Source organism: Gopherus evgoodei, chromosome 4 (assembly GCF_007399415.2).
Source record: "Gopherus evgoodei ecotype Sinaloan lineage chromosome 4, rGopEvg1_v1.p, whole genome shotgun sequence".
Taxonomy (NCBI): domain Eukaryota; kingdom Metazoa; phylum Chordata; order Testudines; family Testudinidae; genus Gopherus; species Gopherus evgoodei.
In genome coordinates, this window is record NC_044325.1 from 94,652,366 (window position 1) to 94,940,723 (window position 288,358).

Here is a 288,358-nt window from a genome sequence, read left to right on the forward strand (position 1 = left end):
CACCAAGGACAGTAGATTTTAGACCCTCAGTTTTCTTACTCTGTGAAATGTGTGAGAGACTGGGAAGTTGCTCAGTAAGAGGATAAAGAAATGTGCTTTCACCTTTGAGTTCAAGTGCATGGCTGTGATCTTATCTGAAATTAGTTTGATTAGTATCAGCTTGAACTGCATAAACAAAAATAAAAATACATCAGAAGCCTTGACACAGCTGGGTACAGCTGACACTATCTGAGCCTGAACGAAGAGTTGCTGACTGAGAGTTAATATCACTAGTGAGGCTCTGCAGGGAAGTCTGTGGTTCAGCATGAGTATTACACAAGCTGTTTTCCATTTCCAGCAGTTGCTTTTTGTTCACAAGCACAAATCTATAAATATCCATTTTTACGCTATAAATATGTTCACGGACAGCTAATTTGGGGAACAAAGGTGTATTAGAAAGGCAATTATAAATTACACCTATATTTTAGAACTGAGTTTTTGTTAATTTTGTCTAATCTTTCCCTTAAATCCACATGCATTTAGTGCTCGCAAATGGCACCAGATTGACAGCTCTGGGTTCTGAAGCCTTGTATTTATCCACAGAACAGATACAGAACTAGCAGTAAATGTTCAGGCTTCCCTTTTCTGCCCTACCGATATGCCTCTGCCCAGACCTAGAAGGATAATCTCTGAGAGTGAGAAGATTGTTCAGAGTTTCATGCTTTTGTAAGGATTGATCCAAAGCCAGTTGAAGTCAAAGGGAATCTGTCCATTGAGTTTGAGCTTTGAATGAGGCCCTCCTTCCAAGGGGCCACTGCTGAGATTCTAACGAGTATGCCACTACTGGTACTGGTGGAGTGGTCCAATACCTTATTTTGCACAGGCCATTGAAGAGATTTTAGAATATCATGTATTTATAATTTGTATTGTGGCAGCATCCAAAGGCCTCAATCAAGATGTGCTAGCTGCTGTACTAACATAAAAAGACAAGGGTCTTGGTATTAACTTTCCAAACTGTGATGTACGGGACACCAGCACTCTGAGAAGAGCAAGCAGATCTTGTCATGCTGGCTCTGCGGCCTGCCTCCTTTTCTCCACATGCTAAATTGCTTCCTGTTCTTTCCTAATAGTAATTTTCCACATAAAGAATTGACTGCAGTTGTCACAGGGATAGGAGGGGAGGAGGAAGCAGAGACTTGGCCTGGCCGAGCTGGCCAGATACCAAGAGGAGCACAAGATGCACATTTTGAAAGGGTAGCAGAGCTGCTACTACAGGTGACATTCCCTGGTAGCACCAGGAGCAATTCTGAATGGCTCAGAATTCCTACTGGGTCTATCCCTGCTATGTGGTACCATGTACACTCCACCACAGAGCTTGTCTCTCTAAGCCTTTGACATCATGGCTTTCTTGTACTTGGAGAGTGTAGCATTCAGGTATAAGTGTGCTCCTTGTCTTGTGTTAGTTCCATTGTAATTGCTTCCTCTCCACATCTTGAACTAGTGGTTTTTAGCTTTTTTTTGTTCAACAGCTAGCATGTTATAAGAACTACAAACAAATAAGAATTAATACTACAAAATGCTTTTATTTAAAATAAATGTGCATGCCTGCATTTTGCAAGTAAGAAGATTGGGTAAACTACAGCGTGCCGTATATAAACGCAACAAAGACCTAGTCCTGCAAACACTTCATACCAAGCACAGAGCGTGCTACTATAAGTAGTGCCATCAGATGCAATGCTATTACTCCCAGTATTCAGCCTTATTAATGGTTGGTACTATGTGTTTGCAGGATCGGGTCCTATAAGTTTTAACACCACAGACCTGCACGTTCTGTTAACCACTTACAATGGTATTATTTTGGGAATGAAATGTAAAGAATCTGCTTCAAAACTCTGCCCTCACTCAGACACATGCAACAGCCATGAGAGTAGAGTTTAATCCTTTGTCTGTGACTTACTCAGGGCCTGATCCAAGTCCCATTTAAGTCAGTAGAAAGACTCAAGTGGACTTAGTTCAGTGGCTTACACTCTATGAAATGCCATTGACTTCAGTGGGGTTATACATAGGTGTAGGGACCTCTGGATCAGGTCCTAACTCTCTGCATTATTTGGTTTGATGTCTTTCCCATATACAACTCTGACTTTGCTATGGAGCTCTATTCTCTCACTGTCTCACTAAGATCTTGATCTGGGTTTCTGTTGTTGTTCGGCTTTTTTGCACAGAGAGCAGGATTATTCCAGTTTCTTCAAGGGTTAGAAAATTTCCCGTCTACCTATTTTCCACTGACTGACTCTATATTCCCAAGCGGCTCTTTGTGCCCACCAACCATAGCCAAAAATGGTTTAAAACAAAAAATAAAATAACATCAAGAAGATAGAGATACCTATAGCAGATCTCATTGTATATCCCCCACTGACAGTGTCATGTGGAAGGGAAATTGTTCTATCAGTGACTGTTAGATTCATGACCCCAACACAACCTTGAATTGGCCTTTAGTTGTCTCTGATGGGAACTGAAGAACAGCTCCTGTCGACATGATTGCTGCTCTCCAATGAATCAGAACACGCAGGGCACAGAGCAGCACATTAAACTAGCAACAGAAATATATCACTGTACTTTTATATAGATGTATTGCTTTTGCCCAGGCATATAAATGATTGGGCTATCCACTTATTTTTTTTCAAGGATTATAAATTAAAAATAAGCTGAGGGTTTTGAAATTATGTTCCTTTTTAAAAAACTGGGTAGCTATTTTAAGTCTGCAGTAAAATATTTACAGTTAATCTGAAAGCATATGTCCACTTCACCATCCTCTGTAAAAGAAATCTACTTCTGCAATTCTGACTCAGCTAATTAACTTAACATATGCATTAAGTATTAAATTTGATTATATTGTGTTAAATTTATGCCAACCAACAGCTACTAGTTTTCTTAAAAAGAAGCTATTTGGGATTTTCTCTCTCTGTCTGTGTGGGGGTAGGTAGTTCTGAGAATCATGCTATATCTTAATGGGGGACTAAAGTTAAGACTCTGGCATTTTTTTAAAAATTGCAGAATCTGTGCTTTACATGTGTAATTTTTTTATGGTGTAACAATATTTCATAAAATCAGACTGTGTAGTACCAATTTACCTTAACCAAAGGTCACTTTGACATAAAAGTTAGTTTGATATACAGCTACGTAATTTAACGTGGTGCCTCAGAATTGAAATGTTCCGTCATTAAATTGTATTCAGTTTTTGCAGCCTTCTCTGCACCCTGATAAAATCTGTTTAATTCTGTGATTATTTCATTCAGTTTAAACATCTGGAATGAACTTCACTACATGTTGATCGTTTCATACCCCTTGTATCTTTAAAAGAATGTGTAGTACACATAGTGTAGTATTAGTGTGGCCTGCTTTAGGGGTGTGTGTGTGCTGAGCCAAGTGGCCTGCTAAGCTAGGCTGAAAGCTTAGAGGCTCTAGCCCACTGTCCATTGATCTCTCACCCCTTGACCTTATGACCTTTGATCCCTAGCCTGATTGCTTGACGAGGGTGTGTGTCAAGGTTTCTTTCACACTCTAAACTTATTGGTACAAATGTGGGGACCTGCAGGGACACTTCTAAGCTTAATTACTAGCTTAGCTCTGGTATACACTGCCACCACCCACAATTCCAGTGTCTGGGGCACTCTCTGTCCCCCCCAAAACTTTGTCCCCTCCCTGGGTTGCCTTGAGGGACTTTACCAATTCCCTGGTGAACACAGATCCAAACCCATTGGATCTTAAAACAAGGAGAAATTTACCATCCCCCTCCTTTCCCCCCAGCAATCCCTGGTGAGTCCAGATCCAATCCCCTTGGATCTTAAAACAAGGAGAATTTAACCATCCCCCCTCCTTTCCCCCACCAATCCCTAGTGAGTCCAGCTCCAATCCCTTTGGATCTTAAAACAAGGAGAATTTAACCATCCTCCCTCATTTTCCCCACCAATCCCTGGTGAGTCCATATCCAATCCCCTTGGATCTTAAAACAAGGAAAAATCAATCAGGTTCTTAAAAAAGAAAGCTTTTAATTAAAGAAAGAAAGATAAAAATCATCTCTGGAAAATCAAGATGGAAAATACTTTACAGGGTACTCAGATTCATATAGCCCAGAGGAAACCCCCTCTAGCCTTAGGTTCAAAGTTACAGCAAACAGAGGTAAAATCTTTCCAGCAAAAAGAAACATTTACAAGTTGAGAAAACAAACATAAGACTAACACGCCTTGCCTGGCTAATTACTTACAAGTCTGAAACATGAGAGACTGATTCAGTAAGATTTGGAGAGCCTGGATTGATGTCCTGTCCCTCTCAGTCCCAAAAGCGAACAACAAGAAAACAAAAAGCACAAACAAAGACTTCCCTCCACCAAGATTTGAAAGTATCTTGTCCCCCTATTGGTCCTCTGGTCAGGTGTCAGCCAGGTTTACTAAGCTTCTTAACCCTTTACAGGTAAAAGAGACATTAACCTTTAATTATCTGTTTATGAGAGGCTCTAGCCTACTGTCCATTGATCTCTCGCCCCTTGACCTTATGACCTTTGATCCCTAACCTGATTGCTTAACGGGGGGGGGTGGGACTAACTCAGGGAGAAAAGAGGTTAAAAAACTGACTCCCAAATGACCAGAGGAGCTAGCCAACAGGGAGGGAGTTTAGAGAGGGACTGTGAGGAACAGATGCACCTAGCAAGCATATTCTAAACTTAAGCCAGTAACTGCCCATAAAAACAAACACAAAAATCTTCAAGAGCAGAAGTCCAGTAGCAGAGTGGGAGCTTTCCAGTTAATTGCACTGAATGTACCATGTATGATTGCCTGTCTTGTGGACAGGGGACATGTCATATGGTGCAAGCAGCCCATGGCCCTCAGAGAGATAGTATGGGTCCTTGAGGCCATCGTGGCTGAACTGAAGGAGCTAAGGGAGACAGAGGTACATAGTGGAGACTATTAGAGACACAATAAAGCAGTCCCGCCCCCAGTCTGAGAACACCTAGGCTGTTAAGAAGGATGTAACTCTTCGGCAAGGAGAGCATCAAACTGGGTAGGAGGGAAACAATCCCATAGCTGGGACCTTCCTTCCAGATGATGTCATGGTATCCTCTCAGGGTTTGTGATGACTGGGAGAACCGCATGGTAAATTGCCTGCTGTGAGCAAAGGTTGCAGATTTCACAATACATCTAGACAGACTTATGTGCAGTGCTGGAGTGGAGCTGATGGTCATGGTCTATGAAGGTACCAGTGACATAGGGAAAAGTAGCACAGAGGTCCTCAAGGCCAAATTTAGACTAATAGGTAAGAGATTAAAGCCCAGGACCTCCATGGTAGCTTTCTCTAAACGCCTTACAGTTCCATGTGCAGGGGCAGTTAGACAGGCAGAACTACAGGGTCCCAATGTGTGGATGAAACGATGGTATAGGGAGGAAGGTTTTAGATTTATTAGGAACTGAGGAATTTTTGGGGAAAGGAGGAGGAGGCTATAGAGGAAGTATGGGCTCCACCTAAACCGAAACAGAACCAGATTGCTGACGTATAAAATTAAAAAACAGAGGATTTTATAAACTAAAGACTGGGGTAAAGCCAACAGGAACAGAGGAGAACACAGTTGGGAAAGATGCATCCCTTAGGGATGCATTTATTAAAGGGGGAACTCTATATCCTGCTATTGAGTAAAGGTAAGAAGTTGGTAAATTACAGGTAGGAGCTTTTCCAGAACAGTCAAATGTTACAGTCCCATTTTAAATATAACACATGAAGACAAGCAACTGAAATTGACAAAATGTACAAGCAGGGGTGAAAGTAACTTAAAGGACTTACTGGCACTCCAGAGTCCTGCAGAGGGGGAGGGGCCTCAACTGGAAGAGGTGTGGCCTCTATTGGAAGAGGTGGGGCCTTTAAATCCTGGGGCTTTTAAATCAGGATTTAAAGGGCTCAGGGATTCGGCTGAAGCTAGGAGCCAGGCCCTTTAAATTAATCCCGGAGCTACTAGCTGCAGAGGCGGCTGGGAGCCCTGGGGTTTGGGCAGAGGTGAAAGTAATTTACATTTCTTACCCATATGGTCGAATCACAAGCAACCCACCCACCTCTCCTACGTACTTCATTGATCCCTCCCATTGCATGACATGATAGAGAAAATAAAGCTACTATTACTACTACCAGTACTGTCTGTATTAAAATTTACTATTGGAATAAGCCTGAAAAAGTGAAAACTCACTGTCACATTTTTCTCTGTGTCTTCCCTCCTCCTCCTCCAGCCAGGCTGCCGATGCTAGGCTCTGTGCTTTCTCCCTGCCTGGCACTCAGCAGCTGCTGCATAGACTTCCCTTTAGCTTGCAGCAGGGAGACTGCCTGCTGCATAAGAAGTTTAAACTCAGTTGTTCCCTGATGGTTCAGCCCCCAGGGTTAAGAGATGTTTCTGGCATCTTTGTTAATTTCACTCCCAGTTGTTGGGGGGTGGGGAAAGCTGTGTGTGACCATGGCAGGGGCAGTTCTTTTCTGCCCTCCACATGAGGGGATCTCCAATACTACTAAAATACAATAGTAGGGGCCGGTTGCTGGGGTCAGGGCAGTTGGCGGCAGGCTGCAGCTGCATTGTTTGTGACACACACATACAAGCAATGCAGCTGCAGCCTGCCACCGACCAGCAGCGACCCCAGCTACTGTGGGCTGCTGCCTGCAGAGAGCCAGCAGGTGCCACTGGGCTGGATCTGCCAAGGAGTAAGTAACCAAGGCAAAAACCACAGCCAGCCAGTCAGGGAGGGAGCCGGGGGGAGGGGAGGAGAAGAGGAAGGGAAAGTCAGGGGTGAATGAAGGACAATTGGAATAGTCTTCATGAAGTATACAAGATATTTAAAGAAAGCTTTATCAATTTCAGCCTCTGCACTCTGCAGGCAGGACAAAACAAAAAGAGATCTGAGATTGCACCCTGTGTCCTAAGGACATTTCAGGTGTTTAAATCAATATAGAAAGAGGGTGGATTGGAATGAAAACTACTATTTCTTTCAAAGGAGGCACAATAATTTCACTGAATATTCAGTTTTCCCCTCCAATCCCTTTGTGGTTTTGTCTATGGGAGTATTTGCTTTCCCTATAAATCTTTAGTTGCTTTAGCAAAATTGCTTTGCCCAAAATAAACCCTAATCATCATGACGCATCTTTCCACCATGTTCTCATGTTTTTTGTGTTGTTTTTTTTTAAACAGTAACATTTCAAAGAGGATCTGCAAGCAGTTTGGACATCACAACCATGATCCTCTGCTGGGGAGTGAATGGGATAGATTTAAACTTGGAAATGGTTCCTGATTTTGATTGTGTTTAGGAGATCCCCTCATCTTGAGGGTAGAAAAGAACTGCGCCTGCCATGGTCACACACACCCAACAACAACTGAGAGTGAAATTAACAAGGATGCCAGAAATGGCTTCTAACTCTGGGCACTGAACTGCACAGGGAACAGCTGAGTTTAAACTGTTCTTTTGCAGGCAGCAATAGCAGGCATCTCAGCCAGTCTACGGCAAGCTAGAGCCTAGAAGAAAACCCCTGCTGGGGGGAATGGGGAGGAATTCAGAGCCTTGTCTGCAGCCCGGCTAGAGGATGGGGAGGGAGGAGACAAGAAACCAATGTGACAGTGAGTTTTCTCCTTCCACTTGCTTTTATTAGCTCAGGATTTAAGCTGTGCAGCCAAATGCTTGTATTTGTTGTGTATATTAGTAGGAGAGATCCCCTCATCCCCGGGAGCAGACAGGGACCCATGCCATGGTTAAACATTCCCTCCCCTCGACTCCCGTTCCCCAGCTACTGTGAGTGAAATTAACAAGGAGGCCAGAAACCTAGCCCTGGGGGCTGAACCATCAGGGAACAGCTGAGTTTAAACTATTCTTATGCAGGGAGCAGGCTTCTCTTTCCCTCCCTCAGTCAGTCTCCTTTTCTTACCTGTCCTTCGTACCAGCGCGTACCCGCTTACTTTCACCTCTGTGTACAAGTGTTTATATACAAACACTAGAACTAGAATGGCATGGAATTAAATGAGGATATTGATATGATGGGCATTGTAGAAACTTGGTGGAAGGAGTATAATCAATGGTACATTATATTACCTGGGTACAAAATATATAGGAAGACAGAGTAGTTCATGTTAGAGGAAGAGTGGCACTATGTGTGAAAGAAAGCATAGGGTCAAATAAAGTAAAAACCTTAAATGAATCAAACTACCAAAGAATCTCTATGGATAGAAATTCTGTCCTTCACCAATAAGATTATAGCAGTAGGAATGTACTCCCAACTACCTGACCAGGATGATGACAGTGAGTGATGGTGAAATGCTCAGGGAGATTAGAGAAGCTACGAAGGCAGAAAATGCAATAATAATGGGTGATTTCAACTATCTCCATGTTGAGTGGATATTTGTCACCCCAGGAAGGGATGCAGAGATAAAATTTCTAGATATCATAAATGATGGTTTCTTAGAGGAGTTTGTACTAAAACCATCAAGGGGAGGGGCAATTCTTGATTTAGTCCTCAATGGAGCAGAAGATTTGCTCCAAGAGGTGAACATAGCTGAATAGCGACCATAATGTAACTAAATTTAACATCCTTGTAGGAGGCAAACACCAAAGAAACCAACCACTGTAGCATTTAACTTAAAAAAGGGGAACCACACAAAAATGAGGAAGCTAGCTAGAAATTAAAAGGAACAGTACCAAGAGTGAAATACTTGCTAACTGTTAGGAGACTATTTAAAAACATCATAATAGAGGCTCAAAGTAAATGTATAACCCAACTCTATAGCTTAGTGCTTAGGACACTCACATTGGAGGTCCAGGTTCCAGTCCCCACTCTGATGATTGCAGTATTTCATACAAAGGGAAACAACTTAAACAAGAGAAAGTGAGATCTACCCTAGAATACCTCATAACCCAGTGGTAAGGGAACTTACTTAGGATGTAGGAGACCTGGGTTTGAGTCCCTGCTCCAAATTAGGCAGAGTGAGGTTTTGAACTGGTGTCCCACACATCCTGGGTGAGTGCCCTAGCTCCTCCTCCTGACCTGGTTTAGGCCTAACTCCAGGAGAGGGTTTATGACTTAAAACCCACTCCTCTCCTCAGCACTTCCTATTGCCTAGTTTAGGTGGTTCTCTGCTCTGTGTGTTGGCTTTTGTGAATCCCATTCTTAGGCGCCTAACTCTCCCTATGCATTGTACAAGGAGCCTGGGTGCCTAACTCAGGGCTGTAGATCCACTAGGCAGCAGGATGCATAAAGAGTTAGGTGTTGCAATGCTGAGTCTAATTCCCTCCTTTTTGGATCAAGTCCTAAGGGCTCAATCATGAGCTGCTTTATGCAGCCACGTGGGAGACACAAGTCTACCCATACAGTTGCTCTGTAGAATGGGAGAGCACTTCTCTTCTCATATGGATAGGCAGGTAGGGCTGGGGATTGGGCAGAGCTAAGGTTCCATCCCCACAATGCACTAGCTAGCACCGACAGGAAATACCCTGCACCAGCTATAGGGCTGGCATTGATTCCTTCCTCTGGAGCAAAAGGGAAGTCAGAACCAAATTGTCACTTTGAGTCCATTCAAACTCTGGTCCGTTCCTGGGGAAGCACAGCTATATGCTGCCCATTAGTCAGTGCTCATAGTAACTCCATGATCTAGATCTAAGAGATGCTCCTGAGAGCAGCCACAGAACTGAAATGAAGTTAGTATCCTGGTCCTTCTTCATGTAACACTTTCACAGAAAAATGGTGAATAATTTAGGCTCTTGAGATGGGGTAAGCACAGATATTCAAAAAGTCATTGTTACTAGTTATTCTGCTTTGTGCCTAGAACTATTTACATTGAATCACAACCCAAATAAATCATAGTATTGATCTTAGCACGATCAAGTTTATTTGCAGTCTTGTAACCACATAGACAAATTCACTAAACTTCAACAAAAATAGGTATATCTGAAGTATATTAAGTACTTGGTACTTGAAGGACACATGGAAAGTCATTATGGAAAGGTACTAACTTTTTCTGGTAATAAATTTAGTTTTCTGACTCCTCAAACACTGTCAGCCCAGACAGTAGATTGTTTTATAGTGCAAGTCTGGCATGCTGTTAGCTTACTGATATTATGAATGTCTGTGATTTTATTTAGGGTTTAGGTTATCATAAGATGTTGAGATTGTGGGGGAGGTGGGGAAATCTTGAAATGTCCTAGCCTGCTCCCCTCAACCATTCATTCAGCAGCTCACATGAAGGGAAAGGTTGACAAATTTCTGATATCAAACCCAGCTGTCGGAACAACATAGGGTAATAGCTGTCCTTGTCAGATGTGCCAATTAATTCACCAGACTGTCAGTGTTGGTATAATTGATAGACTCCACAATCTGGCTGAGTAATGAAAGTCAAAAGTATTACTAAGACCATTTCATCTCCTAACAGATTTCCTAATATAACCTGAGCTGTCAGTGCATCAGAAAAAAAAAAATTAAAAATTTCTGCAAAGTTAAATAAAGGTTTTTAGGATGATTTTTTTTTAGAGGAGGGGGAGGTGGAGTGGATGAGATGGAAAATAACACAAACTGAAGAATCCTCTAGAGCAGCATATCTCAAATGTGGCCACAGTGTCCTGGACTGTTATTGGGGAAGGAGTGTGTGTGTGACAGGTTGGGTCATAGAAATTCCCTCAAGACTGTCAATAGATGTGCTGGGATCCCACTGAGAACAAACCCCCCTGCCAGAAAAGGCTTCCCTCCACTCCCACCTTGCTGAGCTAGACACATCAGTCGGCTCCAGCACAGACCAAGAGATTGGGCCATGCCCCCCTGCAGTTCACAGAAACTAAGATTCATTTGGCCCAGGGGCTTCTCAATTAACAGGGACTTTCCCTGCACCCAGTATTCAGTCTTTCTGGGAGCCTAAACCCTGAATAAATCCGTTTTACTCTGTATAAAGCTTATACAGTGTAAACTCATAAATCTGTCCTCTATAACTGCTAGAGAGCTATGCACAGCTGTTTTGTTCCCCTGGGTATTAATCACTTACTCTGGGTTAATTAATAAACAAAATTGAGTTTATTAAATATAAAAAGTAGGATTATGTGATTCCAAGTAATAACAGACAGAAGAAAGTAAGTTACCAAGCAAAATAAAACAAAACGTGCAAGTCTACGCCTAATACATTAAGAAACTGAATACAGGTAAATCTCACCCTCAGAGATGTTCCAATAAGCTTCTTTCACAGACTAGACTCCTTCCTAGTCTGGGCCCTATCCTTTCCCCTGGTACAGCCTTGTTAGTTCCAGCTCAGGTGGTATCTAGGGGATTTCTCCATGACTGGCCTCTTTTGTTCTGTTCCACCCCCTTTTATAGCTTTGGCACAAGGCGGGAATCCTTGGTCTCTCTCCCACCCCTCCTTCTAAATGGAAAAGCACCAGGTTAAAGATGGATTCCCATTCAGGTGACATGATCACATGTCCTTTGAGCCCCCCTCTATGCCTCCAGAACTGGCCCGCAGATATGTAGTGGAGACACAGCTAAACAGAGTCATCTACAGTCAATTGTCTTAGACAAAATTCTCAACCACCATTAATAGCCCACACTTTGCATAATTACAACCTCAGAGTTATGCTATATGTTCCTAGTTTCAGATACAAGAATGATACATTCATACAAATAGGATGAACACATTCAGTAGATTTTGAGCTTTGTAATGATACCTTACAAGAGATGTTTTGCATAAAGCATATTCCACTTACATTATATTCACACTTATAAACATATTTTTATACAGCATTATGGAGTGCAACATCACAGAGGCGAAAGGACAGCAACGCAGTGGCCCTCCCTGGTGCTCCTGGATGCACCGCCTTGGTGTTAGTTACTGGGGCTGCTAGCTGGATTTCCCTTCTCCCTTCCCCCCGGAATCACGTGGGACACAACGCTGGAGAAGCAGGCAGCCAGTGACTTCCTCACCTTCCAAGGAGAAATGGGGCTCAGGCTTTAGACTTCAGCCCTGAGGTTGCAGGGGGCAGGTTCCTGCCACGGGGCTTCGGATTCCAGCCCTGGGCTCCCAGCTGCTCAGCTTTGATCTTCGTCCTCCGGCCATGGGGCTTCGGGCTGCAGCCCCCTGCAGCCTCCCTTGGCCCTCCTCCCCTCCATCAAGGGCTTAATTTGTTCCCAGGCTTGCTGGGGCTGAGTACGTCTGCTGTGAAAAGTGATACTTGTATGTTTGTTAATCACTTTTCAAAACAGGCTTATTAGCTAGTAATAAATAATGATATATGCTGATAATAATAAATGATTTGGACATGCATATGTGTATATTTATTTTTTCCTAAAGGTAATTAAGTATTTTAGGGGAAAGTGTGAGAGCGGCTACCAGCAAGAGTTGGTGGCTGCACTCCGAGGCCACCAAAAATTTTGTCCTGAGAACGCCTGCTCTAGAGAGAGAACTTTACACAAATATTTTTTTAAAGTGGAATAGAAAATATAATTAAAAGAAGAATTAAACATTTCACTGAAAAAGATGTTTGTTAAAGGTTTTCATTTTAATGAGGCGAGACATTATTAGAAGGAAGTGTGGATACAGACCTTGAGCTATAGCTTGTGGATGACAGTCTCAGCTGAACACCCCTATTAGCATTATTCTTGATCTGATTCAGAAATATATTTGATTGGAACTTGTCTCTTTTTAACAAGTGCAAACATTTCTTGAAGCATAGTTTGGTATTTTTATTTTGTTACATTTGCCTTGTTTGCCATACCATCCGATCCATTCTCAACACAGCCCTCTTTAGGAAGAAATATAGTAATCTTTCAGAGTTTTGGTTTGTCCTGTTCCTAGCAGGTGACATAATAAAGGCCCATATAAACGGGAAACAAGTTGTCATCTCTGTTTCTGTAAAGTGTGGAGCATCTTCTGTGGTTGCAAAGGGACATGGTCAAGATCGTTAGTTAGACATAAAATTAGACCTACAATTGTTTTGGTTCACAGATGTATGTACATGCCTCCATTCCTTCTGCCACACACCTGAAATAGCCCTGTGCATCCCTAATGTGGCCCTGCTAGGTGAGGTGGAGGAGGCAATGGGAACATCTGACCCTATACTCTCCCGCATTATACAACCAAACTATGCCACTTGGAGTTGCTGTGAACCTAAGCTCTGTGTCATGCAGAGGGTTTGCATGCCTGCCTAACTGCCAGGAATTCAGGTCCCTTCATTCCTCAGCAAACTGTTGCTTCTGCAGGACTCTCAGAGTTGGGGGATGCAGATAGGGGGATCAGACAGCAAATATGAAAAATTGGGACAGGGAGTGGGGGGTAATAGGATCCTATATAAGAAAAAGACCCACAAATCTGGACTGTCGCTATAAAATCAGGACATCTGGTCACCCGAGATGCAGATGAACTTGCCTCTCAATATATCTTGAATCATCAGTGGCATTTAAACAAATGGACTCAAGAGATATCTGTTAATTATAAAGCAAGTAAAATTCAACCCTGGCGTAGTTCCTTTCACTTGAGTAGAGTTTAGCAACATTACATATGGCCCAGATGATCTAATTCTAAGTCAGACAGTGTCCCAGCAAGGAATTCTACACATGCTCTATGAAAGGTTCCAGAACAGGAAAACTGAACTTAAAAAGAGATGTAAGCCAGTATTTCACAGAGAGGACCAATAATAATATTGGTGCCTCACTGAGTTTAAGAGATAATTGGAGGACCCTACAACCACTGGCAGTGCTGAGCGAGGCAAGTGAAAAAGGCTCTCTCTCTGATGCAGAGCTCTGCTTTCCCACTTCCTAGGATTTATGTACCTATGGATGTGTTTAATACTTGGTGATCAAAGGGTGCAAATAGTGGTTGTATTAATGATTTCAGCATAACCTCTCAATCCCAGGAGAGCACTAGAAATTTTCAACTTGGTCTTAATCTTCTGACACTTTTTATTAAGAGGTAAATTAAGTTCTGTTGCTTTACGATAAAGAAGTCTATAGCAGTGTGATTTATAACTCTGATATAAATTTCTGCTGAGAATTGTTAGATTCTCCTGTGGTGGTTCTCGGGGTGCGCAAGACTGAGGGTCACCTTATTACCCCCTGCCTGCAGCAAGAGGGAGAATTGCTTGTGCTTAATTGGGTGCCGGCTCCCTGATACCTCTTGCCAGTTAGCTACCCAAGCACTCTCCTCTGGGATACGCCAGCCCTTCCTTTGCCTTGCAGGCTAACAAAAGTGCAGCCCAGTCCCTATGCTCCTTTGAAGTGTTATCCACTGAACACTCACAGAAATACCAGGGTTGCTATCCCCAGGGTGACTGTATACACCCCAGTTTTGATTCAACTGGGGATCAGCTCCTTGTATAATACCACACCACTGAGATATATTTATAGTGAAAACAATCATGTTTATTATCAAAGACCATGATTCAGGAGATAGTGAGTAAGGCTAATGGGAACATAAGGATTAGATACAAAACAAAATCAGTGCACACTTTCGTGAGAGTAAAATTAACTTGACATGCTAACCTCGGGTCTAGAGCAGTCTTATGTCACCCAAAGCCTTGTGTAGCATTTCCAGCCAAGGCTGGTTGGGATCCCTTTTTTATGAATGTCAATGTGCTGTCCATTTACTTGCTAAGTGCAGGATAACCGGGTGCTTTTCTCGTTCCCTATTAAAACTTTAAAGTGAAACTGGGAAAAGGTCCTTTTCCCCCCGCTGTTATACTCTTCCTGTTAAATCCCTCAAGCCTTCCTCTGCATCTAGCTCAGATTAATGGCTATGAACAAAACAGTACAAGTTATATTTCAACAGAATGATGGATAAATATCTCTGGTCTGGCAGGAAACCAGTTTTTAACCTCTGCTGGCAATTAACACCTTAATATAAATTATAAGAACATCGTTCCAGTATATATATATATATAATTCACATAATAGCAGTACATTTTTATGACAATATTCATAACCAGTTACGTCGGCTTTCCTTTGATATCTTGCATGACATTCTTTGGTGAACCAGGATGTGCATGCCAGAATCATGCCTGTATCTTCTATGCACCCGCTCTGTGCCCTTTGGCCAGCTGGCAATAAGAGGTTCTTGATGCTACTGATGCTGAATATCTAAAGAAAAACTGATCTCATTTTGACACTCTTGCCTTTTTTAGTTATCCAAGTCTTGATACTATAATACCTGTTACTTTACATGGTGCTTTTCACCTGTAGATTAAACAGTTTTCGGGGTGGGGTGGGGGATGGTTTATTATTTCCATTTTGTTATAGGTGAGGAAACTGAGCCAGAGAGAGGGTCAGTGATAATTGCCTTATGCTACACAGCAAGTCAATGCCAGAGTTTGGGATTGAATTTTGTTCTCCTAATCTGGTTCACAGTATGCTGGATCACACTGCTTCTCTCATGGAGCACTATTATCTCTCCTCATGCAGTGGTCTGCTACTGGACAATAGATGTTCTGTGTCTGCTAATGATGTTTTTGAGACTCCAGAGTGAAAAGGGTATTGTGAATTTTGCCAGCTTGAAGCTGTCATCTTCTGGACCTCAGTTGTTTGTCTTGCATGGACATCCATCAACTGACATTTCTCTCATCTGAGCAAAAGGAAATACCATGTCCAAGTTCCTCTTGATGGATTTCTTCTTAGGTTACTCATGCTGAATCAAAAAGAGCATTTTCATGTTAAATGGCCAGTCAAAATAAAGTGGTTGTACACGTCTTAGTTTTCTGACTGCTCTCATAAATCAGCCATCATGAAGGCTGGCAATTAGAAAAAATAGCTAATAATTTTACTTGTAAATTAAGTGGATTTGATTTGGAGTCATAGAGAGGCCATAAATATGGGTCCTCACAATGTCATTGTTGCATAGTCATTTTTCAAGGTGTAACATGACTTGAAGGCTTAGAACTGGAACTCATGAAATTTGGGTCCCATTCCTAGCTCACCCATAGTTGAGCTTTTGAGATAAGGGAAGTGCAGTAGATCTAACATGCTTGGACTTGGGTAAAGCATTTGACACGGTACCTCATGGGAAATTAGTAGTTAAATTAGGGATCAGCACAAGAACTGTAAGGTGGAGAAAGCAACGGGTTGTGCAGAAAGTTGAATTGAGACTTGAGGGAGATTGATCCTGGAGGAACTCCACTAGTAATCGCACACAATATTTTTATTAATAGCCTGGCACAAAAAGTAGGAGTGTGCTAATATACTTTTATGATGATACAGAGTTGGGAGTAATCATCAATACTGAGAAGAATCTGAATATTATGCAGGAAGATCTTGGTGACCTTGAAGATTGTAGAGACAGAAATAGGATGAAATTCAATAGTACAAACTGCAAGTTCATGCACCTAGGGTCTAATAATAAGAATTTCTGCCCCAAGATGGGGGTTCATGAGTTGGAAACAACAGAAGAGGAGAGAGACTTGCATGTGTGGGTAGATCACAGGATGACTGTGAGTAAGGCTACATTTTAGTCATGGGTATTTTTAGTAAAAGTCATGGACAGATCACATGAAGAAAAGTTCACGACCCATGACCTGTCCTGACTTTTGCTTATACCCTTGACTAAAACTTGAGGGGGGTAGGAGGTGAGGTGGTTCGGAAGGGTGGCCCTGGGGGTGCTGGCGAGGATGGCATGGCCCGGGGGGTGCCAGTGGTGCTGGGGAGGGTGGTGTGGCCTGTGAAGGGCATCGCGAGTGCTGAACGGGGGAGAGTTGGTGGGGGCTGTGGCAAGCTCCCTACTCAGCTCCTGGGAAGTGGCGGCTCCAGCACCTAGCTCCATGTGCTATGTCCACTCCACCCTAAGCCCTGGTTCTGCAGCTCCCATTGGCTGGAAATCATGGCCAACTGGAGCTGCGGGGAGTGGGGCCTGCAGGCAGAGGCAGCATATGGAGCTAGGACCTAAGGACAGGGAATTCCTGTTGCCCTTCTGGGGAGCTCCCCTCCCCCCAGGTAAGCACAGCATTGCACCGCACCTCAGTCCTAAGTCTCCCAACTAGGTTGACCAGACACCAAATGTGAAAAATTGGGACAGGGATGGGGGGTAATAGGAGCCTATATAAGAAAAAGGCCACAAAATCTGGACTGTCCCTGTAAAATCAGGACATCTGGTCACCCTACCCCCCACACCCAAACTCCTGCTACTGGGGAATGGGGCAAGACTGCCCCAGCAGCGGCCAGCGCGCCTGATCCGGGAGCTGCCTGAGCTGCTCAGGTGGCCCCCTGGCCAGGCACACCAGCCGCTGCAGGAGTCACAGAGGTCACGGAATCCGTGACAAACATGGAGCCTTAATTATGAGCCACTTATGTAATTTGCCTGTGAAAAAGGCAAATGTGATCCTAGAATGTAGCAAGCGAAGCATTTCCAGTAGAGAGAAATATTAATGCCATTGTACAAGGCACTTGCAAGACCTCATCTGGACTATTGAGTACAATTCTGGTCACCCATGTTCAAGACGGATAAATGTAAAGTGTAACAGATGCAGAGAAAGCTATTAGGCCCTCCATTCCCTTAGTCATCCTATCTTATGAGAGAAGACTTGATGATCATGGCTTATTTAGTCTAGCAGAGAGAATGCTGGAAGTGGATATGGTAAGGCTAAATACAGGGGAGGGTGAAGAATTAGTTAAGCTAAAGAACAGTGTTGGCACAAGAGCAAATGGATATAGAGTGGCCATGAACAAATTCAGGTTGCAATCAGAAGGTGGTTTCTAACCATCGGAGGGGTGAGGTTCTGGGACAGCCTCCCAATAGGAGTTGTGGGGGGAAAAATAGTTTTAAGGGGGAAAAATTTAGTTTTAACGGAGCTGGACAAATCTGAATTCAACTGTAAGATGGAGTTGCTTGTGATCTTAGGGGAAAGGACTCACGGCTCATGTCAGTTTGCCCTATGTTCCTAAAAATTAATGTGTCAAGGCTTCACCTGGTTATCTTCAGGGGCCAGAAAGGGAATTTCCCCAAATGTACTCTAGGAGGTTTTTTTCTCATTCCTCTGAAGTATTAGGGATGGCCATGGCTGGAGATGGGATGCTGGATGGAGAGGGTCATGGCTCTGAGATGGCACCAAGCATTCTCCCTCTCTCTCAAGCACAGGTGCCGACTTTCCGGGAAGGTGCTCAACCCTCATTCTACCCCCGCTCCATACCATCCCTCAACCACTCCGCTTCTGGTTCCCATTCTGCCCCACCTCTTCCTGCCCCCACCTGACCCGGTTCCATCCCCAACCCCGCCTTCCCTTCCCTCCCTCCCTCAACAACTCCTGTACACTGCTGAGCAGCTGAGCGTGGCAGGCGAGAGGTGCTGGGAGGGAGAGGGAGGTGCTGATCAGTGGAACTCGCTGGCAGGTGGGAGGGCTGGGGGGGGAAGGAGCTGATCTGTGGGACTGCTGGTGGGTGCTGAGCACCCACTATTTTTTTTCCCGTGGGATGGAGCACCCATGGAATCTATGTTCTCAAGTGGCTGGCTGGTTCTTGTTCACATGCTCAGGGTCTAATTGAACGCCATGTATCAGATCAGGAAGGAATTTTCCCCCAAATTAGGATTGGCATTGACCTTGGAGGGTGGGGGTTGCCTTTCTCTGCAGCGTGAGTGCAGGTCAGTTGCCAGATTATGTAGGTATATAGCACTCAATCATTTCATTGCAGGGGTCTCGAGCACTGGTGTACTTCAGTCCTTCCTATTCGCCATCACTGGCAAATAATAATCTAGTTTCCTGTGGGCTGTATGGTTTATGGTCTAATGTCAGTTGTTGGGGTTAGTGTGCAGGTGCTGAGTGGTGTTGGTGGCCTGTCATATACAGGAGGTGATACTAAAAGATGATCTGGTAGTCCTTTCAGGCCTAGAAATCTGACTCAATTGTTTTTTTATGTGACCTTGAGCAAGCCACTTGGGTTTAAGCTATGAAAAGTGTGCATTCAAATCCCGCACAGAATGGGAATCATGTTTCCTTTTTTTTTTTTTCAGTAGGGTGCCCAGGGTCGTGTATGGTTAGAAAAGGATGTGGGCAAGGTTGTCAGGCCTAAAATTAGACCTACCTTTGTTTCGGTTCATGCAGGCTTGGGCACATTGCTATACCTCTGCTCTGCCTTGTGAATAGCCACAGTGCTGGATTCCAGGATTCTTGTCAATGTCTATAGGTAACAGAGGTGGCACACATTTTTAAGGGGCAAATTCTTAAATGCAGTGTGGGAGTGTCATGGTGTGAACCCCCACTCTGAACCTTAGCGTCCAAAGGATGGGGTACCAGCATGAATTCCTCTAAGCTTAATTACTAGCTTACATCTGATAGGGCTGCCACCAACCGGGACTTGCAATGCCTGGTACACCCTGGTCCCCCCAAAACCTTCCCAGGGGACCCCAAGACCCAGACCCCCTGGATCTTAAAACAAGGAGGAACTGACTATCCCCCCACTCCTTACCCCGTCTTAGACTTTCCCTCCCTGGGTCATCTAGAGAGGCTTCACCAACTCACTAGTGAAACAAGATCCAAATTCCTTGAATCTTAACACAAGGGAAAATAAACCCTTCCCCCACTGTGTCCTCTCCCAGGCTTTCCCTCCCTGGGCTATCCTGGAGAGATAGACAGAGTCAAGCTCCGCGAATCTAAAACAAAGGGAAATTTGCCTTCCCCCTCCTCCTTTCCCCCCACCACTCCCTGGTGAGTTTAGACTCAATTCCCTTGAGCCTTAACAAGGGGAAAAAATCAATCAGGTCTTTTAACAAGAAAAGCTTTTAATAAAAGAAAGAAAAAGTAAAAATTGTCTCTGTAAAATCAAGTTGGAAAATGTTACAGGGTCTTTCATCTTATAGACACTGGGATTACCCTCCCAGCCTAAATATACAAGTACAGCAACAGAGTTAAAATTCTTCCGGCAAAATACACATTTGCAAATAAAGAAAACAATCAAAAGACTAAAACCGCCTTTCTAACTGGTACTTACTAAACTGAAGAGGCTTTTTCAGAAAGATTGTAGAAATCTGCTTACATGTCTGGCCCCTCTCAGAACCCAGAGAGAACACACAGAAAAAAACCCAAGAAGCACAAAGGCTTCCCTCCACCAAGATTTGAAAGTATCTTGTCTTCTGATTGGTCCTCTGGTCAGGTGTTCCAGGTTTACTGCTAGTTAACCCTTTATAGGTAAAAGAGACATTAACCCTTAACCATCTGTTTATGACAGGGAGGCAATGCAAGGATCCCCTAGTCCACCCAACCCTTGCATTCCCAACCCTCCCCTAGTCTGCAAGAGCGCTTGCATATGGAGGCTCTGAGCTTTCTGCCGTGCAAGAGAAGACCCTCCCTGTGCAAGACCACTAGAATTCAGTCGCCTCCCTTCCTCAGCAAATTGAACAGGTTCATCTGCTTGGGGGATCTTCAAGTAGTAAGGATGGAGGTTGATTTTTCCCCAAGTTGCACATAGGATCTGACTTCCAGAGTTGTTGAACACCATCTTAAATGGGATTTGAATGCTCAGCACCTCTGGAAAACAGGCCCCAGGTGTCTGAACTATGCCCCATCCCCCAGATTTGAGACCCCTTTAGGAAAATTTGGGCCTTAAGGCTGTGCTTCAGGTTTTTTTACCCTGTAAAATGGTGATGATGATTCTTCAGAGGTGTTATGAGGCCATATTAATCTATATTTGTTGAGCTCTTTCAGACCATTGGATTGAAGATGTTGTGGAAATCCATACTATTATATGCCTAAAGTACTCATATATTGCTTCCTAGAACACAGAATGTAAACCGATCTTATTTCTTACAACAAATCTAGGGTATTTCATAGATAGAAACGTAGATGAGAAATAGATGATATCCTTACACTTCACTAGTGTTAGCCAGTTCCCTGTTTGTGCTAAGATATGTGGCAATAATATCTTAATGTGGTGGCCATCAGAGAATACAAGGTTTAAGAGCATCCTGAGGCGAACAGATCCATAAATTCTCCTAGTGATGAATGGTAGGCAGTTTCATTTGAGTACTTCCTGCTACAGAAATTAAATACCTTTTCAAGGACATACGTCAGAGAAGAGACTGTGAAAGGACTTTATCACATTAGCAATTACATCTCTAATATAAAACAGACATTTGCTGCGGGCAGTTGCAATCCAAGCATCAGTGATGCTCCCAGGCCACATAAAGGAGGCGTGGAGAGAGACTGGGCTATGTTCTTGGCAGAAGCCTGAGAATAATGTGAGGTGCTTTGTTGAGCAAGGTAGAAGAGGTGATGTTCCCCGCTGGAGACTGACTGTAAGGATGATATGATACCCAAAGCTGGCAGCCAAGGTCTGCCATTTCTACATGTGGCTCCCATATACAAAGGGAAGGAGTGGGAATAAAGCAGCTGGTGTATTAGAAGATGAGCTTTGTGGCAAATAAAACAATCACCCAGAATCCCCTTAATCTTAATCTTTATTGATTTAGATAACAGGCCTTGGTAGCATCCACAGTCAGTTGAAGTACAGAATTGTTTCAGCTCAAGTGGCACCTGCCACATCAGTCACTCAAAGCCATGTCTTCTACCATATAAAACAGTGGCTATTTTAAACATTCACACTAACACTAGTATTAAGGCAAAAGCAAGTCAGGGTGTCCTCTCTGTGGATTTGAGAGTGCTCTCTGAGCTTACTTTTGGAAAGAGGTTGAAATGGCATAAAAACTTTTTGTAGCTCATATAATAAGGATTTTGTAGTGTGATGCCAGCTTGAAAGAGTTGAGGCCTGTTACTCCAGTTCTGAAACCACACTGTTGATCTCCTAATATTAATGCTGTGAAGGAAAAGGGAAATAATTGGTTGTTCTTTTAATATATCCTCCATCTATCTGACTTACTGCTTCTCCACCTTAAAATTAGCTTGTGGTTATCTGGGCACAGTTCAGCTAAAGGTGGCCCCTGCTGCGGGGAAATAGTGGCCTGATGTTGTAAGCCTTACTTGTGTGAGCGATTCTAACATTTGTGAGTAGTTAGAGCTGCTGGAGGTTTTCCCAAACAAAAAGGAGTTCAGCTGAAAAATGGCCTTTTTTCAAAAGGAACTTTTTGGTGTGAAAAATTATCAATATTAATTTTAAAAAATGTGGAAATTTTCACAATGTTTGTATCACAAGTGTTATCAAAATGATTCTTAACAATGTATTTACTTGGTTTTGGGTAAATATTTCAATAACCCAGTTGTGAAAAAAAAATATAATAAACCACGGGTCCATTTTGAGCAGAGTAAAACAAAAACATCCACATTTTTAATTTTGGGGTGAATTTTTTCACTTTTTGACCAACTCTGTTGGTATTCTCAATGCCTACAATAGTATGGAGAAAGCTCCATCAGTCAGCCAATGGGACTCTTTGTGCAACTAAAGATTACTCATACAGGCCAGGGTCTGTGTCAACAATCAAATAGGTCATTTCCATCTCAAACTGTTATGATCTCAAAGCTAAACACATGCATCCACTGAGTGAAATCCTGGCTCCACTGAAATCAACAGGAGTTTGCCATTGACTTCATTTAGACCAGGATTTCACCCTTTGAAATTAGATCTTCAGTATTATTAGAGTTTCTCCTTGAAAGAAAAAAGCATATTTTGACTTGCAAAGTTAAAGAATTTTGCTGAGAAAAATAAGCAGGAGGTGTGGTTAAGCTTCCTTTGTTGTGTCTCATTCTAAAGATGGAAGAAGTTAAACCTGAAGCTGGAAAGTAGCACTCGTCAAACTTTTTATGCAGCTGCATAGCTGCTGCATGCAGCACGAAGTGAAAAAGTATCAGGATGGCAGACTAGACGACGTCATGCAAAACTAGCCTGATAAGAACAATTAAGAAACAGGATGAAACCTAAAACAGGAGCTTAATGCAATCACACTAGGACTTAAAAAGAACCTCTGTTTCATGTATGATTAATCTTGTCTGACTTGCCTCTAGAAATTTGTCATCTGTTCCTAGTAGTTCCAGAGCTTTTGATTAGAAGGTTTTGTTTTCAACTAGCTTTATCAGCATTTTGTTTCACTGGACTGATAGAGTCCCCTTCTCCAGACGGTTTCACTTCCTCTGGTAGACATGACCAAAATACCTCAGCTTTCTTTGCTATGGCATATTGATTTTTTCTGTGTCTGTTTCCCTAAGGAATCGATTGCACTAGAAATTAAGAACAATCCAAGCTTTTAATAGAGCTTCTCCAATGCAACGAAGTTTGGTTGTTTTATGTTGAAGTTCATGATCATTAATTACTCTGACAGCACCCTCGGTGGCAATAAAGATTGACCCTTTTCTGAAAGCACCAATCATTGTTACAGAACAGACTTGTCTCTGATGCCCTTATATCACTGTATATATTTCTTATAATTAAATGTACAGATTTGAGTGATCATTTGACCAAATACATTTTGTGGTGTTTTCCAAAATTTTATTTCAGAACTTTTTGACAGTTTAACGTTCTATTCCTCAGCAAATAAAACAATGCTGTCTGAATAGGATGGGTAGTATGCAATGGTGGTGTAGCCATGTTGGTTCCAGGGATATTAGAGAGACAAGGTGGATGAGGTAATATCTTTTATTGGACCAACTTCTGTTTGGTGAGCTACACCTCAGAGCTCTGGTGAGACAAGGTTTTGAGCTTACACAAACAGAAGTTGGTCTAATAAAAAGAGATTACCCACTCACCTTGTCTCTCTAGAATTGATAGTATTTCTTTCTCAGTTAAAAATCTGCTCCTGCTCCTTCAGAAATGAATGGCAAAACTCCCATTGACTTAGATGGATGCAGGATCATGACCTTAATTGTTATATTCTAGGTCTAAGAGTACCCAAACATCTGTAATCTACTCCGTGTTCTTTCAGTGTGTTTAGAGCATGCATGGAGAATTACATATTAATTTAATTTCCTTGGCGCAATGTCTTAGTTATGTCATTGTTTTATAATTAAACACTATCCTGTTATTGGAAAACATGTAAATACAAATAAAACTTTGTACCTTCAGGAGGTTTGGTGTGGAACATCCTCCTTTGTAGTATGTCTTGAAACAAGGCTTCACTTTTGGCTGAAGAGACTTTCTTAAAACCACAGGGGACTTAAATTCTGTGGGTGCCATGTGTCAATGTGAAAAATATTAGTGTTTTCCAATTTTCTAAAATTTGTGGACTCAGCTGGTGTAAATCAATGTAGCTCCTTTGACTTAAATGTTTTGAGATTCTTGGATGAAAAGTGCTCTCTCTATATATAAATATATCAGAGAGATAAATATCAGGGAGGGAGAGGAATTATTTAAACTCAGTACCAATGTGACACAAGAACAAACGATATAAACTGGCCATCAGGAAGTTTAGACTTAGAGGAAGTTTTCTACCCATCAGAGGAGTGAAGTTCTGGAACAGCCTTCCAAGGGGAGTAGTGGAGGCAAAAGTCATATCTGGTTTCAAGACTAAGCTTGATAAGTTTATGGAGGGGATGGTATGATGGGATAGCCTAATTCTGGCAATTAACTGATCTTTGATTATTAGTGGTAAATATGCCCAGTGGCCTGTGATGGGACACTAGATGGGATGGGATGTGTGTGACTACAGAGAATTCTTTCCTGGGTGCTGGCTGATGAGTCTTGCTCACATGCTCAGGGTTTAGCTGGTCGCCATATTTGGGGTCGGGAAGGAATTTCATTGGAGCAGATTGGCAGAGGCCCTAGGGGCTTTTCGCCTTCCTCTGCAGCGTGGGGATTCTTGCTGGAAGATTCTCTGCACCTTGAAGTCTTTAAATCACAGGCTGAGGACTTCAGTACATCACAGCTGTTTTCCTTAAGAGGAACGTAAGGCTATATTGCTCCACCACACATACAATAATTTAATTCTCAGTCCTTCCTTCATATAAAGTGCCCAGTGAGAGATTCTGCCAGGGCTGACAGGCTTCCTGCTGCAGGCTACTCTCTATGTAGTAGGTTTCAGACTTTGTGTATTATTACCTTACAGTGAAGGAACAGCTGCCTTGCATTACACTCCAGGCCGGCTCCAGGCACCAGCCGAGCAAGCTGGTGCTTCAGTGGCAGATTCCAAGGGGCGGCATTCCGTCCAAACCTTTTTTTTTTTTTGGCGCTTTCCCGCTTCTGCCACCCCTGCAGGGTTTTTTTCTTTTGGTTTGCTGCTCCTGTCACCCTGTAGGGAGCGGCGGCGCAGAGCTGCTAGGAGCGGTGCCAGGTCTGCGGCAAGCCCAGCATAGCAGCCCGCGTCCTTCTCTGTCTGCCCAACGGAGAGGAGCGGCGCGGTGTGGTGTGGCGGGAGGGGCCGCCCCGCTTCTCTTCCCCTAGCTGGGGTGTGCACTCCGCTGCCCGGGGTCTGCAGGGCTGGGAGTCCCCCTGCACCTGCGCTCCCGCCGGTTTTTTTTTTTCTTTTTGGTTTTTTGTTTTTTCTTCCCTTCGCTGCTCCGGCCGGGCGGTTTGTTTCCCGCCTGCCCTCCTAGTCGCTCCGACCGGCAGGTTTCCCACCCCTCCCCTTTGCTGTTTCAGCTGGCTGGTGGGTTTGTTCCCCCCGGTGGCTCCAACTGGGTGGCAGGTTTCCAGCACCCCCCTTTGCTGCTCTGGCAGGTTGGTGTCCCAGCCCCTCCTTGGTGTTTCCGCCGGCTGGCAGGTTTGGTCCCGCCCCCCCCCTTCGCTGCTCCGTCCCCGCGCAGGTGGGTTTTTTTTGCTTGGCACGGCAAAAAAGTGAGAGCCAACCCTGGTTACACTCCCTCAGTAATGCCCAATCCGAGGTCTGGGCAGAGAAACTAATTTCCTAACTTGCCTAAAAGAAAAAATGAAAATGAAGTTTCTTAAAATTAAGACTTTGTAAATCAGTTGGGGGGAAATCTGATATTAGAAATTAAACTGGCTGCAAACAGTAAAAACTTTCATAATGATGCAACTGCACTTCACAGAGGAGTGGCATGTGCAATAAAGTAATCTAATTTCATTCCGTGATTTCCTAATTTGGTCAGAGAGGAATGGAATTCCTTGACATTGGCAGCTGGTCAAGTGGTGGAAGAGGTGTCTAATGGTTTCAGCACGAGATTGGGGCTCAATTATTTCTAGGTTTTGCCAAGGCTTGCTATGACTTTGGATGAGTCATTTAACTTTTCCCTGCCTCAGTTTACCCATATTTAGGCTTGATATAATAAAACTTACCTGCCTCAGAGGGGTTCTGTGAGATCCATGGGGTGGGGGGGGGGAAAGCAGAATAGAAATGCAAAGTAGTGCTATTATCTTAGTAATATTTCCTTGCAGTGTGCCTAGGCATAATTAACAACAATGAATTAAACCTACTTTAAAAAAATAGAAATTATAATATTTGCATGTGAAATGCTGTTCTGTCTCTTTAAGACTCTGTCCAGACTGCAAAGCAGTTCATGCCATTAATACCATACGTTTCTCAGTAATACTGAACTCTTGGTGACCCTCAGAGACAATAATTGCTTCAGAATAGCTTTGACAATAACGCAGGAAACCCTCTAAAAATAAGCACAAGCTTTAAATACATTTTAACATTGGAGACTTACATTATATTCTTTATATGTATATCTTCAGCGTTGTTCCTTGATTATTAACACAGTCCTGGACAGTTGGAAAAAAGAGTTTTCCAAAAGTTTTTAAATGTCTTGTGTGCCAGTTTCTAAATTGGTAGGGAGACAGACAGCCACCAAAAGTGGGTTGCCCTTAAAGGGACCTAACTTGAAAGTGTCTTGGCCAGAACCCATTCTCACTTACACCAGTGTAAATCTAGAATATCTCCATTAAAGTCGGTGGAATAAAGCCAGTTTTTGTCTACTGAGAGGACCAAATTCAACCTACTTTATGGGTTGAGAGCAATTAATTTAATATGCATAAATAGTAATTCACATTTACAGAGCACAAAAGTGTTTCAAAATGTGTATTCACATACGCTACAAAAGACAGTCACACCTGGGGTGGAGGAATGATCCACTCATTGCACTGCAATTGGAGGGGGGAACTTTGGCCAAGGGTACTGCGGAAACCTCTGTCTTTACGAAAAGTGCTGTGTAGGTAGGATCCTACCAAATTCACAGTACATTTTGGTCAATTTCATAGCCAGAGAGTTTTAAAATTGGTTGATTTCACGATTTCAGATGTTTACATCTGAAACTTCAGGGTGTTGTAGCTGTGCGGGTGTCAATCCAAAAGGGGATTGTGGAGAAACCGTGAAGCTGTTGTAGGGGGCTCGCTGGATCCCCACCTTCACTTCTGGGCAGCAGAGTTTCCTGCAGCTGGAGGAGGCTCCCTGAAGTGCTGCTGGAAGCACCCCAGCCAGGGGCTCCTAGCTGCTAGCCCTGGCTGCCTGGAAAGGTACAGGACTTTTTCTTCCTCTGCATGGCCCCTCTTGTGGGCAGATAGGACCCACTCTGAGTACCTCCTGTAGGAGCAGGATTTTATAATTGTACTATGAGAATTAATGTATGATTTGATTTCATCCTGTTAGCCACCCTTTTTGAACAGCAGACGCCATGGCAGAAGCCATTGGGTGGAAACCTCAAGCCCCGGCAGAAACCCCGGGGGCAGAAGTCCTGAATCCAGGCACCCCAAGTCCCGGCAGGAGCACACTCTCATTTATGCACTGTCTCTGGAGGTGGGTCTGATCTCCCCACTGAGAGTTGCTGTGCAGGGGGAGGGAAGGACAACTCCTGTCCCGCCCCAGCCTGGCCCACACTAGCAGCTAGGAGATTGGATTTCATGGGGAAGGGCTTATTTCACAGTCCTTGACCTGATTTTCATGGCTGTGAAAATTGGTAAGGCCCTAGCTATAGGATACGTGCAGAGCAGCAGGACCTGAGTTTTTCAAGATCTCATCTGGAAGATTCCCATATATAGTGAATGGTATGGAGTGGATGAGGGTCTGTTAAGAGTTGAAACTGTGGTGCCAGGGTCTCCAGATCTTCACTAATTTTGATTAAAAGAAACCTCACTATAAATAGAGCAGGGTTAAGTGTTTTACTTTACTCACAGAAGACAGAGCTCAGTTATAAGTTTTCCCACCTCATTCAATGCTGGCATACAAGGCAGTCCTTTACAAACTCCATATAATCTAATCCTTCAAGCCAAAAACTGTCATTAGACAGTTACACTGTCACTGTACGTTAAATGGAGCATAGGATGAATTTTGAGATGCTGAATAATAGCAATATAGAGAAACCCAAATCATTTTATTTTGCCTATATTCTTATCACTCTATATGGGTGGTTGTCAGTGTCCTACTTTGACACCATTCAGCATCAAAGCCTTCAAGAAAACTACCTCAGTGTATGAATTGTATGATCTTGTACTTTGGCCTAGTGCCTACTCTCCTCTTGTCAATGAGCTAACTCTATTTTAGAGAAACTGATGCTTCCAGCCCCATCAATCAAGGGAGACCAAGCTACTGACTTGCTATTTGAAGGATTTTACCTAGGTTTCTGCAATCAGTGAGCAGTCCACGTCCCAAGTTAACCAACTTGGCATATTTTATTTTAGCAGGGCCATTTGTACAGCTCTTTTGAAATATTACTTTGGTGCCAAAGCATTTGTATTTAAATTCACTGTGCGTTTAAATTTCTGCAGAAAATAAAAATTCTTCTGGTTTTAAACCTTGGTTTCTATAATGTAGTAGTGTGGAACTAGTTTTCCAGAGAGGAGGGGTCACCCTTTACATTATTTAAAGGAAACTCTTTTCCTATTAGTTAAAAACTATTTTGCAAACTGGGGGTCAGTGCTGTAGTGTTCACTTGGCAGCTTATTTAGATGTTATATGAAACTATAATACAGCACTTCCTCTGGCTCCAGATCGGGAAGAGCTAAGGACCAAGAGAACACTGAACTTTATGCTCTCCTATTACTTTTTAATCAAAACCATCTCTATTCTACCAACCCTGGAGAATTCATCCTTGTCTACTGACCACCTAATGAGTTGGACCCATTTAAAAAAAAACTAGCACATGACTGTATCCAGGCCAGGTTTCTAAATATTAAAGACTGTGCAGGGTATGATTGTCCCAGGAATGCCTAGTAGTAATATGTATCAGAGGAATGGCAATATACAAAAACCTGTAGGAGAACACTTCAACCTCCCTGGCCACACTATAGCAGACCTTAAGGTGGCCATCCTGCAGCAAAAAAACTTCAGGACCAGACTTCAAAGAGACACTGCTGAGCTTCAGTTCATCTACAAATTTGACACCATCAGCTCAGGATTAAACAAAGACTGTGAATGGCTTGCCAATTACAGAACCAGTTTCTCCTCCCTTGGTTTTCACACCTCAACTGCAAGAACAGGGCCTCATCCTCTCTGATTGAACTACCTCATTATCTCTAGCTTGCCTGCAAATATATACCTGCCCCTGGAAATTTCCACTACATGCATCTGAGGAAGTGGGTATTCACCCACGAAAGCTCATGCTCCAAAACGTCTGTTAGTCTACAAGGTGCCACAGGACTCTTTGCTGCTTTTAGTAGTAATATGGGGTTTTAATGGTGATGAATGAAATTACTAACCTATCAGAACTGCTAGACCAATTTTTCGTACTCTTGAGAATTTCTCCTAAAAATAGTTGTCTTCATATGAAGAGGAGCTAGTTAAATACAGATTTTCTGTAGGACCAGATGTGAGGCATAGGGTGACCTATTATTGCAAGTATGAGCCACATGACTTGGCTGAATTGTGTTGAACAAACTGCCCAATAGAAGGGATAACATCTAGTGATTATTATAAAATTGAAGCAACTTTCTAGATTTTTAAGGGACAAAGGTGAGCTTGAAGCTGCCTAGATCAATTAATCACTCCAGCTTGACTGAGTAATGTTAGCAATATTCCACTACTTTTATTTTAGACATGCCATTTGGGGAATACACTTCTGCAATGCCCCTGCATGTGAATTTGTTACAAAATGTGTTACTATTGCAGACTACTGGCCCACACCCTCTCTTATGCAGGGGAAAATCTACACAGAGGACAGGAAAATCTCTGCAAGACGACTCATTTCCTCTGAAGTTATACCTGTGATGCAGCTGGTGAAACTCTCTGTCATGTGTTAGGTAGGAGGTCAGACTAGTTTATCCATTCTGGACTTTAAAAGATCTGATTCTATGAATATTCTGTCTGTGGGAAACTGGCCCCCTGTGGAGATGACTTGAGCTTCTGCCCACAAAACCTACGGATCCACATTGCTGAGATCTATGCAGAACCCAGTATGTGCCTGGGATTGAGGTTGTCCGTAGACAGAGGCTCTATGCCTCCAAACTGTGTCTGTGGGTCCAGAGCAGTGCTGCTTGAAGGAAGTCCTATTGCCACACATTCTTCTGCTGGCTCCTTCACTCAGAACCCTCCCTTAGGGGACTAGAGTTGTCCCTCCTCCCATCGGTACTAACACTGTTGGAGAATCACTGTTGTGCAGAGAGCACTTGTTCCTCAGCCTGCATGCATGGGTTCCCATCCCTCTCCGAGCATCTTTAGGTGAGAGTAGGACAAGGCTGCAGAAATGCTGTTCCTCAATTCACTGACCCAAGATAGGCATCCACAGGTTTTCCAGCCACACCATCAGAGGATGGAACGGTCTGGGCCATTATTTTGCTAAAGAACATACACTAAAGGCTGATTTTAACTAAATGGACATCAAATTATCGGGACTTTGACTTTGCAACAGATCTGTACATATTAAAAACTAATACAATTAAACTCATTGTTCTCACGTGTAAATGAGAAGACCTGATTTCAAAGAACACAGTTAAAAAGCAATGGTCATGAGCTATGAGTTTTGTTCTTCATGATGCACCCATTTTCCTGGTCTTGCACTAATCATTTCTTGTATCAGCATCAGAACTTATGAATGAACAGGTCAGAGCTGTGAAACATCTTCTCCAGATAATTCCTGTTCCCTCACTGGGGACTGGGACTCTGCTGAAACTCTGTTGTTTGGTTTTTTTCCATATCCTTTAATTTGTTCTTTTATCAAATACCGTAGTTGGTCTTTGCTACATTGGCAGATATTATCTAGAGCAGAATATAATGTACTGGTCTCAGTGTTGCTGAAGTCACTTTGTATTAGTTTTCAGTATTATTCTATCATTATAGGAACAATATTTCATCATGTGTAAATGGACAATGGTTGAAGATTAGAGAGGCTTCATTTGCTATGAAGAACTACTGTTCTGTCTCGGGGAAAAAAGAACCAGTTGACCTAGATGAAGGATTATATACTTACTGTGGATGTACCAAATTATCACCACGTCAGCGTACAGATATTAGATCTAGTAAAAGTAATGCAACCACTGACTGATTTCCTGGGGTCAGAAAATGCTAGAGGCTGTTTAAATAATCTGGTCTGCAGACTTGGCACATGTAACATTTCATAGTCTTGCATATGATGTTTTACTGCCATTTCTAAACCATACTAGTGCTCTATCTGCATCTGGCCAATTTCCTCCTCCAGATGAGACATTCAACCAAATTATCATTTACTTGTTGTGTAGTGGAGAAAGTAAATTTTTCAAAATATTTTTCAGCAACATTCAGGTAATTTTGGACACTTTCAGTATTTCTGATCTCAGTGTAGCTGCTAGGTGTCAAGATACTTGTGTCAAGATAGAACTATCTCCTTTTATAATCCATCAGGCTTTGTGATTTATTCACCAATGCCATATTTCATTGGTGTTTGTATCACATGGATCTGTCCTACAAGCCTAACTCACATGAGCAGTCTGATTCACTTCGTAATTCGCTAGTTTGTCAGAAATCCCTTGTTTATGCAATCCTAGAAGCCTAGTGGATGGGATTTTCTGTAAATATTACTTTAAAGTTTGCCTTAGTATTATGAAAGCATGCCAAGTAGCCGTTCAGAAATAGAGATTCCAATATAACCAAGCTCTCCATTGCAAATAACACTACCACAATTTAACCGACACCGACATAAATATTCATATTTGTAAACACAATATTGCTGAATCGACACCTACAGCTCTGGTTGCCTGCATATTGCTGCTACGAATTAGGTACATAATTCATTGCTCTGGAAAAGTCTGCTTTGTAACTATGTTACTATTAAAACAGTGTGTCAAGTGCCATTGTGTTGGGAAAGCACATCACGGACAGATTGTAACGACTGCTTACACCAGTTCAGCTTTCTGCTTGTTCCATATAAAAGCCAGCAACTCCTAAATCATCAGTGTAACCCTACTGCTTTCCTGTCCTTTGTGTTTGAGCATGTCTTTGTCAGGGAACTAAATCCATCAAAACATAGTTTGAGAGAAATCTATTACATGGTGTATCAAAGCTCTATTGACTGATTGAAAAATTAAAAGTTAGCATTGGGCTTTCAACACAAAAGCATTTCCATCCTAAAGAAATATGACTACGAAGTACTCAGCAAAAATGTTTAGAGAGGTGAAGCTCTTTATACTCGATCTACACCTGGTATTTCAGTGCACACACATCCTTAGTACTCCATCAACAAACCAACACACAGCACGTCCCCTACCTCATGCAGGTGGATGTTACTCAGATAAAAATGCCAAGAAACAACTGTATCTACCAGCATCATTAGGGCCTGAACATAGTTAGTGGTTGGTTTTGTCTGACGCACGTAAGGTTCGAGTGATCTTTTAAGGGAAGAGGAATAGCGGGACACAACAAAGTTGGTTTAAAGCCAAATGGCTGTGTTTATTTTAACAACGGGAATAGATTACACTTTGGCTAGGGAGAGCAACGTGTTAACTCGTATCTACACTGCTTCACATAAAAAGAAGAAGCAAGGCCAAAAGATAAACTACAAAAGAGGAAAAAAGAAAAAAACCTGCTTTTCTTACACACAGAATGAAGTAAACGCAAGAAACAGAAGAGGGGGTAGAGACGGGGGAAGAGTCAGGCAAGAGTAGAAATATTTGCAGAAATTACAAAATACGTACCACACCCCAAATACAGCCGACCAGCAGCATAAACACCGATTGCATAGTGAATTAGGGGAGGTGGTCTTGTTTAATACGACACGACCCGAGCCGGCAAAATCCGGAGGATGTTCCCTGGCTAAAAGGGTGATCAAACCTTTCAGCTGACTCGCGGGAGCTCCTTCCGATTCTGGCGTGAGACATAGTTTTGTCTGGGGGCTTTTACTCGTGTTAGTTTCAGATTGGTTCCCTTTTACGTATGTTGATACTGGATTGGCCCCCTAGCTCCTTCGCCTTCCAGGTTTCGAGCAGGAGCCGCCTACATAGCAGAAGCTGTACTTGGCAAGCATGCTACTTCTTTGTTAGAGACATGCTTACATGTCTGTATATGGCTCACAGGGTGCACCCAACACGCTAGGGTTATGCACACGACACCTTGGGGCTTTCCTGTCCTTTAAGGAACAAGAATCTGACCCAAAATGGAGACCACCTTGTCCTTTTACTAAAACAAAATGGCTATGGGCCGACAATTAGCCATTAAGAGACCGTGTTTAAGCGTGCACTTTAGGGTTGCGACAGGTTTGTTTTGTTTTAAATTTCAACTGGCAACTTAAGGTGAGGTGCTTGAAATATTATGAGCAGAGTTACAGTGTATGTACTTGGGCATAGAAATCAAGAGTGCCATTAGAATGCCCTTTTAAGATTTTTGTGTGTATGAGTGAGCGAGAGAGAAACAATTAAAAAGTGCAGGTCTGAGATAAGCATTAGAAAGACAGCTAATATGAGTTTCAGATTCTTAGAAATAAATAGTTGGGGAGTTCAAAATAATACTAATAATCAGGAACTGTAGTATTTGGAGAGGAAGAACAGTCTTATGGTTATAGCAGCAGATAGAGACTGGGAGGAGGGTTCAGGTCCCAGGTCTGCCACAGACTTTTTCTGTGACCGTGGGCACATCACCTGACTTCTCAGTGCCTCAGTTCCTCCATGCATAAAATTGGGAGCTCTAATTTTCGTGGGACAGAATAGTTGTATTACACAGGTACAAATAATCATTTGGGACATCCTAATGTTACACTAGGAAAGTTAGAGGTAAATTTTATTGTGCAAGTATCCCCAGTATTTTGTAAGTAAAACCTGGAATTGCTGAACAGGAACTCCAAAAAGAACTTAAGTGCAGCAGAGAGTGCTAGATGACTTTCTACATAGGACAAATCCACGAAAGGCCAAGCCCTCAGGGACAGATTTTTAAAGGTATTTAAGTGCCTAAAGATGCAGACAGAAGCCTGGTGGGATTTTCAAAAGTGCCTGGATGCCTAGCCCATGGGAGCTAGGAGTCTAGGCACTTTTGAAAATCCTCTTAGGTGCCTAAATACCTTAAAAAATCTGGCCCTCAGTTCCTAACTAGAAACCTGGCATATGACAAAATGATAGAAGTCTTACTAAGTGAGAGATGCAATGTTTAAACAAGACTGTCCACGGGCCCTCTCTAAGGCACTTTCTGTGCTGGAGAAAGTTACATCAAGTATTCCCCTTCAGTTGACTGATACTTCAAACAATCAAGACTTTTGAGTGTGAATGTGAAGTGCTGTTCAATCAGCACAAACTACCTGGAAATTTGTCTGGGTAAACCCTAGGTCCAATATATTAATTGGTGCAGTAGAACTTATTGAAGCATAACCTACTGAGCGCTCTAGAATAGGAAAACCTCAGAGGAGGTACCGACCAGGAGGCATTCTACTATCAACATATGTGATGTGTGCTGAGTAACGTGAAGCCAGTAATGACACTGAATTGCTGCAAAAGGATGATGAAGTTACTATTCTCTATCTGGCTCCGATTCAGTAATCTTATGAAAATGCTTGGTAACCACTTCTGAGCTTTTAAAGAATCCACCCAAGTGAGTGTGTTCAATGATGCTGAAGTTAAATTATCTCACATTTGCCTGCTGGAGAAAAATGTGTGATGCATTTGAACACTGAGGTGACTAGTGATGTTCCTGTGCATTTAGTAGGCAACATGTCCTGCTAAACAAAAGATCCCTGGATCTTTAAGTCCTTATTCAAACAAAACTCCCAATGGCTTTATTTTATCTGGAGTAAGAACTTCAGGATTTGGCCCTACATTTTTCAATCCTAGTGCTCAAAATATGATCTTGTAGTTAAGGCACTGGACTGGGGCTAAGGAGAGGTGAGTTCAATTCCTAGCTCTGTCACAGGCTTCCTAGGTGACCTTGGGCAAATCACTTAACCTCTCTGTGCCTCAGTTTTCCATCTGTAAAATGGGGAGAACAATATTTTCTTTTCCCCTTTTTTCTTCTGGCTTGTGTATTTAGATTGTCAGCTCTACAGCGTATGGTCTTCCTCTTACTATGTGCATATATAGCTCCCAAACTTCTGGGGCCCAAAATAACTGTAGGCACTACTTTAATACCAATAGTGAACCAAAAAGGGGGTAAAGAAATGTGTCTGTGCACCAGAACTGCAGAGCAGTTGGTGCATTGAGGATATCAGGTATGTTCCTGATATATTAATTATGAGATTATTTACCTGTACAAGGAACAATGAGTATTTTTTTTAATTGAACCTCTTTTCTAACGGTAAAGAATGATACAAAATTGAAGACTTATTTTTAGAGTCTGTCATTGTAAACATCCATATTTCATCAATGGGAGCTCTTGTCTATTGACTGAGATAAGTTTAACGTTGAATTAGCAGCATTTTCTTTTGGCAATAGCTCTATGAGAACTTTGAAATGATGTATATTATAACTGCTTGTAAAGAACACCACTATTCTTGTAGTCTTCCCTAAGATCCTTCAGTACCCCTTGAAGAGTTCCCTGCCCACAATCGTGCTAGTTAGCTAATGGAATTTATTAGTACCACTATGCCACGTACCTAGATGATATTTACAACGTCTGAGAAGGGAGAGACACATACAGAACACATGCAGTGAGGCTTACCTTCATTGCAACTGTTAGCTTGAATCAGAGCCACAATTCAGAACAGTGCTGGAGTGAGACAGAGTGATTTGATTAGCAGCACAGTGATTGGATTAGCTCATAATGAGTTGTAATGTATTGCAGCTGTTGCATCCCCACTGCATTAGTAGCTTGAACTTCTGCCCATACTCACCCCATTTCCCCCAAGCCTTACGAACTGGTAAGCTTAGAGTTTAAAGCACCATTTAACTCTGGTTAGAGATTTTTGTGTGTGTGTGGACAGGAGTTGAGATGGGTAACAAGTTCTAACTCAAGCTAACTGTGCTGTGAAGTTGCACCCACAAGATGCCAAGATGAGATACAGACATAGATTTTGATCTAACTGAAATATAATCTTCAGGTATGAAAATATGTGAGTAAATCATTCTGTACTGAGGATATGCACAGGGAAACTTCCCCTTATGAAAGAGTCAGGACCTTGACTTTCATTCTACCTCTAACCCACAAATAGCAAACACACTGAGCTTGAAAACCCACACAATCAGAAAGATTTGGGGAAAAAGGCATCAAAAACTCCCCAAACAACCCCCTTCCATACAGAATAAATCCAGATACCTGTACTGTATATGAGTTGGCAGCACACTTCAGAAGTCCATTGGGACAAAACTGGTTGGCTCAATAGAGGGATGCAAGCTCAGAAAGTGAGACCTAGCTTGGGAAAAGTATGTCTGCATGGTGATCCAAAACAAGGCACAGATGCAGTGCAACAGAATGCTTTCTGACTTCTCCTGCAGAGAAAACAGCCACCAAAAGGACCAATAGGATCAACAGAAACACAATTAAAGGGACTCTGCAGGAATGTGCAAGAAAGCAAGTAGATGTGCAATGAGGACTCCAGGTGTGTTCTAACATTTTCAGCTGTTGAGTCTCATCAACCTAAGGAAAAAAAGTAAACCTACACACACACCCAGGGCGTAAGGGCTAATGGCTGCAGTGGTTGTCTGAGATTGAATCATAATGGGATGCTCAGTAGGATTTTAACTGATGTAAATAAGCAGTAGAGATTGTGCACAAAAGAGGGGTTCTTGAAGATGAAGGAGCTGTGTAAATGCTGAGATCTGTATCTCCAAGCAAAGGCACAATCAAATTGCTGCATGCTTTGTTACACAGAGAATTGGGAATGTATTCTTCTTTTCAGTGCAAGAAGCCAATAATGCCCAGCAGAGGAGAGAGTGAGCCCTAGCATATTGGGATGGGAAGGGAGGGACCCTTCATAAAATGGTACAAACCGTGGTAAAAAGTAAGCCAGACATCCTAGGTGGCAGCCTGTGCCATTGGTGGAAGATGCACAGTTGTTTAACTAGAATGACAGAGTCATGAAGAGAAGGCAGAAATGTTAAGATCCTAATCAGCCAAGTATGGTGAGAAGCTGGTCCCAGGAAAAGTTCTCAGGTCTATTTACCATCAATCTGGAAGGGCTGCAAGGCTTGGTGGCGGTCTTCCTGTGATGTTAAGTTATATTCTCTTTGTATCCTGGAGCTCTGCTTATTAAAATGCCTCCTATGGGGAAAATATCTCTCAATGGGGGGGGGGGGAAGTCTGAGTCACAGAAAATGAAAAACAAGCAGCTAGAACAGGAGTTAGTCCATTAATCTTCTTCTTAGACACAGTCTTGGCAAAATCTATTCTCCTAGTAGAATTTGCCTGGAGTAGACCGGATTGATTTGTCAGTCTCTTAACCTAATAAATGCTTGACCTCAAGGTCTGCTGAATTCACTATTCACTATGCACAGAGAACTGGGAACCAGTCACCTCTGGGGAACATCCTGTTCTGCAGTACTCCCTTGATAAAGGCCTTGACTGCTTTCAGCCTTATCAAGATGACTAGATGAAAGCTGCTCTTAAAAGAGGAAAGGTTAATCGACTTCAGTGCTGTTAATCAATCACTTGGAAAGATTCAGCACTTACAATAGGCAGGTCCCTCTTCCTGCCAAAAGGTTCTTGCATGTTAACCAGGGACTTCTCTTCCAGCTTGAAGGGTGAATAATAGACAGAAACTTGTTCCAATTAGATGCCTGGTACCTGATCCGGAGCCCTTTGAAGACAATGGAAAGACTCCAGCTGAGGTCCATGGACTTCGGAGCAGGCTCCAGAGGAAGAATTGTTACCAGAGGCTTATTCTATATGCTAATATGGAACCCTGTAAGCGAGAGGCACCCTTGAAAAGGAGCACAGTTATCACAGATGAAAGCATAGTTCTTCAACAGAGATGTTACCCTAGATACACACTGCTTGTCAAATATGCCTAACATCTAGCAAAGGAAAATTACCTGTCTGTGACAGAAAACAAAGTCTCTGAACAGCACAGAAATAAAAGGTGCTAAACTCTGTATCTGCTAATGCTCCCTGTCCTCATGCAGCTTCCATTAGCCAGTTGGTTGGCTTTCACAGGGAAGAGAAAAAAACTAGACTGACTTCTGGAATCTCTTGGAAAAGGAGGGAAAGAACTAGGGAAGTTTCTAGAGGAGAGGAGACAAGTTCAATAAAGCAGATGATTGCTGAACCCGAAGGCAGTGCCAGTCAAGGAAAGAACCATACAAACTACCTGATCATTTTGGGGAAAATAAAATTCACTAGGATAATATACAGCCAATTTCCATTTACATCAATAGGTGATGATGTCCTAAAGATCCCAGCTTACAGGAGTTGAGAGAATTCTCAGCGCCGTACACAATCAAGTCTTCATGCTTTTTAATGCAGAAAGAATGGTATGATTGAAGAGACTGTACTCATCTCCTGAACAGTTCTGATGTGCCTTAATCTCCTGGTGCTGGCTCTAGTACTTGGAGGTTTTGACACTGGTACTTGGTCTCACCTACCCTAGTCAAGGCTCAGCTTCTGGTCTTGGAGCACCAGTGAAGGCGTGATGGCTCCTTCTCAACTGAATCTGTGCTTTAGCCCACAGTAGGGCTCAAGCTCCCCTAAACCTCAGCCTGGTCTGCTCTGGGATTTGGAGCAGTGTACTCTTTACCAGAGAGACAACTGAATTGGAGTTGCAGACTGTGCCCGAGCCTTTGGCAATGGGCGATAGGGCACAAGGATCCGTCTCCATTTTGCAGAGCTCACTTAAGGTCCAGCCGCTCTTGCAGTCTCTCTTTTTTGCCTGCTCCCTCAAAGGCACGGCACCCCAAAGGATTCAAGGTAGTGGACCCATGCACAAATCAGCAACAGACCACAAAGGGGTGTAGCTGGAGGTGCACTGCCTGTTTGTGCCTGGGAGTGCCAAGAAAGATTCTGCTTATGCAAGGAAGAGTGCTTCCAGCTGCTTCCCCTGGGGAGGTGGTGTTCAGAACTATCTCCAATGCACAGCTCTCTTACAGGCACGCTTCAACTCTTGGGGCCCATTTCTGCCACTTGTTGAATACCACCTTACTCTTTGGTTTCACTGGCGAATTGGATCCTAAAGTACGAAGGGTGGGTAGGGCTGGTTGCAGAAGGAGGGGAGGGACAAGGGTCACTGACTGGTTCAGTTGAGTTGTTGGGCTAATAAACTGGTGCAGTTGCCTAAAACGATGCTGAATCTCTGCAGCAGACTTTCTTAAAATGAAAACCCATATAAGAAGGATTATGAATATAAGTCAGAAAAGGGGGTTTGATATGAGTGGACACATGACTTAAGGGACCAAACTCAGCCCTGCTGTAAGCAAAGCTGGCTGGCAGCTTCTTCTCTAAGGTCAACCAGCTGTGCTCACTTTGTTGAATGTCTGTTCCATAAAGAAACCAAACAAGCAGTCAGATACAAAACAAGAGACAGGCTTATTCTTTGGGAAGGAAGTTCCTACTTCAGATTATCAAAGCCACACAAGCCTCTGGCTGGAAAAATATTGAGCTGAGATTTTCAAGTGTGTCTAGGATATTTGGATGCCTAATCCCCCTTAACTTTAACATACAATATACACCTATGTAAAGTCAAGGCCTTGTAGTGTCTGTAAAACTGCTGTAGCAGACTGGAGACGTGATGTCAGCTTTAGCTAAATTCAGAAATAGAGAGAATTAACGCTGCAAGCAGAATACTATCACCACAGCATCCCGGTTTATATTGAAATAAATCATTTTAAAGACGTCCTCTGCTTTTCTCAGCATTCGGCATGTCAGATTTATACAATGCAAATGGACAGCCAGGAGGAGGAGGTTGGAATCTGGGTATGGAACTGTTTGGGATTTTGCGAATGGGTCTGGGACAATTTGGGCTCAGGGAAGTTCTGTGGTACTGTCTGAGACTTGAGTAAGCACGCTGAAAATCAATGGGACTTGGAGATTTTAAAAAGGAACAAAAGCAGTTTAGCACCAGTTATCTACATGTTTCTACTAAAAATGCTCAGTAGTGAAACAGTTGATGATGACATTTCCAAAATCATCAGTAGGTTTAAAGGTTAATCTGCTGAGGTGACTGGGTCAGTTCATGGCTCTCTTGAGCTACTGTTTTAGGTTGTAGCAGGTTCATGAAGATAGCTCTATATATCCATTGCCATTTGGACATTTACCTTCATAACAGCTAAAAGTAATTTACAAAATACTTTTGTTTTACATCTATTTTGCGGTAGCTCTAGAGACCAAGCAGGGTTGGGCCCCATGGTACTGGGCCTTGTACAAACATACAGTAAATTACAGTCACTGCCTTAACGCACTCATGCTCTTGCACAAGTCTCCTGCAAGGGGTGGGTTCTGCTGCAAATTCTGTGACCTAGAGTTGCAGAATAGGTCAAAACAAAATAAATATGCACTACATTTCATCTAGGACTATTAATTTTTTAACCTATGGGGGAGGAACAACATAAAACACCCAGAGCAGTTAAAGTACTTATGAATAACTGAGGAGGTACAAAGGTTATTACATAATCAATTTTTCCACACACTGGCTGAAATACTGTCCTATGAGCCTTAAACTGCACATAAACTCAGTTCACACTGAATTACACCTGAATACAAAATCTCCATGTAAAAGCTGTGGAAAGATGAATGGCAGAGGAACGGAAGGAAAAGTCCACTGAGTGCTTTATCAACCCAGCTGCCAGCCCATCAATGGTGAGCAATAAAAATTTATGGAAAATGAGAATTTTTTACTTATTCTAATCAAGGCCTATGGGATTAATTCAAAGACTCTTTAACACCAAGTATTTAAAAATCTTGCAATTTTATTTGCATATAAAGGCCGCTAGATATATAATATCACAATAAATTTAAAGAAACAACTGCTTTTCTAAATTCCATTAACAAGGTAACATAAAACAGAACAAAGCTCAATAGCATTTACAGTGGTAGAACAGAAATAACTATCTGCAACAATATTTTGTGCTAGCAAGATTGCATTTACACACAGTGCAAAATAAGGAAAAAAGGAAACAAAAAGACAATTCAAGAATATTTAAATATAAAGGACAACAAAGCCTTATTTTAGTTAGGCTTGATTGTATCCATTTGATTCTATACATGCCTGAAACTGCACAAAGATTTAACTCAAGCTCTTGAAGGCCTTGAGCACTTGGAAAATGTCACATCCTTCATAATTTAGATGTGCTGTACAGCATAATTTTTCAGATGCTATACTTGCAATATTAAATTCCTAGTTATAATGCACAAAAAATACATATATATATAAATTCATATTTAAAAGGAGTCCGCATTTACATGTTTTTACTGCATGAAAACACCTGCTCTTTGCAGCTTTCATCCCCATATTTTTAAAGCTAAAATAATTTAAAAAAAAAACAAAACAAAAAACCCAAATAATAAAAAGGTAGAAAATCACATAAAGGATGCAGCTATCTATATTTAAAGTAGGCAGAGACAAACAACTGTGAAGTCTGTTCTCCCCTTGCTGCACATTACTGGTAATAAGAGGGAACTACAGTACAGGCACACTTATCAAGGGGCAAACAGACTCCTAAATCATGTTTACATTACTAAAAAAAAGTTTAATATAACTGCGGGGGGAGATAGGGGAAGGTGACATCTTAACTAGGAAAAAATTACATTTAAAAACTTTCAAACAATAAAGTTGTGCAAATTTGGTGTTTTTTTTAAATGCTGCCTTTTTAGCTTATAATATAATATTAAAATAAGGTCTCTCACTTGTTAAAAGAAAGCTTGGCTGTCCTTTTGAGAATACTAACAATTTTACAATGGCAAGTTTGAGAAAACAAAAAAAGTTCATTTTACAAATTCACAATGCTGTATCAATTTAAAATGGATGCTGCATTTCCAAAAAGCACAACCTCTTTTTCTTTTTTGTACCAGCAATTTACAAAAAACCCACATAATTTTGGAAACAAACATGTAAGAGAATGTAAGTTTTATAATTAGAAAAATGGCAGTTTATAGACCTTCCCCACTTAGCTGTGCAGTAGTGCTTCATGATCCTTGAGGGGTTGGAAGGTCAAATATAATTGGAGGATTGGTTGGTTGAAAGCTGACTGTACATGTTGAGGCATTGATGTACGTTGTGTAACCGTCTGTCATAATGCCATAACCTGTAGGGATAATGTGTCACACACACGATAATATAAATAAACAAACGATGCTGACCTTATGCAGTGCCTATAGGCAGGTACATAAAAACCTGTTATGAAAGCAGAGCTTTGGAATAAAATTCAATGAATCCTGTCAAAATGTTATAAGCTTTTGAAACCTACCACAAAGTTACAAATAAAAAAAAATGCAATGCACTGTATCTGGATTAAGTACAGGGTGTATTAAAAGTGCAGTTTTCTGACCAGAAAGGCCTTTTACTATACTGCAACTGAACAAGGCAAAAATCCCTCCTTTTCTTTGAGCTAACTGGTTTTCTCTGGTTTGGCATGATTCTAGTATCTGGTTGTGAAGGACCAATCAGGAGCAAGAGCTGAAAACCCCTCTCCTTTTAGGCACTTGGTCTGCAAACATCCTCTCAATGAGTTCAAACAAACTTGGCTGGCCTATCCTGCACTGGCCATATTGTCTAGTTTGTCAGCTCAAGGGTTGTGGGGGTGGGTGTTCACAATGGTTTGCTAAATCTCAGAAATCAATTAGCAGGAAAGAATAGGCATTTTCTGTAGCTTGGTTTCCCAGTATGGACAATGGATCTGACCAGCAATTCCAGCCCAGGGCACAGAAAATGAAAAGCCAACTAGATGAGCTGAAGAGGTCTGAGAACTGGGCGAAGAGGGAGGGGAAGAATGGGATACTAGCTCCCACAAACCTTAAGGCTGTAGTTGAACAATTGTCTGGAGATTTCTACTGTCTGAACATCACAACCGCTGATAGAGAGATTGAATGGTAGTATGAAGTGTAAGTGTGGGTGCAGCTCTAGTGGCTGCTATGCAGAGCTCCTCCACAGAGGCTGGCCTCTTCCCTCTCTTGAACCAAGAGCGGCCTATCATAATGAAAGAATGGTCTTTAAGCTGGTCCAAGCAGGGGAGACTCACTGAGGTATAGGTGAACCCGATGGAGGAATGCATATAAGGGGGGAGGGCAGTGCAAGAGCCTTTGAGCTCCTTGCAGGGGATCCTCAATGAAGAGGGAAAGAGGCTTTCTGATCTGCTACATATAGAACCAATAAGACATCACAGGCTTATAGATGTCCAAGGAAAGCTCACAGGATTCCCCCCCATCCTTAAGGTTAAGGCAGAATTGGGATAAAAAGGTGAAGAGAGGAGACTGATAAGAGATCTGGAACAAATGTGAAGCATGCTGTTGTCTTAATTAAAGGGATGATCAACTGGCCTGGAGACCACACACTCTCTCAACCTGTCCAGGAGTGATCACGGATTTCTACCTTACTTCTTTAGCGGACACTGCCTTTAGGAACATAAGGCTAGATTCTCGGCCTTGCTCCATCCTCAACTCCATACAAAGATCTGGACATCTGGCTTGGGGTTCTACTTGCACAGGAGGTGAGGTAAAGCCTATGTAGCCAGCTCTGTGCTACTTGTTCCTGGCCCCCCTGTAGGGATATGGGGGGAAATGGCTAGAGTGCCTTACACTCCTATAATGGTGGGCAGGCAGAATAAACCTTTGGGGCCCATTATCTGCCCGCGGCCTTCAGGCTCTGAGTCACATTCCTCTTTCTCTCTCTCAAAGGTGTTTATTGACTGATGGGGAGGGGGAACGAAAACTAGTAACAGTCCCCAGAGATTACTGAGGGCAGAACAGGAGATGGGAGAACCTGTGAGGAACAGCCTGCTCAGAGAGCTTCTTTTGGGGAGAGCAGAGAGGCATGATAAGTTCTGTTGAAACAGATGTTGGCCCCCAAAAGAGTCTTTGCTTCTCCCTCAAAAAAAAAGTGTTTTGGGAGTAGGGGGAGTCTGAAGGGACTCCTTTGCTTTACCTCTTCTTCTCTGCTTTCCTGGGATACCTGTTCAGATCTAACTCCCACTAGCAGGATTAGGGGGCAGCTGACTTTTCAGGCACCCTGGCCCGTAGAAGGACTGGATGGGACAGACAGACGGCATTGTCAACACTTTTTTCTGTGCTGAGGGCAAAAGCAAGCTTCACTTTTGCTGTCTGTCATGATACTGTGGCTGGCCCTGAAAGGCAGTGCCCCAGGATGACACTTGCTGCTTTCCTCATGGAGAGGCAGGAAAAGAGACAGGAGACTAGACAGAGTAGGAAGGGCTTGGCACCAAATTTCTTGCTTGTGATTGGTCCTTCAGAGGAGAGGAACTTCCCACTGTCAGTATTAGCAGGCCAAACCTCAGGGAAAATATTTTTCCTTTTGCAATGCGATATAGTACAGATCACTGCTGCATGAAAGTCAACACAGAGCTGGGCTACCAAAATGTCCCTCAGAGACTAATCATTTCACAGTTGCTGTGTGGTCTGCCTGTATCGTTTTGTTTGTTTAAGTTGGCAATTTTGAGTTAGGTCGCTTTGCAGTGGAAAAAAACTGGTTTAAAAAAAATAAATGGAGACTGCAAAATTCTGTCCCAAATACTTGTGTGCAGCTCCTATGGCCTTCAGTGAAAAATGGGTTCAGTGGTCTGAGAGCAGAATTTGATCCTGAATTAATCGTGTCTTAACTCTTAAACTCTCAGAAACATTCAGGTCAAATCTTAGTACAGTAAAGTGAGTAGGCAGTTCCTTTGCCTTCAGCATTAGTCAACTGAGCAGGATCTGCGTCTTTGTTTAGTGCCCTTGTATGCTCAAATAAGACTCTTTTCATGCTTGTGGTGTGTGTTGCCATCTTACTTACAAGGTTTAAATGTAAGGTGCACATGACTCCACAGTGTTTTTTCATAATGATCTTACGTGCTAAGAGGCCTTTGCTTTCCTTCAGCTTAACATTATTACTGCAAGAAGTTTGATTACTTTCATCTTACCATGCACCTACAAAAGGCTATAGGCAATTTGCATGTTCTACTTGTATTCACTTATCATTAATATCTGAGCATTAATATTTATAGAAAACGTCCAATCCTTTCCTGGTTTGCATTAGAGTACTGCTATTCATGCCACTATAGTTAAGGTCATGTCAATGCTTCTGTTATAAACTCCTTATTTACAGGACTTTATAACCCATGCATAAAAATTCATTGTGTAAAGTCATGAGGGCTTCGAAAAATCAACAACGCCAGGCGAGTAACCTGTCTGGTTTTTTTTTTAAAGTTCTCCAACTCTGTGAGCCTATGGAGAGCTTAATTAGAGTCAATGGCGAAATCTCCAGGGGGGAAATATAAAGCACTTAGTGTGTAATTTTTAGTCCTAGGGTCACAGAGTCTCACTATCTCTCTCAGGCTGGACTGCTAGTATTTGTCTCATTGGAACATGAAAGCCACAACGTGTATTAAATATTTAAAAACCTCCAAATGTATTTATTCAATCTCTCATTCCCTCCCATCCCCACTAAATGAGCTTATTGTTCTGAAGTTTCACACTCCGCCTGCCAGGTGTGAGATTAAAAATGGGGAAATATACCTTCTGAAAAAGCTTTTCTGAGGTTCACAGACCTTGAAAGATTCCACCTCATGAAATGTATTGCAGAATGACTTCAGAAGTGGATTTCAAAGGAACTGTGGTGCTTATCCTCTCTCCCCTCCTGACTTATGGCACAAGCTGCCCTCCCTTCTACTGTACTCTCCCTCATATACTGACTGAGGTAACTTGATGGAGCAAGCTTTCTCCGAATACCACCCTGTCTCTTCTATCTCCTTTGCTGGCTCCTGTACTTGGAATAACTGGGACTTTCTTGTGGTTTGGTAAGACAAATTTTGATTTGCTTTTATTCTTCTGAATATGAGGGAACTCTCCCCCAGAAGCTTTGAAAGCAAATAAAGTGGCACAGCACAATTATTGCAAATTACAGGTGTGGATATCCTGTATGCGGTCAATATTTTAAAATATGAGTTCCTTAAGATGGACTACTAAGTCTTTGTTTGGACACTAAGAAGTGAGTTTTCAAAGTGCTGAGCACCCAGCAGATCTATGTTTTCCCATTTTATTCCACTGCGGGCTTGTCTACACTACTGTACGGGGTTGATCTAAGATAGGCAACTTCAGCTAAGTGAATAGCGTAGATGAAGTTGATGTACTTAGATCTACTTACTGCAGTGTCTTCACTGCGGTAAATTGACAGCTGACGCTCTGCTGTCGACTCCACTTGCGCTTCTCGTTCTGGTAGAATACCGGCGTCGACAGGAGAGCACTCAGCTAGACATGATAAATCGACCCCCGCTGAATCGATCGTTGCCTGCTGATCCAGTGGGTAGTGTAGACAAGCCCTTAATCATAATAAATGGAAAGCCCACATCTGGTATAAAGTACCACAGAGATCTACTAGTTTCTCCCATGAGGATTCTCATACAGACCTAGGGAGCCCTACTATTTCTTACCTTCATGAATTCCACCAAAGACATGGAGTTTGGGCCTTACTCGCCTTTGCACAGTGTTCAACAGTTCCACACAGCCAACTCTTTGCAGCTCTTTTGGGACCCAGTCTCGAAAACCTGAGGGCAGAATGCAATCAATACTCTTAATTTTCTCTATTCAGTTAGGTTTTCATTTAGACTTTCAGGAAGCCATAATTCACTAAAGGTTTATTACGTTAATGGAGAGGTTAGGATTACAGATAAAGCATACAAGGTCTTTTAAGAAACTTCTCACTCTGTCTTCCTTAGGTTCCTAAGGTTTTTTTCCTTTTTCCTTCCCTCCTACTCCTGCCTAATTAACATTTTCTGTATGTGATTTGATTTATTAGAGTTTTAGACTCTTCTTCATGAGTGGAAGTTTTGTGACTCTTATTCCTGGCAGTGCTGCAATTTTTTCCTCTTCTCGATTCCCCTGCCCCCACCTCCTGCCTTATTTCTCCCTTCTGCTGCTGTCTGCTGTTGTAGCAGTCTACTTCCCAAGCTAGTCAGGTAAAAAGTGCTGGTCACAGTTATTCCAGAGACAGGCCACTGGAAGGATCTTCTGTTCTCACACCTGGCACCTCTGCCACCCCAGAAATTTAAAACGTATCATCTTCAACAACTTCCAGAGGCCCAGGGTCTGTAACTGTTGGGTTACTGTGGAGCCCAGATCACTGAAAATAGGCAGCACAGAGCGACAGGGAAACAGCTACAAGCAACCTAGTGCTAATTGACTAATTTTAAAGTAAAAACCACTTAGTTCTATAGCTAATACGGAAAATCCATAAAATTTGACATCAATTAGTATAAATGTGGGCTGTCTGGACTATTACAGCCTAGAGTAACATTCAAAAGGGTGTGAAGGATTGTGAGAAGCAAAAGATAAATCATAGCTGAAAGGAGGAGCAAACTCACTCTTGATGTTACTCTGTTGACTTCAAAGTAGTTATACAAAGGATAAATTTGGCCCAAGCTGATTAAAAATGGTGGGACATAAACTGGACTATATGTCCTCTTCAAAACTGGTCAAATAGCCAAGGTAGGTAATGACATCATTCTACCTAAATTAATATGTAGCCACATTAAAAGGCAATATTGGAGGTGAATTTTCAGGCATGTTGAGGCCCAGTATCTCTTTTTGCATCTCTAATGCCCTGATCTGTGCCCACAATTAAAATGGATGTAAACTGTATCCACAAAATGGAAGGCTATACTTCTGCTTTTTTTTTAAAGGAATGGAGTAAGATTTCAGAAGGGATGTTACAAAAAATTCAACTAAGAAATATTGTGATGCTGCTGAGACTAAAGTACACTATGGGAAACCAATTTACAATATGTGGATTGGCAGCCCATTGAAATCTAGCAACCAGGAAAAATTATAAACGTACTTGGGGCTTTTTTTTTTGTTTTGTTTCTTGGGAAGAAGTAAATAGATAAAATGTAAATAAACAAATCACTACAATCAGAAGGGTGGCCCTCAAAGTACAGGGCAATCCACTGAGAAGAAGTGCTAGATCAACATTTTATCTATTTACTGTTGAAGACAAACATTGGCTCTAGAGGATTTAAAGGTAACGTACATTTTTACAATATTCCCTTGGTAGCATTATAAACTGAATACCCCTAATAACCAGGCTAAAGATAAGCATTGAGTATATCAGGGATCAGCAACATTTGGCACATGGTCTGCCAGGGAAAGCCCCTGGCGGGCCGGGATGGTTTGTTTACCTACTGCAGCCACAGGTTCGGCGGTTCACCGCTCCAGGCCAATGGGGGCTGCGGGAAGCGGCGTGGCCTGAGGGATGTGCTGGGCTCTGCCTCAGTGGTGAACCATGGCCAGTGGGAGCTGTGATTGGCCGAACCTGCAGACGCAGCAGGTAAACAAACCGGCCTGGTAAAGGTTTGCCAATCCCTGGAGTATATTATTAGTGTAACATTTTGTTCTGTTCTTCTTAAGTTCCACAACGTTCAGCTCTGCTAGGATTGCTGACCTAAAACGTAGGTCAGCCTAGCTGTGTCATTCACGGGTGTAAAATATTCATTCCCTGACAGATGTAGTTAAGACAACCTAAAGTCCCACTCTAGATGGAAGAATTCTTTGGGGGGTAGGGGGGCAAGAGGGCGTGGATTAACTACAGTGTTGGAAAAACCCCTTACGTCACTGTAGCAAGCAAGGGGTTAAAAGCAACTGCTATAGCTGTGATGCTACAGTGTAGCCAAGCCCTTAGCTGTGATGTCCTACCATGCATTAAGTTCCTCACACTCCATCCACCAAGAAACCCGCTTGCCTCAGCTGCATTCAGCTGGCCTCTGGCATTTGCCATTTTTAAAGCATATCATACACAGTTTAAAATAGTATTTTGTAACAATTGGCTCAGATGCTGAGCTGGTGCAAACCTGTATAGCTCTGCTGAAGTCAGTGGAAATTTTCTAATTTACATAAACTGAGGATCTGGCTAAAAGCTTGGCAAAACCACCCAATCTACTAATTAATGCGTGCTTGCACCTGATCTTCCTCACTCTGAGAGAACATTTTTATACAGGTAGATCCGGCTGGTGTAAATTATCATAGCTCTACGGACTTAAATGGAGCTATGGCAATTGACATTGGCTGAGGATGTGACCATAGATTTGTATCTGTCTCACAGAGCAGGAACCAGAAATGTGTGACTTGGTGGAACACAGCATGAAAAAGCGTTATAGTAGCATTTTCCGAAAGGCTCAGTGTTGGCATAACTCTTCTCCCATTGAAATCAATGGGAATTTTGCCTTTCAGTGTGATCAGAGTTAGGCCCAAACTCTATTTAAAATCACACATGCGCTAAATAATCTTTTTACCTGCCTTCTGAGGCAATCGGGACAACCTTATAGATGCCTCTTATCAACCTTATAGATGCCTCTGTGGATCAACAGGGGTACTCATGTGAGTATGGGAAGTGGGATTTGGCTCAAGATGCCATTCATGAAAACTCAGATTCTGCACTCAGATACATGTACTCATCTCTCATTGAAATAAATGGGTGTAGTTTGAATGAATAGGTCGCAACAGAATTTTGGTACTTCATTAATGTAATCCAATTTTTAATATTTAAGCGTAATTGTGAACTTTTGGTAAATCTGTTTAACAAAGTGTAACAGGGTGCTGTCTAGGAGATCCAAGCCAGGCCCCTGTTAGCCCAGCTCCGCTTAAAAGTGGGATTAGTTAGGACTGGCTGGGGAGGCCACACCCTAATCACCTGAGGGGATGCACCTGCGGGCCTGAGTGGCCAGCCCGCTATATAAAGTTGGCTGGGAGGAAGCAGAGGAAGGAGTCAGGAAAGGGAAGAACAAGGAGCTGTAGCTCCCTGCTGGCAGGAGAAGTTAGCAGTCTCCCAGGGTGCTGGTCTCTAAGATATGTAAATAGTAGGTGGTGGGGATAAGCACGAACAGTAAAAGAGCACTGGTGCATGTACTTCGGAGCAGTTTCCGACTGAGTTTGTGGTGGGGCCAGGAGAAGGCACCGCTACAAGGAGCAAGTAATTTTCTAAGGGTAAAGAAGAGTAATTAAATAACCACTGTATAATCTTGACCCAATAAAAAGCTTAAATAAACATTATGTTCTAATGCTGGTGGTGGTGGTTACGAGGGAGGACCAATCTTTCAAAACGTTATTAGTCAGTCCTGGAGAATCGTAGGCCCGTGGGATTTGGAAGCTTTATCAGACTGTTCTTAAAATAAAGGATCTAACTCAAATGGCTGTGCAGTTAGATGCACCTTTGATTTTCCTTGGCTTCACTAAATCAAAAAATTTAATTTAAAAAATACCTAGAAGCCCAACATAATTGCTAAGTTTAATTATCGTACTAGACTTCTTTATTGATTTTTTTTTAATTCAGAGTTTTGTGTTAGGGTAAAATTGTGTCACTTAAAGCATTAATAGCTTTGCTTGCACTAAAAGTGCATTTTACTTACAAAACCACACACAGCTTTTCCTTCACTTACCAAGAGGAGGTCCATGTGTCATTAGGATATCAATGCCCTCAGGGATAAGGTTCCACTTGTCAAGCAAAGACTGACCTCTGGGTAGGTTAAAGCCCCATCCATTAAACCATGGTGTCCTTTGGGGAAAAAATAAGACAAACTGTCTCAGTCTGATACAGCAATTTTTTCTCTCTTGCGAATTTCTAAATTGTAAATTTTTCTGTATTGTTTTGGCCATCTCTCCTGTCATTTTACGATCATTCACTGACCAAAGAGCATTTGTCTTTGGAAGGGACCATTCCCAAAACAAAGGGCTATGGTTTTTGTTTTTCTTTTCTTTTTTTTTGGGGGGGAGGGGTTATTTGTTTGTTTTTTAAAGTGCCCTAGCTGTAAATTTGAATCCATATCAGGAAGCCACCTTTCCTACAGTTTCAAGGGTATTTGACTCCGGGGCTTGGGTTTACCCTTCATAAAGAAAGGAGACAGTCAGTGTGTTCAGGTCTAGATCTTTGAGGGATGTCAATTCCAGGATATGGGCTTGGGCTCTTCCCTTATTTCAAGGTAAGCACCTAGACCAGGGGTGGGCAGACTACAGTCCGGGGGCTGCATAAAGCCCTCCAGATGTTTTATTCTGACCCTTGAGCTACAACCGGGGAGCGGGATCTGGGGCTTGTTCTGCTCCACATGGTGGGAACCACGGCCAATGGGAGTTGCAGGGGCGATGCCTGTGGACAGGGCAGTGTGCAGAGCCGCCTGACTGTGCCTCCGCTGCTTGAGGGAAGTGCTGCCCGGGAGCCTGCACCCTGACACTCTCCCACACCATGATCCCCCTCCTGCCCTCCGAACCCCTCAGTCCCAGCCCGGAACACCCTGAACTCCACATTTCTGGCACCACCCCAGAGCCCACACCTCCAGCTGGAGCCCTCACCTCCTCCCGCACCCCAACTCCCAATTTTGTGAGCATTCATGGCCCACTATACAATTTCCATACCCAGATGTGGCCCTCGGGCCAAAACGTTTGCCCACCCCTGACCTAGACCAAAAAAAAATCAAACCCCAAAACATGGTCTGGTAGCAGAAAAAGGAGAACCACCTGCAGCGCAAGGTGCCCTAATAGAAGATGGGAACACAGAACAGTTGTACCTTTTTTGTGGCAATGGTCACAGGCCTGTATAATATACCATGGCTGTATGACCTCTGACATTAGAGCATTGTGAAATGATTCAACATAACTATACGTGGTAACCCTAAAAAGATATTACACTCTTTAAAATACCTTAATACATATTTAATTCTGGGGGGGAATGGGGCCCTTCAGTTTTCTCCATCATAGCAGTTAGGGGAGAATCTATTATAGAAACCATCGGATTGAGACACACACTCTTTATGGGGATGAAAGAAACTATAATATTTGACAAAAATGTTTTTTCCTGATAAGTTTTGCTATAAAATGTGAAAGCAAAATTGAGTAGTTCTGATGCAGAAATATAAAAGCTGTTATCAGATGTGAAATGCATATCATCAAGATAAAAATTATATCCTTACCTCTATTACTAATAACATTTTAGGCTATTACAAACAGAGGATTTTGAAATTCCTTACTTGCTTTTCACCATTTGTGCTGTTTTGCGTTTCATGTGGCTTGGGCACTTAAACTAGTCAGTTTTACATTCTATTAGAAATGCTCTCAGACTAAAATCTGGGATCCACGCAGCAAGCAAAGCAGGTCTAGACAATGGGCCCTCTCTAGATTTTTAGCTCCTTCTCTCTGAAGTTATGTACTAGCACAGAGGTGTTGTCTTTCTGAATCACTACTCTGGAAAGGAACATTTAAATAGATGAAATCTGTTTTCATTAAAAATGTAAAACACCCTCAAGAAAATATTTAAATTTTCAGTTTACAATGAAGTCAGCAAGAGTTACATATCTCCACTGTGTAAATCGCATCCTCACCCATCCCCTTCAGCATTTCATATTATACACATAACTATATTTGGGACCTACATTAAATTGACAATTTCCCTTTGAGATTATAAATCTACTTCTCATCTTCATAATTCAAATGTTTTGTTTTTATCAGAAGTTGATCTGAGGAAGATCAGTATTTAACCAGGGATTGACATTCTGAAGACCTGTTCAATCTACTGTGTGTGAAATGGAAGGGTCTTTTGTCCTATAAAGATGACTCCAGTATAAGAGTTATGGGAACTTTTGCAGATACCAGATTCACTGAACGGCACCATTTAAAATGTACAATAGACAGACCATCCTTCATTATATAAGTAGTCCCATATATAATAATGCATGTACGTCAGGATTACTGGCTTGAGTAAAAGTTTGCAAGATTGCACGCTGTGCGTTTATATATGGAAAGTTAACGTCTAATTCCGTTTAGGACTTAATCCTGCACCATTGAGGTCAATGACAAAACTCCCATTGATTTCAGCAGGATTCTGTAGGTGAAGACTGAATTTGCACCGGAGTTTGTGTCCCTGAACTCTGCTGTGTCAGAACTTTGTTTTTGCTATTCTTTTCCACTGCAATTAAAGTTCAGTTTCTTACTCACAGGTGTCTGAAACAAACAGCTAAATTAGCTAACAATTTTTCTTTTATTGTAATACTCTAGTTTCTAGCCATATGCAGATGACTAAATTTTTCAGAGTTCCATTTGAAAATTAAAACATAATTTGGCTAATTTTTCATCTATATAACAAACCATAGTCAAACTCTACTATGACAAAACACACACACAATAGGGAGGCTGAATTTGTCACTATCAATTAATGATTCTTTACCCGTTTCTCATGCAAAGAGTACTGTAATAATTCTACAGTTAAACCTGAAATGTGAAACCATAGCTGTTATCTTATTGGAGCTCTTCGGAGAATTATACATGCCATAAACCTAGATGGTGTGCAGTAATTTTTGTTCTTTAGCAGTCGGGGGAGAGGAGAAAGGGAATCAGAGTTCCAGTGTAGTCTGCATTCACCGAAGACTAAATAATTAGCTCTGACTAACAGACACCACATGGGAACTAACTTATAAGACAACTTCTCGCAAACCTCCCCAGTAGTGCCATGTGTGCATCATATAGAGTGTAAAACATTCTCTTTAACACACTAAACATTTTCATAAGCAATTAATAAATATTGTATATGGGGGTGACAGAAAGAACCCCTGGGAGACAGAGATTTAAACTGTAATTCCTGGTGGAGCGATTTCAGCTTGAGTTTACTACTGTTTGTGCATACTCAATGAGAATATTGTGCCCTCACTCAGCAGAGTTATTCACTTGCCTTTTACGCTGCCTCAAGTTTCTAGAGAGAACAAAGCTTGTTAGAAGCGCACACAGGAGAACTTGTTCAGAACAATGTCAATAAAAAATGGGTTTCCAACACAGATTCAGGTTTAGATGAGATCACAGGAAAGGTCATCTCGTTTTTGTACTATGCTGTGTTGTGGTGCAGCCAAAATGAAGTTGATGTACTGTGAATCCCTTGAGCGGACCAATGAATAGCTGTTTACCCCCAACAAACATGAAACATGTATAGTGAGTAAGAGAGAAAGACTGGGCTAGTGGTAATATAACATTAAGTGCCTCTATTAGATTCCCTGTTGCAAATAGTTACAATTTATTTCTATTGCATGATATATTTTTGCATGCCTAAACAGCAAGATCTAGTCATAACTTATATTTTTAAATTATTTCACAAAGAAGAAAATTAACTGGTACCTGTAGTTACCAATATTCCGCACAATTTTCCTGGGCTGATTACTTGTTAAAAGAAACTTCCTTAGCTGGGGGTGGAAGATACTTCTTTTGGTTTTGTTTTTTAAAGATTTCAATCAGTTTTCTTTACACAAGCCTTCGGTCTGCTGAAGCACAGGGCAAAGCTGCTTAGTCAGTAGTACACATGATTAGACTCTTGACAAATTTGCAAGATTGGGAGCCAAGTGAAAGTGACTAGTTGGCTCCTGAAAATATTACTGGTATACCTGATTTTTACGACATTTTCAAGAAAAGAAAGTAATTAGACTGCTGAGTAGTACCATCCGTGAAGCCCAGAGCCAGAGTAAAACATGGGATTGGTAATCAGACATTACAAGTGATTTTTGTCTCTGCGTTTGGTGGGCCCAAACAAACCCTAACTTCCTCCTACACAATGCATGGACTGATATTGGTCTTTCTTATCCTGCACATCAGACTAAGTCCAAGAGAACCTAATTTAACCACCGCTGGCTAGAATCATACTGCACTTCACAGCATCTTTCATATGCCATGAAACTGTCATGATAATTCTTGATCTCTGTCTCACCTGACAGCTCAACCCTCCCTGATTGCAAAACTTCCTTATCATTTAGATATAGCAGTTATACTGGCACCAGATGTGTCACATTGAATATCCAGATGAAAGGCAAACACCTGGCCAATTTTTCTCTCCACAGCTCTTGACTTCTATGCAGAAGGCCAGCACTCTCCCTACAGATTCCTCTCCACTTGGCAATCTGAAAGCTACTTTTTCTGCAATTAAAAGGATGCTTTGTGCTAGGACACAAAACCTCTTCACACCTTGTACTGCAAGAGACACGCACATAACTTGACATAAACACAAGAGGGAGGGGAATTTTAAGCTTCATGATGAGACTTACAGATGTTAAATCTGCCTAACAAGGAAAACAATTCCTTCTGCTGCCGAAAGGCAGCACAGGATTTGTTTCTCACCAGATTTCCTTTCCCCAAAATGCACCTGGGGGCTATGGGGCAGGAAGCCAGGAGACCTCTGGGCAGTACCAGCACTCTCTGGAGGGAGCCTCGAGGCAACAAGTGAGCAGGAAGTCAGGGGAGAGCCGGGCTGTGGCTGGGCAGGGAGCCTAGGGGGCAGCTGGGCTGTTGGTGGAGCCCCCTACGTACCCTGGTGATAGCCTGGCTTTCTTGTCAAAGTCATGGCTCCATGAGAGCCAACAGCCAATGTAAGTAATGCAGTGTCTGTGTAGACACTGCATCATTCTAACTACACTGCCATACGCCCTCTCGGGGTGGTGGAGTTATGATGTCGGTAGGGCACTTATGTCGGCGGAGGCAAGGTTGTAGTATGTACACTGACAAAATCAAGTTGATGTAAGTGGCCTTAATCGACCTAACTGTGTAGTGTAAGCCAAGCCTACATCTGTTTTCTTTCCAAGGCCAATAGCGGAGGAAATGCCTAAAATCCATTTCCGAAGGAAACAGTTACACACAAGTAATAATGATGATGATGAGCTCTTTATTTTGGTCAGCACTTAGAGCAAACGCACAAACTTGTGAGATTGCTGGTGAGGAAGATAGTAGTTCCATTTGCAGAAGAAAAATGACAGAACAGAGCACTAAATAGGCATTCCCAGAATTGTTCAATTACAGAACTGACCTATAAACACATCCTGAAACTACCTATTTCAGTTTTACATTTAGGGCTTAATAGCAGAGAGTGTCCTGAACTGAACAAACTGTAAAGGGAAGATATGACCTTTATGCACAATAAAGAAGAGCCTTTCAATAAAAAACATACAGCTCATAAATGTTTGCTAAGGAGGAAAAGCACAGGCAAAGTTCTCCATTTAATGAAACAACAGAGTGCGCCTCGTGGGAAGGTAGAAAATTGTTGTAGAGAGGGGTGGAGGGTATATGTAGTTTAAGTAGAAACAAAAAAAGGGGGAAAAATAGTGTAAAATGGATTAAGAGCATTTTTAAAAGCTATCTATGAATTACAAGATAAGAGCTGCTGTAATTTAACTGAGCTCTATGGAACCTAATTTTGATTAAGCCCTTTCTTATAGCAAACATCAGGATATTATTTCATAATAGATACTGAACCAGGCAATAAATAAGGGTCACAGTGTGAAAATCTTAAAGAATAAATATAGTGTATTTCTTGCAACTCTTTTGTCATAAGGATAGTCTTGTGACATAAGCACAAGTCTGAGAGTCAGGTGACTTGTTCTAGTGCCAGATCTGCTACAGACCTCCTGTGTGATCCTGGAGCGCCACTTAACCTCTCAGTGCCTCATGTTCCTACAATGAGACTAATAATGTCTAATTCAACAAAGATTGTGAGGTTTAATTCTTCAGGACTGCAATATTCTTTGTAAAGCATTTTGAGTACTTCATGTGGACACCACTATGCTGGTGCACAATATTAGGATTATTTTAGTCATGTTGCTTTTGTAGACCTCTAGAATGAGTAGATACATATAATCCAGAATCTCTAATGCATTCTAAGGCAAAGAGTGGTAGTATGTAAAATACAGAGGTACTTTGGCATGCAATCCTGTTCAGCCAGTGTTATACCGTCTTTCAGTCATTTCGACCAAATTCTCTCCTCCCTGGCTCTCTCATCCTATGGGGCAGAGTGAAAATGTCCTGGGATCTACACGAGCTGTCAGCCTCCAGTTGAACTGTTCTTATTGAAGTAATATCAGAAAGCAGTTCAGCTGAGTTACTTTAGTTTTGTTTTTGTGGGGGACAAGGTGAAATGGGGGTGGGGTTTGACCATCTTTTTCTGAAGAGATGCTGATAACTCCAGAAAAGCTTTGGCACACATCCTCTGGCCCAGCTGAGCTGTGCAATTCTAGACAAGGGGTGGGAAGCAAAATGTCAGCAAGTCACTTTTGCAGTTCCTGATCCTGTGGCAGACAGGCACTTGTCCTAGTCCCTGGAGACAGATAATGCAGCCTATTTCGAGCCATGCCCCTTCATCGGGGCCAGGGAGAGAAGATTTGTGTAGGAGTCACTTTACTGTCCCAATGCCACCTGTGGATTTCCTTATGACAGGGAAATCCTCAACTGGCCAACTAAACCAGATTTAACTCTGCTTTGCACTGCCAGAGGGAGACATGGCAGACTTAATGCATCTGAGCCAAGATTTGGCAGTGGCTTCTCACAGTTTTTCAATTTTTAGATAGCCGTAATGAGACAAGGCTTATTTAAATTTTGAAAGCATATAGTGTACACGTGGTAGCTATTTTCAGCAATACCTGACATCAGTATTTTACACTTTGCTTTATGCCCCATTTTTCAAAACTGGATACATGCAACTGCATACACAAAAATGTGTGTATATAATTTGTGTGCATCTACATGTGGAATCACAATGTGTTAGATGACCCCCCAATGGAATGATTTGCTACACATCAGTAGTTCTCAGACTATGTATAGTCAGTGGAGTCCTTGGTTGTGGTCCTAAGAATGAAACATTTAGAGATGCAATCAGTGAGTGACTGTGGTGTTTAAAAGGAAAATGGCCCACAACAGCATCTTTCTCTTACAAAGGAGTTTGCATTTAAAGAAATGCTACCAAATGAGTGCACTACACAATTATATTTGCCACCATTAATCCAAATATGAAATATGCTTCTTGCTTCAAATTGTTCTTGCTCCCATCCTCAGAACAGTATGAATTATTAGATGGGTGTTTCAGGTTAGGTTCATTTCAGGTGAAGCTCTATACTTGAATTTGCGGCCCCTCAGTTGAAAAAAAGAGGGCCAGATTCTCGTCTGCTGTAAACTGGCATAGTTCCATTGAAGCCATTTGCCGATTTACAGCAGCTGAGCATCTGACCGAGACTGTCTACAGAGACAGAGCTTGTATTTAAGGATAGACATAGAATGGATACACCTTTCAGTCCTTTGTATGAAAGGAAAACGGTTTATTTCATGGGGAACTTCTCACACATCCTCAGACAGGTTTCTTCTCCTTCCCTGATATCGCCCAACAGACTTCTGAATTGCTTCCTTCTTGGAGTCCCATCTTTCACTAACATGCTTCAAAGGGCATTTGCTTCCACTTCTGAAAATGTGTTTCAGAGCCATGCTTCCTCTGCGATGGGGCCCCAAACTATTGGTATTTGCTCCACAATTCTGTCATGCTATACTATATACGGTATGCATATCACTGGAGAACCACCACAGTGTAACAGAACTTGCATTTTTTTCACATTATCAGTGCCAGACTAGCATCTAGACACCAGAACTGGTCTTCAGTGGTATGGAATAAAAGTGTGCAAGAAGAGAATGGAAGGAGGTTGTGTGGAGGAACATATAGTGCAGTATCTACATTAGGGAGACTTTGAGGAACAGGGCCAGAAGGGCAGGAGACCAAGAGGCCAACAATATCCTGGGGGTTACAGGAGGGAAAGAAAAATGTAATGCAGGAAGTAAAGAACATATGGCCTGTTGAGGGTAGGAATTGTGTAGGAGGGGAATACTGAACGAGATGGGGATACAAGGAGGCATCACTGAGAAAGAGATGGGGGAGGAGAGAGGAGTAGCTTTAATAAGCATGTGTACACTTCATTGCTCATCTGAAAAGAAAACACTCTTTCAACCTTTTGAGGTTTCCTAAACTCTAACTATATTGGAATTTTATTTAAGGCTTTAGATAATGAGCTATGGGAAATATTTTAATATCCCAAAATTATGAACATTATTTCAAATTTGACTCTAGGGCTAATTTTACTCTACTTTAAAAAAGACTGTAGACTTAGTAAGAGTAAGAATGTCCAAATTTGGAATTCTACAGCTCTACATTTTCTATGTTGCAAACAATTGCAATGTTCAGCAGTGCTACAATATTTGAGGGCCTAAGTGTTACCATTTTAAATACAGATTTTTTTTGTGTGGCCATTTCTAAAAGATTGGGGCTGGAATGATCTTTGCATGTTGCTACACACCTTCTAGCATCCATAGAAGACAAACATTTTTGTGTGTGACTTATAAAAAGTGTCTGAGCTCCCCCAGCTGGATCTGAAGCAGTAGTTTCACCTCCGTAACCTTTTCCTAGCTCTGTACTAACATCACTGAAGTAAACAAAAATCTCTGTATTTATTTTGGCTCCGCTGAAAATAGAATGGTTTGCATGGATAACTTTGTGAGAAGTGCAGTATAAAAATCTAGATTAAATTAAGATAGAGCTCATTATGTAGATAGAAAGACTCTAGGAAAAGGGTTGAGCAAAGAGAAGAATCAATCTTTGACATCTGAAAAGGTCAAAATCTGCAAGAAGCTATATTTAATAGTTTCTAAGAGCATAGTATAAACAGAAAACAATAATGTTTCTATAATACATTTAAAAGGCAGCTGACCTTTTAACTTTATTTCAATTTGTTACAAAACAAATTTGGCCAAAATCTGAACTGGTGTAACAAATACAACGCCACTGAAAGTAAAGGAGTTGTGCCTGTTTGCACCAGTAGTGATTTGAACCAGTGTTTCCATGGAACAGTCTCCAGAAACTTGTGGTTTTCAATGCTGCTGAAAACGTTTCTTTAGCAGCCTCGAGTGTCTACTATCCCTGCATTATTGAGAGCCTGAACTGGCCAGAAAACAATGGGATTGTTTATTCAATATTAAATGCTGAAGGTCACAAACAAGATGAATGCCAGGTGTGTATCTTTTATACATTGCTCCAGTTCCTTCACATGTAACTATACATATATGTACACACATTCCTACTAATCTATGTAACTTAATACATCAATATGATGGAGTAACATTTTCCCGAAGTAGTAATTTAGGGCCTGATCCTTCAGTCCTGCCATACATGCAACACCAGCTGACTTTAATGGAAGTGCTGAATGAGGGTGGGCTTTCATGATCCAGTCAGACCTTATTTACTCTTTGAGTGAAATTCACTCCTGTGTATAGGGATGAATTTCACCCACTTGGTGTGGTCCATTGGAAGACTAGACATTGGAAGGAGGAGGGGGGCTCTGGAGGCACTGCATAATTATGTGAGAAAGGAGATGACAACGGTGGGATATTAGAGAGGTACGCTGGTTTCTTCACTCTGAGGATCACTGATGTTCCTTTTATTATACGTAATGGTGCCTAGATAATTTGGTCACTGTGCCTTACATACCAATACTTTAAAAAAATGATAAGATGTTCAAGGTGAAGAAATGGGACTATTGATGGACCAAAGGCAATGGAGAGAGGGAACTGGGGGCATACTGAAGATATGGAGAGACAATGGGGTGAGCCTCAGATGGCTCTGATAGTTCATAAGAATTAGAAATTGCTATACTGGATCAGCTCAATGGTCCATGTAGTCCAGTATCCTGTCTCTGATAGTGGGTGGTACCAGCTGCTTCAAAGGAAGATACAAGAAACTCTGCATGAGGTAGGTGAAGTTTCTGAAAGATGGAGGTTAGTTTATGCTCTGAAGCATGCATCCAAAGCTCTCGTTCATGTTTTAATATGTATTACAGCAACTCTAAATACTCTTATCATATATACATCCAGTCTTTCTGTGAATTCTTCTATTCGCTTGACTTTAATCAAATCTTGTGGCAATGAGTTCCATGGGCTAGAAACAGTGTTCCTTTCATCCATTTTGAATCTGCCACCTTTTGGTTTCATTGAATGTTTCTGTATTATGAGATGGAATGAACAGAGGTCACCAATCATATCAGCATCAGAGCCCTGACAATGGGAGGTGTTTTGCAACAGGAGTTGAGGGCACTGTGCACCATACAGGATTTCTGGATTTGTCACCTCTCTCTCAATCTTTTGAGGAATGCCCAGTTCTGTTGCAGAGCTGTCTAGGGCCAATATTCTCAAATTCTTTTTCCTATATGTGACTGCAATGTCAGCAGTATCTCTGCAGATGCAAAAGATAATACATTGTTCTTGCTCTCTCTCTCTCACACACACACATGTGCGTGTATGCACCCCTCCACCCCCCAGGCACAGTCAACTCTACGAAGGCAGACATAAATCTGATTAGATCCTTGCTAACAAATAAGGGATAGCATTGCTGAAAGGAAATTCAGTGACATCACAGTATAAGCCAGGGTGCAAAGTCAAGTCCAGCATGCTGGCCAGGGAAGAGAGACAACAGCTGGGTTATGAACAGAGAATAGCACTTTTTTCAATTTGCTGTTACTCTAAAGAAAATCGTCTGAAAAGGGAACAGACTTTCCACAGTGTACTTACAGTCATGACTATTATCTACCTCACACACAAAGTAACTCAAGGCATGCTGGCCATAAAACTCAACAGGAATTTTAGTCTCCTAGAGCAGTGTTTCTCAAATGTTTTGTGCTGGCGATCCCATCTGGGCTTCCCTCCAGTAGAAAAAATTGTGACCTCCTACCTTCAGCCCCATAGGGCTCAGGGCAGGGGCTCTGGGCTTCAGCCCTGCTGACACCATCGAAATGGAGTCACAACCCACAGTTTGAGAACTGCTGTCCTAGAGTAAAACTGAGGTGAATGGAGAAAGCAGAAAAGTTAACGTGAAAAAACAAAGCTTCTACAATGTAACTTCAGAACCGGGGTTAAAATGCTGGGGGAAATCTTTTAATATTTAAAATAAATTGACAATTAATTAAAATATTTGTATTTTGTTTTAATGAAGACTGTTAGTAATACTCCTCCTTCTCAACTGCCAGCTCTAAATATAACAACTTTCAAGATTGGGCCCCAGTTTTTCCTATCACAGTACTGATCCTACTCCTGTAGCAGTACAAAATGAAAATGAAAATGAAATGAAATGAAATGAGAACATCTATCCTTCTGCATTTTGTACTGCTGTATTTAACAGTTATATTTAATAAAAGAGAAAGTTTGTGACCTCCCATGCCAAGTTTCAGCTTAGAGTAAGTTTTTACAGACAAGCTATAAACTAGAGCCCTGCATGGGATTTTTAAAATCCTGCTCCCGCTATTATGGCAGAGGTTCTGTGGGATCCCAGGCCTGCTGCAGAGCTCTATTCTAAATCCCCGAATTAGGAGTTTATAATGGAAAGGCAGACTCACATTTAACTAGAGTGGTGCCTTTAACAACAACTTTTACAATTGTGTTTTCTGGGAGGTTGAATTACCAAAAAGTTAACATGCTGTATATTCTGGTAATAAAAATCTGTTGAAAACAAAAGGTCATTTTATTTCCTAAGATAAGAAGGAGTTAGGTTTGTATTGTATGGCCACGACAGTATACGGACAGGATAATTCTTACAGGAGAAGTTGATATGTCAGATGGCTGGGGGGGGGGGTTGTTTTCAACTCTTTAACCATGTTGTAAAGCTTTGCAGTTCATAACCTGTAGTCACCTATTGCTATACACTACAGATTTTAATACAGGTTTCCAATTTCAGACAATCTGATGTGACAAAAATCTGAAACTTACAGTAGCCCATTATATGGGCAAACTATTCATTTTATATTCACCTCCTTGTTGTATCAGTGCAGAGGTCATCTAAAGAGGGGGTCTAATTAATCATGCTGTCAGAGCCAATGAGGAGGAGCATGCTAATAGGACTTTTATTTCACCCAGGAAAGCAGCGGTCTGACAAGAACTAGAAAATATGGCCTTGGTGTTGCTGTTTATTAGCACTGCTGAGATCAGTGGTAATGGGAGCCAAGCAGCTTATGTTTGATAAAGTGCTGGATGTCAAGAACCAGCAGCAATCAGAAATTAGACTGACAAGAGGCAAGACTCTCACATTATTAATAGTTGATAAATACAAAACGAGGTTTGGTGAAGGAGACAAACGAAAACATATTGTGAACTAGCCAGGGCACATGCATGTTCAGAGAGAAGGAAAGTGAGTCAAAAAACTACCCAAGACAGGTCTGACTTCTCTACTGCCCTCATGTAAAAAAGCTGATTTGTTTGTTTTTTTTTAACTAAATGATATGCCCACATCAAAAAGTAACATTAGCATATCTAAAAGTGCCTGGATGTGAAGCACAGGAGATGCTGACAGATATTAGGAGGGTTCTGGACTCTTGTTAGCAGCAGGAGCATTTGCTGTGCGTGTGATATGTAAAATTTAACATGAATTATTTCAGTAATGCACCCCTATGCGAGTCCTCAGTGTGCAGTTTATTTTATACTTCAGGCCAGGCTAGTTTTTTTTTTTTTTTTTATAATTAACTACTTTCTCCAGACTTTTTAATAAAAATTTTTTTTACAAGATTATTTCCAAATGTAGAGAGAGAGAGAGAGCATTAAATAGGCTTCTCAACAAAGAGACATGGATTCACAATTGTGTTGGATAATATAATCAAAATCTTGCGCATAGTAACATCTTTTGGCAAGGTTTGAGCCAAATGCCTAGCACCGGAAAAAGGATATGTGCTGCAGAGGGCAAACATGAGACATTGTTGGGATATAAAACTAGACTGAGAAAGGGAGGTAGACTTAAACTTCTGTGTTGAGGGAGGAAGGCTCTAATGTTTATGGCTGCTAGTGTGGATCCAATTATCTTCATCCTGAATCGTCTCTTTTTTCCCCCTGAGAATACTCTGTTGTCTAGATCTTCCTTTTGGAGCCCGCCATAAACATTTGTAATCCGAGGTTGCAGAATCAAGTTCTGTAGCCTCTCACTGATGTGACCAAGTTGAAGGCAGCTGAGCACACCTTCTGTTCTGACAATGAACAAGGTTACAAGTTAATTCCCACTCTAATAGTGGCTGTTGTGATGTGGACACCTGTCCAGTATTAAGTGGATTGAAACAATGAACTTTTTCTACATAAGCCAAAGCCGTAATCAGATGGTAACAGCTTTTGTGCAGAGCTCATCTGGGCTGGATTTGAACTGGTGATCTAGAAATAAAGTATTAAGCCATACTTACATGCACCATTTTTAGTAATAAAAGTATAAAAGATATGCACCTGGCATTCATCACTCTGTCATTTCATTAATTTAATATGAACTAATCAGTCTATTATTAAATTATAACTCTAATGGGCCAAATTTTGCCCTCATAAAATCCCTAGGAATATACTGAGCCAGAGCTTCAACTGGTGTAAATCAGTGTAGTTCCGTACAGACTTCACGTATACAGCCTACACTTTGTGACTGAAGAGTTAAATTATGCCCTTAGTTTTGATTAGCCAGACTAAAGAACCCATGGCACTATAGGAAAAGAATAGAGGATGATTTTGCCAACATCCCTATCCCCAAACGATTGGCTCGAGTGTCCATGACTATATGTAAATTATTATGGAGTACATAATGGCTGCCCATTTTGCTGCCCTCTTGCCTGACTAAAGATGCCATGAACCAAAGTAACTCAGAGTTCCATCCCTTGAACAATATTCATTTCCTGCCTTGGTTTTTTATAATGCCCCACTTTGTTTACTGTATTTGTTTAGCCTGAGTGTGACCAAACCAACCGTTTCTTCAAAGGCTTCATAAAAATGCCTTCTTCAGATTGCCTGCTTATCTTTGCAGGGCTACTATTGTTGTTTTAAAAGAAAAAGGAACCTTCACTTTAATCCCAATGACATTGCTATAGGATCCTTATTTACAGTATGAGAAAAAAAATTTCTTTCTTACAGCCTCGTTCAATCTAAGCCTCATTTAACTAGTGGGACATTTTTACAATGGGTTTACTGACATACTGTGATAAATGGGTGTATAACATCCTTCAACAATAGCCATGGCCTTAGCCATAACCACAATGTGTATAAACACTGCATTGGTTTTAACAATGCACAGTCCTGAATAGTAGGAAGTAAAGTAAAACAGAACACAAACATTGTTACTAATCCCCCCCCCACGCTTTTTTTTGGTGGGAAATGGAACATCCACCAAAAAATTATGAAAATTAAAAAGTTGAAGTTGAAGTTTCTAAATAGTACAGGAGGCCTTTGAAATCCTGACCCAGGCAGGAAGCTTTCCTGAAATTTGATTCTTTTAAGATAAGATTTGGCAGCAGGATGAAAGCAGCCCTACCCTTGTTCCCCCCCCCCCATGTCAAAGAAGTGAATGGAATAGCTTATGAATACATGCAACTCACCCACCATTCAGGAGCCACACTGGTGCCTATTTGTCCTGAAATATCAGTATTAGGTTACTGTGCAAATCAAAGTAACTGTTAGCCAGCATGAACTTAATTCAAGAAAACAATGAGGACCAGAGTAAGGTTTTTAGAGAGTTTTAACAAACTTTACAAACTTCAGCGTAATGCATGGAATTAAAGGACTTCTCTGTGGGGACTGCTCTTTCAAAACACTGGACATCTTTGCAATGCCTTCTAACTTGCTGCAGAAAGGGAAGAAGAGCAGGGGTGCCATAATTATACTATGAACTAAAGTTTATTTATCCATCTCAATTGCTTTCCTGTTCATAGCTGGCCTCCTATTTAATTTAATATAAAATATCACAGTGCTGGACATGGTGAAGCTACAGTATTTACACTGGAGATTACGCTCTGACATTCTGTCTAAATGAAATTTCCCAGTTGTCCCAAACTCTTTTTATCTTGCTTTTATGCTAGCAGTTTGAAATGTCGCTACATACCCTCTCAATGACAAATAAGCAAAGGACTAGAAAACCATCTCGCTGGTTCCCCCAGTGAAGCAAGCTTGGCACATGTAAAAACATATTTTGCATGCTGGCTTTTGGTCCACCCCCAAACCTTAAATGTAACTGAGACAAGTATTAGGACTTGGCTTCATTCAAAAATCTGGTTAGGAAAACACCAGAAAATATGAATACACTAGGGGCCCAATCCTGTAAATTGCTGCTACTTTACTGCCATGAGTAATCTCATTACTGCAGTAAAAACAATGCATCAGTAGTAAGAGTTCAAATGATTGATCCATAAGTGACCTTATTAGGTACTGTAAATTACTTAGACTGAGTCTTAGGTAATCAGATATGAATGAAAAATTGAAGAAAACCCCTTCTACAAAACTTCTGTTCCAGAAACAAATGCACCTTTGGGGCTAGATTCTGCTTCCATTGAAGTTCATGGGCGATATGCTGGCAGACAGGACAGCTGGGGATTTCATGTGACCCACACACAACCTTTATGTTACCCTGGCTATAGCATGGGCTATAGTGAAGACTCAAAGCTTTTAAAGTTAAACTTTGTGGACTTGAAAGCAACAATACTGAATATTTTATGAGAAGTCTCTGAAGGGCCCTAACAGCAATATAATGGCTGCTTTCTTATAAGCACTGCACATGTTCAGTAGAAAATAATCTGAAAGGTCTGCAGAATTTCCAGATATTGATACATAATTTTGTTTTAGGTGTCAGATTTTTTATATATCTACCATATTGGTTACCATTCTGAACTGGGATGAGGTCAGACTGCATCATGCAGATCTGGATCCAAGTCTTCTGACATTTAGAACTAGAATTCTTTAGTAGAAGTTGTGCTACTTTTTAAGAACATTGTTTCTGAAGGGTTTCTCATTGAGTTAACTATTTCAAGCAGCTGTCTCTATTGCTCTTACATTGACAGTATACAAGTGAAAAAGGTAAATAACTGATTTAGTTTGTCTTTTTGAGATCTGACTCTGTTAGTCTTCATTCCTATTTGGAAGGATTTAGTCTTCAGGGGAAAAAAACAACAACCCCTATTAAGGTGAAATCCTGGCCCCACGCAGTTAATGAGAGTTCTGTCATTGACTTCAGTGAGGTCTGGATTTCACCTCAGGAATTTTTCCCACACTCAGCATGTGATGTTGAACTCCTATTTTCCCCATGCAAAGGCAACCAGCATTTTAAAAAACAAATCATTGATGCACTGTCATTGGCTTCAGTACTGCAAATGCTTACGCTTATGTATAACTTTACTCACATGCGCAGTTGCTTTGAAGCCAATGGGACTATCTGCACGTGCAAACTTAATCATGGGTGTAAGTACTAGCAGGACTGGGGCCTTAAATAGTGAAACTGGTCTAAACCTTTTATATAACACATTCCAGCTGCAGTCAAAAAAATAAATGGCTGAGCTTGACTGAAATATTTCAGGACCGAAACCTGCAGTCCTTAATCAGACAGAGCTCCAGTTAACTTAATAAACTATTCCTGTTTTCTTTGAGAGTTCTGCCTGACTACAATCTTCACGATTGAGGTACTAATTCTAAAGCCCATTGACATCAATGGGCTTTGGATCAGGCCCTGGATGGCCAGAGATACAAACGTACTTAGGCAGCTAGCTGCCAAATGGGATTTTCAGAGGTTCTCGAACTTCATTTCACCGCGACCCTCTTCTGGCAACAAAAATTACTACATGACCCCAGCTAGGCCTCTTCAGCTTGGAAAAGAGGAGACTAAGGGGGGATAAGATAGAGGTATATAAAATCATGAGTGATGTGGAGAAAGTGGATAAGGAAAAGTTATTTACTTATTCCCATAATACAAGAACTAGGGGTCACCCAATGAAATTAATAGGTAGCAGGTTTAAAACAAATAAAAGGAAGTTCTTCACACAGGGAACAGTCAACTTGTGGAACTCCTTACCTGAGGAGGTTGTGAAGGCTGGGACTATAACAATGTTTAAAAGGGAACTGGATAAATTCATGGTGGCTAAGTCCATAAATGGCTATTAGCCAGGAAGGGTACAGAATGGTGTCCCTAGCCTCTGTTCATCAGAGGATGGAGATAGATGGCAGGAGAGAGATCACTTGATCATTGCCTGTTAGCTTTCACTCCCTCTGGGGCACCTGGCATTGGCCACTGTCGGTAAACAGATACTGGGCTAGACGGACCTTTGGTCTGACCCAGTACGGCCATTCTTATGTTCTTATGAGGGGGGACTGAAGTCTGAGCCCACCAGAGCCCCACTGCCCTGGGTCAGGGGGCCAAAGCCGAAGCCCAAGGGCTTCAGCCATGGGTGGGGAGCCTGTAAGCTGAGCCACACTCCCCAGGGCTTCAGCCCTGGGGCCCCAGCTTGTTTAACACTGTCCTGGTGACCCCATTAAAATGGGATCCTGACCCACAGTTGAGAACTGCATTCTAACCTGCTTAGGCACTTTTGAAAATCCCAGGAGGCACCTGTCTGCATCTTTAGGTGCCTGTACACCTTAGTAAATCTGGCCCCGGGTCATCAACAAAGACTTCGGGCCAGATTCCCAGCTGAGTTATGCCAATTTACACAAGCTAAGAATTACAACTATCTTGGTTATTTTCCCACTAGCTTAGCCTTATTTCTGACCCCAAAGCATATCGGTCTGACATTTTGTTAGACACCCTTTATTTTGTCAGACACCCCGTACCCTGGCTTTGGCCCTTCGCCCCCCCTCAAACATTTGGGAGTTCTCTACTTATTAGCAGTAGACATCCCTGATAAAATACAGAAAACCCCCGTCCCACTGATATTACAAGGATGTTTTAATTTTGATGGAACTGAACTCAAGCTGTAGGAAATGGTGATACCAAACCAGAGTTGCTACATGATATTACTATAGCAGCATTTCTTTTAAAAACTATAGACAGAAATGCTGTTCTTCCTAAAGGGGAATGGACCAAATTATAAGAGGCTTTCACTTACCTCGCTCACCCAATGAAACTTTTGTATTCATTTATGAAGGAATTGTTACTATAGGGTAACTATGACAGATAATGATAACAGATAATATGGTATTATGCTAGCACAATATCTTTATAGCAGACTGATGACAGAATTCTTTTTTAAAAAGTAGAGTGTTTTTAAGATCTGATAAAAAAATGTGCACAGATTCTTCTTGACTGACGTAACGTAAGAATGGCTATATTGAGTCAGGCCAGTGGTCCATCTACTACAGCCTTACAACAGTGGCCAGTGCCAGATGCTTCAGAGGAAACAAACAGAACAGGGCAATTTATTGAATGATCCATCCCCTGTCATGCAGGAAGATCTCCTTTGATGCTGGCAGGTTAAAAATAATTCTCACAACTTCTGGAAGTTTGGTCCTAGAGATGTGTTGTCTTCCATAAAATGATACATCTTACTACTCTTACTGAGTCTCATCTGAAGCCAACGGGAATCTCTCCACTGACTTCAATGGGTTTTGGATTAGATCCAGCATGTATATTTGTATGTAATGTAAATGTAATCTGCTTTTTGTATTCTTTATGGCCTAGCTTTCATTTATTCTTCGAAAACTAAAAATCTTAAATAATATTCATTCCAGTTCAATATCCTATGTTAATTACGAACTAATAAGCATATAGTTTGAAGTTGGTACCTGTAATAACTCTTACTGGGCCACTATATCAGAATAGTGGGTGTGATGTCATTTGTTGGGCACAAAGTACTGAGAGTCAAGACTTCCAGGTTCTAGTCCCAGTTCTGACTAATTACTGGGATGAAACTCTGGCCCCACTGAGGTTAACAGGAGTTTTGCCGTTGATTTAAATGGGATTGGATTTCACTCTAGCTGACTACTGGCAAGGCACTTCACATTTTTGTGATTTTGTTTATACATCTGTAAAGTAGGCATAACGCCTACCTGCCTCTTTGTTGTGAGGTTTAATTCATTAACCTTGGTAAAATGCTTTGAGTTCCTAAAAGAGGCAATACAAGGGCCACATCCAATGCCCATTGAAATCAATGAAAAGATTCCCATGAACTTCAGTGAACCCTGTACCAGGTCTCGAGTGTAAAGCAGCAGCTTCTATAAACCAGAAAAATTTTACATGAAAAAAACCAAACCCATAATTATGTTAACTGATTATTACTGTAGAACATAATAAAATGAGAGAAGGAAAGATATCTATACAGAATGCATAACAGAGAAGCAGAAACAGAAAGAAGGACTGGATCCTGCAAACACGTGGTTCATATGAGTAGCTCCACTCAGTCCATGTTATGAACACAGTTATGTACATACACAAGGATTTGTAGAATTTGCAGGGCACACACACACACTTACACTTTTTTCTCTTACCAGACATAAATGTCTGGGTATCACTTTCGAACATAATTTCTATCTCATCTATTCAAGTCTCTTCTGAACACCACCTGCATTACAGTAACATGTTTTGAAAGGTCTGGGACTGGTATATAGCATCAAGTCCTCATCTGCTGTTTTAGCAATAAAATGAACGCAACTGGAAAGCACAAAATAACTGTTTCCTGGTATTTTGATGTCCTCCTGTGGACAGTCTTGACTTCCAATACCACAGGAAACAAGGACACCACCTCCTATACAGCTGGGCTCTTCAAACTCACTGCATGTTGGGATCCCAAGCTGGGAAGTCATGGTCCTTGAAATACCAAGTATGAACTTGTGCAAGTTTAAACAGCAACTCTTCAGTTCTGATCAGTGAAGAGCTGAGTGTATCCAGTGGAAGCCGTGGAATAATAAGATTAGATTTACTGCTCACATTTAAAGGACAATTCTAAGTTTCTCAGAAATCCTAAGGGCTGGTGTTTTGAAGAATTATGTTAACTCAAAAACTCCAGATGCTAGGATGCAACATCAAGAATCAACAGTCTCTATACATTACAGAGATTACCCTTTCTAGCCAGTATTTGCAGTAATGTATTAAAATCTTTTCACTTGAAATGTTACTATCTAGAAAAGGACACCCTCAATATATTTACATAAAAAAGCTATGTTCTATTACTTGAAAGCTGTGATGTGAAACTGACAAAAGCAAAGAACAATTGAACTTCATCACAACCAGAAGAATGTTAAATGTCCAGACTTTTATTTACCTGTTGCCACTTAAAGACATAGGCTCCGCCATCAAGGATCAGACCGATGGTCTAATGAGTTGGGTATTATGCCTCCAGTGGTGATCAATACTTGATACTTCAAAAGATGGTGGGGGGAAAAAACAGCATTCATTGCAATTGAACTCATTGCTCCTGACCAATGGGACAATCCAAGTGACCCCTGCAGCACTACATTTGGTTACTCTTAATATGAATGATTACAATTATTACAGGTCATAAAATCGTCCAGCCTTTTTTAAAAAATCAGCATAATGTCCGTGGGTGAAATCCCACCCTGTTTTGTGAAGTTGCATTGAAGGAGAATGTAAAGCCTCTTCCAGAGAGTACCAAGGTAAAATAGCTATGAAGACCTAGCCACTGTGCTTGCCAGCATTTCACAGCCATGTAGGATTGTAGTCTGCCAGCTGAGTGCATAACCACCCTCCTCACTCCAGATCAACTATGCAGTAAATGGCATGAGCTTATTAAAGTGTATGCCCCCACAAGCCTCAACCTTTCTTGTCTTAGGGTATGTCTACACTACGAGATTATTCCAATTTTACATAAACTGGTTTTGTAAAACCGATTGTATAAAGTCAAGTGCACGCGGCCACACTAAGCACATTAATTCGGCGGTGTGAGTCCATGGTCCGAGGCTAGCGTCGATTTCTGGAGGGTTGCACTGTGGGTAGCTATTCCATAGCTATCCCATAGTTCCCGCAGTCTCCTCTGCCCCTTGGAATTCTGGGTTGAGATCCCAATGCCTGATGGGGCAAAAATCATTGTCGCGGGTGGTTCTGGGTAAATGTCGTCACTCATTCCTTCCTCCATGAAAGCAACGGCAGACAATCATTTCGCGCCCTTTTTCCCTGGATTGCCCTGGCAGACGCCATAGCATGGCAACCATGGAGCCTGTTTTGCCTTTTGTCACTGTCACCGTATGTGTACTGGATGCCACTGACAGAGGCGATACTGCAGCGCTACACAGCAGCATTCATTTGCCTTTGCATGATAGCAGAGATCGTTATCAGTCACTCTGTACCGTCTGCTGTGCCATTGTAAATTGGCAATGAGATGACGGTTATCTGTCGTTCTGTACTGTCTGCTGCTGTCATGGGTGCCTCTGGCTGAGGTCAGCCGCGGGCACAAAGACAAAAATGGGAATGACTCCCCGAGTCAATCCCTTTATGTTGTATCTAAAAATAGAGTCAGTCCTGCCTAGAATATGGGGCAAGTGTACTAGAGAACCAGAGAGCACAGCTGCTCCATGTCAGATCCCGCAGAAATGATGAACTACATGCTATTCTAGGGGGTGCCCCTGCAACAAATGCACCCGTTGCTTCCCTGCTCCCCCAACCCTCCTGGGCTACCGTTGCAGTGTCCCCCCATTTGTGTGATGAAGTAATAAAGAATGCAGGAATAACAAACACTGACTTGTTAGTGAGATAAAATGAGGGGGAGGCAGCCTCCAGCTGCTATTAGTCCAGGCAGGACATTAAGAGGGGCCGGGGAGAGGAGCCCAGCATCCCGCTGCTATGATAGTCCAGGCAGTACAGAATCTTTTCTTTACACATGAAGGGGAGGTGGCTGATGGAGCTCAGCCCCCAGTTGCTATGATGAAGATGGTTACCAGCCGTTCTGTACCATCTACTGCGAATGACCGGGAGTCATTCCTATTTTTACCCAGGCGCCCCCGGCCAACCTCACCTGAGGCCAGCCAGGAGCACTCATGAGCTGATGATGACAACGGATAGCAGTCATATTGTACCGTCTGCCACCGGGGAGGGGAGGGGAGCGGATACTGCTCTTTACTGCCACAGCATCGCGTCTACCAGCAGCATTCAGTAGACATAGGGTGACATTGAAAGAAGTCAAGAAACGATTTCTTTCCCTTTTCTTTCATGTGGGGGGGAGGAGTAAATTGACGATCTATTCCCTGAACCATGCCGGACAATGTGTTTGAACCTACAGGCACTGGGAGCTCAGCCAAGAATGCAAATACTTTTCGGAGACTGCTGGGACTGTGGGATAGCTGGAGTCCTCAGTACCCCCTCCCTCCCTCCATGTGCGTCCATCTGATTCTTTTGCTTTCCGTTATGCTTGTCACGCGGCACTGTGCTGTGGACTCTGTATCGTGGCCTGGAGATTTTTATCAAATGCTTTGGCATTTCGTCTTCTGTAACGGAGCACTGATAGAACAGATTTGTCTCCTCATATAGCGATTAAATCCAGTATCTCCCCTACGGTCCACGCTGAAGCTCTTTTTGGATTTGGGACTGCATCGCCACCCATGCTGATCAGAGCTCCACGCTGGGCAAACTCAAATTCAAAAGTTCGCGGGGCTTTTCCTGTCTACCTGGCCACTGCATCCGAGTTCGGATTGCTGTCCAGAGCGGTCACAATGGTGCACTGTGGGATACCGCCCGGAGGCCAATACCGTCGATTTGCGGCCACACTAACCCTAATCCGATATGGTAATTCCGATTTTAGCGCTACTCCTCTCGTTGGGGAGGAGTACAGAAACTGATTTAAAGAGCCCTTTATATTGATATAAAGGGCCTCGTAGTGTGGACTGGTACAGCATTAAATCGGTTTAACGCTGCTAAAATCAGTTTAAACGCGTAATGTAGACCAGGCCTAAGGTTGGTTTGAAAAGCATCATACCAGCCAGAACTTCTCTTGCCACACCATCATCAACTTAACTCCAGCAAGGAAAGGCAGAGTGCAGCTCACTATGGAATTATCCTTTTTAATCTGTCATGTGTTTTCTGTATATTCCTATCATTTCATTATTTGTGACTGAAAAATGATGATGCTTTAACTGCTTTTTCAGCCTCACAAGAATTCCTGGCTTTACCAGCTGGGCACTTATGTGTGAGTTTCCATTTATGTTTAAATATTTTTTAATGTGGTGGAATTTTTTTTATGTGTAGCTTTAAATAATTAAGAACTAAAATTAAAAAGAAACATAGTACAACATGGGTCATATGATCCGCAGGCAACCATTAGCATAACAAAGCTTTTTCATGTTTCTCTGATGTAACTAAACTGAACTCTAAGCAGTTCTAAGCAGCTCAGAGCACAGGATTCAGAGAAGGGAGCAGATACAAGAGACACAGATGGACAGGCAGGCTATGTGCATGTGTATTTGTTAGTTGTTAAAACTCATCGGCAAGTTTATCATGAACAGGGCTTCACCAAATGTGCTAAAGTTACCGTAATCAAACAATTTTATTTTCACAGTGTTAATCTGCAAATATTAGTGTATTTCCCCTCTGCTCTTAGTGCTTTTCCATACCCGATACAGTCCACTTAATCTCTGGTTTCTACAATGCATTTATATTACCACTGAATGCTCTGGACTGTACTGCATGCTCTCTTTCTACACCTTGCTGCTCCTTATCTACCTTATCCGCTCAGGAAGAAATTTCAGCAATACTCTTCCTCTGGTCACTGATATCTCTGGGAACCAAATCCATTAAGATATTTCTGACCCGTACTCATGCTATTTTAACTGTCTGCTGTACAGGAAGCAACTGATAAAAATAGGATTACAATGCCCTTACAGATGAACTAGCAAGAGGCTTGATTGTGATTGATGCCTGAATAAATATACACTAGCAGACCCTACATTTCAACACAGCTTTTGATAGAAGGTGCAAAGGAGTGTAAGGTTTTCACTGCCTAGACGGCAGTATTCTTTTCTCAAAGAAACCTTTGGAAAGAACCTAACCACTATGGAAGCTCCTGGGGTATTTAGTTTGTTTTAACTTCTTGTTCTTTCATTTTAAAGTGCCGGGTTGTTGGTTTTTAAATTATCATTATTTTGTAGAGGGTCAGGCAGGGTGTGTTTGTCTTTTCTCTAGATGCACCTGAGCATTTGAATGCAGCTCTAAATTCCGTCAGTGTTTTGGAATTGTTCAATTCTGAGATTTATCAGAGAGAGAAGGAACAGCCAAAGAGTTTAGAACTAGATCCAAACTTCCATGCAGTTTGCAATCTGGAGTTACGGTTCGGGATTTTTGTTTTTCGGCTAGAGTATATGCAGTTCGTAACTAAATTGCATGGATGAACTCTCTGGGAATGATGGAAGTCACTGAGAGACAATGTATAGACTTCTTTCTGGGCAATCATTTTACAATAATGTAACTTTTCCCTTTTTTCAGTAGCCTGCAACTTTGTACCTTACTATCAGTGGGAATGTAATCTGTCCTTCCTTCCTCCCAGCACAGAGAGTCAGTGAGTGTGTGCTGTTTTAAGATCCGTTCTTTTTTAAAGTAAATATTCTAGAAGTATTTAAGGTGTAGTAGAAATAAAAATATATAGCTTGCTGCTTCCTTGTGATAGCAGCAAGAGGGCACAATATTTCCATCGAAATATTTGGGATGTTTTTACTAGCAATGCTCCCTTAATATTTCAATACAGATTCAAGTTGACCTGCAAGCATTGTTTTAATGAACTAATTATCAAGTAATGTGCTTCTTGCCTCAAAACAGCAATTGCAAGAGGTCAACTCAACATAGGGCTCATATTTATATTTCAGTTTTGGAGAGGGTTGTGTGATTTCAGGACACTTACATTATCAATTCCAAATAGCACAAGTACTCCAACAGTCTCTATAAAATGCCATTTTTTTCATTCTGTAAAAACAGACACTTGTTTAGCTCACCAGTGCCAGAATGGAGGCAAAGCACTTCAGCAGGTGTGTAACTTCAATAACAATAGTTCCATTAACTTCAATGGAACCATTCACTTGCTCAGAGTTAAGCACACATTAAATGCTTTGTTGAAATAGGATCTAAATCACACTACTGAAAATAAAGTAATAGTAATACTTAGCACTTTATCTGTCCCAAGCACTCCTCAAGCATTGACGAGTTAATCCACCTCTCAAAATACCCCTGTGAAGTAAGCACGTAACTATTGTTAGCCTGTTTCGCAGATATGGAAATTGAGGCAAAGTTATTATCCAAGGCTTGCAAGCATCAGAACCTGGGATTTGAACTCATGACTTCATAACCTCTCAACCATGTACTGAGTCCTCCAGACACCCAAACAGCATTAGATTGGAGCATAGGCAACATATGGCAGATGACTAGTAAGTGGGATTTTTTTTTATACTATTTGCAGCAGTTTTGCAAACAACAGCAAAAAAAATTACATTTCACTGACTACTGCCATCTGGTACTGTTAATTTAGGCCCAATCAAAATAGATAGGCAGATAGATAGGCTACTTCAGTTTTATCTCATTGTAAGGTCTAGATTACAGTCGGACCACAAGCACTATGTACATACACCTTCTTTTAATGACTCAGCTGTGAACTGCATTGTACTGTGTTCCAACCAACTCTTCCAAATAAATGTTCCAGTTTTATAATATAAAATAAAATTTTTGCATTGTGCACATAAAAATCAAACTGCAAATATATAAAATTTCCCAGGACATCTTTTATCCATCTGCTGACAATATAGATGGTTATCCAAGTCTGTCCTCTATGTAGATGTTTGCAATATAATGAAGGAAGCAAAAGATTTCGGTTGTTGCAATATAAAATGTGTGAATTTGAATGAAATATAAACTCAAAGCACTAAAGGCCAAATTATTTCCTCAAGCCCCAGTTTAGAAAAGCACTTAAGCCATGCCAATGTTAAGCTGCGCTTAAATCCTGGAGATTTCAATGAGATTTAAAGGTGTGCTTAAAATTAAGGCACGTGCTTAAGTGTTTTGCTAATAAGAATGGATTTAAGCATGTGGTTAAGTGCGTTGCCTAATTGGGGAGACACAATTGTACGCAGTGCTCAGTGATTTCAATGGGAGCTGTGTGCAAATGTTTAAGACCAAAATTTGGCTTTTAAACACCTAATTACTATAAGAATTTTAGCCAGGAACTGGTCATATAGATTGCTTGGTGATAAGTTGCACAGTAAAGATGAGACTGTCAGAAGTGCCTTTGGCATTTGCCTAACTCTACTCACAATCCACAGAAAACTTTGCATTGACTTCAATAGAGCCAAAAGGAGTATTTGTGAAAATCCCACCCTATCAGGACCTGCACTGAAGTAAAATACAAAACTCTCACTGACCCAGTGCTGCTGGCTCAGTCTAAATGAGAAGTAAAAGATCAACCTAGATGGCTGAGTTATGGAGCTGCTCTTCCAAATTGGTGAACAAAAAATAAAGACAGTGGCTATGTACAATTAGTAACAGAGCTTGCCATGCTAGCAAACAGCTAGGGGAATGCTTGGGGACAGTAAATATCTCTGGCTTGGATGATATGCATCTCAAAATTCCATAATTAGTTACAAATACTGTATCAATCAGAGCAGTTTTTTGAAATCAGAGAAATGGAGAACTAGAGGACTGAAAAAACCAAAACAAATGCAGTATTGACCTCCAAATACAAATTAAGGAATGAATCTGAAAATCATCAAATAGTTGGTCTAAATTCAGTGCTGAAAAAAAGGTGCAATCATATTCTAAAAGATAACAGAACCACATGTGTTAAACAGCTTAGGTTTACAAAAGACACATGGATTATAGCTAAAGTTACTTTTAAATAAATTATGAAGAGTGGACTTCAGTGAAACACTGGATACAGTACTCTCAAAAAATGAACTCAAACTGGCTTAGATATGTGGACTGTCACATGGATTGTGCCATAAACAAAGGGATTGAAGTGATGTGGGGGAGGTGCTCAGTGGAATGCTGTGGGGACTGGTATTAGGATCAGTTTTACTTAATATCTTTATTAATGATTTGGAAGAACGGATAAACAGCATATTAATTAAATTCACAGATTGTAATACATTAGGAGGCGTTACAAGCACAACACAACAGAGAGAAATCATGCAAAAAGGACCTAGAGATTAAAAATATGGGGAGGAAATAACAAAATGGGATTATTCATGGAGAAAGACAACTTGATACATCTGAGGGAAAAACAATCCAAAATACTGATATTTATTGGGAGAAAGCTGGAAAGCAGTTAAGCCAGAAAAGACTGAGGTGAAATAGTTTGATAGCAAAATATGCATGAGCTTGCACTATGACAAGCGAAAGTGATTTGGAGCTGCAGAGGCATCACAGCAGAGCCCAGCAAGATCCTAGGTTGCTCCTCTCTACTGGAGTACTGAAACATATGCATTGCTACACCAGAACAAACCAGCAGTCCATCTAGCTAAGTATCTCTCTCAACATATATTACCCTGGCAAAATTGCACCTGGAGTTCTGTGTTTTGGTTCTGAGCCTCTCAATACAAGATTATTAAAAATGAGGGAATATACAGAAGAGCAACAGAAACAAAGGGAGGAGGATTTACCCTCTTCAAGTACTTATAAATAACCTGTCTATACATATTTAATTCTTGAGAATTACACATGTATAAACAAGGTCTGATAAGTACTTGAAAAGTAAACACACCACAAGGAAAAGGAATTGTTTAGGGGGACCAATCTGGGCATAAAACTTGGAGTAAAAGAATGAAAAGTGTAGGTTGAGGATCAAATACAATTGCCCATCAGTAACATCTAATAAACTGAGGAACAGTCTCCAGGAGGAAATGGTTAAAGACCCAGTGCTTGAGTTATTTAAAATGGACACAGCACTCAAGAATAGTCCAGGGAACAATCCTACACTAGCAGGATGACTTAATAGGGCTCTTCCAGCTATAATTTCTATGAGTCCATGATATGAGCTCCAAAGATAATAAGCAGAGAGACAAACCTCTGCAAAATTAAATCACTGAGAATCAACTAGAGAATGGAAATTAAATAATGGAAAAGTATTTTCTTCTTTGTAAGCATTAGCATTAATCACATGCAAAAGTAAAATATTAGTTAATTTGATTCTCTCTGCCTTCCAGACGTGGGTTGAAATGAATCAATGCAGGAAGAGCAATTTCTCTGATAGCTGGGGAAATGATCAAATAAAATCTGTAGATAAAGCTAGTGAAAATGAAATGACCAAAAAGAAAGATACAAAACCATGTTTTGGGGTTTATTTCTTCTGAATTCCTGATAAGTCCAATAAATGAAAATCTTCACACCAGCAGCTTCCTAGCAGTTTGAGTGGAAGGTGGCTACACTTAGTATTTAATGGTTTGGGTATTTTTCTCTCTAGTAATTAATTATTCTATTTATTAATTTTCTTTTTTTGTTGTTAAATTATTATTACTGTTTTGCAAGCCCATAACATGTTACCCATGCTTCCAGATTTTAAGTACTGCTAATATACGCCTAATTCACACCAGAAAAAAAACACCAGAAAAACAATGTAACTAGCGGAGAAATCCTGAACCAACAGGAAAAAAATAAATAATGTGAAAGACGTGTTTAAAGAACAATACACTTTGGAACCCATTCCCCTTAATTGCTACGAAGCAGGCTACTGGGTGCACATAGGCCACTCAACTATTCATCTCAGTAGCAGATCCTGATAAGATATGCACTGAAGGAATTATGTCTGGACTGTGTCAAATAGGGGTGTTGGTATTTAACTGTGTTCTGCAGGCCATGAAAGGTCAAACTGGACAAAACAGAGCCTAACGAAGCAACTAGTATCTGGGGGTGAGGAGATACAAAGCCTTTCAAATTAGTTGAGTCATGATGCAAAGTGATGATGGGCCCAATCATGCCCCCTGTTACAGCCAATGGGAGTTCAGCCACTGACTTGACTGGGAGCAGGATCGGGTCCATTTTGTGTGATGAGTGAAAAATTCAAGCTTTACCAATGAAAATGGATCAAGAGTTCTGCCTGCATTCCATAAAAATAAAGGAAAAACTAGCCATATACAGAGCGAGAGATCTGCAACTCAGCTGATGCAAACCCTGTTGTATCACTGCTGATTTTCTTTACAGACTGCAATCCAGCTATATCAGCCTCAGTAATTTTGTTCAAGGACAGAATTTAAATTAAACAAACAAATACACCATAAAACCAGAAAGGTAAAACTTTAAAAATCAACAACAAATGGCTGATTAACAGGAGTTCTGGCATGCTCTTTCTGATACGTATTTTAAAACATATTTTCATTTTGCATGGATTAAATCCCATATTTAACTGGACAGATAACACTGCTCTACAGCCAAAATGCTTCTGAAATAAATGTAGTCAAACTTTACTAATTCTGGGTCACTGAGAACGAAAATGATGCTTAAAATTGTTGATTGGCTCTAGTTTCAAGATATGCTATTGGGTCAGTATATACGACCCTTGACTTGGGAATGGCAGAGGATAAGTGAGTTATAAAGGGAAGGGATCTCAATTTAAACCAGAAATGACTAAAATACATCTTTGACTGGATCTATGAATAAATCTATGACTGGGTTTGGACAGTACTTGCTTTTTAGGCAAAACAATGGATGATGCAATCTGAAGCTGGTATTGCATCATACATGATATGAATTGCATCATGTTACTCCTAGAAGTCATGGATGTTCCGTGACCGTCAAAAGGATTTTGTCCCATTCTTCTTCATGGAAGGTGATCTTGTAGCCTGCAACAACATCGATGGTGTGATGGCAGCCCTCAACATCGTTCACGATCCAGATGAGTGGAGACTGTTCATTGATTCATCGAAGACGAGTCTTAAAGCTGTTTTGCTGCATAATGGCAATATTTTGCCATCAATTCCAGTTGGTCATGCAGTCCATATTAAGGAAACCTATGACAACATGAAACAACTTTTGAGGTGCATAAACTATGACCAACATCAGTGGCAGCTTTGTGGCGATTTGAAGGTTGTTGTTCTCTTGCTTGGTCTGCAGACTGGATACACAAAGTACTGCTGTTTTCTCTGCGAATGGGATAGTCGTGCAAGAGATTCCCACTACATCATGAAAGATTGGCCACTCCGACAGTCATTGGAGCCTGGGAAGAAAAGTGTTCAGCATCCACCACTTGTTGAATCAAGGAAGATTTTGTTACCACCCTTACACATCAAACTGGGTCTGATGAAGAACTTTGTCAAGGCCATTGACAAAACACAAGCAGCTTTGAGGTACCTCCGTGCAAAATTTCCAAGATTAAGTGAAGCTAAGATAAAGGAAGGTGTCTTTGTTGGTCCTCAGATTCGTGAACTTCTTCGAGATGATGCATTTGACCATGCACTGCGTGGCAAGGAAAAGACAGCATATGAAAAGCCTACCAGTTAGTGGCAATAAATTTTCTCGGAAACAACAAGGCAGACAACTACAGGTTATTGGTGGAAAACCTCCTCAAGGCATACAAAAGCCTTGGTTGCAACATGTCACTAAAGATACATTTTTTGCATTCTCATCTAGATTTTTTTCCAACGAACTGCAGAGCAGTAAGCGACGAGCACGGCGAGCGATTTCACCAGGACATTGCAACAATGGAGAAAAGCTATCAGGGCAAATGGAGCCCATCAATGCTTGCAGACTATTGCTGGACAGTGACAAGAGATGCTCCATTTAATGAATACAAGAGACAAGCCAAGAAGCGCCGAATAGACACTGAATAGGACTAAACTATGTACATAATAGTTTTTTGCCTTTTGTTTCATAATAAATTTTATTTATATAACCCTTCTGCTGATTTTTAAAGTGTTACATAAACAAGACAGGTGAAATATTATCATGTAAAGCAACCATAAACACATGAAAAGACCTAGGTTTACAATTTATGATTAAAACTCTACTATCTACACAATATGCAGACATAAAATGTAAAAACTTAAATATCTTAGAAACAGTAGCCAATTGGTTGTTTTAATTGTCATATTTGAATTCAGCACATCAAAATACATAATAAATAGCACATTTTATCTTTGAAGCAGACAACTTCTCAAAAATTGTAGACCAGTGTAATTCCTTAGTTTAAATTGAGAAAGACCTTTCCTGAAATAAAAAATGTTCTTTTAAATATATCCTTAAATGACATTGTCATGATAAACATCAGATCATACTTATTACATTTTTCTCTATTGTTAATAATACATTATATACTGAAGTTAATCTAAATAGCTAATTTATTTTTCACCATTTATGTTGCTGGTTTATTATTTATACCCCTTGCGGTTGAACTTACTAAAGGGGGAACTCTGTATCCTAATAAAGACGACAGGAAAGAAGATGGCCAAGTACAGGCAGGCGCTAATGAGGCACAGTCAATTGTGAGTCCCATTTAAATATAACACATGAAGGCAAACACTTGAATACTGACAAAATATCCAAGTGCTTATAAATAAATGGTAGAAGTCTAAACACTAAGATGGGTGAATTAGAGTGGCTTGGCATTAAATGAGGATATTGATGTAACAGGCATTGTCAAAACTTGGTGGTACTAGGGTGACGAGACAGCAAGTATAAAAAAATCGGGACGAGGTAGGGGCAGTAATAGGAACCTATAAAAGACAAAGCCCCAAATATTGGGACGGTCCCTATAAAATCAGGACATCTGGATACCCTAGGTGGTACGATGATAATAAATGGGACACAGTAATACCAGGAGTATAAAATATATAGGAATGAGTAGGTCATGCTGGTGGGAGAGTGGCACTGTATGTGAAAGAAAGCAATGTCAAATATAGTAAAAATCTTAAATGAATCAAACTATAATAAAGAATCTCTATGGAAAGAAATTCCATGCTTCAATAATAATAATATAGCAATAGGAATATCCTACCAACCACCTCACCAAGATGGTGTCGGTCACTGTGAAATAATCAGAGAGACTAGAGCAGCTACAAAGGCACAAAACGCAATATTGGGGGATTTCAACTATCCTCATATTGACTGGGTATTTGTAACCTCACGGAGGGATGCAGAGATAAAATTTCTAGACACCATAAATGTCTGCTTCCGAGAGCAGCTACTTCTGGAACCCTTTAGGGGGTAGGTAATTCTTGATTTAGTCCTAAATAGGACCCAGGATCTAGTTCCAGAGATGCCTGTAACTGAACAGCTTGGTAATAGTGATCATAATGTAATTAAATTTAAACATCCTCGTAGGAGAAAAATGCCAAAGAAACCCACCACAACCTCTACAAAAAATAAGGAAGCTAGTTGAATGTAAATTAAAAGGAACAATTACAAGAGCAAAATGGCTGCAAACTATATGAAGACTACTGAAAAACACCATAATGAGACTCAAACTAAATACCCCAAATCAAAAGAAACAGTAAGAGAACTAAAACAATGCCGTCACAGCAAAACAGCAGAGAAAAAGAGGCAGTTAAGAATGCCTTTTTGACTCTTAGAACTTGGAAGTCAAACCTTGATGAGGAAGATGGAGAGGGGCATAAATCTGGCAAGTTAAATGCAAAAGTGTAGTAAGGTAAGCCAAGAAGGAATCTAAACAGCAACTAGTTAAGGACATGCACATAAAAAACTAACAGCAACAATTTTGTGTAAGTACATCAGAAGCAGGAAGCCAAACAGTCAATGGAGCAACTGGATGACTGAGGGAGCTAAAGGAGCACTCGAGGAAGACAAGGCCCTTTTGGAGAATGCTTCCCTGCAGAGGATGTTAGGGAGAGCATCACACCGGAACCATTCTTTTTAGGTGACAAAGCTGAGGAGCTGTTCTAGATTGAGGAGTTAATAGAGGTGTTTTGGAACAAACTGATAAACTAAACAGTAATAAGTCACCAGGACCAGATGGTATTCATCCAAGAGTTCTGAAGGAATTCAAATGTTGCAGAACTACTAACTGTGATATGTAATCTGTCAATTAACTCAGCTTCTGTACCAGATGACTGGAAGGTAGGTAATGTAATACCTGTTTTTAAAAACAGTTTTCAGAAGTGATCTTGGCAATTACAGGTCAGTAAGCCTAACTTCAGTACCAAGCATATTGGTCGAAACTATAGTAAAAAACAGAATTATCAGGTGCACAGATACATACAATACATTGCGGAAGAAATCATGTGAAGGGAAATCATACCTCACCAATCTATTAGAATTCTTTGAGAATGTCAGCCTGCCTGTGGACAAGGGTTATATAGTCAATACAGCATAATTGGACTTTAAGAAAGCCTTTGATAAGGTCCCTCACCAAAGGCTCTTAAGCAAAGTAAGCAGTCATGGACGGAAAGGTCCTCTCATGGATCTGTAGCTGGTTAAAAAATAGGAAACAAAGGGTAGGAATAAATAGACAGTTTTCATAATGGAAAGAGATGATCAGTGGTGCCTTCCAAGGATATGTACTGGGACCTGTAGTGTTCAACATATTCATGAATGATTGGGAAAAGAGGTGAACAGTGAGGTGACAGGGGTGAAATTCAGTGTTGATAAGTGCAAAGTAATGCACTTTGGAAAAAATAATCTCAACTACACATACAAAATCAGGGAGTTTCCATTAGCTATTACCACTCAAGAAACAGATCTTGTAGTCATGGTGGATAGTTCTCTAAAAACATTCACTGACTGTTGCAGTGGCAGTCCAAAAAAGCTAAGAATGTTAAGAACCACAAGGAAAGGGATAGATAATCAAACAGAAACTATCATAATGCTATTATATAAATTCATGGTACACTGAGACCTTGAATACTGCATGCAGTTCTAGTCACCCCATCTCAAAAAAGAAATATTAGAATTGGAAAAGGGCAACAAAAATGATTAAGAGTAGGGAACAGTTTCCTTATGAGGAGAGATTAAAAAGACTGGGACTGTTCTGCTTAGAAAAAAGAGACAACTAAGGAAGAACACGATAGGGGTCTATAAAATTGTGTATGGTGTGGAGAGTGAACAGGGAAGTGTTATTTACCCCTTCACGTAACACAAGAACTAAGGGTCACCCAATGAAATTAATAGGCAGCAGGTTTAAAACAAACAAAAGGAAGAACTTCTGCACAAATCACAGTCAACCTGATTGTCAGGGGATACTGTGAAGGCCAAAAGTATACTAGCTATTAGCCAAAATGGTCAGGAATGCAACCCTATTCTCGGGATGTCCCTAAAACTCCATTTGTCAGAAGCTGGATGACAGAGGACAATGGATCACTGGAAACTGCCCCTGTTCATTCTCCCTGAAGCATCTGGCACTGGCCAATATCAGAGACAGTATAGTGGGCTAGACGGACAATTGATCTGAAGTAGTATGGCCATTCTTATGTTTGCATTTCACTCACTTTTAACAATGAAATTACTATTGATCAGTTTTACTTTTTGTTTATAATCCATTTGACTTCCTTGTTTTCAGATATTAGCTTATTTGGCTTTCCACCAATGCAGGAGAATATCTGCATTTTTAAACAACCACTAGGCTTTTTTGAAAAACAAAAACAAAAAAAACTTGTAGGTTTTAAAATCTACCCGTTTTATTTTATAAAACCGTGAATTCTGAGCCTTGCGTTTTGGAATGTGAGAGGGTCCTTTTTACTCAAAATATGACTGACAAATCATTTTGTGGTGATAGGACACTGTTCCAATTGTTGATAATCTTCCATAAGTTTTCTACTAGCATGTAGCCACTTAAACATTCCTTAAACAACTTAAACAAAATTCAGCTGACTTTTCAAATGATTATTCCCTTGCTAATATCCAACAACAATAAAATCAAAATGTAAAAACAAAGAAATTGCAGCAGATATCACAGATTTTAGTCCCATTTAACACAACCCATCCCTAGTAGCTCTGTATATAGACTGATGAAGAGAGCACTTACACCAAATCATTCAAGTAGACTTGTTTTGGAGACTGATTAATAGAAACAAGCTCTAAGGACTAATCACAAGTCGAGCCCTGTTTGGTAGATTAATAGAACAAAGGCACAAGAGAATAAGGAAGGTTACAGTACTGGCATATGAATAAGGAAAGGTGAACACTGTGTAGTTTGATTGTTAGTACTTATCAACCAAAGACAAATCTTCAGGGCCAAGTCTCAGTATTTCACTTGTATATATGAATCTCTATTCCGTGCTGAAGAGGCTTGGTTCTATTAGGCTGATCAGTCTACATATCTCAGGATGATCAATCTATGCTTTAACTCCAAGATTAAAAACACAGACACAAAATCTTTCAAGGGAATGATGAATTACTTTAGTTTTACTGTAGAAATAGCTCCATTTCATTTGGCATTTGCTGATTTCAACGGACACTTTAAAGCTCCAAACTTTTTTTCAGTTACAACCATGGACAGAAGAGCACATGTGACAGCTCAGACAATGCATGTGTGTTTGCAGGATGTGTGTGTGTGTGTGTGTGTGTGTCACTGAGCTGTGGTTTGGAATCAATGAATATTACTTAAAATGTTACCATATCATGGTGACACATGCTAAGATCCTCTGTCGAGTCATTCTGATGTCAGGTCTGTGAACCCTGCATAAAGATGCAAGACGTTTACCACTGTGTCATTTTGGGAGGTAAATTTTGCTGACTCCAGTCAGGATACAAGAGGAGCTAAGAGAGGGAGGGAAGGAACTAGCAGCTGGGACAGATACAGTTCTAAATGTAAAATCTTACGATACAGCTGAGCTCGGGGAAAAAGCTTAGGCTTTCAGTGGCAGTTTCATTGTTACATTATTTACAAATCAAACCAAACTTCAGTTAGGAGGTAAATTTGGCCTATACGTGTATATGTGTATATGTGTATACAAATGTAATGACTATATAACAAATTTATTTCTCTGTTCTGTTTTATTTAAATTCATTTGTTGCATTTTTGTTTGTTTTAACGTGAAATTTAGTGGTCCAGGTTAAAAAGGAAAATAAAAGTTTGTGGCTGGTTTAGGATGCTGGGCAGGTGGAGCACACAGGAAAATGTTACACTGCACACATCATTGGAGGTGTAAAATCTGTGTGTGAAAACCTCATTTCACTGAAGTCAATAGCAAAACTCCTTTTGACTTGAACAGGGCCAGGACTTCATCCTTTCTCTTTTCTTCATTTAACCACAGAAAGATTAAACATTTTGTGGTGAATTATATTGTGGGGGGTTATATATGTGGTTTTTACATTATTTCTACATTTTTCCAACTCTTTTCACAAGCTCAGACCTTTTCAAAGTTAGGCATATAAAAGGACCAGAAAATGTCTTTCATAAACTTCACATAGCTAGTTGAAAAGTGTATTGAACAGGGTGTTTAGCTTGGGAAAGGGAAAATTTGTTCTCCAGAATAAACTGAATTAAAATGAATTAGAATTATATCAGCAACCAGCAGAGGGAGACAAAAACTGCTACAAAGCTAAAATATAACTGCAGGTGCACATAATTCTGGTTTACCTTATACTGGGGCAAACCACAGAACTAGAGTTTTCCGGTTAACATGCATTTTGACCATCTACTGCATTCTTCTACAGTTCAGAATATTGGATCCATCCCAAGGAGCCCCAGATGGAATACCAAGAAAGAAGGAAAAGACAACTCCTTTCTTGTGACTTTTTTTATTTGCCCAATTGTCTCTTGTTGGGTGCGGAAACAAGATGTATTAAAAACTGTGCCAGGAAAAGGAGACTGAAAGGCTTACACCACCCCTTGCTCACCATATAAATATTGCATTTGATGAGGTGCACCGTCCAGTGCCACAAACACTTGCCTCAAAATGGTAGCAAGGATAAACATCTGCTTAAGTGTGTTGCTGGATGGGGGCTTTTGCTCACAAGTTTTTCTTCTCTGACATTCCTATTATACAGGCCCTGGCCACCTCCTGATTAGGTACAGAATGAATACTTTCTCCAGACAGTTTGCAGCTAGAGCTGATTTAAAAAAAAATTTAAATGGAAAATTTTTAACAGAAAATGCCTTTTTGATTAAATAGATATTTTCGTAAATGATTCTGTTTTGGTCAAAAATTTTCAGTCTTAACCAAAAAAGTTTTGTTTGTGAATTTTGGATTTAAAACCAAAAACATCCAGAGGAAAAGTCAGCAAAAATGAATATGTTTTCATTGTAACTGAATTTTTTTGTGGGAGGAGAAAAAAATTCATTGACCAATTCTATTTCGAGCTACCTAAGAGGCTTGGCAAACTACATGCATATCAGTTTCCTTCACTAAATCTGTCTGAAGAACCCTTTTAATGGCCATCCTTTCATTGAAAGTGCATCTGAAGCAGGTAATTCCATCTCAGAGAAGACTCCTGAAGGGGTCCATCTACAGGGATTCAACTTAGGACCTCTGAATCTAAAAGCACAAGCCTTTACTACCTGTAAACCTTTGTACGTGATCTAGCAGCCACCCTTCGTTATCATGGATACAACTGGCTTGATTTTGAGAGACTCTCACGAATTCCCAGAAACAATCCCGAGTATCACTTTAATTTCAGATCACACTTCTAAAATCATTTCCTGTTCTACAGGGTCTGAAATGATTGGTAGCCTAACTCCTATTCTGTAACTAAAAGAGCATTTTTTTAAAATGACCAATTTTTGACCTAACTGGCTTGTAGTAACATTCTCTTCTCCTGGCTGAGCTGAAGCACAACAGAAGATTAATTGAACCTTTTGCCTCCATTCACACTGTACCACAATTTGTCAGGTTCTGCAACAGCCATAGCTCTAACAGAGCTTTCATGATTGTATGGTTCTCCTCCCATTCAATGGTCAGGGCCTACTCGCTGCTTGGGCCTAAAGGCTTCAATTCCCACTGGTCAGGCCCAGACTCTGATTCCAGACTGACTGATTCTCTCTATTGTTTGGGTCTGAAGGCTCTGCTCTCTGTCCCTCCGGCTTCCCAGCTGCCCTCAGTGGCTGGGTGTCCCCAGGCATCTTGGGCTTGATGATCCCAATGTTTTGCTGGCTGGTTTCTCCAGTGCTCAGCCCCTCGGTAGTGGTCTCCCCATTCAGCACACTCTTGATCTCCCCCCTCCCCCCACTTGTAGATTCTTCTAGCCCTTGGGTCCCAATTCTCCTGCTAGTCCACTCAGCCTGCATTGCTCTCCTCCCTCTCATTTTGCTTCTGTTGCTCTTCTCCACACTGACTGTGACCCCAAGCTCTCAACTGCTTCCTAGCTCTCTCATGGTATGGCTACACTGAGATAAAAAACCTGCAGCACTACGTTTTAGAGCCTGGGTCAGCTGACTTGGGCTCATGCGGCTTGGGCTATAGGGTTAAAAATGGCAGGGTAGATGTTTGGACTCATGCTGGAGCCTGGGCTCTATGCTGCTATTTTTATCTCCACAGCCTGACCCCTCTAAGCCTGAGTCAGCTGACCTGATTTACTGCAGTGTAAATATACCCTCAGTAACCTCTTTCCTGGGATTTGAGGTACACCATCTACTGTTGCAACTCCCGCACTCCTCAAGTAAGCCACTCAGACACACATGCCCCACCTAATTTCCCCTTTCTGGACGAGCTGGCGAGTGGATTTTTAGGGCTCCTGCCCTAGGTATTATAATTTCTCAATACATCAACAGCACAATCTCTTTTTTTCCCCTCTACCCTAGACCACTATGAATGGGATGGCTTAATTAACAGGAACTGCCCTGGTAGTGACAGAAGGTAAGAAAGGGGAAAAATAAGGCCCATGAGCGCTGAAGTTACATGGAAAGAATTATTAAACCGAGCACTGCCCTCTATCATAGAGTTTAATCCTATGAGGAACTGAGCACCTCTGGACTGGTGCTAAGGGCCTTCAGCTCCCATTGAAGTTGATATTCTCCAGAGGTGCGCTGAGCTCCTCTCAGGATTAGATCCTTATAGACGTGGTGTGGAAATATCAGAATCTGTAGTAATCTAAGCAGTGCCTGCTTCTCTTGAACGTCTTGCTGGGTGCAAATGTTCTGAGCTGCTCAATGAGATACAACTTCGTACCACTGCATACAAATGCCACGTGGACTCATGTGCTGCTGCAGCACTCAGCAAGACGAAAAAGAACTATTTCTGGACAGCTACCAACTGGAAGAAAAGCACACACACACACACACACCCCTACTTTGTGGTTTTTGTAAATGCAACTTTCATTTTATAACAACTTTGTTCTTGATCAGATCATGCACACACTTATCAACAGCGGTCTCTCGTAATCTATTAACCCCTGGAGCACTACCTCTGATGCACATTCTGTCTCCACTAATTGTTGTATAGCATTTACTGTGCTTCATGAAAATGTTTAAGGAATCTTAGATGCATGGCATGTTACCTTTGTTGTTTGGTTGACCACTCATTGAACACTCATGGAGCAGTGAAGAGATTAATAATTAGTCCAAATCCTGTCCACACACCAACACAAACACAGAGGTGTGAGGAATGTTGTTGATGGTTTTTCATTTCAACAACATGTCATCTGCAAGCAGGCATGGTTTGTAAATTACACTAGAACTGAATTATCTGCAAGTACTTACTCCTTAGTCAGGCAATATTCCCACTGAAGTAAAGTCCTACTGTAAACAGAATAAGCATTACATGATTTGGCCAAATGTATAGAGGTAGAGCATTTTGAAAACGGTTAGTTTGCTGCTGGCTGGAGTCTTATTAAAAGCGGTTAGGAGACAATGCATTTTAAAATGATCTGCATTACAGTCTTTTTTAATTTGTTGTTGTTAAAAAGTAAATGGAGGCTAAGTTAGAAGTGAATTTGATCTCAGGGAGACTGAACAGAAATCTGCGACACTCCCAAAGAGGCAAAAATATAAACAAACGCCCCTGTAATTCTAGACCTGGGGGAATACATTCTTCGATCTTATAATGAGAGAGCTGAAGGACAAATGCCAAGAAAAATGAAATAGGAGCCTGTGCCTTTAAACACAACCACATTACAGCAGTGTGTCTATTTGTTTAACACACACACAGAAGACCTTATTCTTTGCCAATACTATTCCCAACTGCTGACTTCTACTGAATAAATGCTGGAATTCCTGAAAGACTGTGCAGCACCAATATAATTTTCCAATCTCCCTTTCTATTCCCCAATGCTAATAGCAAGGAGGAACTTTATTGCTGAGCATGGCAATTTCGGTTCTTTTTTCACTTTTTTTTTAGGCCCAAGTTAATTACCAAGTAAGACTATGAAAATAAAAGAAATGAGACTCATTCTACCCATCAGTATATCTGAATCCTATCATGTGAGTTGCCAATTGGTTTTCTAATCCTCGCACTCAATATCGGCTGTTAATTTGCTCGCTATTTCAAGAACTTGAATACTGTCAGCAAAATCCACGATGCATTGCAAAACTTATAATTGGAAAAAAATCTGATGCTTTTCTGACAGGGTAAACACAAAGTATTAAAGCACTGATCGGAACAAGGAAGCTGTAACAAACCAGTAGCTATTTGTACTAAAATATAATTGTAAATGCAGTGGAGAAATAAACATGCTCAGTTTCAACTCTTGTTACTGAAATATGTGCAAAATTAAGCCAAATGATGGTGTGAATCCAGCAATTTTATACCAGATTTACACACACACACACACACACAGAAGAGAGGAGAAAAATATTGTATTTTAAAGGAGATGACTGAACTGTGTGGTGTTGTTTTTCAACCTCTCTTGGCCTTTTCAAGGTCACATTATCTATGCCAATTAAAATTTTGCTTCCAAAAAAAAAAAAATAAGGCACTTCCTCCAGAGTTACTAAAAAAAGCAAATGAAAGCCTTTGTTCTCAGAGGTGAGCTGTAGTGAGCTGTTTGTTCCTGACCTCTGGATCACCCTATGGATCAAATTCCTGGACATAGGAAAAACCCACTAACATTCATTAAAAGCAACTGGGAGGCCAGCTTTGTGTTTCTGTTCTTGAGACCTGACCAAGCTACTACTTGACAAAGGTGCAGGATATTGCTGAACAATGCAGCTGTTCCTGTTGGGAGGGGAAAGGATTTTCCCAGCTCAGATGCCGGAGAGCCCCAAAAAAAACAGATTTACATGCTGCCCGCTTTACTGGACACCTCAATGTCTGAGGCATCTGACTGTGAAAATAAAAGAGTTTTAAGAGTGAAATCATTAAATATCAATTATAAAGTTCAAAGAGATTTATTTATTTATTTTGTACTGGCTAGCTATTAAGACCTAAACTCATACTCGTTGTAATATTCCTGTTGAAATCGTTAGGAGTTTTGCCTGCATAAGGAGCTATACAATCAGATATTTCTCCACTAACTAAACCAGGTCCAGAGGGCAAAGACAGTAGGAAGTGAAAGGAGGCAGATTGTAGAAGTAGATTGTTGTCTACAAACTAAATGGAAAATCTTTACCCATGTTATTTCTTCAACGTGCATCAACCAGTCTCCTAGTTAGGGTGTGAAAATGGCAGTTACATCCCCAGCCTCTGAAAGTAGGAGTTCAACAAGCAACTTTAGCATGTCTGACGCTTGCTAAGGAGGAGTCTTTCACTTTTCAGGGGCTGACGTTCCAAAACTTTCAACATCTCTGCAGCTAATGCCATTTAATATCCCAGACCCATCAGGCTACATTCAAATTTTCTGCACCTCAAAGACTGTTGATATGCTCCACTGCACTCTCCAATTGCAAATACACAAGAATGCTCCTGTGTGTTGTAAGTTATTTTCTACATACAAATTCTACTAAATTGTAAGTTAGGAGGCACTACTTGAATTCTCTTAGGTCTTTAGAAAGCTTTCAGATGTACCATGAGTAATAACATGTAATGAATATGGACTGATATTTCTTTCCCATAGATACACTCAGTTGGCAATTTACATTTTCTAAATAGATAGATGAGTTATAACCAGTTTTCCCAGTCTGATGGCAATTACTTCTTAGAAACCTCTGACAGGTTGAAACCCTCAGAACTGCAGATGTTATTCTTAGTTTGGTTCCTCTTCTTAAATTAAAACCACTAGCTGTATCAGCAAACATGGATTTTTCCCTCTGGAAATATCATCTAAAATGCACACAAATCGAACTTGCCAACTTAGCTCAATTTACGTTGGAGTGTCTTTTGGTTTAATGCACTTGTGTTTCACCTCTGAGACAGAATTGTGTGTGTATTTTTATATATGCAGGTAAAAACCCTAACTGAGGTAAGCAGACATATAAAAACCCCCAGAGGTTTTGTCCTTTTGGGGTAATCTGAATTTGAACATTTAGGATAGTAGTTCAGGGTAAGGATGGAGGGTGGGGAGAATGCAGTATACCAGAAGAGCATAAAAGCTGAAAAAGTCTTTTTCCATCATTAAGGAACAGTCTCCTCTCTGTAAAATTTTGAACAACTGACTTTGGGCATCTGATGCACCTTTTCTCTTCTCTGAAGGAGCCACACAAAATGCAGAAATCTAATTGGATTTAATGCTTTCCCAGTAGCTGACACAAGAGGAAAGGGTGAAAGCTGCCATTTCAGCATCAGCAGTCAGCACCCTCCACACCAAGATAAGTAGACTCCCTAACCTAAAGAGTTACATCAATTTAAAATAGTTATCTCAGCTCAATTTCCCCATTCCCATTTGCCCTACACACATATTTACCACAATTCATCACAACTTGACACAAATTACAGATTTTGTTCAAGAGAGATTAGAGGAGTGTCCCAGGGTGGATGGAGCTCAGCTTTCCTTTCTGGCAAAGTATCCATTGCCATCCATGCATTTTGCACAAGGAAATTCCAGGATTAATGGGCTAAGGAGTCAGGTCATTATGAAATAAAGTTAAGTGGTTCAATGGCTTGTGCTGCTGGTTAGGAGAACCTTTGTTCCTTGATCAGTTGCCCCTTAATATTTCTTAATAAATTTCCAACCTTCACACATACAATATGCAAAATTTAAAGACTTCTGGATGCAGTTGGAAAAAATAGGCCATGGGCCACCATTATGGGTTCAGTAAACAAAGGCAAAAATCAGTACATCTATACATGTGCCGGAAGTGTATCATAGAGTCCACTATTGTAAAACACCAAGTCACATGTCCCTCAAGGCCTGTAGACCACATTTTCCTCTCTGGTCTCTCCAGTGGCAATAATCTTAATCTAGGTTAAGTAAAACCCATTTTTACTAATATGAAAGGATGTCTGTGAACATCAGAGGTTGTCTACAAATGCAAGCTTTCTGTCTAGAGCTCACACACGAGGAAGGAAGCTGTTCACCATGGTAATCTGCAGTTAACATTCCAGAGAGCTCACAGAGCTTTTAGCCCTCCAGCAACAGCCTCAAATCCATGTTACATTACCAAGGCCTTTATGTGCCCTTGTCTTCTTCAGTGAACTACCTATGGTTACTTTAGAAAAAAAGACTTTCAAATGTCTTTAAGAGATGTTCTTTATCTGAATTATGATCATCTCTATCAATTAGCAGACACTGTGAATCTAAGAGTATTTTTTAAAAACTAGGTAGCGTCAAGTTGATTTAAACTAGAAACGAAAGCCTATGACTTTTGAATTAAAAAAATCAGTAGCTTAAGTCAGGGGCATTGGACACAGAGTATGTCTATAAATTTCTCCCTTTCCACCTGGGTTGCCTGTAGCCAGCATTGTTGCATGTGGACTGTACAAGGGACACTGGTAGGAACTTCACCACCAGAGAGTAACTGAGCAAAGGTGCTGCCTATAAATTGCTAAGCAGCACTGTCCAGGTGAGCGAGGGAAGGATCTTCTCAAATATGCATAAGAAGCAACTGCAGAAATGCACATAATGCAGCCCCATTCTCTGGTGCAAAAAAACCCCCAGTCTCTCATTTAAAGTGAATCTGGTATCACTGAGTTACATGATATACCTGTATTAAGTCCATGCTAGAGGATGCACACTAATATCTAATCAGCTAAATCAACACAGAGGTTACTATTATAATTCCTACATATTTAACAATTATTAACATCAGTGAGACTCAATTTTGTGGCATAGGCATAACAGTTTTCCTTACTGTGCTAACTGAATTCAAGAAGTACCAAGATCCTACATCTAAATAGCCAGGCAATATGATGCAACAACAGATTGAAAGAGCAGTGGTCAGATAAAGGAGGTGGCATTTTAAAAACTCAGTTCAAGGTATCTTCAGTACAGAACTGTAGACAGCTATAGTCAGCATCTTCCTGAGTTTGTTCAGCACAGGACCTCAACTCTGATCTCTACCACACTAAGGTCAGTCAAGAGCAACATTGATAGCAATGGACTTACAGTGGTATCACTGAGGTCAGAATTAGGCTCAAAGTCTAATGATCAAAATTCTGAGAACAAAGAAGAACAGACAAATTTTCAGTATTCCTCAGTAGCAAGATAAAAAAATAGAGATTAAGGAACCAACTTTAAAATGGTCCCATACTGATCTAAGTTTTTACAAGTGTAAATGACTACACAACACACAAGACAGTGGAGACTCAGGTTTTAGGGACTGAATTCTGCCCTCGCTGACACCTATGCTAGCCCACTGAATTCATGGGAACTACATGAAAACAGAGAAGAGCAGAATTTGTCCACGAGTTTCCAGTAATCGAACAGCAGGCAGAATGGATATAGATCACAACTCTTCTTTTCTTGCTCTGCTCACTCTTTTACTCACACAAACAAATAATTATGTTTATCTTGCTGCATAAAATCTTTACCACTACAATTAAAGCAACACTGTCTGTGTTTTCATAGCTGTTCACAATGCAAGGTTTACTGAAAGATACAGTACGGTTCTGCACACCAGCTCAACAAAGCAGGACTCATTGCATTTTCAATGGCAGTAACTCTTGCTGTGGTTGAAAAAACAAATATAAGCACAGAAAGTTTAAATGGGGACTTACCATGGGGCACCGTATATTCGGAATCCTTTAACTGTTACCTCTGAATCTTGCAAGTAAATACTGTTTGTCAGGAGTGACTGAACATTGTCAAAGTCCTCCGGTTTCAATTTGGACACAGAGGGAAAGCGGTAGTAATCCTGTTTAACAAGGTCTGCCATGAATTCCTTATCAAATGTCAGTTCATGATTCCCAGCAATCACTATTTTATATTCATATGGCAGGCTTCCTGAAATAACAAAAAGAGCACTTAATTAGCACATTTGCTTCCCACACCAGCATAGCCGGCAAAATAAGTAGACAGCGAACACTGACAGAATTAAATACACAGGATCTGTGTGTATCTCCATGGGCAGCGAACGTTATTAATGCTGCTTCTTTTTCTCTGAATGAAATTTTGTTAAAATGTAAAGTAATGTCACACAAAGAAATGTCATAACCAAAGGCACGTACTGCAAAATGAAACAAAACAAGCTGGCAGGCATGCAGACAGATCCTCAGCTGGTGTAAATCAGCTCAGCTCCACAGGATTGAATGGAGATACAACAGCTCTGAACATCTGGCATACTATCTGTTAGTACATGGGACTAGCTGGAAGTCAGCAATACTGGGTTCCAGTCTATTATGCAGTGAGACATAATGAATGAATGTTTGTAAAGAGCTCAAAGGAAAGGTTCTACACTCTGTATATATTAGGTAGGATTACTTATTAAAGGTATATTTTACGAGAGTTTAAGGATTCCGAAATACCCATTAAGCAATTTATGCCCATGCTCTACCTTGTTCTACACAGTACCAGTCCACTTATGATGGACTCTCATTTTATTATTATTCTTATTATTTGTGTTATGGTAGCGCCTAATTGAGATCAGGGCTCCACCCTGAGACAGATGCTGTATAAGCATATGGTGATACAGTCATTACCCGGAACGGCTTACCAGCCAAATGGACAAGACAGATAAAGGGAGGGAGAAAGGAACTGAGGCACAGAGAGCCTATCTTTAAAATGAGGATAATAGTATTTTCTAAGGGCCTAATCCAAAGCTCACTGAAGTCAATGGGACTGGCCCCTAAGGACAGATTTTCAAGGGTTCAGCATCCCCAGTTGGTGCCAGATTTAAAAAAAACAAAGCAAAAAAAATGTTGCAAATAAGATCATTTATTTCAGTGCTTTAACAAAAGCTGAGTTCTTTTTAAAAAATCTGATTTAAAGCAGTTCGCCAAAAATCACACAGAAAACTCTTAGAGCTGGGAATTGGCCTCTGATCTCCAGTCCAAATGCAGCGCCTTAACCACAAGCCATCTTTCTTCTCTTATAGAAACTCATTTAGCTTAGTGAACGTTCCTAATGATCACTAGGGGAATGATTTCACAAAGGTGATTGGTTCCTTACAAATACCATAGATTAGATAGCCCAATAGATAGCCACCTCTTCTTACTGTTCTTGGCCCTATTTGGTTGTACAAACTGTGAAGGAAAGACTAATATTCTATACTTATGAATACTATTCTAATAAGTATCAGAGGGTAGCCATGTTAGTCTGGATCTGTAAAAGTAGCAAAGAATCCTGTGGCACCTTATAGACTAACAGACGTTTTGGAGCATGAGCTTTCGTGGGTGAATACCCACTTCCTCAGATGCATGTAATGGAAATATCCAGGGGCAGGTATATATATATGTGTGCTAGCAAGCAAGCTAGAGATAACGAGGTCAGTTCAATCAGGGAGGATGAGGCCCTGTTCTAGCAGTTGAGGTGTGAAAACCAAGAGAGGAGAAACTGGTGCTGTAATTGGCAAGCCATTCACAGTCTTTGTTCAATCCTGAGCTGATGGTGTCAAATTTGCAGATGAACTGAAGCTCAGCAGTTTCTCTTTGAAGTCTGGTCCTGAAGTTTTTTTGCTGCAGGATGGCCTGTAGGAGAGCACTTCAACCTCCCTGGCCACACTATAGCAGACCTTAAGGTGGCCATCCTGCAGCAAAAAAACTTCAGGATCAGACTTCAAAGAGAAACTGCTGAGCTTCAGTTCATCTGCAAATTTGACACCATCAGCTCAGGATTGAACAAAGACTGTGAATGGCTTGCCAATTACAGCACCAGTTTCTCCTCTCTTGGTTTTCACACCTCAACTGCTAGAACAGGGCCTCATCCTCCCTGATTGAACTGACCTCGTTATCTCTAGCTTGCTTGCTAGCACACATATATATATACCTGCCCCTGGATATTTCCATTACATGCATCTGAGGAAGTGGGTATTCACCCACGAAAGCTCATGCTCCAAAACGTCTGTTAGTCTATAAGGTGCCACAGGATTCTTTGCTACTTTTATTCTAATAAGGACACTACAGCCCCAATTCTTTAGTCTTTGCACTCCTGAAACTCGCACTGAAGAAATACAGGATTTCTTGCCAGCACTATCCCCCATAAACACACACAACTTTCCTATTTCAAAATTTGGTTTGCAAATAAAATCAAAAAGCCTACTTGAAAAATAATTAGAGAAATGTTTGTGATAGTCAGACTAACTTTACTCCAATGGGGCTTATGGGGAAAGAGTGAAAATTCTCTTCCTTTCAATATTTATGGCAAGGAAATGGGAGTTCAGCAGGATTTTTATGCAAACATTTCCTGATCAAAATCCGTTAATTCTGGGTAGAAAAATAAAAAGCTATGATGTCCACTCCCCCCCAAACACTAGACATCTTCATAGATTCCTAATATCTGAACAAAATGCAAATCATACATATTAATAATTCTCTGTGGTGCAGCATTAGACTAAAAGCTGGGTGAGATGCTACTGGGCATTTGTCACTCCTCTGCAGTTTATGCCCCATTCCCTCCTCCCTCTTTCCCATCTCTGTCACATGCTGCTCTGCAATTCATTTTATTTAAAAACTAGAAATAATAGGTACCTACAATTCCAGCTCTCTGTGACTCCTGGGCACAAGTAAAATTGCTATTTTCTTCTCTCTCAGGAAACAGAAAAGATACCACTGACATGAAATCTGATACACTTGTCATAATTATCAATCCCCACAAACCAAGCTAGATTTGGTGAAATTCTTAAGAGAGGGTTGGGACACCATTCCTGCCCATCCTGGCTAATAGCCATTCATGGACCTATCTTCCATGAATCTATCTAGCTCCCTTTTGAACCCCGTTATAGTTTTGGCCTTCACAACACCCTCTGGCAAGCAGTTCCAGAGGTTGACAGTGTGTTGCGTGAAAACATACTTTCTTGCGTTTGTTTTAAATCTCCTACCTATTAATTTCATGTGGTGGCCCCTTGTTCTTGTATTGTGAGAAGGAGTAAATAACACTTCCTTATTTATTTTCTCCACACCACTCGTGATTTTATAGACCTCTATCATATCCCCCCTCCTTAGTTACCTCTTTTCCAAGATGAAAAGTCCCAGTCTTATTAATCTCTCCTCTTACAGAAGCCGTTCCATACCCCTAATCATTTTTGTTGCCCTTTTCTGAACCTTTTCCAATTCCAAATATCTTTTTTGAGATGGGGCAACCACATCTGCATGCAGTATTCAAGGTGTGGGCATACCATGGATTTATATAGAGGCAACAAAATATTTTCTGTCTTATTATCTATCCTTTTCTTGATGATTCCCAACATTCTGTTCGCTTTTTTGACTGCTGCTGCACATTGAGTGGATGATTTCAGAAAACTATCCACAATGACTCTAAGATCTCTTTCTTGAGTGGTAACACCTAATTTAGACCCCATCACTCTATATGTATAGTTAGGATTAGGTTTTCCAATGTGCATTATTTTGCATTTATCAACATTAAATTTCATCTGCCATTTTGTTGCCCTATCACCCAGTTTTGTGAGATCCTTTTGTAGCTCTTCGCAGTCTGCTTGGGACTTAATCCCATTCTTAAATTTATTAAGATTCAACTTTAATCTAGTGAGGTTGTCTGCCCCTGCTACTACCAGGAGATTGTTCCAGAACCTCACTCCTGTGATGGTTAGAATCTTCTTCCAATTTCTAGTATGAATTTGTTCACGCTCATTGTGCCAACACTGTCCTTTAGTTTAAATAGCACTTCTCCCTCCCTGGTGTTTACCACGTCCCGTCCCCAATGTATCTATAGATAGCAATCATATCCCTACTCAGTCTTCATTTTGCATACCTATTTTTATATAGTGCTTTTCATCAGTAGATCACAAAGTGCTTCACAATCTTTAATGTATTTGTCCTCATAACACACCTGTGAGGGAGATAAGTAGTATTATCCCCATTTTACAGATGGGGAACTGAACCACAGAGAGGCTAAGGTTTGAATCTACAAAGGTACGTAGGTGCCTATCCCCCCAGATTCAGATGCCTAAGTCCCATTTTTAGGCCCCACTGCAATCCACAAAACTCCTGCTCAGGTGCTGCCTAACTCTGCACCAAAACTCACTTGTTTTTGCAGTAGAAGTTCCCTAGGCACCCATGTTTCTGCCTCTGGGCATTTGTGATACTGGCAGAGGGCATGGGTGTGCACAGAGTTTTACAGGGATCCCCTGAGTCAGTTATATGCATAATAATTCAACAAAGGCATATGAAGTCTCTACTGAGATCCAGTAACACACTGGTTGGCATAACCACTGCAACATGTATATAAGGATAATATGAAAGGAGGTACTTGCCTATGCTGGAAAATAAGTTCTTAAGGTGTGAAAGTTAAAGCAGGGCACCAGAAGGTGAAAAGCGTGTTCCTTTCCGATAAGACGCTTATCTGTCTGGTTACATGCAAATTGGGTATCGTATACCTCACAAGAGATACCTATTTACATACTAAGCCCCTCAGCTAATCAACATTGAGAAACTGACAAGAGACTGCTAAAGCTATAGGAAGGAACACACAGCAGGAGAGTGTCTGGTTTATGAATAAAGATCAAAGGACTCTTTTGCCATATCTAGGGTTGCAAAGAGACACCCTGATATCTTTCACTTGGGAAGTAAGCTGACAGTGGGCTTGCTTTCTGGCTGTAATAGGCTGGAAGGATTTGGGGTGAGCTTTTGCTCTTATGACAGAACAATGTCCTATTAGTTAAGTTTAGGCTCTAGTACACGTGCTATGATTTCATTTCAAATGTAACCCTTCAATGCCAGTATTTCTGCTTGCTATCACTTGAATCCCTGTTCTTTGTTAAATAAACTTCTACTTGCTTTCTCTATAAACAAATCTCAGTGCTGTGTGTTAAGCAGAACTGTGTTCTGTACTGTAACTGGTAAGCTGTGATGTACTGTTCCTTTGTGAACAGAGGAATTCTGTGACCATCCAGTGGATCAGGAACTGGGAGATGCTTGGAGCACTCAGGGATTGAAGCGTGCCCTATCGCTAAACTGTAAAGAGATAATGGAGCCTGTGGTGGCCTAGAGGGGAGTGCTTGTGTTGCCAGAGGCTGCTAGAGTTGGGGAGCTCACCACAGTAAGAACAGAAAGGCTTCCTCACACTAAAAGTAAGTACAAGTGAGGTGCGTCACAACTCTGAGTATCCCCAGAAAGCATCACAGCGTGCACACTGCTACTTCACTCTAGGTGTCTGAACACCTATCTCCTGCCTAAATCCCAGTGCAATCCATGAACTAGGGGAAGGCAGGCATTCCTCTGCTTAACTTGCCTGTGAAGCCTGATCCAGGAGGCACTTTCAAAGGTTGCCTACCTCCACGCAAAACAGAAGGAGGAGAAGCTCACTTTAGCTCAGTTGTTAGGATACTCAACCAGGATGTGGGAGACCAGTAGTTCAAATCCCTGCTCTGCCTGATGAGAAGGGATTTGAACTGGGATCTGTCAGGTCAGTGCCCTACTCCCTTGGCTACAGAGTCTCACTCTTCGTTGCCCAATTATTGAATTAAAGTATAGCAACTTCAAGAGGAGAGATTGAGGGGACTAACCTCAGTATACGCCTTACATCCAGTCTGTTTTGTGCAAAGGTAAGCTGCCTCTGAGAAAGCCTACAGGCTCAGGCCCTTCACATAAGTTAAACAGCAGAGTGCCCGTCTTCCCCTGGGTTTATGGATCTCTAGCAGAGATAGGCACCTATCTCCATGAGAGGGGCAGGGCTTAGCATACATCCTTCTCATTGGCATCTCCACTGGCTCCTCCTCCCCATCCCCACTGTGCTGGCTTTGTGAATTACATTCTACGGTGCCTATTTCTCCCAATATATTGTGTAGGGTACTTAGGCGCTGTGGATTGCAGTGTTGTTCCTGTGATTTTCTAGTGCTCAGAAGTCAGGGATTGTGACACTGAGCATCCCAATGCCTAAGTGTAGTGTACTAAGACTGTATTGTGATATCATGGACACTGAAATGTACATCCACATCTGACAGTGAAGCAAGCATGCCATGGTACATTGTATAGCACACCCTCAAGATGCTAGCTTGATTAGTAATTAGTTATGGGCCCGGTTGTATTTGCTTGCAGTCTTTAAATGGTGTACACTTCTTTTTTTAAAATGGATCAGGATGAATGTGCTTCATTCTATCTTTAATCATTCATGGGACAGTACTTGCTGTGTGTTAAGTACATTTAAATGCTTAAATATTTTCATTATGTACCACAAACCTGAATTTGCTCCATAATCTCTTGACTTTAGATTCTGCCAGATTTCTTTTTCCTTTTCTGATGGGTAGGGGCATAGAAGGAGGCTCAGAAGACGGGGGCGGCGGGGGGGGGGGAAGGGGAATTTTGCTCTTTAAAAAAAAAATTAAAAAAAACCCACCTCCCACCCCCAACGTACATATAACTAAATCTGCTGAAAGCCAGCACAGGCCCATGAAAAGTGGAGGCAGTCCATCCATTGCTTTCCCCTTCCCCTAGGAAACTATATATAGTATTATTCAGAGTAATACATTACCTCTAATCAGATTATGTATTTGTACATCTTATTCAAGTTATCCCCTCCTGAAAGGGCCCCAATCAAGTAAAACATTCATTCATTCTCTGTGATACAACTTCTGAAATATTCTGGCATGTTTTCTTTTGGCAACAGTGCCCTTCGTCTATATTCTGCTTACCTTTTATGTTTTCTATGGAAGCATAAGCACAGTCACACACTAATCTCCTACTCAATGGTATTTTAGTTTTCCTCTTGCCTACATTAATCTTTATGTAGCCACATTCCAGTTGTTTGGTGGCTCGGTGCAGGGTAGCACAGTGCAAGCTTTGATGGGCATTTCCACATTTTTTCTTTATATCATACATGCTAATGTAATACAGTAGTTCAGGAAAACAGTAATTCTTCTTATTCTCAATTATTCCATGAAACTGCTGGGTGGGGAGGGATCCATTCCCAAGCTGTGGAAGATGCCTGATGCGTTTGTTGGAGTGAGCACTTCAAAACCCCCAGTCGCAGACACACAAAGTGACAGTAAAGTCTCATTTTAAACCATTCATCCAGTTTCCAGATTAGGCCACAACTGCAGCTGCTGAGTGTATGCATGTGAAATCTTAACAGGAGAAGGATTAAAAGGAAGCTGCTGTCCCACTGGAAAGGAGTTTATGATGGAGATATTCAAACATCAGTCACTCTACAACTTCCAAAATCAAACAGCCATGTCAATGTGCCAAAATATATTACTTGGGCCAATTACATCCTTGAATATCTGCATGCAATGGAAGCTGTGCACATCCCAGGGCAGAATTTAATCCATGACTAGCGAATTACTGTAATAGCTATGAAGGCTTCTCTCTTCCTAAATATGACAGTTCAGTGGCATTCTTGCTCAGAGAAGAACATTACCGATAAGAGTAAGTCAGTCAGTTTCAGGCTCACAAATAATTTTTTATACTTCCTCCACCCAGCAGTTGCCACCAAAATATGACTTTGAAATTCAGGATTACACTGAAGATATGTGCCTCTCCTAAAGAAACTGGTTTTGCAAGATTAACTTTAAATACTTAAACGGCCAGATTTTTACTATGTGATTTAGCCAGGGGTTCCAAAACCTCAACCTAATGTCGCACCAAATAATTCTCTTTAAGTTTCTGCTTCATAAGAGCTTGATCCTGGAAGCCCATACTCACCCAAACTGTCTTTTCTGTTTTCAGTGGGGCTACTCAGAAAAGTAAAGATTTACTCTATATATGGCATTATAAAAGATAGAATGTGATTGGCTATGAGATTTAACTATTCATGTCCTTGTTAGAAGCAAAAATGCCAGATCTTCTTAGTCAACTGTTCAAAAATATAACAATAATTATAACATGGTTGAGAAGTGCAGTGACTCCAGATCTCCACACTGTCATAAAAGCCACATTGCCTTCAACTTCATGCTTCAGGCATTTGGGGTAGTTGCACACTTTGCTATTTGTTGTTCTTACTTTTGATTGATTACATGGAAATGGAGCTTTACTGCTGTCTACTGTAGTACATAACATTGTAAATGTATTTCAGTCACAGATATTTGACTCCTGTCTTCTCATTTTTACAACTCCTTCAGTGCCTTTCATCTAAGGATCTCAACATGTATTACAAGCACTAATTAACTAAGCCACCAACACCTCCATCAAGTAGGTAAGTATTATCATGCCCACTTTACAGATGGGCAAACTGCAGCACAGACTGGTTAAGGGAGTTGCCTGTGGTCATACAATGAATCAGAGTCTGAGACTCTCAATTCCCTGTTGGAGTTGCAGCTAGCAAGAGATGTTAAGAGTAACAAGAAAGGTTTCTTCAGCTATGTTAGCAACAAGAAGAAAGTCAAAGAAAGTGTAGGCCTCTTACTAAATGAGGGAGGCAACCTAATGACAGAGGATATGGAAAAAGCTAATGTACTCAATGCTTTTTTTGCCTCTGTCTTCACAAACAAGGTCAGCTCCCAGACTGCTGCACTGGGCAGCACAGTATGGGGAGAAGGTGACCAGCCTTCTGTGGAGAAAGAAGTGGTTCTGGACTATTTAGAAAAACTGGACGAGTACAAGTCCATAAGGCCAGATGCGCTGCATCCAAGGGTGCTAAAGGAGTTGGTGGATATGATTGCAGAGACATTGGCCAATATTTTTGAAAACACATGGTGAACGGGGGAGGTCCCGGATGACTGGAAAAAGGCTAATGTAGTGCCCACCTTTAAAAAAGGGAAGGAGGAGGATCCGCGGAACAACAGGCCAGTCAGCCTCACCTCAGTCCCTGGAAAAATCATGGGGCAGGTCCTCAAAGAATCAATTCTGAAGCACTTAGAGGAGAGGAAAGTGATCAGGAACAGTCAGCATGGATTCACCAAGGGCAAGTCATGCTTGACTAACCTAATTGCCTTCTATGAGGAGATAACTGGCTCTGTGGATGAGGGGAAAGCAGTGGATGTGTTATTCCTTGACTTTAGCAAAGCTTTTGACACAGTCTCCCACAGTATTCTTGCCAGCATGTTAAAGAAGTATGGGCTGGATGATTGGACTATAAGGTGGATAGAAAGCTGGCTAGATCGTCGGGCTCAATGGGTAGTGATCAACAGCTCCATGTCTAGTTGGCAGCCAGTTTCAAGTGGAGTGCCCCAAGGGTTGGTCCTGGGGCTGGTTTTGTTCAATATCTTCATTAATGATCTGGAGGATGGCGTGGACTGCACTCTCAGCAAGTTTGCAGATGACACTAAACTTGGAAGAGTGGTAGATACTCTTAGGGATAGGGACAGGATACAGAGGGACCTAGACAAATTAGAGGACAGGGCCAAAAAAATTCTGATGAGGTTCAACAAGGATAAGTGCAGAGTCCTGCACTTAGGATGGAAGAATCCCATGCACTGTTACAGACTCGGGATCGAATGGCTAGGAAGCAGTTCTGCAGAAAAGGACCTAGGGGTTACAGTAGAGGAGAAGCTGGATATGAGTCAACAGTGTGCCCTTGTTGCCAAGAAGGCTAATGGCATTTTGGGCTGTATAAGTAGAGGCATTGCCAGCAGATCGAGGGATGTGATCATTCCCCTCTATTCGACATTGGTGAGGCCTCATCTAGAGTACTGTGTCCAGTTTTGGGCCCCACACTACAAGAAGGATGTGGAAAAGCTGGAAAAAGTCCAGCGGAGGGCAACAAAAATGATTAGGGGGCTGGAGCACATGACTTATGAGGAGAGGCTGAGGGAAGTGGGATTGTTTAGTCTGCAGAAGAGAAGGATGAGGGGGGATTTGATAGCTGCTTTCAACTACCTGAAAGAGGGTTCCAAAGAGGATGGATCTAGACTGTTCTCAGTGGTACCCAATGACAGAACAAGGAGTAATGGTCTCAAGTTGCAGTGGGGGAGGTTTAGGCTGGATATTAGGAACAACTTTTTCACTCAGAGAGTGGTGAAGCACTGGAATGGGTTACCTAGGGAGGTGGTGGAATGTCCTTCCTTACAGGTTTTTAAGGTCAGGCTTGACAAAGCCCTGGCTAGGATGATTTAGTTAGGAAATGATCCTGCTTTGAGCAGGGGGTTGGACTAGATGACCTCCTGAGGTCCCTTCCAACCCTGATATTCTATGGTTCTATGATTCTATGAACTACTACCTAGTGAAACAGAGCTTACAGATATGCAGAAGCAGCACGGAAGGTCTCCTGTAACTACAAAGAGGCTCAGAGATCAGCAGGGAAATCAGCAGATCACAGACATCCTTATAGACAGCCAGTTGTTCCTCTGTGCTGTTCCTTGCTATTGGGAGCAGAGCTCACCCAGCAGAAGGGTTGCCATTGGTGCCATCCCCCTCAATGAGGTGAGGGCAACAAATGCTGTGAAGCGGAACTTAATGTTGTTCTGAGCAGCCGTAATTCCTGGTAGATTGTCTGGTGGAAACTCCACTGGTTTTGGAGGTCAGTGTGAACAGCAGCTTCATCTCTTTCTCTTCTCTGCATGTGGCCATCCCTACCTCTCAAACTCACGATGCCTCAACCACATAATGGGGCCTTCTCTATTTTGAGAGACGGTGGGACAATGCCTCAAAAACTCTGCTTCCTCCTTCCACATGGAATGCATGGATGGATCAGACTCGTATCTCTGCCAGTTTTTATAATACATGCTAGATTCCCCACGCTGAATGGAACAACAATAGTTCTCTGTAAAACTTAGAATCCAAAGCAGGATAAAAGGAGCAAACATCTTTTCTTGGATTATACCAGCAATGAAAAAGCTCTGGCTGCTCTCAGAATAAATATCCCTCCCACTATCCCCTGCCCTGCAAAATAAAAAATCCTTTAATCAAATAATTAAAAAAAGAAAATGACAACTATATTGGCCAAACAAGCTAACAGCTTAACACACATTTCTAACCATTCACATACACATCTTGATGACATAAAAAGAACAGAACAACTCACAACAATAAAATAGTTCAAACAAAACATACATGAAAAATAGAAACACAAGGTCCAGGCATAGCCCCAGGCCACTGAAGACAGCCCAAGTCCCAAAACTCTGCAAATCTTCCTGCTGCAAAATATTCCACCAGGTTTTTTAGCCATCAGTTCACAAATGCCTTTTTAAAGCAACATTTGGTTTTGGAAGAGCGTGAAGGGAAAGAATAAAAACACATGGAAAATATATCAAGGTGGGCGAAAGAGTAAAAGTTTAACTGTTTTGCTTTATGCAAAGAAAACATCAGACCACAGTATAGAGAAAAGTGAAGGCTGAGATCCTTGGATTCCTGTGATAAATCTAAAGCTTGTACATAAAAGCTCCCCTTTGTTGAAAAGGTTGTTAGACACCACAGAAAAGAAATGTTATGTAAGTGCAAGCTCTGCCTCTGATCTTTCACTCTGTAACCATCAGGCTTCATTCATTTTCACAAGGCCTGACAGCTCTAGCGTTAATACTCACACTTGCTGATCGAGCCACACAGCAGGTTCAGACTGCTACCTTCTCCTCTGAAATTCATGCATTAGGGTTTCTTCCATGCTGGTAATGGAAAACCAAGTCTAAGAAACATTAAACACAAAAAACTACGTTACAATAATGCCAAGGTTGAGCCATAAACCCACAAAAGCAAGGAAATGCTGAGTGAATCTTTGTCTCATCACCCATAATTCAGTCCTCAACAGCTGAAGCACTGTAGCACTTAAGGCCTTCCATTAGAGTCCACAGCACTAGGAGATGTTACTTGACCTGTGTGGTCCCTGACCAGCAGTCTTATGCTGCAGAACCAGAGGTGCTCAACAGCAAATATTCCTATCCAGATATCTAGCCCATACAGAAGTAAAATATATTGTACAACAGTGACATGTAACATCACCAAGTGGAGAAGGACCCCTGAAACGGGGCCACACACACTGCAGCATCTAGTTACAAAGGGGCTGATTTAAGGATGCAGTGACAACAGTAACTTGGAAATTCCTTGCTTTTATGCATTTATGTCTCAACCATAACATTATTCTAATGTAACTGTTTGTGATTTATAGCCGGAGTTATTTTTGTTCAAAACAAAAAAAAAGTTAGTATGACAGTAAGATACAATCTTTTGTTTCACCATTGATGCCACAGCCTATTTACAGCTGCATTGAAATCAGTTATTTTTTACCTCTCGAGTTTGTTTGGAAGTTTGTTGGGATAATGGAATTGAAACTGTCTCTCTAATGGAGCCTAGTACGAGAAGGTTTTCACTGGATCTTATCAACTGGTGCACAGTATTTATTTATCCTGAAGTTGGAATACAAATTTGGCATTCTTTGAAAGCCGCAGCATGATTTTGTAGCTCAAAGTACTGCTAGTCTGAGTATTCAAAAGCCATGAGACAGCCCCCCAAAATCATGAGATTGGCTTAAAAATTATGGGATTTTAAAAAGAATACATTTGGAACTCTTTTTATTTGCCTGCTGGTGAGTGAGCCTTTAGGGTTAATGTTTTCAAGCTTTCCTCCAAAATGAGAAGAGCCAGAAAATTACTTTAAAACAGCTGAGATTCTCATATAATAACTCCAGGAGATGGGGCTTTAAGGAAAATAACAAACATCATAAAAGTCACATGAAGTTGCAAGAGCTCGCAACGCTGTCCTTAAAGTCTAACTTTAAATTTAGCGAAGTCTGAAGGGCAATATGGTCATTGCATCTTGCAATAGCTTTTATTGTTTTTTTCATTCATTTTTAAAGTCAATCCTTGTAAAACAAAAATGTAAATGTGCCAATCGTTCTAGGACATCATACAAACAATACAGGGCACAAAGAGCAGGCCTAACATGATTGCTGAGTGCTGTATGCTTGCTTTTAAAAGGATCCACTGAAATGAAATAGCACTAACTTGGGATAATATAAGGGTTACAGGCCAGATTTAGCCTTCATTTCATCTGTTGAACTGGAGTGGGGCTCCACTGATTTAGGCAGAATCATTCCAGATTTACACCAGTGTAAATAAGATCAGTATCTAGTCCCATATAACATTATCCCTTTGAACCATGGACATAAAACACTAAATATATTAAGATATAACATATTAGAGCTGACATTCCAGACAAATTTTGACTCAATGAATGTTGTTTCATATGGCTGAGATATTGAACTTTGGATACAGAGCAGACAATGGAAACAAAAACTCAGCCTTCATTGTGCCAGTGAAGTGAAATGGAAATACTCTTCTAGAACTTGATTAAAACTAAATTGAAAAAGAACATTTTTGGTTAATATTACATTAGGCTAAAATACAGAAATGAATCATAATACTATTTAAAACTAATAAGAAAAAGCCATCTCAATTTCAAAACTTTCAAAGCATTCTCTATAAATGCATCACAGATCAATTTACATGGTACTTTTGCCAATAAGCAAAACCAAATCACAGGTTCCAACTGGCTTAACTCATATTGGAAAGTGCAAAAGCAAATGCTAGAAAATGCAATTACTGCAAACAAACTCCATTTTCTCCACTCAGAAGGGAATTTCAGGGAACATTTTATTGCCATCAAATAATATTTCTAAAGGCATAAATACACAATTCTATTTTCTTTTTGGAGTCTCAATTACTGTATAACCTAATCCTCTATAAGGAAAACCTCCAGATTTTGAATTAATTCATCAGAAGTGGATATTACCCTGTGCACATCGACACCGTGTCAATTTTAATAATTTGCTCTTTGCATCTTAAGAACACCAAAACCAATCATCAGTGCCTGACACAAATAGCTAATACTTCTAATAACATCCTCTTTCGTTTCTGTAATTTACAATTCCAATTAAGCTTATTTTTTTAATGAAAAAAAAAGGCTATCAGAAAAGGAGGTCATCTTGAGAAACAATTATACTGAATGTAATTAAACTAATCATCATTATCATGGAGGAGAGCCTTGGTATTTTCCTGTATATATATTTCCACACTTCAAAAGGCCAACAAATACTACTACTTAGAATTTCACGTCAAAAGACAATCTTTGTTTTAAAGAAATAGCTAAGACAACTGGAACCTGATACTTCACCTCTTACTCAGACAAAACAATGCCCTGAATTCAATGGAAGATTTTTCTTGAATAAAGACTGCAGGACCCACACCCAGATGTGGGCCAAAAATCTTTACTGGTTTTGTATAATAATTTGATCCAATTCCCACTGATATCAATGAAGAGACTCTCATTGCTGCCAGAGGAGGTGAGATCTGGCTCTATACGTGAACACCTCTTATTGAGAATCGCATCCAAATTCCAAAACTCTCCCTTTTGTTTCCTCCTCCTTATGAATTTGTTCTATTTGTTTTGCTGCTAATTTCTAATTCCAGAGACCCACATTCTTCAAGGTCTACAGTTCATATGCAACAGTGTTCACACACATTTATATGTATCAGACCTTACTATTATGTCTGTCATAAACAGATAAGTAAGAGTTAATAGAACAGAAGTACTTCATATCTCTTTTGCCTGTAAAGGGTTAACAAGATCAGTGAGCCTGGCTGTCACCTGACCTTTTGGAAAACAAAATCCTCCTATACAAATACAAAAAATTGCCTTGATTGCTCTGTATTGTACAAAGAAAGATACAATCACACATACAGAGAAGTCTTGTAAGGAATTTTTATTATTAAGAATAGTTGCTAGCCATTATTTTTGCAAATTTTCAGATTTATATTTAGAAATAATAAATTTTGTTTTTCAGGAAACAATAAGTTCTTTGGTGCAGCAACTGTCATTGTTTACGTACTGCCTGGAATAATGGGGCCCGGACCTGGCTGGCTACTAGGCACTGCTGCAATACAAATGTTAAACATAACTGAATAAAGTACTAATGAGAGTCAATAATAAGCCATAACAACGCGAAGGAACAATAAATACAAGTAAAACACAAACATAAGAAGAAAAAGATACAGCGTAAAATTTGAGAAAGCATCTACGTCTGACTTTCACTTGGACTTTGGCTCCTAAATCACTTCTGAAAATGGAACTTTGGGCTTGTCTACACAGGAACAGTCAGGGAAGTTCATCTGAATTAATAAGAGTGTGAATTTAAAGTGGCTTAGTTGGACAGCGCTGAACTCCTGTGTGATCACTCTGAGGTTATGTCTATACTAGTACTTTTGTCAGTAAAACTTTTGCCAATCAGGCGTGTGAAAAAAACACACTCCTGACTGACATAAGTTTCATCAACAAAAGCGCTGGTGTGGACAGCGCTACATTGGCAGGAGACACTCTCTCACTGAGATAAACTAAACTGACATAAGGCCACTTTAATTCTGAGTAAGAGCATCCACACAGCGGTTTAATGCAATTTAACTAATCAACTTTAAAAGTTAATTCAAATTAACTCCCTTAAGCTACATCTATACTGTGCCGCGGTGTGGACTACAAGGGTGTGACCTGCAGAGCACAGCAAAGTGTTGCACACTAACTGCTCTGTGTGGAGTAAAAGGTAACGTATACATAGTCCTCTTTCAAACACAACTAAGATTAACAGGAAGTAGGTAGGTACCTTTTAGTTTGTGTCAGCAGCATCCACACAGAGCAGTTAGCATGCAACACTTTGCTGCACTCTGCAATTCACAATCCCACAACCCACACTGCAGAACAGTGCAGATAAGCCCTTAATGTCCCCATGTAGACAAGCCCTTAAGCTCCTAAGCTATTGAGGTACTTTACAAATTTTTACCCCATATCTTGTCTGTGCATGAGGTGTTTACGTGTTAATATTTGTGTAATAAGCACATTTGTTAAAGAAAATAATATATTTTTAAAATCTTTTTTGAATTTAGTTCAATTTGTTGGTTTTGTTTCTTTGTTCTCTGAAAAGGAGAAGACGAGAAGCTGAACCAACCCCACTTCCAGCAGCTGATCAATACCAACCTGACGGCATTCCCTGATAGTCCTGTTTAATATATCTGATCTCACAATAAACCTGATGGTTCTTTTCCAGATTTTTCTACAGGGGATGAAAACAAATGACTAGTTGCAGGGAAGATGCTATCCGCAGTTACAGTCAATTTAAAAAATATATTCAGGTGCAAGGTGCTTGTGAGCTACTGTTATCCATCATTTATTGCCTCTTTTTACTGCCCAGGTTTAAATTTATGATTTTAAATAAATCTAAACATTCCAGTACAGTCTCTCTAGATGAACCTGGATATCATGAATCTCCTGAGCGTTGTATGGAAATTCCTTTTAATAATCCAACCCACTGAGAGGTTTTTTTAGCTACTAACATGAGACAACCAAATCATTCCAGCTGTTCCTTATTATTTCAGGCAAGCAAATTTGTTTGTTTTTTCAATCCTTGTTTTTATTTATTTTTCTAGCCATCTACAGATGCCTGTGGAGACTAACATCTCCCCCACAGACATTTTCCATGAAAATGTAGGGACATATAGTAACTGTAACCCTCTCATTTGACATCCACAAGGAGATCTGTACAAAGAGAGGACTGTAGCAGGATGGTCTAAAGCAGAGATCTGTGTTTACCCTGGCGGGCTGGGCCGGCTTGTTTACCTGCTGTGTCCGCAGGTTCAGCCAATCGTGGCTCCCACTGGCTGCAGTTTGCCGCTCCAGGCCAATGGGGGCTGTGGGAACCGTCATGGGCCAAGGGATGTGCTGGCCTGGGATGGTGAACCGTGGCCAGTGGGAGCCTCGATCGGCCGAACCTGCAGACGTGGCAGGTAAACAAACCGGCTCAGCCTGCCAGTGTGCTTACTCTGGCGAGCCGCATGCCAAAGGTTGCCAATCCCTGGTCTAAAGGAATAATCATGGCACTGGGGGCCAGGGACTCCTGAGCTCCAATCTTAGCACTGCCACTTCATTCTTGTTGCTGCCTCTCTGTGTATGGCCTCTAGCAAGCGATTGCAATTATTTATATTATGGCAGTGCCTAGAGGCACCAACTGAGCTCAGGGCTCCACTGTGCTAGACACTGTACATATGTATGATTATAGACAGCCCCTGTCCTGAAGAGCTTAAAACCTAAGGCCTTGATCCTGTTGCAAGTGACTCTCTCAGGGCAGGGTCCTATGCCTGCAGGGCACCTTAATAAAGTCACTTCCCATACAGCGTTAACTGCAGGATAGGGGCGTAGACAGACAAAGGGTGGGAGATAGTAAGTATTATAATCTCCATTTTACAATGGTTAATCAAGGCACAGAGAGATTAAGAGGTTTTCCCAAGCCCTAGAATTACCCAGGAAATCTTTGGCAGAGTCAAGATAAAACCTAAATCTCTTCTGTTCCAGTCTACTGCCTTAACTACAAGGCATCTTACCCATCCATTTCTGTCTCACCTTCCTCATTATTAAAATGGGGATAATATTAGTTACCTCACTCACAGGGCTGTTGTGTTAATTAATGTTCACATAGAACACTGAAGTGGTAAAATGCTAAATACTGTGACTATTTCTGTGCATCTGAATTCACAGCACCGTTTATTTTAATGAGGTTCTGAAGTAGTCGAGTTCTGCTGCAAATGCCCTTTTCCGTCCTGTATGAAGATTTCTTACACATTCAAAGCCCTGCTAGAAAATATACTTCTGCACCTAAATGCCATTTGTAATAGAGTGTTGGGCAGGCAGCATTTTGAATTTCTAACCTACTGTGTCTTCTTCAATTACTCTTAACTGACCCTATTCACTTATCCTTTTCAGCCTTCGATTCTAGTGTTTTGTTAAATAAAAAAATCAACCTCCTATTGAAAAGTGTGATTTGCACACCTTAAACACAACCGAATAGACAAGTACACTCAATCAGAACTGGCAATTAATAATGCAAGCTAAAATGATCACTATACCACCCATTTAAGAAATTTATATCTTATTTATATTCCTTTCCGCCAAGGTTTTCGCCCCTTCACCTAATAGGTAGCCATCACTGTTTTTACAGCTGGCCTCACGGAAGCACTTGTTTATGAATGGTTCTATTGCTTCCACTATAACTTTATGCATGTCCTCTGAAGTCATTTGGTCAAATGCCAGAGTCATTTTATCATCCGTAGGCAGAGTTGTCCAGTCATGAAAGCAAGGCCTCTTCCTTCCACTCAGACTCAATGCTACCCCAATGGAGCAGTCCTGGTGACTAGACAGTATTGTATCTCCCACACCATCACTGTTCACTTTTCCTTCTCTTCAGATTCTGGCTATCTCATCATGGTACTGTATACTTCCAGGTGAATAGCCTTTTCTACAGTAAACAGCACTGCTATTCTAGGAGTTACAGAGTTGTGGTTATTAAGAGATATGTGGCTGGTAAAAATCCTTTAGTTTTAGGGCTAAGAGCATCGCCAAAGCAAATATACTTTATTCCCACCAGCATTGAAAGCTTCACTGGGGACAGAGGAGAGGAGGAATAAGAATGAATCTCCTTAACTACAATTCCAAGAGAAAACTCAGTGGAACTTTCATGTACAAAACTTCATCATTTCCCTGTAGTTCTTCTGCTGTCCCTCAGCTGTAAGCCTTTGAACTCCAACACCATGAGGTATTCAAGGATAGTGAGGCTTACCGAGAGGCGGCAAACTCCAGGAACATGATGTAATACATAGGGAGGGGGTGGAAATCTCAGCTAAATTACCAAGCTGACCCTATATAGAGGTTTGACAAAATATGGACAACTTCGGTGGCTGTTTTTTCTATTAGAATTTCCATTTTTGCATGCATGGAACAGCATCAGAAGAGAAAATGCAAAGTGCCAGGAGAAAGGCTGCTCTAGTCCTATTTCCATCCCAGTTAGAAAGATGTAACTAAACATTTCTGGGGGCTTATCCAAAACAAGTGAGGGTTAACTTGTCATTAGTAATATGCAAGTCATGGGTAGAGAAGGTTTCCAAGTCCAAATGTTTGTATTAAGATGGATCAAAGTGAGACCTGGGAAAAGTAGGAACATCTCCCATTTGACTATTTTTGAGTCCCCCTTTGTCTTCTGTCTCTCTCTGTTCTTTGTAGTCTCTCTCTCCATGCCCTTTCCCAGTCTGATGTTCTCTTGTCATCATTTTGTGTTGTCTTTGCATCACCTCACCTCTTTCCTTACATTACTATCTCCTGCTGTGCTGCTTTGTTCCTGCTCTACTTCATGTGCCATCAGTAGTGAGGTTTTAATAACCTTTGCCTCACAGCTAGCATGCAGAGTGGGAACAGAAAGCCCAGCACAGCTGAGGACAACCTTATAAGAAGGTGGAATAAAGCATTTGAGTGAACTGAGTTTCTAAAAATAGAGCCTCCTGACTGAGCAACTTGAGAAACTTCAAGTTCTTAATTGTTTTGGACACAGGGAACATGAGTCCCAAGGTTCCTCACAAACTTAAGAAGCCCATGGGGCAGTTCAATAGTCACTGTGGATCAAAATCTGCTCAAACACACTAGTTTAATTTCTTCACCTTCAATAGTATTATTTCAGATTTATACAACTGAGAGCAGAAGCTGTCTGTGGGCTACCAGCCCAGCCCATCTAGAAGTCTTTCAGAACAGCTATCATTATTTACACCGTCGTTCTCAGAGAGACACTGCAGGATATTAAAAAGCAAATTTCCTCTTTCAAAAATAGTAAATGGTGGCATCTCGTTTCTCACTACAATGAGCACCATGGATAAATGACCAAACTGCTAGTATTACTATACCTTCCCCAGAAACACTGCTGGAAATCAGGTTTTACTTTTCTAGATCTCCCACTAAAGAATTTCAAATAAATATTCTACATCAGCAGTCGGCAGAAGTGCTGTGCCGAGTCTTCATTTATTCACTCTAATTTAAGATTTCACGTGCTGATAATACATTTTAACGTTTTTAGAAGGTCTCTTTCTATAAGTCTATAATATAACTAAACTATTGTTGTATATAAAGTAAATAAGGTTTTTAAAATGTTTAAGAAGCTTCATTTAAAATTAAATTAAAATGCAGAGGCCCCGGACCGGTGGCCAGGACCTGGGCAGTGTGAGTGCCACTGAAAATCAGCTCTCGTGCCACCTTTGGCACACGTGCCATAGGTTGCCTACCCCTGTTCTGCATTGATCATCTATACACTCTCAACACAACCCCAGAATTAATTACATGGGTTTTCTTTTCTGAATCTGATATAAAAACGCAATGCAACATTTGTCAGCGTTCAGATCCTGGCTTGTGGCCCACTGGAAGAAGAGGGTTAATTAATAAGTCACATAGGCTCGTAATATCCAGTAGGAGGCATGGCTCAAAAAGCTGCCCATTTTTCTGGCAATAAAGAAAATAAAGACAGTAAGTCTTGGAACATTAATTAACCCCCCCCCGTATTGGTAATTACCATAAGATGAGAGTCTGCCAGCCTTGTATTAACATAAGTTGCTGCAAGTTGCTTTTGAATGGTACAGTAATGCCCATGATACTGTGAATAAATGCTAACATTAGAGTTTTAGGACTCAAGCCCTATATCCAATAAATGCTTTTAACAGACCTTCACTCTCACTGGTTGTTTGACCAGAAGAAATTCATTTCATACAAACAAAAAAGCCAAGGGGGCGTTCCATTGAGCAAGCACTTTCTTTATCCATTTTACAAATAATCTCCTGTATTCACCAACAATTTCCTAAATGAGTAGAACTGTGAGGAGAATTAAGAAAACCCTAAGAGCCCTTGCACTCTTTGCCACTTATGCTGGAAATAACAGAGTGGTGATTTAAAAAATAAAGGCCAAAAAAAAAAAAGTTCTGTAATAGGACACTGATGACCAATTTTAAACTGAATTACACAGCCTGCTAATTTTTATGATGAGATAAAATTTCTTTGGACACTACACACTAAAATCTACACAGAGCTTTCTCCCCCACAGCCCCAACCCCTCCCTCTGTTCCAAGCAACTCCTCCTCCCCTGAAACAATTGTTTTTACTAAGCAGGAACTTAATGCTCTACTAACTGAAAGACTTTTTTTAAAAAAATTAAGTCCTGTTAATATGGTGCAGTGAAAGATTCAGTAGAGAGGTTTACATCTATGTTGTTTGTAGTTTGTTTATTTCTGAGGCAATGCTTAATTTGGAAGCTATATATAAATCAACGGTATACAAAGAGTATATGCGCTAGGACTGCTTTTCAGTGAAACCATTTCCAGACTGAGTTTTGTAGCAGTAGCAGCAACACTTGAAAAACCTGACAGCAGTGTTTGTGGAACTTATCTTTCTGTTTGAGTGACTTGCGTTTTTCTCATGGCTGTTCCCTCAATGCTCCTACTTTGTTATATTTTAAAGCGGATTTTTTTTTTTTGAGGGGTGGAGAGGTGACTTGTGATTATTTAGTGCATTTGTTTTGGTTGTGGTTTGATTAACTATCCCAGCTTTAAGTAAGGGCAGCCATAGCAAGCAGATCCAAGAAATGACAGAGGAATTACTGAGATGAAAAGTCACAACCAAAAATTGTGGAATATTTTCTAGTGCTCCCCTGCTCCTTTCTTTCAACGAAAATTACCAGATTAATTTATTGAAATGATTTCTTTATATTAAGTCTCTCTGGAGATGTTGTCCTTTCTGAAAATAAGATTAACCTCAGCCAAGTATTCTGTTTTCAGATGTCATCCTAAAATTTACATTGATTTGTTTTAAGATGAATTTCCACACTAATGCTTGGTAGTATATGAGTTGTACAGGTGTCATATACAGTATATTTCCAATACGTTACAGATTGCAGAGGTGACAGACAAAAAGGACCAAAGTTCCTTGAACAGACAATAAAAAATACATGCAGTTCCTTGAGACTTTTTTGTTAAATTGCTGGGGGGAGGGAGGGACGGGAGGAGATCAGATACCTATAAAAGTTTAACACACTTATATTTATCCACATGGAGAATTTCCACTGAAGTCAATGGAATTTTTGCATGCAAATCAATGGCAGGAAAATGGTCCCTTCTACTCTATTTACAAAGTTATACTTCGAGGGTACTGTATTCTAGACAGCATATAGCAAGAATTTCAGCTGACATGCAAAGTAGTAAAATAAAATATCAGGAAAGAACTGGAATGAATATGGCATGGAGAAAGAATTTTACATTTGTTCTTTGAATTTTTTTATAAATTGCTAGATGAAGGGGGAAATATAGTTTCTTATTTTATGATGCCAAGTGCTTATTGATATATTTACCCATACTTTATAAACATATCAAGATGCAACATTCACACTTGTTTTGTATTCTCCTAAACACATTACAAGTTAGAACACAATTAAATATGAGATTGGACTCTCAAACAAAGATACAAATATTTTTACAAGAAGCAAAACAAGATAATCCTTTTAAAAGAAGTTTAATAAATACTCAAGAGAATTTTAAAAAGTATGAATTTGGATTACATTTTGTTAATTGCACTGATGAATTTCATGCTTCTGACACTGAGTAGCTAACAGCAGGTGCCAGTAGCCATGCAGGCAGACACTGCGGAAGTTTGCCTATACAGCTCTGTCAATGCATTTCAAGACCCCTACTTACCATCTCACTTCTGAACTATGCTGCAGCAGTCAGCTAATTTGGCCGGATCCTGAAATCCTTGCTTAAGCAAAGGGATCACAGAAAGCCTTCTCCTGCTCCCACTGACCTCAAGTGAGCAGAACTTGTCCCAATGCATAAAGGAAGAGTCCTACAGTATTAGAAGTCAGTCACTGAAGAGGTAGCTTTTTCTAAAATGAGACTAACAAACTTTTCTGGAGCTTTCTTCCCTCCTCCCAGAGCAGCAGTGCAGAACTCAAACACTCTTAAGAGGATTTAAATCAGAACATTTTCTTTCAATTGCAACTACTGAATGCATTCAAAATTTGTTAGAAGAGCTAAGTGCAGCAATATGGTATTTCATAGTTAGTCACTTAATTATTCATTCTGGGTGTAATGAATGGAGCATGTTTAAAACAAGTTCCAGATGGTAAGAGCAGAAAGTAAAAATAAATCAAAATTTATAAAAATAAAAAGAGATTTCTTTTTGTTGCCATAATCTTAATCTATAATATTTTGAAACTGCCTTTAGATTTTAAATTATCTCAGAGCATTTTGCATTAATAGCCTTCTGAAATTTTGGCAATTTGGAGTTTATTGGGTTGTTTTTCATAAATAATCAAACATGTTTATATTAGTTACATACCAAACACTGACCAAATTCTTATTACAAAAGATAATATTTTAAAAAGAATACAATTAAATGAAGTCCTGAAAAGTCAAATGTTTGATCACAGTGAATTTATTATCTTAAATGTGCCTAAATATGTGAGATTAATGCTCTGTGCTGCGTGCCTTGCTCAGAAAAAATTCCCATTTACTATTCCTAAGTAAGTAGAGGATTGGGTTCAGAGACAATCCAAGTGTGCAACTATAATGAGAAAAGAGTGAAGGAGGAACCTAACCAAAAAGGAATAAAGAGATGGTTGGGAAGAAGAGCAAAGGAGCAGTCCTCTCTGCCCTTCTCTCTCCCTCCTCTCCCAAAAGTAAAGTGACCAGAAGAGCTATTCAGGAATGTAACCCTGAATGTTGGGTTTTTTTGCGTGATAAGAAAATGTTCCAAATCGCATTATATTGTTTTGTTCCATTTGTCTGCTTCAGAATAAGTTTGGTTTTTAAGAAGCAAACAGTATAATGGCAGACATCCAACCTACAACCGTGGGCTACACTTTTAGATATTGACAAGGGCTCATGTGGACAAGCTAAGAGTAGATTAGAACAAGTCATCTGTTCATACTTCCTACAGCAGCACCATGTTATCACAGGTCTTCCAGCTTTATCATCTACTCAACATTACAGTCAACAGTTTCATTTGAAGCTGCTACTTTCATTAACTTAATCAAATGTCACATACTAACATGACCCACAGTAACTTTTCTGCTTAGCGTAAAACAAGCCTTAAGAGAACTACCACCAATACACAAATAAGCACAATATAACTAGCCAATCACCAAATTTAAATATATACGTCCTCTGCTTTTATTTCTTTCACTAACACATTGGACAAATTAAATATACTGCATATAAAGACAAAATTCTTCTTTCATTTACACCAGTGCATTTCTACTGGTGTAAATGAAGATCACACTGGTATAAGTAGAAGAATTTGACCCTAATCCAAAAATCAGACTTGTCTCACTGTGTCACATTATTCACGTTTCCTCAGCTTAACTATATCATGCAGCAGCAATAGAAAGAGAAAACCCTAAAGGTACATCTACACCGTACATCACTTACATCAATGTATAGAGTATACTCGCTGCACGCCCCACAGCATGGGTATAAACAGAAGCATAGATGGTGAGACACTTTTAGGCCTGATCTCTGTGGGTATGTACTGTGCACATCCCTCTACACACCCAAGCAGTGCCTCCCCCCTCTACACTGCTAAAAACAATTATGTACAGTCCTGCTGTCTCCCCGCTACCAGAGTCTTTTCCTGCTGCCTCCCTCCTGCCAAATCCTTTCACTGATGCACGTAGCTACATGTCTCAATGTGGATGCAGTTGCTTTTCATTGCAGCATGTAGCTACACATACCCTACATGCTGCCACCAGCAGCGTGCAGTGTAGATGTACTCTAAGAGGAACACTATTGGCAATGAACATGTAAGATGAAAAGAAGAGCATAAAAGAACCACTTTGCCCCTTCCAAACATTTCAGAAACAATAAGTCAAATTTTCTATTTTCAGTTATAGTGATGTATATTTGTGGTAACTTCATCAACTTCACAGGAGTTATTCCAGATTGAAATCACTACTGCCACAGACCATAACTCAGACCAACTGATCGAACCTGCACACCCCATGGAGGAGTTGTGCCTAAGTAAAAACAGAACAAGCATTTCAGGAAATAAATAGTAGTAGCAATTATTAAAAAAAAAAATAGGTGAAGAACTTCAGCTGGTGTTGAAACAGATCCTGCAAACAGTACTTCAGTCATGATACTATTGAAATTGATGCAGACTACTCATGTGAGCAAGAGTTTGCAAGATCAGGCCCCATCTGACAGGATAAATATACCTTCAGTCATTACAGATATATATTATGTAAATTCAGCTTTGCGTTCTCTTTACTTTTGCATTCATGACTTATTCAGTCACTTCCCAGCACCTGGGAAAGGACATACCGTATATCGTCAACCATGCTATAATTACATATTCTTCTATTTAATTTTCCATATATGATTCAGTGTGATGGGAAGGGGATAATGCGCACTGTAATATAATACACTAAGTATATTTGGAAAGAAGTATATTAGCCATAGCATAATATCTTAATTTTTTCCCAGCCCAGCATATAATGCTGTGTTTACTGCAAGGTCAGTTAAGTTACTATAAGGGATTTTTAATGAAAACAATTATAAATGTAAAATAACTGTGTTTAAAGCATTTAACAGCCACCAAGGTCAAGTGATTACAGCAGTTACAAGACCCATGGGACATGTTCACACCAAAACAAAGTGAATAAATTACCTCAGCTAGCATGTGTAATCACTAAGTGACCACAGAGGCTATTCAGTGCACAAGCCCAGAAGAGTTTCATGCAAAACCAATAATGAAAAGTTATCAGTCAAGGGAAAAAAGCATAAGAATTAGCAAAAGTTATGCTATAGACTACATAACTATAAGGAGCAGAAGACATGATGTGGAAGGCAGAGTTTGATGAATGGTGGACCAAGACTGAAAAACACAACAGGCATAGGAAGAAGAGCTGACATTAATGAAACACGGTGGGAGAGATACTATTGCAGTGTTTCTCAACCTTTTTGATACCAGGGACTGGCTTGCTGCCTTCCTAAACTCTGTCAGGGAGACCTCAGGGACCAGCATTGGTCCATGGTTCAGTCGTTGAGAAACACTGTTATATTGAACCAATTTCTGCTGGCGAGAGAACCTGAAGAAGAGTTCTGTGCAGGCTTGAAAGCTTCTCTCTCTCTCTCACCATCAGAAACTGGTCAAATTAAAGATACTACCTCACCCAACTTATCTCCCTAATATCCTGGGACCAACACAGCTACAACACCACTGCATATATTAATGACGCAGATAGACAGGGCCCAAACCTAAATACCTTACGCAGCCAAAACACCTACTGAATCCAGCAGGTATTTCAGGTGCACAAAAATTAAGAGTCATAAGGGAAAACGAAGGACTCAGAGTCCTGCATACAAAACTCTTAATCAAGTACAAATGGGGTAGGATATTAATCGCTTGACTTTGGCTTTTTTTTTTCTGCCAAAAGGGTGTGTTTTTACAATAGGATAACCAATGTACATTAGCAATCCCTTTAAAATCCTAGTGGAGCAGTGCCCTGTAGTTTTACCACAAGGTAAATTAGACCAGGTCAACCACAGGTGGGAGTATACTGTTGACCTGACCTAGCTACCTTGCCGTGAAAACTACAGGTGGCTGGTTTCACACCAGGATTTTACAGCAGAATCACTAACCTGCATTAGCAGTCCGGTGTGCAGAAAGGTTTTGGGAACAGGCCCTAACTGACAGGATGGGATGAACAGCTAAGACAGAATGAGAGACCAAAGGAATACCACTGTGCAGAAGTGAGAACAAATCTTAAGAATAGGAAACAGAAGAGGATTTGCTCACCTCTAGCACATGTAGATATTTCCATGCCCCCATTACTTCACTATCTGAGCATCTCACTATTTTTAATATATTTCTCCTTACAACACTTTTATGAGATAGGACAGTGATATTATCCCCATTTTACAGATGGCGAACTGAGGCTCAGATCAACTAAAGGAGTTAGATGCCTAACTCTCATTGAAGCCATTCGGAGTTAAGTGCTTAAATGCCTTTAAAATTCTGGCCCCAAGTGACTTGCCTAAAGTCACACTGCTCTAATTCCAGGAGAGGAGAAGAGAAAATTACAACAGGTCCACATCGGCAGGGCATGTAATGGAGGAGTCCCACCTATATGGCACCCCCGCCCCCCCACTCTATACAAGTACCTTCGTGGATGCTCGCTATAGAGATGGAGAGGGGCAGGTGGGGCAGTGCTCAGGGCATGGCCTTTCTCCATGGTTTCATGGTGATGACATTTTTCACAGTAGCCACAGAGGGGAGAGGTGGCTACACACTAGGCAGGAGAGATGTGTTGCCCAGTCACTCTTCCCCCACCTTCTTCCACAGGGCCATTCAGTTCCTCTATGCATCATGTAAATAAAGGGGAGTGTACAGGCACGTCCCAAGGAGAGTAGGGGAATTTCATCACTCTGAGGTATAAACAGAACTCAAGACAACAGATCACCTAAAAGAAAGCTAAGAATAACTGCAACCATTTTATGGTGGGAAAAAATCGTTTGCAGCCTCATTCTAACATGCAAGCAGAGTAGCAGGTATTGTTTTGTGTATGAAGTTACAGGTGGACTCTGTGGACTACCAAAACCAGAATGCAATACAATAGAGATCTCCTTAAGACATACGAGGGAAATATAGACGTGCAGGGCAAATCATATGGTCCTCCCGCTGCCTAAGACTACAGAATCTGGCCTATTAGACATATATGCCACACTAACCTCTGCCAGCCGTGTGTGTGTGTGTGTGTGTGTGTGTGTGTGTGTGTGTGTGTGTGTGTGTATATACATATACACACACATATATACACTAAGAAATCCCTTAAATAAATGTTGGAGCTGGATTCAATGAATCTATTCAATGAATGCAACTTATGTAATTAATGTTAACCACAGAGCAATATGAATAAAGGTACTAAACTATACACCTGTAGCTCCTGCACACATATACTAAGCATCACACACCAGGGGCTTATGTGATGAAATTGAATCATAATAATTGGTTGTTAAATAAAGGGGTATCTTTGATACATAAAATTCAGTATGGAACAATGGAAAAATTCACTTGTGCTGGCTTCATGCAGCGCAGATTCGCATCTTCAAAGAAAGTGCTGTAACTCAGCACTATCCTTATCAAGATATTACTATGGTATTTTGGAGTAATGACTCAGTATTTAGACAAGCCACTGAGTTCCATCCATAGTGAGTACTTGGGTCTATGGGCTCAGGACAGCAAATCCTTCCAGGAGCAGCCTGCCACACAAGGTGTCTGAAGACTGAACCATCTTTAACAATAGTGCTCCCTACTTCCCTTGTGGAACTGTATCATTTTGGGGGGGAACATATTCAATCTCTTTTGAAACCATGTATCCCCAACAGTCCCTGCACACGTCCGTGCATAAGGACTCCAGTTTTGACAGGCCTTTGAGGAGGCTGGACAAAAAGTGTGGAAGATGGCTCTTCATATGCTCTTCCTCCTATACTCCCACATAAGCTCCTGTCACATTCTGACCCTGTACTAACACTGTTGCAGAAAGGGATGTGTTTTGAACCATTTGAATACACTAGGACTTTCTACTCATAAGGGTGGTGAGGTATAATTACAGCAGGATGGTGGTGAGGGATACTAGAAGCCATTGTAACCAGTATACAACAGCCAGAGGAGGGACAAATATTCTTAAAGGAAGACAAGGAACTATGAGACATTGAAAGCAAGTGTGGGAAAGAGAGTAAGGAAGTATAAATGCACAAGACAGGGAGAGGAAAAGCAAGGAGGAGGGTGAGAAAGGCCAAGGATGTGGAAGGAAAGCTCTTTTGTTTCTTTTTATGAACCAAAAAAAAAGTCCCCTCTCATTTCCCTATGGGCCAGCCAAGCGAATCCAATGGGATTTAATGATGCTATTAGAGATGCAGTCATCACACAGCAGCAGCTGAGAGAAAGAGCAATGACTGGGGCACAGTGCAATGACTCAGCCACGCTTTTAAAAGTTTTTATATAATGATGCAGATTTATTTTGAGAAGGAAGAGATTTTGGAAGACCTGCTTGGTCTGTTGGGTCATGGCAACACATAACTGGCCTCATGATATCATGTGTAACAATGATGCCTGGCACATGGGAAAATCCATTCTCCTGAGTATAACATACTCGCTGCAACCTGCCCCATTCTTGCGGAGCTGCTGTCATTCTCTTAATGACCCACAGTATCAAGGGATCACTAGGACACACCTGGCAAATTCACCAGTGCAATAGGTGCTTCCATCTGGGAAATTCCAGAGCATAGCAAGAGTCAGCAGTCAAAGGGTTAAAATGCCAGCTCTCCTTTATCTGAAAGGTGCACTCAATTCAGTAATCACAACCACATACTGCCTAGTACAAGCCCTTTGAAGTTGCCCCTCCCAATGGTGAGAAAAGGGTTTTTTTGGCTGCAGACCCAGAGCTGCAGAAATGCCAGCTTCCAGTGGGACATACTGTGTGCACACATCCAGTCCCACCATGACACTGCACACTCAGAGCTGCCGCATAGCTCCTGTACCCTTGCCTTGGAATGACAGAGGTCCCTACTCCAAGATAATGCAGTGATAAAGCAAAATATCTCAATTCATCTTTAATTAACACAATCATATTAGACAGAGCACATCACACAGGAACAACTGAAGCAGAGTTGTGGAGATGGGGTTTCCAAGGGCTTTAATTCAATTAGAAAGCAGCGAGTGACACTTGGACAGAAAAGGTTAATTGGGGTCACCAAAACGCAATAATTCCTTACCTAACCAGTCATTAAACTTCTTAACCTCGGAGGGCAGTCCCAGCTCGGTGAAATCGCCTGTGTGGAGAAGGATGTCCCCATAAGGCATCTGGATGCCATCTGTTCTGGAGTGTGTGTCTGAGACGCAGACAAATCGCGTGTGGCCCGTTGGTTTTGGAGTGTCATATGGGATAGGGTCGACCCTAAAGCAGACACATAACAGAGCCCATAACAGTTACATGGGTTACAACGCTTGCATGCTTTACCTTAAATATGAACATAAATCTATACACAAAGTGCTTAGGGAGAAAATTGTGGAAGATCAGAACTGTCCTGTTTCTAGGACTCCATAATGCAGCAGAATGAACAACCCAAAAGGTAAACACTTTCTTGAGAGGAAAACAAGATGATCAAAAATTATACATGATATGGCCTGCCCAGCACCAAGTCCTTTTATTAACATCAATGAAGAAATCAGAGAACATGGATTCTAGAGATGTATAATCCAGTCAGACCTTTTTCACCCAACCAATAAATGCTACCACATATCTTATTAAATGACTAAGTGCATGGGCCATTAAATAATATCACTGCCGGCTAGGCCAGAATAGTCTCCTACTAGGCTCGATCCTGCAAGAGACTCAGCAACAGGATTTCAGTCAAGCTAAGCACTAAGCTACATGCTTAATGTTAAACACATGAATAGCTCCACTGACCTCAGTAGGACCAGCCACATGCATACAGATAAGCACACGCTTAAGTGCTTTGCTGGTGCTCAACATCTTGCAGGATGGAACTGAATGAAAGGAAAAAGAGTGAACAGCCAGCATAAGAATAAAATTGATTTGTTTTTAAAAAATGCCTTCAGTTTTAGTAATGTGATGTGTTATCTGTAAGAGAAATAAGACAATTCATAAGAAAACAAAGCCCAGCAGTGTTCTTTTTTTTTTTTAAATAGGCATATATACCTATTTATGTCCTGAGCTGTGTGGCGACCTCCACGCTTAAGTCCAAATTCTTTGCTGGTGTATATTGGCAGAGCATTGTTGAAGTCTATGGGGGTGGTGCCAGTTTATGCAGGCTGAGAATTTGGACCACACAGTGAAAAAGTCACAAGAAGAGCTGACAAATAACAGAACTGTGTAATATAAAACAAGATACATGGAACAATATCCCACAAGATCATATTCAGAAAGTGTAACAGAACATTCTACTGAGTCAAATACTATATGGAGCCAAAGGATCTTGTACAGAACTCTGAAGATTTTTAGGTCTTTATTCTCACTACTGCTTCCTAATCCAGACTCAGGTGACGTGTGTGTGTAAAGTGTGGGTTTGTGTGTTCATTAGCTGTCCCTCCCCATCCTCAGTGAAGTATAAGATCAGTGTAAACTAGGAAAAGTTGCAGCAGTTTAACTATGCTGATGTAAACCCCTATCTTTGATACTTAAATAATCCTCATCACCGACTGCATTTAGACTCACAACAACCCTGTGAGTTAGGGAAGCGCTATTACCCTACTTTACAGGCACAGCAATTAAGTGACTTGCCCGCAGTCACACAGGAAGTCTGTGACAGATTAAAGGATTGAACGTGTGTCCTTCAGGTCCTGGAGTACTACCCCAACCACTGGACAGACCATATTCTTCCTTTCTTAGGAGCAACAAACCATCCCAGTGCAAAACAGGGCACGTACTAGTGCAAATTACTCTGACAACCTATTGGGATAAACTTCAGTACTGCAAATCTCATTTTACACTGGTGCAGCCTATTTACATTTGGGGGTTGCACCAGCGTAAATACATTAGAGCAAAGGACAAACTGCTGTATAGACAGGGCCTTAATGGAAGAATACTCTAGCTAGTATTTTTTTTACTACCAAGAATTTATTTACTTTATCACATATACTACAAAACATTTCCTGAATAGTGCCCAAGTGCTACAAAGGTGGATGTGCTAGGAATGGATAGATCACATTGCTACATACTAGTATACTACAAAGCACAATCATAAATAACTAGGCCTAAACCACAGTTCACTTGTCATATAAATGAATCGAGTTTTTGTTGCATTTGTTCACTTACTTGCTAATTTGTAAAATTCAGTCATTCATAAAGTACCTTCCCAGGTACTGGTGCAAATCAGTGAGGGTCAATTGTATTTAGTTGAATTTATTTGCCTGGCCTTTATTTTGCAAGTTGGGTGAGGTAGGAAGGAGCTGTTTGGTATGTAACTTGCACATGTTCCTGTATATTTTTGAATACTGCAAATATTTGTTTCCCCAAAAAATAAAATAATGAGCAGATTGTATGATTATATGGGCCATATAAATGGTTATCACCGTGGGTTTAATTGGAAACTCAAAAAGAAATCCTAACTCCAACACACAATTAATGGTATTTTTGCCACAAGGGTTAGAAATTAATAAGGTTGTTACCATAGAGAAAATCCACTGATCCACTGAGATCACACTGGCAACATGGGCAGAACTGTGATTATAAGCAATAGTGCTTTCTTATTTGGCATCTTCCTTCCCATTACTGAGGCTAAATTGAAAACTTTGAGATATATATTACCAAGTAAATACATGGGTCTCTGCAGCTATGGTCTTATCGACACCTCTTCTTCTAGGAATGGTTCCCCAAGATAATACAAGAAATGAACGTCTGCTTTCATTGCTGTAGCATACTTTGTTCGAGTATGTCTGCATTAGGGATGAATAGCCTCATCGGATCTTGTGGCACCCACTTATGATTGTAAACATTTTTCCCTGCTCCCTCTAGCTCATTCCCAAATACGCTGGTTGTTTCAAGATCTGCTCTGCTACAGGCAATCCTATCAAAGCATGTTATTGGAGACTGGCTTATGGTTACACCTCTACCTCTATATAGCGCTGTCCTCAGCAGGCAAAAAATCTTACTGCATTATAGGTGAAACCGCGTTATATCGAACTTGCTTTGATCCACCGGAGTGTGCAGTCCCGCCCCCCCCCCCCAACATTGCTTTACTGCATTATATCCGAATTCATGTTATATTGGGTCACGTTATATCAGGGTAGAGGTGTATTTTCTATGCACGCAATAACTAACCTAAAGAGCATAACAAAATCCAAATTCATTAAGAGCTTTTCTTCTCTTTGTGAGTGCTATGATGTTGCTGCATAGCTTTTCCTCTGGATTCGCGCTTAATTTCCTCTGTTATTAAGCAATACTAGTTTATTAAATATCTGAAACTAAACCATTGCAGGTTCTTATACCCAGCCCATCAGATCACCTGACAAGCTGAATATTTCAACATTCTCTTTCGCCAACAGAGGCTTAGGAAAGACGATGTATTGCTAGTCCTGGCAGCTGAAGTTCTCTATTTATCCACAGCTACAACATAAGCCGCAGCAATGCAAACGTCCCCTACATCACAATGCCAATGAAACTCTCAACTACCTCCTGAGTAAGAAACTCATCACACTCCATATCCATTCAGTCCTTGTTCTGTCCACTGATGTGCACACTTGTTCATTAGGATCTGCACTGAAACCACTTGTTCACTTCACACTAGCCACTCAGGGCATGTCTACACTGGGACAAAAAAACCTATAGCTGGCCCAGGTCAGCTGGGTCAGGCTTACATGGCTTGGGCTCCAGGGCTGTAAAACTGCTGTGTAGATATTTGGGCTCAGACTGGATCCTGAGCTCTGAAAACTTGTAGGTGAAGGATATTTTATTCCTGTGTAGACATACCCTCAATGGCCGTAGGATAATAGATTTCAGGCTGGGATTTTTAAAGGAACCAAGGGAGTCACATATCCAATTCACACTGAAATCCAGTAGGAGAGGGGCATTTAATTCCTTTAATCATACTCACTACCAACCTGAGCAGATTAGAACCAGGGACTGAAAGGAGAAAGGGTCTGTTTTCCTTTAACAATTCCCTGAACCACTCAGCGCCCTGTCCTGCCCATCTCCAGGTTTTGAATAAAAAGATCCCAGCTGGCAGAATAAAACACTTCGAAGACTACTCCACTGTCACATCTGGAAGGGGGGAAGGAATGGTAAACACATTTCCAACTTTGTGAACTATAGCCTGACACTGCATGATTTTCCTAGGCAGCCGTAGCTTTCTTTTAACAAAAATAAAGCATATTATTTTTTTCACACGTGCATCTGTTTTGATTAATATGGTAACCAGGTAATGGAAAGCACTGGCTGTGACCAAAAGCAGCACTGTATTCACACTCTACACACTACTGTAATTTTATACAAAATATGCCTTGTGAGGTATCATTTGAAAACTAACACATCAATCATCAATATTCTTGTGTAATGTATGTATGAAATGCATATTAAGAGTTATGAGCATAAGATGAAATTATGAGTACAGACTGTGGAGTGAGTCAGCCAGTTTCTCAAAGACAAAGGACCAGCTGACACCACTATCCAGCTGTTATCAAAGTTGCAATCACCTGTCAAGTGGCCATTCTTTGGCAACGGAGGGGGCAGGAACAGACTGATATGCATTTCAGAATAATAATATGGGATCTCTTTCACCACAAGACTTCATGTCTTCTTCCTCCCAGCTGGAGTGAACTTAACTAGGGGTAACCCTCAGGAAACTGACTTTCAAAAGGGTGAGTGGACTATAAAAGTGAGGGGCAAAAATACCCCAGCACATCTCTCTCTTTCTCTCTCTCTCCTCAATTCTACCTAAAACAACAAAGGAACTGGCCCTTTGACTTTGCGGGCAGCTCCCAACCTGAGCATTTGGTCCGCTATGTTGCTAGGAACATGTGGTAAAGATTTTACCTTGAACCAAGTCTAGCTTGCTAAGTGTTAACTACTAGGAAGCATTTTATCTTTATTTTTCTTGTAACTGTTTCTGACTTTAATACCTTATATTTGTGCTCACTTTAAATCTCTCTCTCTCTCTCTGTAATTAAATAACTTGTTTTATTTTTAATCTAAACTAATCCAGTGCTGTTTGGTAACTTCAGTTAAAAGTATCGAATTGTTGAATATTGACCCTTTACTGGGGTAATGGACCTTTAATATCTGAAATGTCCAGGAAAAGGCAAGGAACAGGTTTTGGGAAAATTCAGGACTAGGAGTGTGTTGGAGTCGCTTTGCAAGTAGTAACCAAAGCTTATAGAAGCCGGAGTTATGACTGGAGTATTGCTGACAGGCTGCTGAGGTCACAGTTGCTGGACTAGGGTTGCAGCTATACACGGACTCAGGGTATGACCTGCATGCTGGTAGGCTGCCTGTGAGCAGCTCTGGTTGGACAGTACAACAGCAAAGCACTGAGAGGCACCCAAAGGTGCAGGGCAGGCGGTGACACAACCTCTCACTAGTCTGGACTGCATCCCAGAATGTGACACTAGGGTAAAAATTTTAAAGCACCCTGGATGTCATAGGAGCCTACGCCCCATTTTCAAAAGTGGTCTCATAAATCTAAGTGAGTTAGATGCTTTTCACATTTTTTTTCCTGAGAATTCTAGAGTGCTCTATGCCCAATTAATGATCTCCTATTAGATACCTGACCATCAAATGCTTTCTAAGATTAAGAAGAGTAATGATAAATTCTGCACTCTCTGGGGTAACACATATGCAAAATAAATTCTATGACAACAGAGTTTACGAATCAGAAGCAATAGGGGGTATGTATATTATGCACAGACCCTGCGCCCCAAAACAACTGCTCAATTTAAAATAAGGTGCTTTTACCATCAGCTTTCCAGCTCTAACCTCCTGCCCTATAGAAGACCCCTTGTCTAAAGGCTCCTCATTACACTAATATATTAGCTTGAGAAGTGTGGAAATGAACAGAGGTGTGGGTGGATGGGTCCATCACCATCTATAAAAATCTACCTCCACTAAACCAATGTGGCAGCTCTGAGCAAAGCACAGTAGCTTATGGCACTATATTGACAAAAGGCCACATGGGGGCTAGGAGAGCTAAGTGTCAGTGTAAAGGCAGAGTCTTCAGCATATCCCAACACACACTGCAGCAAGGTGAGACTAGCTTCCACAGCACTAATGCAGCTGACTAGAAATTCTATGGTGGCTTCATTTACATTTTAAAAATTAATGTGTTACTAAAAATGAAAATAAATACTGCAATCATTGCAACATCCCCTGTGTAATGATTTTCATATTAAATTTCATTTATTTTGCATTGTTTCCACATTTTCAGTTTGGGATATGCCACAAATATTTTAGTGACAATGCACAACTGCGCTGCAGAAGTTATCAAGGGGGAAAGCTAGAGGTTTTGGCAGCTATGGCCGGAGACAACTGGAGCTTTTGGCACATGGGGAGGCATGAGACATTGAACAGTGGAATAAGTACATTAGCTGGATGTTTCTACTCAGTAGTGAAATAGTTAATGTTGATATGTAGTCATCTCTCGATTTCAGACCAATGTCTCAGGCCTGGTCTACGCTACGCGTTTAAACCAAATTTAGCAGCGTTAAACCGATTTAACCCTGCACTCGTCCACACTACGAGGCCCTTTATATCGATATAAAGGGCTCTTTAAACCGATTTCTGTACTCCTCCCCAACGAGAGGAGTAGCACTGAAATCGGTATTGCCATGTCAGATTAGGGTTAGTGTGGCCGCAAATCGACGGTATTGGCCTCCAGGCAGTATCCCACAGTGCACCATTGTGACCGCTCTGGAAAGCAATCTGAACTTGGATGCACTGGCCAGATAGACAGGAAAAGCCCCGCGAACTTCTGAATTTCATTTCCTGTTTGCCCAGCGTCGAGCTCCGATCAGCACTGGTGGCGATGCAGTCCCAAATCCAAAAAGAGCTCCAGCATGGACCATACGGGAGATATTGGATGTGATCGCTGTATGGGGAGACAAATCTGTTCTATCAGAGCTCTATTACAGAAGACGAAATGCCAAAGCAATTGAAAAAATCTCCAGGCTATGATAGACAGAGGCCACAGCACAGTGCTCTGTGACAAGCGTAACAGAAAGCCAAAGAATTAAATGGACACTCATGGAGGGAGGGAGGGGGTACTGAGGACACAAGCTATCCCACAGTCACCACAGTCTCCGAAAAGCATTTGCATTCTTGGCTGAGCTCCCAATGCCTGTAGGGTCAAACACATTGTCCGGGGTGGTTCAGGGTATATCTCGTCAATTTACCCCCCTCCCGCCCCGTGAAAGAAAAGAGAAAAAAATTGTTTCTGGACTTTTTTCAGTGTCACTGTATGTCTACTGCATGCTGCTGGTAGACAATGTGCTGCGGCACTGAACAGCAGCATCCTCTCCCCTCCCCTCCCCGGTGGCAGATGGTACAGTACAAAATGACTGATAGCCATCCTCATCATCCTGTGAGTGCTCCTGGCTGGCCTCAGTGAGGTTGGCCAGGGGCGCCTGGGTAAATATAGGAATGACTCCCAGTTATTCCCAGCAGATGGTACAGAATGGCTGGTAACCGTCCTCATCATAGCAATTGGGGGCTGAGCTCCATCAGCCCCCCCTTTCATGTCTAAAGAAAAGAATCTGTACTGCCTGGACTATCATAGCAGCGGGAGGCTGGGCTCCTCTCCCCCGCCAACATTTAATGTCCTGCCTGGACTATCATGGCAAGCGGGAGGCTGCCTCCCCCTCATTTTATCTCACTAAAAAGTCTGTGTTTCTTATTCCTGCATTCTTTATTACTTCATCACACAAATGGGGGGACCCTGCAATGGTAGCCCAGGAGGGTTGGGGGAGGAGGGAAGCAACGGGTGGGGTTGTTGCAGGGGCACCCCCTAGAATGGCATGCAGCTCACCATTTCTGCGGGATCTGATACAGAGCGGCTGTGCTCTCTGGTTCTCTGGTACACTGGTTCTCTAGTACACTTGCCCCATATTCTAGGCAGGACTGACTCTACTTTTAGATACAACATAAAGGAGGGAATGACCCGGGGAGTCATTCCCATTTTTGTCTTTGCGCCCCTGGCCAACCTCAGCGAAGGCTAGCCAGGAGCACCCATGACAACAGCAGACGGTACAGAATGACTGATAACCGTCATCTCATCGCCAAATTACAATGGCATGGCAGACGGTGCAATAGGGATGGTAACCATCTCTGCTACTTTGCAAAGGCAAATGAATGCTGCTGTGTAGCGCTGCAGTACCGCCTCTGTCAGCATCATCCAGTACACATACGGTGACAGTGACAAAAGGCTAAATGGGCTCCATGGTTGCCATGCCATGGCATCTGCCAGGGCAATCCAGGGAAAAAGGACGCGAAATGATTGTCTGCCATTGCTTTAATGGAGGAAGGAAGGAGTGATGGGGTGATTTACCCAGAATCACCCGCGACACTGTTTTTGCACCGTAATGCATTGGGATCTCAACTCAGAATTCCAATGGGCGGGGGAGACTGCAGGAACTATGGAATAGCTACGGGATAGCTACCCACAGTGCAACGCTCCAGCAATCGACGCTAGCCTCGGTACATGGACGCACACTGCCGAATTATTGTGCTTTGTGTGGCCACGTGCACTCGACTTTATACAATCTGTTTTACAAAATTGGTTTACGTAAAATCGGAATAATCCTGTAGTGCAGACATACCCTCACTGAGATGAATGGGGCAGTCCAGATTTCTCAGAGCTACTGTTGCAGGCTCTCTGCAGAATGAGGCAGAGAGCACTGCATCAGTTAACTTCACTATCAGGAAGGCTGCCTTTCCTCCTCGTGCGCCCCTTTTGGTGTGTGGAGAAGCCAATCCCCAAATCCCCTTCCCACCAATTATGGAAGATTTCCAGGAACACTGCAACTTCTGCCTGGCAGAACTTCCAATCCTCTCACTGAGAACTCCCCACATAGGGAATCATGCAGATAGGTAAAACATTTACACCCATCACACACACACATTTTATTTGTCCTCTCAGGCATTTTTTAACATAAATCTTAGCAGCAATATTATTGTGTACAGTCTACTGTTCTTAAACTGCCTTTGTTGGTTTTGCTACAGGGGATCAACTTTGGGGCCACCATAAAGGATCTTGAAATTTTACCCTTTTACAGATCTGCTAGCTGTAGTAATGGATATTGGCCATGCCTTTATTATCTGTTCTTTGGCACCTAACAATGTTTTCTCCAGTGGAGTATGTCCACATCTGAATTTTTAGTCGTGTTTTAAATACTGCAATTGTAAATTCTGGTGTACAAAACTGTCTGTTATTACCCAATCTAAACTATAGGTTACAGCAACAAAAATTAATGCCTAGCAATCAGCAACACACGTGTCTCCTGATACAAACATTTGTGTAATATCTATACTAGAATTTACAGTGGTGTTAGTCAATATGTGCTAATCATATGTTAAAAGACAACAACAAAATTCAAGTGTCACCTTCGTAAGGCAAAAGTAACATTCACACATGTTGTTTCTGTGGGTCATTTAGAGGGGCAATAAATTAAATATAATATATTAAAACATAGCTGTGTTATAAATATTAACTAAACGTTTTAATCATTTACTTTTCACCATTCATACTTTTCACCACCAGTGGTGATGAATTGGGTTTGGTTTTATACTTTACTGTCCTCTTACAGAGTGCCCTGTTATCCCTATTTCAAATTTTGTAAATTAAACACTCTGCAGTAAAATCAGTATGCTCAGAAATCCTCCTCCCTCCCCCTGCAGGAGCAAAGTACAAATATTTCCAGCAAATGCGCTTAAAACAAGTTTGGTTCTAAGTGCTGATACCTCCCCAACTCGTCTATGGCTTTAAGAAAACATATTTGTACTGGATATACAAAAAGAATAGATTTCCCGGAGCATAGCCCCTTTCTCTCTGTGGGCATGAAACTACACACACACGTGCACATAGATGGGGTTTATGAAAAATAAAGGGAGAACATTTCTGTGAAAGCGCCTTCTTAAAATATTGACTACACATCATCAGGGTTTCCAACTCTTGTGATTTTATCATAAGTATCGTTATATTTGTTAATTTTCTTAAAGCCCCAGTTCTGGAGTCACATAATTATGTGAGAATCACAGCTTTCATGTTAAAAAAAAAAAAAGAAGAAAGAGTATGTTTCTCACTCTCCTAGTGCAGAGAAATGCATGAAAATATGACCTGAGTGCACCCTGAAGCCTTGGAAATCAAAAGGCAAATAAAAAATACGAACATTTTTTATTTATTTAAAATCTCATAATTAAGCCAATTTTGCGATATGGGGAGGCCCGATTTATAATTTTGGAATGCTTTCTGTTGGCAATACTGCATTATGGTCAAATTCTGAATAAATACCTCCAATGGGTGCATGTGCACATTATTTTGGAAGCAACACTTCAGCATCTGCCTTTAAAAATTGGATCCAAAATATTACAATCATTTTTCAAATGAATGTAACCGTAAATTGACATGCTACTAAGAACTGTATCACGGGTTGTACTGGCATAAACACACCAGTAAATGGCACATCCCTCCAAAACTAAAAATTGGGTAAGGTATGAACATTTGGCAGTTGTGAATACTGAGGGAAAAATAACTTAAATGACATAGATTCCAATCCCCCAGTTACCAGATCTGTGGACATGGAGAAAAGGTTAGCAACATGTATAGCTAGTTCTTATTAAAAAGGAGTTGTGATCCACTAGTATGCTCCAGAAACCTTACATTTATCATACAGGACACCTGCTTCCAAAATGATCTGAATAATATTGCTGAGTAAAAATGTGGGGTCCCGAATTCATTCTACTGACCTCAGTGATTACATCATTTCACCAAGTTAAATAAAAAATTCCTAAGAAACCTTCTGCAGAATTTTTTTTTAAATTGTCTTAATATAATAAAAAGATTGGACAATTGATTAACTTTTCAATATTTATAATTGTTGCTCCCAACCTTGAAATGGGAACTACAAGCACATTGGCAAATGGACAGACAGGTTGTCTGGTAAGTTCTCTAAACATATCCATTATTGAAAGGAAGACTAGTTAGTAAGCAACTTCGTACAGCATTAACTCTCAGCGTATCACAACCGATATCTTGAGATCTCCAGCAAGAGAATATACTGACAATGAGAATATACACTGGAAAATGACAACATGTTATACCGTGTTAACTGACGCATTAAATACTTAGTAGCACTCACTATACACAAGACTGTTAGGTATGAAATCGTGTTAGCTGTTTGTAGTCAGGCTGCTATATCCACACTAACAAATATTCAACATCATGTTCATTAACAGATGTTATAACATGATGCCAGTTCCCACTGTAGACAGGCCCCCAAAGACACTTTTTTCTACCCTGTCTAGCAAAAGAAGCACACCAGGGTAATAACACCTTTCTTATTCTTACTATCAGATACTAAATTTACACATATGTCTAAGAACAGATTATCACCAAATATTTAAAACATCAGTTTTCATCCAAAAATCTTTAGGCACTTGTAACTTCCATTGAAATCTCTAGGAGTTTTCTGTGGGACTGTAAAATGGAGCCCTAAATGTATTTGAGAGAGGTGATATTTGAGACCCAATGCAAAGCCTTTGAAAAAACTGCATTTATCAAACTGTAAAAAGATTCTGTGCATGCATTTCTACTCATGCCAGTGTTTCCAACAATTATCATTGCAGGGAAATTTCGGATCCTGTAATCATAGGTATTGACTCCATGGGTGCTCAAGGGCTAGAGCACCCATGGGAAAAAAATGGTGGGTGCTGAGAAGCCAGCTCCTCTCCTTCCTGCCAGCAGCCTCACCGATCAGCGCCTCCCTGTACCTCCTATCCACCTCAGATCAGCCTTTTTTGCAGTATGAAAGAGGTGCTGGTGGGGTAGAGGGAGGAGTGCGTGTGGGGCATGCCTGGGGGAAGGTGCGGAACAGGGCAGAAGAGGCAGGACGGGACTCTAGCGGGGTGGGAAGAGGTGGGGCGGGGGCTTGGGAGGAGTGGGGGCAGGAAGAGGTGGAGTGGGGGTGGGGACTGGGGCAGACCCTAGGAGGGGGCAAGCACCCCCGGCACATTAGAAATTTGGCATCTCTGTCTGTGATACAGTTTATGGAGCTGCTTACTCCCAGGGATAGCTATGAGGTTAAATAGAAAAAAGATTGACTAGCTATCTGCTGTTACAACTTGTGTAAAAGAAAATAAACTTCGAAAAAACTGTCCTATAAACAGTTTTAGTAACAACTTCCAATCCTTTACAAATATTAACAATTTAAGACCCAAGCGTTGGTTAATCCTCAAGCTATGACTGGAATAGAAGCACAGAGAGGCTAAGAGTCAGATTTTCAAAGGTATTTAGATGCAGATAGATGCATAATTGGATTTTTAAAGGTGCCTAAGTAGTTAGGACCTAACCAGTTTATCTGCTTTTAAAAATCCCATTAGACTCCTGACCAGATGTATAGATGCCTAAATACCTTTAAAAATCAAGGTCTAACTGACTTGTCTAAGATTTCACATGAAGTCAGTGGCAGAGTTGAGAACTGAATCCAACAGCCTTGACTCTGAGACCCTAAGTGGGGTCATGGCACTAGCAGATGAGGTCACAGCGATCTCTAGAGCGCACAGGATGCCATTTTGTTTCACACAACATGACTTTGCATGTATAGTGCATATGAGGTCACAATGCATGGAGGATGCCATTTTGCTCTACACGATGGCATCCTCCACAGAGCATGACCTCACATGCACCATACGTACAAGATCACGCTGTTTGGAGGATGCCATTTTGTGGAGCAAATGGTATACCCCATGCAGCATGATCTCACACATATTGTGTATGTGAGGTCACACTTTGCAGAGGACACCACTTTGCTCAGCATCCGCCATGCTGTCTGGAGTCCTCGAGGAAATATTTCATTAAAATGGGGTCATGCTAGCAAAAAGAGTGGGAACCACTGCTCTAAAGCGAGTTCTACACTAGAAACATTTGCCATTATAGTTATGTGATTTTTTAACATTTTTACACCTGCAAAAGACCTAATGTAGATGCTGGTATATTGGCAAAATACATGTTTTTACCAATATAGCTCATTTCATTTGGGGCTATACCAGAATGTCACACCACAGTCCCTACCTGGAGGGCACACACCCCACCCCCAGGCAAGGCGAAAGAATGACAGGTATGCCAGGCTCAGCTGCACTTTTTAGATTCCCCAGTAACTCCATGCAAGCTCTCTTGACACAATAATATCTTTGGGGCTGATTTATTATAAGACATTGTGCAAATGGTTCAAAAATAAGCCCCAAACACGTTTTCTATTTTTCTTACCTCATGTAAACAGTAATTTATATCACCTGACATCTTCATCCCACAACATCCCAAATATCACGCACTGGCACCTCTGACCATGACCAGACTCTCTGTCAGTCCTCCTCTGTCCTTATACCCAGACAGCCAAGCTAACCCTTCTTACTGTAAACCCTGCTCTTCCCAGCAACTACCCCACAGCCTGTCTGCTGGGAGATAATCTTTACCAGGAGAGTATCCCTTACTCTTCCTGGCCCTCTCATGATTCTTCTGGGTCCAGCTCTCTGGTTCTGCAGATCTTTCCAGGTAAGCTTCTCTGCTGCTCCCCTACCTTCAGCCCTCTCTGGGCCTAGCTTTCTCTCTGCTGCACCTGACTTCCGCTCTCTCCAGTCCTCGCTCTCTGGTTTGGGGATGCCAGCCGGCAAGCCTCTCTTGCTGTTCCCCTGCCTTCAGCTTTCTCCCAGGGACCAAATATACAGTCTTTGGTAGCTCTCATCTGCCTTAACTCCCACTCAGGCAGCTCTGATTCATAAGGTCTCCCCCAACTCACTTGGTCTCCTCCAACTGACTGGGTGCTCTCCCTGTCTCTGATTCTTCCTGGTCCCTTATAGCCCACAGGTACTGTCACACCATCTTAATCAGCCAAACAAGAACACCTGTTCTGGCACAGGGGCACTGGACCTACTTCCTTCACAAGGGCCAACCCCTGCATGACACAGCAAAAGCACATTTGCTGGTACAAATGGTGTCTCCACTAGAAGGGTTTGTCTGTATAGCTATACCAGCAAACCCTTTCTAGGTTAGGCAAGTCCTTAGACTCCTGCTATATAACCATTAGGCACACTGCCTCCCTAAATCTATTTCAGTCAGATGTCCTGGAATCCTAAATTCACATCTTTGCAGATCATTCAGATGCCCATTCAAGGGCACTGAAAGTTGAAATGGCCATGTTTTTAACCCTTTCGAAGGAGGATGCCAAATTCATCCCTGGTGTAGCATCCCTGGTGTAGCTCCAATTATTTCAGCTGATTGCCTGAGAAGGATTTAAAAGAATGTCCATAGATGGTGAAGGAGGCATTATTGGAGAGGAAGAGATGTTATTATGCGGTGTAACCTCCCCCACTAACTTCCTGCTCCTCCAGGATCTCCTCAGGAGGATCTGAGTCTCTACACAGAAATAGTGGCTGAGGCTGAGGCCATGTCTACATCTAAAACTTTACAGCGCTGGTTGTTATAGCTGTATTAGTACAGCTGTATAGGGCCAGCGCTGCAGAGTGGCCACACCTACTGCTAGCAGCGCTGCAAGTGCTGTTAGATGTGGCCACACTGCAGCGCTGTTGGGAGTGATGCATTGTGGGCGGCTATCCCACAGGGCACCTCGTCCCAAAGCGGCGCTGGGGCTTGTGGGAAGGGGAAGGAAGTGTGATTGTCCTTCTGCTTCCTGTTCCTGTTCCTGTTCCAACGGCCAGCATTGCTTTGGTACACATGCGGAGCACTGTGGCAGCATTGTGACTCTAAAGCGGTTTTTCTGCATTATCTGTCAAGAATGGATCCTCAGGTACTGAATACCGTACTAATGACTATTGCCAGCACATCTCGCCTTACTGTTGATCTAATCCTTAGGCTGCTAAATGTGCGTGTGACTGACATTGAGGAGTGGGACGATGGTACTGAATCGCATCAATATGCAGACAGTACAGTGCTAGTGGCAATAACAGACATGCTCTGCTCCGTGGAGCGGCGCGTTTGGGCTCGGGAAACCAGCACTCAGTGGTGGGATCACATCGTCCTGCAGTCATGGGATGACGAGCAGTGGCTGCAGAATTTTCGTATGAGGAAAGCCACTTTCATGGCACTTTGTGATGATCTCGCCCCCAACCTGCGGCGCATGAACACGAGATTTAGAGATGCCCTTTCTGTGGAGAAGCGGGTGGCTATTGCAATCTGGAAGCTGGCAACTCCAGACTGTTTCCGATCGGTGGCGAACCAGTTCGGAGTGGGAAAGTCCACCGTTGGAATGGTGCTGATGCAAGTTTGCAGGGCCATTAATCGAACACTGACAAGAAAAACCGTGACTCTTGGGAACGTGCAGGACATTTTAGATGGCTTTGCAGAAATGGGCTTCCCTAACTGTGGAGGGGCAGTAGATGGGACGCATATTCCTATTATCTCTCCACCCCACCTGGCATCGGAGTATATTAATCGCAAGGGGTACTTCTCTGTGGTTCTGCAAGCGCTTGTGGATCACCGTGGGCATTTCACTGACATTTACTCTGGATGGCCTGGAAAGGTGCACGATGCACGCATATTTAGGAACAGTGCCCTGTTCAGGAGGCTTAGGGCCGGGACCTTTTTCCCAGATCACAAGATAACAGTAGGGGAAGTGGAAATGCCCATTGTGATTCTGGGAGACCCCGCTTACCCATTAATGCCATGGCTCATGAAACCATACACGGGGAAGCTTGACAGGAGCAAGGAACGGTTCAACTACAGGTTGAGCCGCTGTAGAATGACTGTGGAGCGTGCTTTTGGCCGTTTGAAAGCCCGCTGGCGCAGTCTGTTCGGGAAGCTAGATTTGATGGAAAGCAGCATTACCGCTGTTATATGCGCGTGCTGCACCCTCCATAATATTTGTGAAGGGAAGGGTGAAAGGTTCAGTGAGGAATGGACCTCCGAGGTTAGACGTTTGGAGAATGAGTTTGCTCAGCCAGAGAGCAGGGCTAACAGGGAGGCCCAGGAAAGGGCTTCAAGGATTAGGGATGCTATAAGGGAGCAATTTGATGCTGAGAGCCAGCAGTAATGATTGGTGCATGTGTTGTGCTTTGCTTTACATTGCTGTGTTTAATTAACCATTTCTATCACCAATAAAACATAGGGAAAGAAATACAAACGAAATCCTTTTATTTGTCATACAGTAAAAAACAGGAAAGGGGGTATGGGTAGTTCACCGTACATTCAGATGTTTTAATATTTCCTATTTTACTCAATTGTACCCGCCTGATGCAAGTCACCGTTGCTTTGCTGCAGAATGATTGGGGTGGAGTGCACTGGGTAAGAATTAAACATATCTTGGTTACTAGGTGACCTAATAGGTGTTGGGGGCAGCTGATGATAATAAGGAACTGGGTGCTGCATAAAGCTATTTTGAGGATACACAGGGGGACAAGTAACAGTGCTTTGGGAAGGCTGTGGGATATCACGGTTTATATTTGTCTGCATGGCTACAAGAGACTCAAAAGACTTGGTTTGGCGAGACAGGAGTCTCATCATCTGCCTGGCTATTCTTTTGGCAGACAATTCCTGTCTCCTGCTTTCAGTCAGCCTCCATTCCTGTAAACTCTGCCTCCATTCCTGTACACTTTTTCTCCACTCCTCAGTCTTCCTACTTTCCCTGTTGTAGTGGTTCAGAACGGTCTTGATCAGCTCCTCTTTTGATTTCCTAGGATTGCGCCTCAAATTCTGCAATCTACGTGAGGCTGGTGACACAGCTGCATTACTCGAGTTGCCTAGAAAAAATAGAGACAGAGACATGTAAAACACAGGGCATCATTGTTTATTATCAGCTTTTGAAGGACACTGTAAACTGTAGGTAGCATCCCTCTCACATACCTCACATAACACTGTAGACTTCAAGAAAGCTAAGACATGTCTAGCAGTGGGGTGAGTACTTTTGCTTAAAATTCTCCCATGTTAGTGGGATGTCTTGGTTCCTGCTTGGAAGGGGGGCCGGGTGAGTAAAAAGCAACCCGCAGGACACGTTTCCCGCTTGGAAGGGGGGGTGGGGGACGGACAGAGCACACAGCAGAGCAGGTTTCACGTTTGGAAGGGGGGGTGGGGGACGGACAGAGCACACAGCAGGGCAGGTTTCCAGCTTGGAAGGGGGGATAGGCGAGGAAGAAGCACCCCGCATGACACGTTTCCCGCTTGGAAGGGGGGGTGGGGGACGGACAGAGCACACAGCAGGGCAGGTTTCACGTTTGGAAGGGGGGGTGGGGGACGGACAGAGCACACAGCAGGGCAGGTTTCCAGCTTGGAAGGGGGGATAGGCGAGGAAGAAGCACCCCGCAGGACACGTTTCCCGCTTGGAAGGGGGGGTGGGGGACGGACAGAGCACACAGCAGGGCAGGTTTCACGTTTGGAAGGGGGGTTGGGGGACGGACAGAGCACACAGCAGGGCAGGTTTCCAGCTTGGAAGGGGGGATAGGCGAGGAAGAAGCACCCCGCAGGACACGTTTTCCGCTTGGAAGGGGGGGTGGGGGACGGACAGAGCACACAGCAGAGCAGGTTTCACGTTTGGAAGGGGGGGTGGGGGACGGACAGAGCACACAGCAGAGCAGGTTTCACGTTTGGAAGGGGGGGGTGGGGGACGGACAGAGCACACAGCAGAGCAGGTTTCACGTTTGGAAGGGGGGTTGGGGGACGGACAGAGCACACAGCAGGGCAGGTTTCACGTTTGGAAGGGGGGGTGGGGGACGGACAGAGCACACAGCAGGGCAGGTTTCCAGCTTGGAAGGGGGGATAGGCGAGGAAGAAGCACCCCGCAGGACACGTTTCCCGCTTGGAAGGGGGGGTGGGGGACGGACAGAGCACACAGCAGAGCAGGTTTCACGTTTGGAAGGGGGGGTGGGGGACGGACAGAGCACACAGCAGGGCAGGTTTCCAGCTTGGAAGGGGGGGTGGGGGACGGACAGAGCACACAGCAGGGCAGGTGAGGAAGAAGCACTCCGTCTGGATGCCTACGTGCTGGGAAGGGCGGGGGGGGGGTTTGGTGGATTGGGGCAGAGGAAACAGAGCGCCTTGCGCTGGGGAGCCGTGCTTCTAGGTACCTGCCCTCAATTATCCCTAAACTATCCACAGGCTTTCATAATGCCAGACATATCACTGCTGCGTGTTACCAAGGAAGAGCGGGAGGGTCTTCTACAGGAATGCGGATACCGCCCTGGCCCCTATGCAGCTCGCCTGTGTGCGGCCATGGTCCCCCCACCCCTCGCTGCACAGTGGATCGGACGAGTTAGCCTGAACGGGACAGGGACCACGGTGGCTCTACCTATAAACTTGTTAAAGCACATTGCACAAGATCTAGCTGCAACTTTTCAAGAGATTACTCAGGCAGATTACACAGATGTCATAGATCAAATCAATGGGCTATTCCACGTTTAGGCATGCATGCAGTCAGCCATAACGAGAATCCTGCTAGCACAAAGCATTGCAATCTACTTACCACGAGCACGATCCTCAGCTTCCTCATCAACGTCCGCTTCCAGCTGCTGGGACTGGCTAGTCTCCTCAGGGCTAGAGAAGAGCTCCTGGCTGCCTGTGTCCTGAGACTCCGGGGTGTCCCCCTCAACGCCAGTAGTATCACTGTATTCATCCTCTACACCATCCCCCACGTCTCCCTGCTCTGAACTCTCCATCGTGCTTCTAGGATTCACGGTGGGGTCACACCCAAGAATGGCATCCAGCTCCTTGTAAAACCTGCAGGTTGTGGGGGCTGCTCCTGAGCGTCGGTTTCCCTCACGGGCTTTGCAGTATGCACTCCTCAACTCCTTAATTTTTACTCTGCATTGCAAGGCGTCCCGTTCGTAGCCCCTTCTCATGATGGACTGCGATATCTGACCATAGGTATCGTAGTTTCTCCTTCTAGAGCGCAGCTGTGTTTGAACAGCCTCATCTCCCCACACACTAATTAGATCCTGCAGCTCTGCATTGGTCCATGCTGGGGCTCGTTTGTTGCGTGGAGGCATGGTCGCTGAATGATTGATTGATTAATTGCTCTCCACGCCTGACTGAGCAAACAGGAAGGTGATTTTTGAAATTTCCCGGGGCATTTAAAGGAGGGGTCAGGTGAGCACAGGGCAGAGGAGTTTTCTTGATTACCAGAGAGGTATCCTCAGGTATGCTGGGATACCTGCTTATTCCACGGAGGTCAAGAAAAGCGCTGGTGAGTGTCTACATTGCATTACCAGCGCTGGATCACCAGCGCTGGATCCTCTACACCCGAGACAAAACGGGAGTACGGCCAGCGCTGCAAACAGGGAGTTGCAGCGCTGGTGATGCCCTGCAGATGTGGACACTCTCAAAGTTGCAGCGCTGTAACTCCCTCACCAGCGCTGCAACTTTCTGATGTAGACAAGCCCTGAATGTCTCACAGTCTCTCAGTATGTAACACTAGATGCCCGGGAGGCCTGGTGCCTATAGGCTGCCCAGGGATCCCAATAGAGCCACTGGGGTGGTGAAATGGCATGGGAGGCTGAGACCATGGTTGGTCATATCACGGGGGGTAAGGTCCAGACTTAGGGCATGACTGGGAAGGTTTGGGTTGGTAGCGGGAGGAAGTATAGTGAGAGTGATGAGAGAGGATATTTTCCTGGTCACGATCCGATTCTCCAATGGAAAACAGTGGAGCCAATGCAGAGATGTGAAGTGCATATCTCAGTGCCAATAGTGAGTCTTGGGCTCGAGATGTGCCTAGTACTGGGGCCCCAGAACCAAACAGAGGAGGCTCTGGTACCTCAGATACTGTGCGGTCTTTAGAGAATCTATATTCCTGCAGTGCCACAGTAACAGGTACCATCAGTGGTTGGTGGTATTGAGTTGGCAGTACCAAGGGAGCTGGTGAGCTTGCCTGCACTGAGCAGTTCAATGAGGGCTGCTTTGAAGTTGTCTGTACCGAGGGCATCGGTACGGTCTCCACTCCTGTCCCTGACCAGCAGTACCACTGCTTCGGTGGCTGTGTTCATGGGATCCTTATAGGAGCCAGCTGTATCTGTTGCTCCGGACCCACGCAATCTATGGGTACTGTGCTTAGATGCCTTCGGTGCCATTGGTACCAAGAAGACCAAACATGCTGGGGATCTCCTCTGGCTGGTTCTGGGCTCACTACGAGGGCTTAAAGCTTTCTTTTTTGGAGGTCTTACGTGGGGTGTCCAAGGATTTCTTCCTGGATTCACTGGCTTTGGAGGAAGAAGGCTGCAGAGAAGACTCACGTCACCTCAGAAACCTCTGGGTGCAGGTCAGACGCAGGCTGAAGAGCTCCCTATATGATGAGCTGCCATAGTTTCAGTTCCTGGTTTGTTTGTTTGGGGGGGGGGCGGGATGAGGGTGGGTCTGGTGTTTAGCTTCTGACAGACAGTACACTTCTGTGGAATGCAACCCTCCCCGAGGCAATGGACACAGCGGGAATGTCCGTCCGTTACCAAAATGGACTCCTTGCAAGAAAGGCATCGCTTAAAACCGGGCAAACTGGGCATACCCCTTACTGGGGGTCAATCCTTAGTAGTTGGGGGGGAGGAAGAGATAAATAATTTATTTAGTTAGTTTTTAAAAAACGAGAAGAGAAAAAAACTAAAGGAAATTATATGAGACTAAGAAGAAGAACACTAAAACTAGCTAAGAATGACTTTCTAAAGAGTAGAAGTATCCATGAACGGACAGCTAATCACTGCGTTGTCTCTAGCCGGGGTGAGGGGAGGCGGCTAAGGAGCTGAGGGTGGTTTGTCCATGCTGCACCAATTAGCCTGGAGGCAGAGCACAAGGAGGGGAGAGCCCACGAGAAGGCCAAACAGACACTTCTACCAAAGATCCCTGATCAGAAGCGCAGGGACGCATATACACTAACAGTGGGGCACCCATAAGGGGGGCACTACTCAAACTAGAAACAAACACTATTTCAGTTTAACAAGTAGACAAAGCTACCTAAGAAAACAAAATTTTGACATCCTCTCTAATAAAGCACTGCATAGTACAACTCTAGAAAGAGTAACAGGACCTCCCCATTTTGAAACTGCACACTTCATACATTTTAACCTTTGTTGCTGTTATTTAAACTTTCCTTCTTCCTTTGATGCAGTCGTGCATTTTCTCCAATAGCTATTTTTATGCAACAGGTCACTGAACCCCTTTTGTACAAATAGCACCATAAAAACTATTTTCTGTATTAATTTAAAACAGACACCAATTAATATTTTTGTTACTTCACTATCATGACTTGTCTATAGAGTTTATATGAAACACATATTGCATTTAGGCAAACAGCAATATGAGAAGCACTGCTATATGTAGCATTAGGAGGTTTCATCAATAATGTAGTTAATAAGCAGAGGTTTTGTGGTCAACACACTATGTTATAGGTTATCTGAGAACATTTGCTTTTGCTTATCTTATTTTCCATCTTAAAAATTAATGAATTAAGAAATCCTCAGAGGGAATATCTGGGACATTCACATTTATCACAAATGTTTCTGACTTCTGCCATCAACAATTATTCTTACAGTACTAAATTTATTTTCAAAGATAGGTACCACAAAAAAAATCAAATAAATTCTAAAAATGGATTATGGTCAAGATAAAGATCTGCCTTAGGAACACTTCTAGAAAACTCAATATGAAAATACATTTACTTTCACTTTTATGCCTGTAACAAAAATTAGAAAAAACACAGACTGGATGATAATGTTTGCAGTTCTATTACACAAGTTAATTCTGTGGACAAAAATGCTGAAAAACCACAATATGTTACTTTTATATGCTCATGAATGTGAATAGTTTTAGGCATTACTACATAGTAAGCAGAAGTCATCACTAATGATGCAAGCCTGATTAGCAATCGCTTGTTATGCAGCAGAACATGAGATCTTGGAAACTTGGAAATCCAAATGCTCTCCAAATCAACACTTCGCAGAATTGAAATCTTGGTTTGCATAGCAGATGTTGCCACACATTGGAGAACAGCTATTTTCATGCTTAACAAAGAAAGCGGATGCATTCTAGCTTTGAAATGCGGGAAAAGAATGCCACTATAAGAAGCTCTAGGGTGGTACGGAAACAAGCTGCATCCCATAACATTTTATGATACAAAATGAGATGCAGGCAATGTAATTTCGCTTATGTGATTCAGTTACAAGCAGTGCAAATGTTATTTCGCTGGTTAGGCTTTAAAACAAAAGACTGAATCTGCTTGTTTAGCAACCAGTGCAACAGACATATAAAAATCATGACACAACATACCTGCAGTAGAACAAATAGGCACCACTGGTCTGACCTTTTAAACACAGCAAAGAATCCTGTGGCACCTTATAGACTAGCAGACATTTTGGAGCATGAGCTTTCGTGAGTGAATACCCACTTCGTCGGATACATGTGGGTATTCACTCACGAAAGTTCATGCTCCAAAATGTCTGTTAGTCTATAAGGTGCCACAGGATTCTTTGCTGCTTTTACAGATCCAGACTAACAGGGCTACCTCTCTGATACTTTTAGACACATTTTGTAATAATCTCAATGGGTGAAATTCACTCCATTATAGTTGATGCAGGCAAGGAACAGATTAAATCCTATTTAAACCTTTAACCCATGTTGTAAATGGTGCATCGGAGTGAATTTTACCCAATGTAAATATTACCAACCTAAAGTGTTTAAAAATCATGTGTCAGGCCTCAAAAATCACAAGATTAGCTTAAAAACATGAGATCTTAAGAATAATGTTTTGGTTCTTTTTATTTGCTTCCTGGTTTTCTACAGTTGTCAACACAGGGAAGTTATCCTGGAATAAAGTGGGGTGTGAATTTAAAGCAACATAGCAATTCCAGAATAGTTTATTCCACAACAGACATTCCAGTCCATTTCCCCAGGCAGATAAGCCTGGACACTTGGGTCACATCTTTAAGCTTCTCTTTGCAACCAAGGTGGTTAGAAACTTCTTTTTTTCTCAAATGAAAGCTGAAATTCTCATGTAACCGGTTACCTTTCGTAGCTGGGACTTTAAGGACAACACCAGTTATTGTGAGACACTTAATAAAATCACAAAAGTTGGCAACACTTACATGCAAACATATGTTAATGATATTTGGCTGCAACGCTATTGGATTGTATCAACACAAGTAAATTTTAGGGGGAGGGGAGTTGCTTTTAATAATAAAATTTGCAAAATTCTATCACTCAGTCATACAGGGTAATTAGGTTTTTTTGACATACAAATAAGGTATCGGTTTTTTTCATTATCATCGTCATCATCATTGTGGCAAGAGTAGTGAAGCATTTTGTGCATGGGCTGGTAAAGTTTCATCGTAATAGGCTATAGTATCTTTTTTTTTTCATTCTCTATGACCTTCCAGCAAAATGATCATAATGCATTTTGAAAACACTGAATAACTAAGCTTCTTAATGCCCCTGAGGAGACACAAATTAAGTGACCTGCCCGAGGAGACACAAAGTCCAGTCCGTTAAAGATCTGGGAACAGCTGTCCTTTAACCACTCTTTCCTCTAAACATGGAACTATTTCTCTCAGGAATTCTAATCTTTTCTAAAAAGAACAGGAGTACTTGTGGCACCTTAGAGACTAACAAATTTATTTGAGCATAAGCTTTTGTGGGCTACAGCCCACTTCATCAGATGCATAGACTGGAACATACAGCAAGAAGATATTTATACATACAGAGAACATGAAAAGATGGAAGTAGCCACACCAACTGTAAGAGGCCAATCAACTGAGATGAGCTATCACCAACAGGAGAAAAAAAAAACTTTTGAAGTGATAATTGAGATGACCATAGAAGTTGTGAGGCTACTTCACATGGGGAAATAGATTCAATTAGTGTAATGGCCCAACCATTCCCAGTCTCTGTCCAAACCTATATTAATTGTATTTAATTTGCATATTATTCAAGTTCAGCAGTCTCTCTCTGGAGTCTGTTTTTGAAGTTTTTTTGTTGTAAAATTGCCACCTTCAAGTCTGTTACTGAGTGGTTAGAGAGGCTGAAGTGTTCTCCCACTGATTTTTGAATGTTATGATTCCTGATGTCAGATTTGTGTCTTCTGTAGTGTTCTTTACATTTCCACAAGCAATTGTAATCTGGCACTGTGACCAATGTTGCTACTAGCACATCATTAAGGCCAGGATCCTATGCTAATTGAAGTCAATGGCAACAATCCCACTGACAATGGTGAGGGATCAGGGCCTAAGTGATAACATTTTGTTCACCTCAATGCACCAGCAGTTGTTTAGCTGAAACTGTTGTAACCTCTGTGAAGTAGGGACAATTTTTTTGTTCTGTTTCTATAGTTTGATCCTGGTCCTTGAGTAGAATAATACAATAATAAATAGAATAAGAATAATTGCAAAATGAGTTGAAGTTGAATTTTCAGTTCTGTTCATTATGGTTAAAAGTGACCACAATTTTACAAATTTTTACATTCCAGACATATTCAGCACCAATAGCAATGCATCTAAACAAAAGCTAGGTGAAGTCTCTAGACCTGGAAAAAAACCATAAGCAGTGATTCACAAATATTTTCATGTCTAGAAAAAGCAAAGCTGGCTTGCTGCTATTGGTGGTGTTATCCATTATCCATGAGAAAATACAGTAAGTACCAGCAAAGATGTTCAACCATTTTGGGTCAGATGATTAGTACTGAAAGTTATTCTCCTCTTTGAAAAATTTCAGTCATCTAATCATGGAACAAAAACAATACCATGTGACTTAAGTGACCAATCACACACCTTGAAAAACAAGTCCACAAAACAACCAATAGGCTAACATTTTTCACAAAAACTATTAAGCAAATACGAATAACAAATAGACCCATAGATAGGGAGTTTCCAAGCCAACCTTCAGAAGCAAGGGCTAAATTGGCAAGAAATGTTATTTGCAAACTATAATTCACTCAGCTCTAGAAATTGGTTCAGTACTTGATCATTCATTAATATAAACTAAGGTTCCACTGTCCCTGTTTGCAGCAGACCCTATTCTACAAGCTGGGAAGTATTCTCAACATCTGTTGACTTCCCAGCAAGTTTAAGGGGTCTACCTCCTCAAAGGACATGTTGAGCAACTTGCAGGATTAGGCCTGTTCTCCTTAAACTTCCAGGAACAGTTAGAAGCTTCAAGCAAATCTGCCTCATAACATGGCTATTGTACTAAATTTCTGGTGAAAAGTGGAATTTGTCTAAAGGTGCCCATTGCAAGGGGAGGGGACATTGCAACTGGCTCTCTAGCAGCTGCTTCAATCACATAAGAATGTGAATCCAATGCCTTACACTTTTCAGATGCATTCTCCACAAAGGAGGGGGGATGGGTATTACAAATTCTCCTGGATCCTGAAACCCTTTTTCCATTGTGTACACCCTCCACAGTTGTCATCAAGGATAGCTCCAAACACAAATTAGCTAAATAAGCATCTATGTAGCCAGTTTGTACACCAGCTAACTAAAGTGTGATATAATAGTCAACAGCAGATCCGATAATTGCTCCTCTAGAGGGCAGTGGTATATAAACAAATCTATATAAAACCATATGAGCTAGTTCATTGCTTTGCCCTTGACCTCTGATAAATAACCATGACCATAGCATAGCATGCATGAGTCACAGACTTGCCATCTAGTTATTCCTCAGTCTGAGGAGACCTGCCATTTGCATCATCATCAGACCTCAGTGAATCTAGGTTTGTTTAGCTACACTCAGCTCATTAAAGCTTTAGATGGCATGCAACCTCATTGGAATTTAACATGTAATCCTACTTGGGGCATGTGCCACTCAATTTTCAGCTCCCAACCTGACAGTAAAAATGCAATTCCAATCCAAGTGTGATGGATACATGCACAATTTTTGGGAGGACAACTACAGTATGATACAAACAAAATTCTGCCTTAGCACGATCTCTCATCAGCTAACCAGATGTCAAAGTTATGAAGTAAGGTGACTACAAAGTTGTACCATTTTTGCATTTGAAATTAACCACGGTAAATCACTATTTACTGTTCAAACAGTCCAAAGGGGCAGGACAAAGGGAAGACTTATGGTGACCTGATTGCTACTCCCTGGATTTACCCCAGCAGTTCCCAAACTGTGATTCCATGTACCAACAATGGTTACAGAATGCTTGCTGATGGTCCATGTAGTGTCAGCTGGTCACATGGTCCTGGCTCCTCCTTGTTTCCAGCTGCTAAATCACATTAAGAGAAGCTAAATATACAATAAATATTACCCTATTACTCTTCCATGTGAGCAACTGGCCCATTGTTGCCACAGAGATGCTACTCGGCCACCAAAGGTAGGTGAAGTAGTCAGTGTAATCAAGAATGGGAGTGGAGGTGCTTACAAGATCAACTCTCTATTAAGATGTGGTCCACACCATGAAAAAGTTTGAGACACTCCCTGCTCCCCAGTGCAGCCTTCGTATTTTTATTTTGCTATTATGTACAAGGACAGAGCACAAAATTTACATTGGTTTGTCAAGCTCATTAGGCTAAATTCTCTTTTAATCTCAAAGGTAATTTGAACTTGCATCATAGCTTTTAAACCTCCAAAGATCCATTTTGTTAGAGATGCAGTTAGATTTGGGTCTCAGACTTCCCAACCAAACAGACTCAAAAATATTTTCCCCATAATTTACTTTCATTCTTTCCCTCCCCAGGCTGCTGTCCCACCCTGTAAAAAAGAGAAAATTTAGCACTTGTGAGATTGAGGTTGTCATGGCATAATTCCTCACTCTGAACCTTAGCGTCCAAAAGATGGGGTACCAGCATGAATTCCTCTAAGCTCAATTACCAGCTTAGTACTTGTAGCGCTGCCATCAACCAGGAATTCCAGTGCCTGGTACACTCTGGTCCCCCCAAAAACTTGCCCGGGGACCCCCAAGACCCAGACCCTCTGAATCTTAACACAAGGAAAGTAAACCCTTTCCCTCACCGTTGCCTCTCCCAGACATCCCTTCCTTGGGTTACCCTGGAAGATCACTGTGATTCAAACTCCTGGAATCTTAAAACAGAGAGGAAAATCCACCTTCCTCCCTCCTTCTCTCTCCCCCTCCCAGACGCTCCCTGAGAGAGAAAGTAATCCTAACACAGAGAGAAATTAACCTTTCTCTCCCCCTTCCCTCCTTTCTCCCCACCAATTCCCTGGTGGATCCAGACCCAGTGCCCTGGGGTCTCACCAGAATAAAAAAAACAATCAGATTCTTAAACAGGAAAAGCTTTTAATTAGAGAAAGAAAAATCAGTAAAAATTATCTTTGTAAATTTAAGATGGAATATGTTACAGGATCTTTCAGCTATAGACACTGGGAATTACCCTCCCAGCCTAAGTATACAAGTACAAATTAAAATCCTTTCAGCAAAATACAAATTTGAACTCCTTCCAGCCAAATACACATTTGCAAATAAAGAAAACAAACATAAGCCTAACTCGCCTTATCACCTAGCACTTACTATTTTGAATTTATAAGAACCTGTATCAGGGAGATTGGAGAAAAACCTGGTTACACGTCTGGTCGCTCTCAGAACCCAAAGAGAACAACAGCCAAACACTAACAGCACACACAAAAACTTCCCTCCCTCAAGATTTGAAAGTATCCAGTCGCCTGATTGGTCCTCTGGTCAGGTGACAGCCAGGCTCACTGAACTTGTTAACCCTTTACAGTCAAAAGAGACATGAAGTACTGCTGTTCTATTAATCCTTAACTATCTGTTTATGACACCCCCCAAATCACTGACAGCATGGAACCTCACTGGCAGTGATTTCTCCCTAGAACTTTAGAATAAACAGATTAATAAACACATACACCTTTACATATACTACTAACTATGTAAAACTACAAGATTCTTTACATTGTAAGGACAATTTTTAACCAGTTGATTTTGGGAAACTTTCACGGGAGAGTGCATCAACTCCTTGATCTGTTGTTGCCGCAGACGTTCCCGGGTTGTGGAGAGGTTCACCTCTTCCACGCCACCGTCACTTTTTCCTTCATAGTAGACACCGTCAGGCCACTCAGCGTCATCTCTTCCCGGGGCTGTAAACTGACAAACTTGTAAGTCTCTGGAATAAAACGGCTTGAGAGAATTAACGTGGTACACTCTGGGATTTAGGGAGGAATTGGGAAATGCTATGAGGTAGTTAACAGCTCCCAGGTGCTCTTGGACTGTGAATGGCCCTTCCCATGATGCTTCCATCTTATGGGCCTGTTGCGCCTTCTAGACCATAACCTAGTCTCCTACCTTGAAGGAACGCTCTCTGGTATGTCTATCATATCAGGCCTTTTGCTCTTTTTGAGCATCCTTTAGGTTTTCTTTAGCAAGGGCTAAAGAGTGTTGGAGTATGTTTTGTAGGTTGCTTACAAAGTCCAAAATGTTAGTTCCTGGAGAGGGTGTAAACCCCTCCCATTGCTGCTTCACCAACTGTAATGGCCCTTTAACCTCGTGGCCATACACAAGCTCAAACGGTGAAAACCCTAAACTGGGATGTGGTACAGCCCTGTAGGTAAAGAGCAACTGCTGCAACACTAGGTCCCAGTCATTGGAGTGTTCTTTCACGAATTTACGTATCATGGCCCCCAAAGTTCCATTAAACCTTTCCATCAGGCCATTGGTTTGATGGTGGTATGGGGTGGCCACCAAGTGATTCACCCCATGAGTCTCCCACAGTTCTTTCATGGTCCCGGCCAGGAAATTAGTCCCTGAATCCGTAAGGATGTTGGAGGGCCAACCTACCCTGGCAAAAATGTCTGTTAGAGCCTGGCACACAGTTTTAGCCCTGGTGTTGCTTAGAGCTACTGCTTCCGGCCATTGGGTAGCAAAGTCCACGAAAGTCAGTATGTACTGCTTTCCTCTGAGGGTCTTTTTTGGGAAAGGATCCAGAATATCTACAGCTACTTGCTGAAATGGGACCTCAATTATGGGGAGTGGCTGGAGAGGGGCCCTGAACTGGTCTTGGGGCTTTCCCACTTTTTGGCACACCTCACAAGACCGGACATACTTGGCAACATCCTTGCCCATCTCCTCCCAGTGGAAGGACTTCCCCAACCGGTCCTTGGTTCTGTTCACCCCAGCATGGCCACTGGGATGATCATGGGCTAGGCTTAAGAGCTTCCCCCGTTATTTAGTTGGAACCACCAGCTGTTTTTGTGGATGCCAGTCTTCCCGGTGTCCACCAGAAAGAGTCTCCTTATATAAAAGCCCTTGTTCTATAACAAACCAGGATTGGTTAGAAGAGCTGAGAGGTGGTGGGGTGCTCCGTGCCACCGCCCGAGCTTTCTGAAGGCTGTCATCTGCTTCCTGCTCAGTCTGGAACTGTTTCCTGGAGGCTGGAGACACCAGTTCTTCCTTAGACTGTGGACTTGGGCTTGGTCCTTCGGGAAGCAATGTAGGTGATGGGGCTGTTTTTGTGGCTGGTGAACCGCTCTCCGCTGGTGCACCAGGTAGTATTTCAGGCTCTGGCTGAGCCTCTTGGGTATGGTTGTCTGCTGCTTCTGCCAGTTCAGGTTCGCTGGCGCCCTCTGACATTGGGGTTGAAGATGCGTTTGCAAGTGCTGGCATCAGTGCTGGCAATGGTTCTGGTGCTGGTTGTGTTTCCAGGTCCGGGTCTGGGACTGGAGGTACTGTGGCTCTTGCAGTCGTAGGCAGGGGATCCGGGTCCACTACCTCTGTCTGGGTCTCTGCTAACACAGACAGGGCCTCTGTGGACGGTTCAGGAACAGAGATGGGTCTGGAGGCTTGCCTGGCTTGGCTGCGTGTCACCATTCCCACCCTCTTGGCCCGCTTTACCTGGTTGGCCAAGTCTTCCCCCAGTAGCATGGGGATGGGATAATTGTCATAGACTGCAAAAGTCCACATTCCTGACCAGCCTTTGTACTGGACAGGCAGTTCAGTTGTAGGTAAGTCTACAGCTTGTGACACGAAAGGGTAAATTGTCACTTGGGCCTTTGGGTTGATGAATTTGGGGTCCACTAAGGATTGGTGGATAGCTGAAACTTGTGCCCATGTGTCTCTCCACGCAATAACCTTCTTTCCGCCCACTCTCAAAATTTCCCTTCGCTCTGAGGGTATTTGAGAGGCATCTGGGCCTGTGGATCTTTGGTGTGATGGTGGTGTAATGAACTGCACTCAGTTGGGGTTCTTTGGGCAGTTGGCCTTTATATGTCCCAGTTCATTACACTTAAAGCATCGCCCAGCTGACTGGTCACTGGGCCGAGGTGGGTTACTGGAGATTGGTGAGGTGAGAGAATAGGGAGTCTGGGGCTTTCCTTGGGTTATAGGTGGGGTCTTAGGGTGCCCTCGGTGATAGGGTTTGTTGTCGGTGTGACCCTGTGATATATTCGCTCCCCTTGATAGTAGCTTATTTCTTTTCTGCCACTTCCACCCATCTGGCTCCAATCTCCCCTGCCTCAGTTACAGTTTTGGGCTTCCCATTTAGGATGTACCTTTCTATTTCCTCAGGAACACCCTCTAAGAACTGCTCCAATTGCATTAGAAGGTGCATGTCGTCCAGAGATTTAACATTGGCGCCTGATATCCAGGCATTATAATTCTTTCCAATGTGGTAGGCGTGTCGGGTGAATAACACATCTGGTTTCCACCTTAGGGCTCTGAACCTCCAAGGGGCATGCTCAGGTGTTAGCCCCATTCTGATTCTGGCCTTGGTTTGAAAAAGTTTATAATCGTTCATGTTCTCCTTAGGCATTTCAGCCGCCACCTCTGCTAGGGGTCCACTGAGCAGTGGCCTCAGCTCTATCATGTACTGGTCTTCAGAGACGCTGTACCCATGGCAGGTCCTTTCAAAATTTTCTAGGAAGGCCTCAGTGTCATCAACTGCCTTGTAGGTGGGAAATTTCGTGGGATGTGGAACAATAACTGGAGAAGGGTTGTTAGGATTGGCTGTGTTCTTCTGCTTGGCCTGTTCTAACTCCAGGGCCTGCTGGTGGGCCTCCCTCTGGAGTTCTATCTGTCTTTTGTGGGCAGCCTCTCTTTCTCTCTCTTCCCTCTCTCTTTCTTTTATCTCCATCTCTCTCCTGTGGGCAGCCTCTCTTTCTCCTTCTCTCAGCTCCATCTCTTATTGTTTTATTTCTAATTCTTGTAGTTTCTTTTCCATGTCTCGCTTGTGGTCTGCATCTTTGTTTTGTCCCTCTGCCTCCAGTTTTGCCCATTCCTGTTTCAGGGTGTCCTTGGTAGTCATGGTTTCTGCTTTCTTGTGTTGGGGCGCCCTCTTCTGTTTACTGCCTGAAATGCTGCTTCTCTGTTGCCTCCTTAGGGTTGCTTAGCAACAGAGTCTTTTTTTAACTCCTTCTACCTAGCTATTCCCGACAGAGTTAGAAAGAAAAAAAACCATTCATTTGCAAATGTGTTTTGCTGGTGTATGGTGACTCACAACTGGAGTCCCTTTGTTTAACAAAGATCCTTGTTAAACCCTAATGCCTTTGCCTTCAGAGTACTCAGAAGGGAGAGACCAAAAAAAAACTTGCAGACCTTTGCTTTTAAAACAATCTCCTCTAGCCTGCTTTACACACAGCTAGCAGGGAAGGAGAAAGAAAAAATCCTACTGGCTTTTGCTTCTAAACCCAAACCTCAGTCTGCCTACAGATAGCTAGCAGGGAGAGAAATAAAAACCTCACTGGCTTTTGGATTCTGTCTTATCCCATATGCTGCACACCATGTCATGGTATAAATCCCCACTCTGAACCTTAGCATCCAAAAGATAGGGTACCAGCATGAATTCCTCTAAGCTCAATTACCAGCTTAGCACTTGTAGCACTGCCACCAACCAGGAGTTCCAGTGCCTGGTACACTCTGGTCCCCCCAAAAACTTGCCCGGGGACCCCCAAGACCCAGACCCTCTGAATCTTAACACAAGGAAAGTAAACCCTTTCCCTCACCGTTGCCTCTCCCAGGCTTCCCCTCCCTGGGTTACCCTGGAAGATCACTGTGATTCAAACTCCTGGAATCTTAAAACAGAGAGGAAAATCCACCTTCCTCCCTCCTTCTCTCTCCCCCTCCCAGACGCTCCCTGAGAGAGAAAGTAATCCTAACACAGAGAGAAATTAACCTTTCTCTCCCCCTTCCCTCCTTTCTCCCTACCAGTTCCCTGGTGGATCCAGACCCAGTGCCCTGGGGTCTCACCAGAATAAAAAACAATCAGATTCTTAAACAGGAAAAGCTTTTAATTAGAGAAAGAAAAAACAGTAAAAATTATCTTTGTAAATTTAAGATGGAATATGTTACAGGGTCTTTCAGCTATAGACACTGGGAATTACCCTCCCAGCCTAAGTATACAAGTACAAATTAAAATCCTTTCAGCAAAATACAAATTTGAACTCCTTCCAGCCAAATACACATTTGCAAATAAAGAAAACAAACATAAGCCTAACTCGCCTTATCACCTAGCACTTACTATTTTGAATTTATAAGAACCTGTATCAGGGAGATTGGAGAGAAACCTGGTTGCACATCTGGTCGCTCTCAGAATCCAGAGAGAACAACCACCAAACACTAACAGCACACACAAAAACTTCCCTCCCTCAAGATTTGAAAGTATCCTGTTGCCTGATTGGTCTTCTCGTCAGGTGACAGCCAGGCTCACTGAACTTGTTAACCCTTTACAGTCAAAAGAGACATGAAGTACTCCTGTTCTATTAACCCTTAACTATTTATGACAGAGGTAAATAGCAGCATTGATTTGTGCCAGCATTATTTATTATGCTTGGGCACCAGGTTTTGCAACTTTCCTCACCAACTCTCCCAATGCCTCTCAGTCCTTACCTACACAGCTATTCCAATCCTGTGCCTTTTTTGAGGCTAGACTGTGACTACTACACCACCCACCCCTCCCCCCTTTTTCTTTTTTACTTTAAAAAAAGTATACAGCTATATTGTAAATGAAAATTCAAGTTTGCTTGGCAGCCTTCGTTCACAGGATTTTTCTCACAACCCTTGATTTTTTTCCCAAGGGACACTGAATGCCACTTGAACTGCCAAACCTGGGAAAGGAACATTTCAATTAATTTCTATAACTAATCTTATCTACACTGCCACTTTACAGCACTGCAACCTTCTCGTTCAGGGGTGTGAAAAAACACCTCCCTGAGTGCTTCACGTTTCAGCGCTGTAAAGTGGCATTGTAGACAGCGCACCAGTGTTGGGAGCTCTGTTAGCTACTCTCCTTTTACAGAGCTGGGAGAGCTCTATAAAAAACCCAGCGCTGGTGCCGTGACTACACAGCCACGCGTGGACATACCCTAGGAATCAGACCTCCAATGTCCAAATTGCATCTGAAGAAGTGAGCTTTTTTACCCATGAAAGCTTAATAAACCTGTTAGTCTTAAAGGTGCATGATTATCACTGTTGCTTATCTTATGGCCAGTTCAAAGGTCAACTGCCATGGTCAGATAAAACTCAGGCTTGAACTATTATGTTAAGTGAACACTTCTTCCCACCTCTTCTCACTAAACTTGGAACGAAACTGATCACTCTTGGTTCAGATAATGCAGAGATTGTTGGTATTCTGCTGAATTAAAAAGAAAGTTACAGCTTAAAAAATGCCATAAAGATGCAGGTTTTCAGCAATCACAAAGGCATTTCTGGGTGTAACCATCTTCCCCAGGCAACTGGTAAGTATTGTCTATAACACATCCAATGACCTTTTGAAACCTTCCTTTTTGTCACAGAAATGAAGACAGCAGACCAAATTATGTGCTCAGCTACACCTGGATAAGTAGGAGGGAGTGATCAGGCTAACTATATTTTAACAGCATTGAAGTCATTGGGAGTTTGCCTGAACAAAGAACTCTGGATTTGCCTGTTAGGGAGGTAATTATGAAACTTCAGACAGCATAGCAGTGTTGGTGAAGAGTGTGATTTTTCTTTTTTTGGCCATATTTTTATACCAGCTTTAGCACAGATGCAGTGATACAGGCATAAAAGCACTTTGTTGGTATAGCTTATTTCAGTCACCAAACCAGTACAAATATTTTTGGTATAAGCTGCGTCTATCCTAGGAAGGTTTACTGCTATGGTTACACCAGTATAGCTATACTAGCCAACCTTTTCTTGCGTAAACTAGATCTACTTCAATTTTCCTGTGAGAGGGGATGATCAGTCTGGAGGACAGAGCTAAAAAGGAGGATATCACCGTATGGTTCTCAAGGGAAAGAGAGAGAGAGATCAGGACAGGTGTTTCAAGGCTCCTTACCCCTACCATGTTCCATCAGCACAGCCCCAATGGAACCATGTTGACAGGGATCTGGCAGCTTGCAGCTCAGCTCTGCCACAGACCCTGGGGATTCCAACCTCAGAGGAAGCCCAGTGGAAAGGTATTACAGTCTGCGGCTGTCTTATCTCTCCATCTTGAGCTCTGCAGAGTGCTTAATGTTTGAAATCTGACATGTATCCTTTCTCCATGGCCAGTCCACTGGAATCAACGGGAGTTTGCCTGAGCAGAGGCAGATGATTTGGCCTCATAGTTCTGAGAAAACCTGGTTTCTCTGACAATGAGCAACGCCACAACTGCCACATGTAAAAGGAATGAGAACAGGCATTTAGAATGGGATGTTTCTTTTCAACATTTGTCTCGGGTACTTGTGATTTCACTGACTCTGGCAAAGAAACCAGAGGGTCTGAAGCTCAGATCTCTCTCTGCTTTGGGGCCTGTCCTGTTCTCATGGAAGTCAGTGTTAAAATGCCCACTCTGATCTCAACAGGTGCAGAATCAGGCCTTCAAGGATGTGGTAATTGTCTTGCATGACAGAGTCCTGATTCCTGCAGCTTTGGACAATGGTGGGAAATCCTTCCCCTTGTTCTGTAATTTTACAAAACAATTCACTATCACACTGAATGTTGACCCCTTTGAACCACCAATCACCATCGCAAACCATGTAAACCCATAACCTAGACATAATTTGCAAGAGCATCTTGTTTGAAACCTGTAAAGCTAGCTGTAAACTATACACTAGTGACCAACTGGAAGCTATGAAATTACCCGTTAAGGGCCCAACCCAGCTCTCAAAGGAAGTGAATGCAAAGGATCCCTCTGACTTCACTGGAAGTTGGATTGGGCCCCAAGTAACCAAACAGTATAAAAAAATTAAGACACCACATCAAAAATGCACTTCATTCTTTTTAGAAATGTAGTACAATATTCCATAGCATCTTAAAGAACGAGGAGTACTTGTGGCAGCTTAGAGACTAACAAATTTATTTGGGCATAAGCTTTCGAAAGCTTATGCCCAAATAAATTTGTTAGTTTCTAAGATGCCACAAGTACTCCTTGTTCTCTTTGCTGATACAGACTAACACAGCTACCACTCTGAAACCCATCACCATGGCATCTTAGTAACTATTATGCAGTGTATTTGAAAGGATAGCGAAGTCTTGGGGCCAAATCCTGATCCCACCAAAGCGAATGGCAAAACTCCATAGTATACAGAGGCTGTTTTACATTTAAGTCTCTCCTAATTAGTGGTAAGAGACTGCCCTTTTGGTATTATGTGTATTATGGGGTGTGTGGGTTAGCTACAGTACAAGTTAATGAGGGTTGAATGTATTTTTTATTTTCACAAATATTTAGGTTAAGTGCCTCAGTGCAGTATCCCAAGAAGCATTTCTAGATACTCTTGAAACACACGGTCACTCAAGAGCAGTTACTACCTTCAAAATCTGTACCCATGACTGGGGAAGCAGTGAAATGAGAAAGCAGGTGAAGCTGTCAATAAAACAGAGTGAGCGGTATGATTTATTCCTTTTAACCTCTGTAGAACCTTATTAGTCCTTTCTAGATATTGTGTCACTATTAACAGAAAATTTACTAGAAATTATAAGTCAAATAATATATTAGCCAAAATAACACCAATAAATTGCTATGCTGCAAGGCTTAGCATAAAAATGAAAAACACTAATGGAACATAGTGCAGTTTGTACAAACCATGTGCAGTCTAGAATCATGCATAATGTAACAGTGCAACTGCTAACAGCAGGCTCACACAAGATAATTTACACTTGTTTTTATGGGCATGAGGAACTGATCTTTGAAGTTGTCCCTAATGAGATTCTGCTTGACCCTAACAGCATCCTGAGAGAGTGTGCCGGTTTTCTCTGCTGCATCCGGTGTAGATTTATAATGTAGACTACAGACTCATTTGAATTGTTTGCAGAATTGCTGTAGCTGTGTTGGTCCTATGATATTACAGAGACAAGGTGGGTGAGGTAATATCTTTAATTGGATCAATTTCTCTTTAAACTCAAAAGCTTGTCTCTTTCACCAATATAAGGTCTTCTTCACCAACAGGAGTTGGTCCAATCAAAGCTACTACCTCACCCACCTTGTCTCTCATTTAAATGGGACCTGAATATTGGTGTCTCTCTCTCCACCCCATTTTAAAAGGGGATTCTCACACTGGGGGAATGCTCACTAATATATCATACTTTACACCTTACAAGTTTTTTTTAATATTGCCTCTGCCTCATCTTCTTCATCAAAAGATATATTGCGGGTGGTTAATAAAGTTTCTCTCTCTTACAGCCCATATGAACTTTCAATCTGATTCTGCTGTGATGTCTAAACGCTAACTCTGCAACATCCCAGTCATACTTTTAACAAGCAATTCATCTCTAAAACACAACACTATGGCTTCCTCACAGGATCCAGGAGATGTGATGCTGGATAAAGAAACAGAAAACTTTCACTCAAACAAAAATAATAGCAGAAGGAACACAAAACTAGTGGAAAAGTCAGTTTTTGTAAACTGTAAATAATATTTTTTTAAATTTCCCATCACTGTGATGATTCTTAAAATTATGACCTTGCCAGGAGGACCATTTAGCGAATGCTACTTACAAAATCTCACCTTTGACAACCCCTGCAGTAACTACAACACCTTTCACTTCTTAGGGGATACAGTGGTTGGTACCCACAACCACTACAGAGGAGCAAATGTTGGGCTTTCAATGACACTTGTAAGCTTTAAAACGTGCAAAAAGTTAAGCTCACTGTACGTGTCTTGGACTCTGAACTACACTAGCTTAACCCTAAAGATCCTAAAGTGTCCTGTCGTATCTGATGATGATATAACTTCCATATGAGAAAGTGGTCACCCATAAACGCCTGCTTCAGTTAATTAAGTAATATTAGCACTGTATTTGCACTATTCTAAGTATTCCCTTAGAAAATTAGAGAACAGTACATAGACTATCTATCCATCAACCTAAGGCAAAACTAGCAAACTTTTAAAGGTGAACATTTTATGTGATGAGGGCTACAAGAAAATCTTGTTTGTTTAGGGAAAAGGGGAAATTAATCACCATATGAGTCATAGTAACTCTTAAACTGGATCTGTTTCATGTTGGAAAATAAAAAGATGAAATCCGTAAATTAACTGGAAACATCTTGTTGGTCCAGTTGAGACAGCCTTATGTCCTAGGGATATAGAGTATATTGCACAGAAGTAGATGGCTTGGGGAATCGGTAATGGGTTCTGCGGTTGTTCACTTAGATCACTGTTTCTGACCTTAAACAAACAAACAGAAACAACAACAAAAACCCGTACAATCAGATGGGTTGTTGGTAGCCTGCCTGAAACAAGTTAGTGGCCTCTGTCTGCTTCCTCATGGATGAGTGTCTGCTTTGCAAATGCAATCACTCCATTTGGCTTTCTCTGAATCTACTCTTTCAATTCTGAAAGAAGTAAGAGATGAGAGTCTTTTGTTGGACACTATGAAGGAAGCTTTAATGGCAACTGCAATAGCTCTGCAGAGAGTGGGTTTTTCTCCCAGTGCATTCAGCCTGGCACCTTTCACAAGCACACTAAGCTTAACAGAAGAAAAATTGTAAAGAATAAAATAATAAATAATAATAATAATAGTGTGTCTTTAAAGTGGTTAGGCTCTGGGCATGGCACTGAAAGGTTTAAATGACCTTGCATGAGTATGTGAACATACAAGCCCTTGTTCAGCACTGAGAAATTCCCTTGTGAGCAACTACGAGACACAAGACTAGAGGCTTAAGAGCTGAAAAAAAGCTTTTGTTAAGGAAATAATAAAACACAAACAACTTCAGATTGACTCTGGTATTAAAGCTTCAGTAATAATGTGTGCCATATGCAATCACTATATTTCATGCTAGAGCAGGAATGCCTTCAAACTCATATGCAGACAGTAAAATCCTGACACACAAAGCACAGCTGCAGGACATGGAGAGAGAGCTATACTTAATTCCAATATTTTTTTTCCTCTAGTTGCCTGCTGGTTATTTCAAATCATTTGCTCATCTTTCATCTTCCATTTATTCTGTTCCCTGCCTAACATCATTGTGTTTTTCACTTGCTATTTTCCTGCATTCCTTCTGTATTTTATTAGACAGGAGGTGTGGTGGCCCTTCATACTGTGTCTAAGGAAACTGCATTATTTCTTTATAGTGTGACTCAAGGTAAAATCTTCCCTGCAAATTATCATTTCTTGCATGAAATCTGCTAATGGCTCCCAGTTCATGTAGGGCCTGATTGCAAGCTCATTTATGTCACTTGAAACATTTCCATTGACTTTCATTGGATCAAACTCTTTAATTCTATATTGGATAAAATAAACACATCATAAAAGATGGGCAGCTAAAGCCTCTTGCCATTCTATAGCATGTTGTCTTAAGCTTCGAAAGGAAGAGGTGGCTGGAAACAATGTATTGCACGTACAATACATAATTACAGCATGAACAGACCATCAGGAAAGCAACATAATGCAAAGTTAATTTTTCACTTAAATTGGGATTTCTTTTTAATCTAGACCATAGCTGAATTGCAAAGGTTCTTTACAGTAAAAGCCTCTCAGTATTAATGGGATCTAGCTGAATCAGATTGAAAAAAAAACCCAGAGCATTTAATTCCTTGAAAGCAATATCATTAGGACTCCCTTTTCCTTTTTGCCCCAAAAAACTGAATGCTCTACTTACATACACATGTCAAAACACACCCTTTTCTCCAAGGCGTTGAATTTACGATACTGGATAATTAACAACAAATGGTAAAAACTCCAAGAGTTAAAGGTCTTAGTTTTGTTGCCAAAATGGTGTCTCAGATTCCGAAATAAACAACGCCTGTACCTCCTTCCATTAATACTGTGGCACTGTCAAGATGTGGCAATACAAAATAGTCTGGCAAAAATACCATCAAAGGACACAGTGAAAAAAAACCCATTATAAATAATACCTCTATTGGATTATTATTTTCTCTCTCTCTTTTTTTTAATTCTCACAGGTATCTACAAATTTGTATTGCTGTATTTGATCTGTGCTGCCTCATTATAATGATAACATTCCTAGTAGACAAAATAGTCTAGAAACTTAGCACAAGCAAGTAAAACAATCTCCAAAAGATCCAGGAGGTTGCAATATGGATCAGACCTCAAAAAGTGAAAATGTTCTTCTCAAGCTATCTCTATATACCGATCTTATCACTATATAGGTTCTGCATATAAAATGGCATTCTTTTCAAAACCACAAACATCTCTTCTTCATATGAAAAGAGGAAAATTGAGGTAGTATCTAAGGGGATACCATTTATTTGAAATCTAGGCTTTTTTTTTAAATAAGTTTAAAAGTAGTTTCAGAGCTTGCACATCTCTGGGGTTCCCACCCAATTTTTGTGGTTTTACAGTCACATTAATTTTTTTTAAATGTATTCTCTCCCCTCTTGGTGCTAGTTTGTCACACAGCAACAACAGAGGAAACAAAAACTGGCTGAATACATTAAGGAAACAACATGGCCTTGTTTACACGCAAGGTTGTACAACTGTATATATATATATAGTTAAAGCAGAACACCCCCCTTGTATGGATGCAGTTATATTAGTATAAAGATGCTTATATCTGTTTAGTATAATCACCATGGGAAAGGAAATAAACTATACTAGTATATAACATCTTTATGTTCTTACAGTTTAGTCCATACTAGCTAGGTGTTGTTCAGCAAGAAAAAACACACCCTAAACCAACACAGTTATACTGATACAAAAACTGTGTGCAGTCCAGGTTTGAAACTTCCCATACATTAAAGCAGATCAAAAAAATCCCAAAATGTTGATATTTTCCGCAAAATTTTGATCTCAAACAAAATTGCAAAAATTGTTTCATTTTTTGACCAGCTGCGCTATACAATTGCCATCAAATGCACAAAAGAAAACAAACTGAAAATGGGGACTCTCCTGCATTCAACCTCAAATATTTGCTAGTTATGGCAAAAATAGGTGTTATTTTTAACAATCACAGGTAAACGAATTCCACTAAACACTGTGACTGATAAGTTGATGATTCCCTTTAAACTATTAATATTGCTACATAGCCTGTTAGAGGCTGGTTCTGCTCCTATGAAACCAATGAGAGTGTTACCACTGACTTTAATGGGATTGGAGGACAGAGCCCTGAGTTACATGAAATTTGAATTTCGAGTACACTACTGTTTCTCCCAAAATTCATACCTCACCATTTATTGCCTTGCTGCATTTGAGGATTCACAGAAGGGTTCTTTGTTTTCTAACTGTTGGTCAAAAACAAACATGACATTCAAAAGATGGATATTCTAATATAATTGAAACCTGGTGAGTTTTTGCTTTGTGTCCTCTAACATGGGCTTCAGGGAAAATGTACAGTAGTAGCACCACTGCCTCCCTGCAAACTGATAACAGTAGCTAAACATTTAGGAATAATGTATTAACCCTGCAGCTCTGTCACTGCTCTCAATTCCTTACGCCACAGAAACTGTAAATGTGGTAACTAGCAAGTTCCTGGCTTATAAATGCATCAGATAAGGTCCCTCTCTCATACACATTCTCTCAACCCTTCCCCATCATGGACAGAACTAGTCTACTAAACTGTGTGCTTTCCAATCCAATGTACTAGATATAAGGTAATGCCCAGTACAATAAGTCAGGGCTCTGCTACGAAGGATCCTCCCGTACCATCTCTTCTTGTCAACATCTATTTGGGCCTTTGTAGCCCTAATGTCGAGCAGCATACAGAGAAGAAAGAACTTGGAATAAGAAACACAAAAATGGAGATAAAAATAAATGTTACAAGATAGCATGGTTCAAAAGGGAAGAATAATCTCTTGGTAAAAACAAGGTAGGGTTTTGGTTTTCTTGTTGTTACTTATTTTATCCATATACATAATGATATATGTTTAAAATATGCATATTATAAAAAAAGGGTAGAAATTTCTTCTGTCAGTGAACAGTACAAAACATGTCAGCGCTGACTTTTCCATGAAATCTAAAATTACACACAAGAAGTGTGTCTATGGAGAAAACGTCTTGCTCCTTCCATTTCAAAATATTTCCTCAAATTTTCCTTTGAGGAATTTTTTTTATCTAAGGATCTCCAAATCCTTTACAAAAGGACACCCCTGTGAGACAGGGTGGTATCGTCCTAACTTTAGACATGGGAACAGGAAGAACAGACAGAATGTTTGATACAAGACTATCCATGTGTTAACAGGTCAATGGAAGAACCAGGAAAAGATGGTAAGGTCCTGATTCTCGGGTCCAGCTGAGCTTCTCAAAGCATAAAGAGGGCTACCTATATTCTGGGGCCAGCTACAGGCTGGTCCCGTCCCTGAGTGACTCAACATTCCAGCGACCAAGAATGGTCAGATCACATCCACATGCATCTTGCTCAACCCATGCTCTCCTGCCCTGGCAGCTGCAAGAGAGATAGATCTACTATGCAAGGTTAGTCCCCATTGGACAGATCTGTTGGTTTATGTCCCCCTACTCTGCTGGACTGCATAAAGAAACTTCTAACACAATGATAACTCAGGTCCCCAGGAACCTTGACTTTCAGTGTCCTGCTTTAAATTTTGGTGAAGTATATCTTTGCATGCTGGAGCTCTATTGTATTAGATTCTATAATCCTGTTTTGCAATGTCCACTGAAATAAAACCCTTAAAGATCTAGTTGTGTTTACTACATAGCACTTCCTCTTATAATGTTTTAAACTTATACATATTTTCCCTTTTGCTCACTACCTCTCCCAAGGACTAGTACAAAATTCCAAAATGCTGCACAATAAATAAGGTGACTGTACTGGGTATGTCTTTGCCCTATAAATAGAAGCAACAAAAACACAGCAGACTACCTTTCTACTGTTTATTTGCATCAGACAAACCTTAAGAACTCAGGCCTTGTCAGTTCTGCATCAAAATTTAAAAAAATTATGGCAAGAATAGGGTACCCAGTGTCCTTAGCCAAAATGTACCCTCTTTATCTGTTGAGCAGTGAGTTATGTTCAAGTTGGTTGTTGTGCTCCACCTCACAGGTGGCTGCATTTCCATGGTGTAATATGTATATAGTTAGTGAAGCACTTTAGGATCTTTTGGCATTAATGCTGCTAAGTACATTTAAAATATCCTTAGTCTATGCATTTTGTACAGATCTGCACAAAATAAATGAGAAACAAAAGAAAATCGGGGTGGGGGGTGTCAAAATCAGGCATGGTAAAACAGGACCAACATCTCTGATATAAATGGGATTTCCCCTTCTTATATCTCATTTGAATTTGGCCCACTGATTATATATGCCAATATTTCAAGGATTAGAACATACTGGAATTCTTTCTAAGGACTTGGAAAAATCTGGTCTAAGATTTACAGGTGAATTAATTCACCTTATGACACTCAGGAGATTCTCTGCCTGACGCTGGTGCTGACTTTTTCAGCTAGCACTTGTCATTTGTGACAACACAGATGGCCCCTAGGCCAAATTTTATTATGTCTCTGAATAGGTAACTTTGCAGCATTCTGATAAGATACATGCTTTAAAGAAATTCCCCTGCCCTGTGATTTTTCTATCATGTCTGAGAAGCTTTATTACCTAGGGTCAACATATCCTGAGAAAGACATTTTACAGAATTCAGAAATAAGCAAAAACGTTCAGGTACAATTTGAGGAGAGAAAAGACATGCTGCCCTAAATTTCTAGGACCCTTCACCAGAGCTCCTGCTCCACAGCTGGCTCAGCAGTGACTTGTTTGTTTTAACCTCTGTAAATGTTGGTAGCTCAAGATTTGAAATCCAAACGTGAGAGTCATTGAGTAAAATATTATTTGAAACTGATGCTTGCACTAATGTTTTGATGTTTCTGAAACAGTCATGCAAGAAACAAGCATGAAGGCTATGTGCAGTTACATTACAAACATACACTCATTTGCAGGGCTCTCCTTTAGTCTCATTTTAGTTTGCTTTTCTAATGGAGAAATTCAAACAAGGACACATAAAATGGGAGGCCGGGAATCACTGCTGAAGTACAGCCTCTGCCAAACTTGAAAGATTCAAAGCGTGCAGGAGTCAAACTCCCTTGTCAGTTCCACAAGGAGTGCCATCTCCTCCCTACCACTCTGAGGAAACAATCAGGCAGTAGCTCTAAACATGCAGATAACAAAAGGTCAGATTGTACCTGCCTGATCCCACTCTTCATGCATGAACGGAGGGGAGGGGTCTGCTGCCTTCACAGCAACATCCCTGCCTTCCTGGTATTTCTGGGTTCTATGCTGGGGAGGGGCTTGGAAGTGCCACATTCAGTGGAGATGAGAATACTGGTCCCATGAGGCAGTCAACTTTTCTACTGAGCCCTTTCACAATAGCACCCCTTTTAATGAGCTGTTCCAGGCCCTGTTCCACAGGGACTACCAACAATCTGGATGGTGAAATCAGCTGGTGCAAAGCACATATTTGCTCTTGTCTCTTATAAATCTTAATGGATCAGCAAAATCTGTGGGTCAGACTAATGGTTCCTTTCATACACTAGTTTAAACCTGCAAGTGACCCAGGCCCCATGCTGCAGAAAAAGGCGAAACCCCCCCAGGTCTCTGCCAATCTGACCTGGGGAAAAATTCCTTTCTGATCCCAAATATGGTGAACAGACGCTGAGCATGTGGAGAAGACCCCCTGGGCAGATACCTGGGAAATAATTTTCTGTAGTAACTCAGAGCCCTCTCCCATCTAGTGTCCCATCTCCAGATGTTGGGGATTTTTGCTACTGACAGTCGCCGATGCGCCACATGCCATCACAGGCAGTCTCTTTATAAAGCTGTAATGTTAAAATTGATGTGAAGTGCCTTACAAACAGAAAGCAGAGGGAATACTTTTTTAAAGAGAGTTTAGCACAATATACTCAATGTAACAAAGGGTGTAATCCTGGCCCCACTGAAGTCAATGGCAAAATTCCCCCTGATGTCAAGGCGCCAGGATTTCACCCTTAGGCGCCAGTCCTGCAAACACATATCTCCATGCTTAACTTTAAAGCATCTGAATAGTGTGAATGACTACAGATGTTTTTAACCTTCTCCACATGTATAAGTGCTTACAGGACTGGGATCCCAATTTGAATTTTAATAATGAAATTCAAATCTCTGAGCTATAAATAATAATAATATGAATATTCTTCACTTCTATGGCACATCTCAGTTCAGGATCTTGAGGTCCTTTACATACAATGAATTAAACCTAACGGTGTCCTTGTGAGGCAGCTAGCACTGTTATTCTTACTTTACAGATGAAGAATTTTAGGCACAATGAAATTAAAGGAATAATGGCAGGTCCCAAACTTTGATTTTATAAAATAAGTGATTAAAAATTTAAGAGTAGTAGTAATGCTTCCATGACTTTTAAAAAAACAACAACAGTGAAACAGATCGCTTACAAACAAGTAAAAATGACCATATTTGCAGTTCAAATCCCATTGTTCTACTATATGAGCACCAGAAAATGAAACTGACACTGACTAAATAAAACTGACCAGGCTGTTTTCACTGCCCTGATTTTGCAAACACGTTCAGGTGTGCAAGCCCTGGTCTACAATAAAAACTTATGTCGGTATATATCTGTGTTGCTCAGGGATGTGGAAAATCTGAACTATACCAAACTAAATCCCAGTGTGGACAGCATTATGTCAACTGCCCTCGGGGAGGTGGAGTAACCTATGCTAACAGAAGCCACAGAGCTGTAAGTGCAGACAAGCCCTAAGTGTTTGCAGGATTGAGCCCTAAATGTAGTGTGTTCGCTCTTCTATTATTTTGGATTTTTTTTTTTTAAAACTGTATAAATACTGAAAAGTAAATACTAAAAGGTAAATCCAAGCAACAATCAGGCTGACTTCAATAGGAGCTCCAAGCACGAGTAATTGTTGGATCAGCTCCCTATAAGAAGAAAAATGTAAAAGATCCTACTTTCTAAGGTTAACTCTCTCATAATGACTGTGGGTTTAACAATTTAGCAACCCAGTGTAAACAAAAGTTTTCCAGCATAATTACATTGCCATTGTTATACTGACATAACTTCGCATGTGGACACCCTTATTCCAGAATAAAAATGCCTTTTTTTCAGTTTACCAGGTGTCGCTTTGGTGGGAGTATATGCTAAACATAAGAACATAAGAATGGCCCTACTGGGTCAGACCAAAGGTCCATCCAGCTTAGTATCCTGTCTACCGACAGTGGCCAATACCAGGTGCCCCAGAGGGAATAAGCCTAACAGGTAATGATGAAGTGATCTCTCTCCTGCCATCCATCTCCATCCTCTGACAAACAGAGGCTAGGGACACCATTCCTTATCCATCCTGGCTAATAGCCATTAATGGACTTAACCTCCATGAATTTATCTAGTTCTCTTTTAAACTCTGTTATAGTCCTACCCTTCACAACCTCCTCAGGCAAGGAGATCTGCAGGTTGCCTGTGCGATGTGTGAAGAACTTCCTTTTATTTGTTTTAAACCTTCTGCCCATTAATTTCATTTGGTGGCCCCTAGTTCTTATATTATGGGAACAAGTAAATAACTTTTCTCTATTCTCTTTCTCCACACCACTCATGATATTATATACCTCTATCATATCCCCCCTTAGTCTCCTCTTTTACAAGATGAACTGGAAAAAAGTACTCTTAGTCCAGAATAAGAGTGTCCACAAGAGGTGTTATACCAGTATAATGACAGCAATATAATTATACTAGTACATTTTCCCACGTAGACAAGCCCTTAGACAAGTTTCCATCAATTGCTGTCGTACTGAGATCGCCACCTTCCTTATTCCTAAGTGGTAAACTGTCCTTAAACCACACCATATATTTAATATTCTAATCCTTAATGCTTATATAGCACTATTCATCTTCAAAGCACCTTAAAAACCATGACCCCATTCCTGCAAGCTATTTTGCATGGGTGGACCTTTATATCTGGGTAGAGCCCCAAAAAAGTAAATGAGGATCTGTCTACATGAACTAATTTGCAGCAGCAGAACCTTCAATTAACAAATCCTCTCAACACTACTGTGGAGTAAATAATAGGGCTGGTCAAAAAATGGTAAGTATTTCCCATGAAAAAAATTAAAATAAAACAATTGACTTTTTTCTCAAAAAAAGGTTTTCCTGGAAATTTATGATTTTTTTGTCAAAACTAAACCAAAAAAATGCATTTTTATTAGGCACTAATTGAACATTTTTCAGTTTGGGTTTTTTTGCTTTCTTCCCAATTTCACATCCATTTACTCACTTTTCAAGATGAAAATAAAGGCGGAGAGGAGTGAGAGGTCTGAACCCAGAAAATTAAAAAAAGTTCCAGTTCACTTAAAATAACAATTTTTTTGTTTCAAATCAAAACGTTTTTGATTCATTTCAATGAAAAATTTAAAAAATGAATATTTCTGTGAAAGTTTTCATATAGTTGGACAATTATTATTTGTTAATCAAAAAGACCACCCCTAGTGAATAAAACTGAGGAAAGGAGATTAAAGGTGGCCTAGAAAAAGTGGGGTGGAGGTGGGGGAGAGGAGGCCTTTTTTGCTTTTCTTTATTATTACTGCTTGTGTTATAACAGCACACAGAGGCCACAAGCTAAAACCAGAGCTCAGAAGTGCTGAGTGTTGTATAATCCTTCAGTTAAAAAACAAGTTCTGCCCCCAAGACCTTACACTCTACATAAATGTGTATTTCATGTATTTAGAAGTCTTTAAGGTCATTTTATTTTTTAAAGATTTTTTTTCCTTCCACGTTTCTTTATCACATTAGAAATATTCAGTACCTTGTTTTTCCAAAATTATTCTATGGATGACTGGAGAACTGGTAATGAAATCACAATTATCAAAGAAGTGAAACTTGTTTGAGAAGGAAAGTGATTTTTATTCAGTGTGATTACAGCTATCTGTGCTGTATTTGTTTTTTGGTTGGTATTCTGTTTTGTTTTCTTGGCTGGACAGCTGGGTTTTTTATACCTATTTAATTCAAATGCTTAGTAAGCAAATGAAAGGAAAGTTATCTTCGTCAAAGTTTCAATTAAGAACTGTGAAAGATTTCAACCTATTTCTCAGAGTCCACCAATGAGACCTCCAGCAGAATCAGGAGGGGGAAAAATATATTCTTGATACTTATAACATAAAATGAGGAAACAGAAAAATCTGGGGGGAAAGTGATCTTTCACAGCTTCTTTATACATTCTTAAGAAGCAAAAAGGGACACAAATGCAATTTGTGGTTTTTTTTCCTTAGAAGTTTCCCTTTAAGCATGGTACAATCAGGTAGTTTAGTCCAAAAATATAGAATGAATGGATTTTACAAAATGCAATAGAAATATTTTAATAAATTCTTTAACATATTAATGAAAAGAAGTATTTTGGGTCTCATGGTATTTGCAAACCAATCACTGCAGCACTGTGCACACATACAGAACAATCACACCGTGAAAAAGTGAAATTGGCCTTGTGTCACCTGCTCAAAGTGAAGGCAGTGCAAACATAAATGGGGAAAATTATATTAGAGTTGTACAATTCTTGCAGTTTAGTAATTAAAGCTGCTATGAGTAACAGGAGTAGACAAATGTGGGTTTTGGTTGGTTGGGGTATTTAATAAATGACTTTTCACCTGACAGTACCCCTTTAGAGTGCCTCATCCACAGCCACAGGAAGTGTCAGAACCAGGATAAGAACACAAGAGAAACTGTTTTCAGAGTAGCAGCCGTGTTAGTCTGTATCCGCAAAAAGAACAGGAGTAATGCTCTGTTCTGTGCTGATGACACCATGAATCTCAGAGACATCAAATGGAGGAGGAGGAAGAAGAGGTGGACAAAGTCTAAGGAAACAATAAGCATGTTTCTGATCTCATACTGCAGTTTTACACTAAGTTTCCACTGATTTTTAATTTACACCAGTGTGAGATCAGAATCAAGCCCTATGAATGCAAGAAACATGTACGCAGCTCAGTCAATCCAGATTAAATTGTATTCAATAGTCCTTTAAGCCTTGTTCCCAACCCTTGCCTTCACACACAGAGGAACACACATGCAAAGGAGAAACTGAGATGCGTTGCACACGAATATGCACACAAATAATTTTGAAAATTCCTTGAGAAGAAAGCTTGGGTGCTAACGTGACAGCTTGGCCTTCAAACTGAGTTCTACCTTAGACTATGGTGTTTAGAACAAGCAAAGCAATATAGCAGTCCATTGGCATGGGCTTGTATACTCTAGTATGCTCATTGCTTGTATACTCTTTTGTTCGTTTATCAACTTCCCAACACTCTTCTCAGGCTGCACTGTAACTTTCCATTAACCGGAAGAAAGAAGTTCTTCGAATTCTTTATAAAGAGGCATTAACAAGATAGTGCAATAAGAAAAACAAAGCTGCATAAAAGATTGGCAGCTTCAGCAGTGTGGCATTAATGCAGAGACTGAAGGGTAAAAATAACAGGTGTGCTTTTACAGAAAGGTTTTTTTGGTTATTTTTCTTTCCCAATTTTCTTCCCCAGATTTTTTTGCCTGCTGATCTCCCAGCTCCTGTGTATGCACATGGCTTCCATTATAACACCCTGGAAAGGCAAATGAGCACCCTTTTCTGAAGCTCTCACTTTTCTTTCACTTCTCCATGACCAGAGACAACTGCTCTGTCCTGATTATTCACACTCACAACTCTGATGACATATTTACCTCATCACTCATCTCTGCACCCACATCCTGTCATTTCTTCCTCTATAGCTTCTCTAAAATCCAGCATTTGCTCCCCATTCTTAATGCCAAAATTTGCCTCAACTTCTGCAATCTTTGGCTTTCTGCACTTCAGAACTCACCTCACTCACTCTCTTCCAGTTTAGTCAAGATTTTGGTGCAAAAATCATTTCATTCTCCCATCACTCCATCCCTTTATCATGTCATACCCTTCTTTTATGCATAAGTGTTGAAATCAAAGCAGCAACATTGTAGTTAAGGGTTTGTTTTCCTTTTCATTATGTTGTAAATTACAACCTCAGTTTTTTAATTCAGACTAGGTAGTTTTTCAAATCCAATGAAACTAAGATATCTGCCCAACTACTTCTGGCTTAGAGATGCACAAAAATATTAAAATTAGAGATCATCATTATTATTACTGCCTATTTCTAGAACAAATCAGAGATGCATTTTGAAAAGTAAATTTTTTTTACTCTTTCAGCCATTTTCAGGACCTTCTGAAATCCACAATAATTTCCTGTTGCATTCAATAAGAGTTAGAAGAGGCCCTTCAAGAACAAAAATTCTCTCCAATCTACAGTCTGGATCTTGATGGGTTACTCTGAACTCATTCTGTACATAGAAATTCTATTGATATTGATGGGAGTCAGCAGGGCAGCCTGGAGTGCAGAATGTGCAATGGAGATCTGCACTGCTGATAAGAGATCCACACTGTGGAGCAGAGAGGAGAGTTTTGCCCTGAAAGGAGAGTAATATGATCTTTTCAGCTACAACAAAATTATATTAAAGTAAACATTTTCAAGTTTGGGAAATGGCCACTCTTCTGAACTTAAATCCTTTTAGAAGCTCCATGGATGGTTTATGATTTTATGAATATTGTTACTACATGAAGTCCCAGGAGAAGGTGCTCAACTGTTGGACTGTCAATCTTTTGACAGGACTCTGCATAGCAAAAATGCTATGAAGTGGCATGCTACTTTAGCACTTTTACTATGCAAAGGCCCTATCAAATGCAATAGCGTGACAATGTGCAAAATCCTGGTTAACACAGGGGGCCTCTCTGAGGTCAAGAGCCGTCCCTTTTGTTTTATAGTTTAACATACATTTGAGACTATTAAGAAAAAAAGAACTTAAATAGAAATAGCTGATAAGGATCTGACTTAGCCAAACAATGGGAAGGAAATTCAGAGTTAAAGCTAGCACTTAGTTCTTAGCAGTCCCCATTGTGCCTAGATACTATGATTTTACAAGTCATACAATACTAAGGCATAACACCATGAGGTAAGAAGCCTTGGATCTGAATTTTGTTGGTTTAAGTTCAGGCTATGAACAGTATTTTAACTCGGTATTTGTATTTCTTGGGTCTAATTGTTCCACAATTTCTGAATCCTTGTTGTGAGTGGAATACAGCATGCGGCACACATTCTACTCACAACAAGGAGGACAAAAGATTCAGTGGTCAGAGGACAATTAGTCCCAATTAGGCCTATTCTGCAGCTCAGTGTAAAGGGTGGGGGAAGGGTGCTAAAATTTTAAAGAAATAGGTCCCTCCGGCAAGTTACAGTGAGATCACTAAAGTTACAAGTGAACTTCAGAACCTGGCACCTCATACACAATACTACATTCTGATGAGTCTACAGTAAAAATGCTACAGTGGCACAGCTTCACTGCTGCAGTGCTTCAGTGTAGAGGCTACCTACGCTGACAGCAGGGATTCTCCTGTTGGTGTAGGTAATTCACCTCCCCAAGAGGTAATTCACCTCCCCAAGAGGTAGCTAAACTGACAAAAGAATTCTTCTGTTGACCTAGCACTGTCTATACTGGGCGTTAAGTCACCTTAACTATGCCACTCAGAGGTGCAGATTTTTCACATGCTTGAGCAAGGTTGTTAACTCAACTTAATTTTCTAGTTTAGAAGAGGCCTAAGCTCTTGGAGGGCAAAGTCAGTAAAATCTAGAGGTGATGGAGCACTATTTGTAAAATATAGTATGTAACAAATATTGGCAGCTTTTGTCAAGTAGTTTAATCAACAAATCACTTGATCTAGCTTTCAACCAACTGTCCTATTGAGAGACTTCATTTTAAATTAGCTTCAAAAATCAAGGTTAATAATACTTACATATGTACATGTGGAGGCTGGAACCTGCTCTGGTTGATGTTGTAGTGTGTAAATGCCTGAGTTGGATTTGAGCTGTATTCATCCACTGTTACAGTTACTTTGCCTTGTGAAGGAATTCCATGAGCCATCCTTCCTCCTTATAGACATGAGCAATTTACAACTTTCCAGAGTCAAGAATGGTGGTGGGCATTGTGTTCCAGCCAACTTCTGAACCCAAGGATCTCCTCATCAACACTAAAGACTTCTACAAAAGGAAGAAAAATAATACAGACACAGTGTTTAAAGTCCTGAGATGCCAAAAAGATCAAATTATGGCTGTATTTCAATCTAGTCCTATGCTGATATCCTTTGGAAATTTCTATCTACATATTTCTAATGTACCCATTTATTTGAGTATCTAGCCACTAAACGTTAATTATATCTGCATCTTTTTTTAAAGCTTCCTCACTTTGCGCTGTTTTAAGTACTGTTGTAGTACGGATTGCTTAAAATAAGACTTTGTTTACACTACAAAATAATCTGTGTAGAAAGCCCCAGCTAAGTGCCCTATATTTACTATTCATCTTAATTTTAAATAAACATCTAGTGCTAATTACAGCTGTGAAAGTTAATAACTAGGCCTAACTTCATGAAGGTCAAATGGCTCTTGTCAAATGCCTGCACTCTCTTCGAAGCACAGCTAGCTTTACAACATTGGTTACATTTCGTCAGATCTTCTGCCAGCTGAAAATAAGACAGCCCATCTTACAAAGCTGTAACAAAAGGTAAACCACTTTGGTTCAAAGTATTTATGTGTGTCAGAAGGAAAACTGGCATTTGAGCAGCATTACCGATATAATCATTCTACCTGCAACAAAACTAAGCTTTCTACACACATTACATAATCAAATATTTGTGATTTATTTGCTACTATTACCAGTCTTCTCTCAGTGCACATATATAATTCTATTAACGAGAATTCTACATACATATACAAATAAAAGAAAAACATGCTCCTCTGCCTATACACACACATGCCTGAGTCATTCAAGTTACCAACACCTTTTCTCACATACAGAGCCATCATAAAGAATATTAGCATTCAGAGTGGAGACGCCCAGCCCAGTGGTCTAGCAGTGTGAGCACAGGAGTCAGAGCCAGGAACTCCCAACTTCTAATCTTAGTTCTGACTCCTTCATAAAATCATTTCTCCCCCACCCTCCCATCTGTAAAATGAGGATATCAAGAAGACCCTGCTTTACAAGGGTATTGTGAAAATTGACCAGTAAAGTGCTTTCAGTCTCTGTATAAGTACTATTTATGGACCAGATCCTCAGCTGGAGGACCTGGCCTTAAATTACTAGATGCAAGGAGCAGGTTCTTGTATTTATATGTAAGTTACAAAAGTAAATCTCCATTGCTGAGATGAGAACATGCAAAACAGAAGGGAGGAGAATGGTCTGAACCTCAGGCATCAAACTATGCAATATTTTTCCTACAGTGATGCTCTTAGACTACTCTTAGCTCCCAAACAGAAGTATGTTTACCACATGCAACATTAAAATTTTGAAATCTTTGCTTTGTAATAAAACTTATTTAGATTACAAGACTAGTTTCCAGTTTGGCATAAAATATTGAAAAAATGCCCAGCAAATGGCAGATGGCCTGCCATAGGCCATTTATTTTATTATTTTACAACCTCAGGCCTACCTCCGCTTCCGTATGTTAGTTGGGCAAAGAAATGCCACAATCTACATTCCAGGAATCGGATTCTCTCATCCATTTCCAATATCAGTAAAAAGCAGACAAAATTAAACTAAACCTTAAAATTCTCACCACAAGAGAGAGTTACTTGTGATTCTGTATGTTTCAGTGAAATCACTGTCTGGTCTTTATACTAATTTGCCCTCATAAGAATAGTAAAGGGTCTGAGGGATAAAATCAACAAGGTAAGATTTACTAAATCAAATCTTTGCTCTGTTAAGTGTGATGTAAGATACATGTAATAACTGCTCACGAATCATAATGTGGTAGTTTCCATACCAAATCTGCAGCTGTTTCCTTAATTTCCCTCACAATTATATTTTACTGTTATTTTGCATAACAGTAAAACACAACACCTGCTTCAAATTGCAGTCCTGTTCTAAGTACTTTAATTCTTTTGAGATACAAACTATTGAGTGTGCAGCGTAAAAACTGCATAATTGCACTGCACTCAAAAGTAAATACAAATGAAAACATCTTCCTGTTAGAGAAATGACTGTCATTACAAAGAATGTTAGTTATCAAGGCTTGAAGGGGAAAAAACACACATTTTTATACAAGAACTTTAGGGTTTACATAAATTGGGGAATAGTGTGGAAATTACATGCCCAATTTTATTTTTTTGCAATCAAAATCTACTGTGCAAAACAGAGAACATTCAAAGCAACCACAACCAAATTTTTGCTCAGACTTTTAGGAAGGCTATGTACTTCCATTAATAGTATAAGCAAAAGTCAGAACATTACATTTCCTATTACAAGTTAACTCTGAAAAAAATTAATTTGCTCATTAAAGTGAATTATACACAAAGAAAATATTAAACATAATTTTACAGTGTTCATAAAACTATTAAAATATAAATTTCAGCTAACATAAAACAGAAGTACAAAGAGGATGCTGGATAGTCATAGAAAATACTTTTAAGTTGTTTCATTGTAATATTTAAAATAAAAACTTCCCATAATATTTAATCCTAAATATATACCTTTATGCTTAACTAAGACTAAGTGAAACAAAGCAATGAATTAAACTGAAAGGTAACAAATATCCGACATGGAAAAAAGTCAAATATATGGCGGTGAGGCTGATTTTAATTTTATTTTCCTAATTTCTCTTGAATGTTTTATATAGCAATACAGCTCACCTATCAGAGGTGTTGGATTATTATCTTCTTTAATGTGGAGTTCTTTGAAAACAATGCCAAACAGAAGCGAGTATTTCAGAACTTTCATAAACAAATTTGTATTAGACCCAAGGAAAAACAGGCGTATTTTTCAGCACTATTGTTCTTCTCACCCCCCTGACAGTAAGCACTCACTGAGATGATGAGCACAAAAGAATAGTTGCATGTTTTTTCATAGCTGTCAGGTGCAACCTAGTATGCAATATTTGCCATTTCTTACCTGATAATTTTTAAGCAAGAAATCTAACTATGAAAAGGATATCCGCTTCATTATATCATGTTTTACTAATGATATGCCAGAGGTTATTCTGAGAATGACAATAGCCATCTTTCAGTGTGTATTTATGATTTAGAATGTTACAAAGAGATACCTTCATGCATGCGTCTGTTTGTTCAGTTTTACATCTACAAAATGTACAAGGCTGGCACTTCTAAAAACAAAAGGCAGACAATTTTATACTACAGCCTACTTTTCTAAGGAGTATTCATACTGAGCAGCTTTTACAATTTTATTTTTAGCTGTAATTAAAACATTAGACATAATAGCTCTTTGGACTTGTATAGCACTATATTAAAAAAAATCTCCCTCAAATTTAAGCACTTGTGTGACCTCAGTTTGAGCAATCAATGCTTTTTCTCTTCTGACCGGTATTTAGTGGGAGAAAATGTCGAAGTCTGTCAAAACTGCAGAGGGAAAAATGGGGTTAAATTAGATGTTAATTTTCTTTTCAAGTAAGCTTCCAATAACTGTTATATCAATGTTGATAGAGTAACAACGTATTAGAAAAATATTAACACAAGCCCACAACAATAAATGAGATAGCTTTTGGTCTCTCATAGGATATTGCAGGATGTGCTAGTGATTATTTAACAATTTGCCTGAAATCCCTACAATGTTGTACAGTACTATACTTTTTCATGCAACTCCAACTTCATACTATTCATTAAGAGTGGTGCATATATCAGAGTGACACCGCATATAGTAAGTGTAGACCTGTGTTTTAAAATTTCATTTTAGACAACACATTACCCACTCTGCACACACGTCTAGATAAACGCTCGCAGACTTCAAGAGAGAGCGGGAGGCATGAAAAGTTAAATCAAACTAGTGATGCCCACAGAAGGCTTATCCAAAAAACTATGCACACGCACCATGAGTCGCACAGAGAAACAAATGCAACGCTGTACATTCATAAATACCACCTCCCTCCCCACCCAATACACACACCGACTTCCTCTCCCTTCATGTGTCTGTGGAATAAAACCTCGTGGCAAGCCGATCCCTCAGTATAAATGATCCAGTTGCCAAAACGGTTAGCTCTGTAGCTCTCAGTACTAGGCGGAAAAGGCAGAAGTGGTACCAGTCTGCACACGCTACCTCCTTATCAGTCAGTCCATGCCCGGCTGCTGCCTCCTGCTCTCTGGGCACCCTCTGTGCTAGTTGTTGGGAGTGTGCTGGGTGCTTGGCTCACTCCCTCTCACCCCCTTTTTTCCCCAGGCTCGGATCGATTGATCACAATCAGTGGCCAATGGCTCTGACACCGCACCATCCTGCCTTTTGTACAACACCCCCCTTTTCCCAACGTCATTCATCCCATCCGATCTTCCCGTTTCACTAGGCGACCTGGCATTATAGCTCAGATCAAAAACACACACACACAGCCAGAGCCCCCGGAAAGCACAAACCCGCCCTGCAAGCTCCTGATTTTGCAATTGCTCTTGTATTTATTATTTCCTCGGGGGGGGGCGTTTCTGCATTTTTTTTAAATACATAAAGTTTCCATCCTCCTCGCTCTCTAAAATTAATGCATGTTATTTTTCCACGCCCACATCTGCACTAAAACTGATCTGTTGGGGGGGGGAGCGATATATTCAACCAACAAGAGAACAAATCCTTTAATTGCAGCTGTGTCATTTCCACAATTCTTCCCCCCCACCCCCCGAAAAAAAATCCCTCCTCTCTTTCCAGGTGCCCTAGGCCTCTGGGATCAGGATTTCAAAGCATGTTTTAAAATGTAGTTGCCTCGCATATAAATAAGAGACAGAAACTCCAGCTCTGAATATAAAAGAAACCAGTTTCCAATCGGTACTTTTCTTGGAGTCTCGCTTCCCTCCGGTTGCCTGCTTTGATGGTGGTGGTGGTGGGGAAATTCCCCTTCAAATGCACAAAAAATCGGAGCAAACGCTACATTTCAGTTTGAATGTAACTGTACTTTGCATTTCGCCCGCTTGATCTGCCGTTTCCTTGGTCTCTCCAGCAAGCAAAATGCTCCCTGGCCTACCCTCCCCCTGTCGTGCTCTAACATTATAACCCCGATCACCCGAGACTTTCTAGTAAACAGCCAGGAAAATTCATCCCATTTCTCTCTCTCTGCTGCCAAATCACTTCCACCACTACCTCCCCCCAGACAAGAAATAACGCAGTGGGGGATGGAGGGGGGGCTTGCATGGGGTGGAAGGAGGGAGACAAGACACACAGCTCAACAAAATAATTAGCTTCTCACTGTGCAAAAAATAACCCCCAAACAAATGAAAACCAAACCATCCAGCTAAATGATCATTCTGGTGAACGGAAAATAAGCAGCCAGTTCTATTCTTATTATTCTTTAAAGCAGCCTGGCTCAGGCGCTGCTGCGCTAGCCCCTGTCTGATCCCCTTCTACTTGTACATGACAAGGCACCTCTAACCCGAGGCTTTGTGTTTTGTTATTTTTCCATTTGATTTCTCTCCCCTTCTCTCTAATCGGGGTTGATTACCTTTCTTTTTCTGGCTGCTGCTGTGTGTCCTAGGGATGCCTTCAGTGCTGGGAGAGGAACCGATCCATGGGGGATTTGAGAGAGCTGGTTAAGAGAAAGGCTGGAAGGTGGAGGTTGGTGTAGGCAGGGCAAAACCTTCGACCCTGAGGGTCCCCCGGCTGGCTGGAGAGTGGAAATGAGAGAGACAGAGAGAAAGAATGAGAGCAGAGCCTCGATCTGGGAGAGAGAGCGAGCGAGAGCAAAGGAGGGAGAGAGCAGAGCCGTGCAGTGAGAAGGGACTGCCACTGGGGTCAGGGAGCAGAGCACCAGGAAACAGGGCGGGCAAGGAGCTCTGCACATACACACACAGCCAGCCAGCTCCTCCTGCTGCCTCTGACTTCACTCCCCAAGCAAGGGGGGCAGAGCTCTTCTGCCAAACTGCTGCAATTCCCCCTCCCATGGAGCCTGGAAGAGAAAGAAAGGAGAGGAGCTGTTAGTTGGGTCAAAGGAGGAAGACAGACTGAGCATCGCTTTTGAAATAAATAATAATAAAAGGCAGGAAATTCAGGAGACTTTTCGGATAAGGGAGCACACAAACAAACCTGCATTGTAACACCTCCCCAGTCCTGAAGGGGGAAAAGCCCTCAGCTGGGGCTAGGTGAGAACAAAGTAGGCATACTTTATGAGTGAAAAAACCCAACTCTGTCTCCCCCAGATTTCTGCACTTCTGCTTTCCCTGTGAAAAGCACATTTTCTGTAATTCAGGAGGTACAAATACTATGGCTGATTGAAATGTGTTAAATGTTCTACAGCAAGAATTAACCTCAGTGCCCAGAAGAAAGCATTATAAACATTTTTTTTTTAGTAGAGTTTGCTGGGATTTCCCCCCACACACACCCCTTTCCTCTTAAGAAGCCTATAGTAATTGTGTCAACAGTCATATCAGAAGCAAAGTAAACACTGGAACTGTTTGTTCTTTTTCTCTGAAGACAACAAATGGAAGAAAAGACTTCTAAAATCATACAAGCAGGGGCAAACGGGGGAGAGAAATGTCAAAGAAAACCCAGAAAATCAGGCTGATAAAACTATTTCTATCTGACCTTGAAGAATGATGCCCAGTAGGGTCCTATGCATTTAAAAGTAACAGCCTTAGGATAAGCATGGTAACCAGACTAAATTTCTTGTTGAAGACAGCCTCACAGATCTAGACTATCATCAGGTAGAAATCCAGTATGAGAGCAAAGGCAGCAGCGTACATATGCAACAAATTAACAGTTATCTCACTAAGCAGCCTAAAATATATTAAGTTGCAGGAGTTTTTTCACGGCTGGTCAGAAGGCTCTTCTGGGCTTATTTTAGAGTGATCATTGTAAGGCCCCAAAGAGATTTCATTTGTTTTGCCTAAAATGGTCTTCAAACAAGCGAGTCTTCCTTCTCACCAAAAAAAGGCGTTTAAAGTACTGAACTTCAGAGAAACATATTCCACCACTGGAAAAAATATTGCCCTGAAGTATTTGGATAGGGCACAGGCCTGAGAATCAGAAGAGACAGGTGCTGTCTATTCCTGGCTCTCTCACTCATTTGCCTTACCTAGGGCACTTCTTTGTTCCTCAATTTCCTCATCTGTAAATTGAGGGCATATATTTACTCCAACTTGCAGATCACTTTGCTTCCACCCACACATTTCAGTCTAAGTGCTAAGTCATTACCCAGTCATCCAGATCACCATTCTGAAAATGTTTCTGAGAAATGCAGCATTTCCAGTCAAATGGGGACACACTGGACCCCAAATTCTTTTAATAAACTAATTAATTTCTGACAATTCTGGGCCTCCTAGGCAATTCTCTCATATGCACAGAGGAGTGGCAAGAATTTTTATTTAATCATTAGTCAAGTTGACAGTACAAGGAAGGAGGAAGGAATTGGGGCCAAAATGTTCTTAAGTGATCACTGGTTAAAAATGAGGCCACTAGAGATCACTGGCTACTCTGGAAGGATGTGAAACAGGAATAGATGTGGTCTTGAGATTGTTCCAGCACAGCAAATCTTCTTAGATTGATTAAAAAGTGTTTTGGAATACAACTTCCTATTTTATTTTCCCGCCATTCTTCCTTAATTGATAAAGAAGTGTTAAGTTCCTGAAAAAAATTAAACACAAGAATGCAAGATAAGCAAGAATAGAAAAATTGTGGTAAGTCTCTCTTTATTCCAACTGGGGATTTTGATTTATAAATACAAACTGTGATGAGATTATCTAAGGGCATACATTTGGGAATAGAAAAAGTAAACAAGCGGTTTGTTGTGAATGCCACAAGTTTGATTTTCTGGTTGGATAAAATTAAAAATGTTCTTCAGGTTCTAACAAACATAAATGCTTACATAAATGCTTCCTAGTTCTAATGGGAAAAAAAGATCTATGTAACCATGGTTTTAGACTCTAGACATTTTTTTTACATTACATTCATTTAAAATGAACTACAAGAAATACACAGACTAGGCTGATGCCTATTAAAAGTTTCATTACGGATTTCATTATTTTGTAAAACAAATAGGTACTATAGAAGCTCCCATCACAGTCCCACTGCTTAATACCACTATATTTTATCTCTGGCAAACAGAAGAAAGAAGGGTAGGATTTTCAGAAGTGCACAAGGAAGTTAGGGATACAACCCCCAGTGAAAGTCAACGGATTTGTGCACATAACTCCATCAGTCACTTTGGAAAGTCTCTAAATCATGTGTAAAACTGTACAAGAAAAGCATTTTTAAAGTCTTTCTTTAAGGATGGTTTCCCTAAACAAAGAAAAGTTTTGCACATCTTCCATAGGGAAATGAAGAAACGAGCTCTCAGACTCTGACTTAAATCATAGTACTGGGATGTGTTTGCAGTCCTGGATAGACATACATGACTACACAATTCCTGCCCAAAAGAGCAAACAATCTACGGGTCAGATTATGCCATCCTTACTCAGTCCCTTACTCCATGAACAGCGCCATTTATTTCAATGGGACTATTTCTGCAGTAAAGTGCTACCCAGCGTGACTGAAAGTTTCTTCTGGTTTGGATGCAACACTAAAGAGATACTCTGTACATTCTGTATTGCTTTAGTGTTTACAACGTTCTGACATTTTAAGGTTAGAGAGTTAACGATTCTTGTTTGAAGAAAGGTACGATCTGGGAATCTGGTTGTCCCCAAGTGATCATTAATTAGTAGCAACATATTCAAGTAAGAACTCTACAAGTAGAACTCTACAACAAAGACCAATGGTCTGATCACATTCACACAGAGGTCAGTGGGATTTGGCCATACAGGCCCATACATCTGGTAAAAAGGATATATTTTTAAGTAATTGGGGAAGAGAAGACAATTAAAGCAATCACTAACACATTGGATCAGTCATCACACCCGAGAGAGAAGATCTAATGTTAGATCTAGGAAGATCTCTACTGGGTTTTGGTTTTTTCCACATTTTATAGCCTGAAAATGTGCATATTGGATAGGCAGTTTGCTTGACTATATGAATACCATTAGTACATACAGAATAAGGTCAGAAGTCAGAGGGTTCAGACTACAAGCTATCCAGACTAGCTAGAAAGCCCTTATTACAGTGCTTTCAACTAAGAAAATAAATAGAACAAAAAGAAACAGCAACTAACTGAACTCTGAAAAAATGAATGCTACCTCGTGTCCAAGGTTTAGGGTTCTGTAATCTCATCCCTCTATCGTTTCTTCTGGTTTATAGTTTTATTTGACTTTCTCCCTCTCACAAAAACAAGCTCCAGAAACTAAGCTGTCGAACATTCCAGCAAACACTGCATCTTAGGAAAGGACCCAAGGTCCATCTTTCTCTCTGCCCACTTAAGCAGTCCAAGACTCTGAGAAGGGGACAATTCTCATAGGGATGTGACTCTCATCTGTGCTATCAGCATCCTCAGTCAGGGAGGGATATGTCATTGTAATGCTGATAGAGCATGGAGTAAGGCTACCAAAGGAAATATCACCAGTTTCCTCTGGGCATTCTTTTTACATTCAGTGGACCAGAACTTTGTCACAGGATAACGGTCATCTGCTGCCTTGCTCCTATTAAATTAAATTAGTTAACTGGAATATTCCCACTTGTTCTCTGTAAAAAATAATAAAGCAATGTAAAAATATGTGGATTTATCACTTACATTTGGAATTTTCAGAAGTGTATTTACCCGTAAATGCACCCAGATAAGAAACTATTGCAGTGAATTTTTGTTCTACCGAATGCTATTTTTAAAAATACAAAGGAAATCAGAGTGATTTATAACTCCTTGGTAAACTGGGTATATAGTTACTTCAGTTTTATATATACTCATGTACTGTAAAAATCTTAGCGTTGATTCACACATATAGTTATTGCACAGACATTACATCAGGAGCACTTAGGGTCCACAGACAGTGAAACCTAGTGATATGTGGGAAAGAGAGACCATGACTGGAGGAAAGATGTTTGGAGGTTGCCTTCTGGTCAACAATCTGTGGCAGTTCACTTTCAGGTCTTGAACACAAAAGGCAAAAGAATCCTGCTTAAAAGTAATGTTGGGTGTCCACATTTCCTGCTCGTTCTGTATCAGTTAAGTAGATGACAGATGCATACACTGTTCACTAAATCAGTTCTCTCAAATGACCACTTATTTGCCGATGTAATGTGGGAGGATTAAGGATGCTTAAAAGTGTTGACTTTGCTGCACTACAGGCAACAGAGCCAATATATCATAACAGTAATTTCACCTTTTTGTGGCTGCAGCCCAGCCATTCTCACAGCTACCATATATACCTACTGTAGGGAAAAGTTCCAGTACTCTAGGTTTTGACAGAAATCAAGTGCACACTCATACAACAAAGATCATTATCATGAACATCAATAGTGCTTGACCTTTGACCTATGCAACAGTCCCCTCCCTCTTCATCATGTAGATTATTTAACCCAGAAGCAGCATTGAACAGGGGTTCTGAGCCGGTGCAGAGAGGCATACTGTACTGACTAAAACCCTCTAATCACATTACATTTCCACTCAAAAATGATCAGAGTCTTGGGAAGCCACAACCAACTCAGAGAGCTTCTGTCTCATGCTCCTACTCTGGCTATGATTTTAGTAAGAGAAGTCAAGCATAGACAAAGACAGTTCATATTACGCTATGTGCACTAAGTAAAAGAAAGACTTACTGAACCAACATTCCTACCGCTAGAGTAAAATTCTCCTCTCGGTGTGGTGCTCCACTGCACATAATGCACTCATTTCATATGTGAAACTTCCCTTGACATCAGTGGGAGTTCCACATATGGAACAATTGCAAAATCTGCCATAGAGATTCACTCACAGTGCTCTTGTTTTGTTAAAATCCTGAAGATTATTTTAAGTGATATTCCCTTTCAGATTTAAGTCCAGTCTACACTAGAAAAACAACCTATTGATGACAATCATTGTCAACAGATAGTCAGGATTAACCTCTGTTACATTCAGACATGTGGGCATCATTGCTTCATTTTATGCTTAGCATAATTAACTTTATGTTTTGATGGATGCATGACTGACAATCTCCAGCATTTTTACATTCAGTTCTAGTTTATGGGACAAATTCTGCTCACGTGCAGGGCTCCCTTTATAGAAAATGAAATTGTAGAGTGAATATCACGAAAAGTTTTCTAAGGGAGTAAGTATCAGAATGTGGAAATATCTCCCAATTGATCTCCATACAGTTATTGGTCTTAGTTTTAGCCATAAACAAAATGAACAAGCTCTAATGAAGAGAAAAAGAAATAAATTTTTCCATGGTCATTTTCTACAGTCCGACAATTCTTGGCTCTTAGTGGTCCTGAATTTTGCCAGTAGCACCAATGATCTGAAGCTTCAAATAGCTTAGATCCTGAAGGCAGAAATCATAATCATTATAAATATGAAACATCATACTTACTGTAATATACATGCAATAAACATTTCAGTTGTTATATAGAAAATATGGTGTAGGCTGCTCATGATGCTTCTATCCTGTGGAGTGAGAACTAAAGTTTAATTCACATGAAGTGAACCTTCATGGAAGGTAGGTTCCTATGCAGAATTTGGAAAGATTCCTACACCATAGTAAGATTAATCTCTGGCTAGTGTTCATTTTTATACTTTGATTTGACACTAAAATGAATATTCTCTAGCAGTTATCTGTGTCTAGATTTTGGGCACACAGAAGGAGAAACCGCCTGCTACAAGGAAGAATTGTGGAGTTCTAAGCTCTTTGTCTCAGGCATTCTATGAGGAAACTATTCTACTCTAGTTATTGTCTAGCATTTAAGTTCAGTGTTGGCAAACTCGTCCCTACATGTCTTTGAGGCATATGGAAATTGATGATGAAAGTGTCTAGTGTAACTAGAAGTATAATTTGATGAAAACTGAAGCAGTGAACTGTGAGAAACTGCTAAATCAGTGTCATCAAACAGTGCTTGAAAAATAATGAAACAGAAATACTACCAGTACATGAGAAATGCAGGGCAAGAGCTGTGCAACCACATAGTAAACTAAAAAATTAAGGAAATGTAAGTGATCATTTTTTATTGTTACTTTTTAAACGAACACCTAAAAATACAACAAAAATACTGTCCAAATTAACATTAGGTAGACAGTGACATCATGTCTCCTCTAAACTGTTCAGACCTACAGCTTGGCACAGGCTTTTCACAAGGAATGTCATGTTTGGTCCTGGCACTGTAGCCTGTCTACGCTAGCCTTGTGCCTACTCAGAACACTGCAGTGACCAGTGTAAATCCTGGCTATAGCTCAAGGCCTCACAGAAACAGAAAGAGACGAAAATAGAACATATATTACAGGATTTAAAGTAATAATTTACTAAGAAAGAAAGAATGTAATCTCAGGAGTGATATGGCACAAATTGCCTGAAAGTTAGCAATTCATGAAGGAATTAAGGGACGTCATAAAGACAACTTGAAGACTACACTGAAGAGATCCTGATATTCTTACATCTGAATAAAATCAAAACAGACCTAATATATAAACTTGAAAAAACAGACATTCTTATTTTTTGTTTGTTTTTCTGTTTTGTTTTTTTAGTGCTCAGCTATGTCACCAACCTCACTACAATTACTGATGTTCAAAACAGTCAATGATTCTGTTCAGATTTATCCATGTTTTGAGCTGGTGACATGCCTACGTACAATCAAGAGGTGTAAGCCTGTACATTCAAAGACATGCCAGAAAATTTATACCAAAAGATCACAGGAAGACAGAGACAGCTGGAAAAATTGGAGCTGGGGCTCTGATTTTCATGCCAGCGTTACACCTAATGCAAAGGGAATGCAGATCATAGACTGCAAGCTATGTATGTTATTCCTGCTGCCATTTAGCAGCATACTCTCAGAGCTGAACAATAGTCAGAAAGTAATGGGGCAGGGAGAGAAAAAGCTAGAGTAGGTTAAAAATTAATATCAAGAGTTTGATTAAAACTGCATCAAGATTTTATTTAGGTATGAAAGAAAAATACTAATATCAAAGTAATCATTTACAAAACTTAGCACTTTTTTCTTTTCATTACAATTTCAAAGCACTGTATAAACATTAATTACTTACCACAACACCAATGTGAGGTGTGGATAGTAAGAATTAAAGAAGATTTGTAAGCGGTTAAACAACAAATGCCACAAGCAAGTTTTGTACTGTGTTTTTTAAAGTTCAATTTGAGAAATTTCATCACACAGCTTTATATAAAATAATTATCAATGGGCCTAAGTACAACTTGTGTTAATAAACAGCTTGAAGATTTCTTCCTATAAAAGGTTGGAAAGATAGGAGGCTTATTAGAAAAAAGAATGAGTGGAATCTTGAGAGGATTTCCAGGCAATACATAACAGGCTTCTAAAAGCAATCCAGGCATGAGTTCCTGGGCTTTTGATGTCATCTTTACATGGGAGGAAATCTCAAAACCAAGGTGTTAAAAGTATTTTTTTTTCTCTGCCAATTCACCGTTCAGACTGAACTCTGAATTTCAGGAACTTTTCTGTATAATTTTGTTTTTCAGACATATTGACCCCATAGGTCATATTTGATAGTGTTATTACTGAGAATTCAAAACATGCTTTCATTGTAAAAACTGCCATCCAAAGCAGAAGCAGTCTATAAAAATCAAGATCATTTAGAATTTTACCGAAGTATCTTTTAGTTTGTCTAGGAATCATGTTGATTCCAGTTTTGCTTTCAGACTTGCACATGCCATAGTCTGAAAGCAAGGGGTTGAGAGAAGCAGAACCACACTGTCTCTTTGTAACACCCCAGTAGTCACAAGGAACTGTCCATTGAGATGTCTGTCACTGATCACAATGGTCTGGAAAGCCTCTCACCTATGGAAAAAAGAGAGGAGAGTGAGAATAAAATAAAGAGTAAGAAAAAGAGAATGAAAAAGGTAAGGAAGAAGGCAAAGAAAAAAAAATAGAGTCGGGCTGAACAGCAATGATAGGATCTAGATTCAGGTCACAACTTTCCGCCTGTGTAGAGGATTCTAGTTTGGGCCCACTTTACACACAGGCCAAATCTGCAATGTTTGGAGCTAAATCCAAATCGTCCCAGGTTTGAGATGGAGATTGGTATCTCTAGAGGTAAGAGTGGAAAATAGATGCCGGATATATCAGTGGCCTGAAAATCATTCTCTTCACCACTATGAACTAACTGCTGACCTTCGAAAGCTTGTCTCTCTCACTAACAGAAGCTGCCCCAACAAAAGATATCACCTCACCCATCTGGTCTTTTTAGAAAAAAGTAACAACGTCAAATTAGGAAAACTCTTGGAGTATATGTGTACCTTTGTCTGTTTGACCATGGCCATATTTTACACTGTACAGAGAGAGGAGTCCCCTTCATCCCCACTTAAGTCTGCAAGCAATATCTGTGTGTTCCTCATGGAGCTTAGGTCCTAAGAAATGCCAGTTGTCACTGATAACATTGGAAGTTGCAGATGTTCTGGATTTTCCATGATCAGACCTTTTATTTGTGACTTTCTCATGTAGAAATGTCTGTACTGCACTATATGTTGGGAACTTTTTCTTAAGCACACATTATTCTTAGACAGGTGCCGTATAAGCAACAAATACATTTAAACCTACTACTCTATTTTTCATCCTGTTTGCATTAAATATTTTTTCTTATTCCCAGTTTATTAACACACAAAGTAAACTGTAAGCTGAAACTTTTTGGTACTATCAGAAAATGCAGCATTTAGTAGTGAAGGCAGGTGATCTCTTCATATTTGGGGTTTCTCTATCCCAGGCAACAATCAGAACAAAAGAGAAATAAAGGACAAGATCACCACTATCAATCCAATATACTCTGCTAATTTTGATTCAGAATTTGGGAAGCTCCCTAGTAGGCCAAATGCATGTTAGACATACTGTAAGACATTCTAAAACACGCATCTATCCTCTGCACTTTTGTATCACTTTCTTTTGCACTAGGCTTGACAGTTCATAACACTAATATTGCATCAGCTCAATATTGCCAAACCCAAGCACTAAAAATCATGAAACAGGCCTCCCAAAATCATGAGCTTGGCTTAAAAAATAATGAAATTTTAAAAATAAAAATGTTTATATTATTTTTATTTGCCTTCTGGTCTCAGAGACAAGGACTTAACACACTAGGCCCCAGCCTATCAATCAGATCTACACAGAAGGACCTCTGCACCCATGAGGGGTTTCACTGACTTAGATTCAACTGCAGCATTAGAGCTATTGATAGAGAGGAACCTCTCCTGTTTTGGACTGTAATTCTTCTGCACTTGTTAATAATATGAGTTCACAACTTTACTTTTGCATGTGGCTCACAGGAAAAAATGTCGCAAATGAATGCGTAAATACAGTCTGGATTCAAACACAGAACTCATGCGAAAATATGCTCCTGTCCTGTACAAGGAATGATCACATAGTCAACATCTGGAATTACACCTACCATTTTTTAAAAAATTGTTTATTCATTTACTGTTGGCAGTCTCTGAGAGCATCTAAATGGCAGCACAGCAACGGTTTGCCAGATGTGGTATTCTATCTGGTTTGTCAGAACTGTCATGTTTTTTAAAAGAGGTGAAGAGTATAAGAAGCTAAACATAATGCTGTTTAGATTAATAGGCCTTTTGCTTTAAGCTTTCTGTGTTCACATGGTGTTGGTATCTGAAGTTCTCTATGCACACAGGGCTCTACTCAGCCCTGGCAGAAGTGTCACTTCTTCCAGTTGACTTCAATAGGACTGAAACCTTGTTATGCCAAGGATGAATTTGATCCATGCTTTGTACTTTAGGAGCATCATTTGTATTAAGTGACACTGGTTTTGCCAAGATAAGCAGTTAGAGATCAATCCTGGATTTTTTCCCTCATTCCAAACTCCATTGACTTCAAATGCAATTTTGAGTGTGCAAGGAATGCAGGATCTGCTTCCCATATTTCAATGACTAAGATAGTAATCAAGGGCCAGACCTTGCTCCCACTGAAATCAGCAGGAATTTTAACACAGACTTAAACGGACAAAACCACACCTATTCTATTCTTTGGGCTGGACCTGGATGGATTTTCATTTACATTAAGGTCCCTTTCCACTGACTTAAAGGCGGCACAAATGTAATTTCCTCCCAGTTTAGGGCTCCTTTACACTGGCAAATCCTCCTTTACATTGCAATCAGGCCCTTTCTGGGTTACTTATTGTGTCATCTGGGCTGCAATATTCTGTACACATTCTCTTTTTAAACATTTGTTGATACTAAATTAAATGTTCACATGTGTGTATTGAGGACACACTGCACAAGCACCCTCATGACTTATCCTGCCACATTTGGAAGTAGTGCTGCTCCAGGTATTTTTGAGTCATTTTCCCTTACCAGTTTGGATGCCCTATCCTGCTTCACTTGATATCAAGGGAACCAGGACTGGCTTCTCAGGAGAGGGCCTCCTTATAAGAAAAGCTCATTGTTTTCTGTCTGGAGAAAAAGACAACAACATAGAAATAGTCCCAAACATGCTATATTAATAAGGTCTTCATTTTCAATAGCCATTTCTCGGTGTCCTTAATATTGTCTCTCATAGTATTTATTTGGCATACATGTGTGAAACATGCTACACTTTAAATATCCCCACTAAAAATGAATATTAGAACATTGTATATTGCATTTTACCTGTCAGAGGTCATCAGAAACTATATTTCAAGAAAACTGAAAGCAATAGATGTAGTTTGCCCAGTAGATTAATACCGAGCCATGAACTTTCATCCTCTGTAGCAAGATTTCCATCCAACTGACATAGAACTGACAGGCAGTAACACTCACAACCAGGGGAATCCAATTTAGAGGGAGTTCAAATGGTTTCAAGCTACTCATAGGTCACAGAGGTAAAGTATGCATAAGAGAGCTGGCTTTAATCAAAAGGTTTTCAGTAATGTCATACTAGAATGATGGACCACATTGAAAATGAGCTGGGTATTAGACTTGAGAATTAAACCAAATATATTTAAATGTTCTCTGAATATACTCTAAGCACATGCAGAGATTTCCCCAGGATCATAGATTGTACTTTTCAGGACAATGAAGCAAGACACAGAATTCAGCCCTGAAATAAGTGAGTGCACTTCCCACTGAAATCAGTGGGGATTGTCACTATTTACACTAGTTTGGCCCCATATCTGTAACTGGTTGAAGCTGTTTGAACAGATGGAAACAAAACAAAAACCAAACACACACAACAAAGCTCCAACTCCATCATGGGGGACAGTTTAAAAAAACAAAACAGAGGTGACTCAAAATTCTTCTCCGAAATGGGATGTGCATGCTTACGAAAATTGGGTAAGCACATACGTAAAGGAGAGCAAGAGATGGAATATCAGTTTAACATTTTAAACTAAAGAATAACACGTCCTTCAGTAATAATGAGAGGACTCAGTTCAATGAAAGACAAAGTGTTAGTCTCCAGAGAGTCTTTTAAAAGTTAGATTCCAACAGGAAACCCCCAAATCTGTCAACTCCTTTTATTTCAAACCTCTCAGATCACTGTGGTTCCATCCAAATCAGGCACGTGCTCTCATTTTCATTTGGATGGTCTAAGAGCTCTCTGAACAAAGTTAAGGGAGGCAGTCCAGACAAAGGAGTGCTTTGGATCTGAAACTCAAGCACCACTCGTGTAAGTCTGAGTTTTCCTATAGCACAGCCTCAGCTTTCTGCTACCAGCAGCATGAAAAAGGAAACTGAAAACAGTTCAATAATATGTTAGATGCCATTATAGACTTTGTATTAAAGTACAGTCCTTCCACTTGTAAGTTTCAAGATTTGCATTGTGCTCAAGGGGATGTGCCTCTTAGTATGCTCAGTAAGACAATCATTTTTTGTGCCTTTATTCAGATCCTTGTCTGCTGTGTAAGTAGGGCATTCTCAGTAGAAACAAAACAACAAATACTGAATAAAGCCCAGTATATGAGGTATGTGGAGTTTTTACAGGATTTCATTGAGTTTGGTTTTGTAGAAGACATGAATTAAACCCAGTAACTAGTTTTCTGCAAAACTACACCATCTTCTCCACAAAAAAAGAGAATTAAATTCACCATCCTTGAGAGACAGTAGAAACATTGACAGACCTGTAACTGCTTTGGGAGTTCTCTCTGCAGGCAAGGGAGAGACTTGGGGCTAGAAGTAGGTTCTTGGACTTCATGCCACATCCATTGCAAGCTTCTCTCCAGTAGGCTTAGCAGACAAGAAACAAGGAATGGGATTGGGATGGACCTAGTATTCGGTTAGAAGTAGGGCTGTTGATTCGTTGCCGTTAACTTACACGATTAACCAAAAAAATCGTGATTTAAAAAAAAATTAATCGTGATTACTCGCAGTTTTAATCACACTATTAAACAATAGAATACCAGTTGAAATTTATTTAATATTTTGGATGTTTTTCTACATTTTCATATATATATCATATTCTGTGTTGTAATTGAAATCAAAGTATACCGGTATATTATTTTTATTACAAATATTTACACTGTAAAAATGATAAACAAAAGAAATAGTATTTTTCAATTCACCTCGTACAAGTACTGTAGCGCAATCTCTTTGTTGTGAAAGTGAAACTTACAAATGTAGACTTTTTTGTTACATAACTGCACTCAAAAACAAAACAATGTAAAACTTCAGAGCCTACAAATCCGCTCAGTTCTACTTCTTGTTCAGCCAATTGCTAAAACAAACGAGTTTGTTTACATATACAGGAGTTAAAGATACTCACTTCTTGTTTACAATGTCACCTGAAAGTGAGAACAGGTATTTGCATGGCACTTTTGTAGCCAGCATTACAAGCTATTTACGTGCCAGATATGCTTAGTATTCATATGCCCCTTCATGCTTCGGCCACCATTCCAGAGGACATCTTGCCATACTGATGATTCTCGTTTAAAAAATAATGCATTAATTAAATTTGTGATTGAACTCCTTGGGGGACAAATGTATGTCCCCTGCTCTGTTTTACAAACATTCTGCCATATATTTCATGTTATAGCAGTCTCAAATGATGAGCCAGCCCATGTTCATTTTAAGAACACTTTCACTGCAGATTTGACAAAATTCACAGAAGGTACCAATGTGAGATTTCTAAAGATAGGTACAGCACTGGACTCAAGGTTTAAGAATCTGAAGTGCTTTCCAAAATCTGAGACGGATAAGCTGTGGAGCATGCTTTCAGAAGTCTTAAACGAGCAACATTCCAATGTGGAAACTACATAACTTGAACCACCAAAAAAGAAAATCAACCTTCTGCTGGTGGCATCTGACTCAGATAATGAAAATAAATGTGCCTCGGCCAACTCTGCTTTGGACTGTTATCGAGCAGAACCCATCATCAGCATGGATGGATGTCCCCTGGAATGGTGGTTGAAGTGTGAAGGGACATATAAATCTTTAGTGCATCTGGCACGTAAACATCTTGCGATGCTGGCTACAACAGTGTCATGAGAACACCTGTTCTCACTTTTAGGTGACATTGTAAACAAGCGGGCAGCAATATCTCCTTAAAATGTAAACAAACTTGTTTGTCTGAGTGACTGGATGAACAAGAAGTAGGACTGAGTGGATCTGCAGGCTCCTATATTTTACATTGTTTTATTTTTGTACATAAGTCTACATTTGTAAGTTCAACTTTCACAATAAAGAGATTGCACTACAGTACTTGTATTAGATGGATTGAAAAATACTATTTCTTTTGTTTTTTACAGTACAAATGCTTGTAATCAAAAATAAGTATAAAGTGAGCATGTACACTTTGTATTCTGTGTTATAAGTGAAATCAATATATCTGAAAATGTAGAAAACATCAAAAAATATTTAAATAAATGGTAGTCTATTATTGTTTAACAGGGTGATTAATCGCTTGACAGCTCTAGTTATAAGACATTCATATATAAGCAGTACCAGCACTGGAACGATACTATTCTATATTCCATTACTTTAATCAGCATCATGTATTATTATTACACAATATTTGATGACTTTAAACATTTTAATATGTTTTTTCTTTCAGGCATCTTAAATCGATTGTTTCAATCAAAACTACGGTAAATGAAAAAACTGTACGTGCATTTTGGGAATTCAGTTGCGATGTACAATGGAGTGATCCATTTTGGCAACTTCCACCCTGGGGATGTTCACCATTCAATCGACCATTTGCCACCTACTCCTTGACAGTGGGTATCATGGGATGGCCTAATTTATTAGTATATTCTCAAACAGCTACTAAGCAGAATGGTGGAAGAAGAGATGTAGAGTGATTGTAGAGCAAGTGAGAGAAGAGAATGACTTAACTATAAAAAGGTTCTCAAACACAGATTTACTTTTTTCACTGATCACCACTTTTGAACACATCTCACCATCCTTGCTGGTGGTCATGGTAGTTAAAATTCACTGCACTCACATAAACCTGAAGCCAAATTTTTTAAAGCTGGACGATGGTTTTGCTCCTGAATCCATATCCATATTATATATAATTTCTTCATTTAGGAAGCATTAACAGGTTTACAAATTCTTATCATGTAAATATTAGAAAAAAACAATCATTACAACTGTTAAATAAGGTAGTTATTTATAGTCACTATTATTCAATAATGGCACAAGGCTTCGAAGGTTTTGACAAAGTGGAAGGAGCTGGAATTTCCATTGGTGGACACATCTTACCCAACCTCAGATTGGCTAATAACACAGCACTCTTTGCTGTAACCACTGATGCAATATAACAAATGTTGGCGTCTGTAAAAACAGTTATTGAGGAATATGGACTATTTCTGAATTTGGTGAAAATGAAATGCATGCACATTGACACAATTAACAAAAACAGGATACACATACACATCACAGTTAAGGGTCAAGCTGTAGAGGCAGAAGATGAATGCTGTTATCTGAGATCATACAGAGGCTGTTCCAAAGAAACTGGAAGAAGACTAGCAATGGCTCACTCAGCCATGTCCTCTCTTATGGAAGTTTAGAAAAAAACACAACATCTGGAAACGTATGAAAGTTTGACTGATGAAAAGCTTAATTTTTTTCATAGCAACTTGTGCATCTGAATCATGGGGGAAAGAACTGTTTTTCTTTGAGATATGTTATAACTTTCGTAACTGTTGTTCTTTGAGATATGTTGCTCATGTCCATTCCATGACAGGTGCATGCTCACCGAGTGCACAGTTGCCAGAGGTTTTTCCCTCAGCGGTATCTGTAGGACCAGCTCTAATACCCTCTGGAGCCATGTGCATATGCACCAGTGCGCAGCCGACCCCACACCCTATCAGTTCCTTCTTGCTGGTAACTCCGACAGAGGGGTAGGATGATGGGTCATGGAATGGATATGAGCAACACATCTCAAAGAATAACAGTTACAAAAGGTTAGTAACCATTTTTTTTCTTCTTTGAGTGCTGGGTCATGTCCATTCCATGCTAGGTGACTCACAAGAGGTGGGCTTGGAGTTCATGGATGTGCTCACTGCAACACTGCTCTCCTGAAACTGGCATAATCATGGGGGGAGGGGGGAAGGAGGGGGCAGAATGATGAAAGCCAGAGAGACCATGCAGAACCTCTGTTTCTTGAGATATTTCTTGAGGTGACACAGGTCCAGGATAGGCTGTAGACCACCTTGGCCTTAAGGATTAGGAAATATCAGGAGTAAAACCCCTTCCCCCTCTCAAGCCTTGAGGAACTGCCTCCATGGCCCCCACATGTAGGAGGACTTGCATCTCCTGGACGAGAAGCTGCTTGTGAGAAGGGTCCCTGAAGAACGGGGGACGGGGTTGGTGGGGGGAGGGATGAAAACTGAAGGGTTAACTGACTGTTACTGTAGTCAGTACCCAGTGGTCCAATGTTATCTATGACCACACTAGGCTGAATGGGGACAGGCAGTCCAAAAACAAGAATGGAGTCGGATCCGGAGTTGAGACTGGTATAACGCCCTTGGGCGTAGCTTCAAAAGGCCTGCTTGTCCCCAGTGAAATATCTATGAGAGCCCAACTGGGAGGCTGAGGTAGAAGGGTGGGGTTATCATTGTTTATAACCTTTCCTCCTTCTTCTGTTGGGCTCCTGCCTGGCAGGTGCCATGAACCTCGGAGGCTGCTGGGGCCTGAAATGCTTCCTGGATGCTAGCAATATGTAAAGGCCTAAGGAATAAGTGTAGGTCTTGAGTCTTTGTGGCTGTGGAGCTTTGAGTACATCTGATTGGAAAACAGGGAGGAGCCTTCAAAAGGGAGGCCCTGGACAGACTGCTGAACCTTATGAGGAAGGCCAGACGATTGAAGACATGAAAAGCACCTCATGGTGACTGCCAATGCCATAGTCCAGGCTGCCAGGTCATCTGCATCCAGAGCTGCCTGAAGGGAGGTCCTGGCCACTGTCTTGCACTCCTCTAAGACAGTCACAAGTTGGGCGCTGGTACTGGGGGGAACCCTCAGGGATTTCAGTACTGCTACTGCATTGGCCAGTGGCCCGGAAGCCAAGTGCCATGGAAGGACCAGTACCAAAATCCGGAGGCCTGGAGGATGGGTAGGTCTTTGAGGGAGTGAAGAATTCCTCTTTGCCCTCTGAAGAAGATTCTTCCCTTGGAGACCATAGTGGTGCAGTACCTGCTTCTGCCACCAGGCGGTGCTGAGAAATTGGAGACCAATCTCCATGGAGGACTTGCCTCCAGACAGTGCTACAGTGGTCAGTACCAGGATGGATCTTGCCAGACCTTGTTTCCTTCTGACCCATGTCGCCCTATCCGGTGGGGTTCCTTGAGGGGTTGGTGGGATCGGGAATGACAGCAGATCCTTCACCATCTGAAAGGCCTCTGGTGTCGAGTGGGTCAACAACTGTATGGCCCCCTGGGTGTTCCTGAGAGTCGGTGGTGGGTCCCATACCGGACTCAGCACTCTAGGCGGAGTCTGTGAAACCATCAGTGGCTCAGGGGAGGATGAGTGGCCTGGCACAGGTCTCATTGCACCAGTCCCTCCCTGCTTGTCTCTCTTTAGCACTGGACAATTCTGGGATGAACATGGTGCCAGAGGAGCACTCTGCATGGATACTGAAGTACTCTGATCCAACTGAGAATGGCTTGCCTCCAAGGCTGGTCTGAGGGCTCCTCCATAACCATGGATTTCAGCCAAAGTCCCTATCCTTTCTGTTATGGGGTTTGAAGTCACTGCAGATCTAGCACTTCTCTTTGACATAAGACTCCTCCAGACACTTTAGACAGCTAATGTGCAGGTCATTAAATGGCATCAGCTCGCTGCAAGAGGCACACAGCTTGAAGCCCAGGGCATGCCCAGCCCTGGGGCAAAAGGTCTCCCAACGACAGGAACAACTATTAATGCTACTATATATACTATCTCTAACTAAGAACTATATACACTAACTATGATAACTATACAGAATATGACAGAGAAAATCCAACCATTGTGAAGAAATCTTGCCACAGCAAGAAGGATTGTTCCAGCAATTGTTATGGGTGGTAAGAAGGAACTAAGAGCATGCGAGGCCAGTGGTGCTGGCACATATGTGCGTGGCTCCAGAGGGGTTAGAGCTGGCCCTACGGATATCACTCAGGGAAAAATCTCCAGTAACTATGCACACAATGCATACATAGCTAGCATGGAATGGACACGAGCAAGCACTCGAAGAAGAATTAATGCTGCTGACAAAAAGAAAACTGAAGCCTTTGAGATGTGCTGCTAAGGAAGATTCTTGTGTACCTCCTGGTTAGAAAACAAGACAAATACTTAGAAATATCACTGGACAGAAGCAGACCCTGCTGTCAGAAATCAAGATGCATAAACTTATGTGCTTTGGTCACATTAGGTGTAGAGATGGAAATAACCTTGAGAAGGTTATCGTGGCAGGAATGGTGGCAGGTCGACCAGTGAGAAGATGGATATATGATGTATGGTTGATCCTGGGAGGTCTGCTGCTGAATACTCAACGCTAGCGATGGATCAAGAAGTCTTCTGAAAATTCTGGTATATTACCAATATTCAGGTATGAATAAATAGATTTTACTTAGCAGAAATGGAACACTTTAAAAACAGGAGGAATTCTAGTGCTACATGCAAGTTCATAGCCTGAAAGTTACTCTTAGTTTCTTTCACAGCCAGAGAGAGATCACAGAATTTAAAGCAAAACATCCTAGTTAAACATTGGACTAGTCAAGATGCCCATACTAGGGTCAGTAAAATAAATATTTCTATGCTTGAAAATCCTGAGAACATTAAGGGCTTTTAGTGTCCTATGAAGAATCACTTTATTGCTTGGCATAAATGTTTTCTTCTCATGTTGGACCTATATTCAAGATTTGCATTGTCTCATTCAAGATTTTTTTCAGTTTTTATAGAGTTCTCTTCCAATTCTTGCTCTCACTATCCAGGTAAAATAGCTAAATTGCTAAATAGCTAAATCATACCTTATTCATAATTAGTTTGCATAGCTCCTCCCCCCGACCCCTTACACAGGGCTCTCAGCTTTGCAGGATAAATAATCAAGTTAATCTTGTACTATTACCTACTCCTCGAAAGTCAGATTTAAAGAAATTTTCTTCTTTCATCCCAGTTTACTAGGTCAGCAAAGTGTGTATTCTTATATTCTGAGGAAACAAAAAATCCTTTTTACTGTTCACAGGCATCAAAGCCAGTTTTTAATAAAATAAGTCTATAAAGAGTAATGATAGTGGGCACATTTCCCAGTTGCTCCAAATCTTTCATATCATCCTATCAACTCCACATTATTATTATTTTTTATCATAATGTAATTCTGAAGACTTTTTCGGTCCATGTTTCATTTCTGTAAGTATGTTCAGGGCTTCAAGCCAAAAGGATAGACCTGTGGATAAGGCAAAGGGACTGTGTGAGGCTCCATAGAGCTAGAACCTGTGGCTGCTGGACCCTGAAATTCTGCTGCATCCACACCACTACCTGACAACTCTGGCAAAGTAGCAATCTGTGTGGTCATCCACAGAGGGCCTGACTGGCAGTGCTCCCAGGATCCCCGATTAGTCCAGGTGTACTCCTTAAGAGGGGAGGGGCATCAGGAAGTTGTCTGTGTAACTACGTGGATCCCCTGCCAGCTACTGTGACAGACCCTGTTCCTTTGTCTTATTTGAGTTTCTGGCTCTGACTCTTGGCTCTGGTTCCTCGCTTGCGATCCCAGCTTGGTCCTGGTTCCCTGCTTCTGATTCTGGCTCTGACCCTTTGCTCTGGCCTTACCAACTAGGCCTGACTCTGGTTACACCTACTAGCCCTTACAGCCCATGCCCTGGCTGCGGCATTGTACATTAGTTGATCAGGACTCTGATCAACTAAAATAATTTAAAGAAAATTTGCAATTAATTGCTTTGTGGCCTTCCTCCTCTTCCATAGCCGCTGGACACTCTAAATAATGCAGCTTTTTGCTTTTTAACACATTCTAATGGCATGTGATATTTAAAGTGGAGTAGTTCCATTAATTACAGCTGCTATTACTTTCCTTCATGTCCTAGCTAATCTTCCTCAAAAGCTTCCAACAATTGCAGCCTTTCTTCCATGACTTTTAGTTTTATTTTCCAGAGCTCCATGAAACGTAGGTTGACAGAATCAACCTTTAGGCTCATTACTGGAAGTTTACCTCTACCTCACCCAAGTGAGTTTCTGAAAGTATACATCCATTGGATCTCTAGTGAGAAGCTGGCCATGGACAAACATCAAATTCTAGCCTCTTGGGTGATTGGATAACCCCAAAAGCAACTCCATTATTAAAGTACTGTCCAAAGTTCTATCCTCTTGCCGGGGTGGTGACTTTTATTAGTTATCTTTTTGGGAAGAGGATGCCATCATAATACAAAAATGTAAGGGCAAAAATCTCAGAGGAACCAGGGAGCTCAGAAAACACCAAAGCAAGAGATCAGTATGTCTTAGGGAATGTCTACATTGTAATTACAGGGAATAACTGCAGCTCGCAGAGACACACCTGTGCTAGCATTAATCTAGCTAGGTCAGCTACTGGAGCGATGAAACCAAGGCAGCATGGGCTTCCACACAGGCTAGCTGCAGGAGTAATTACCCACAATTCCAGACAAATTTGTAGAACTTGCACTGAAACGAGGAGTCCGGTGGCACCTTAAAGACTAATAGATTTATTTGGGCATAAGCTTTTGTGGGTGCAACTGAAAAAGTGAGGGTTTTTACCCATGAAAGCTTATGCCCAAATAAATCTGTTAATCTTTAAGATGCCACCGGATTCCTTGTAGATTCAAAGTAGTAAGTACTAGGTGATAAGGCGAGTTAGGCTTATGTTTGTTTTCTTTATTTGCAAATGTGTATTTGGCTGGGAGGAGTTCAAATGTGTATTTGGCTGGAAGGAGTTTAAATTTGTATTTTGCTGAAAGGATTTTAATTTGTACTTGTATACTTAGGCTGGGAGGGTATTTCCAGTGTCTATAGCTGAAAGACCCTGTACCTATTCCATTTTAAATTTACAAAGATAATTTTTACTGTTTTTTCTTTCTTTAATTGAAAGCTTTTCTTGTTTAAGAACCTGATTGTTTTTTTTTTCTGGTGTGAGACCCCAGGGGACGGGGTCTGGATTCACCAGGGAATTGGTGGGAAGGAAGGAGGGAAAGGAGAGAGAAAGGTTAATTTCTCTCTGCGTTAGGATTACTTTCTCTCTCAGGGAGAGTCTGGGAGGGGGATTGAGAAGGAGGGGGGAAGGTGAATTTTCCTCTCTGTTTAAGATTCAAGGAGTTTGAATCACAGCAATCTTCCAGGGTAACCCAGGGAGGGGAAACCTGGGAGAGGCAATGGGGGGAAAGGGTTTACTTTCCTTGTGTTAAGATCCAGAGGGTCTGGGTCTTTGGGGTCCCCAGGCAAGGTTTGGGGGGGACCAGAGTGTACCAGGCACTGGAATTCCTGGTTCATGGCAGCGCTACAAGTATTAAGCTGGTAATTGAGCTTAGAGGAATTCATGCTGGTACCCCATCTTTTGGACGCTAAGGTTCAGAGTGGGGATTACACTATGACACCCCTGATACTTGCACTGAAGTGTGCTGCTGCAGTTTCACTGCTCTGTACCCGAGCTAGCTATATTAAAACTCACACAGGTATGTATACACATGCTGCAATCACATCCTGTGACTGCAGTGTAGACCAGCCCTTACTGATGCTTACCAGCATTACACTGATTTTAAAAAAGGCAAAGCTGGAGAAAGATTAACATATAGGTTACAATACATGATAAGTCAGTTTCAGTGCAAAAAGGAAAGGAGGCCAGCGAAAGATGGCTGGTGTAAATAATTAACAGAAAAAGATATTACCAGAGAGAGAGAAAAATATTATCAATTCCACTAAGAGTGAGGGATAAATATACAAAGTGTTTACACTTCCCAGGGGAGGGAGTAAAATGCTAAAGAAAAGTATATCAGAACAGGCAATCAGGGGATTAAAATCTGAGACTCCTACGACAGTGGCAACAGACAGATGTGCCTCCCTGGAAATAAAGGTTGCAAAATTCAGTGTGTTAAGTAGGTATTATTTATTATCCTCATTTTACAGATTGGAAAACTGACAGAAGCTTCGTTTGACTTGCCCAGTTACACAGTGAATCAGTGGCAGATCTGGAACTAGAATTGAGGCGTTCCAGACTCCCAGCCTTCGGTTTAATCCTTTAGATCACTCTTACGTCTTGGCTACACTGGCTCTTTACAGCGCTGCAACTTTCTCACTCAGGGGTGTGAAAAAACACCTCTCTGAGCGCAGCAAGTTACAGTGCTGTAAAACGCCAGTGTAAACTGTGCCCCAGCACTGGAAGCATGGCTTCCAGCGCTGTAAGCTAATCCCCATGGGGAGGTGGAGTACGTGCTGCGCTGGGAGAGCTCTCTCCCAGCGCTGGTGCTGCGACCACATTCGCACTTCAAAACGCTGCCGCAGCAGTGCTGTACAGTCGCAAGTGTAGCCATACCCTGTATGTCTCTAAGGGAGGAGCACAATGGGGAAGCCCCAGGACATACATGATGTAAATTGGTCATGTGATGTGCTGCTCAGCAGAGGGACTAGAAACCAGCTGGGCCCTGTGTGACATTATCGACAGGAACAACATATCGCTATTATAGATCATAGTTGCAATCAAGATCTTGTAGTGGCACCAAATCTCCTATAAAGAGGATCAAATAAGGTGTCCAAGACAAGGTTATGGTTTGCTGGTTATGATTATGCTATCTGTATGCATGTATCATTTTTGTATTATAAATATTGGCTCTATACTGTCTGTATTTCAAACTTGTGCTGTGCTTCTGGGTGACACCCCAGACAATTTGGCATCAGCAGGGCCTAGCCCGCTTGATGGCCCATTAAGGACCATCAGCTATACCACTGACCCATTGAAAGAAGACAGATACATCTTGTGACTCAGCAAGGAATGCAAGTACATGCCTATGGACAGAACTCTAAGTTTTTTCCATGCCACGTGCTGGATAGCTTTTCTTTGGAACAAAGAAAGCAAAAGATTATAAAAGGCTGCTGCATCTCCTCGATCTTATCTTCAATCCTGCTTCTTGCCCCTAGAGGAACTTTGCTACAAACTGAGGCTCTGAACAAAGGACTGAATGACCCATCCCAGCTGTGGATGTACTCCAGAAACTTGATTTGAACTTGCAGTTATTCTATCACTGCTACAAGCCCAAACCAAGAACTGCCACTACTGTATGTCAGTGTTTCCCAAACTTGGGACGCCACTTGTTTAGGGAAAGCACCTGGCAGGCGAGGCCAGTTTGTTTACCTGCTGTGTCCGCAGGTCCGGTCGATCGTGGCTCCCACTGGCCGCGGTTCACTGCTCCAGGCCCATGGGAGCTGCTGAAAGTGGTGCGGGCCGTACTTGGAAACCGAAGCTGGAGCTGGTGCTCTGTTTGTTTAAATTTGAGTTAAATGCTGGGTCCTGACCTGGTTTGTTGTTGATTTGTCCTGGTTTGTTGATTTTTATCAAGTTACACAATAAAACACACAATAAAATTGTTACCAAAAAAAAAGAAAAAGAAAAGGAAAAAAAAACATTTCTCATAGCGTTGTGAATTATTTAGTTCCATGAACTGGAACCCAGACCTTCCCTCAATCTGTCATGTGTGAAAATGCTCAATACTGAAAGAATCCAGAGAAGCAAATCACAAGTGACCTGTCTGTTTAGAAAGCAATGCAGAGGATGCCAATTTCACTCTTTTCCCAGAAGAACAAAAGAAAATCTTAACCCTGTGTAGTACAAGGTGCCCCAGAGTCACTGTCACATGTAGGGATCAGATAAGCACCTGGTTTGTTCTGTCTGTGAATACAGCTTTATCCAAATTAAGCATGGCACATTTTATCATTCTATAATGGAAGAGACCTGTCATTCTTTGAATATCATCATATGGTTGGTGGCCAGCAGATAATGGATTGCTAAGTGTCAAGGTGACTGGCTTTGAATGTGCACAAAACTAAAAATTACAGACCTGTCATTCCATAGGTAGGCCACAATTAGCAGTCTATGCAACTTGAAATTTCCATTTTGCCAGCTGAATAATCAATTGGCTGCAGTTTCTCAATTTAGATGCATTTTAGGCCTTTTTGCATTCAGGATTTTATCTTTTTTATAAAGGTTTTAAAATAAATATGCAGTGCACTTAAGCAGATGGGGTCACCTTAAAAACAACCCTCTCTCCCCAAACACATTCACATATTTTATAAGCAACTCCTTTTACATTATTTTCTCCTGGTCCTGCTCTCACTTACAAAGTTTCTGACAGGAGTGTTGCGCTAAGGATCACAAGCAGCACCAGATTAACAGTCTCAAAGACAGTTTGCCACTATTAACTATTTAATCTCAAGTATACTTTTGTGAATGTTGATCCCAGTTCACTTGATATATGGCTTATAGCATAGTGTAACTAAGAATTAGTCATTTCCATATAGGGGAAATGTAGCTTCCCTTTGGTAGATCAGCACAAATCTCAAACTCTGTGGACACTACACAGATTGTAAATTGCCTGGGGTGGGTACCTTATCTTACTTTATGCCAGTAAAACACCACATAGAAATACAGTGATTTCTGAATGATACAACTATACAAAACAGCTCTGTGTTGTGTTGGTTGGTTGATATCAGCATAAGTGGTAAAAATAGTTGTAGTACATATTGTTACCCCTTTTTATCCAAGTGGTTCAGCAATATTTGGGGCAAAATGGGTTGTTTTTATTGGGAGGGGGAAAATGATGCTGGGGTCAGTTATTTCTTCGACGCAATCTTATTTACAAAGAATGTACACAAAGTAGTGTTTTGCAGGACACCGTAGGAATCAAACAACAGAAGACAGATTGCTTCCTCAATATTCCAAGCCTCTTTTTCCAACCAGGACTTTCCCCCCAAAGCCCTCTATCTTGGCTTTCTTTCAGGACCATGCGAGAAGTATTTCTGTAGTTGTTATTGCCTTCTTTATTTTCTTTTATGGCATTTCTGTCTGCTTCTCTCACTCACAACTCCACCAAACAATGTCCAGTGAAACCTCTCTGTCCACATAACTCAGCTCCTGACTGGCCTTGCATGTGACCTGTTTTAGCCAGTGGCTACTATTGTTTCAGAAATCTTACTTACAAAGGACTACTTACATTTATCCAGCTGTTATGCCCACCAATTTCAATGAGGTTTTAGCCAACTCTCTGTATAGTGATATACGCATATTTACAAGTCACAGGCCTAACTAAATATATATTTAGATGTAAAGAGTTTTGGTTCAGAAGCACTCATGTGTACTTCTTTTTCCAGCTTTGTTTCATGTGGGTAACCTCCAGAGCTTCATTTTGTCCAGAAGATCAAAGCTGAACGCAGCTGAAAACGCCATGTTCCATCTGGTTTCTACCTGAAATCATAAATCAGCCTAGGTTTGCTTGAAGCTCAGCTCAGGCATGCCAATAGGTTTGTAATACTTGATGAGCATGGGCCAACTTTCAGGTTCATAACAACATGAACCCTGGTAAATTTTGCCTAGTTTTGGGTTTCCAAAATAAAAAAGGTTTCCCATAGCAATGTTACTGCTGCTCAGCACTTATGCTTTATAAGCCTGATCCTGCAGCTACTTAATGAGAAGAATTCAGTAGAGCCTCATCCAAAGTCTATTAGAGTCAAAGGAAGATGCCTATGGACTTCACTGGGCTTTGGATAAGGTCTCTGTAGCTGTTTCAGGATCAGGATCTATGTTTTTGTAGCATTTTTCAAATATTAAACAACAAATCCTTACAACCGCCCTATGAATTAGATTGGTAACTACTCAGAGTGGGCTGAAGATCAGGAAAATGAGGTGAGGAAGGGAGTAAAATCAAGAATTATCTTAGCAAGTTGTAACACACTGAGTCTCTGAATTTCTCCTGTTTCTTTTCTCCTCTCAATAATCACTATAGAGATATCAGGACAGATCTAGCCATTGAAGGACTTGGTACCAGATGGGATCCTAACTTGCTCTGCTAGTAAAAGCATTTTCTTGTTAAACAGCCTGTGCTGGACAGATTGGTCTACATTCATCCTGGGTGTAACTCCACTGAAGCCCATGAAGATTCACCAGAGATGGAGTTGACCCTATATAGAATCACAGAAATGTAGGGATGAAAGGAACCTTGAGAGATCATCTAGTCCAGTCCTCTGCACTAAACCATCCATGACAGATGTTTGTCTAACCTGTTCTTGAAAACCTCCATTGATGGGGATTCCACAGCTTCCTTTGGAACCATATTCCAGAGTTTAACTATCCTTATAGTTACAAAGTTCCTTCTAACATCTAACCTAAATCTCCCTTGCTGCAGATTAAGCCAAACATTTCTTGTCCTACCTTCAGTGGACATGGAAAACAACTGATCACCATCCTCTTTATAACAGCCCTTAACATATTTGAAGATGATTGTTATCAAACACAAATTGATGATTTGCACTGTGTCTAACTGTGAAACTTGAAAACTGAAGTGGACATCACAATCTGGGCGGAGCAAGCCACCAACCGACCCAAACGGAGACATTCTCCATCAGGCAGCGGCCCACTTCAAGGAGCACCTTGCCCTTGAAGCTGAAAAGAGAGAGAGGAGGAAGGAAATAGAAAGAACTTTTTCCCAGCAGGCAGCTGGCCTGGATCAGACTCCTGAGTCATCTTAGGACCCATATTAAATCTATGGTAGAGATCATGCTCAAATTGAGAGATTGCCAGTGATGAACAGTGTAACTCTTACATGCTGTTTCACATGGCTGTTACATAGAATAATGTCTATGTATTTAGCATGTTCTGGCAAAGCAAAAAATAAAATATACAGAAATTATGGGCCCAATCTTGCTCCCATTGAAATCAATGGCAAAACTCTCCCAGTTTTCTATAGAAGCAGGATCAATCCTTCTGACATGTTACAACAGAACATTTACAATTCTGGAAAACCCATTTCTTTTCTAAGCACAGATTATGAAAGCAATCACAGCCCAACTGTTCATTCAAAAGTGAATAATTGTTTTAGAGTGAGTGTGTTTGTTTAATTTTGTAGGCACTTGCAGATCTTATGGTCACTGTAGGGACCACATGATGCCAGAAAATGAGAAACTGCACTATTTTAGACACTACTGTAACTGGGGTCATGTAATTATCTGATCACTTGACAGCCATGAATGTACTTATCCTCACACCATGCCCATGATTATTAATATTTACTATTTGTATTTCTTTAGCATCTAGGACTCCCAGTCACAGACCAGGATCCCATAATGCTAAATGTTGTACAAAACACAAAACTAAATGACAGTCCTTGCTCCAAGCATTTTACAATCTATGTACAAAGCAAAAGAAAAGATGGATGCAGACAGACTGGGGAATACAAGGAAACTTTAGACAGTTTTGGTCAGCATGATAGCCAGTGATTTCTACACACCAGTGAACTAACCATGATCAAATGTTTTGTAGGCTTCATGACAAAGCAGAATACTGAGGAGAGATTAGAAGGAGTTAATGAGGTAGCTTTATGGATGTTTAGGGAGAGTGACTCCCTAGCATGATGGACAGCATGGGAGAAAGCACAAAGGTGTTTGTTTGAAAATTTAAAAAGTGGGCAATGGAGGCTGGCATCATGGACCAATAAGAGGTGAGCACTGCCAGTTTGATAGTGAATGAAAGATGATAGATAGGATGGGTATTGGCCATGAAGGGCTTTGAAAGTGAAGAGAAGCAGCTCATGTTTGATGTGATAGACAAGGGAAGCCAGGCTAGGTTCTGTGGACAGGAAGGTGCAGGAGGTCAGACTAGATGATCATGATCGTCCTTTAGTCCTTTCTGACCTTAGAGTCTATGAGCCAATGAAGGAGTGTAAAGACAGAGGTGACATGGTCAAAGTGATGGGCTAGTAAAATGATCTTTGCAGCTGCATTCTGAATGGAGACGAGTGGGGCAAGATTGCATTTGTCAAGGCCAGAGAGAAGGATGCTGCAGTAACTGAGATGGGAGACGAAGAGAGTCTGGCCAACAATTTTAGCTGCATGGGTGGACTGAAAAGAAAGAATCAGCAAGTTTTAGATATAGCGTGACACAAGGATCTAGAGAGAGGTCCAAGTTGAAGATGATGCCTAGGTTATGGACCTGAGTGACAGGCAGGAGATGATGTTGTCCACAGTGATCAAGAAAGAAGTTAAGGATATGCTATTATCCCCATTTTACAAATGGGAAACTGAGGCATAAAGAGACTGGGATAAAATTTTCAAAAGTGAATTAGACTCTTTGGAGTCTAAGTTCCAGTGATTTTCACATTTACTGGGACTCAGTCTCCCAAGTCACTTAAGTGTTTTTGATCATTTTATCTTAAGTGATTTTGCCAAAGTAACACAGGGAGTCTGTGGCACCCGGGAATTAAGCCTGGGTCTCCAAAATAGCAGCCTAACCACTGGACAATCCTTCATCCCTCTTTCACTTGTATGTTTCACTGTTTTGCCATTATGGATGCAGCTTATGTAATCTGCACTGACTACTGTATAGCCATCTAAAGGAGAAAGAAATCAGATTCATTTTTCCTATTCCCCCCAAGTGTGAAACATGAAACTGATTCTCCATTCTGAAGTCAGTGCAGTTACTTCAGCATAAAACCGGTGTATCAGGGCCTAGGCATTTGCTATGAAATTTGCAGCTATACAATTTTGTATAGGTTGTAAGGTTGTGGCAGATGGCTGGCAAGTGCAAAAGAAAAATGATGCAAATCTCCTTCCACATTTAGGTGAAGCAATTTCCATTCTGTTCTGCTCTCTCGCTGCTGAAAGTTCACAAAACAGTGTAAAGAAAATTTTTATTTGTTCTGTAAGCCCTAGAAGTTTGCATTTTCATACAATGATGCAGTCCTTTTTCTATACTTTGAAATTGATTTATATTGAGACAGAGGTGCTTATTTTAATATATTTATTTGACAGTTTGCCCTGAGAAAAATAAGAAGCAGGATTGTATGTAACAGGCTGCCAAAGAATTTGTAATGGAGTTAGGATCATTCACTGGATGCCCCAAATCCAAAGACATGTTCTTGATTCTTAGCTTTATACTAGCAATGGAGTGAAAAATACATACATACAACCCTCTCTCTCTAGATGCTCTATATCTAAGGAGACTGCTGTTTGTGCTAGAGTCCACTTAACAGGTAAAATAATTATAATCTGAACTGAGACAAGGTGGGTGAGGTAATATCTTTTACTGGTGATAGTGAACGACAAACTTTCATACACCACAGAGCTTTTCTTCAGGTCTGCAGAGCTAGAAAATTATTTTCTTTCACTAAAAAAGTCCAATAAAAGATATTCGCACACCATTTTGTCGCACTCATATCCTGGGACCAACATGGCTACAACCTACACTGCAAATTATAATCAGAACTGTCCTTCAGTCAAACCAGCATAAGGACAGAAAAATCTGATTCACTGGTTCATGGTAGTAAAACCACTTATTTTCACCCAAGCCATACTCCATGGAGTGGGATTCTTTGGCCCTAATGTGGAAGTTTCAGCTCCTGTGTAAAGTATTGTTCAGAGAGTAGGAAAATAACCTTTGTTATATTTTTTTACCACAAATATAAGCCACTTACCTGATATCTCTGGCCTCAGTGTGATGGTGAGGTACGGTGCTAAGGGTACTGCTGTATTAGCAAAATTCGTATGTGGAATTCATGCACAGATCTTGATTAGGTAATACAAGAGCCCTTTCTACACTACAGCTTCAACCAATACTGACACTGCCAGAGCAACACGGGTGCTCAATTATGACTTCATTTTTGTAAACTCACCCTGACAGTGTCATCTACAAAGATCAGGACAGAAGGGGAAATGCCCCAATTTAGCACACTAATTAGCACAGTAGGTCTTCCCATTGGTGGAGACAGGAAATACAGCAACAGAACACTAGGAGGTGCTACAATTCACTAAGAAGCATTGCTGTAAGTCAAAGGATAGCATTTCACCTAAGCATGTGGGGGTGCTTGGAGAAGTCACCATGAAACTATGCCACCTCTCTGTTCATTTACCAACATGTTTTCACATCTCATTTTGAGGTGGAACAGATAAAGTAACCAATACAGAGCAAAGAGAGCATAGGCCCAGCCCTACTTTACTTGGAGTTTTGCCGTTGACCAACAGAAATAGGCCCTTTACCTGTACCAAGAACAATATATACTTAAGCAAAAATGAAAAGACCCCAGTTGGTTCTCCTTGCCTGTTGTCAACATATTAAGACTCTAATTTCCCTCCAAGCCCAGTCAGTTCAATTCTCAAGATGTTGATACAGCCAATAGCATAAGCATATTTGGTTTATAAATAGGGGGCACATGGATGAGGTGTGAAGAGGAAAGTTTGTCAAGTTTTCCATACCATCCTGAGAAAACGTTTGGCAAAAAATACCACACTCTAATGTCTTCAGCTGCTTCTCTTTAAAAGAAGTAAGAATTTAAAAGCTAGCTGCTAAAAGAATACCATATTCTTAAAACCATGGGTACATTTAGATTCCACATTAAAATGACCATAAATAATATAGTGACTGCATGTGTCAGGTTAATATTAAAAACACAGGCTGCCTGGCACATACCAACTACTAATATTCCACTACAATCTGATATAACAGTGGTGGGCTTAAAATTGAGAAATTTTAGGGATGGGGTGCAGGGAGAATCTTTCCTGAAAGCAATTCTGTCACATTATGTGTCTGTATCTTTCACCATGTCTGAGCTGTCAGTGAATTATAGCTTTGATGTGTTCCCATAACTAGCCTCCTGAAAAAGGTACAATTCTGAATATTTCAGACTTGCACTGGCTTTATAATATTTTTGTTTTTGTGCATTGCCATGCTTGAAATGCAACCTCGAGCTCTGAATGCTGACAGACTCCATTAGCATTAATGCTGTTCTCTTATCTTCCACTCTCTCTCTTTCTCTCTCTCGCTCTCCTTCTTGTCTGATGGTTCACTGACACAGTTGACAAGGCTGACACCACCAATCAGCTTCTACTCAGCAAGGTCACTGTTCAGACTTGACTCGTGATTGGCTGCTGTGCTTCAGTGTGTTATTACTGTCTGATTTGATCGGAGGCAGGGGGTGGTCTCCAATCAAACAGAGAAAAGGTCCTGGAGAAGGTAATTAAATCCTGTCAGAGGCAATTATCGGTTCCAGGGCCATGACTCTGGCACTGAATGCAGATGATCTGAAGCTCTATTCTTGTAGAAATTCAAGAGGGCTTCTGGCATGGATCAGTTAGACATAAAGGAAACAGCAGGCTTTTTGCAAACAATGCAGTTCTGTATTTTGAACCTTTCTGCACATTGCACCCCCCCTTTATTGTTAGAGTTTGATTACTACTGATCAAAGAAATATTTCTTTCACCTCACATTCTAATTAAATGAATAGATAAGATTTTCTTATCCATTATACATATGACAAGTTACAAATCAGAACTTTTGATCCAAAATATTGGCTACTTAAAACATCTTCCATCAAGGCAAAATGGCTTCTAATAATAGAAATATGCCAAATTGTTGTTTTTTTAGTGGAAAACCAGCATTGAAATTGAATTGTGTACTTAGAATGGATAATACCTCATCTTTAAAATCTTATTTATGTAAATTGGGAGTTTGTTGTTGTAGCGTGACTTCCTATTAATAAAGTATAATGACACTAGCATAAATATAAGCTTTTGAAATACAGTACTTGGTAGTCTTTTAAACATGTCAGAGTGTATTTCAGTGATTTAGACATTAAATTGTTCAGAATAAGCTTAAATGTCTAATTGCAATTTACCATAAGGACTTTCAATTTTACTAAAGCATGATAAAAATTGTCTGTACAGTTATATATACAGTGTAAATACACATGGAAACTGAAACTAAAAAAGATCTAACATTTAACACAGAATAAAAACCCTTCCCTAATAACAGACATTTTCCTGTTTTTACCCTGGGTACCCATTCTCAGGCATGCTTCAAAATATTATCTAAGGACCAGATTCTGAGCTGAGACACACCACAATAAATCTGGAGTAATACCATTACAGCAAATGGGGTTACTCCAGATTTATATTGGTGTAATGGAGATCAGAGTCTGGCCCTCTACCTTCATACCTAGGTCTAGTAGAGGAACACCTCCTTACACTTAGAGCTTAGGTTGCGACTGACCTTGCACAGGCACAATGGGGGAGGCAGGGTGGAGGAAAGAGAAGGATGTGTAAAAATCCTCCTCCGTTGTGGAACCCACACAAGGGCTGATCGCCACTGTAGCCTCGGTGAACAAACTCTGTTCCTTAGTAACACACACTGTTCCATTTCAACAGTCTGCACAAACATTGCATTGAGAGTCAGATTGCAAATGATGGAACCTCTGTTTACTGAATTCTTAATTTGTGAGTTTTGCAAGTCTGGGATGGCTCAACCACCATTTACACACAGGTCAGTTCAGCTGCTGATGAAATATTTTAACTAAGATTCAGCACAAATGCACTGCTATTTTTGTCTGAGTTTGGTTGCTTTTTGTTGGTTCACCAAATTATTTAACTTGAGACTATATTGTGGACTGGTTTTACATTGCCACACTGGGGCATAAAGGGATGTAGCCTCTTAATTTCAGCAGGAGAGCAGAATGCTGCACACCCAATTTCCATCACCCCCACAATAAATACACATGGAATGAGTGGAGCCTTGGCTTTGCCCTCAATGCCCCAGTCAGAACAACTAAACTGGTGCAGGAGGGGAGGGGGGATTAAGCTGATACTTCTAAAGGTCAGTAGTAGGAGATTATTTTTCCCCACGAACAAGTAAGGTTCAGGAAAGCAGTAGCAATTCCCTGAGCTACATTGAGGTGATGCAACTGCACACCACTCCTGACAGCAGGCTGCACCTCACTCTGGACAGCAGGCTGCACCTAAAGGCACATCTGGCCTATCATTTATTCATTTGAAACTGTGGGCGTTGTTCCTGCAGTATGAACCGCTAGGGCCGAGCCCTGAACTCATGTGACATCTCAGTGACTTCAACAAGATGGTGCACAGGTACAAACTAGTGGACTGCATTTCAAGACAAACAGTCATGGACAGAAAAGTGAAAAGATCAGATCCGTATACATGACTTGGTGAACCAATATATTTAATTCCACCTGTTATGCACTAGTTTCAACACTACAGACCACATTATCCTTGCCAAAAAAACACACGCTAGATAGGCAGATGGATATAAAATACTAGAGTAATTGTCAGAATCATCTTGCGTCTTTGAAAAGGAGCCCTTCGAGGTTATTATTTTAGGGTTTGATCCTGCAAGAAGCTAAAGGTAGAGGGTTGAATGCTCTTGATGCTTACACAAAGGTCTCTTATGGAAACTCCTCTATAATCAGATGAGCTTTGCACTATGTGCAAACTTCAACAGACTCAGGCTCTGTCAGGTCACTGGGAGAAATACGTCCAGAGTTGTACCTCAACCCATCCCCATGAGAAAGCCCTGTTACCAGCCCCACAACATTTACATTAACAGACTATTACCTCACATTGCCTCAACTGACGTGGCAAAGCATGAGAGAAGAGAAGGAGGTTCTCCTGTTATGTAGCTTGGGCACAAAACCATAGGGCTTTATAAATCAGTATCAATGCTGTGGGTTGTAGGGGGAAGGTCCATCCCACCTCAGTTGTAAGGGGTTTAAGTCATGTCTCCATAACCCATTCAGTCCCTGAATCTCCCCGCAGAGACTGCCAAAAAAAGCATGGCAGTTGGTGACAATCACACTAGTGGTTTCTGAAAAGTGGGACACTTGTCAGCCTGGAGCTGAGTGGACATTGACTCAGTTTATTTACATTGACTAACAAACAGCTGTCAGATAATAATGACTTTCAGTCACTATCAACCTATGGCAGACTCTAACCAATGGCCTATTACCAATCACTTGAGCTATCCAGCCCCACATGATAGAAATGTTGATTGCCTGCCATTGTTAAACCTTTCCCGTACAGTTAGTAAAAGCAAGTCTCTTCTTAAGAAATGGAATAAATATTATATTCTTTGGAGGAAGATACTTTTCTTAATAACCCATACTTTTAAATGTAATGTGCCTGATTCTCAGCTCTAACTGAGCTGCATTCAGTGAGGGATCTCAGGAGTCAAGTGGCTCTAAATCAGCATTCTGCTCCCCAAATCCTGGGCTAGCAGGGGAACAGCCTGTCTCCTAGAATAGCCTGAGAGCTGATCCAGCAGCAGTGGGTTCCTAGGGACTGCCCTACAACCTGTGATAGCCTCCCACCCTTAACCTGCCCTTGACATTCTCACTATGAAAGAGAGCAGGGGCAGGGGGAGGAGACTTGTTTACATGGCTTTACACCAATGAGGTGTAATTCTTCTACTAGGTGGTGTCAACCGAAACAAGGGCTGGGTTCCTCTTAACATCACACAACAGAAACAGCTCAAGTCCCTACCCAGAAATCTGGGGAAACTAAACACCACCTTTCAGTGTCTCTAAAAGACAATACTTCTCCCCTTGCAAGCACTGAGTCTGTGTACAACAAAATTAAAATTTTATTAAGAGAAGAGGGAACACAGTATTAATTTGGGAAAACACCACAATGACTCAAAAGTATGCAAACAATAAGTGAACACTCACCTCCCACAATCTTGGGCAGTAGTCCTTTGCCACATCTTCTCACCGTGTGATGCAAATGTCCAAAGGGACATTCGTCCATTAACTTGCCACTTCCGCTTTCCTTCTGCTGCACCCCACTCATGGTTTGTTGTCAGAGGTCAGAGAAGTCCCAGAGTCTGGGGTAATTTCTGGTGGATTTAACTCCCACCTACAGAGGTGATAGTAATTACCTCTCCCACTGCCTCCATTGCTGCTTACTACTGTTGTGGCTCACTGCTGCCGTTAGCTGCTATGCAGTATTCTGAGTTTGCACTACCTAGCCCACTTCTCAGTGATTTCAACTGTTAGTGATTTGACTAGGTAGTGAGGAACCTCGCTGCTGCTGCCTCCACTGCATCTTTCACCGCAACACCATCCCCAAACCAGATCTAAGGCCCAGCCCTCCCAAACCAGCCAATCTGTGATTTCGGCTTTGGTGATCGCTATGAAGAAACAAGGACTCTAAAGACAGAGCTGATTAGATCCCTTGATTAAACACTGGAAGAGGAGAAGGGTCAAATGTACCCAGGACCCTTTAAACAACAACAGCTGGCAGGAACACCTTTCTATACTCCCTATGTCTTTCATTTGGATTTTGGCCTCCCTATCCCTTACTTAATGAATGAGATCACGTTAAGGGTGACCCCTCTCAATTAGGGTACACTAAGTACAGTTCTGTGGCTCTTTAGTCATACAACAAGAAGGGCCGGCCTTAGAATTTATGGTGCCCTAGGCGAGATTATTAAACTGGTGCCCCATGCCTGATCTGCTCTTAGCAACACAAACATAAGCTTACAGTATTGGAAAACTTGCCACATTCACGTTATTAAAACCAGTTTAACTTAATTAAGCACACTGTAATGCTGATGGACTAACACTAAAGAAGCAGCACTATAGAAAAAATTCTGATAGAATGATGCAAATTTTTTTTTAATTTATCAAAATTTTATTGGAAATTTATATGAAGAGGTATTGAAACAAAGATTTGTTTTTAATTAAAAGCAATCTTTCTGGCTTTTTTGGCTGCAAAATCAGTAATAATGTCATCCTATGACAAAGACAAAGTCGTGTCTTGTTCGATTGCAAGAATAGCAAGACCAGTTAAGCGTTCCTGACTCATTGTAGAGCGGAGATAGTTTTTAATGAGCTTTAGTTTTGAGAAACTCCGTTCTCCTGATTCTACTGTTAAAGGAATTGTCAGTAGAATACGAGTGGCAATGTACACATTAGGATATACGTTAACAAGTTTGCGGGTATGAATAAACTGTACAATGTCCATCATTGATTTTGCATGTGGCAACATTGATGACAGTGTACTCAATTCTTCGTACAGTTCAAGTCCATTTAAATCAAAACTATCACTGTGCTTCAGGAGGCTCTCTAGGTTCTTGCACTTTGTCATTAGTTGCTCTTGTTTTCCTATTTCGTTGAATTTAGTTATGTCATACAAAAATCCAAACTGTTCATGGTGTACTTGCAAGGTATTAAACCTTTCATCAACAGCAGATACTGCTTTATCCATCACAACATTAAAAAATTCAACCTCAAATTTCTTTTCTGGATCATCTATGGGCATGATCTGCTGTACAGATTCTTCACAAAGAAGTGTCCCTGGCCTTTTTAACTCATATTAACTATGTATTTACTTTATGAAAGTTGGAGAAAACATTGTGAAAACGTAAAACATTGGCTGCCCAACTTCTGGGCTGGCAAAAGTTATACTGACTCACAGGGAAAAAAAAAAGCAGGAGAATCTTAGTACAACATATGGTCACTCTATACCAGGGGTCGGGTCGGCAACCTTTCAGAAGTGGTGTGCCAAGTTCACTGTAATTTAAGGTTTCTCGTGCCAGTAGTACATTTTAATGTTTGTAGAAGGTTTCTCTCTAAGTCTATATTATATAAATAAACTATTGTTATTATCTGAGGTCTTGGCCACCAGTCCTGCTCAGGCCACTGCCAGCTGAGTAAATGAAACCCCAAACTGGCAGCGGGCTGGTGGCTGGAACCCTAGACAAGGATTCCAGGCCCTGCTCAGCCCGCTGCTGGTCTGGGGTTCTGACCACCAACTCCTACCAGCCAGGATCTCAGCCGCCAATCCCCCCTCAGCCCACTACCAGCCTGGGATTCTGCTCACCCAGGCTGGCAGGAGGCAGAGTGGGGCTGGCGGCTGAGCTCCTGACTGGCAAGGGGCCGGCAGCCAGAACCCTGGAGTAGCAGTAGGCTGAGTGCTGCTGGCACCCCAGACTGGCAGCAGACTGAGCCACTCAACCCCCCATCGGCCCTGCTCAGCCCGCCACCAGCCCACTCAGCCTGCTGCCGGCTGAGTGAATGGAACCCCAGGCTGACAGCAGGTTGAGTGGTTCAGCTGGCCTGCTCAGCCCACTGTCAGCCTGGGGTTCCTTGGGGGTCCCCAGGCCAGCAGCAGGTGCTGAGTGGGGCCTATGGCTGGTATCCCAGCTGGCAATAGGGCAGCAGCCGGAACCCCAGAGCAGTGATGGGCTGAGACGCTCAGCCTGCTGCTGCATACCATTAAAAATCAGCTCACCTGCCACCTTTGACACGTGTGCCGTAGGCTGCCGACCCCTGCTTTATACACTAGTAAGGAGATGAGCATATTACAGTTGTTGGAGGGCTCTTATCGGGAATAACAGGCTATAGGAAAGTCAGTCAACATTTTTTGTTTCTCTGATGAAAACTGGCCCACTCCCTGCCTCAAACCAAACCTGTCACTAATAATTGTCAACAACTTAATTTTCTGTTTTTGGCTAAGATATTGATTTTTTTTTAAATAATATTGAAATTGGATTCAGGATTGTTAGCAAGAATTTTTGGCAAACAAAGTTGTTAAATGACAATCTAAATGGCAACATAGTACTGCTTTCATGCTTGGCTCACCCCCCAGCCCACTGGTCCAACAGCTGCAGTAGAGGAGGAGATAGGTGGAAAACTGCAGGACCCCAAAATCTACCTCTTGGGGTGCAGAGTGGCAGCAGCAGCAGCAAATCCTCAGGTCCAATCACACGCCAATGGGCACCACCACCAGCCTTATGGACCATGGTGAAGTTAGCACAGCATCTGATCTCAGGGACAGGGCACCCATGGAGCCACAGCAGCTCATCCTGCCCTATGCAGCTCCCCCCGGATGAGATGGATAGCTGGCAGCTGCCAGCCTGGGGGAGAGGCGCTCCCCAGCTAGGGTGGCCAGATCCAGATGTCCTGATTTTATAGGGCCAGTCCCGATATTTGGGGCTTTGTCTTATATAGGCACCAATTACCCCCACCTAGAGTGACCAGACAGAAAGTGTGTAAAATCAGGACAGGGATGGGGGGGGGGGGGTAAAAGGAGCCTATATAAGAAAAAGACCCCAAAATTGGGACTGTCCCTATAAAATAGGGATATCTGCTCACCCTACCCCAATCCCGATTTTTCACACATCTGGCTAACCCCATCCAAACCCTGTGTGACATTCCAATTCTGGCTGCCTGCCCAGGAAGTGAGTTACTTTCACTTTCATTCCTCAGCAAGCAGCTACCCCCAGCACCTCACCCAACCCAGCCCTGACGGAGGGGAGGGAGGAGAGAGAGAGGGGTGCTCCTGGGGAGGAGGAAGAAAGGAGGGGGTGCTCCGTGGGGCATGGGGGAGAAGAATGGATGTTATGGGAGACAACAAAGGATACTGGTTCCAGAGCCACAGCCTCACCTGACCTCAGCTGGGGGGAAAGAGTCACACTCACAGGTGAGCTCCTCTCCCAACCCCCACCCCCTCCCCTTCCCAGAGACCCCAGCAGCCAATCCCGTCCCTCAGACTGTGCTGCATTCGGCTCTCTCTAGGACCCAGCAGCCCTGCTTCTACACTGTCTGGGCTGCCTGCAGAGTGGTGCCCCCAGGCAGTGTGAGGCCCTATGCCGTTGCCTATTCTGCCTATGCCTAAGGACGGCCCTGACAACAAGGATAACATCCAAGACTTTTTTAACCCAAAACTGTCAAAAGTGATCACTTTGGGAAAGCAGGTATGTCTGCTGAACACCTAGGCAAAGTAGGTGTGTCCATGCAAATACAGTCTGCTCTTGATGAATCTTCCCCACAGTTCATCAACAGATCGCAGGAGAGAGCTCATTCAGGCCACTAGCTTACAGCAGGATTCCCCTCAGCTAGGGGAATCCCCAGCTGTTTCCTTAGGGCAGCTTTCCAGCTACTTTGTGCTGCCTGAGTAGTGCAAAGCACCTAGACCGGATTGGCCAAGAATGTTTATTTAATACAATATATTAAAACCATGTCCACTTATTTCTCAGCTTTAACTTTATTGAAGGAAAAAAGGGCTGACCTTATAATTGGGCTTTTCTTGATTTCTAATCAGAGTTCTAGTAACGTATGATCTGGGGAAAATGCATGACAAAAATGTAACTTTATTAAGGAATATTTTCAGCATAATGCAGAAGGAACAATAACTTGTTAACAAAAATAGAGTTGGGTGTGCAATTCTCCAAGCAGAAATGGTTTTAAAAAACAAAGTACTCAGAGTAAAGTACAGCACACAAGATTGAGTAAATAAAAGAGGAGACATCTGTAGTTGTTCTTCAGCCCTGAGTTCAGATTTCCCAAGTTAACTCTTTTACCTTTCAGTTTACTTCCCTGAATGGTGGGCTGCAATGTTCGTATTTAAAAAAATAAATACCTCTGTTCAACATTGAACACTATAACTTAAAATGGGCATAGACTTAAAAATATCAAATACTTTTGCATAAGCCTTTTGGAAAAATCCAGTGATAACCCATTTTTTAAACAATGATATAAAATTCTATGAAAACCTATAGAAAAGTTTTTATAGCACCCTAATGGCTTCCTCATTATTAAGAATTCTCCAGAATTTTTCTATAAAGGGGCACTCTAAAACAAGATAGAGCTCCTTTCTGTAACTATCAAGATCTGAGTTTGGGATTCTGTGTGTCCCTTGCAAAGTTGACAATCATAGCTACCTAAAACTGCTTAGCTGTTGCAAGAAAAACACAATATCTTAAATTCACGTCTCTGGTTTAAAATGTGTCAATTCATAATTTTTTCAACTTACTCATAATTATATACACAAAAATCACAGGTATGGAGAAACATGCTCCCTTTTACACAAACACTGAGTAAAAACCTTTGTACGGGATACTGATCAGTAGTCAGAGTATGTGACATTTATCTCTTACCCCAGAAACATTTGATATTAGAAACTGTAGCTGTATTGATTGGCCTCAAAGATTACATGATACGTTACTGATTCCTAACTGGATGAGAGTGACTCTTCGTATCTGGTCTGCAAACCTGATTTGACATTTTACAAATTCAGCAATGTACTTTCTGTGTACATTCTGCAACATTCACTTAAAATTTACTGTTTCCACAAACATCCATCCAGTAAAATCCACCAAAATCAAATGGAATGGAGGCACAAACAGTCCAGGCAAATTTGTTTAATAATTCAAATAGATATTCTCTGAACATCTTGCAGTATTTTCCCAGCTCCTGTTAACCATCTTACTTTTTCTGCTTTGTTTGTGAAATCATGAAAACCAACAAAAAAGTTGATTCTATCAAACATGAAAGGCTGGCTTTCATTTGAGACAGAGCATAGTCAGCAAATCACATAGGTAAATTTCAGGCACCCAATATTCAATCTTGTATGGTTTCTTCCTTCCCACACATGTCAAACTTCAAATTCATTTTGACAACTAAACAATGTTTCCTTTATTTCATTATAGTTCCCTTATTTGGAGTCAAAGCTCCATGACAATTTAGTAGAAATGACAAGAAAAAAAATCGGGTAGATAGGTACCTTATTTTAAAGATCTCTTGCAAAGATATGTTGGTAAACACTCGATCTGTGTTTGATTTACTTTGAAGGCAATATCCAATTCTTATTCTATTCTGCAAATCCCACTGCAGATCCAGTTCTTGTGATTAATATTCTACTTCTTTAAAAATAAGGCATCAGGCATACTGGCCAGAGGTTAAAAGAAAGCAGGCTATTCTGTGCTTTCTCATTTCCATGTGGTTTTTGAAGCTACACAGCATGTTTCTTAATATTGTTCAACCATCATTACAAACCTGGCTTCAGATTTTTTTAATCAATTAAATGCAATAATAAATATCTTACATTTGTGTGGCATCTGTTCACTCCAAGTTTCTTTAGTCAGTTTATATGTAGCAATTGTTTCATGCACCATTAAAATGCAACCACTTAGGTAGCAGAATGCAGCAAATATTTACTAATGCACAACAGTTTGTGACAGGAAGTATGAAAAAATATAAGATTCTCAGCTGCTTGTATTATCCAGTGAGAGCAGCTGATAGGGATGGTGCAGGGCTGCAAAAGAATTGGTTACAGCTTTCTGATTCTGGTACCAGTTTTTATGCCAGTCACAGAGTAGATCAGGGCAGCCACAAGGTTGCTCCAATCTACATTGGCTAGTTATTGTCCTCCCAAAGAGTTATTCACCAGCCAGAGATTTACAAAGCATAACTGCACTTCCAGACATGCTCTTTTCTAACCTTAACTCCCCATGTTGGCACCTACAGCAGACAGGTTGACGTAGAAGCCAACTCCATATGCAATACAAGAGTTGGGGAACTGTCCACAGCAGGCAAGTCTCCAAATGGAGAGATCTGCTGTTTTCTGGCCCTCTGGTACTGAAAGAGAGGGGCAGAAGGGTTGGAGGTGGTCAGAGAATCTGAACCATGTTATCTATTTGAAACTCTATGGGGGGAATTTCGGTAGGCAGAATCTAGTTATAAAAATTGCAGTTGGCCAGGACACAAGGCTAATGACCAATTCATAAGAAGTATCGTGGAATCTTTAATGACCACAAGAGGTCAATCCCTTGGTGTTATCACACATCTTCAGCAGTGCTGCATCCCCTAGCATGCTGAGGCACAGGTTCAGCACACACTCAAAGGGAACGGTCTGCAGGCCATCTACTAACTTGCTAAAACCACCACCAGCAGCATCCTGGGTATTCCTTAAGTATTTCCCACCCAACACTGCTTAGCTTGTGAGATCTTATGGGATCTCACCCAGTTAACCCTGCAAAGCCGGAAGAGAACAATGTGAGTACTCATTTATTTTCAGAATCTTTTGTTTTCAAGCTCTTCTAATGACAACTTAATATACCCATCATCTTACTTTAGTTTTTTAAAGAGAGTATTCATGACAGCATAGAAGAGAAGCTATTGCTAATTGACCAAGCTAAGTTTACACATTTGTAGCAGAGAGACTTCCTATATATCCAGGATGTTTCACTCTTTTATATCTAAACTTCGTTGACTTCTATATATGTCACTATTACATTGTGTTCTGTTCTTTTATGCAGGATGGCTGAAGTTGATTAGCTGAGGTATGCTCCTACAGTGAAATCTCGACCCTACTGAAGTCAATGGGAGTTCTATCATTGACTTCAGTGAGGCCAAGATTTCAACTGTAATGTTAATGCCTTATGGCATCACACCTGCTGCGAAAGCGAAGAGGTCAAACGTTAAAGCCTGTTCTCAGGCAAAATTTTATTCACTTTAATGGGAGTTTTGCCTGAGTAAGCACTGACTAAGAACTTAGTGAGGACTTCAGGATTCAGTCTATGGTGCTCTTCAAGAAATGTGGCCCTGATTAAATAATGCCCTTAAGCATGTGCTTCAGTTCATTTTTAATCAGAAAAACACATAAGGCCATGCTTACTTGTAGGCACATGCTTTAGTTCCAATTGACTTTAAGCATATGTTTGAGTGCTGTCCTGAATACGGATGCTTTCCTGAAAGGGGGCCTTATGCTGTGGATCTAACAACAATGGAGGAAGAGTCTGCAAATTATCCCTCTGTCAATTAACAGTAATAACAGTATTTTTCATTTACAGCCTGTGGTGGTTTACATAGTCAAAGCACTATAAAAATATAAACTAACTATGCTTTAGCTGGTGTCTTCTGGACCCTGCGAGAATAGTACTGTGGCCATTAAGTTCTCCCTGTCATCATAGTTGTACTTTGATGAAGCGGAAGTCCCAGGCAGTAGCCCGTGGGAATAGACTAAGAAGAAGAGACTGCAAGAAATGACAGAATACAGAAAAATAAATTGTGTCAACCATTCTAGTGATGGACTCCATGTGATGAAGAAATAGACTTCAGAGACAGAGAGGGAGAGAGAGAGAGTAGAGAGGATGGTGAACTTTATATCAGCCTCAAATCCCATATTGATTTACCGCATTCACTTTTTCAGAGTGGTGGGAAATTCAAGTCGGTGTGTAATATTTCTTCAGTGGGAAGTCAAAGCAATTTAGTCATAGCAAAAGGTAAGAGCTGGAACACTGAAGTAGTCTCCCTCTTTTGTGATGTCCCATCACCTCCTAACTTGTCACTCACATTGGCAAAAATACTTTAGAAAAGTTAAATTGTTCCAGTGAAAAGCACCTGTTATTGGAGATTAGATGCCATTCAGAAAGTTGTTATTTAATTTTTCTGGAGTCAAAGAACAGTGGTAATAATGAAGACCTCAGTAGAAAGATATGATCTTCTTACTATTGAACTTATTAAAGAAAATAATATATTTGAAACTAGCATGGAGACAGCTGAAAATAAACTAGACTGATAACTAAGCTTTGAATATACAGAGCTGCAAAAAAATGGAGAGTTCACGTATTGTGGAATTTCCCAGAGAATGAGAAAGGAAGATGATGGAGGTATTTCTGTATTGTCTGAGTTGGCTCATTCTGCAGCATCTTGATCTCTCATTACTAAGACATTGTGACAGGAAATTTTACAATATTTACTGATCTGTGTCATGTGACAAATATTAACCACCGTGTATGAAACTCATATGCTAGAAGGTGATGAAGCGAAACGAGAAAGCCAGCTTTCCTGCTATTTGGTTTGTTCTCTGTGACACAGCCACCTATATATTCCTGCCTAAGATGATTCCCTAATACAAAGGAAGTGCACGACAGAAATTAAGGTACCATTTAAGTTTTTAGATTAATTAGTATTTAGTTTTACTATTTAGTTTAGTTTAGATTTAATTAGTAATTAGTACACTTACATAGAGCCTTTCATCTGCAGCACTCAAGTGCTTTGCAGAACTTTACAATGTACAGGCACCACTTCACCTACAGCTCAAATGTTGCACAATTTGAGACAGGAAGTGAAGAATACTGCATCCTCTTGAAACTGCAGAGGGAAACAAAGACAGATGTAATTACCCAAAATGCAATCTGGTCAGAATACATGTGGTTAACATTTCAGCTTTATGTCTCATCTGTAAGACAGCACCTCCAGTAGGAAAGTGCTCCCTAATAACATGATGAGGAATAGGTTCAACACTGACTTGCTTGTTAGGTCAGACAAGAACATAGTCAATGTAAAGGCAGCCTGGGAGTGGAAACCACCCAGCATACTAAGAATCAAATACCACAGAGATTGAAATGCTAGCCTTGTGAGCTAGCTTTACTGTCCTAAATGTGATTATAGTGACAGTCGTATTCCATTTTTGTATCCTTTTTGTATTTAATTTCATTTTGTTTATTATTTGTATAGTGTCATGGCTGTCCACCACAAAACTGTTACTAAGAACCTGCTACATATTCTACAACTAAGAAAATATGCTGAACAAACAAGACTGGTGCCTCCCCAACATATATTCTCGATTATAATGGTTTGCTACCTTCCCTCCTCAGCCAGCATACAGTATTATTTTCCCATCATATAGAGCCAGGATCTAAGATGAATTTCTAGAATTCACTGTGTTACACTGGACTGTCAGCAGGCTTGCTTACACTGCCATGTGTAAGACATGCTGCAGGCTCTCGTTATCTCTCAGTAAAGCTTTGCTGTGGTCTGGCTGTCAGAGCTACTTTGGCATTTTTCAGTGTAGCGACAGGTTTTCTGAGCTCAGCAGCCCACACCATGCTATTCTTCAGTAGCACCAGCATACAGTAGACAGTGGTCTTCTAACTTGAGATTGACTGATAAAGCAGAAAAGCCTGCAGAGCCTGTAAGAGAGGGACACAGACATAAAGGAGTTGTGCCCATCAACTTTCTTCAATGTGATTTATCTTTTTAGATAAAAATTTACATCTTTGAGAATGAGCTCAATTCCAGACCAGCAGCCTGTATCTGTATCAGGACTCTGTATGTTCTGAACCCCACTTAGTTAAGAAATAAGAACATTGTGATGCTGCCCCACTCCCCCAGGAAACACAAAACATTTTATCTTCAAGCTTTCAAAATTTCTTTTTTCACCATACTCTAAATACCATTGTTGGGAATAAAATCCTGCTTTAATTATTTCAACACTTATTGACAGATTATATTTTAATAATAATGCTTGAAGGTGTATTAAAGTTTGATATTTGCTCCTGTTCACACAAAGCACTCTAGCTCTCTGTATGTCTCTCTCTCCATTTCTCTCTCTCTCACACTCACACACAACCAATTTTGCAGGTGCAAAAAGTTGCAAGCATTAAAACAGAGGCGACATTGGTTTCTTTGTGTGTTTTGGATTATTCTTCGTGCTTAATTTTCAACCAAATGACATAAGCTTGATGTCAATGAAAATATGACAATTTACACCAGTGGAGAATCTGTTCCAAAGTGTTGAGGAGTGGGTCTCATATGGAGACTCATTTCCTTGTCTGCTAATCTAGCAGTCATTTCCTTACACTTTGTTTCTTGCCAGAAACAGGGAAGAGGTTCTCTCTACAGCAACAAATATCTATCCAATTGTACCCCCTGGGTCTGGGGAAATACCCATTGCATGTGAATAGATTCAATGCAAAAACTTCAGCATTTGTAAAGAATGAGATTCATTCTGGAACACAAGTAGAAAACCCCAGAATTTGTTCAAGTGTCCCAAGTAAAGTATTGCCTTCTCTGTATAGTATTATGTTAAGCTGCATTAGTTATGCTGCTTCCTGCAATAAGACAGGATTTGAGTTGAATGTTTGATAACCAGATCATTTGGAAAGTTTAGTGAGTGATATAGTTGGACAAATTTAGAGATGACCCACCATAGGAATACCAACTAGCTGTACCTACACCATATACAGCTGTGTAGTGGGATAACACAGCTTGGACTGAGACTGCAGATGAACATGGAATTAATATTTAATTAAATAAAAAGTCCCATTTAGTTACTGCAGATTAGAGTTGGCTCTTGCACAGTATAGTTCTTTCTTAATACTACCATGAAAAAAAAACAAAGGAATTAGAGTAGAAAACCTAAAAGACTATTTCTAACAAAAAGCAGAGCCTACTTTCTCTAGATTTACTCACAATAGCATCCAAAAACTTTCTACTATTCCATTGCATTTGAATAGCTAGCATAGGGCTGCACATTCCTGGTAGGAGGCAGTATATGTGCACCATGAGCAAAAGCTTTCTATAAAAAGCACTTATCAGACAAGTGCAGTAGGAGCCCAATACAATAGTATTGTTTCAGGTACGTTTAGGCTGTTGAAATGACACAAAATAGACTAGAGTTTCTTTTTATGGCATTTTTCGTACTTATGGCATTGCAAAGTCATTTGTTCAATACTTGTAGTAGCAGTTAGTAACCATGTAGACAATAGCTCACACAGAGTTTAGGCAATTAGAAGCTTTTTTTTTTTTTCTTTTTTACAGAAAGCGAGAATAAATTAATATTGGCCAGGACACTGTAAGGATAAGTCATCACGTTATTTGAGTGAGAGTGACCATGATAAGAAGATTACATGGGAGTGGCAATGTGTTAAGCCTCTGAGCATGCCCAAGGTGCACTAGGGTATTCACAGAAACCTGAGCAAAGTCAGTCTAAGGTATGGCTACACTTGAAACTTCATAGCGCCAGTGCTGGGAGAAAGCTCTTCCAGTGCTGCACGTACTCCACATTCTCTACAGGTGTAGCTTGCAGAGCTGGGAGCCACGCTCCCAGCGCTGCGGCACTGTTTACACTGAGGCTTTACAGCACTGTATCTTGCAGAGCTCAGGGGGGTGTTTTTTTTACACCCCTGAGCGCGAAAGTTGCAGCGCTGTAAAGCGCCAGTTTAGCCAGGGCCTAAATTCTGTGTTCTTTCCTGACAAACCTGACTCTTCAGTGCTTACTAAACATAACAGACACTCAGGTATTTCTTCTTGAAAAGTACAATCTGATCTTTAAGATGCACTCAGACAACTCTAATGGGCAAATATGCATCTCAATTTAATATCTCATTTGATCCTGTCACTTAGGCTTGGTCTACACTACGCGTTTAAACCGATTTTAGCAGTGTTAAACCGATTTAACGCTGTACCCGTCCACACTACGAGGCCCTTTATATCGATATAAAGGGCTCTTTAAATCGGTTTCTGTACTCCTCCCCAATGAGAAGAGTAGCGCTAAAATCAGTATTACCATATCGGATTAGGCTTAGTGTGGCCGCAAATCGACGGTATTGGCCTCCGGGTGGTATCCCACAGTGCACCACTGTGACCGCTCTGGACAGCAATCTCAACTCGGATGCAGTGGCCAGGTAAACAGGAAAAGCCCCACGAAATTTAGATTTTCATTTCCTGTTTGCCCAGCGTGGAGCTCTGATCAGCATGGGTGGCAATGCAGTCCCAAATCCAAAAAGAGCTCCAGCATGGACCGTACGGGAGATACTGGATCTGATCGCTGTATGGGGAAACAAATCTGTTCTATCAGAGCTCCGTTACAGAAGACAAAATGCCAAAGTGTTTGAAAAAAAAAATCTACAGGCTACACAGTGCTGTGTGACAAGCGTAACGGGAAGCCAGAGACTCAAATGGACGCTCATGGAGGGAGGGAGGGGGTACTGAGGACTCCAGCTACCCCACAGGCCACAGCAGTCTCCGAAAAGTATTTGCATTCTTGGCTGAGCTCCCAATGCCTGTAGGTTCAAACACATTGTCCGGCGTGGTTCAGGGAATAGATCGTCAATTTACTCCTCCCCCCCACATGAAAGAAAAGGGAAAGAAATCGTTTCTTGACTTCTTTCAATGTCACCCTATGTCTACTGAATGCTGGTGGTAGATGCGATGCTGCAGCAGTGAAGACCAGTATCTGCTCCTCTCCCCTCCCTGGTGGCAGACAGTACAATATGACTGATATCCGTCTTCACCATCAGCCCGTGAGTGCTCCTGGCTTGCCTCAGGTGAGGTCGGTCAGGGGCGCCTGGGTAAAAATAGGAATGATTTCTGGTCATTCCCAGTAGATGGCACAGAACGGCTGGTAACCATCCTCATCATAGCAACTGGGGGCTGAGCTCCATCAGCCTCCTCCCTTTCCTGTGTAAAGAAAAGATCCTGTACTGCCTGGACTATCATAGCAGCGGGATGCTGGGCTTCTCTCCTCCACACTATCATAACCTTAGTCCCAGATTTGGACCTTAGCGTCCAAAATATGGGGGTTAGCATGAAAACCTCCAAGCTTAGTTACCAGCTTGGACCTGGTACTTGCTGCCACCACCCAAAAAATTAGAGTGTTTTGGGGCACTCTGGTCCCCCTGAAAAACCTTCCCTGGGGACCCCAAGACCCAAATCCCTTGAGTCTCACAACAAAGGGAAATAATCCTTTTTCCCTTCCCCCCCTCCAGGTGCTCCTGGAGAGATACACAGACACAAGCTCTGTGAATCCAAACAGAGTGACTCCCCCTCTCTGTTCCCAGTCCTGGAAACAAAAAGTACTTTCCTCTTCACCCAGAGGGAATGCAAAATCAGGCTAGCAAATTCAACACACACAGTTCTCCCCCTGATTTCTTCCTCCCACCACTTCCCTGGTGAGTACAGACTCAATTTCCCTGAAGTAAAGAAAAACTCCAACAGGTCTTAAAAGAAAGCTTTATATAAAAAAGAAAGAAAAAATACATACAAATGGTCTCTCTGTATTAAGGTGACAAAATACAGGGTCGATTGCTTAAAAGAATATTGAATAAACAGCCTTATTCAAAAAGAATACAAATCAAAGCACTCCAGCACTTATATTCATGCAAATACCAAAGAAAAGAAACCATATAACTTACTATCTGATTTCTTTGTCCTTACTTTAGAAACAGAAGACTAGAAAGTAGAAACTACTAATCCAAAGCTCAGAGAAAGCAGGCAGACAGACAACAAAGACTCAGACACAAACTTCCCTCCACCCAAAGTTGAAAAAATCCGGTTTCCTGATTGGTCCTCTGGTCAGGTGCTTCAGGTGAAAGAGACATTAACCCTTAGCTATCTGTTTATGACACACACCGCTTAACGTCCTGCCTGGACTGTCATAGCACCGGGAGGCTGCCTCCTCCTCATTTTATCTCACTAACAAGTCACTGTTTCTTATTCCTGCATTCTTTATAACTTCATGACACAAATGGGGGGGACACGGCCACGGTAGCCCAGGAAAGTTGGGGGAGGAGGGAAGCAACGGGTGGGGTTGTTGCAGGGGCATCCCCCCCGTGAATGGCATGTAGCTCATCATTTCTGCGGGATCTGACACGGAGCAGCTGTGCTCTCTGATACACTCGTTCTCTAGTACACTTGCCCCATATTCTAGGCAGGACTGACTCTATTTTTAGAAACCATAAAGGAGGGATTGACTCGGGAAGTCATTCCCAGTTTTGCTTTTGCGCCCCCGGCTGATCTCAGCCAGGGGCACCCATGATAGCAGCAGACAGTACAGAAAGACAGATAACCATCATCTCATTGCCAATTTACACCGGCAGCAGACGGTACAGAATGACTGGTAACCGTCTCTGCTATCGTGCAAAAGCAAATGAATGCTGCTGTGTAGCACTGGAGTATCGCCTCTGTCCGCGGCATCCAGTACACATACGGTGACTGTAAAAAAAAAAAGCTGAACGGGCTCCATGGTTGCTGTGCTATGGCGTCTGCCAGGGCAATCCAGGGAAAAAGGGCGCGAAATGATTGTCTGCCGTTGCTTTCCCAGAGGAAGGAATGAGTGACGACATTTACCCAGAACCACCCGCGACAATGATTTTTGCCCCATCAGCCACTGGGATCTCAACCCAGAATTCTAAGGGGCAGGGGAGACTGCGGGAACTATGGCATAGCTACGGAATAGCTACCCACAGTGCAACGCTCCGGAAATCGACTCTAGCCTCGGACCATGGACGCACACAACCGAATTAATGTGCTTAGTGTGGCCGCGTGCACTCGACTTTATACAATCTGTTTTATAAAACTGGTTTATGTAAAATCGGAATAATCCCGTAGTGTAGACATAACACCACATATGAAAACCTTCTACCTGACATTTGTACCATAGTGGATTCCCCATAATGGATACAAGCACATGTCATGGTGTGACATTTCAATGGCTTACTTTCTGGCCTACAGAGGAGAGTGCTACTAGTACTGAGGTGGCTAATGTAGCCCAGAGTTAAGCATAATAGAGATTCAGTTTGAAATCAACCTCTCACTATGTTTAATGAGATTCCTCAGATTCCAGGTCCCTGAAGCAAAGAGTCAGCTCATGTGTTCTATGGATAAAACTCCTTTGGGATACAAAGATTACTTTGTAAGTCTCTTCAAAAGTACTGGTAATTGGAAACTCCACACTGGGAAGAACCAAGTTTTTTGGCAAACTAGTCCATCTCTGTGGCACGTTATAGACTAACAGACTTTTTGGAGCATGAGCTTTCGTGGGTGAATGCCCACTTCATGGGATGCAACCGACGAAGTGGGCATTCACCCACAAAAGCTCATGCTCCAAAACGTCTGTTAGTCTATAAGGTGCCACAGGATTCTTTGCTGCTTTTACAGATCCGGACTAACACGGCTACCCCTCTGATACTAGTCCATCTCTGTATAAAAATAGGTATAAGTGATACATACCTAAAAGGAGAGCCCACTCCTGTTTCAGCGTGTATGGATTAGGCCCAGAATTCGTAAAATGCTTACGAGAGCAGCATTATCAATATTATTGGGCCAAATCATGCTGCCTTTTTTCACTCAAAACTCCTACTGAACTCAAAGGGAGTCTAGCTTGAATAACGGCTGCAGCATTTTGTTCAGTATTAATATCATCAGACTGTAAAAATTATGGATATAAACGAAGTTAAAACATTCTGTCACAATTCATTTTAATCAATCAAAAGGAGAAAACATAACTAAACATGAATGATATACAATGAACAATGCTACCTAGGAGCTAGAGGCGTAATAAGAACGCACTACAAAAACTGATAATTCAACAGTAATTTGTCTGAAAATTCCTCCTGCTTGTTTAGAACTTTACCTTTGTCGATTTTAGGATCTGAATAAAAGCATTGGTAAGGCAGACACATCAGGAGAGTCTTTAAAAAAAAGCCATGCTCAAATGGGAGAATTAGCATCAGTGATTAGTGACTACTACTGAGGAAATCGGAAATAATTCCAACCTTTCATTACACAGCTTGTCATTTGGTGTCTGAAAGCAATTTGGTGTAAAACTAATCTTGATGACTGAGTCATTGCCAAACCTAATAATTTGCTGCATAAACTTTAAACCATATAATTGCTCAAGGTGAACACAGGATGCTATAATAGTAACTTTCCTATCTCCAGGCCCAATCATGCAATCCTTGACTCAGAACATGTGACTGCAGGATCAGACTCTTTGTTAGCTTCTTCTTCTGTTTTCAAGTGAGTTAATATGAATTTAAGTTGTATGAAAAATGATTGGTGAAGAATATATTAAGATTTCTTATTAACAGGCTTATTCTAGATCTCTAATGTGAACCGCAGATTGTATAAACACCACTTTGACTAAGATTCTGGATGTTGTGCATTTATATACTGACTATACACAGTAAAACATCCCAATTGCACCTTCAGAATGAAAGCCCATCCGTTTTTCTATGTCAGAAATCAGACTAAGACTGATAGATTTTTCAATATGTAGAACTATAAATAATCTTATTTTGAATTAACCATCTCCATCCTAACACAGCAAAATATCCTCCAAGGGACTTATGCATAGTATTTTCATTACTAAAGAATAGATAATCACATATTTTTTCTTAAACCTATTGTCCAAGTCCCTTTTGAAATATTTATGTTAGTTTCTGTAACAAAAATTCCTGTGCAGTTTGTGATTTTCTAAAAGCAAACTGATAATTTTGCATATTTTGACATTTTGAGACTATTCCCTTTCTTTTGATTAAAGAATAAGACCTACTTCTCCTTTGCATCTTCTCCAGTCATCCTCTCAAGGCAGGAGTTTCAAATTCTCCTCCTTGAAGCTGGGTTGTAATTTAGACTAGCTTTAGGGCCTTAGCCAGCTGGCCCCATCCCCTCCTCCCCACCCTAATTAGTTCTTTGGCCCAGAGGATTCCGCAAGTACCCTGCTCTTGCTGATGTGTCTCTTGCTAGAAGAGAGAAGGCAGCATATATGCTGGTTCCTTCCACAAGCTGATCCCCAACTGGCTGTGTGAGAGGGCAGCTTTGCCCTGAAAAGCTCCTGGTAGCCAACCCTAATGAAACAGCAATAGATTTCACCCCAGACACAAATTATTCCCAGAACTGCTTCTTCTCTACCAACATCTCCTAGGTCCTTATATACCAGATCTCCAAAATGTTAAAGCCCCACAACACATGATGACCCCTTAGGCACCGCTACCCTTATGGGGCAGCCCACCCTGTCATAGAACAGAAAAAGTAAGGGCCCAATCCTGGAAGGTGCTGAGGGCTTCTTGTATAGTGTTGAGCACCTCACACAATCAGTCTTAGACAAAATAGATACAATGGGCCTAGTTTTGTTCCCAATGAAGTCAGTGGGAGTTGAGCTTTACGAGTTACAAAGAGTCACTTTCAGAAATGAGAAAGTGGAATTATTTTACCTTTACATGTGTATCTGATTTAGGCCCAAAGCATTACTGTGCTTCTCTCAGAAAAAAAAATTAATCTCTGTTATGATGGATTAAAGTGTATCTGTAGGTTATGTTTTCTAAGGATACTTTACACATTAGTGAAATAAAGAAGTCACAAAATTTGTAAGTGAAGCAGGAGTACTGGTGGCACCTTAGAGACGAACAAATTTATTTGAATATAAGCTTTTGTGGGCTACAGCCCATTTCTTCAGATGCACAGAATGGAACACATATTGAGGAGATACATATACATATACAGAGAGCATGAAAAAGTGGGAGTTGTTTTACCAACTCTGAGAGGCCAATTAAGTAAGAAAGAAAAACTTTTGAAGTGATAATCAAGATAGCCCAGTACAGACAGTTTGATAAGAAGTGTGAGAATACTTACAAGGGGAGATAGATTCAATGTTCTCACACTTCTTATCAAACTGTCTGTATTTTCCTTGTTTCACCTTGCCCTAAATCAAAAAGCTATACACTAAGAAATCTGCAGCCATATGAACAAGCTGTGACTCTGTCAGCTCTCAAATGGGCTCAGTCAGTCAGTACTTGGAGGAGTACTTAGTCAGTACTTGGAGGAGGAACATATCAGGAAACCCAGAATGCTACAGGAAAGTGGTGCTACTGATTTAGTAAATAGCACTCATCCATCAAGTTGGTATTGAACCATTGCTCCACCATGGTACTGTGTCTACTGAGCTGCTAGAGGTGACATCTTTTGGACTTTCCAGAGAACCAAGGGTCTGGCCAACTGTGATAATTAAGAGTCTGGTGGTACTTTTCACAAGAGTACTGTTATTAAATTAGCCCTGGGGCTTTGGCCAAACTCCAGCTTGTGTTTTTATTGCTTTCTGTCTCACTAAAAGTTCCAAATACAGTTTCAAATGGATACAGTTCTCCTTTCTTCATGACACATTCTGTATAATGCTGCTGAGATCTGTAAAACAGTTCATGGATTTCATCCCAAAAGTGATTGTACACAATTTAGACATACAAAATGGCATAGTCAGTTAGTACTATTACATGATATTATGTACAGTGCTTTGGTATCCACATGGGTGAAAAGCATTGTTCCTTAATAGAAGGAAATGAAAGATGTTATGTCATTATGGAAATCATTTGGATGAAAGATGCTAAGTTCATTTTCTTAGCACTCTTGATTCCCACAACCAGCTATTACCTCCTCTCTATACATCTGAATCCACTTCTACTTGATAAATGGTCATAGTTCCTGCTTACATCCTCCACTGAGGGAATAACCCTCTCCTCAGCATATGTCAGTACAATTTAGAAACTCACTCGCAGGACGAGTCAGGTAACAGGGAGAGTTGACTCCTCTGGGCATAAGTGTGATATCTTTTACAATGAGCCTGCACTCCCTTGGCATGCAGTGAGTGCATGTGCTACGATTAAGCACACATCAGCCAAAATGACAGATTTATGAAAATCTTTTCGAATGAATATTTTGAAAATTAATTTGACTGCAAGGTTTGGAGGACATACATAAAAAGGGTTTGCAAGACAGACAGGTGGTTTGAGTTTTTGCTGAGGGAGATTACAAATAAAATTAAACCTAAGATTCTTACTGCTCCTACTAGCCTCATAGAAACTATAAATAACGAACTACGGTAGCTACAATTGAGAAGAAACTAATTCTCTGTGGAGAAAGGAGGAATTCTTTATGTTTTGAACTTGGCCCTAGATTCAACCAGAACAGGTAAAAGAGATTTGATTTCTCTCAAGCATTTCCAGCTGACCTGACCTCTGTAGACATCCAGCCCCCTAAGCCAATAGTAAAGTTAGCCCTGCAAATGCAAACAAGTTCTGTATTGATCTGCTGTAGAAAAGATTTGAGCCTGAATTCTAAAACACCATCATGCGGGATGGGGGGAGGGAAAGGGAGGGAACAAGTACAATTAGAAAGGATTTTTTTTATTTTGTTCTTGGTAGTAATGAGTTCTAACACACAATCACTTTAAGAAATGTTGCTTGTAGGCTAAGGCTACATCTCTGTTCAAATCCCTTCTCCCTCTCAGGCAGAAGGGGAACTTGAACTGGGGGTCTCCCACATCCCTGTTGAGTACACTAACCCGTGAGCTCCACTCCCCGCACTCAGGCTGTTTTGTGTGGAGTTAGGTGGCTTCTGAGCACACCTACCAGATTGGGCACTGCATGCGACTTAGGCAGCTGAATGCCTGTCTTTCCCTCGCTATGTGGATTGTTCTGGGGCTTAGTGGGGAGACAGGTATCCAGCAGTGCACACACAGGCTCAGGCAACTTTTACTGCAAAAACATAGGTGCCAAGCAACATTAGACACCTTCAGAGTTAGGCGGCAGCTGAGCGAGAGCTTTGTGGATTGTGGTGGTGCCTAAAAATAAGACTTAGGGTATGTCTACACTACCCGCCGGATCGGAGATCAGCAATCGATCCAGTAGGGGTCGATTTATCATGTCTAGTCTAGACACGATAAATCAAGCCCCGAGCGCTCTCCCATCAACTCCTATACTACAGCTCAGTGAGAGGCGCAGGCAGAGTCGACGGGGGAGTGGCAGCAGTTGACCTAGTAAGTAGATCTAAGTACATCAATTTCAGCTACGTTATTCACGTAGCTGAAGTCATGTAACTTAGATCATTCTCCCCCTCCACCCCCCGTGTAGACCAAGCCTTAGGCACACTAATACCTTTGTGGATCCCATGAAGCAGTTTTGCCATTGACTTCAATAAAGCCCTAAACACCACAGGAACTCTCTTAGACAAGGTCACATTTGTTTCCTTGGGTCAAATGCTGAAATGCCTCTTGTGAGCAATTGAGGACTACATGAATCAGTCAATATGAGCTTGATTCTGCTCTTACGCCCATTTCAACCCAGGGTAATGCCATTTATTTCAGTGAAGTTACTCCTGATTTACACAGCAGTGTGAAAGGAAAATCAGAACAAATCATTTGTGGGTCTTCCCAGGAGAATAAGAAATCAGAGAAGCAGGCACACCAATCACAATGGGGAAGGGGCCAGTAAGTTCCACACACTGCACTGATCCACATAACCCAAAGCCCCATGTAGAAGGGAAGACTGCATTCAATATGTCCTCTCATGGCCAACTACGTGTGCGCTCTGGGCATGAAATGTACACTGGTGGTAAAGATTTCTTTCCTCAGCCTCAATGTATTATAAATTAGAATTGGAAGGATTAGATTATCAGAAAATGTCCATTTCACCATAAACAGCCAAATTAGGTGAGGTAATATCTTTTATTGAAACAACTTCTGTTGGTGAGAGACACAAGCTTTTAAGCTTACACAGAGCTCTTCTTCAGGTGGCTGTACCCACACAAACCAATGAAAAAATATTTCCATTGATGATAACTGAAATTTACGGATAGGCAAAGAAAGAAAAATTCTGTTCGAGAACTTATTAGGGTTTGATGCAAAGATATTTACTTTGTATATTTTGACATGTGATGTTGACAATTTGTATTTTAACAGTTATAAAGCTTTCACCTTTTGGATATCAATTTCTACTGTCACTAAATATTTATTGTCTGAGCTATCCCACCCTCTGAATACCCCCACCCCATAATTTCCCACAACTGTGAATTTTAAATAGATAAAAATCAAAGGCTTACAACCCATAATTTTGTGCAACTGTTAAAATTTAAATCAATAAATTTAAAAAAAGCTTTAAAATAAACATTGATGTTATCCACTGAAATTATTGAAACACACACACACACACACACACACACACACACACACACAAATGGATTCTGCCAACCCTAATTATAGTGGAGTTTAAAGTGAACAAAGCCCATTTACTCAGACTTTTTTCACCAAGGACTCAAATATGTAAGGTGCTGAATCAGCTACAACTGATGAGACTGTGCAATACTTCCCATTTAGTAACAGCCTCTAAACGGAGAAGTAGATTTCACTTTGGGTGAAATTCATGTCTGTGGAGCATGCTGCAATAAGTGGTAGAGATGCTTTAAGTCCCAGGTGCTAGCCCTCTGCCTGAGGGTGAATTTTGCTGTATTATCAGAATTATAGTGTCCACACTGCAATTCACTCGAAGAATTCACAGATTTCCTCCTATTTAACTTTAAACAGTTCACTATGCCCTCGTTCACTATTGAGGGATTAACTTAACCATTATAAAAACCCAATAGTGACTGGTCACATCAAATACATTCTTCTCTGAGGTAAGGAGGACCCCACCGATTTATGAAAAAAGGAGCAACACTTGCACTCAGAAGCATGGTCTTGTTTATTTCCAGTATGTGCTTATTTGCCTTTGAGAGCGTGTTTCTTGTTCACAAATTAACACAGCACTTCAGTTATCAACAATAAAATACACAAAATAGGGTCTTCAAATTTTACATGGACCTCTGGTATCTCAAAAGAATGAAAGCAATATGATAACCTTGAATCTAAGCAAGTGTAATTTTGCATGGCATAAGATCTACAGTAGGCAAAGCACATGGGAAGTAAATGGTCTTCAGTATAAGAGGCTCAATGCCTCAAATATCTATGATATATGATTAAAAATAAAACACTCTAAATCTAAACTCCTAGAAGTCCACTATAATTGCACCTTTTACATCCTGTGTTGCACTCCAACTGCTGAATTCCTCAGCTCCCAAGAGCAGACTCATAAAGATGCTGTGCTGTTTGATTTGGCACTATTCACAAGCCTTGGCAGATGATCAAATGGGGGCACAGAAAGAGCAGGAAAAGTCTTAAGAAACTGTCTGAGCTGCTGCTGTTACTGCCTTCATGGAGCAAAAACCCAATGGTAAGCACAAAGTAGCTGTACCTATTAACGGAGCATGAATTACTCCAATTTAATTTAATGCTTCTTTTTTCTGTGTGTCTTGGAAAAATAAACATGAGGGCTTTAGTCAATGGATACTAATCTGCATCCTTCTTAACTTTTATAAACTTTGGAACCCCTTGAATATACAGACAATTGATTTTTCTTTCCCTGTTGCAGTATCCTGGAATATATTAGTCAGTAATATCTGAACCTTAGACTTTGAGTGAAAATACAAAACCAATACAGAAGTGACCAGGAAGAATATGGCATGATTGAAAGGCAGCATTTTAAAAAGCCTTTGTCAATTACTATGATATTTAATTCTTAAAATACAAACATGTTCATAAATATGTAAGAGGCAGAAAACTGTTTATGTACCAGAGAGTTTAAATGAAGAACAAGAACTTCAACAGGGCCTGACAGCAGGCTAACTGATCCTGAAAAGGAGCTCAGCAAACTCCGTTTATATGGTGGAACTTCTAAAGAATGCTCCCCTCAGCAGCGAGCGGTTTGAGTCAGATCTTGACTGTAGTGATAGCTCAAGTTATAACTTGAGTTTTGCCAGATGACCATAACAGCATCCCAGAGCAAGAGGCTCATTGGTATCGGATAGTGAGTTCCAGCTGGCCTGACCAGGTGAGTGTACCCCCAACTCACTAAGGTCATAACCTGTATCTAAAAGGAATCATGTAAGATCTCTAGAAAGCTAATAACATACTGATTATTGTTACTGTACAGTGCATGTACAGAGGTCAAATTCAAAATTACAAGCATATTGGGAATTCTATTCTGAAAGTGTGTCTGCCAGGGACGGCTGAAGCTGCCCTACCCTAGACAAAAGGAATAGGCTTCTTCCACCTTGAAGGTCCTTCCAAAGTACATTAAAAGACAATGGCAGTGCAATTTACATAGACGGTAAACAGACACACCAAGGGAAGAAGATTGCAGGAAACAGATCAGTTTGCATTTTAGCAAACACCAGTGGGAGAAAAAGCCAGCATGGAATTTCCTTCACCAGCAGACTGTCACCTTCCTCACAACTTGAATTAACTTTACTTTGCGGGGGGCTAACATTCAGAAGAATCCATTTCAAAGGTTCACTGGACTATACAAGAGAGGGGCAAAGAACCCCAAGTTATCTTTCACCTAGGAACTGAGCACCTTGGACTCTGTGGGAAATCCTGACCAGGGGAGTGGTCAGCCATCTTGCTGGAAAGTAGACTGGTAAGGAAACTACCTTGAACAAGGGCTGTAGCTTGTTGTGTCTTAGCCACTAGAAATAATTTTTCACTTTTATTTGCTTGTAACCTTTTCTAACTCTATCCTTGATACCTGAACTCACTTAAAATCCTATCTCCTTTTATGAATAAACTTCTTTTACTTTTAACCTAAACTAACCCAGTGCTGAGCTTGAATTAAAGTGATAATACCAGTTAAAGTGATCAACTGCGCAGTTTGTCTCTTTAGAGCAGCAAAGAACTCTTATTAGTCCACTGAATGGTCCAAAAGATGACTGGACATGGCAGAATACACACTCATGGGAAAATCAGGGCTTGGGGGATGCTAGGGTCATCTTGGTAAGTGTAACGAGAGCTGCTGTAACAAAGCAGGCTGCTAGAATCAGAATTGCTAGTTAGGAGCTGCTTATCACACAGACACTCAGTGCATGCTTGTATGCTGGCTGTCAGTGCCCATGCAGTGGGCCACAGCAGCAGAGCATTTAAGGCACCCAGGGATTTCAGGGCAAATATTCACATTACTCGACACTGGTCTGGATTGCAGCCCAGAACATGACAGGCCCCTAACCTGATTGCCATCCACACACAGAAATCTGAGTTAAGTGGTGCTCTAAACTGGAGTTAGCTGGCCTGTTTGGGAAGATGTGGGTGGGTGGGTGGGGGTGAGATGGTTGAAGCTCAAGTGCTGTTGATGCTCAAGTTAGTAATGCAGTGATGATGCAGCTGTTTGTTACAACAACTCATCAATTGCTAATCCAATCACTGTGCTAATACATTCCCTGGATGCTGCTAACCAGATCACTCTGTGTGGTTCCAGTGTCATTTCACAAGGTGCGGTTATACCACAGGTAGCTAGATTACAACTAGTACACGTATGCCTACTTGCCCTATATTACACCTTCCCTTGCAGTGGAGAGATGCCCACTGTGTGGTTGTAATCAAGCTAGGTTAGCTCAAGTGGAGGAATTTGTGTACTAACTCAAGCTAACCGTTGCAGTGATGACAAACCCATCACGCAGGCAGGAGGCAACCTCAAGATCCTCAGGCCACATGGAAAACTCTGGCTGTAAAGGGAGTCACTGGATGCTCACACTATCATGTGACAACGTTGTTAACCTTCTGTAATCCTGATGGATGTCAAGCAACTGGGTCCACAAAATAAAGATCAGCCTCTTGCCAGCACCATGATTCAGGCAGACCCAGGTGCCAGCTCGCATCAAGATCCCCATGTTTCAACTGAACACTGAATCAGTCTGGCCAGCTTGTGTGCTACTATTGTTAAAACAGGTATTAGGATTATAAGAATGTGTTTAGACTTTATTAAATGTTTGTGAGCTGCTGCATGCATTAATCTCACGTATAGTACCTGTATCCCATACTGTAAAGTAATATTTAAGCATTTGTATGGTAAGCCTCTGTGACTATAAATCACCAGACAGGCGAGAGACATTGATTAATGTAAAGTGCTGGTCTCCATCAGAAGTTGTCATGTCCTAACCAACAAGGAAGGCCCATCAACACCTGATGAACTATTGTGGAACACTAAAAGGAGAAAATACTTTGCTACTCAGCTCTCCCCTTTTACCTCCACCCATGAAGATAAGTCACACAAATAGATTTTCCAGTCAACTGATTTTGCAGCTCAGGGCACATGGGAGGAGGGAAATAAAAACCCCTAATAAGAAGGCTGTATATCTCTATGCTGCTTGGACTCTGGGCGGCAATGTTTTCTAAGTATAAGCAAGGGATCCCCAGCTGCTAAGCCTGGGTTAGCATTAAAGGAAAGCTTGCTGTTTATAGAAGCTTCTGTTACATTTTGAAACTTAAGAAGGAACTCATTTGTATATATATGTTTACCTTCTTAAACCTTGTAAATAACTTCCTTGTTTCCTTTTTCCTATTTAATAAATCTTTAGATAGCTACTTATATAATAAACTACAAGCATTGTCTTTTGGTCTTTGAGATCTAAGGTGCAACTGACCTGGGATAAGTGATTGGTCCTTTAGAACGGAGTGTAACCTGGATATTCCTGTGATTCTTGGCATCAGGGACCATCTACCACAAACGTAGGATTACTGGGGTGGTGAGACAGATCAGAATACCCCAGGGGACTGTGATTCCATGTTAAGGCTGTTACAGGGCCTGAGGAGTTTACACTTGATGATTGGTTGATAAAATCTCACAACCAATTAGGGGTTTGTGCCCTGCTTCTTAACAGTCTGGCTTAACATTGGCACTCATGCTCTAGAGCAGGGATTGGCAACCTTTGGCACGTGACCTGTCACGGAAATCCACTGGTGGGCCGGGACAGTTTGTTTATCTGCTGCATCTGCAGGTTCAGTCAATCAAACTCTCACTGGCCATGGTTTGCGGTTCCAGGCCAGGGGGCTGTAGGAAGCAGCGCAGGCTGAGAAATGTGCTGGCCACTGCTTCCCGCAGCCCCCATCGGCCTGGAACAGCAAACTGCAGCCAGTGGGAGCTGCAATCGGCCGAACCTGCAGACGTGGCAAGTAAACAAACCGTCCCAGCCCACCAGCAGATTTCCCTGATGGACTGCATGCCAAAGGCTGCCGATCCCTGCTGTAGAGTCATTGTAGCCCAGCTTGACAAGCACCCCTGTGTATAACACCTTTGTCACACTGGGCATCTGTGATTAGAGCTAGCCCCTCTTCTCCCCCCCTCCCCCCGCTCTGCTCTATAGGTCACTCTCCCCATTGATACCATGGACCCTCAAAAGCTGTACGGCCATCACCACCCTCCATTTCAGCTGAGCACTACCCCATTCCATTGCGGAGGGCAAGGAGAGGTAGAAGTGTTGAAGCTGTGAGAGGAGTTAATGCTGGTTCAAGCCAGTATTAACTCTCCCATTGAGATTTCCACTTGGAGATCTGCCAGGTTGCCAAGGGAGCAGGCCATGCAAAGCAGCTGTTCCTCACTTCTGATTCCTTTCTACCCAGACTCCCTCCTCACAAACACAGAGCAGATCGTTGTGCAAAGAGGAGTACCTTCCGACTCATACGGAAGAGAGGAGCAGGCCACAGAATCATCACCCCCAGTGCTGTAACTTTAGATGGATTTCCTGCTCTTTTGCATTGCGAATGGAGGGAAGCACAGGGCTCATTAAGCTTATTGCACGCATAAAGCAATGCTCCTGGTTGATTCCATAAAGGGGAACTGAACCTAGGATGACATACAGTATTACAGGGACCTTTCTGGACTACATGTTTTTGAATTAAAACTTACTATGTATGGTCAAATACAAAACATCACTTTTTTTGTCCTAGGTTTTGAGAACAAGACTTATTTTGGGGGATCCTAATCCTTTCTTGGGAGTAGAAGATTGCACATTAAGCAGCTGAAGTACAGGAAAAGAATGTTTTATCAAGTGACACTTTCTCTTTTATCTTTATATTCAGAAGCTTTAAAGTCATTAAAAGCTTACTATGCTCAGGTTTGTCAGACATCAGAAAGTGAAACTAAACCTTTAAAAGACAGGAGTTTCATCTCGCACCTGATTTGATTGAGTTAAGACAGCCTGAGGGATCAGGTTCTAGATAATATATTTGTGTGTTTTAAACTGCAAAATGTTTCCTGTAACAGATAAAATTATAAGTTTCCATTTTATTATGCTGCTTTGACAGCGGTGTTTGTGTCAGTCATAGAGCACAATGTATTCAGTACAGACATACAATTTCCCTTCATTTCTTTTGATCTTTGTTTCAGCAAAGTGCACTGTAATATGCTGCTTTATCCTCCTGATACACGACTGAGTGGAATTCAAGAAATATGTATATCCCCAGCATTTGTTTCAGATACAAATTCCATCCAGTAGCCAAGTTTCAGTATCAGTTATGATCCCTTAAAGAAATTACTTCTTAATGAAATTGACTTGCTTATGCATTACAACTACTGTACCTAAAACATAAAACAGATGAAAACATTTCCTTTGTCATTTTAGCTGCAATTTGCAATATTGATTCTAACCTAATACTAGATCTTGACCTAACTGAGTGCACTATGGATCCAAGGATCTTGACCTCCAGACCAAACATTTATTCTTTATTATAAGCCTAGCATGGGCTGCCTCACTTGTATACTTCTGGGTGATGGATATGTCCCTTTACCTATTTCACGTTTATGTGTCCATCTTCACTGTTCAGAGCTAGGCAAGAGTATGTATTCTCAGTGCTCAGTGATACCAAGTAGTCATCATTGTTTCATGAACAGAGGTGGAAGAACTGTCTAATAGTTTGGGTGCTATCCAGTAGACCCTATATTCAATTCCCTTACAGCTTTAGGCAAATCCCTACCTCAAAAGAGTGTTAGGAGAATAAATCCACTGAAGATATGGAGGCACTCAGATAGCATGGTAAGAGACATCATATAACTCCCAGGACAGATGAAGGGCTGCTATGTGCAGTCAATGAGACTTCTAAGAAATGCATTTAAACCACATCAGGGGAGGTTTATAATGGGGAGTTAGGTTCCTACATCCTCCAGAAAGTCACTGGGAAGGGGGTGCATAACTCTACTCTGTGCATTTGACAATCTCCTTAGGCAATCCCTAAAGTAGGGTTTCTCAAACAGGGGTCACTGCTTGTGTAGGGAAAGCCGCTGGCGGGCTGGGCCGATGTGTTTCCCTGCCCCATCCACAGGTCCGTCCGATCGCGGTTCCCACTGGCCGTGGATTGCTGCTCTGGGCCAACGGGAGCTGCTGGATGTGGCAGCCAGTAAGTCCCTCGGCCTGCGCTACTTCCAGCAGCTCCCATTGGCTGGAAGTGAAATGCCTTAGGACTGATATATCTTTTTGTTCGTGCCAGGCTTTGAGCAAGTTAATGTGGTATATTTGAGTTTCCTTGCGCTTCCTGAGCTGGCATATCTCAAATGGACAGCCTCTACCTTTCTCACTATTTTGAACAGGCCCTGCCATGGTGCCATCAGCTTTGATTTGGTCATCGGGAGTAGTAGCAGCACCCGGTCTCCAGTGCAAACTCCCTCACCTCGGCTCCCTTATTATAGGCCAGGTCTTGCTCCTGCTGAGCCTTCTGCAATTTTTCCTGTGAAAGTCTCAAGCCTCTCCAATTCTTCCTGCAGATGGATCACATATTGGACCATGCTGGGCTTCAGCAGAGGTTGTTCTTCCCACGTCTCGTGAAGAAAGTCCAGCACACCCCACCCTGGGCTGTCGCCTATACAGGAGCTCAAATGAGGAGAATCACATCAGGGCTTGCAGCATCTTGTGGATGGCGAATGAAAGCAGTCCCAATGTCACAGGTCCCCAGCTACAAATTTTTGTAGCATCTCTTTCAGGGTCTTCTTAAAGCCCTCTACCAACCCATCAGCTTGGGGCTGGTAGACGGAGGTCTTTAGTGCTTTGATTTTTAAACAGGGCACATGCAGTTCTTGCATCAGTTTAAATGTCATATTGGTTCCTTACTCTGTCAGGATTTCTTAAGGCACCCCTACCCTTGCGAATACCTTCAGCAACTCTGGTGCCATGTGAGTGATGATGGCTGACTGGAGGGGTGTGGCTTCTGGGTACCAGGTGGCATAATCCAGTATTACCAGGATACATTAGTAGCCAATCATTGTCTTCTCCAGCAGCCCCCATCAGGTCCATCCCAATCCTCTCAAAATGATATCTTGACTAATGGAAGGGGACCAAAGGGGACATTTCTGGGTCTCCACCAGCTGACACTTAAGGCAGGAGGCACAGTAGCCTTTGACCTCCACATGCACCCCCAGCCAGTAGACACAAAGTGTCACTCTGTCCAGAGTCTTCTCACACTCGAGGTGTCCCCTACAGGGTGTTATGTGGGCCAGCTGCAATATCTGCCATCAGAAACTCTTGGGGACCAGTAGCTGGGCTCGGGTCTCAGCTGTCTGTACATCCCGGGCCACTCAATACAATCTCTCATCCCGCAGTTCAAAATGGGGCCATAACTTTCCCAGAGGGGTATCTGCTACCTCCCCATTTATGCCTGCGAGCTGTTCATAGGTCCTCCTTCCAGGCACTGATAAAGTCCACATCTGTAATCAGCTCATCCCAATTTGGGGTTTGGGAGCTGGCTGCCTCCCTTCTGGTAGCTCTTGAACAGAAGGGTCTTCTCTAGGGTCACTGTCGCCCCCATTCTGTCCAAGTTCCAGATCCTCTCTCTGGGAGCCCCTACTTCTTCTCGGAGGAGCCCATAGCCCCAAACCTTTACAATCTCTCTAAATTCCTCCAGATTCTGTCTCAGAATCACTGGGTACATGAGAGTCGGTGAGACCCCGACCTGCACCATCTTGGCGCATCCTCTTATCTTGAGTTCCACAGCCCTCATGGGACACACATCCACAAGAACACACTGCAGGTTAACTGTACTGCTCTTATCTTGCTCTCCTGGAGTTGTCTCCGGACTACGGTCTGACTACAGCCCGAGTTGATTAATGCTGTTACAGGCACTCCATTTATCCACACCGGGATGGTCAATTTGGCAGTCCCCTTTTTCCTGGCCCGGGTGTCTACTGTCTTCACCTGTCCATATGAACCATCCATAAAGGGGGTAGGCTTGGTGGAAATGGCCTAATTGTCCACAGGAGAAACAGGAGCCAGCCAGGGGACTCCCCGCTCTTGCTTTGTGCCATCTGGGGTCAGACGGGGGCCTCTTCTCTTGAATTGAATGGGGGCCTAGAGTTTTCATGTCTGGGCTCCCACACCTGCAACCAGATCCAAGCCATTGGTGCATCCTGAGTTGGAGCCTCAGATCAGTCCTCCAGGTACACTTCATCCCTGGTAGCTTCAGACCCCCTCTAACTTGATGCCTTTGATCTTCGGACCCCTGGGGGAGGTAATCGCTTCTAGGAAGCCTTTGGCAGTTAAGAAGTCTTTCGCCAGGTTGACCACCTCCCTAATGTTCTGGGCCGGTGTTGCAGAACCTACTCCCTGCTTCATGCTGAGAGTATCTTGATGTACTATTCCAGGGCCATCTGTTCCTCCCATTTGTCTCTCTAGTTGCAACCACTGCCAACAGTGGGTCGAGTGCCCCAGGGGGAATTTTTCTTGGTGGAAACGGTGGTGGTGGGTCTCAGAGATTCTGTCAAACACATCCAGGATAGCAGCTTTAATCCTGTGACTCTTTGGGCCCCGATAAATGGTCTGGGCTGGGCCTGTCAGGTCTGGAGCCAGCAAAATGGCCCAATGCTCTGGTTGCCATTCTGCTACTGCTGTGACTCCTTTGAAGATGAGTAGGAATGCCTTCGGGTCATCTCCAGGGCTCATCTTCATCAACCTCACCTCCATGGTGCTAAGTGTTTCTGTCCCCGTGCTTGCGTTGGTCTCTGCAGTTGGAAGAAGGTGGCTATCTGTTGGACCAACCATTGTTGTTCTTGTTATTGCGTGGTCAACTCCCAGATGAGCTGCTATTGCTGCTGCTGTTGTTGGGCAGCCTGTTATTATGGGTAGCCATCTGCTGGAACAACTGCTGTTGTCAAAGCTGCTGTTGTGTCATTTCCTGTTGCTGGCTGTTGGCCAGTCATTTCAGCAGCTTGTCCATCTCCATAGCTCTTCCCTCCCTTGCATGCTCGGACGCTCTTTTTTTTTTCTCTCCCCTCTTTTTCCCCGACTTCCTAGGTCTTCCCACAGATGTGGATCATGCTGCCTGCATTCTTCACCAGTTGTGAGCCAAGCAGTGGTGCAGGGGCTTCTGCCTAGGGGCAACAGTTCAATATGGAAGCCATCCTGCCTAGTGGTCACTGTGCAGATGGAGTAGGGGAACCCAGGCCCATGGTGCTCCACTGGTTTGTAACCCATGGCCTTCTGTAGCTGGTTAGGCTGCTCACCTGCCTTTGTAGCATGTCAGTCTCCGGTCAGCTTTCCTGGACCACTTCCTATTCCAGTCCGTATCCCACCCAGCCTTTGCCTGTCCCTGGGGGGTGCTGTTTCCCAGGTGTCTGACTCACATCTTCACCATTGGGTGCCGTGGCTCTCCTTGCTCACTGGCTCAATGCTGGCTCAGCTCTGTGAGCTCCCTGGATATGTCCTATGTCCTGGCTTACCAGCCTCACATGGAACTGTCTGGCTGGCTTTTAAACCCCACCTTCAACCAGAGTATGCTTGGCAAGGGCGTAGGAGCAAGGCTTCTGTAGCCCATAACTATTCCTTAATCCCTCTCTGGTCAGGAAGCAACCAACAGCGATGAGCAACTTATCTACAGCCCCCCTTTGACAAGAACAGAATCAAGTGAGCTTCTTCCAAACTTCCTGACCACAAGGGGAAGCTCAGCCAATCAGGAAACCTCAAACAGTAACATATAAATTCACTCATGTGACCAATCCCAACTAACCCAAGCAAAAATTATTTTTAAAAAAGCAGTCAGAGCTTCATCAAAACCCCCACAGATGCAGAGAGTGCAAGAGACTTCACTGTCATCTCCACTCAAATTTCACAAATGATGAAAGTTTCAGAAGAAAAGCTAGGTTTTCACAGATGCCCCACCAAGTGGAAAAACAAGCACATTTCAAACGGTCTCAGTTTCACCCTGACTATTTTTCAGTGGGTGCTCCAGAAGACACACTTTTACCACCTGTCCCAGCTAGCTCGTCAGAAAACCCCACATCCACAGGGAACACAAACATTTAAAATATTAAAAAGTAATTTGAAAAAGACAGAGGGAAAATGCATTGTAGAATGCTATCTCCATTTCAGGAACTTAGAGATTTATTTATTATTATATAAGACATGTGTATATTGTCCCTGAGCTCAGGTGGTGGTATTCCTATGTATAGCATGGCATTCCTAAACTCCATACAATGAACCTACCCTTTCCACACCTAAGTCCCTTTTGAAAACCCACTTCTACTCAGCTGCCTACAGCAATTCTTGTGCACCTTAATCTCGTTTTGCTAAAGCCTGACCAAATATCTCCATGACCATTTTACGTTCATGTTGTATTATTTCCCCATTATGCATCTATCTGTCTCTGTACTTAGACTGTGAGCCCCATCAGGCAGGGACAGTACCTTTTTGCCTGTCTGGAAAGCATCCAGCATAGTGTGCGCATCATCAACAGCAATTAATTTTGTTTAATGAAAGTACAGACAGTTCTACTAAAGCAAAGCAACCAACATAAATGCCCTGCTTTGATTGTGTAGAGATGAGTTGCAATGAAACTTTGAAACAAATGAGAATGCCAAAGAAAACACTCCACAACAGTTGCCAAACTGTTCAGAAAGTGTTAACGTGGCTCATTCATTTTCAGCAGCAATACCAAGCTGAAAACATACTTTTGCTGGTCTGCAATTGATTGATGTACATTACTCATATCAGGCTAATGGCACTTTATTTTCCAACAGTAGCGAGTAATGAGTGACCTTGAGTGCATATTGTTTTGCTGAAAGGTTTTGTTGCGCCGCTTACTCTATGAGCACCCCCAAGGAAATGAGGGCCCTGTATTGGTGTTTTTCAGCAAACCTCATTTCTTTCATGGCTTTCTGTAAAAGAATTTGATACAGGGATAGACGCTAACCTCAGTGAGTAAATGAAATATTGATCCATAGTACTCTGGCCTTGCCTTCACCTTGTCCCAGGGCTGTGAGTTACTGACTTTTCCGTTTTGGCTGTAATAGGAATTATTACAACAGGCCTGTGCGAGTAATTACTTGGCATGACAAAAAGGAGGGTCCATCATATATTTCTGTAGAGACGTTAGTTTCCATCAGCCCAGCAGTCTGCTTTTTTGGCCCTGTCTTTCCTACACTTGATTCAATTCTTTTAACCATCATTAATCAAGCTCCTTGTCAGTAGAAGTTTATCAAAAGTATTAAGTGAGCAAGGTTGCATAGCCTCCTTAAAAAAAAAAAAGGGCAAAAAAAGAAAAAAAAGTATAGATGCAGAGCAGTAAATTTCAAAATATGGATGGCTGGTTCTGTGATATATATGAGTGTCTCTTCAGCTAGAAAGAGCAGTTTGTTTTAGTGATAGATATTGTAGTTTGAGCTGTGATAGAATCCTTCTCAAGCTTATGTGTCGTGGGCTATCGTTTATGAGAGACCATGTGTTTCTAAATGGTGAAGGTCATGGCTGATGGCAAAAGTAAAAGCAGTGGTGATTCATTAAAAATAGTTAATAGGGCCTGCAGCTGACGGGGATAAATAGCAACACGCTGCTTTTCGACCCACAAGCAACTAGTTTAGGCTATGTTTCTTCTGTGTTTTCCACCACCTCTGATTGCCAGACAGCTGTGAACATACGCACAGACATAAGCAAGGTTGCTTCCATTCTGTTAATAATAGATGCAGGATGGGTTTCCACAGTGAATGACACTGCTAGATACAGATTTTTCACCAGCAGCTAGGGCATCTTGGCTAAAATTTGCCACTCAATGATGTTTGCTAATAATCAAGCCTATGCATTACACAGCGTTCTTTAGGGGCTAAATATGCAGCTCATACGCACTTGGGCTAACTATCCAGCTGGGGCCCCATCCCAAGCTTCTTAACTCAAACTAGTCTCCCACTGAATTTAACACAAAGTCAATGGGAGTTTTGCCTCAATAAAAGGACACCAGGATGGGGCCTCTGGGCATCAGAATGGCTAAAATACTAATGAGCCTTGCCTTATTGTGTGTACTGTATGTAAAAAAGTCTAGTTGCCCTAAGCTGTTTTTATTTTGTTTGGATGAAATTTATAAAAATCCAATTAAAAAAAAGATTAAGGTTTTTTTTAATTGCTTGGTTGAGATGAAGGGTCTTTTATTTCACTTGGAAAAAAGTAAGCAAAATGATTCAGCTGAAGCTGGTTTAGATGTACATTTGGGAAATAGGGTGGTGAATGCTTATATCTCGTGGATGCAGCCCTTGGGCTATCTGCAAATGACAAACTATAGATTTCCTCTGTTACTTTACACACAGAAGTCATCTGATGACACTGTTATATATTCATTTCTCATAAAATACTCAGGGCAGTGATGCACAGCATCAGGAGATAACACCAACTTACAGCTTATCACTGTGTGTCATGGTTTCCTATGGCTTTTTCTAAAATACTGGGCAAAATTGCATGCAATTTTGGAATGGACAAAGACAGAACATCTAGGGCCAGATTCTCCTTTGGTGTCACTCCACTGAAGTCAAGGAGCCTGTTCCTCAGCTGATGTCAATTGGCATAGCTCCATTGGACTCAATGAAGCAACATGAATTTACTGGTCCTGTGGCTTTAAAAACCAAACCATCTTGTTGCAGTCCCCAGAAGCACTCATCCTTCATTCCCCTCTAGGTGCACAATGCAGCTGCAGGTATATCCTGTAATAAGGTTCAATGTGCTCACCCTCAGGGGTTCTCCAGCCAGTGCGAAAAGGAAGGGGATCCATGTCAGGAATGAAGGGGATTGGGTAAGGGCTCCCTGCACTCTCTACATTTCTACTATAACTTATCTCCTATGAACCTTAATTAAGCATGCACAAAGAATTATGATTTGTGAGGCAAACTAGGAAGCCTAAATCCAGAATATCAGGTAGGGGTTTTTATAGCAACAAGGATTTTTAAATAAAACAAACAAAAAGAAAAAATATACAAACAATTTTCAAAAGCGATGAGCACATTCATCTCCTATCCTCTTGTGCTGATTGACTGTTTGCTCCTACCCTTCCCTTCTGGGTATGTCTACACTACAATCAAGGAGTTTGATTGCAGCTTGTGTAGACACACCCAAGCTAGCTTTAATCTACCTACCTCAGGTACTACAGCAGTGAAGCTGCAACAGCATGGTCTTCAGCAGAGGCTATACAAGTTCACCTGGAACCCTGGGTACTTACTGGGGTGACTAGTCTGTGCTGAAGCCCACGCTGCCACTGCCTCACTGTTCCAGTACCTGAATTAGCTAGATTAAAACTAGGTACATCCACCCATAATTGCAATGTAAACATACCTACAGTGTCCAGCACCTTCAAACTCCTCCCCTTACTTTGTCTTTCCATCTAGCTAATCACCTCCAAGCGTAACCCCAATGAATGGATATGAACAACAAAGCAACCCCTTCCCCCACCATCTAATGTAGAGGTTCTAACTGGGGCGTGGGGTGCATTGGACTTTCTCCAGGGGGCACAGCAAGCTCTCTGTTCAGTGGTTATGGCAGAAGTGGGTAGGCCAAACATCACTCACTCAGGTTTGGCCAGATGCCTCTCCATCATGATGTGAGTGTGGCTGGTCCAAATTTGAATGAGTGGTGTTGTGACTGTGCACCGGGGTCACAGAGCCCTCAGGTTTGACCCAGCCACTCCAGGCAGAATCTGCTGCCCTAGGCAGCTTCCTAGTGTGCCAATAGCTAGAGCCACCCCGATCACATGGTTCACTCCGCTTGTTTGTTTTATCCCTTCCCCCCACTTTTTGCCTGTCTTGTTGATTTAGACTATGAGTTCTTCAGAGCAGGGACTGTGTCTGTACAACGCCTAGCACAATGGGGCCCCATTCTGGGTTGATCCCAGGCGCTACCATAATAAATGCAATAAATAATACTGATGAGTTCCATGGGATCTGAGGGTGTTCTGCACCTTGAGAAACTAGATTAATGAAGGCTGAAAAGATGAATTCTAGTAGTAGGTTAAGGAAAATATTGAAAGAAAAGTGAGATTAGCTAACCCAAGAGTCCAATAAGGGTCGACCTGATCTGCTTGGTCCTTTCTTCCTCATATGTGCCCCACAGCTGCCCAGGTCATACCTGTATTGCCGCATTATAGACCCTCGCTCATTTTCCTCCCTCTTGTTTCTCTTTGGAAAAAATGTTGATTTTTTTTCCATATTATATAAAGTAGTTCTCTTTACTCTCTCAGCTTGTGCAACTAGCTCCCTTAGCAAATCAGACAGGTCTGAGTTGTGGAGCAGAAAGCCCTGCCTTTAGATTTAGTTTCCTTTCAGTGACATTAGGCACTTAGGCTCTGATCATCTGCCGCCTCACTTGACCAATGCCATTCAGAAATGACACCAGCTTCTAAACTAAATATGTTCATAGCAGAAAGTATTTGCCTACTAAGTTGAATGGCATTAGAGTTGAGAGATCAGATGTGATTACTTTAATGCATATATTTCGACATTGATATAAAATGATCAGTTACCCAGACACAGTCATCTTGAGAAAGACATTTTGCAGTGGTTACAAATTGACTTTTTATGGAGAAAATAAGACTATTCCTAACCTATTGCACTGATATTCTATTTTGTTAATATTTTATGAAATAAAAGTCCTCCCATTAGAGGCGGCAAATTGCTTTATAATTATAGCACTTCACACAGTGGAATGACTACTTCATTTTATGGAAAATGCACAAAATACAATTTCATTACCATCCAATCTCTTTTCACTATTCTGAAGGCACAGGGAGATGCTCCTCCTCAGATTTTTCCAAGTGTTAGTTTAATTTAAAAAAAGAAAATTATGACACATGTTTAGTGCTGCACACAGTTAATGAAATGTCCATGCTAACCAGTTCTAGCCTTGGTCTACACTATGAATTTAGGTCGAATTTAGTAGCATTAGATTGATTTAACCCTGCATCTGTCTGCACAACGAAGCCGTTATTTTCGACTTAAAGGGCTATTAAATTCGATTTCGGTACTCCTCCCCCAACGAGGGGATTAGCGCCAAAATTGACCTTGCTGGGTCAAATTTGGGGTAATGTGGTCACAATTAGACAGTATTGGCTACCAGGAGCTATTCCAGAGTGCTCCATTGGACTTCGCTCTCAACTCCGATGCACTGGCCAGGTAGACAGGAAAAGGCCCGAGAACTTTTGAATCTCATTTCCTGTTTGGCCAGCGTGGCTATCCGCAGGTGAGTGCAGATCTTATCAGCAGAGGTGACCATGATGGAGTCCCAGAATCGCAAAAGAGTTCCAGCATGGACCGAATGGGAGGTACTGGATCTGATCACTGTATGGGGAGACTAATCTGTGCTATCAGAACTCCGTTCCAAAAGACAAAATGCCCAAACATTTGCAAAAATCTCAAAGGGCATGAAGGACAAAGGCTATAACAGGGACCCGCAGCAGTGCCACATGAAACTTAAGGAGCTGAAGTAAGCCTACCAAAAAAACAGAAAGGCAAACGGCTGCTCCGGGTCAGAGCCTCAGACATGCCGCATCTATGATGAGCTGCCTGCCATTCTAGGAGGTGTCCCTACAACTACTCCACTCCTGTGCTTTGACTCCGTCAATGGAGTAACACGCAACAGGAATGCGAGTTTTGGGGATGAGGAAGATGATGAGGAGGAGGAGGTTGAAGATAGCTCACAGCAAGGAAGCGGAGAAACCATTTTCCCCAATAGCCAGGAACTGTTTATCATCCTGGACCTGGAGTCAGTACCCCCCAAACCCACCCAAGGCTGCCGCCTGGACCCCTCAGGCAAAGAAGGGACCTCTGGTGAGTGTACATCTGTAAATATTATACATAGTTTAAAAGCAAGCATGTTTAATGATTAATTAGCCCTGACATTCGCGGCCAGTACAGCTACTGGAAGTCTGTTAACGTGTCTGGGGACGGAACGGAAATCCTCCAGGGACATCTCTGTAAAGCTCTCCTGGATGTACTCCCAAAGCCTTTGCAAACGGTTTCTGGGGAGGGCAGCCTTATTCCGTGCTCCATGGTAGGACACTTTACCACGCCAAGCCAGTAGCACATAGTCTGGAATCATTGCATAACAAAGCATGGCAGCGTACAGTCTCAGTGTTTGCTGGCATTCAAACACTGTCCATTCTTTATCTCTCTGTGTTATCCTCAGGAGAGCGATATCATTCCTGGTCACCTGGTCACCCCGAAATAGGGTGATATAATTAAGGGGACATTCAGAGGTGCCCGTTCCTGCTGGGCTGTTTGCCTGTGGTTGAACAGAAATGTTCCCCGCTGTTAGCCACGTGGTGGTAGGGTGAGAGGGGTGAAGTGATCATCCCAGAGAATTGGGTGGGTGTGTGTGTGGGGGGGGCTTAGTTGGGTTTGTGCTGCACATTAACCCGAAAACTGCAGCACCTCCTCCGTTTAAATGGCAAACCCATTTTAAATGGCCAACCCAACGGCTGCTTGGTATGGGAAATGAAGGCGCTGCTGTTTGAAACCATTCCTATGTTATGAAGGTTAAAGAAGCCAAAAAACTGTATCTTACCATGGCTGCCTGCAAGTCAAATTCTGTTGCCCGGCCTTGCGTGAAAGATCTCTCACACCAAACTGGCATACCCTCAAGAAGAGGCAAAATGCAACCTTGTACCAAAAGCACATGTGCTATGTAATGTTAACAGCAAGGTTTACCGTGAAAGAGTCTACCCATTGTTCTCTAAAATGTTTCCTTTTAATTATCACTCTCCCTGTTTTTTCCCTCCACCAGCTGCAAATGTTTCAACTCTCACACTATCTTCTCCTTCCAAGAGGCTAGCGAAGATTAGAAGGAGAAAAAAAATGCACTTACAATGAAATGTTCTCTGAGCTCATGCAGTCCTTCCACACTGAAAGAGCCCAGCAGAATGGGTGGTGGCAGACAATGTCACAGTCCAGGAAAGCACAATATGAACACAAGGACAGGTGGCAGGCTGAAGATAATAGGTGGCGTCAGCTTGGTGACAGAAGGCAAGAGGCAATGCTGAGGCTACTGGAGGAACAAACTGATATGCTCTGGCATATGCTTGAGGTTCAGGAAAGGCAGCTTGAGCACAGACCACCACTACAGCCCCTGTGTAACCAACCACCCTCCTCCCCAAGTTCCATAGCCTCCTCACCCAGACACCCAAGAAAGTGGTGGTGGTGGGCCTCCAGGCACCCAACCACTCCACCCCAGAGGACTGCCCAAGTGACAGAAACCTGGCATTCCGTAAGTTTTGAAGTGCAGTATGGCCTTGTCCTTCCCTCCTTCCCCACCCCTCCCGGGCTACCTTGACAGTTATCCCCCTATTTGTGTGATGAATTAATAAAGAATGCATGAATGTGAAGCAACAATGACTTTATTGCCTCTGCAAGCAGTGATCAAAGGGGGGAGTGGTTAGCTTACAGGGAAGTAGAGTGAACCAAGGAAGGGCGGGGGGGGAGTTGTTCATCAAGGAGAAACAAACAGAACTTTCACATTGTAGCCTGGCCAGTCATGAAACTGGTTTTCAAATCTTCTCTGATGTGCACCACGCCCTCCTGTACTCTGCTAACTGCCCTGGTGTGTGGCTGCGCGTAATCAATGGCCAGGCGATTTGCCTCAACCTCCCACCCCACCATAAACGTGTCCCCCTTACTCTCACAGATATTGTGGAGCTCACAGCAAGCGGTAATAACAATGGGAATATTGGTTTCGCTGAGATCTATCCAGTCAGTAAACTGCACTAGCGCGCTTTTAAACGTCCAAATGCACATTCTACCACCGTTCTGCACTTGCTCAGCCTATAGTTGAACAGCTCCTGACTACTGTCCAGGCTGCCTATGTACAGCTTCATGAGACATGACATTAAGGCATAAGCTGGGTCCCCAAGGATAACTATAGGCATTTCAACATCCCCACCTGTTATTTTCTGGTCTGGGAAGAAAGTCTCTTGCTGCAGCTTTTGAAACACACCAGAGTTCCTGAAGATGCGAGTGTCATGTACCTTTCCCGGACATCCCACGTTGATGTTGGTGAAATGTCCCAGCTGACCAGTAGCTGTCTGGCTTTGCAAACTTCCACAGGGCTATTGCCACTTGCTTATGAACTGTGAGGCCTGCTCTCATCTTGGTATTCTTCTGCTTCAGGGCAGGGGAAAGCAAATCACAGAGTTCCATGAAATTGCCCTTATGCATGTGAAAATTTCGCAGCCACTGGGAATCGTTCCAGACATGCAACACTATGCTGTCCCACCAGTCTGTGCTTGTTTCCCGGGCTCAGAATTGGCATTCCAAGGCATGAACCTGCCCCATTAACACCATGATGTCCGCATGGCCAGGGACCGTACTTTGATAGAAGTCTGTGTCCATGGCCTCATTACTCTCATCACCACGCTGCCGTTGCCTACTCGCCTGCTTTTGCAGGTTCTGGTTCTGCATATACTGCAGAACCGTCTGCTGCCAAAAGGCAATGAGCTGCTGCTGTGTAGCAATGCAGTACCATGCCTGGCAGCACCTAGGAGACATACGGTGATGGTGAGCTGAGCGGGCTCCATGCTTGTTGTGGTATGTTGTCTGCACAGGTAACCCAGGAAAAAAGGGCAAGAAATGATTTGTTGCCATTGCTTTCATGGAGCGAGCGAGGAGATGGGGGGGGCGGACGACATTTACCCAGAACTACCAGCGACAATGTTTTTGCCCCATCAGGCATTGGGAGCTCAACCTAAAATTCCAATGGGCGGCAGAGACTGCAGGAACTGTGGGATAGCTACCCATTGTGCAATGCTTCGGAAGTCGACGCTAGCCTCGGTACTGTAGACACACTACACCGAGTTAATGGTCTTAAGTGGGGACACACACAATCGACTGTATAAAATCGATTTCTAAAAAAAATCGCATTCTATAAATTCGACCTAATTTCATAGTGTAGACATACCTCTAGATGGCTCAGGAAATTAGCAATGAAATACAGAACCTTTCACCTCCACAGGCTGATCTATACCCAGTTTGTGTACCAATTTAGTGAGATTGGTTTAAATACAGATTTAGTTAAACCCAGGCAGCTCCCTGGTGCGGTTTTTCTTCAGTCAGTTTAAGAGCACAATAAATCCATTTTGCTCAATTTGGTTATAAAACTAAATTATGTTTCTAAGCCAAATTGGTGCTCAAATTTTGTGTAGGTCAGTCCCAAGTCAGTTACTTGGAATCTAGTCCAGGTCAGTAATATTCTGCAGTTCCCAGTTCAGAGCTGAGTGACAACACTGGAGACATTTCTCCATCTTTTGTCCCCCTGTCTTCGAGCACCGACACTATCATGAAAGCTGTCTACTATTGGAAATCGTTGATGCTTTTGCTTTTTTACGTGTGACAGCTATATAGCTGCTGCTTGATGATAATCAGTGAAAATTCTGTTTTGGGGCCAAAGGTTGTAAGCACAAAATTTAGACAAATAAAATACTGTTGGGAAGGAAATAATCACAGATCATTATTGCAACACAGCAAATGCAAACTCAGCTGAGTCATGATGCTGGGAAATATTCTGTCTAAAATGTCCTGATTATGAAGGCCTTAATTTAGATGTATCATAATTTAATTAGACAAGATGCAGAAACATCTATCAATCACAGCTGAAGCTGAACCAGAGTCTGGCTGAGAGCTGTGAAATGATGCCCAGAGACACAAATACTGCCCAGGGTATGAGTTTTTTAAAAGAATGGTGGTTCTCTCAGCTGGCCTCCTGGCCAGTAAATAGTCTGAGATATAGCTTCTGAATCCTGAAGCTTGGAGCTAATTTAAATGTCAAAGTGATGATGAACTGACTACCCTCAGTGAAGCTTAATATTTAGAGATTTAAAGAAAAGAGGATCAGATAATGCTGTGTATTCAGTGCTATGACCTGCTTCCATACTCTTATTTTCATATTCTACCTTTTCTCCATTTCAAGCTCAAGGAAGCTACCAAAAGAATTCTACATAAACTCCGTTTCAAAGTTAAATTGTCCAAATACTTAGAGAAAAGAAAAAATTCAGTTGACAATTAACACACTCTTCTGTTTCCAATTAAAAAAAAACATTAATTTTGTCCTTGCTTTTTTGATCACTGCCCATGACACCTTGCCCTCCAGTTTCTTGTTGCAGAGGTTCAGTTTGTAGCCAATGAAGTTCAGTCACTATGAAGGATGCGTATCAATCTCTGGAATAATGTTTTCTTCCTCTGCACATTGCACACTGACCTTGCATCACATATACTTACATACAAGCAGGTATTTATTTGTCAAGAAGATGCAGACATAAATTACCTTTAACTGTTCTACTGCAATTATGTGTTATGAATTTTAGCCCTTCTTACCTAGCTCTTTGCACAGCAATACTTGGTTTACTTAAAAAGGCAAAACCTTCCAGTGGCACAACTTGCAAGGTCATGGACTCTGAAGAAAACATGTTATTATTTCTGCTATGAAAATTGGTCTATCTAATGGATTTTCATTTAAATATATTTTTGAGTAAAAACAGAAACAAAACTGTAAGCTAAACACTACTATTAGCGAGGAAACTGGAAAACAGAGATCCTTTTTTCCACTACCCCATCCCTCTCTATAGCTAAATTTATCTAGGGCTTTATGTTACACTAGGCCAATGGTTCTTATCCAGGGGTACGCATATCCCTGAGGGTATGCAGAGGTCTTCCAGGGGGTACATCGACTCATCTAGATATTTGCCTAGTTCTACAAACAGCTACATAAAAAGCACTAGCGAAGTCAGTACAAAATAAAATTTCATACAATGATTTGTTTATACTGCTTTATATACTATACACTGAAATGTAAGTACAATTTTTACATTCGAGTTGATTTATTTTATAACTGAGAAAGTAAGCCATTTTTCAGTACTAGTGTGCTGTGATACTTTTGTATTTTTATGTCTGATTTTGTAAGCAAGTAGTTTTTAAGTGAGGAAAGTCAGGGGTATGCAAGACAAATCAGACTCAGAAACGGGGTACAGTAGCCTGGAAAGGTTGAAAGCCACTGCCTTAGGCAACCTGGAAAACGTATTTCCTCATCAGAAATTTGTAAGATGACTTTTCCCTGCTAGTATTGTTTCATTTGAAAATACTCACCCAGAAGCACAAGTGAAAATGAGTTTGGGGTAGAGGAAATCACTCTAGTTCTAATTTGTACAAAACATGTAATTTGGTATCATTGGACTAGTCTATGATCAAGAGGCTCTCCTGTCTGAAATAGCTGGTGTGTTGCCAACCAAGATTGAGTTGAACTGGCAGCGCTGTTAGGGGAAAAGGTATGGAAGCTTGTATAATACCTGCCACTCTGTTTGCCTGAGACCAGTAGTGCTAGTCTCATTTTCTTGCCTGTGGCTGGTAGTCTCATTTTTTTGAACAACATGCTCAGGGACAGATTCTGATAACTTTATTCATGTTGAGTGTGAACCTTAATCCACAACAGTCCTTTGAAGTCAATAGGGCAATTTGTGGTGAAAAGTATTCTTACTCTTACTCAGAATCTGACCCTAAGGTATATTAGTACACCTAAATCAGGAGTTCTCAAACTGGGGGTCATGACCCCTCAGGGTTCACAAGATTATGTAGGGGTCGCAAGCAGTTAGCCTCCACCCTCAAAATCTGCTTCACCTCCTGCATTTATAATACCGGTAAATATGAAAAAAGTGTTTTCAATTTATAAGGGGAGAGGAGTCACACTCAGGCTTGCTGTGTGAAAGAGGTCACTAATACAAATGCTTGAGAAACACTGACCAAAAACATTCTCCCCAAGAATGCTGACCCTCATGTATCTTTCTAAAATTTCTTCTAAGGAATGGCTCAAGCTACAAAGTTCACCTCTGGACTGGAACACTGCCAACGTTCAGGAAGAGAGAGGGGTTTGGAGCTGGGGTTATGGTTTGACTGCATGAAGAGATGGGGACAGTATAGTACAAATGAAGAAAGGACTTCCCCTAAATCCAGGACTCTTTTCAGCCGAGTAGTAATTTACATAATTCTATTTCTGATCCATATGGTATCTAGGATTTGAAGTTCTCTATCTTTGAAATCACATCACTATAGCACAAAGTAGGAAGCCCTCAACACAGGCATCAACTTATATGTTATGATTTTACATGATTTTTCATGTATCTTTGCATTGGCCTGGGTGAGAGTTTCAAGAGACCAGTATTACTGTACCCAAGTAACAGTTGCCAAAAGTTCAGACTCCTTTTCAAGGGAATTACTAAACACACACATGCTTGCACACACACACACACACACACCCATGAAGAATGTCCACACTGCTTTGACTCTCCTCTCACACCGACACTGACCAAGATAACACTGCAAAAGTATTTAATATCCAGAGTAATTTTTAAAATAAATTTAAGTCACAGCTAATAGTAGGAAACTGGTTCAGGAGCCACACTAAGCTGTTTTCTCTTTACTTTTCCCTTTTGTATGTATGATTCCAAATGCTGATGCCTTTTTATTTTAAGACAAACGCCATCACCTCAGTCTTATAGAAAAACAGTTGTTCTAAGCACATAGTAATGTAATGAAGAGGCCAGCACATGTCCCACTCCTGCTGCTAGATGGAATATGAACTATTCAACTGTACATCATGGACTCTATACTGACTACAACTGATGGAGTTTTTTGGCCAAACAGTGGGAGGGAGGCGTCCTTTTGGAGAGAAGAACATAAGCTCTTTCTCTGCTACCACAGTGATTTTTGAGCCCTCACATTCTTTGCTCCTTTTAGTTTGCTGTGTCTATTCCTCATGCAGATATAGACTGTGTGTGACAGGAAGAACATAGGGATTCATCTGTAGTTGTATAATAATCACGCAAGGCAAGAAGGCAGCTTTAGGCTCATCGTGTCTTGGATGTGTAACCCACACACCTCCTTGTTGTGGTGCTCTGTCCCCTCTAGTGGCACACAGACCACTTACAGATTAATGCCATATGACATTTAGCTCATGCATTTAGCTCCAGAGATCCCAGGTTCGATCCTGCCCACCAATGATCGGGGTCTATTGGTGTTACAGATGCTTAGACCACAACTTTGCCATCTTGAACCTATACACTTTTACATTGCTTGTGCCCAAGGGAATAAAAGTTCAGACAAGGGAGGGGCTAATTCATTGCAGAGAGAGCCAGTCAGAGATAGCATCCGGAGAACCTGTTCAACCTGCCATATAGCAGAGCACATTCTTGAAGAGGAAGCAGCTTGGTGCTGGTTTTATGGAAGTGACCTACCTCTTCTTCTAGTCTGAGGAGACCACAGAGTGAAAAGGCTCCAAGCACCCTGTGGACCCACAGAATAGTAACTACTGTTAGCTTATCAACAACAGTACTCAGTGGATATTCTGAGAGAGAGCCAGATGTCTGATAAGGAGCCCTGGGGAAGAAGAGGTGTTTCAGGGCTTCAGCAGGCCCGCTATGGAGAGCTGGTGGGGAGAAAGTGTGTTTACTTTTGTTTGCTGTTACAAGACTATGGGAAGAAAGAATCAGGAGTGAACAGACCAGCCCTCTAGTGGATAACTGTACTGTGAGTTGGCATCCTAAGGAGTGGGGTTTTTGTCTGTAAAGCCAGTCACCAACAAGCAAAAAGGGTGTGTAAATCTCTCTGGGACAAGGGGGAAGCAAGGCAAGTGTTGAAGGAAATGGATCCAAACAAAGAAGCAGGGCGTCAGGATGTTCACGGCTTGTGCTTAGCTTACTTGCACAATTACAATGATATATGTGCAAATTGTGTTTGTGAATGCAAATGCCTAGTTAGCTGAGTCCCTTCAATCTCACTGTATCAAGCTGGGGAACATATACATCTTTCCCCTGCCATCCCCATGTAATAGTCTGCTATTTCAAGTACTTGAAACACTTCAATTCTGAACAGTTAACCAATTTTTGCTTTAAATTGTTACTACTACTTGTCTCCATATTGGCTGTAGGCTCATTCCATCCAGTCCTATAGGAAAGCAATTCTTTTGTCTTTCTTGCTCAGTCCTTGATGGCTTCTCCACTCTGAAACTTTCTTTTGAGCACACCAGCTCTCGTCTCTTGGCAGAACTCTCCTTTTCCTGATAGTTTTTCCATGAAGTTCTAAGACTACATAGTAGTACAGTTTGTGTGCTACAGTGTACACAAGGTTGTATAAGAAATATCAGATTATAATGATGTCATAAACAGATAGTCAAGGGTTAACAGAACAGAAGTACTTCATGTCTCTCTGCCTGTATAGGGTTAACAAGTTCAGTGAGCCTGGCTGTCACCTGACCATAGGGCCAATCAGGTGACAGGATACTTTCAAATCTTGAGGGAGGGAAGTTTTGTGTGTGCTGTTAGTGTTTGGTTGTTGTTCACTCTGAGGGTTCAGAGGGACCGGACGTACAACCAGGTTTCTCTCCAATCTCTCTGATACAGGCTCTTATAAGTTCAGAATAGTGAGTACTAGGTAGACAAGGCGAGTTAGGTTATGTTTGTTTTCTTTATTTGCAAATGTATATTTGGCTGGGAGGAGTTAAAATGTGTATTTGGCTGGAAGGAGTTCAAATTTCTATTTTGCTGAAAGGATTTTAATTTGTACTTGTATACTTAGGCTGGGAGGGTATTCCCAGTGTCTATAGCTGAAAGACCCTGTACTTATTCCATTTTAAATGTACAAAGATCATTTTTACCGTTTTTCCTTCTTTAAATAAAAGCTTTTCTTGTGTAAGAACCTGATTTTTTTTTTATTCTGGTGAGACCCCAGGGGACTGGGTCTGGATTCACCAGGGAGGGGAGAAAGGAGGGAAGAGGGAGAGAAAGGTTAACTTCTCTCTGTGTTAGGATTACTCTCTCTCTCAGGGAGAGTCTGGGAGGGGGAGAGAGAAGGAGGGGGGAAGGTGAATTTTCTTCTCTGTTTAAAGATTCAAGGAGTTTGAATCACAGTGATCTTCCAGGGTAACCCAGGGAGGGGAAGCCTGGGAGAGGCAATGGTGGGGGAAAGGGTTTACTTTCCTTGTGTTAAGATCCAGAGGGTCTGGGTCTTGGGGGTCCCCGGGCAAGGTTTTGGGGGGACCAGAGTGTACCAGGCACTGTAATTCCTGGTTGGTGGCAGCGCTACAGGTTCTAAGCTGGTAATTAAGCTTAGATGAATTTATGCTGGTACCCCATCTTTTGGACGCTAAGGTTCAGAGTGGGGATTTATACCATGACAAATGATATAACAAAAGAGCACATATATTGAATATGTAGGAGGGCACAAATTTATGATAACATTTTCTGTCTTTAACTCTGTATTTTCCTGGCTTTTGAGTGCTTGATTTCTCAGAGTATGTCTTGAATATGAGATCTGTTTTTTGATTACTCCCTCTAACTTTCAACGACAAATGAAATGTCCTAGGAAAATCCCCTCAAAATTCATAAGATTTCTAACTCAAGAAAAGACTGTCCCAAATGATCCATTCCAGATTTTACAGTGCAGCCAGTACATATGGGACACGGACAGATCTTTGGAGAGTTTACTGTTACAGATTCACAGGCAAATCAATTTATGGTGGAGCCGTCAATGTTACCTGTTTCTTAAAGATATTTAATCTGTTTTTAAATTCAGATTATTGAGATCTGATAATGGATTAAAATATATTGTGATGCAACATGCTAGAACCCTGTTTCTCTCAGTGGTGTAGTATTTCAATGCACTATCAGAACAATTGATATAGATACCACTGGCATAATTTTCCACTCCATAATAACATGAATAAAAAAAATTCTTGTATCTAAAGTCAGAGTTCTAACTTTGTATTATATTCGGCTGGTCTGCGTTCCCCTTTGTAAGCAGATGAAATGTGATTAAGGAGTTTCTTTAAAAATTGTTTTGCAGAAGGAAGATGTGGATGCTACTGTCACCCTCCAAAGTAAATATTTGTATTTTGGGAAGCTAATTGTTCATTAGTTTCTATATTCCCCTCTCTGCGCCACATTTTCTGTTCTCATTAAAATATTTTTGTTGTGAAAATGTCAGTGACATGTCACATAGTTGAAACTCTCATATGCTCATTAGATTCTTATGCTGAATCTTGGGATAAAGGCTGGACTAGGAATAGAATTTTCAGGAGAATCGGAATATCATCAAGTAAAATAAACAATGTCACCAAAACATATTAATCTCAGGACATTTTTCAAGAGACCCGGCCTCAGTGATATATCCTGAAATTGCCACAGTCATTTCATTTCAGATAGTATTCTCTGTTCTCTTAATTCTTCATCTGTATTGCCTTTCCTTGATTCTGAAGGAAGATCTCTCTTCACAATGAGAACAAGTCCACAGAACCCCAAAAGATGTGGATTTGAACTACAAGAAAATCTGATTAGAGATAAAATAGAATTAGAGGCAGAAGAAGCTGAATACATGAAACAAAAACATAGGAACATTTCTGGAAATCAAAGGCTTGTCTGTCTATTCTCTTCCTAGCCTGGTGCTCTCAACCTGACTAGTTAATTAATATTATTCAAATCATCATTACTCTTAAATGACTCTTCACAGCAATTATTAGTCTCCAGATAAAATTATGAGTACTCATACAAACCTTTTCTTTTTTTATTTAAAAAGGGAGTTATGCAGCCAGAGTATGAAAAGCAGAAAAAGGCAAATATCAGAGATGGACTGAGTAACCCAGACATATGGAAAGTTTGGTTTTGCATCAAAAATGTATAATCAAATCAAATCTCTACTATATCCTGAGGGAAAATATAAGGACTATATTAACCAAAAAAGGGAAGAACCCCATCCTCCCTCCTTTATTCCTACAAGTATTCCAATGCTTTACTCAAATCCCTTTCACTTTCTTAGAATTACTCACATCAGTAAGTATTGCAGGATTGGGCCCTAAATTTGCATCTGAACGTTTGTGTACAATTTTTTGTAGATGCAAAATCTATATCAGTGTGCTTAAGTCCTTTCCAAAGTTCACTGAAGTCAATTGAAAGGCACCCATTGCATTAAATGAGTATTGGATCTGGACTTTAAATGGAGTAATTAATTATCTAATGTGTAAATGCAATTTGTACATTCAAATGCGAGGTTTTAGTTTATGCAAAACTGCTAGCACAGATTTAGAGACTGGATTGAGGCCACTTGGAGAATTTGGTCCCAAAATTTCCAGAATCCTTTTCATTCCACGAATCTGGATCCCACAAGGAACAGGACACACAGCTTTCCCTAACCTAACTTTCTGAAGTTGGCCATCAATATCATGAACTTGACTTTCACTAACATGCACACTTTTGAGGAAACATTCTTGACCTTCTAAGATCACTTCTGACTTGCTTTTGCCAAATCACAAGACAGAGATTTAAAAAAAAAAATGCTGCCTGCAGTCTTACCTGTTAGTAATTAATCTCTGACATATGTATGTTGGAAAGAAGGGGACAGGGAAAGAATCTCTCTCCCCCAGCTTCTCAGTTTCAATCTGTAACGAGAAAAAAGTAAAATACTTTAATAGTAGGTTAACTAATGGTGAATTAAACTATTGATTAATTTAAAAGAAATAACTGAAATTAAATAAAAGTCAGACCCATCTTTGGAAGCCTCAAAGATTTGCAGATGCAAGGATTGGTCTGGCTCAATATAAAGCTCCATAGGCTACGAACTTGGCAACTGCGTTTGGATTCCAATCCCTCCTGATCCCCTACATACAGATCTGCAATTTTGCTTTGGATCACATACTCAGTATTTGACAAGAGATCCTTTGATTAAAGTAAAGCTCTGTCTATGACTGAGAAGACATATTTTCATAATAGTGCAAACAACAAGGGCATGTTTTATATACTGCATGGCCCCATATTATTTTTCTGACATAGGACTATAACAGAAATCAATTTAATTTATTTACAGACTGTGGTTAAAAATAGACATGGAAAATGCCCCTCAGACATTTTTAATGCTTCCAGAAATTGTCCAAATCTCAGTTTAAATTAGCATAGCTAAAATTTTCCTTCCAAGGAGGTTTTTTGCTGATTAGTATTTTAATAACAGTTTCTCAGGTCCCTTCCCACCATTTCATAAGGAGAGGGAGGGCTATTTTTTAAATATAAAGGGGGTAAAGGAATAGTGTAGCCAAGAATCCTTTCCATGTTTAAACCAGGTTAGGGACAAACTCTGTGCTGACACCAGGAGCACTGTCTGTGTTAGCCAGTCTGGGAGATGAAGAGTCAGAATGAACCACATGATCTGTCTGTGTCCAGCAGTCTCAATAAAGAATCCCCTTTATATTTCATTGCAGTCAAGTCCTGGCTCTCCCCTACAGGGATTATTTTTGGCAGTGCTATAAATTATTACTCTTTATTCCTTTAAGTTATCTTGTGTTTTAAGGCTAGGTTACTTCTTATGATCTTTATAAAACATCTCTAATGCACAACTCTTTCCCTCAGCATTTACTAAATATAGAAAATGATCCTACATTTTGTGTAAGTCATGGAAAGTGATGTAATTTCTACTGTGGTCTCTTCTATGGGTGCTCTCTTTCTCTCTGAGGGGAAAGAGAGCAATAGCTCCACCTGCCTGACCATTCCTGCTTGACTGTCCTCCACTAGCTAGCATAGCCCATGCTGTGCTTTTAGCCACAGCTGTACATTCTTTGGTTGCACTCTAGCCTATCAGTTTCCTCCCATTTCCATCTAAGTAATGATATTTCATAACTCTATTAATTAATGTAATAGTCCTGGGCTCATGGGGGGGAGAAGGGGCGCAAGGTGGAAGTTTCGCCTAGGGCACAAAACATCCTTGCACCCACCCTTTCTGCTCCACTACTGCACAGAAGGAACAGATCAGAAGTTCCTGCACCGTGTGTGGGTACTTCCCATGCAGGAGATGATCTACAGTCCACACATTTTAACAGTGGGCCTGATCCTGAAAGCCTTACTGAAAGAAATCTCCTAGGTGAAGTCTGCAATATCAGATCCATACTAAGAAACCACACTGTAAGGTATACTACACTGTAGAGTAGCTCAGTCCTTTTAGTAGGTCTAACCTTAAATACTGAATGGATCGCATAAATAGTTGGGGATTTTTGTTTTGTTTTTGAACACCTTTGTATTCTGGATTCCTAGATACTGAAAGGCTGCTTACATATTGTTCAGTATAAAGCTACTACAATTTCAGGATGTGTCACACATGGCCAAGGACAGGAGCACACTTTCAGCTGGCACTTTCTTAGCACTTAACAAAAGCTTTTCTTAAACAATAGGTTTGTTCTGATAAAAAAATTAAGTCCCCACTCCTTATAAGCAATGCCATATTAATTTAATTCCTTTAACTGTTGCCAGCAAGGATTTTTAAAATCAGAGAAACTCAAGGCCACATACAATTGCTAATCTAATTTGCATGTGCATTTAGTATATCACTTGCACAAATCAAATATGTATACATCCAAATGACCAGGTAACTAGGCACATGCCCACTGTTTCCTCAGGTTTTGAAAATCAGACTCCAATTATTTAAATAATTCAGAATTAAAATATAAACATAAAATTTGGGTTTCATTTTATTGTGAATAAAGGAACTCAGAACAAATCTCTTTTATTCAAAAATGAAGCAATGTAAGGAAGGAGCAGGTAACTGGAAATCTTGTACCCCAAATGATGTTTTTATTCTAAATAAATATTAGCAAAGCAAGGAAAAGCTTACCTGCATATCCGCAGTAACTGTTAGTGAAACATATTTTCATATGCTGCTTGAAAAAAGAGAGCATAGAGTATAATTAAATGCAATATTGCCAAATAAAAACCAACAAAGCATTTTAGAGGCATCTGAAGCTTAGCTTTCTCCAAGTAGTAAATTTAAAAAAATAAATAAAACATACAGTACTTTGCCCACACTGCAATTTGTCAACTGTTGAGGATATTGGCATGTCTTTTCTGCTGATTTATTAGTTAATCCCAGCAATTCACTGTGGAAAAGGCCAACAATGAATTACAACGTGTGGAAAAATTAAGTAGTGCATTTACAAAGTGTTTAACTATACAGCTCTGAGAAACAACTTATAAAGCTACTGCAGAGCTAGTTGCAGCTTCTTGGGTACATGTAAAATGTTACCAACAGTATCCCGGATACAAATGATTTCTTGTTTAACAATTTCAATTTGTATCTCTCTTTTTACTTGTTGATACCACATAATGGGATGTATTGTGCTTTGTTTTAAAATCAAAATGTCTTTGATAATCTTGCATAGAGCATTCAGATAAAACAAACAAACAAACAAACAAACATGTTATGTATAAGGACACAGCAGTCTTGATCCTATAAAGGGTTGAACCAATTCAACAAATCACGTAAGTAAATCCTTAACTGTAAGCAGATGAGTAGTCTTGTTAACTTTAATGAAAGCATGCGCTTAAAAGCTTTGCTGAACTGGGCAAGGATGTTCAGCATCTTACACAGTGAAATGGCTAGGGAGTATCTGTATCACTACTCTCTTTTATGCATAATAAGAATTGCTTATTTATTTAGTCATAGGCTCGATACAACTAAAATCTAAATGAGATTTTCCTTTAGTTGAAGGGGTAGGAGCTGTGCTTTTGAAACCAGAAAGATACAAATGTGATCCCACCTGCTAGAACTGGGCCTAATCCAAAAGCTATTAAAGTCTATCCATTGAGTACAATGGACTTTGGATCAGCTGAGTTGCCAGGTGATATACAATAGTGACAACTGTGAAGTCATAGCTGGCCATAGATTTCTTATACCAATAAACATACACTTAAATATTCTCTGAAGCAAGATATTGCTGGACCACAGATACATAAGAGCATAAGAATGACCATACGGGGTCAGATCAAAGGTCCATCTAGCCCAGTTACCTGTCTTCCAACAGTAGCCAATGCCAGGTGCCCCAGAGGGAATGAACGAGTAATCATAAAGTGATCCATTCCCTGTCGCCCATTCCAAGCTTCTGGCAAACCGAGGCTAAGGACACCATCCCTGCCCATCCTGGCTAATAGCCATTGATGGACCTATCCCCCATGAACTTATCTAGTTCTTTTTTGAACCCTGTTATAGTCTTGGCCTTCAGAACATCCTCTGTCAAGGAGCTCCGCAGATTGACTGTATGTTGTGTGAAAAAATACTTCCTTTTGTTTGTTTTAAATGTGCTGCCTATTCATTTCATTTGGTGACCCCTAGTTCTTGTATTTAAGGAAGTGTTATTTATTCCTTCTCATTTTACTTTTGCCACACCAGTCATGATTTTATAGACCTCTATTATATCTCCCCCCCCAAACAGTCAAAGGCACAGTCTTATTAATCTCTCCTCATATGGCAGCCATTCCATACCCCTAAAATTTTTGTTACCTTGTTCTGAACCTTTTCTGAATCTTTTCCAATTTCAATATATATTTTTTGAGATGGGGTAACCACATCCGCATGCATTCAAGATGTGGGTGTACAATGGATTTATACAGAGGCAATATGATATTTTCGGTCTTGTTATCCATCCCTTTCTTAATGATTCCCAACATTCTGTTTGCTTTTTTGACGGCCGCTGTACATTGAGTGGATGTTTTCAGAGAACTATTCACAATGATTCCAAGATCTCTTTCTTGAATGGTACCAGCTAATTTAGACTCTATCATTTTATATGTATAGTTGGGATTATGTTTTCCAGTGTGCATTACTTTGCAATTATCAACACTGAATTTCATCTGCCATTTTGTTGCCCAGTCACCCAGTTTTGAGAGATCCTTTTGTAGCTCTTCGCAGTCTGCCTGGGACTTAACTGAAACACTAAACATAAAACTAACAAACATACAGTATAGTATAAAAACAAACACTGTGATATCTAGCACTGGAAATGGGACCTAAGAGTATCCTATAGATAGAGGTAGGCAACCTACGGCACGGGTGCCGAAGGCGGCAGGCGACCTGATTTTCAGTGGCACTCACACTGCCCGGGTCCTTACCACTGGTCCGAGGGGGCTCTGCATTTTATTTAAATTTTAAATGAAGCTTCTTAAACACTTTAAAAGCCTTATTTACTTTACATACAACAATAGTTTAATTATATGTTATAGACTTATAGAAAGAGACCCTCTAAGAATGTTAAAATGCATTACTGGCATGCAAAACCTTAAATGAGAGTGAATGAATGAAGACTTGGCACACCACTTCTGAATGGTTGCCGACCCCTGCTATAGACAGCCTGGCTACAACTTGCTAAGAAAACAGTGACTTTAGGTGGGAGGAACATCCCTAGTGTGACCATGCATGTTATATGCTAGTTTACAAAAGAGCTTTCACCCAACAGATGCTTGGTTACTAGAACCCAGCTTTCTTGCAAAATGTATGAAATCCTCATTCATCTGGCAAAGCAGTTTCTTTATCTCAATGACAGATGTAAGCATCAGGTTGTAAAGAGCAGGTCCTTGTTCCAGCATCTTTAGAATACGGCTACACTGCACACTAAGCCCAGGCTCTGACTCAGGTTTGAGCCCAAGCCCCACTTCTGCCAACATACAAACCTGTCTGTCTCAGGACAGCAAGCACTCAGGATCCAGGTTCTAAGACCCTGCTAGGGAGGCTGGGTCAGAGACTGAGTCCTGCTGTGACTGTCATTTAGCAGGCTGGATGCAGCTCAACCCAGAGACCTGACTCAGAAGGTTTGCATTGTGCCGTATAGACATTTGCATAACTTGAGACTCAGGTCGAGCAACTGTAAACCCAGGTTTACAAAACAGTGTGGATGCTCAAGGGTAGGCTTGGAAACACTGAGTTCCCAAGCCCAGGTCCCACAATGCAGTGTAGAGATAGTAGCTACCTTCCTTACTAGACTGATAAAATAGTTGTGTACTGGTGTCCAAGAAGGAACCCTGCGACAGCCAAGAGAGGCAAGTTATTGGAAACCACACACATGTACACGTCATCCTGGGGTGGGTGAAAAACATTATCAGTATTGATTAATCACAGACAACAAACTACAATGATCTCTAGATGAGGTGACACTATATGATGGGTGACCAAACCGTGGCTCGTGAGCCACATGTGGCTCTTTTACAGTTAAAGTGCGGCTTGTAGAGCCCCCCACGACCCGTATTCTCCACCTACCAGAGTCGGGGGTGGGGGAGCTCTGGGCTTCTGCCATGTGGTAGGACGATGGTCTTGGGGCTTGTGCCCTAATCTTGCTGAAGCCCTGATCTCCAAGACCCCCCACCACCCCGCTGCAGGGCAGAAGCCCCAAACCCTGGTAGGCACTCCCAGCTCTCAAATATCTGAAGATTATCGTATGAGGCTCAGAGGGTTGGTAAGTTTGACCATCCCTGCTATGTTAACTTGAGACAGTACCACTTAGAACTGCATGAATAAATCTGTGAAGGCATTGTTCCCAATTTAATCACCTACTACAATCTTTAGAAGTTATTTTTATCCAACATGTGAGAATTTGCTCATGACTTCTCCTAGAATTAATGGGAGTTATTCCTGCATTTCCTCTCCTCTTCCTCTCAAGCAGCCACATGATGTTCAAGGTGGGAGAAAAGGGAATGATCCAAAGGAGACAAAGCTAGGAGAAAAGAAGAACTATGGGCACCCTTTACAATATACAGAGCTTCCAAAAAACCTGTTCTGGGCCTACCTTCCTGACTAAAACCTGATCTGTCATCCACTTCCCTACTCCAGCACAGATACTGAGGCACGGGGGAAAGAATTTTTGTGGTACCAAGCCTTGTGCTACATTTGAGATGAAAGCAGAGCTCAGTTGTTGCTACTGGGTATATTTATTATATCCAGAACTTCTACATTCAAAGAATTTTAAGGTTACAAAGTCAAGCACTCAAAAGTTAGGAAATGCCAGAATTAAGGTTGACTGTGCAACCTAAATTTGACCCCTCCCCCGACCTCCATGATCCTGTTCTATTTCCCCACAGAACCTGCCTCATTCAGTCCATAGGATGGACAGTACTCACTGAATAGTAGCTATTCAATATTTATATTTACCCTAATTATTCAATGTATGGCTTCCTGGCCTTACTTACTGCACACAATCCAAACCCCCTGAATACAGAATTAATTTCCTCATGAGCTTTTTTATGAGGCTGTCATTGTAGTATCTAAGGCCTTGTCTACACTAGCAAGTTTCTGTGCAGTAAAGCAGCTTTCTGCACTGTAACTCCCGAGGTGTGCACACTCCCAAGCCACTTAGTACGCAGAAACTGCACAGTTGCAACACTGTAAAAAGACAAAAAAAACACAACACCCCGACGAAAGGTGTACAGTTTTCTGCACTGCGGCTACAGTGCCGCGGTGCCAGTGTAGACACCCTGGTCGAATACAGCACTGCAATTGGGCTCTGGGAGGGGTCCCACAATGTCTGTTCTCGTCTCTCTGGTCATTGGTTTGAACTCTACTGCCCTCAGGTGACGAACCATGAGCCCTACCCCTTAAATTCCCAGGGAATTTTGAAAGTCCCCTTCCTGTTAGCCCGGTGAGGCATGCAGTGGTCTCAGCACATCTTTCCACATGACCATGCCTGCTCCACACACCAGACAATCACCTACGTGGAGCAATGCTGAGTAGCTGTACCTCATCAGCATTTGGAGAGAGGTGGTGGTCCAGGAATTACGATACCTATGGACAGATTTCACAATGCATGACAGAAAGGAGCCATGTCCAGGACACACTGCAGAGCAGGGTCAAAGTGAAGGAGCTGTGGAATGCCAACCACAAGGCGCAGGAGGCAAGCTGCCACTCCAGTGCTTGTGCCCAAGAGCTGCCAATTCTACAAAGAGCTGGGAGCAATACTCTGTGGCAACCCTGTCTCCACTGCAAAGGCCACTGTGGATACTTCAGTGGTTCACGTGCCAGTCGAGAGTGGACTGAGCCAGGAGGATGAAATCTTGGACGAGGATGTGGAGGGGGAGGGGGACCCAGAGGCAGAGGATGATTTGGCAGCCAGAGATGCAGGCAGCCAGGAGCTCTTCTCTACCGCGGAGGAGGTTAGCCAGTCACAGCTGTTGGAGCTTGGTGAAGAGCAAACTGGAGAGGAGGCCCCCGGTAAGTGGCTTTGATTTTGGGCATCGCTGAAGTGAGTTGTTGGGGACAGCAGGTTGCAGAAAGCAGGCTTGTGTCTGTATGATGCGCATACTACCACATGCCTAGTCTGAACGGCGGAACAGGGTGTTGATTGACTCCCTCACTTTACAGGAATCTGTCTCAGAGATCTCCATGAAACTCTCATGGAGATATTGGACAATCCAATACCGGAGGTTCTTTGGCAGAGCAGCTTTGTTTCTTGCACCATTAAGGAGAACTTTCCCGTGCCACTCTGCCATCATGGCAGTGGGGGGACCATTGCTGCACACAGGCGAGCCGCATAAGGGCCAGGGCAGAAACCACAGTCTTGGATAAGACCCTCCCTTGATTCGCTGCTCATCTTCATTAGCAAGATATCTTCCATAATGAACACAGCGTGTGGAAAATGTGGGGACAGGAATGATTATAAGTAATCATTACAGTGCCCCAAGAGCCACATGCCCAGTGTACAGTACGGTCCTGAAACACTGATTTCCCCTGTGGTTACTCCCCATTTTGGGGGTCTTGTGGCTCCTCTGTGTTTGTCCAGGGTCAGCCAGTTAGTGACAGGTATGGGAATAGTGGCTGTGTTTTAAATCACTGAATCAGTGGTCTGTGTGTTGCAAACAATACTGCTTCTGTAAAATGTTGCACTTTGGCTTCACAGATATGACCTTGGGAGCCCAGCCTCCCTCTTTGTTATCGCTGGCTGAACAGCTGCACAGAATTAGAAAGCAGCCACGAAGAACGAAAGAGGACTTTCTGTGTGATGTCATGATGCACTCCACAGCCAAAAAACAAGAACTGAAGGAGTGGCAGGCCAGAGAGAGGAGAACACAGTGCGCCAGAACAAAGCCACGGAGCAGTTCTTAAACGTTATGGCGCGCCAAGCGGACACGCTCCAGGCCAGGGGTGGGCAATAATTTTCACAGGGGGGGTCACTCCACGAATTTTGGTAAGTCGTCACTGGCCACACATTTCTTATTAATGAGAAGCCATACTCTGACAGGAGGGATAGCTCAGTGGTTTGAGCATTGGCCTGCTAAACCCAGGGTTGTGAGTTCAATCCTTGAAGGGGCCACATAGGGACCTGGGGCAAAAATCAGTACTTGGTCTTGCAAGTGAAGGCAGAGGGCTGGATCTTTCAGGGTCCCTTCCAGGTCTATGAGATAGTATATCTCCATATATTATAAAAATGTTGGATTGTTGAAAAAGATACTTGACCAAGTGACAGAAACAAACACAGAGCAGAAAATAAATTTTTCTACTTTGCGTTAGTGTTATTATTACAAATTTTACAAGTGTTGACAAAACATTACCAAATTTGAGATGCTGTTATTTACTGCCCCCAGTAGATCTTTTCCAGTAGTTGTATATTTCATTGACTGCCAGTTCTTCTGTGAGCTCAAAATTTGTGGTAGAGCCTCGAATGAAAATCAAGAACTGGGCTGTGTCTTTAACGTCACAACTTTAATTGAGTGCCAGCGCGAAGTATGAAAAATCATTTACCTTGCTTTTCAACTGTTGGTCCAAGTTCTCCGAGATTTCTCCTACATGTCTCAGCACGGTTCGCCTTGACAATGAAACGTTTTTGAACTGCTTTTTATTGTCTTGGCACAATATCCCAGCAGAGTCAACCAAACATTCCTTGATAAATTCTCTCTTGGAGAATGGTTTGCCATTTTTGGCCATTGTGTGTGCAGTTATGTAGCTCATTCTTGTAATTCCGTCTTGTGCTGCGGATCGTTTCGTGAAAAAAACTGCTCTTTTTGCATTTGAGCAACCATCTTATTTGCTTTTCTAACTTTCTCTTCAGTAGACATGTTCTTATATGGATGCATGTTTGGTCTTGAAATGCAGGTTTAAGTTGTATTCATTGAATACTGCCACACTTCCTTTGAAATGTAAGCACACAGCTTTCCCTGCCCCATCAGTAAAAAAAGTATTTTGAAGTCCGCTCTTAGTTAAATCTTCGGCATTTGGCGTTTACTTTCCTCTTCTTTGATAAACTCATTTTTAAATTCTACCCCTCCACTGCAGTGCCATGTAATAAAATAATTCGTGCAAAAACTGAGGGCTATGAAGTATTGTTGATTTTGTGGAATAGGGTGGAGAAATGTGACAAAATGCATTTACCTTCTCTTTTTTGGCTTTGATCCTGCAATGAACTCTGTGAGAATGGAGGTCTGAACCTAAACAAAGCCCTGTTGACTTTTATTTGGGGCATTCCCCCTAAGGAGTTTGTTGCAGGGTCAGGGCCTTAGTTATTATTAAATTCTGGTTTCATAAAACATCAGAGGTTTTTTTTTCATATACCAGACAAGGAGGATAATTACCGACAACTTAAGAATCCTGTAATGAATAGTTCTAAATTCCAAGTATAGTGCTGGTCAGGAACCAGCGCTAACCAGAACCCTTTATTCTGTAGAAGTTTGTGACCAAGTAAGAACTGTAGCAGTTATTTAATCATTTGATTGTAAATTGTTACGTTGACAGTTTTATAAATGCTGATGTATGATATAAATCTGTATGCCACTACTGGAAGCCACAGTTGTGGTGTTGATTTTACTGTGCCTGTAATGATGCGAGTGACAGTGTTGAAATTTGACAAGTGATGCGTGGAAGCTATGTATCCACAAGGGTGAGCAATGTTCTGTGGTAGAATAAACAGGGCCCAGTAAAGAGATCCATAGGGAGGGTAGCCAACAGAATTGTCGGGCCCCTGTGCAAGGTGGGAGGTGGCTCCGGGCCCCAGAAGGGGTGAGACCTCAGGGCTGACTGGCAAATGGGCAGGTACTAGCTGCCTCCCTACAGGAGAGGAGCATGATACTCACGACATCCTCAGGGGAAGCAGCACTGTGTTCCTGACATAGGCCTTGTCTATACTGTGGGGGAAGGGGGAGAGAATAACTGAAGTTGACATACTTAGATCTACTTACTGCAGTGTCTTCACTGCGGTAAGTTGACAGCTGATGCTCTTCCGTCGACTCCGCCTACGCCTCTCACCCTGGAGGAGTACTGGAGTCGACGGGAGAGCGCTCATGGTCGATTTATCGCCTCTAGACTAGGGAGTCTGAGGGAGACTCCTGAGCAAACTCTGGACAGCTCTATATCTGCCTGAACTGTGTGACTGAACTAGAGCAGTGGTTCTCAACCTATTTACCACTGTGGGACGCATATGCTGTGTTATGTGGGCCCAGTGATGGATTTAGAGGTAGTGGGGCCCCATATGCAGCTTCATTTTTGCCCCCCATTGGGACCAGCCAAGAAAAAGAACATTCTCTCTCTCCTTTTTTTCTTCATCCTCCTCCTATAAGTAATAGGAAGTAAATGAAAATAAAGTGAGTTATCTTGACTGAGGCAGGGGCTTGGAGTGCAGGAGGGAGTATGGGAGCAGGTTCTGGGAGGAAGTTTGGGTGCAGGCTCTGGGCTGGGGCAGGCATGTGGGAGGAGGGGTGAGGGATCCGGGAGGAAGTGTGGGTGCAGGGTGTGGGCTCTGGGCTGCGGCAGGGGGTTGGGATGTGGGAGGGGAGTAGGGGTGAGGGCTCCGGAAGGAAGTCTGGGTGCAGGCTCTGGGTTGGGGCAGGGGGTTAGGGTGCAGGAAGAGGGCGGGCGGGGTGAGGCTTCCAAAGAGATCAGCACACACACTCCTCCAGCAGCCACTCCTAGGCGGGGCTGGGGCCAGAGGGTCTCTGTGCACCGCTGTCGGCAGGGGCCTCCCCTGCAGCTCCCATTGGCTGCAGTTCCCAGCCAATGGGAGCTGCAGAGTCAGCGCTCGAGGCAGGGGCAGCGCACAAAGACAACTCCACCCCCAGGGACCGCATACTGGCCGCTTCCGGGAGCGAAGCAGCATGGAGAGAGGGAGGCAGAGCAGGCCGGGAGCTGCCTTAGCCCTGCTGCTGGCATGTCTCTGCATGCCCCTTGGAGAGAGGGGGGCAGCAGGTCTCCCTGCACTGCCTGGGATGAGGGCAGCACATGGAGCTGCCTCCCACTCCTGCCAGGGGTGCGCAGAGATGTGCCAGAAGCCAGTCGCTTCCAGGCGTGGTGTTAGGGTTATCAGCCACAGCATGCAGGCAGCCTGACTGACTGAGCCCTGGTGCGCTGCCGGCCGGGACTCTGGGGCAGGTTGTCAGATATTTGTCCTGCATTTTGGGGGCCTCCCTATTGTTGGTTTGTTTCATGGTAAATCCGCTAATGTGTGGGCCACATCCACAGAATACATACACTACCTGTATGGCCCCGAGGATGTCATATGGACCACACCAATGTGCTGATTGGGCCGCAAGCAGGCCATAGGCTGAGAATCACTGAACTAGAGAGACATTCTAGAGGTAGGCCCCATCAACCTTACAATGCCCTACCGAGAGGGACCAGAGATCATAGCAGAACTCTGCAATAGGGGGTGCTACTTCAGTCAAGTCACTAGAGAGGGAGGGTATGGTCTCCCTACCACAACTCCTTAAGCTCTTCCATGGAAACCAGAAGTCTTGTGCACCAACCGCTAGGCTGCCTGGCCCTCCAACCACCCTGTTACAGGCTGCATTGCATGGCAAAGCCCACATTCTCATAGACTTGTATTCCTCACACACAACCTGAATGTTCCATAAATAACTGAGCCTGCGGATAAAAAAAAATTAAGTATTTTACATTTAAATTTATTTTATATCAATTATCATGATCGCAAGGAGTAAGGATTTTCTAGTAGTTTCAGCAGGGGCCTGGGACTTAGGAGTTCTGTTCCTGTTTGTGACCTAATGGGCAAATTTGAGATAGTCACTTAACGTCTTGATACCTCAATTTCTGCCTCTAACATGGGGATAATCATACTGACTCACCTTACAGAGAATTCTGAGACTTTGTGTTTGCGAAGTATTTTAGTGCTTTTTATTTAAGGGTCTCAAAGCAGCAGAGTCCTAATTTGTGCCCAATTTTCATTTATACCAAAACCCCTTCACACAAGTCTAATAATATAAAGAGGCAGTAGATGAAATCTGCTCCCACTCTAAGGCCCCTTTGCACTGCTAGGACCATTCTAGCATAAATGAGACTCAAAACCCGTTTTCCAACTTCAATGCAATGAGGGTTTTTCAAACACAAAAAACCCACACATTCCAAAAATAGACATTTCATTAGCTTTGATATGTCAGATTACCAAAAAAATCCATTTACAGTAATAGAATATCTGCAGAACAAAATGCAAGGATTCAAACTGAAGTTCTCAGTGAAAGACAATTCCCTTGTAGGTGATGGGCCTACTGCCACTCATGCAAAACTACCATGGACTTCCAATAGGAGATTTTCTGAATGAAAAGACCAAGATCGTGCTCAATATTAGTAATTCTTGACTTATGGCCAGTGCTTGATGAAAACTAGCTACAAACAAAATTCATCTGGCTCAATCCTCATAGATGATAGAAATACAAAACAAACAACCACAGAAAACATGCTTTGTGAAAAGTGATAGTGTCTTTAAAAAAAAAGAAAAAAAAAGTTTGTTAAATCAGCTGGCATGCAAAGGGCTCAGTCGTGTTGCAAATTGTCATTAATTTAAGTAGACCTCAAGTTTCATTTGCTATTAGATACAGTAGCAAGGTTGGCAAAATAAAAAGCTACACAGTTCAGTAAGTCTATAAAAAGAATGTAAGAGTCATACACTGTGGTGGATTTTCTGTGATGTCCTAAAGGCTTTTTAGGTGCTTAGGCAGTTCAGTCATGAGACTAGAATGCTTTGATCAGGCCAGCAAAACATACCACGGAAAAATTAGCAAAGTAGGCCTATTATGTAGTGAGCGCACATGCAAACATCAATGATACTCCCAATCCACAAAGTAATAAATAAGCTTCTGTTCAATTAAAAATAAACGTTTTTTGTTTGCGTGTGTATGGTTTTTTTTAAAGCATCTGCTATGTCTTTCAGACAAACTCATGAACAGTGAGTCATGACCTGTGTTGAATTTAGACAGAGGATAGCTTCCAAAACCACACCTTAGGCAGGCATTTGAACAGAAGTGTTGTCGCTTGTTTTAACTGGACCCAACAGGATTAGTAGGTGTACAAGGACATTAATATGGGTACAAACTGTTGATTGGCATGCTGTGGAAACTGAGAACAATAATATACAAACAAACCAGACTGAATACCCTGTATCAGACTAGTTACTGTTGAGTACGCCATTGTCAGTTTACCAGCACGCAAATCAATATTGCCAGAGAGGAAATCGAGCTGGACAGTAAACTCTCTGCAATCACTCAGGAGGAGACAGATAATACAGCACACCAAGAGAAGAAAAACTGAAAACATCAGGAATTTGTGAAACCATAGCCTCTCTCACTGATGTACCAGTTCAAAAGATGCACACATATTTAAGGACTAGATGGGAGCAACTCTTCAGCGTGTTCAAAGGGCCATCTGCCTGCATCAGCACCACCTAGTGGCAAAAGCGGCATTCAATAATTTCAAGAAAAGATTCTACGATGGAATATGACATTATAATCTACACCAGAAAAAGCACAATTCCTTGTGAAATGTAATCTAATTTTAGCTGCCAAAACTGTATTAATATATACAGACACATAAATTACATACACCAAGCTAAGAAGAAGCATTTATGGAATGCTTATATACCATATAAGGTTTGCATTGCAAAGTATTTATTGTATAGGAATGCAGTCTGTGTATATTTACATATTCAGACTGTAGCCCAGTAGGCTAGCTTACTTCTGTTATATTCTCTGATTTGCATTATATTCTGCTGTCTTATATTCAGCAGTAATGCAAGGAACCTATAGGCTTGTATCCTGTAAAACATTGGCTTCGGCAGTTAGCATGAGGTTTGAGGCCTTTGAACTTTGGCATAGATAAATTTAGGTAATCCACAAGTTTTGGGGAACTGGAAGTAGAAAGCAAGGGGGAATTTTGTCCATAATGACATCAACCAACCATAGAAACATGAACTAATACCAGCTTCTGGAATGTTTTGGATGGAATATCCGACCGGAAGAATACCATGACAATGAATTGACATATACGATAATGAGGTGAACTCATAAACATATTAACCTATAAAAAAAGGACACCTTAACATTGATAAGGGAAGGAAACACAAATAAGGAGGAGAGGAGAAACCCCTACCAAATATGTATTAGACATGGTAATGTCAGGGAGATTTAGCTCTGGGAGGGGCCAGAATGATGGCCACTAGTGAAGAAGAGGAAGATGACAGTGATGAAGATAATCGCTAACATTTCAGGTTGTTCTGCAAGGGATGGTGTGAGTATGGCTGTTCAGATGTACTTTCTGTATTATCTCTATCTACTTTACTGAGTTAGAGTGTGTATGACTTTGCTAAATGTATTAATAAATTATTTGTAAATATAAAAAAGTTCCTATAGTGTGAGTGTTACACCTGTGCACATCGAGGTGCCCAACTATATAATTTTAATAATATTAGGCCTGATCTTGGGATAAGAACCTGACTACCCTTATAGTGATAACTGGGAATTTTTATTCATAATCTACAGATTAGGCTACAAGACAACTACAAAAATAGCTCCTTAGATGGGACAAAATACATCTCTCATTCAGAATTTTCTGAATCCTTGTAGGTTTTAGCACTTAGATTAATAATAGGATGACTTTTCCAACCTTTCAAATAACATTTTAAGGTTAGTTATGCATAGATCTGTGACCAAGATTAAATCCCCTTTGTGCAACTCCAATGGTGCAAAGGGGATTTTAAAGCTCTATTAAAAAGGGCAGCTGGAATTTCCCTTGTAGGAGAATCTCCATGTGGCATAAAGACAGCCTAGCCAGCATTGTGCTACCCTCTCACAGCAACCTTTGGCACAGGGGGTGAGTCAATGATGGTGAGGAGCCAGCAGAGGGTGGGGTGACAACAATCCTGTGACCTCCAGCTGGATAAGGGTCCCCACAGGCAGGGCTGTTCTTAGGATTTATGGGGCCCTATGCAGTATTATTAAACTGGTGCCCCATGCCCAACTTCGGGCACAGTCACCACTCCCTGCCCAAGGACCCCCAGAAGAACCCCCCGCCCCTCACTGTTGACACACACCAAGCTTCTCTCGCAGCCCAGGGGAGAGGGATGAGGCAGCAAAGGATACCGAGCCGCCCGGTCCACCTCACAGCTGTGGAGAGTCACAGTTCCCTGCAGAAATTCCTGTACCCTCTCCCTCACGCAGAATATGCTGCACCAGCGCATTCAGCTCTGTGAATACAGTCCCTGACTGAGGAGACTGCAGTGTGCACTGGGTGTGTACCTGCTGTTCCGGTGAAGCCCCAAATTTTCAGGTGCCCTATGCAGCCGTGTATGCTGCATAAGCCTAAGGATGGCCCTGCCCTGAGGGAACTGTTACAGCTGGCGTAAGCTATAGCATCTCTGTTGCTCCTCTGACTTAGACCTTCCTTGGGAGGCCATGGCATCAAAGAAGGCAGGAAAAGTGTCTTAGCCCCACGCTTTGCATAGCTGAAGGGCAAACCCAGAGGATGTATGATGTGCCTGACATTCACTTTGATTTTAATGATTAAATTGATTATATTATATAGCTCTTACATGTTATTCAATTTATTATTTATAAACGTTTTATGTAAAATAACTAATTTAAGAAATACACAGCTTTCTTTTGTAAAGCTTATGACATCATGGGACTTATATCTGTGCGAACACATTGACTGCAGTGACGAAAGAATTGAGATCCATCCGTTTAAAATGTGACCATTTTCCAAATCACAGCACCATTGTGCTCAGTACCGTATCAAACACAGAGAGACCTGTCTGTCCCTCTCATTACTGCTTTCTCCATTCTCCTTCCCAGTTACTGTCCCTTGCATATGTTTCCCTAGATATAATAATTTTCAGATTTGAACCTTATTTTTCTGATTTTCTCCCTGTTTCTTCTAATCTCTCTCGGTTGTTGTTGTGGCATTTTATTATCATTTTACTGTCCTCATTAGCATTTTCAACTCCTTCCAATTTAGTATCCTCCAAAACAAAAACACTTTCACTCAACTTTACCTTTTCTATGGATTTTCAGCCAACTCATATAATAGTATTTCTAACCAATTTTGCAAATAAGACTTCATGATACTGTATCTAATACTATCCAAATATCCCTTTAACACACACACACACACACACACTTTATATGCATAGATTTTCTTCTCAATGCACATGTAAAGTGGTTGTCATTACAATGTTAACATTTACTTATGGTGAATCTGAGGACAGGGGACATGCAGTGGTATCTCCGACTTGTAACTGCTATTCATATTATTCAGAGAGAATTAATATAAAGATATAGCTATTTTTAGAATCTATTTCATGCTATTATAAACTTAGCTCTTTGCCTGTCCTTGTATAAAGGATGTGTTTTGACTTTATAGAATCACTAGAGCAAGTTGTTAATTACATTAAATCAACAAATCCCACCTAGAACACATATGGAGATGGGATTAACATGCAAATCCTATTTTAAGTCATCTTAAATAAAGTGAGAAAAAGCATCCATCCCCCAAACTTTTCCCCTGTGAGCAAGTGTAGCAAAGAGAAGAACCCAATTTTGTTTTCTTTTTATTCTTCATGTTCTCAAAAGGATTATCTCATGCACTCAATACTTTCTTCCTCCAAACTCCACAAACTCTGCAAGATTGATTACAAATCCAAAAGGTAACTTCTTTTCTTTTAAGTTTAATAAGCGTACATGCCAGACAACAACTTGGTCAGCACCAAACATAACAAAGATCATGCTATCTTTTCATTCCAATAAACAGAGGTTACGCTGACTAGAAGGTAGCGGGCCATACTACAAATATCTAGCTAGAAGATAGCTTTTCCCCAGGCTGTCAACAGCAGCAGCGACACTGGGAAAGGGATTATGGATAATCTAGCATTTTGAGTTTTAAAATCTCATTGTTTATTTTTTCTGGAGCCCAGTTTAGCCTTTCACTTGGCCTTGAAAAATGTATCTTCACCAGGAATGAGCTACTAACTAAATGAAAAAAGAAACCTGAGATTACTGGTTCCCCAAAATTAGGACGCCTGAAGTTTTGCAGGATCAACAAGACTGGCTCTGACAGCAGCAAGAATAAAGAAAAAAAAAGCCATATTTTTGCTCAAAGAGATTTTAGCTTTTAGTATTTCATGTAGGGATCAAAGCAGTTTGCAATGTAATCTGTTAAATACTGTCTCTCAACCCCTGCATACACTGTTTAATTTTTATATAGTCTTCAAGTGACTTTTTTATTATTATTTTAACTATAACCTGAAAGATACTTTTGCCCTGCATGAAGGATTCATTTATTAGTACTAGTACTATAGTAACACCTTAAGGCCTCAGCAGAGAGCGGGGTCCTTCTGGGCGAAGTACTGTACAAACATGTAGTGAGTGACAGTCACTGCATTGAACAGTTTACAATATATCCTAGACAATGCCCAAGATACAGAAAAAACTGGAAGGAAAGATTCCATCTGTTTGTTATTATTTATACAGTGCCTTGATTTACAGACAAATCAACAGACCTGATTTTCCACTGCCCTGCACCTTACATAGATAGGGCATTGGAGAATCAGGCTCAGAAAAGCTTACAGTCTACATTGAAGCTTAGGTTTCAATACAACATTACATGTTACAAAAATAAATAGATACATAATATCTTTATGTATTTATCTATTTATAAATAAATAAAATATCAGATGATCAATACTGTTAATTAAAATTCTGTGCGTCATGAATAGATTAAGGCTATGTCTACTCTGGTACTTTCGCCTCTAAAACGTTTGTTGCTCCAGGTGTGAAAAAACACCCCCTGAATGACAAAAGCTCCAGTGTGGATAGCGCTTCATGTGTGGGAGATGCTCTCCTACCAAAGAAGCTACTACCCCTCAATGGAGGTTGTTTTATTTTGTCTCCAAGAGAGCTCTCTCCTGGTGATAAAGAGCAGCCACACAGTGTACCTTACAACGGTACGTCCACACTGGCACAGCTGCACCGTTGTAAGGTGTGCAGTGTACACAGACAGAGATTTCTACAATTTTACCTTTAATTTTGTTTGTTTGCTCATTAGTATTACACACTATGATTCTTTCATTTCCTAAACAGCAACACTTTCTGTTCCGCCTAGTGTCGCAATTTAGTGTTTGCAACAAACTTACATGTCCAACCTTCTATCTTTGGATGCTGCTGCAGACTCTGGGCGTTGCTGCAGTGAGCTTGTGCTAGCAAAGGGTTAAAAACTTTTCTTATGTTCCTACTGGGTTGTAAAAGAAACTGCTGAAGCTGATCAATGACCACTGTTAAGACCTGGAAACCAATTATAAACCTGAAATTTGTGATGAACAAAGCTCTGAAACACTAGGATGAAAACTACCGAATTAGTCCAGTTCATTAAAATCATTAATAGTCATGAAATGAAAACCACCAGAGTCCAAAAAGGCTTAATGCCCTATCCATATTAATTAGATGGGAGCAAATCTGAAGTGAAAAGCAGCACATGCTTTGTAGAATTAGCAATTGCTCTCTACAGACTACACAGATCTCTATTAAAATTCAGTTTAATTAAAATTGATCACGTTAAGAAACTGATGTGGTTAATTAACTGAATTCCTGGACTTCTTTTCATACATTTCACAGATGCATTGTACACTGCTTTCCTGGGTGACAGCTTATATTGCACAGTGAAAATCATGATTTTACAGGTTAACACTGCTTTTTTCATGAGACCTAAAGTTACACTGTACCCACTAGAAGAGGTTGGCAGGCTAAAGAGGAAGACACCTTAGATATCACTAAACTATACCCACAAGAAAACCTGGTTGGAAATCACATTTGACAGTTCACCCTTAGGCAAATGGAGGTCTCTGTACACATCTGAGTAAGATTATGAGATCTGTTATTGTGGATAAATAAAATACGCTGAAGAAAGTATTTAAAGAGATACGCTGACATAAACCAGCTAAGGATCGAGCCCATGACATGACTGGGGAGTGTACAAAGATACAGAATGCAGCTATTTTATTTTTAAAAATACACGGTCCCTACACCTTTAGCCAGAATGTGTGTGGTCCCTAGACTTGGCTAAAACCTGGATCCTGCAACTTCTTGGGTACATGTGGACTGCTGAGCTTGCATCTCCACTGACTTAACAGTGCTCTGCACCGGCAATGCAGTCCATCCACCTGCAAAAAGTTGCAGGACAAGGCCCTAAGCTTCTAGATTTTAGGGTCAGATCCTCAGCTGATGGAAATCAGCATAGCTCTACTAGCTTCAGTACAATGATTTAGGTTGGCTGAGGATTTGACCTTTAGGCAGTAATATGACAAAACTAATGTAACATTAAGAGAAAAGCATTTCGAACTATGACTCCCCATATGCTCCTGGCAGATCACAAAGTTTTCCTCTCCATTTCCTGCTCTGGTGTATTTTTAGTCTATGGGAATATCTAGCATATTAAGTATTCCTGCAAAGATTTTCATCTCTGAAACACCACTACTTAAAAATGGTCAGCAACTGGTTCAGGGTCTCTGCATAGCGTGGGTCACTCACAGTCAATGGGAACAGTCAATATGTCTAGTATGTGAAAGGAAGTGAATGAACTATGGAGCATTAGTGTCAATATTATTACAGCATGTAGAGTTTTAGCCTGAACCACATTCCAAATGGCATCCCTGCCTTCCAGGTTACAGAGTAATGTACAAATCTTAAAAGGCTCAGAGATACAATAGCTGCTTTTGACACAACTTATCAGATGAGGGTAAGGATATGATAAGCAAATTTTCAAGGAACAATGAAACACTTTAGCCATTTAATTCTGGAAGGAAGGATAGATGTTATGAATATACAGTTGCAAGATGTCAGGATGAAAGCTAAAAGAATTAGATACATAAAAATAAAAGGCATTCAATACTGTAAATGCTGTATGACCAGTGAATAGACCTGTGGATTTGAAAGTCTTTCTATCATTTCTGGCCACCACGCCAAATATTAGCCTTATGTTTTTCTTCAGAGTTCATTCATAGTTTAGGATCACTTTTAACATTCAGCATACATTATATTTTATGTACATATGTCATACCCCTATATCTATAGAACTGTAGCCCTCAATGCATCTCTCCTCAATATCTTTTTTTTTAAAGCAAAATATGTCTAGGATATATGATCTATGGCTGACTCTTAATTCCCCAATGGCCAAACCCTGTTAATGCCTTGGCCTGTTTCAGTAACATGATCGTGGTTCAAGTGATGTAAAACACACACATTCAATCATTTTCCTTCTCCCTGAAGGCAAACGCCTTCTTATCATGGAGAAACAGGAGTTCCATGCTGATGGGCAAGAGAGCCGAAGTTCTTTTAAGCCTCATCAGAAAATTGAATACTTACTGCAACCTATTGTTTGGAAGTACAGAGTAAAACAGACAAAAGCAGACTGCAAGTGTGGGCTGAATCTCCCATGTTTGTTTGTGTTATTTAGAACTTTATGAGCCCCAAAAGCTGCCTTACACTATAAGGACATGCCAGTAAAAATAAAACCAAGCAGAAGAATCTAATTCCAGAAAATATTAAACCCATTCATATTTAAATTTGCAGTCAGCAGTTAAAATACAATGAACCTGGAGAGTATGGAGTCAGTGCACCAGTCTGAGAGTAGGGGGAGCTGCGGGAGAGCACTCATTCCCCAAGCTAGGAAGAAGAGAGGAGTCTCCAGTGAGATTTTTAGAAGAAGGGTTGTGCAGCTCCTTTTTGGTTACCTTAGCCACTACTTGCAGTCAAAACGGGTACGTAGGTTTTACAGATCAAGTAACAGTGATTTGATTATGGCTTTTCTGGATATGTCTGACAGAATAAAACAAACCATGTGGTAAACAGAGCAGAGTTCAACTCTGGAAAGTGATTCCCTAAAAATGGCATCACAAGTTTCAATTTCTATCTCTCTCAATGACTTCTACATCAAATCTACTGTCTGCCACAGATGGGCTTCCA

General features: G+C 41.4%; 1 protein-coding gene across 2 annotated transcripts; it reads right to left on the reverse strand.

Moving 5' to 3' along the window:
- Positions 1–40,939: 40,939 nt before the first annotated feature.
- Positions 40,940–182,556, reverse strand: MPPED2 (metallophosphoesterase domain containing 2). 2 transcript variants are annotated; one of them, XM_030560226.1, is made up of 7 exons: positions 182,203–182,556; positions 176,521–176,764; positions 125,491–125,672; positions 95,621–95,846; positions 50,650–50,765; positions 46,654–46,767; positions 40,940–42,318 (listed from the first exon to the last, which is right to left on the reverse strand). In XM_030560226.1, exons 2-7 carry the CDS (start codon positions 176,646–176,648, stop codon positions 42,200–42,202), a joined length of 885 nt encoding a protein of 294 aa, XP_030416086.1. In that variant the 5' UTR covers positions 176,649–176,764; positions 182,203–182,556; the 3' UTR covers positions 40,940–42,199. The 2 variants fall into 2 exon arrangements, with proteins under 2 accessions (XP_030416086.1, XP_030416087.1); XM_030560227.1 differs by lacking the exon at positions 182,203–182,556 and adding an exon at positions 180,675–180,788.
- Positions 182,557–288,358: the final 105,802 nt, after the last annotated feature.

Coding starts and splice junctions, on each gene's coding strand:
- MPPED2 (XM_030560226.1), bottom strand. CDS start 176,648: ATGGCTCATGGAATTCCTTCACAAGGCAAAGTAACTGTAACAGTGGAT. Junction 95,847..125,490: donor GAAGTTTAATGACTGGTTAG/GTAAGGAATTAT, acceptor TTGTTATTTCAG/GAAGCCTGCCATATGAATAT. Junction 42,319..46,653: donor CTTTGGTGGAATTCATGAAG/GTAAGAAATAGT, acceptor TTATCCCTACAG/GTTATGGCATTATGACAGAC.